At 39.1% G+C, this 217333-nt stretch overlaps 5 protein-coding genes and 1 long non-coding RNA gene across 12 annotated transcripts; 1 reads left to right on the top strand and 5 right to left on the bottom strand.

Moving 5' to 3' along the window:
* Nucleotides 1–28157: 28157 nt before the first annotated feature.
* rngtt (RNA guanylyltransferase and 5'-phosphatase) lies at nt 28158–132674 on the bottom strand. Its single transcript, XM_014978035.2, has 16 exons — nt 132247–132674; nt 130598–130707; nt 130414–130517; nt 130229–130317; nt 128128–128203; nt 125100–125352; nt 123189–123298; nt 121202–121303; nt 107410–107545; nt 104015–104086; nt 95043–95207; nt 77511–77579; nt 47823–47923; nt 40796–40862; nt 31821–31944; nt 28158–28732 (listed from the first exon to the last, which is right to left on the bottom strand). Exons 1-16 carry the CDS (start codon nt 132308–132310, stop codon nt 28566–28568), a joined length of 1809 nt encoding a protein of 602 aa, XP_014833521.1. The 5' UTR covers nt 132311–132674; the 3' UTR covers nt 28158–28565.
* Nucleotides 132675–133497: 823 nt separating this feature from the next.
* LOC106911259 (interleukin-6 receptor subunit beta-like) lies at nt 133498–148920 on the bottom strand. Of its 3 annotated transcripts, XM_088001758.1 has the most exons (17): nt 148690–148920; nt 146425–146694; nt 146203–146332; nt 145941–146122; nt 145747–145850; nt 144394–144420; nt 143737–143893; nt 142498–142580; nt 142210–142414; nt 141941–142114; nt 141344–141445; nt 140896–141033; nt 140680–140820; nt 138835–138919; nt 138660–138741; nt 135510–135612; nt 133498–135384 (listed from the first exon to the last, which is right to left on the bottom strand). In XM_088001758.1, exons 1-17 carry the CDS (start codon nt 148757–148759, stop codon nt 135323–135325), a joined length of 2115 nt encoding a protein of 704 aa, XP_087857884.1. In that variant the 5' UTR covers nt 148760–148920; the 3' UTR covers nt 133498–135322. The 3 variants fall into 3 exon arrangements, with proteins under 3 accessions (XP_087857884.1, XP_014833537.2, XP_014833538.2); XM_014978051.2 differs by having other exon boundaries at nt 133498–135612; XM_014978052.2 differs by lacking the exon at nt 146425–146694 and having other exon boundaries at nt 133498–135612; nt 148690–148919.
* Nucleotides 148921–150839: 1919 nt separating this feature from the next.
* rdh14b (retinol dehydrogenase 14b) lies at nt 150840–154425 on the top strand. The gene is made up of 2 exons (XM_014978097.2): nt 150840–151254; nt 152340–154425. The coding sequence occupies exons 1-2, from the start codon at nt 150901–150903 to the stop codon at nt 152955–152957; spliced, it is 972 nt and encodes a 323-aa protein (XP_014833583.2). The 5' UTR covers nt 150840–150900; the 3' UTR covers nt 152958–154425.
* Nucleotides 154426–156476: 2051 nt separating this feature from the next.
* Nucleotides 156477–172810, bottom strand: LOC106911281 (brain-enriched guanylate kinase-associated protein). The gene is made up of 6 exons (XM_014978061.2): nt 172401–172810; nt 169420–169581; nt 168656–168722; nt 165781–165888; nt 164480–164560; nt 156477–157781 (listed from the first exon to the last, which is right to left on the bottom strand). Exons 1-6 carry the CDS (start codon nt 172496–172498, stop codon nt 156477–156479), a joined length of 1821 nt encoding a protein of 606 aa, XP_014833547.2. The 5' UTR covers nt 172499–172810.
* A 30791-nt stretch (nt 172811–203601) lies between these two features.
* On the bottom strand, nt 203602–209768 carry nt5c1bb (5'-nucleotidase, cytosolic IB b). The gene is made up of 6 exons (XM_014978111.2): nt 209535–209768; nt 209259–209426; nt 207845–207974; nt 207578–207700; nt 206678–206862; nt 203602–205478 (listed from the first exon to the last, which is right to left on the bottom strand). The coding sequence occupies exons 1-6, from the start codon at nt 209646–209648 to the stop codon at nt 205113–205115; spliced, it is 1086 nt and encodes a 361-aa protein (XP_014833597.2). The 5' UTR covers nt 209649–209768; the 3' UTR covers nt 203602–205112.
* Nucleotides 209769–210278: 510 nt separating this feature from the next.
* On the bottom strand, nt 210279–212738 carry LOC148153071 (uncharacterized). Of its 5 annotated transcripts, none has more exons than XR_015761786.1 (6): nt 212026–212738; nt 211326–211435; nt 211119–211236; nt 210875–210942; nt 210685–210800; nt 210279–210585 (listed from the first exon to the last, which is right to left on the bottom strand). It is a non-coding gene; the product is annotated as an uncharacterized LOC148153071 (long non-coding RNA). The 5 variants fall into 5 exon arrangements; XR_015761787.1 differs by having other exon boundaries at nt 211326–211414; XR_015761788.1 differs by having other exon boundaries at nt 211326–211414; nt 212441–212738.
* Between the last annotated feature and the right edge of the window lie 4595 nt (nt 212739–217333).

The following is a 217333-nucleotide window of genomic DNA, read 5'->3' as shown; positions in this document are numbered from 1 at the left end:
TAATTGTACTGTGCATGTTGTGACAGTGTTATGGAGGAGGGCAAAATTATAAAAGCATGCCTGCTAAAAATACCTCACTTACTTGTTCTTGTATAGAAACCAGCTGGTGTTAGATCTGTAGCACAGCTAGTTCTCACAGGACATTCAAATTAGAAAAGTAGCATTGTAAAGCTTCCATGTTTCAAACCTGGCTTTGGGGGCAGCCAATAGCAAATGGATAGCTGATCCCAGGGGTAATGAAGGAAGGAAAGGCAAGTCAGAGGGGTGAGGAAGAGCAAGACCATGTATGCATTGAAAAGAAGAAGAAGAAGAAGAAGAAGAAGAAGAAGAAGAAGAAGAAGAAGAAGAAGAAAGCTTGAGGACAGAATAGGTGAGGTGTGCTCATTCCTGTGTATTCCAGTTACATGAAGGGCAACAGCATTTTGCATTGGAGACAGGAAAATAAGCCCTGAAATCTGGATCAATAATTACTATCAGATAGATAAAATGCAGTTTGATGTAGAATATCTGGACACTGTATCTATTTTCAGCAAGACGTTACAAACAGGATACGTTCCAAGACAAAACAATAAGACAACATTGTCTTATTTTCTTATTAGTATTAATTTTAGCAATATATAAAAAACTGTAAATACCGAAAAAAAAAAAATTCTTGGCTTTCTATGTTCATCTAAGCCTCGTTTCCTTTTGAAACCCAAAATCCCTGCTCTCCTTTAGTTGCTCGTTCTTTCACTTAACAGGCTAAAGCAGTTAAGTTTAATCGCATCACCTATGCATAAGTCAACTCCTCTGAAAATAGGCCACCAGTATAAGACACTTTTTTTTTTTTTTTTTTTTGCCAGTAAGCGCTTTTAACTAACTTCAGAGCTCATTTTTCATCCTGTGGCATGCTCATAATTCTCTAAAACGCTGAGAAAACTCTAAAGACAAATATGCAGCGGTCTCCGGTACATCCATAAATAGATAAACACAGCTGTAGCTGCAACGTGACAAAGAATAGTTTACTCCAGTGCTACAGTGAACGTGGCGAATCTGTGTTTGTTGACGCAAAACAAAGGACTGTCACCTGCAATTTGGATGAGCCCACTTGATTAAAGATGTGTGATGAATTTAAATGATTCTGAGCAAGGACAAGGTCTGCCTAAATATCAGTAAAGGGATGCTTCCACTGTTTGGCTGCAGAAGGCTCTAATTTCAAATGACATCATTACTGAAATAACGTTCCCCGAATATTCTGTTTACTGATTAGATCTGGTCAATTTTGGAGGATTCAAAGAAAGCAATTCAAAAGGAAATTACCTCATTATATGAAGGATCAACACACAATATGCAGAAACTTTTTTAATGATCCATTGAAAAACAACGGGGTGAGTGCATTGTTACAGTCTGCACACTCTATTTTAAACCCTACTTTGTAATTTTACCTTGGTGAAAAATAGCTTTTCTACATGTAAAAAATGGAATCAATAAAAGCACCAACTAAAGGCAGAATTGAACTTGCAGAATTTATTAGAAAACAGCACATCAAAAAAAGTACAAAGTTTATTTTTTAAGAAAGTTCAGTGGGAAAAAAGTCAATTGTAGAAGTCAGACGAAATGTAGAGTGAGCAAAAAAAAAAAAAAAAGGCAAATCAGCATTTGTTTATCAACATGTCCCTGCTAAAACTTATGAAATGCATTAAAGTCTGGGCGTCTCACTTGGTCGAACACCGCAGCGCTCTGCTGCATGTGGACCGAAGATACAGGCTTTTTCGAGCAGCCTCATACACATTTTATGAATCATAAGTCAGAGCAACTGGTGTGGGTGAACATGGTTCACTCCTGGCTGGAAATGCGAAACGCAACGACAGACCTACGGCAGCTCTGCATTTACATCATGTCATTTCACGGGAGATTAAATCGAGTTGTATTCTGAAGGCAAAAACAAAGCAAAACAAAAACATACTAATTAAGGGTAAAAAAAAAAAAAAATTATATTGTCTGCTGTGATGTTAGGAAGATCTTTGGGCTGGGAAAAGAGCAAAAAAATGCAATAAGACATTTAAAGCTTTTTATCTGCTTGAATAATTTCATTTAATACGTTTTCATGCAGCATGTTGACATGATGTGGCTACAGAGAGCCCTTGTTACTGAGACAGAAATGCCACTTTGTGCGGGTTTTTACAAACAAGCAGACAGAGGTTTTAAAAGACAAAGGAATGCAGAGGCACTCGTCCCTGCTCAAAGGGAACGTTGCAAACAGACTTGTTTATTATTTCTGTCTAGACTTTAAAGAACAAGGAGGTGTGACTGCAGAAAACCGACTATTCAACATTCTGCAACTCGACAGCTGATGTCGAACTCTGTCCCACCAGAGAGACAGAGAAAAGGACGGAGCTGTTATCAGCTGCCCAAAGTGTTTCTGATTGTAGGTGCCACAAAAAATGATATGTTTTTCTAAAAGCTTTGAATATCTATACACTGAAATTTTACCCATTTTTCTTGACAAAAAAAAAGAAGCTCAAAATCAGTCAGACTGGATAGAGTTAGTTTGTTTCCACATAGTCACATGAGTTTTAAGCTTTGACTAGGCCGTTCCATCACATAAATATGCTTTGTTTTTGACTCACTTGCTGGAATATGAACTCTTACAGACTATGACAGGTTTTCTTCTATTTCCATTATCATCCTTCCCAACCCTTGTTAAAAGTAATTATTCACACAGCATAATGCTGCCAACTCCGTGTTTGACAAACAGCAGAGTCTAGTGAGACTAGAGGTCTTTCCTTTACATTTCACACTACTTTATGTTGGAATATTACATAAAGTCCCTAAAGAAAATACACTGCAAGTTTGCAGTTGTGATACAGCAAGATGTCAAAAAGTTTCTGGAATAAATACTTTCACGAGATGCTGCATCTTTTTACACAACAATTCCTGACCGTTTTCCTCGCAGCGTGTTCCAAAAGAGCTGAGGTGAGCAAAACCTGGAAGTTTATGCGTGAGCCTTGTGTTTCTCATTCAAATTCAAAAGTATTTCAGGATGCATTCATGCACAGTGTGAAATATAAACAGTTAAAACGTATGCTCTGCAGCAGGTGGAGATTTCCTTTTATGTGGAAGTTTGTCAACATGCTATTTCACCCATTTCACCTGGAATTTGAATATTTGAGACTGAGAGTCCAGTGCTGAAGAATATTAAAATCATATATAAAGTCTTATGCGACTGTGGCACCTAAAACTAATTCGGAATAATAAATTAAGGAATTTCAGCTCTTCCTTCTATGTTTAATCTGTTTTCACTGAGATTATTCTGAAAATCACACTCTCATTTCCTCAGGACCATTCATGCTGCGCTTTGTACTTTAACATAAAAAATAAAAAAAAAAACTCCAGAAGATTCCTCAGGAGGCTTCCAGAGCCGGCTAAATTATTGACTACCTGACAGTCAGGCCACAGTTTGAGAGACTAAAGGCTTCTGTGTCTGAGGCAGTGGTCAGCGGCAGAGGAGCACTCCTGGGGGAATTTCAATCTCACCATTTCTCTTCAGCCTACAAGTCCTGTCATCTACTGAAACACTCCGATGACTCAGATGTTTTGCACAAAGAACTAGCGAGCCACCTTGCGACACGATGTGGGGACAGTCACCTCATCTTTATTCTCAAGTCAACGACGTTGATGTGGATTTCAGAAGGACCAAGAACAAGATGAGCACAGTTTTAATTCTGGGACAAAAGGTGGAGGTGATAGACAAAAAGACACTGCAGAGTTCGCTGGCAAACATGGGGTTCAAACGCGACTCGGCGGTTGTTTACAAGAGCGATTTTACTTCTGGCTGAGCCAACAGTGACCTCCTGGTTTGTGTATTTGTTGGGGTTGCAGCATCAAAAGCAGTGTATCAGTGAAGCTGAACAAACTCGGTTAAAATTAGACTTTCTCTGTGACGGGGAGCGAAAGAAGGAAGGTGCACAAGCTGCTGCGCATAAGAGACCTCACCACACACTCTGTGCAGTATAATGATGAACCAACGGAGCACAGTCTCCTGACTTCTTCAAATCGACTGCAGTAAGAGTCGGTGCAGGATGTCATTCCTGTCGACAATCCTTCAAAATACATTCCTCTGACACTACAAGGCTCACCTTTTTGATCACACGTGCTCCAATTGTTCCTATTTTCAAAGTAATTCCTGGGCTTTAAAAAAAAATGGATAATTTAATCCCCTATTTTGGTATTTTTATTCTAATTCCTGAATGAATTCAATGATAAATCTGCAGCGCAATTAGGTAATAAAACATTATCTTATATAGTGAATTTTAGTCATTTTTTCCAAACGTTAACAGATTTATAGTCCAACTATATATTTTTTTTGTATTGCATAATTTTGTAACACAGCAATCATCTGTAATCAAAATAAAAATCATCAGATTTCTGGATACAACTTGCTTCTTTAACGCAATATTATTTAATTTGTCATATTCTAACCACTTTTTTAATTTTTATTTTACATGGAGGACATTAGCCTTACAAATGTTGTGACTCTAAAATCACAAACTTTAATATTCAGAGAAAATTCCCATTGATCGTTATGGTCTGTTGCAATTCCAATAAGACACTTTCAAATTTGTGGCAATGACATGTCGATGTGTGGCGGTATTTAAGCAACATGAACAACATGAAGCAGTACAAGAGAAAAAAAACAACTTGCAAAATGTGTATTAATATATTACTATTAAATGTAACAAATAGAGTGTGAAAGTGGATTTAAGCACCGACTGGAAACCAAAGGAAAGAAAAGTGAGTCAAACAGTTTACTAATATGAGACACATAGTGCCAGCTTCTAAGAAATAACCCTGAAGAAAACCATCCAGATCACACTGATGCTGACAATAAAATCAAAACTTGTTGCCTGTGGAATGACAGATCCCGCAGAGGAAACAGAGGGAGCTTTTTCTGTGCATCTGGAGAGATATTGTCCTCTGCTGAACAGCAGTAAAACGCTACAACATATAAAATTTGACACACTAGTAATTTTAAAATAAAAACAGTGCAAATGTATTCCTAAAAAAGCCAAATTTACACCAGTAGTCATAAGACTGACACATGCTTAAGCCATTACATTACATTGGCCCAAAAGATGGCCTAATAAATAAAAAAATAAAAGATTTTTTTATTTATTTTTTTCTTTACACCTTTAAGTCTCTACATATCCATGGCATGCAAGGCAGATGAGTGTTGATCTTTGAAAGTCAGGAAATGACTAAAAGAAAAGAGTCTATGTGGAGTGTGTTAGTATGACTCAGTCACTGAAATAAGTCAGAAGCTGGTTTTGAAGATCTCGGTCAATATTCTCTTTAGCCATATTTATTCTTTCAAACTGCGAGAGAACATTGCCTGAAACACGATTGTGTTAAAACGTGTTAAAATGGACAAAGATCAAACAGTAACAGAGCATTACGTGAGTCGATCGATGATTTCCGACACTTGCACAATCTTCCATGAGGCTGCACTGTACTGACAGCACAGCACATATTCTGCAACTTTGTTTATCTCCTGATATTTTGTTTTTTGTTTAAAAGTATAAAGCATTATGCTCAGAGTTGCCCAGAGCTGTTTGCGTTTCCATTTTACTCTGTTTAAATTGAACCCCCTCCCCCAAAAAAAAAAAACAAATGTCACCTCCAGATGAGAGTGGACAATAGCGCTGTTGTGTTCTGATCCTGCAGAGAATTTGACAAATACATGCACGGACAGTCACACTGTCTTTGTGTGCAGCTGGACGGCTGCAGGACGCCACCTGCCTGGACGAGCGGCCAAGGGTGAAACTAGCTGGGAGGAAAGAACACAATCAATATTACTGCATGTGCATATAGAGCATGAGGACTAGTCATTGTATCAATGGACATGAGGGGGGAAAAATCACTCAGTGAACAAGCTTACATACAGCAATGGGAGGGAAATTAAGTGCACCAATACTGCATCATTGGAAAGCAGCAAGCATCTATTTAATTGATCATCATCAGATAAGCCTGCAGGTGTTTTGGCAGTGTGCTGGTCTGCAGCATTCAGGTGTGTGTGTTAACACAACGCCAAGAAGAAAACACAGCAGCGATCACTTTAGAGGAGATACTGTTGAGTCAGTCTGGGTGAATCTAAAAGTCCATCATTTTAAAATAATAGTAATAATAAAAAAGGGGATTAAGACAGTTGCGATTCCTTGCAGGAGTGGATATCCTTACAAATTCTGGACAAGGTCAGAACTTCCAATACTCCAAAAAGAATTGCAAAAAAGAAAAAGCCAAGTTTGGCGATATGGTTTCATCAGAAGATGAAAAATCTTCCCAGGTTTAGGGAGATTCTTCAGAAGCTTCTTTATGGACACCTCATGGCAGCCAGTCTTTTTTTTGTTTGTTTTGTTGTAATATCCATACTGTTCCATATTTTCCTGAATAATTGATGACCGTCTTCTCTGTGCAACAATGTTCATGTAATGCTCTTCCTTCTCTCCTGACCGATGCCTTTGTTTCATGCTTTTGATCCTCCTTAGCCCATCTGAAAACTGTGTGCTGCTCCATAGAAGTGTTAGCTTACAGTGTTGCACAAACCAGGTTACTGCAACTTTGTGAGATGATTTTAAAATTATGTTGAAAACATTGAAACAACTGAATGCATGTGTATCAATTTATTCAAAGTTTACACTGAGGCCTCACCTGCCTGTTTGCAAAGCTCAAACATCCCGTCTTTCAGTAGAGCACGGGCTGCCTCTGATGCTCTGTTGGCATGACAACCAGCGAGAATTGAAATGGTTGGTCACATGACACAGCCAAGGTTGAACACAGACAAAACAAGAGAACATAATCATCTTTTCCTGTAGGGAATGACTTCACAGCAGACAGAGCGGCAACAAAAGAGAGGGGGGTCAATAACAAGACGTTCCGTGCCAAATAATCCCAGGGTGGGAGATCTCATCCGGTGGGTGCCGGAGTCTGCCTCCTCTGCAGCTCAACAAATCCGAGGTGGGAGTGTTCTCCAGCCCGGCACATCGTGATCCGATCCAAGTGTTGCTGAACCACTCGCAAACCGTGCATCACAGCTCCTTGGGGGACGCGGTGAGACAAACAACAGGAGGAAAAAATGAGCTTAAACCGGGCAATATCAGCCATCGGAGCAGAAGATGAGCTTGGGAGTCATGGAAACTGAGTCTCTTTGAATGAGATGTTGGTGGTGCTGCGGCGTGCGGTCGAACAGCAGGCCTCGCTGGGCGGACCCGGTGCCGAGTGAACCGATCCAAGCCGAGCACCGAGGAGAAGAAACAATTCACTGCACTGTCCAACATCTGTCCTCTGAGAGTCAGGTTAATGTGATCACACACACAGTCACACACACCCTCATATAAATGAACAGCAGCCTCCAAGGCTGGCTCATCATCAGGCAGCAACAGTTGCCACATTTTGTATTCCTATGATTACTCCTCCATAATTCATTAACGGATGATTATGACTTCTGATGTTTATCTTGTCGTTTCACACTGAAGACTTTCTTTATATAATATTACCTAAACATTGTTTTATTTTTACTTGTAGACGATCAAATCAAATCAAAGTGCCAGATGCACAACGTCCACGTTAATATGTAAGACATTATGTTTCTAAGCCTCCAAATTACTTTTTTATTCCAAGATTAAGCTTTTGAATTTTGGAATAGTTTCATAAACTGACTTCTTATTGTCGCTGCAACCTTTTTCTCTCAAAACTGTCGATTTGCTGCGGGGAAAACATGACAACAAGATGCCGTCTGTATCCAGGCAACCCCTAAAATGGTCTACACACTTCTGTACCCGACCACAGGATATTTACCAGGTTTCTGTGTAAACAGTTGTTCATCACTGCTTGTCAGGAAACAATCTGCTCTACTCAAAAGTTTGAGTTTACCATCTGGTCTCGCCCAGCTTCACAAACACATTTGGGGTAAATGGAGTAAATACTTTATGAGGCACCAACTTTGGCTTAAAAAAAGAAATCCCAATTCCAGTTTTATTCAGAAAAAAATCTAAATAATGATATGACTTGCGACAGACTGGCGACCTGTCCAGGGTGACCCCGCCTCTCGCCCGGAACCTTAGCTGGAGGTAGACACCAGCAACCCTGCAGACCCCACTAAGGGACAAGGGTGTAAAAAAATGGATGGATGGATGGATGGATGGATGGATGGATGGATGGATGGATGGATGGATGGATGGATGGATGGATGGATGGATGATATGACTTTTTTTTATTTACCTTGAGAATTGTGGGCTATTTCTAGATGTTCTCCTTATATTCTCTAATCTAATCCGTTAAAGGCATGATCTCTCTGTGTTTCACTTCTCTCTTATGCTGCCTTTTTTGACGTTGTTGCAGTGCAGCTGGTACGGTTTGCAGCTAACTTGTTGAGTTATTTTCACGTCCTAAGCTCCGGCAGCACTTTCAGAGCTGACATTAGTATTCGTTTTGCAGCAACACTGTGATTTATGTTTGCCGATTGCATTTGCAGGACACGTCCACCTTAAAAAGAGGAAAATATCAGATTTCGCTTCTCTGAAAGGACAGTGAAGGCGAGACAGACAAACTCTAATTAATCTTTGGGGGTAAACTCGAGGCAGCTATAACTAAGAAAGAGGAGAGCACAAAAGCAAATTGGTTTTTGGAACTTGAATGATTAAAGGAAAACTTTAGATCTGCGGCCGCATGTAAAAGAAGTCATGGATGAATGGTTTGATGTCGCGGGAGGACATTTAGGAAACGACACACGAGAGATTAAGAGAAAAGAATAAGATACAAGTTAGAAACGCAGAGACGAGTCACAAATAAACATTGCAAAGTACAATAATTAAAACCTATCCAACCAGAAGAGCAATTGGTCACTACATGAGGAAATTAACATTCTTAACTTCCCCAAATAAAGTGGAAACATGAGTTGTGTCTCGGTGGCGATGCAACATTTGCAACACAATAGGACAGCAAAATGTGTTGTCCTCTGGAGGCGTCATGCAAATGAACGAGTTTTCAAGGGCAATTTTAAAAAGAAGGACATTTTTAGAAACACAGTTCTGGTCAGAAGTTTACCAACGTTGGCTGCTGGAATAAAAGCTTCATAAATTGTGTGCTTTTACTGATCCATTTGAGCAGTATTTTTTACAATGACTATACATTAAACAACTTCAGCATCATTTTATAAAATTTGTAGTATTTTTTTTTCTAATTCATGCCTGGTCATATATATATATATATGTATATATATATATATATATATATATATATATATATATATATATATATATATATATATATATATATATGTAAAGGCCCACTAATACAAGGTTAAATGTCAATGTGGTGAACTCAAATTAGACCACATAAATTTAGCGGCTTTTAAATCCGAACGTAAATCAAATTTATTGCATTATTAGTAAGGATTTCAATCTTGTTTTTACAAGTTATTATTCATAGAAGCTTCACAATCAGCGTATTTATATAAAAAAAGATTTGCTCAAGGACGTTACTGAAAGCTCATATTTAACGTAATCAATGACTGAGTTGAGTTTATTTAAAACAATTTACCAGAGCTGTACATATAAAGTTGAACCATGGACAAAAACAGCTTAAATACACCTTAAATAATGAGTGTTTAAATAACACTCATTATTATAATGAGTGTTATTTAAAACACTCATTATAATTTATTAGTTGTTTGTTTTATTTAAAGTTTTTTCTCTGCGGAACAACACGAGTTAATCTAGTATTAAAAGAATGATTATAAAATAAGAAAATATCATAAATCTCCCTAAAAACAAAATAAGTGTTCCCCCTCAGTCATTTTTTATTTTATTTTATTTTATTTTTTTATTTTCAGTCTTTTAAAGTAAACAACTTAAGCGTGAAGGGGCGGGCGGTGTTGTCAAACACAGAGTTTAAATGAAGCAACGCATGCGGGCCGGGGCTGGAGGCTGCAGTGGGAGGAAGGCTGAAGATGTGACTGATGGACAAGCTGGAGGAGTGACGCCAAAGCTGTCATCTCCCCGTTGTGCGACTAGCGTCTTCGACAGCAAAATATGCACAGGCTGTCATAATGTAGACACTTTTCTCCACCGAGGCGGTGGAGGAGGAGGAGGAGGGTTGACAAAGTTGACGGGGCCTATTTGTCAGGACGAGCCGTGGTCCAGAGTTCACACAGTCAAGGGTTTGTTTTCTCTGAACTTTTTAGACTGGGAAGCTTATTCAAATCAAATGACTGAAAAATATTGAAATCTTGTGAAATTTCTGATTTTGACTCATTTTGTAGCATCAAAAAAGAAAAAGAAATTAAAATGGGCTTCATTGAAGTGTGAGGCAATTGTGTGTTTTTTTCCTAAAAAAAAAAAACATATAGAAATATTGACAAAAGAGATTTTGTGAACAAAGATTTGTGGAAGGTCATCAGACTAAAACGTTGATATTACAAAAATATCAGAGTTTGCTGATGATTAAGGGGCTTTGTCTCCCTGGAACTGAGTCTTAATAATTCTTGTTTTGGTGCATTTTTCCTGATAAAGTGAGACTTCTTTTACTTCGAACAGAAATCATTAGTCATTGACAAAATCTAACAGGCACAAGGTTTAAAAAGGGTTTTTGAAGGACTGAGGGAACTTTCAGGCTAAATTGCCATGAAAAATTGAGCCTTTTCCACATTTTGTCAGGATACAACTACAAAGTTCAATGTATATTTTTGGAATTTTTTTTAAGCAGATCCACATGAAGTAGCAGGTAATTGTGTAACTGAATGAGAAATAATACATAGCTCTTTTATTTGTAGAAATCGTTTGGGTTGCATATGAATTCAGTTCTGTTTAATTTGAAGCAACTGAATAAAATCCACTAATTGCCTTTAGTGCTCTCATAATTAGTAAACAGAGCCCACCTGTGTGCATTTTAATCTCAATCTAAATCCTGCTAATCTGTGAATGCCTCAGAGATTTGCTAGAAAACATCAGTGAACAAACAACGTCATGGAAACAAAAGAGCGCAGCAGGCAGCACAGAGATAATGTTGTTGTTTAGTCATTGGATGAGAGAACAGATTGCTGTTTCATCATACGAGCCGAGACACTGATGAGACTCTGAAAACTCCCGCAGGAGAATTGGTTGAACTTTGGAACACGTCAGCCTAAATGCAAAACATTAGTTTATCTGAACTCATCAATCCCATCTTGAGGCAGGGTGGTGGCAGCAGTATGCTGTGTGGATTGGTTTTCTTAGGCAGGCACAGGGGTTGTAGTTGATGGGGAAATGGATGGAGCTCAGTATTGGGTGATTGTGAAAGAAACCCATTGATTGGGGTTTTGCTTTGTCCTGTGGGACAAACGTTCACTTTTTAGCTAATTGTGGGTTATTTTGCTACAAAGTATCGACACATTTTTCAGTCTCGTCTCATCCTGTCCAAAGCTGCAAGAGACACACCCCAAACGACCTGCAGCTGCCGCTGCAGTGGAAGGTGGTTTCCATAAAATTCAAAGGGTCTGAAAAAGGACACACACCAAACTCCTCCAATTTTAAGATGCTAAAAAGATTGAAAACCTCAGTCCCCTAACAATCTGATAAAATGTTGTTTTTCCATCTCAAAGACAGCAGTAATGTCTTTGACCAATTTCAAAAAGCTGCACCTCAGCTTCCCTGTTCCCAAACCTCACCTCAGTTTCTCCATGGCAACCAGTTTGTGCATCCAATACGTAGCTAATAATCAGAACACTTCAGAGGATCACAATACTTGTAATTTGGGCTTTTGATTACATTTCACAACGAGAAAATCATTGAACATTAATATGTGTAGTTCCTCACTTCTCCGTCCTTCATTTGACAGATGTTTATTTGTGCTGCCTCCTCGTCTTTGGTGGGAGATGTTGCCTCGTCTGAAGGGTTTTTAGAGTACGTTACACGGTGAAAGCGTGAAAACTCGGTAATTATGTTTTTCATTATATTAGCTGATTATACTCATGCTGTGCTTTAATGGATGAGTAGCAGGGCTGAAAATGAAGTGCTCTCATGTAATGAGGCACAGATGAAGCTTCATTTAGTTACTTTTTGTGAAGCACTTACAGTGCAGCTGACATGTGTCACTAGAAAACAATAATTACAGCTCAGTCCTGCGCAACCACAGCTTAAGCTGACATCTCCACTGCTGGTTGTGGCACAAAGTGAACGGCAGACTGTAAAAAACAGATATTGTGGATCTTAAAACTTCATTAAAGACCACCTCTAGAGATAATGAATTAATTAGTTTGGTAATATGCTAATAGTGTGGTTCTTTGTGTGAAAGACAGTAAGAGTGGAGTCCAGCAGAACTGATGCTCAAAGAGAAGAAGAAAAGCAGGAGAGGCGAAATGAAGTCTTGAGTCATTATGCAATGCAACTTTATCAATTATTGATGTTTTGTGAAATGATGATAGTGGGATTTAGTTTCATGTCTGTCCCTCAAATAGATTACATGATGTGTCTTTACATTATTAGTTTGGCCTTCTAATTGCAATTACATTGCACGCTCCAATTCTTATTTTGCAAATAAGAATGGGGAAAAAGTTGAATCTTTAGATTTGCACAGCCGTTCTTAGAGCTGTTATTGCCAAAAAAAAAAAAGAAAAAAAGATGGTTCTGCAAAGTATCACCTCGGAAAGGTTGAGTGTGAATAAGCAAGTCAAATTTTTAATATTTTTGGTTTTATTCTGTATCCTGTTTTAGAGTAACAGGCTACTTTGACTGGATCTATTTTATGAAATCCTAATAAGAAACACTGACATTTGTGGTTGTCAACTGTAGTAATTTACTTCAATTACTACAACTGAAGTACATTTACTGAAAAAGTCAAAAGAAGAACTTTCAAAATAAGCTTTTTCGATAATTACTTCATTTCTCCACCAATTTCTCCATCTTTTTGCTTCAATTATGATAATTAGGTTTGTCCATGTGTGACTACAGCCGGTTTGGGTTCTCATTTGCAAAACTGGACACTAATGCAAACAGTTTGCATTGCCAATTTGCCCCGAGTGCTGCATCTGCTGTTATGTCTCCAAATGTTTAACTAGATAAGTTTCACTTCTACGTTGAAGCTCAACATCTTTTCATATTTTGTGCCTGTGGAAACAACACCGTGTGCAATATGTGCCCATCCTTCGAGAGGACATTTAGAACCATCCACTATTCGACCACCATTGATGCCGAACAAGTGAGAGTCTGTTTACTGCCAGTCACACAGGGCACGCTTTGATGTGGCGGCAGCCAATATTGTCGGGGAAATTCAGCCTCTTAAATCCCTACAAATGACGCCGTAGCTCAGATCAGCTGCGCTTTGTGTTTTCTTGCTCTGATGTGACAGAGAGCTTGTGCTGCTGTCGTCCTACGAAGGCTTTTCTCTTCGCCGAACGCTCTCGTTTCAAAGCTTTTCCTCCGGTTCCATTATATCAATTACAAACACCCTCTCACCCTAAAGTTCTGGCTCCATTTTCAGCACTTTGGGTTTCAAAAATGCATAATTACCAATAACAGCTGGGGCGCAATTTATGGCATCTATTTTCTCTTCTGCCTTGCAGGTGATGGGCTGATTTAAAGCACTGAGATGTCTTCTTTATGTATAGAAATTGCAATTGGTTTCCGTACATTACAACCATTCTTCTTTTCAGTTAATTGTGGTTTCCTAAACACAACAATATGAGAAAGGCTCATTTAGGTGTAGAATAATACACAGTTGTGTATTTTTCATTTGCCTGTCAGTCATCCTGCCTCAGGCTCTTAAAGACTATTGGGTTTTATAAGCACCCTCTTTTAGTAACACACTAGCAGCTAAATTAAGCTTGGAGTTTTCCTCCTCTGTGTGTCGCATCCTGCGGCGTCAGACACCTATGACACACAGTTCATGTCATTAGTGTAGCTGGAAGCTGAGGGGGTGGCAGACCTCCCAGAAGTCAAATAAATGCCTACAGCTGCTCACGCTGTATTCAGCTGCTCCATTAGGAGGGTTTTCTGCTAAAGCAACTGGTAAAAGGAGGACTTGTAAGAATCTGACTGACTTGCCTTCTGCTGTGACTCACTGGCATCCCGAACTGACACCAGGAAACTCACGTCTTCGTATCGAAGCTGAGCAGGGAAGTTAATGAGTGAAAAGTTCCAGGTGAAACAGAGAATGAGATCTGTCACTAAATCCAAGAGCCTCCCGGGTTTGTTTGATTCAAGTCAGTAACAAGAGACAGTGCAACTGGGGAGAAATGTTTGGTCCGGACTGAACTGTGTTTAGTACGTTTACAGGTTTTTAGGCTTTTCTCGGTGAAGACCCACATAGTCAGAGAGAGCTGAAGTGATATTATCCTTTTTGACCTTGTATAAGATACTAAAGAGTGGTGTGATTAATTTTAAATTTTTTTAAATAGGTTTGAAATTTGTACAAATGGTAATTATTTGTATATACATTAAAGTGGCCATCATGCATTGATGGCAATGTTTTACATAAAATTTCAGACAATAGTATTCTTGAAAAGATCTTTAACCGGCAGTAAATGTTTCTGACTCTAAAAGCTATTTTGTTTTTATAAGAATGTAAAGTTTTTAATGACCAAATCTTGCTATAACCACCTCTGTGATAAAGTTAAGCGACCACACTAATTTAATGTTGGGATTAGAAACCAATTGGTTGTTGATTAAAAAACAAACCGCTCCAGCTAGATTAAGACACGGAACAGGGAGGTCTAATTAACTACCAGCTCTTATCGGCCATCTTTAATTTTTGCTTTAATCTTATTAAGCAGTTAAACACTTTTGTACCGTAGTGTCATATATACACAGTGTAATTAATGACGAGAGTTCAGGGTGTTCATGTTTGGTTAATAAGGCAATAATGACCAATAACGCCATGACGCAGTGGGAATATAGTCTAAATAAAACAGCAACTTTTTGCTTCAGTTTATGCACATCGTGTTGACCAGAAACCCGGCTGTGCAGAACAACAACGAGCAGATTTGCAATTCAGTGTCCGAGGTTCCTTAGTTTGAAAATGAAACTTTATCTTTGCAGGACGATTGTGAATACGTCTTCAGATTCAGTGAGCTGTGAAAGTAATGAGGCAAACAGGGTACTGAAGCCACCAGGTCTTGTTTTTGATTTAAGTTTTGCTTGATGAGTTTATTACTGCCGAACACCTTCAAGGTACCGCCGTTCTTTTTTCTCTGCTCTGGAAAATTGAGTTTTTGCTTTTTACATGTCATTAAGCTGCTCTACCCGGAGCAGCATTTATGCATTGCTAATGAAGGGAAGAAAAATGCTTTGTATTCATAAAGAACATGAAAATTCATGGGATCAGTTGGAAACTACATCGCAAAAAATCCTTTGGAGGTCATTTGTATGAACAAAGTGAAATACTGCAAAACCTGCCTGGAAATGTTAGCTACGCAGAAACTCGCAAACAAAGTAATAATATACTCAATCAAACATATAATACCTTTCACCTTGAATGTACCTAATAGGAATAAAACGTTTAATTGTCAGATTCAACAACATGACCTGTGAGCACTCTGGAAATATTATCTAACAGCGTGTCACGATTTAACGCCTAACCCCCCAGACTCCCATTCAAATTATTACAGCACAGGCGTGACATATTAGTTTTGCACTATTACATCTGAAATTTAGCTGTGCACTCGCTGTGCGCACACTGGCTATGAAGACATTAGGTGAAAACTGTCTTAGGGATTGGAGTGAAGCTCAATTTCCAGGGTGTTTGTACACAAATCAAACTGTGGAGCAATTTATAAGGTCCACCGTAATGTGACTTCCACAGCCACGGTTTCGGATGATGTTTGCCGTTCAGTGAAAACCTCCCCAGAGTCTCTGCAGAAATGATCACATATTTCAAAAGCCCAACCTACAAATGCAATTCGGTGTCCTGTTGGTTTCTGGCCGTTAAGCTTAGAGATGAAATAATAAATGGACTTGAAGAGAAAAGTTTAGATGTCTTTTACTTGGCTGTAAAACTTCTTTACAAGGCGTACAAGGAACAGATTTTGATTCTTTTAAGACTGACTCAGATAAGATGAGGTCCCGAATTGAACCGGCACAAAATAAAGATCGCCGACTTGTCCTGAAGACAGTCACTGACTCCCTCCAGAGTCACAAAAGGTCATTCCTGGAGCGACCTGGATGGATTCAAGCACAGTCATTGAAAGTGAAGTAGAAAGAAAAGGTGCACTAGCAACAGGGATGATGGCAATCTTCAGAGGATTGTCAAGAATATTGTGGAGCTTCATGAGGACCCAGACTGAGAAGTCTAAAATCATCCTAGCTGAACTTTTGTCATTTGTTCAGATAAAAGCAAAGTTTCCCAGAGTCTGGAAGAAAAGTGGAGAGAAACAGAATCTGTGTTGTTTGAAGTCCAGGGTGAAGTTTTCTCTTGATTGTATCACGTTTGAGCTACTGTCGCCTCTCTGTCATCTCAAATTAGGCTGTCCATTCCTCCTCTGAGATCGACAAAGCGTTTTCATCCACGCAGCTGCTGCTCTGTGGAAATGTTTCTCGTTCCCAAACCATTTCCTGTAAATCTGAATGACGGCGGTGCGTGAAAAGTCCCAGCGGACGAGCGGTTTCCGAAAACCTCAGACTGGCTCACGTCTCATCCAGAGTCATTTAAACTTCAGCAGATTTTCTTCACCGGGTTGAGAAAATGCATCGAGTTGCTGCCATGTGATTGGCTGACACAATGTTTGTGTTAGAAATTAAACAGCCACCAACAAAGGAGGCCAGTGTACACAGATTAAAAACCCCAAATTCAAGTCTGGGCTTAGACCAGAATATTTTACTCTTTACCAGAAGCCATCTTTCTGCTCACTGTGCCACATAATTGTGTATTTTATTGCTTTAGTCATGCTAAAAATCCATAACACTCAGACACTTCCTGAACCTTTTGCCTTCCTGTTTCCTGAGTTTACAAGCATCATGGGTGCAGTTGCATTTACACTGCTGGGACATCTTTTAAACACTGTTGACACTCAGCGGCACACCAGAAGCAGATTAATATAAAGACTGAACCAAGGTGTGTACACTTATTAAATACTCCTACAATGTGAGCGGTTTTGCTCTGAGGACTGCAAAGGCATCGTCGGACGGCTGTAACGGGAGGTTTCAAAAGTCATACCCAGAACTCTGGGAACTTTCACGGAAAATGATTATATTTATTGTTCCGCACGACCGCAGTACTAATGTGTAGCATTACAAGCTCTGCACAAGCAGAACTGTGAAAGCAGAGGATGTTTTTTTTTTCAGTTGGTTAGTCAAAAGAAATGATAACAAGCATGCTCAAGGTCCACAAAGGGTTGGTTTCAGAAGATGAAACAGTAGCAATCCTAGTCAGCTGGCTTGAAAATATTTGATTAAATTTAAAAAATGCACCTGAAGCACACAAACCCAAGAATATTTATGAATTGCAGCAGTTTATTTATGAGGAATGGGCTAAGCTTCCTCAGAAATGCAGGCTCTATAGGGGATACAGAAGTTTTCTCATGAAGAAATTGAATAAATTTGAGACTAGTAATCATTAAAAGTATTATTTTCTGTTCAATTAGGATAAAAACACTTGCAGTGTATGTTTACACTCCTGGACATGCTTTGACAGGATAAATAGTGACTCTCTATCTGTGGTTTTTCAAATTTCTTGGAATGAATCTGCGGATTATTCACACAGATCCGTTTCATGCAGGAAGAAGCATAAAAGAGAAAGCAACGCGAGCTTCATATACGTAGAATCAATCAACAGTGGTATATTAATAATGTAAACATGTTTCATCAGTGTCTTGTCTCACAGAGAGGATTTTTCAGAGAATAGAGGAGACGAACAGAAAACAACAGCCTTTACTGAGTCCATTTCCTTTATAGCCCCTCGATGAGCACAAGCCAACACTCCCTACGCATCGCTGTCTTTGTTTCCCCGAACATAATGAGGTGTGGCAAAACGAGAAGGCACCTTCTGGCATTTTAACCACGACCGAGAAAAAGTTAAGTTCAGGAGTAATCCCTCTGAGCAGAGAACCTGAGAATTATCACTCCATCATTTTCATACACTGCAAGAAAGCAGCACGCAGTCCTGCAGCCATATCACATGAAAAATTACTTTTGCTGTGACAAAAGCGCCCTCCCCACCCCGCCTTCCCAACCTCTACCTCCACCAAATCCAATTTATTCGTTTCGAAAACCGCTCTGCCGTCTCTTTCGGCGTCATAAACTGGAAATATGTGAGACCCACTCAAAGTAAGGCTCCACTGTTTTTATAGAAGCACCTGTGAATCTGTGATCGCATTAAAGCCAAAAGCATCTCATCAATACACAAGCATATCTAGGCAAAAAACCCCAAAAACAAATAAAAAATGCTTGGGAAAACAGTGTTTTACCCAAAAGAAAGCTGCAGAGGAGAATTTAAAAAGAAAGTAATGAGTTTCCAGAGAATAACAAATGCTCTTTGTAGAGGCTTTACAGGATTACTCATTACTGGCACCGACGTGAAGCCTGAAAGCACAGAAATAATCTTAATACAACAGATCTGCAGGCAGGAGTCCAAATGTTTTTACGGTTGCAGGGAGCATTTTAAGCCTGCATGCAATATAAGACTCATTACAGGCTGTAAGGCTTGTATGAAGCTCCCACTCCTTTGATAGCAGTCTATCATTCAGTCAAAGAATTTGTGGTTTATTCTTTAGTCCATTAAATGTTCTTGGATAACTTTCCAACTTTGATTTGGAAGAACATCGTCATGTAAGATAGAAACCATAACGAAATGTGCATTTGCTAACTGATTTGATTGAAATGTCTATTATTATGATATGTCTATTATATTGGCCTGAGAAGACTCCCATTGAATTAATTTATCCCTAATGCTTTTCTTGTTGTTAAACCATTACGTTTTGGAGTAATGTCGGTATGCCTGCAATTCCTCGGAAGGTTCCACATTGTTTTCTTTGTTTCTGCTAAATTTCTGGAGTTCCTAAAGATTTGAAATGATTTTATAACTCTTTTCAGACTGATAGATGTTCCAATCTCGTCTGTTTTTAGATTTCCTTAGGCTGATCCGTTTCTTTTTGCAGTTCTCCAGTCTAGTTCATGACATGAGGCAAATTGTGAAGTGATTTCTTGATTCTACAAATCCAACATTTATTGGGTCTGGGTATGGTTACTTAAACTGAACCCAGCTTTTTTTTATTTTTTTAACGAATGTGATTATACACGCTTAGTTTCTGATTTCTAATGGAGAACAAAGAGGACACAAACATTTGTCAGGAGGATGTAAAGTACAGCAAGAAACCAGAGATTGAGAAAATGGGAACATCAGGAAGCGTTTTATTGAAAACCGTGGAAATTCTTCACGCTGGAGCTAATTTTACTCTAGATTAGACTTTTCAGTCTCCGTGTCAGAAATGAGAGTCTCGTACACCGGCATTCTGGGAGCCGGCAGCAAAAACATGGAAAAGACTTCATTTAGAAAAAAAAAAGATTATCAGAGCAAAGGCAACGAGGGGCAGAACGACACGGGCTCACGGTGACAGATAATTTAATCTTGCATGCAGGAGAAATGTTTGCTGCAGGGCATCAATGCTGATCTGGTCATCATTACTGTCTGGAATATCAGTGTCTCCAAAGCAGCGACATCCAGGAGGGAAGTTATGTCACCTTCGGCTGAAGTGGCATCATCTCCACTGAGAACTGCATCTGTCAGCAGTCATCTAAAAGCTTGTTATAATCATCCCCAACCTGAACGAGACACACAATTTACAGTCATCGTCGCTCCCATTAGCCGTTCTTTACAGGGGTTTTGCGTGCTGTTAATGTAATCTGCATTGCAATGATCTAATTTTCGCCATTTGCCAATAAATATCCCGGTTCTTGGTATCTATTATCTATGCTCAACTTCCATCTTCTCTTAATCTGATTTGGTGTTTTGCGAACGTATTCCCCGTGAGGGTTTCTTGCATTTGGTCACATTACAACACAGATGTTCTGCAACGGCTACAGACGTATAACTTCATGAAGAGCAAAGGAGACAGAAGACAGGTCAGGTAAAAAAAAACAAGATTTATTCATTTCAAAGAGTCTGATGTAATATGACAAAATGCGTTCACTTCAAGGGTCATGTACTTTGTGAGTCAAAAACGTCAATAGCAACGCAACTCCCTGGTTTTCTTGGCCCAAACGGTGAGCATCATCAGTAGCTCGTCCACGTCTCTGAATCACCATCAGGCTTCGACCCACTAAACATAAAAAGGGACAGCGAATTGCTGATGAGACGTAGGAGTCCATCTACGCACTAAGACCCTACTTTTGTTGCTGTTAAGCACTCTCATCAGTGGAAATGCAATCGCCTCTTCTGCCTGAAATAAAGGTAATGCTCTGTGAAGCACACAGAACGATGGGGACATATTTTCACTTTCTGCAAAACTTTCATCTCTGGACGTTAGAAGAGCCCTCCACCTCGTTTCCTCTCCGAGCTCATGAGGCCCACAGGCGAAAAGAGGAAGGTTGGAAAAGGAGCTTTTCCATAACTTTCAGTCTGTAAGTTTCAGAGCCAAATATTCTGAGCATGACACCGCTCAGATAGATGAAATGTGCTCCTTTGCTTTCTCGCAGCACCGGGATGCCAAACGCCATCTGCAAGTTCTCTGAGCCAGTTTGGGATTATTGTAGTAATTTACATCCTAACTGCCTGTCTGCCTTTTAAGGTTGTGCAGAGTGCGACTTGGGTTTGAGCTCAGCACTTGAATCTAGTCATTATTCATGAAAGAAGTGCAGCAGCAGAAGAAGCATAGAGAATGCTTAAGAAAAATCAGAATTAAATTGCATAAAACTACATCAGTTAATTTATAAAATGGAGAAGTTGGTAAAGAAATGTAACAATTAAAAAAAGAACAAAAGACACAAGATGTTTCCTTTTACCACTGCTTTATGGTCTGCAGCTACTTCAACTCTTTCTGGTCACAATGTGGAAATTGTTCAGCTCTGTTTTTGGAACAAGTGGTAAATTAAAATCTAGACAAAAAAAAACCCAGGGATGTAATGCAAAAAAAAACAAACAAAAAAACAATCTGAAAATCTTTGCGCCTTTAATTCTTCCTCACATAGCTCCTCCAGACTAGTGGCAGCAACGAACAAATACCTGGTGGAACTGTGAGTCTGATAGGAGCTTCTTAAAGAGACAGAAACCAATTTCAAGGCATCAGATACAGCTATGATGCAAAGTCATTTTTTTATAAAAGTTAAAGGTAACAGTTACTCAATTGTGCTATAAGATACCCTTTAATGAACTGAATATCTTCGTCTGATATTAAAATTTGTTTATGTAATGGGGCAAACATGTTTTAACAGCTCTGTTAACATTTTTAGAAAGTTAACATCTTTTCATTTTTGAAAGCAGCATAATCACTGGCAAATGTCAGTGATTTATCCACCTGAGTTCTTACTTTTATATCGTTGGCATTCTCACATCAGTTTAAATTTATGCTAAGAAAATGGTTTAATTTCCTGGGTTTTTACTCTATCACAGCCAGAGGGGAGGAAAATCAATTTTCTTATGCGGTGCAAAACAACAGAAAAACCATTAGAGTGATTTGATGTTGATTGCAGTAAAATGTTTGTGTTCTGATTGAGTTTTGCTGTGAATATAAAGGAGTTAGAGGAGACTTCTTGGGTTGAGCAACAGAGCAAATTCAAAATATTATGTAAAAAAAAAAAAAGAGGACTGACCTTTTGGTGGTAATGCAGTCATGTAAGGAGTCGGTTCTTTTTATTTCCCTGCCACTCTCCAGCTCATCACTGGGGTTTGAAAAGGAAAGTTCAATCCCACATATTAAATATACATATTTTTCTCCAGCCTGCAGTGCTATCAAGTCATTTAAATTATCTTGATATTGAAGTTGTAAGGAGATTTTCCTATTATAAGATGCAATGAAATTAGCAGATCTTTTTTGCGACGCCGTCATTTTAATAGCCGACATGACCTTAATCTTAATATTCCTTTTAATTCTACCTTCCCTAAAGCAGTATTTAATTTAAAAGTAAAATGCAGGCTTATCTCTGCACATTCACCTTTTGTTGTATGCTCCCTTTCAAAACTGATCACAGGGTTCATTGAAATGACCCCAGCAGGCGGCTTGCGAACGCTTTTTGCCAACAATCCCAGCTGAGTGATGGTCCACAAACAGCCTCCCTAACTGCTGTTCCTGATGGAGACGGAGGATGATTCGCCTCCAATGGGAGTTATTCTTTGCCACGCGGCATCATTCCGGAGAGGAGCTTATGAGGGGGAAAATTTGCGGGTAATAGATTTGTGCCGCCACGGCTCCCCAACTCTGGCAGCTGAAAGATTTACGCAATTAAATTTCTAATTTCAGCAGGGCAATCGGATCAGGACATTCTGACTTCATTATCAGCAGCAAACTCATTATTAAAATCAGTCAAATGAAGATTTGACTCACAGTCATGACTTTTGGGTTCACCGAGGTTCAAACGAGTCTTTTTTGGAGATTAGAGCAGAACCTTGAGATAAATGTGTCTAAATAGCTCCAAATTGGTGCATAGTTAGAGAACATCAGACACACAACTTTAGATGACATTATACGAGAGAGAACACAATATAGGGTATGCATCAAAATATTATGAACATTTTCAATGTGATAATATTTTAAACGTAGTGAAAGTGGAGGAATTCAGACGATCAGCCTAAGCTACGATTCCACATATTTATTTGTTTTATGCCAAACCCGACTGGAGGGTTTATCACCAAAAAGCTCAATCTTAGGCACACAGTTCTGGCAGCTTTCAGTAAAGTCCACATGTTTACATTTGTGATGGTAGGACAGAAAATAGCTTAGAAAGGGGTCAGTTTAGAGGTGGCATTCAATGGATGATTTGTAGATCCATTTAACCTGACTCTCACATGTTCCCATCTTTCCCATTTTGAAGAGTGGATAAAGGAAATGGGCCTGACCTCATAATAATACTACAGGGAAACAGGAAGTGATGGGCTATCATAGCATGCATAATTCAAAAAAAAAAATGCTTCAGTTACATTTTCTTTATTGGGCCTGTTGGGGTTCAAATATTTTCAGCTCCATTGAGTCCATTACTTCCCACAGTAACTACACTAAAAGGTTGCGTTTTTATACATTTCTTTGTGCAATACCATGCCGCTGTGACATCTTTTGAATGTTTTCTACACATTTTTACTAGGAGCGCCAAGAACTGCAGAGGTTTGTGTAAAAATGCAAGGTAAGAAGAAAGGCTGAACCGTTGCACAGTTTGTAAAACATGCTGTTTTGTCTCCAGACAATCACAATGCCATTTGAGTTTATTACATTTTTCATTATACCGTTTCAAAGATCAAAAACAAAAAGGCTGATTATGTGCTTGGTTGAGGGCAAAAGGAACAGCCAGGCTCCAGCACGAGCCGCCTTCTGCCCCTCTGATCGAATAGTGAGAGCCTCATAAAATGCATTATTCAAAACTGCAGGTAATATTAATACCATGATGTGCTGCGAGTCGTCTCGGCTGATTTAATATTGGTTTGAAACATGGCTGCTTCCACCTGAACCGAGAGCCTCGTAATCTTCCTGGCGCCACCTGTGCTCATGAGGGGACATGGAGTGCGTTTACGTTTCCTGGTCCATACAACCTTCTTCTCCCCTCTGGCGCTAAAAGGTTCCCAGGGGAAGCACATCACTGACGTGCCCCAATCTCCCTTTCCAAAACGTTTAGCGTGTTTGTTTGAGCTGCCGTCTTGCCCGTGTTTTCCGCAAGACAATGACTCAGGTAGCGCTGCATAGAAGCGTGTGAATTAAAAAGCTGCTTGGCTCCTCTGGGTGAAAGAAGGTCCTTTTCTGAGCACGAATCTGAGCGAATGTAATGGAAGGGACGAAATAAGCATAAAATGGTATCTGCCGGTGTGAATCCTGCACCTGCCCTAAGAGAGGGGTGATGTCTCACCGGCAGGAAGCTCACGACAGATAGGTGAGTGTGGCTTTCATGAGAATCATCCGGCTTTCATGTGCCGCCAGAGGGGAAGAGAGCCCTGGGAGTGCTGCTCATCCATCTCCGCTATAAGAGGAACAGTCGCCTCAGGCACCGTAATACAGGAAGATAAAACTCTAACACACACAGACACATTCAAGCGTGTCTTTTTTTTCTTCTTTTATCTGTCTGGTGTTATACTTCCTGACTTACATTCATCTCTGACTCCTGATCTAAATTTTCCACGCTGCATGACGAACTATTAATCGTCATCTAAATCCTAAAATAACCGGAATCTGACTTTCGAGCCTAAAATAAACCCAACCTTCTTACTGTGGGGCAGAGGCACGCTTCCAAACATGATGCTACACAGAAGAACACGAGGTGGGGCATAACTATGAAGCTGAATGTAAATGATGCATGAACTTGTAAGTTATTTACAGTATGAATAAAAATCTGAAAGCAGTCCAGACCTCATTTTGTCTGGGGAATGTGACTCCAAATTATTTGCAAAAAATATGCTGATTTTTTTTCCGCAGAGTATATCAAAATTATTACAAAATATAATGTATTTATTATTATTATTATTATAAAATATTCTAAACAAAATGTAGCTAGGGAAGCTAACGTACTTAAGCACAATGCTATCTGGCATTTGCAAACCAACCAATCCAGGAGCGGCTTTAATATTCCTTGGAGCTGATTGGCTGTAACCCCAAGATCGGAGATAAGGACTGTGGTCTCTAACCTCCACTGGATTTGTATTCAGCCCTTTTTACTCTGACAACTCTGAATAAAATTAAGAGCAACCAGTCATGTTGAGACTGGATCTCATTGTTAAATAAACATCTGTAATCTGAGTGCGAATGCAGCTGTTCTGTCAAAGCCTCGCACGTTTTTCAGGCAACATTAGTGAAGAAAAGGCATCATGAAGGTAAAGGAACAAGCCTGAAAGTGAAGCTTAAGCAAACTTTGATGATAAAACAGAGATCCACAGCTCAGGTAAAAGCTTATTCCCGTAATTTCACAAAACATAATAAAAGTTCAAGGAGCATGAAAACTTGTTGCAAGACACTGCAACTGTTCTCAGATTTTTGCCGTTTTTGATTAAACTCATGACAAAAAACTGCCTTCACAAAAACTGAAGGACAAAAATGCTGTCAAAGGGTAACACTCCTAGCAACAAGCGACAATGTGGGCAGGAGGTGAAAATTAGACATCAAAAATGTTACCTGGCAACAAGGTTTTCTTTTTTTCCATTTGGATTGAATGGAAAGAAGCGATGGCGATCACGTTTAAAGTCGGAGGGGGAATTACCTTAATCCGCCCGCCCCTCACGGGGGGAGAAGAGGTCGAGCACGGCGCATTAGGGAAGCAGGTGGAAACTGCTGCTGAAGGACCCCGGAGAGGCTGCAGAGGACAATCAATGCACATCTCAATTTTTAATCAGAGACAATTTGAACACTTGCTCGGCTCCTACTGCTGCGGGTTCAGATTTTTAAACGACACATTTTCTTGCGTTTGTATAGAAGAGCAGGGACGCATTTCTGCTCCACACTTTGTTGTTTCTCGTGTTCAGCCAACATGAAACACCTGGAAGGTTCCTGCAGCACAGTGCCTGTGTTTCCTGGGTAAAGGTGTTAATGAGGGCTCATAGTGAATGGTGCTGGGAATTCGTTTGGGATAAAACTACAACTAACTACCTGATACGGTTAGTAACTGAGCAGCAAATAGAGCCTTGTAAAAGAATTCATACGACTTCATACGACAGCACTTCTTAACCTTGTAAGAAGTCATGTAGAAAGAAGAAAAACTGATCAAGGGAGACCAAAATATAAGTTTTTGGCAAACAAAAACATGTATGGCTAAAGAACTTTTGCATGTATTTCTAACACTATTTTCCATCCATTAAGCTTCACATCAATATGATTAGGTACAGTCCTCTATGGAGATTCAACTTTTTAAACAATGACCTTTTGTAGCCATCTTGTGTAGGGTTGTCAACAACTGATGGACATCTGTCAAGTCAGGATTGTGTATTTTATTTTGCATAAAAACCCTCTTAGCATTCTTATTTAAGAAACTAAATTTCATGTTTTACTTCATTTTAAATGATCCAAATAAAGAGATGCAAACTAATGAAATGTTTCACACTGTGTGTGCAATTTAATAATTAGTTTCACTTCTTGAGCTGAGCCACGACAACATGGTTGCTCAATGACCAATTCAAATAGATATGGTCAAATTGTGTGGCTTTGCATGACATTCAAAAAAAATTAGCAAATGTACAAAAGAAAAAGAAAAGAAACAACAACCAAATATATTCTTAGTCCAGGCAACACGGCCAGAATTGGATTTTACGCAACAGAAACACAGGAGAGAGATGGAGCCAGATGGCAGAAAGACTGTTTCTGTTCGTTGCTCTGACAGTGAATGTCATCAGTGACAACCAACCAGGCGTACGAGGATCCTGACGGGTATGAGAGCAAATACTAAACAGGCCCTGCCATTTGTGCTACCGACCGTGAATGACTAATGTTTCAGGTAGGAACGTTCACATGAAACGTTTATTGAACTTATTCTTTTATCCACTTCAATCTCAATGTTAAGAAGAAAAAAAAACATTCACTATATTCAATAATCTGACTTGCTATTGTGCAAATGCTGTTCACTTCCAACTGAAGATGGAATAAAAATGAACTCAAGGCAAAACCTGAAATTTCAATGCTGTTAAACTTGCCCAGAACTGCTTACCTTTTCTTCAATCTTAGCAACCACATTTCTTTAGTCATTAACTCCTACCGGCTCCAGCTCTGTTTGCTCCTTTGGTAATCCATACCTCCATTTTGTTTCCACACCATTTTGATGATGACGCCTCGTTACCAGGAAGTTCCTGCGCTGGAGTCCCACAGTTCTAAAACCTAAAAGTTATCTGTTAGGTTTATTGATCTCTCTAAATTGCCCTTATGTCTGAGTGTGTGAATGGTTTTCTTTCTTGTGTGTCTCTGTGCTCCCCCCTGTGATGGCTATTTTCAACAATCCATTTTCTGTTTAAGACAAAATAGAAACAGAAATGATTTTTTTCCCCATACAGTACCACTCCTCCCTTTTGAATAAAGCTGAAAAAATAAAAAATTCTGCAAAAAATATGCATAATTTCTCCTCTTCGCAACAGGATTTGACACAGTCATTTGGACAACTAATGAAAAGAGACATGTCTGTGATTTACACAATAATTTATAGAACATCAGAGAAGCCAGATTTTATAATGTTTGCTCAGCTTTATACTTACAGGAGTATCAGCCAGGATGAGAGGAGCTGCGATTGCTCTGTGTTTCAGTCTAGAAGATGAGCAGCCTTTTATACATCAGGGCGCAGTTGTTTGGATAGCATGTGGAGTGAAACCTTTAGTTGGCATTTCCGGCAGCGAGTCAGACTTCCTCCATAAAACAGGTGATGAAATTCATCAGGGTCACCTCTCATCACTCAGTAAATGAGAGCTGCCAAAAAGATAAAGATCCCCTCAAACGGGATCCTGTGATTCAAGCTTTTGGAAAAAACTAAACGTTAGTAAGACTAACACATATATATAGAGAAAAGACAAAGTATTATGGGCAACTGACTGATGTTTAGTTTGCAAGAGAAGCTCTTGATTTTTCACAGACATTACAAATATCTGAGCATGACCTGGACCTTATTACAGGGACCTTCGGATGTTGCATATTGCAGGTTTTGGGTCTCTGTGGACCAGCCTCGCTCCCCACCGACAGGATTAGACTCGCATAAAATTTTGGATCCATGCACTTTGTACACCTGAGGCTTCCTGTTGTGTTATTTGTGCAACTCCAGAGCAGTTTTTTCAGGGTCCACTGCCTTCCTGCCGAGCAGCAAGTTGTTCCTTCAGGGAGCTGCTGAGACTGAAACGGCTGAGTAAAAATACAGCAGTGATGAGTTTCTGTTTACTTGTCGCCTTTCAAGCAAAACAACCACCTTAAAGATAAAGTCAGGCAGATCACTGGGAAATAGCCACTACACAATTACACACCTGAAACATCTAGATATCCCCTCCACTGAACACTTACCCTGTGAATTTTAATTGAAACGCTGAGATCTTAGTAGATGGGAAACTAAACTCATCAAGACAGATTGAGCTTTGATTATGTTTACTCCTCTTTTAAATTAAAACAAGGAAATGGTGGACACAAAGTAAACAATGCTCATCAGGTGTTATCCATAAAGTCCTTTCTTGACTGTTTAGCTCAGAATTTAAAAAAATTAAAATAAATAGGAAAACAGTAAAAAAAAAATAATCTAAGAATCATGTTCAGTGTTTTAATAAGAACACAAGCAATTCAAGCTACAAAGATTTCTACAAGGTAAATGGATGAATCACATAGAGGCAGTCACTTCTCTGAGGTCCAAACATGTACAAGCGAAAACGCGACGCAGCAGACGGGCTTGAAATGTTTCCTGTAGAGGGTCTGGATGCTGATGAGGATGTTCGCTGTGACTGTGGGTGTGGTTGGGAGTCCAGAGGGGCTCAGTTTGGAGGGGTTACGGCGCGGCCCAATTGGGTCTTTTCGGAGGGGGAGGGGGCATTAGCTCAGAGTCCGGGTCAGACGGGCGTTTCCGGCTCTGTGCGTTGACTCCCTGGGCGCAGCGGTCCAGATACTCAAAAAGGATTTCCTTCGTGACGGGTTCCTGGATGCTTTTACAGACAGCTGGGCAGAGAAAAACAAACGGGCACAGCAGGAAGGAAGTTATCACAGAGACACTGACAGGCTTTTCCACCCATTTAGTGCAACTCGTAAACTTTTATTTTTTTTTATGTTACAACAAAAAGATTTTGAAGTTTTTTTTTTACAATTGGTAGTCTGTTAAAAGGTGTTTTACTTGATGACTGTTTTTTTCTTTTGTCTGACAAAGTAAGTTGGCACATGCAGACTTTTTTTCAGACCTTTGTGGAGGGAAATCAGTTTTTCACGTGTCGGGCCAATCTCCCAATATTAAGGAAATCCAGGTCAATTTATTAGCTCTATTTTCAACAACTTTCTTCCTGTCACTCTTTCATGAAGGCCATATATTTTTTTTTAGTTAATTTAAGAATCAACTGATTATTCCACCTGAGCTGTACAGGTTGGCTTCTTGTTCACTTTTTCTGATTGATGATCTCTTATCCAACCTGTCACTGTACGTGGAAAACTGTCTCTCAGTACGTTTGCAGCTGTGCCACACTGTTTCCATTTTTGGATAATAGATTAATTGGTGCTAAAACTTGCAAATCAGTTTTATAATCAAAACTTTTCCGCACTTTTATCCCTGACCTTTCAGGTGATGCTTTAGTCTTTGTGATGGTGTTTCCTCTCAGATACATAAAAAACAGCTATACTGATTTAGATGCTACTTTACACACATGTGTGCTGTTATAGTAAGTATGGATTTTATTTAGGGGTATCAGCATATATTTTTCACATTTATATTAATTAGATTATTGAAAACCTTTACAATTTTCAATCCAATTCACAATTCAGAACTACTTTTTGTTGTTCTGTCATATAAAACAGTAATAAACATACAAGGTAACACAGAAGGTCTTTGTACCAAACCTGACCTCATCAGCACTTATACTTTGAGCCATCTTCGCAGTAAGTGTATAAAAAAAACGCCCCCCAAAAAACAGGATTTGGATCATTACCCCTGAGACTATGCATAGAAATAGCTCATCCCACTTCACAGCTCCCTTGGCACGTTCATGACCGAGCCACGGTACCAACAGCACATTAATGATTATTTGCAGTTGCTAAATGGAACAAAGTGTTATCAGTCTGCAGAGACATGCAAAGATATCTGTCAAGATTTTTTGATAAAAGAGACTTTTGCCATCTGGCCTCCGAGGCTGACTCGCAGCCCGCAGCAGCATCTAAAGCCCAATAACTCCATATTCTCTTCCATCTTCTACAATCAATTTAGTTTGCGGTTTAAATGCATTTGTCCTCCCTTCTGCTTCAAGTTTATATGGCTTCAGCTTCTGTTTTTATGCTTTGCCTTGTACAGCACTCTGATGTCAACATTTAGATGAAATGCTGTGCTAAAAAGGTTCATCAGACGGGGAGGCTGTGTGCCGTTTCCATCATCTTCTCCTTTGTTTACATACATTTATTTTCTCTGAAAGGTTAGAAGCTTTCAGATGATACAGAACAATGCATGTGAAGATTTTTCTTCAACCGAAACGTTTAATTCCTTTTTTCCTCCTGCATTAGAGTGTGAAATAACCCCCAAAATAACTCTTTGAGACAGAAACAGAAGAATTAATGCCATGTTAATTTTAAATCTCATTTATAAATGCTAACTATTTAAAATGTTTAAGACTATAAGGATCAAGCAGCATCTCAGAACATGGACGTTGAGGCAAAAGAGTGAATTTACACCTCATAAAATCTGAGTTTTTAACTCAAACATAAAACTTCAGAATAAGGTGATTTCATCTCTGAGTTTTTCATATGCACACTTTGATCTGGTCAAACCAAACGATAACAGGAAAAAGATTAATATGGTAATTAGAAAATGTGGAAAATTATTATTGTACAATAAAAAAAAGATTTCTTTTTCTTTTTTTATTTTATTACTTGTTGTATTAGTAAAATTATGCACACAAACATGAATAGATCATTTTTGGGGGTAAGAAAATGCTGTACATACTAAAAGTTTTTTTTTTTTTTTTTTAGGAAAGGGCAGAATTTAGAAAAAAGAAAAACAGCAAATATTGTTGAACAATTATATATATTTTTATATTAACCCCTGCAATTTAAACTCTAGCCTTAAGCCCTACACCAAATGTTAACCCACAAACCACTGGTTGATGAAACACAACCGACAGCAGCAGGTGATTCTTCCCTCCACCGTCCAGAAACCAAATCTGATTTTTTTGACAGATAAGGTCTGACAGCATGTCTGAAGACATAAATCTGACAGACTGAACCTCAGGCTGGATGAATGATCGTCTAAAGCCCTCGACTCGGTTTGTGTCATCGCTCATCTTCCTTGCGTCTTCTTCTTTCCGTGGCCGCTGCTCATCGTTCAGCAGGAGGTCGGTGCTGGCTGGTCTGCACGTCAAAGTTTACGCTCGGACTAAGTTTAACGTACTTTACGACACATCGTACATAACGTAGGTGTGCGGCGAAAAACTAGAATAATGTATGAAGAGCAGCAGGGCAGGTTGAGCCGAGAGAACATTTGTGGAAAATGTCGGATGAAGAATTGAAAAAGTTCATTTACATTCAGTGTTTTGTGCAAGAAAACTCTCACCCGAAAGAGCTGAGTGCGTCTATGCTCTGCAGATGGATGCACTCTGTCTTTTGAACCTGCTTTAAGGAAACACCTTGCTTTCTATTTCTTGTTTTTGGGCCACTTATATATCCTGGATACCTGTTTACAGCGGTGGTATTTACTTAAAAAGGGGGGTGGGGGGACATTTCATGTAGCAAAATGTCAGCTTCTCTGCTCAAAGAAAGGACACGGATGAAAACAATTTGTCCTGGGCACAGAGTGCGAGGCCTGACGGGTTGGTGTGCACGCTTACACAACAGAACATCTGCCACCTCCACACACACAAGCACACGCACGCATGCATTCGCTCACAATCTCATAACAGGGAAATCTAACTGAGAGCAAAGCCTGATGTAAAATACTGATAAAATAAGCCATTAATCGCAGGCTGACTGCTCGTTTTTCACTTTGATACATCTGCAGATAAAGGAGGAGGTGAGGTATTAATAAATAACTGCAGACGAGGAAGGAATAGATGCTCACCCATGGCTGTGTCATAGGAGTTGGGGAAGCTTTTGTCCACCCTCTGCCTCATAAACACCCAGCTGTTGTTAGCGAAGGTGCACTCGATGATCTTGCTGTCGTACTGTTTCAGCTCTTTGGTTGCCTGTGCAGACACAAAGAAGAGATTCATCGAAAACTGCTAGAGGAGGAAAGGTTTCATTTGTTTTATTCTTTCTAGTTTCTGTAAAAATGAAACGTATGTTGTTAGATTATCTGGTTTAATGGTGATGGCTGTCATTAACAGCATGAATATGCAGAGAAATGACATAACTGGACAAGAGGGAAATCCATGACATTCAAAATAAAGTAAAAAAATAAAAAAATAAAATCACTGAAGTATATTTGAAGTAAAATTTATTTTGAAAAGTTAAAATTTCAATATTTAGCAGGAGTATAAAGAAACAGTGATCAGTATGTATTCAGGTTTTAGTCGGTTTTCTGCAAGTTTCAAACCACAAAAATAATTACATTATATATTTTTTTTCTTCGATCAGCAGTAAACAAACAATATTTTCAATATCTGGAGCTATTCTGATATTTTTATGTTACTGGTATTATGTATGCTGAAGACACATGATGCCATTTTTTAGCACAATCAAGTAACTGTATTACCTTCAGTTCAGCTGACTTTGTAATTTGAAACCTTAAAATTGGGCCTTTGTCCCTTTAAGAAACTCCAGCTCTTTCCGACACGCCGCCTTCAGCACGTCCTCATAACAATGCTTCTCATTGTGCTGTTCACAACCATTCTCAGGAGCATTGAACTGGGAAGTAGTTCATATGATAAGCTCAACAGATGTTTGCTAATTGCTGCTGCGAAACCCCAGGTATGTTTTCGATGAGGACGTTACATGAAAAAGTTCATTTTACACAATAACGCCTCTTTAAAAAAAGCGGAAGGCATAAAACTGACAAGAGATTTTAACAGATTGATTACACGGTGCATTCAGGAAAGTATTCACAGCGCTTCACTATTTCCACACTTTGTTATGTCACAGCTTTATTCCAAACTGTATTAATCTCTTTCCTAAAAATCCTACGCACATGGGATTTCTTCTCTGCATCTATTGCACGGTCACAACAGACACCTGCTCATAATAAACCTGCGTGAGATTGTTTCCTTATGAAGCCATTCTGCTGTCACCAGGTTTGATCAAGAGAAGTCATTGCTGCGAAAGCAATGACAACGCAGAACTGTGTTTTTTTTGGTGTTTTTTTTAACCACTGAAAAAGTGATCAACTAAATGTCATCGCATATATTAAACCTGCAGCTTAATGTTAAATTGATTTCAACTGAGTTGGATTCTTAAAGTGGAAATTAATTGGGCCTGATTGTCTGGTAAAGTGCTTTGAGATCTCATTTGTTCTGAATTAGTGCCAAACGAATGAACTGAATTGAAACAAATAAAAGAAAGTGTCCAGTCATTATGTGAAGGTCTCGGATTATTTTGTAATATGACAGAGATACAACATATTCTATCCGTAATGAAACATCAGCACATGCAAACACTAACGCATTTTGAATTGGCTTTGATGCAGCTCCTGACAAAGCAGTCCAACAGTTCCCAGTCCACCTACTGAGCTACAAAGGATCGCTAACCTATTACATCATATTCTGCTTTGAAAACCAAAAAAAATAAAAATCAGTGCTGCATACTGTAACACTGCTCAAGTGTACGAAAGTGGCACATCATACTGAAGATCAAGTATGAGTCAAAGAAGACATTTGAGCATCTGTTGTTTATTTGTCAAGGGACTGTGTCTCACTGAGAGGATTGTTGAAACTTGGAAAAATGTAAATCCCTGAACTGCTGGGAACCAGGAAGGCACCCAAAAATGTGCAGCAGCAGTGAGATTTTAAAAGAAGCAACAATGGAGGCTCAAGATTTAGTATAATGCTCCTCATTGAAGATGGACTCATGCAGGGTAAAAAAAAAAAAAATGACAAAGACGATGACCTTCAGGGTTCAAACGGAACCCGTGACTCCCAGTCAGAGACTGACAGCGGCCACTGCCAGGAAAGCCCCGACGTTTGGCAAGACACTACAAAGTAAGAGCTTATGTGGTCCTAGAGTGCCGGGCATCTGGGCTCGCAATGGGTGTCGAATTCACACAGGAAGCAAGACAGGGTATGAGGAAGGAAGGGAGAAACTGAGAGAAAGAATGCAGCACATAGAGAGAGAGAGTAGATATGTTTAGACTTTCAGAAATCACATTTTACAGTGTAATTATAGTTAAATTTTGATTTTTTTTTTTATGTCAGTATGAAGATAGGGTCTGGTGAGCCAAACGTATCTTTCAGCGGCAGAATCTCTGAGCTCTCCTAAAGCTTCCTGCAGCAAACTGCCAGAAAACTGTGAAGGGCATCGCAGGCAGGCAGGCAGGCAGCTAACAGGCTGGATCTCTCCCTGCTGCTGACGGGTGACATGTTGGCTGCCATTTTTCATCACCACTTGGTGCCTAATCCATCCAAATCTGTCTCATTATGGCGGCACACGTGTCCCCCCAGTTATCAGGGACATTCCAACTCTTTACAAGTCTGTGCAACACTAGTGTAGGGATGGTTCAAAAACAGAATTAATGCACCAACAGCATGTATCTGATGCTGTAGTTAGAAGGATGCATGATGGATGAAGAGAAGACAGACCTATGGATGGATGAGTGGATGAATACTTGGAAAGGTGAATGGGGGGGACGCATGAATAAATGAACAAAAGAATAAATGGACAGATAGATGGATGGGCAGTCAGATGAAGCCTTGACAAAAGTGAAAGAATGATTAGACAGATGTTACATGAATGGTTGGATGAAAAAAGGGAGAAATGGACAGGAGAATAGTTTAACTGCTAGATGAACAAAGACGGATGTTGGATTGACAAACTGATATTTTCAGATAAAGGAATACAGCATAAATTATCTAAGGAAATAAAAACGTGTTTCAATACTCTAATTCCTTTTTTTCTCCTTTATTTTAAACACCTGGAAAATATTTTGACACCATTTTGTCTTGTTCCAGGCTTCAAGCAACTACTGTTGAGAAACTTTTTTTTTCTTTCAGTCATCAAACAATTCATCAATGCATTTTAATGAATATTCACTCTGCAGAGGTTTGTAGTTTGAATATATTATTCCTTTTAAAGACAGGAACGGGGTACGGGTTCATGTGAAATCAACACAATCTCTAGAAACTTAGCTGGAGAATTACAGCATACTGCCATGACAGCATTAATCATTCCTGACATAAAAATGCCTTCATAGTCTCAGTTCTGCCACATCAGTAGCGTCTCAGTGCCAGTGTGTCATCAGATAATTTAAATAAAGACTTCATTTCCATGTAAGATGTTAAACTCCAAGAAATATCACTCTTACCCAGAGATCGGAACTATTTCATCCCTGCCGTAATTTTATAACTGCTCCATATATTACATCTGTAGAAAAGCGGTAGGTTAGATTCGATAATATATTCAGCCATTTGTAGCTGTTTAGTTGGAGAGCAATTTATTTTCCCTGGCTTATTGCTATCTTGCCTTAAACTGTCAAATTGTCTTCTTTAATGAGGCCTTTTTTGTGGTTTCAGAGAAATTAAAATTATGCATACATGTTTTTTTTCAATGACTTAAAAAGTGCACACTGACATATTTTAGCTTGCAGTGTTTTTAGTTTAATGACTTTGTGGTTAGTCTCAATAGATGTGTAAATGTGCATTTCTGTGTGTGTCGACTACTGTGGCTTTCAGGTAATATATTATCTTAAGAGCCAAATTTTCTGGTTAAACAAATGGCTAGACAGATAAATAAATGTTTGCTTTAGACATTACTGTAACTTTCTCTACGTTTCTACAGCATGCATTTACCATGGCAACACATCTTACTGATAAAAATACCTCTTAGTCTTGTAGTATATCTGTGACAACATAATAAACATCTAAAGAAAGTATTTATATGTCGGTACATTCAAAATTTGGCATCTGATCTTAATCTAGTCAAACTGCTGCAACACTTGGTTATCCAGTATATTGTGCCGAAGAGACAAATCGACATTCAGAATTAGACGTTTTCCTGAAAAGGTCTTTTGTTTTCCTACAACCAAACCCACTTTTGTTTCTTTCTGAAGTTAAATCAGAATAGAGTCGCAGGTCCACGGCACTCGGGTCCATTTTAATAAAAGAACACAAGATGAGACGACGTATAAGTGGGAAGAGGATATAAGATGCAGACGTGTGAATATGAACAGGTTTCCAGGGAATAACTTCATTGATGAACAGTATGAAAATCAATGTTCAAACTTTAATATATGTTGTCAGACAGAATACAGTATTTGCCTTCCGAACAGTAATATCTCATCCAGTGAAAATAAAGAAAGCTGGGCCAAAAAAACCCAGCAGACAGAGTGGATCATCTTCAGGGTTCCTACTTGGGCCAATAAGATCGAGACATCAGGGAAGTCAGAAAACAAATAGGATTCCCGATTAACCAATTACACAACAGACTCACACTTTGAGTGTGTGTAAAGCTGATCATTACCTCTCACATCCAGTTTGACTGTTCAATCAGAGACTAATAGGTGAAAAACAAGGTAATGAAGTGCAAGTGAGCAGGAGTTCAGCTCGTTAGGTAAACAAGGGGCTCTGAGCAATATCACTTTAACAAAACCTTAACAAATGTCCTTTAAACTTTACAAACTAAATGGGCAAGTTGCTGTCAAAAGCAGCGGTTTCTATGGGTACCACGTTCAAATATTCCGTGACTTCATGTTTTTAATCCTCTATCTAATATATTAGGCCTGTAGGCTATAAAAATTGATCTGAAGAACTTTAATGACACTTAAATGATGGTGAAGCAGAGAGAGTCACACAGCGATGCCTTCAGGAGTCACATAAATTGGAGAGCTCAGTGAAGGAAACAACAGTCAAAATCATTTCAGCACCTGGCGGTGGAGGTGCATGCTGGGAACCCATCATAGTTTCATCAAAGCTGCAAGGTTTTTTTTTTTTTTTTTTTCTTTTTTTAGGAAACTGCTCTTATCCCCGTCACTGGTGGGTTCGCCTGCCAGGTAGTGTTCAGATTATTTATGATTAATAATCTGTATTCACAGGCCACATATACCTCCAGCAGAGCAAGTAGACACCAGAAAGCATTGAGACTTGACTAAAAAGAGGAACTGCAAAGTAAAGCCTTTAGAAGAGATTTAAAGTGTCTCATAAAAAACTGCAATAGGGATTTTAAATTTGAGTCAATTTTAGCATCATTTTTAAAACAGTGTTGGATTATATTATAATTTCAAGCCTAATAAGGACTTCAGTTATAAGTAGTTTTCAATTATTTTTTGCTTTCGACCTTCAAAATAACATTAGCAGGTACATTAGACCCGACAAATGTTTTATCCTGGGAATAGAAACACTTTCGTTTATTAGCATATATTCATCTCAACTCATCCAGCTGAAAAAAAAAGAAAGTCAATAAACACACCTATTGTGTTGGTGACCATGTTTCCATCCTGGACAGATTGCTGAAGTATTAGGCTACATTTTTGGTCTTGGTTTAGACAGGACTAATAGAAAATATGTTTTACTAACATATTTTAATGCAAATCTAGTATGTTGTGCATGAATAAAATGTAGAAAAAAATTTATTCCAATGCTTAAAAAATACAGCACCGTGCTTTGAATGACATAAACATTAAACAGTGTTTCAGCTGCTCTCTGCTCAGCTTAAAAACAGGAATTTATAAAGAAAACACAGATTTCAAATTGCAATGAAATTTCTCGCTGGGGTCACAGTAGAAAATAATCAGACTGCACAAAAACAACAGAAATCAGGAGGTACATGTCCGACAACCGGCTCTGAGTTTGAAAACAGAGGGAATAGTTGTTGAGAAATTTTACATAAGCCTCCAAAAAATGTCTAAAAGTAACATTTAAGATCAAACTGTGTGGTTATAGTTATGCATGAGAAATGCACCTCCTCTTGGATTATTTTTTTTTACTTGTTAAATACAGGCTTATTTTTCATGCAGCTGCATCTACTGTTTAACATAAAATGCATGCAGCGTGTTGTGTGCCGCAAGGCGAGGAATAAACTTCAAAGGAATGTTTTCGACAACATAATTCTCTTAAGGCATCTGTTTGGTGAAGGCGCACCAAAATCTTGATATCATCATTTTAAAGTGCTTGGAGTTTCGGGGTGCTGTGCGGTGTAGAGACAGATCACATAACTCATATGGGGGATTTTGGTCCACAATGCCGGCGTTCAGGATTTGATTCGTGAGTTTGGGACATTTGCTGCATGTCATGTCTTCTCTCTCTGCTCATTTCTTGTCTAAATAATGTGGTGTTGAGTTTTGCAACCCTGAGCTATCATCTAGGATCAAACAAACTTAAAACTGAGGGATGCTGTAGATTAAATTTGGGATAAGATCTTTTTAAGGATCACTAAGATTTAAACTTAAGATCACTATAAAAAAGACTTAGTTGTAGCACATTAATTTAAGCAAGTTGGAAACTTGGACCCACGGCGGGGTCCGACTTCAAATTTGGGAATTTATGAGACAATTTAAGGGGAGAAGTATGGCAAAAGCTCTTGTCTGATGGCGCATAACAAACTTATTGACTTCAGTCTTAACGTACATAAAACATACATTAAACCAGCAGAAATGTATTCACAAGACAAATTAGAAGCACTTTTATAGATCAAACAGTACGTAGTAGGTGATTTTATTTTATTCCTAAAATTCATTCAGGTTTTAAAAAATTGCAAACAAGTAAAAAATATTTTCAGCAATAGAAGAGTTTTCAAAGGCTGTGCCAGTAAATCCATCTAAAAGCTTCCTTCCAAAATCATTTCCTTTAGGAACAAACAGAAATTACCACAATAAAGGAGCCAAGTTTGAAAAATTACCTCAATAAAGCAAGTTTTTGTGAAAATCACGCAATATTTTCGAATAACAGAAAGGTTGGCTTGATTTCTTTCACCGGCAGCCAAATGCATTTCGATGAGCTGTCAGCCGAATGTTCCTCAAATTGCATCTAATCGGAGCTTCAAAATGACTGCGATGCCCAGAAGGAAGGAGATCAATGTCAAAGATACAATCCGGTGGCTCACAGCAGACAACAAACTCACACCCTCGCTGTGCAGAGGTGTTGGATTTAGCAGGAACAGCGTCCTGATTGAAAGCACAAGTCCTCTTGTCCTCTGCTAACATGTAATCGATACATTTTTAAAGCAGATTAGCACTTGGGTCAGCTGTAAACAATGTTTTACTAGAAAAGAGTGACATGAAAACTGATGTAGAGACAGTCAAGGGACTGCAGGACTTTTCAGGCTACAGACTAAGGAGCAAACAGAAAACAGAAGTCTGCAACTTTAATGGATTGTGCTCCTAAATAGTAAACTACACCCTGTAGAAGTACCTCATCAACAATAGTACATTTTCAGAAAAGACTTGTAATAACAGAACATATGTATCATATTACTTTTCCTTTAGATGTCACCATCAGGCTGCCCAATCCAAAACTGCAGAGAAACTGATTGCTGGAGTTTGAGTTGATAAAAATGACAAAACTGAGAGCAAAAAATGATAAAATTGTATTTTTGTTGCTGACTGGGATAAAATGTATGGAAAAATTATAATTTTATTGCTCTTCAAACGCGGTATACATTTGAGGTGATGTGTTAGTTCAGTAGAAAGCTAAATAACGTAGCTGAACCTGTAATTATATCAAAATCACAAAAAAGGAACAAATACAAACATTCTACTTGGTAATGCTTGATGTTTGCACTGAATATGCTGCTATAGGAAATTTCTTTTAGCACATTTTACCCAAACACTTGCTTAGTTGTTCTTTTTGTAATAACGTTTGCTTAATTACCGGTATTTTATATTTGATTGTACCAATGTCATGTACTTTATTTATCCTTAATTGCATCTGGCTGGTGAAGCACTTTGTGCAGGAAAAGTGCTAATAAATAAACTTGACATTGACTTGTTTTTGTTCCAGAAACTGCTTAACAGGTGAATTTCTAAACCTCTTGCAAAGTCAAACAGCAGTTAGGTTATATTAAATATTGTAGAGATGTGTGGCAAAATGTAGCTTTTTCAAAAGCACATTAAACCTGTAGCCCATATATTTATATTTTTCATATGAAAAGAGCATATTAAAGAGTATTTGTGCAAATATATTTCTTCTTCTATCACAATGCACTATTATTGTTGGTAGAATGCCCGATTGGGAAGGCTCAAAAAGCAAAATAATATTTTATTTTAATGTTTTGCCATGTTACAACCAGAAACTTAAATGTGTTTTGTTGTTTTTATGAGGTGGACAGAAGCACATTAATGTATAACTGTGGAACGCATTTATTCTGACACCTCTAAGTAAAACACAGTCAAATCAAAAGCTTCAGAAGTTAACCTTTTTAATAAATAGTCAATCTTGTCAGTATAAAAACAGCCTTTCTGTGAAGGCCTCTGAGATGATGATGATGATTATTATTATTAAAGATGATGACTGAAGCTAAATACAGATCAAATTTGGAATGAAAATCTGTTAAAAACTGCAGATAACTTCACTTTGGGGCTAAGAATCACCTACACCATAAAATACAGCCAGACTATAAAGAAATGGGTCTGATCCAAAGATATTCATGTGTTATTGTGTTGCTGTATCACAAAAAATTCCAAAAAATACATCTAATATTGTGGCTGTAACAACACCAAATGTGTATAGCTTTGCGTTTGCTGGCATTATTGATGTCAGTATAGCAATATAATCATTTTTTAATAATGACATTGCAATGAGCTTCTCATGAAAGAAAAATCGTTTAGGCAAATCAAATGAATTGGCTGAATAAGCACAAACTTTTAAATTAAAAGCGGTTAACTTCAAAACAGAGCGGAAGGTGGAGGATCGCCAGCATAAAGATGAATCCAACAAAGCAATACATTTATGTCCTCACCCTCATCGTTGCAAAGGGTCTATCGTAGTTTCCAACGTAGAGCAAGCCGACGGTCTGTGGTAACAGCCTGGAAAGGCAAAAAGATCACGGTTAACACCAGCAACTCCCCCCCAGTGCAGGATCTCAACACTGAAGTATGTGAGTGTTAACAGCGTTGGAAAGAAACCACTACTCCACTTCCATTTACCAGCTAGTAACAGAATGATAAAGGATGTGAGATTACACCTCACTGAGCCCTTCTGTGTCTCTGCACAGCTTGATGTCCCTCTACCCACAGAGTGAACTACAGTATGGGCATGTTTACAGTACAGCACTGCAACACAAAGAACAGAGAATACCGGCTTTTGGAGTACTGGTCTCAAAACTTTAATGAGATTAAAACGTGCAGTAGGTGAAGGACTTGAATGCCAAGAAAACAAAAATTCTCAAAAGCAAAAAGAGAAAAAGGTCAGGTTGTGAAGCATGATCTGTGTTCCTTAGATGGATGAAACAAACATCAACTTGTTCTGGAACAATAAAAAGGCTTTTGTGTGATGTTTTACAGTGACATTGAGTATGATTTCTGAAAGGGTTTTAATGTCTCACTGCTGTTTGGAGCAATTATCTTACCTAAACACTAACAGAGGGGTTATTTTTGTCTCTGTAACTTAACGCAGATCTATTAACCCCTCCTGGGCAAAGAAGCTACAAATTAAACCAGCAGTTTATACTGAATTCCAAGTTGTAAAATCAAACAGAAAGCAAAGTTGGAGGTAATATGTGTGTAAATAAATGTTTTGTTTCGACCCTTCATCAATTTCATCCCACCAGCTGCTATGACAGGCATAAAACTGAGCATTTTTATAACCTTATGGAACAAACTGTGTTTATAAGCTACAATGACTCACATCATCTACGCTTAGAAGTGTTTGGGTTTTAACAAGGGTCCTAATTTTTCATATTTTAAGTGGAAAAAAACATTGATGAGAAACAAATTAGCATTCCTAGATCAACTTCCAAGACTTCCTATCATTTTAGATACAACAACACAAATGCCAAAGCTACAATTAATCACAAAACTATTCATGTCCTTAAACTGTAGATTTAAAATTATGTTCATTCAATCTCAATAGAAATTGATAGAAATTAAGAGTTATCTCTTCAAAGAAAAATATCTTAAAGGACTGTTATTTTTTTATGTTTTTAATTTTCTATTTAATTAATTTGGCACATAAAAACATCTTTAGTCCTTTTTCAATAAATTTTAATTTGCATCACAGAAATAAAACTCTTTTTCTAATTGCAGAGCAACTTTTTGAATGTTTCCCTTTAGTGATGAGCTCAAAATCGTTGAGGCTGGAAGGCCTCCTCACTATTACCTTAATATTTAGCTTCAGGTAATATTAACATTCTCTATTACATTCTAATGAGGACAGAAGCCAGGCTCCTCCAGAACATTAATATTACTATGAATAAGAAGAAAGGTAAACTGCAGATTGCTTTGATCCTAAATTATTTTGGTCTCAAGTGAACAAAATAGTGTTTTGGTCCAAACAAGAGCAGCTGTGTAGGCTAAAAGTTCACAAAGAAATTGTCACTAAGATTCATTAATAGAAAATGTGCATTGCCCTCAAAGAAAAAATGAGGAATTATGAAAGGCTGTGAGCTAAATGAATCAAAACCTAAAAGTGTTTACAAGAGACAAAGAGTACCTAAAATTATTCCATAAAAAGGGAAAAATCTAATAAAGATAGGACCTTAGGACCTCAGAGAAGCATCATTCTTTGGTTAATCAAATTACTCTAAGGCCAGTTTGTAGATAATAGCTTTTTTTGTGGGTTCAAAATGTTGTTAACTATTTGTTCCAATAAAGTGGGAACAAATAGTGTTTTTGTCACTGCCTAAAGATGAATCTAAAATTGTTTCTCTGCTGAAATAATGGTTTATGCAATGGGAACCTTTCTAAAGAGAGATAACACATAGGAGACTAGACAGGAACTGAAACTATCCCCCCAAGAGACTTAAAATCAATTCTTATGTGATATGTCAAAACTGGCAGCGATGGCCAAAAGAACAACAACCAAGTCAATTTCCAAATATTTCCAGAACAAACTGTTTGTACCTCCCAGATTACCAACAGATGTCTTAATCACAGGGTTTGCTTCCCCTGCCCACCATAAAAATACAACTAATTGTGGCTGCAGCTTATTTCAGGCACTGTTTCTACAAACACTGACACAGGTTTTATATTAGTTACCCATTTTTAGCATCAAAATAGAGGGGGATGCAAAGCCAAATGGACATCTAAACAACAGGGCAGCTCCGCAGTCTGGTCCAGCTAATTCTCAGATCTCGAATGGAGCTGAAATCGGAGACCGTCCTCCCAGCCGCTCTCACCCCCTTCCTGCGTAATGATAGCTAGCAAGGGGAGGAAGGAAGCAGCAGTAGACATTAAGGGGGCCAAATAGGCATATTTTAATGTGCTTTGTCCAGTGCCAAGCCAAGTCCATTTCCATCAATAGCTGAACAGCCCCTCTAGGGCTTCAGGAATCTGCAGCACTCACAAACAACAAAATTACCTTCATTTTGACAGCTTCTCTTAAACAACAGTAAGTCCATGAGGTTTTCCCAAAGGGATTGGAATACAGACTGAAACAAATGTGGCTAAATCAAGAAAGCCTCAGCGGAAGAAGCTTGCTGTGTGGACGTTTGCAAGCTCTTTCACTCTTTCACTGCGTAACGTTCAACTTGCACACAAAACGCAACTATTTGAAATGACATGAAAACATCCACTTTCTTTAAAGAAAGGTCGAGATAAATTGTTGTAAACAATACGTGGGTAAACACCAGTAAATATCTCGGGCTGAGGATTCATCAGGCTGCTTAAGCAAATCCATTATCAAAGTAAAATTAAACAGACAATAAACAAAATATGATTCAAATAAAAATTTGGGGGAATAAAACCATACAGCATCATCTAACTGCTTTACAGCTGAAGGAGTATAACACTTTGGAGTCATGATCATGCGTATAACTCTGGGTTTCTAGGTAGCGTTGAGAGAGGCATAAATATTCAGAGTCTTACCTGCAGTACACAGCGTTAAGTGCACTTTCAGTTAGAGAATAATAATGGAGAGCTGATGCTCAAGGTGGAGCCACTTTAAATGATTAGCCTACTAAAGTAATAGTAAAGTTTTCTTGCTATTTTTGTTGCACCTTTGCTTTTAAAAGGTTTAAACATCTTTCGTCTACCAACATTTATCAGGCAAATTACCTTTCAGAGGCACAGGCATTTTAACTGATGGCTTTCAGCTGGAGATTGGTTTTTATTAAGCCATTTTTTGAACACTATCTAATTACTTCCAGCACCAGAAAGTGTCATTATGTGCCTAATGGTGTGTTGGTGGCCCTTTCTCTACAAAAACAACCCTGACTCAGTCGTGTAAGTTGAAAGGTAGAGATTTCATGGATTATTTCTCCAGCACATATCACAGCTGCTTGACTGAAATGAGAGCTGGAGAATTTTGAGGTCATGTCATCAAACTCGTGCTCCTCAAAACATCAGTGAAGCATCAGCTAAGATTTTCTTCCCCCCATAATTCATCTTGAATGTCAATGTAAAAGGCGATGTAAAAGAAAAGGAAGCAGACTAGATCATTCATTTACCATCAGGTATGAAAACCTTAGTTGATAGAACATAAATAAAGTCTATGGCCTCAATCAAAACCCTGCATTTGTATCTATAGATATAAAGTATTATCAAATATGTACTATTAAACTATTGACTCTTCAATAATCATCCTATAAATGTTTAAATGCACACAATGTTGCTATGCCCTTGTATAACACGACACAAAATCCTAAAAAATGTGATTCTCTGTGATCAAGACCTGGCTTGAACTACAAGTCTGCAGTGATTGAAGTCAATCTATTCATAATGGCAGAGACTTCAAAGTCTGGCTCCAGATTTGTTCTGCAGGATTCTGCTAGATTGCATGAATGTCAGAAACCCATCTCTCTCGCCATCTTACGTTTTACAAATCGAATCCTTCTTTGCTGTGTTAGAAAAACTGGAGCATAAAAAATCTCCCTCAATCTTCCAGCCTCTTCTCAATTTTCTAATTTCATTCACTTTGGAGGCAAGGTTTTGAATTCACTCTGCGCTGAAGCTCACCTTAATGCTTTTACAGGGTATGTACTTGACTAGAATCCTATAGACTAAATATGGATCATGATGCTGTAATGGAAATGATTCCTCGGAATAGAAAGGTGGTGCGAGAAGCTTTGGGCAACAGCCTTGGGAGAGGTAATTCAAGCTACCCAAGCTCCTAAAATCCCAGTGCATCTATTGAACTATGATATAACCATTACTCATCCTGCTTTCTGAGGGAATGCTGGCCAAAATTAGTAATGAATCCAGAAATCTATACAATACTTTTAGGCACCATCCTTAATTAGGATTCTGGCAATGTCTCTGCAATTGCTCAATATTTCCATTTTATCCTTTTCCGTTTCTTCCCTCCTACTGCCACACAATAATCACTGTCTGCCTCTGTGCGTGCTTTCAGGGAAGGTAATAAAACTTTCAAGGCTGTATGCCTCAGTGGTGCAACAAGATGTGCTCAAGGATTGACTGTGTGGGCTGATGAATAAACAGTTGTTACCTCCAAACAAGTCTGTCCATCTCTCCCTTCCAGACAGCAACTAAGCAGAAATCTGAAAGCCTACACCGATACTAAGCAAGTCGTGGCGATCGGTACTCTGCCAGCAAAATTTATCTTTTGGGAAAATATCAAAAAGATCTGAAATGGCAACAATGATTGTCTGTGTTCTCCCACACACAGGGGAGGAGTAAAGACGCTAACAGGCTGGCCGTCTTTCGAGTAGAATGAGCGGCTGTGCCCTGGTGTCATCCTCGGAGTATGTTGTTGGTAAATGGAGGTGGGCTCACTCATGGCTAAAGAGCTGGAACAGTCACAGAGGTCAAAAGGCTCTCAGAGGAAAGATGACAACAACTCAGACAACAGGGGACAATATGGTGCTCTGAGTCGGCAGAAAAGAGTAGTCTGCTGAACAGCCAGACTATTGGTTACTTGGGGTTGTGCTCAAATGCACTAGTGGTTTAATTTACCGTGCAGATAAAAAACAAAAATCAACATGTCTCGAACCACTCAGTCCATTCTTTGAACATTCAGCAGATCAGCACTTTAGGCTCCAACAACCATATTGGATTCTGCCAAATTACCTCCAAACAGCATTAACTTCAGCCAGTTGTGCTTATCCTGTTTAGATCCCTAAAGCTTTTATTTTGCCGAGACGTGATAGATTAACTAGTTGTGTTAACAAGCAGTGTACCTAAAGAAGTGGCTGGTGAAAGGACTGGTTTTCAGGCCTACCAATTCAGCCTCACCTGTATCATTTGTATCAGCAAATTCACTTAACACCAAATTCAAACATGCAGAGTGAAGATGAACTAAACTAAAATGAAGGTGTGAAAATTGTTGGCATCCCCTTCCCAACTGAACAGAATCCGCTGCATTATTCTGCTGTTAATGCGTCAAAACATCTGGTTTACACTTTGTTTATGTCCTCAAGTGATTGTCATCATGCAGGAGGAACAGCAGAGTAGAGACTGAAAGAATGTTTGTCCTATTTTGTGGCTCAGACTTTGTTATTTGAATTGTCTGTTAAGAAAATAATGCTTTCCTTATGAATTACTGAGTACAGGCAGATCTGACGTCCAGTGGAATCCACAGTTTAAGGCAAGAACTGCAGTAAATGTCATATCTCTACTGTAGAGAGATAATACTGTTTTTCATGTATCTCCCATATTTCATATAAAAAATTGACTAAAAAAAGTCTTCTAAAGAAATTGCTACATTTTCCTCCATGCTGTTCAGGAGGTTCTCCCGTCAACATTGAGAATGCATAGCTTTTTAATCCAGACTATATACAGGTGCTGGTCATAAAATTAGAATATTGTGATAAAGTTCATTATTTTCCATAATGTCATGATAAAAATTAAATTGTCATATATTTTAGATTCATTGCACACCAACTGAAATATTTCAGGTCTTTTATTGTTTTAATTTAGATGATTTTGGCAAACAGCTCATGAAAACCCAAAATCCCTGTCTCAAAAAATTAGAATATTATGAAAAGGTTCTCTGAACGAGCAATAAAAATAATCATCTGAATCAACAAAGTAACTCTAAACACCTGAAAAAGATTCCTGAGGCCTTTAAAAACTCCCAGCCTGGTTCATTACTCAAAACCGCAATCATGGGTCAGATTGCTGACCTGACTGCTGTCCAGAAGGCCATCACTGACATCCTCAAGCAAGAGGGTGAGAAACGGAAAGAAATTTCTGAACGAATCGGCTGTTTGCAGAGTGTTATATCAAGGCACCTCAGTGGGAAGTCAGTAGGAAGGAAAAAGTGTGGCAGAAAACGCTACACAACGAGAAGAGGTGACCGGACCCTGAGGAAGATTGTGGAGAAAGAAACCTTTTGACACATTTCCTACTTTTACAATAGCTTCGCATTTCTAGATTCCAAAGCGTATTTGTGTGGTCCAAAATATCTTTCAGGTTCTGATTATCTTTTTAACAACCAAATTGCTTTTCTGCAGTTATGTTTATCAGGAGCAGGGCTTGAATCTGCAGTACTGGAAATGAATAATTAATGTCACACAAAAGTGAAAGAACTAGAAGGACAAAGCTTGTACAGCAAAGTAAAAAGTGCCCGACACAAGATGGCAAACGGGTGCACACAGGCAACGATGGAGACAGAAGTTATCTTTGTCAGAGTGTGGCTGTACTGCAAAGGAAGAAATTAAACCCCAAGGGGGAAGAAAAGACATGAAATGAAAAAGAAAGTTTTAACGTCAGAGAAATTTAACGTGGTTTTAGGACAGCTGTATCCACAGCTTTTAATATATGTGTGCATGTAAGAGCAGCTTTCTCAGTGTGCACACCCTGTTGTGTAACGAAATGATAGGTGCTATTGGATTTGTCAGGCAAAGCGTTGTCCTGGCAACAGCCACTCACCCCTCTCCTCCGACTTTGGTGATCTTGAGGCGAAAGTCCACAGAGTTGAGGTTGGGGGGCTTCCACTTGAGGATGTCGTCACATCTCCCAGCTTTGTACCTCTGTGGAAAGGACAACAAATTTAACACTGTAGAACGGATTTGATTTTCCAGAAAACATCAGCGACAATTTGACACATGAACACGGTGAAGAACCAAATCGCTGAAGGACTTTTTTTGGGGGCGAAAGTTAAAGAAAACCCCTATGAAACGGACTCTCTACTAACAAGTCCTGTCGGCGTAATGTCTGGCTGAAATAGATTAATACAAATATTTATGCACAATGATTCACCCTGACTACAGGTTTTACATCACAACTATGTTTCACCGTGCACCGGCGTACAGTACGAGACCGCATCCTTCCTTCTGCCGCTTGGATTATTCATGTGCGCCTGACATTTCGAAGGACGTGAATCAAGCGCACTGAAACATGAGGAATGTAAAGGCATGACGACGGGTGGAGGCGGGAACAGATGACCAAATTCTGTCACTGTCAGGTTGCCAGGTAACAGAAGTCTCCTGCGAGGGAACGTGTGAGAAAACAGACAAGATTCCTCAGGAGGACCTGCACTGTCACAGCGCATGAAAAAGTAAAGAGGGTCTAGACTCGGCCCTCGTATGCCCCTGTGGAAAGCGGGTGGAAAGTTAGGCCACTAAGGCAGAAGAAACACAGAAAACCGGATTTTGTGGAGCTGTTGTGTTTTCTGGATTATATAAAACTCAAGGCACTTTCACACAGCTTTCCCTCAACCAAATAAAACCAATTGACCTAGAGATTAAAATTTAAATGTATGATTTTATGCCCAAGAGTTTATGAGCAAACCCTGAATTCAAAAACACTGAAATAAATTATTTTTGAAAGGGATCTTTCAAGCATTCACAGCATTCACTTTTTTAGCATATAACTGGGATTTTGTATCAGCAAATGAATTGAAATACCTCTGATTAGTAACAGTGATGCAAAATTGACAGTACTTTGTACAACAACAACAAAATACAAAAAATGCCTCAAACTGCTGAGCTGAATATAATGAATAGAAGTAGAAAAGTTTAATAATTTGGAAAATCAGCTTCCAAACACTATTCTGAATATATGAGGTGATGCAACTCGGTGGTAAACATGCAACCATCTTTTTTTTTTATAGCTAGTTGATGCCATCAAATCAAAATTTCTGTAAGCTTCAGCGGCAGTTTCAATGCTTTACATGGAGGCTATGTAGCATTTCAAATTCAAATCACACAATGTGATGCAAATAAAGAGCCCCACAAACTCAAAAAATATTTAAAAGTTGTCAACAGCATGAACTAAAAGTCCCAGAGGATCTATTCAGGTTTGTTCTCAACCCTGTGTGCTAAAATCTGTATGCTACCACTTTAAACTACAGTGATATCTTCTCAAAATGAGTCCATGCCAGAGGAACCATGGCAACAACTTTATGAAAGGCCTATCAGACTGCAGGTAGAATCAACAGACAGCCTTCAAATTCATTTCTAAATGAAAATGTGTTGCCTGATGCACTTGCTCTTTCATTACTATTGTTAGTCTAGTCAATAAGTGATCGCATATAAAAAAAGTTTATTACTGAAGCGACCGTCTGTGTCGACCTTGCCGTCAGGAGCATATCTCTCGTCTATCACATTCATTTTCAAGTAATGAGGTGCCACTGCATAGAAATTACCTGCTGTTTCAAATCAGAATGTCAGGGGCTTCGACTTTCAGAGTGTGAGGGGAAAAAATGGAAGCATCCAGATAATACATTCGCAAATGTCTTATTTCACTTCTGAAAGCAAAATATGACGGGTTATTAGCCTCGTTGTAGATAAAGTAAAGACATTTGGGCTCAGAAAAACACATTTCTGCCAAAGAACTCTAAATGTTGAGAATCATTTCACATATTTACAAGAAAAAAACTGGGATAAAATCTGGTTTTGAAATCTTGAATTAGCAATTACTAAATCTTTCGTGATAAAAGACATACATTTCCAATATTAAAACAGAGATATTCCCTGACACTGTAGAGTCAGAAATTTGTAAAACAAAACAAAAAAACCCTCAGAAATTATTGATTAGTCATCCTTCAATTATTGTTTTTCCTTTTATTTTACAAAAGCCCAAATAATCTTTCATAGAAAAATAACGTAAATGTATAACAAGTGTATCTGATGTTTGAGTCAAATATCATAATCTTCCAAAAATAATGGCATAAATAATTTTTTGCCAACAGTTGTTTTGGCAAAAATATCACCACTTCTTTCTTTGCAAAAATGCTTTTGGCAAAATAAAAATTATATATTTTAGGAAAGTGACAATATGAAATCTGTTTGATACTTAATGGAAGAATAACAAAAAGTAGTGATAGTCAACAATTAAAAAAAAAACTTATAAGGGATCAAAAACAAAGAAGTTATAAAAAATGTAATGCAGTTTGATTTTAGTTAGTTTTACAATATGAAGTTAACAATACTGAAAGACCAAACACACCATTTGTCCCAGGAACTATTGGCTATCCTAACTGGGTTTATGTATTTCAAATAACATACCAAGCTGCAACATTTCTTCAACCTTTTTCTAGCTCTATTGAAATCAGCAATACGGAAATAAAAGTGCATCAATGAACTGACAACTTGTGTCAAATTCAATATTTTCATAGTAAAAGCTTTCACAGAATCCAGCATGAGGTGATAGTAGGTGGCAAAGGAGCTCTTATTGTGTTAGCATAAAAAATCGACTCCAGCCGAGCTCTTTAAAACCTTTTTTTTTTTTTTTTGGATCAAGATAAATATTGAATTTACAGCAATAAAAATATCACATAGTATTTTGATTCACAAAGCGATATCTATAGAAAAAAAAATCCAAATTCATCCAATACGACACCACAGAGAACATCCCTGCACTGCCTACACAAACATTAATGGCCCAGCACCTCTCATCACGGAAAGAATATGACTGAACAGCTGCAGCAGGGGCATCATCAGAGGAGCTATAGCTGAACAGCAGTGCTATAAAGGTGGAATGGTTTGTGCAATTTGTGCAAAAAAAAAAAAAGCATGAATAAATAAATATATAAAAACAACAGGGGCGTTTTCAAGAGCTAAGGCTCTGCAAAAATGTTAAGAGTTACAACCTCAGCTTGGATTTTGCCTAACCAAACCTGCAGTTATTTCTTTCTTTTTTTTTTTTTTTGCATCACTATCAACTCACCTGAGTTGCAACCTCTGCAGGTGAGAAGAAAGCCAGGTAAAAGAGACAAATGAGAACACAGGGAGGGATGAGATCATAAACTATGCTACAAGTTATCAAACATGCCCCCCAACAGTGATGTGGATTTCTTTTTAAAGTTGAGAAAAGGAGGGGTGTAATTGATCTAACACAATCAATGTTTCCTCTGGAGGAAATTTAGCTTTTATTGATTTAAAAAGAGACATGAAGTAAACAAAAAGCTGGAGAATATTCACATCTGTTTTTTTTTTTTTTGCTCTGCAGAATTCAGTGCAGAGATTAAAATGTCAGAAGGCTATTTTTAGGAAAATGCAATTCAAATCCAAACTTGCAATCTTTAAAGTGGTCTCATTTAATACATTCTGAAGATAAACAGTATCTGTGATCAGATCACATAATCTGAGTGATATGTCATTCTTCAGATCATCTAATGCATGCAAAGGTTCCAGCTCTATGGAATCACCTGATTGGTGTTAACATGCTTTCTATGACTGACAAATCATTATTCATTGCACTGATTCAACTTAATGAATCAGAATGTTGAAGAACTTAAATGTTCATAAAAAGAGAATATGAATAACTGTTAGAGTTAACTGCCCAAATAATAACAACAAAAAAGTGTTCAGTGCTGCAAGGACTGATACGGGAGGTTTTGTTATCAATGGCTTCAACTGCTGTATATGTGGGTTAATCTAATAGGATATTTTACAGAAGTCTAAATGATAATAAATGAAGTACATTTTGTCAAATATCAACTTTTGTCACATCAGTAAATATCTATAAACTATGTGCTGCTTTTAATGTGGCCTGTTATACATAGTATGTGTATTACGATAAAAAGAATAAAATTTACAGTGTGCTACTGCGCTTCTATTTTCCCCCCAGTTAATAATTATCACCAGAAGATACGAGGTTAAAAGGTCAATATTCTTTACTCAATCTATTATTGCTGTTAGGGGTTCAAATAATCTAGACGGGAGACAGAACTGGAAGTGGAGGAGCTGAAGATGCTGAGGTTCTCCTTGGGAGTGACAAGGACAGACAGGATTAACAACGAGGTCACCAGAGGTACAGCGCAGGTTAAACGACTGGGAGATAAAGTTAGACAGGCCAGTCTGAGACGGCTTGGACCTGTGCAGAAGAGCACTGGGAATATTGGTAGAAGGATGTTAGAATGAGAACAGAGGATGCAGAAGACAGAGGAGGACTCAATGTGGCGACCCCTAAAAAGGAAACAGCAAAAGTAAAAAGGAAAAGAGAGGTTCAAACGATCTTTAGCTAAATTTAACAGTAAAGCAGAGCGTCTCCTGCCATGTCAGGTACCAAGCATTTAACATGCAATGGTGAGTGAATTTTTACTGGTGTAGATAGTGTGTCTGCATGCATTACATAAATGATGCAAAGCTATTTTAGGGGAATTGCAACATTTGAGTAGAAGTGGCACATCTTTGAGGTATCTTTATGGTGTTTTATAATACATTTGCCTTCATGCAATGACTAAAATAACTAGTCTTGTAATATTGCCAGGATATTACAAGTCTAGTTATATTCAGAGAGCATGCTCGTTCTTTCCCTGAAACAGCTGCACTGTTTTTGCAAACCCTTCTTAAGGTCAAATACATATTACCATCAACAAAATACAAATGCATGTTAAATATTGAGCTTTTAATTCACTTTTGTTAGGGATAATTTGCGTTTTCGGAGAAATTCAAAGTCTATTAAACCAAATCAGTGAAGAAACTCACAGCTATAGAAAGCTTATTTCATTCAGGCAACATCTGAAACCATAATCCATAAATATTAGACGGCATGATTGATGGAAAAACGCTGTCGCATAAAAAATATGTTCCCTATTACATTATTAAGCAATTTTAATCAACAAAATATTCATAGAATTGCTGATTACATAGGAGCAAAACAAGTTTTCCAGAGGGCTTACTGGAAAACTCCTTTGATTAAAATATTTTTTTAAGCCTCATTTCAATAGCAGCTTTTGCTGCAGGGCAGACGTAATGTTCAAGAGGGCTGTGGATTACACACAAAAGGCAACAAAAGTCCAATAAATCTGTTCCTAGGAGACGAGCAGTCCCTCAGTTTCAGCCCAGACGCTGCATAGGGTTTATTTGAGAACCCCACTGGCACCATGGGGACCTTTGAGCCAAGGTTCTGGTGCACCCTGGCGCAGCAGAACAGCTATATCTTGTGATAAACAATAAGAGAACATGGGGAAATAGAAAACCTAATGAGTAAACCATGAGGTAAATCAGGTGTAAGAGATATCTAAGCCAAGAAAAATGCACATTAACCTAGTGATGTGGTCACCTACATAACAAAAAACAACTGAATTTGTCAAATAATCTAATCACCAGCAGCAAACATATCACAGCTTGGATACTTACTGAGATTTTCTATTGCACAGTTTAAATGATCTGCCAAAAACAAGAAAGCAAACATTCTTCTTTCAAGTCTTTACACTGAGATTACCATCTGGACAGTTCTTAGAAGCGGTTTCATCATCTGCAGCAATGGCTGTCTTATCAATTCAGAATTTATTCAATGCTGCTGAAACAAAGAAAACACATTTCAAGGACACCATGTGTTTGCCGAGATAGCATCCAGCAACCGCCGCTGTGGAGGTAACCTTTGTACCCATATTAATGGACATTCATTTCAAGAACCCCCTGCTGAGATTAACCTCGAGACCAGCCTAAATCCCATTCACAACAGAAGAGATTAACACCACACAAGTGTAAGGATTTAAGGAGGAACAAAAATCAAAGACTTGAGGCTGTACATATTATTGACTGCTAATGGTGAAAGTGATAAAAAAACAAAAAAAACAATATCAAACTGTTGTATTAGCCGTGAAAAGAGGTAATTTAAAGAATAGTGGGTCATACATTTAGAAGAATATATGCATTTATAAGAATCAGTGCCCGTTCCTCTTTATTGTAATATGGTGATTTTTCAATAAATTAGCTGTTTCTTTTACAGAACACACATTTTACTGTGCATCACTTTGTCTATTTACCCTGGTGATGTTTTTTTTTTATTTTTTAATCTCAGTCAATATATCTCAGTAGGAGAGTTTTATTCAATTCCTGAAACATATTACTGGGATGCACAGTATGGATTCAATGCCCTTCAAATTGTACAGTTTACCAAATCTCCAAGAGTCCACCACAATCATATTTTGCAACATTAATAATGCAATTTAATACATTATAAACAGTAATTTAGTCACAAACTTGTAGTTTTAAAATTTACTTAGGATGAAGCGAATATATTCAAAATTATATTTTCAGAAAAAAACGCAAGGTAATACATTTCCTTGTAGTGAAAGAGAGAATGTTCTTACTTTAAAATGATCAAGATGACCAATTAAGCAAACTAGGAGTAACCATAAATTATAAAATTATCATAAGCAAATGCCAGAATTATAATCATCTATAAACATAACCTGATTAAACATTGTTACAAAATGAGGGAGAGCTGGTACATAAATGGATAACACCAATAAAATTGGAATAATCAAGGATTTATTATGTCATGCTAAATTACTCATGTTGGCCTCCATCAAGCCTCAGCATCAAATATTTCCCCAAATTCTTTCTCCGTTTATCAGGGTTACAGACTTTTCTGGAAACATTCAATCAACTATCTCCTTCTTTTCAACTTAATGTGGAAGACCATCGTCAAAGCTTCGGTATGAAGAAATATTTCAATCAACGAGGGCAAATTTTTCTTTAAAAATATTTGATTACGTAAGCTGTTTTTTTTTTTTTTTTGCAGAAATCTCAAAGTGCTATTTTCAGTACTCAACCATGGAAATGTGTAACCATCTGAATCATGTAATGCTCCTTAGCTTCGTTGCATGCCACACATATTCTCATCAGTTCTCATTTTCTGTGTCCTCCAGTGCACAAGTGCCTAAATTTTGCATCTTTTTTACTTATTTATTAGGCCCGAGCAGCTAAGCGCTGCGAGAGCCTATTGAAACTGTGCTGTTTATTAGGCCCGAGCAGCTAAGCGCTGCGAGAGCCTATTGAAACTGTGCTGTTTATTATTATAGTTCTTGTGCCAAAAGAATTGGCTTTTTGGGGGCTTTCTCATATTCAAAAACTCACCAAACTTGGCGGGGGCATAGAGTCCGTGTAAAATTTACGTATTTTAAGGTCCCCAGAAAAATCGCACAAGAAACGGCTCAAGGGCGCCACCTAGCAACTTTCAAAAGACCCTTTCCTATTCACTTACTTTATCGTAGAGACTTGAAACTTGGTACACTTGTAGAGCTCCCCAAGACGCTCTGAATTTACAATTAATGTCATAGTGCAAGTATCACAGATTGTCGGCCATTTTGGATTGAAGTTCCGATTTTGACCCGATTTTGGCCGTTTACAGGGTTCGCATTTGATCGAACTTGTCCTAGGGATTTCGATCGATCGGCTTCAAACTCGGTCAGATCGTTCATAAGGCATGGCCGATCCAAAGTTATCGTAGGTTTGCGTTTTCGGGCTTGCTGAAGGGGTCTTTCCGGGGGTCAAAGGTCACCGATTCGCCATGAAACATCAAACTGTTATAACTCTTTGAAAAAAACTCATAGAAGCACCAAACTTTCAGTGATTGATCATCATGGGATGCTCTACAATACCCAACGGTCAAATGATGACGTCACTTAGGCCACGCCCCCTGAGAACAGGAAGTGTCATTTTTTACGCTGAACGGTCGCTATCTGACCCCTTTGACCTAATCGAGGTGAAACTGTGTCCACAGACAGAAAACATGTTGGTGTGTTGAGGATTCCAAGCCAAGCTCATTTGAATCCAGCAGGTGGGCGTGGCGGCGTGGCGAAGTGACCCTAAACGCCGTGTCCTTACGTTTGGCTGTGGATTCCACAATTTTGAGGCCAGCTGCACCAAACTTGACATGAGTGATCCTGGTAGGGTCCCCTACGATCCTATGTTGTCATAGTCTGACGTCATCTAAGCCCCGCCCCCTCAGAACAGGAAGTGCTTTTTTTTCCATGGAAAGCTGCCTTTCTGGCTCACTGCACCTAATCAACATGATTCTGTGTTGGATGACAGATAACATGTTAGTCTCACTTGCTTTAAAGCGCCAAGAGTCTTCTGTAGAGGGCGTGGCCGTGGGACCGCGGCGAAGCAGAGGTAACGCCGCCGCCATACGTTTGGCTCTAGATTCCACATCGTTCAGCCCAGCTGCACCAAACTCACTAGGATGCATCCTTATCCATCCCCGAACAGGAATCCATAACAGTCGTTGATGGGCGTGGCCTAATTTCTCTACAGCGCCCCCTAGAAATTTTTAAATGATCAGCCCCAAGCCATGCTTTAACCTAGAATTATGAAACTTGGTACACATGTGTATCATGTCAGGACCTACAAAAAAGTCTCTTGGAGCCATGGTGCAAACCCAACAGGAAGTCGGCCATTTTGGATCAAAATCAGCCATTTCCTCTTTTTCATAGACATCGCATCTGATCTATCTCCTCCTGCAGCTTTTGAGATAGAGACTTCAAACTCAGTCAGCAGAGACTTGAGACATTAAAGATGAAAAGTTATCGTAGGAATTTTTCTATGTCAAAGCATGTGGGCGTGGCTAAGTCCCAAACTTTGACTATTCGCCATGAAACATCAAGATGCAATAACTTCCACATAGAAGGTCACAGCTGCATCAGACTTCCTATATCTGACTACAGACCACCCCTCATCACATTGAGATGGTCAGTTGATGACATCACCTTAACCCCGCCCACTTCCGACAGGAAGTCACCTGTTTTTTCTATTGTATGTCTTACTTTTACTCTCTAAGTCATATGGGTTTCATCCGGTGTAGGCTGACATGACATGATATGATGATGAACTCTCCCATGATGAACTCGACTGACCCGTGGGGGCGTGGCTAAGTCCCAAACTTTGACTATACAGCATGAAACATGAATGTGAAATAACTTCCAAATGCCAGGTCACAGCTGCATCAGACTTTCTATGTCTCATTATAGACCAGCCCTCATCACAGTTATGTGGTCGATTGATGACATCACCCTTGCCCCGCCCACTTCCGACAGGAAGTCACCTCTATTTTCTACTGTATGTCTGACTTTTACTCTCTAAGTAATGTTGGTGTGTCATGGATTCCAACCCTGTGCAGGCTGACATAAAATGAGATGATGATGAACTCTGTAAATGCCTACTGCTAAGTTTGGGACTAAGCGTGGCTTAGTCCCAAACTTTGACTATTCACCATGAAACATGAATGTGAAATAACTTCCTAATGCCAGGTCACAGCTGCATCAGACTTTCTATGTCTCATTATAGACCAGTCCTCATCACAGTTAGGTGGTCGATTGATGACATCACCTTAGCCCCGCCCACTTCCGACAGGAAGTCACCTGTTTTTTCTACTGTATGTCTGACTTTTACTCTCTAAGTCATATGGGTTTCATCCTGTGCAGACTGACATAAAATGCCATGAAGATGAACTCTGTCAATGGCATCTGACCCTTGTGGGTGTGGCAAAAATGGCTGTCCCTCGCCATATGCATACGATCGTCTCTTATTGACAAACGCATCATCCCATTTGCTCCAGACTTTTTATGAGTGACACTTGTGAACCTCTAAGGAGCCCAATAGAGTTTAATTGCAATTTGACTCTACTGCGCACCCAGGTTAATCAAACACCTGTGTCTCCTTGCGATATCAGCTGATCTACACCAGATTTTTGTGCATTGACTGGGAGCAATGTCGAACATGACAGGGTGACTATCTTCAGGGCGGGTTTGGCAGTTCCGTGAGAGCAAGGCGGTGGCTGGGGGTAGGCGGTGGCTGGGCTGACATGGTGCTGAGGGGAGGCAGTGGCTGGGCGGAGGTGGTGCTGAGGGGAGGCGGTGGCTGAGGGGAGGCGGTGCTGGAACATCCGCGGTCGCTAGGCTTGAGCGGCGCTTGGCTGCGAGGGCCGCTTGAGGCTCCGCGGAGCTTTAATTAGGCCCGAGCAGCTAAGCGCTGCGAGAGCCTATTGAAACCTTGCTGTTTCTTATTAGGCCCGAGCAGCTAAGCGCTGCGAGAGCCTATTGAAACCTTGCTGTTTCTTATTATTATTATAGTTCTTGTGCCAAATGAATTGGCTTTTTGGGGGCTTTATCATATTCAAAAACTCACCAAACTTGGCGGGGGCATAGAGCCCGGTGCGAAATTTTGTATTTTATGGTCGTTGCAAAAATCGCAAAAGAAACGGCTCAAGGGCGCCACCTAGCAACTTTCAAAGGACCCTTTCCTATTCACTTACTTTATCGTAGAGACTTGAAACTTGGTACACTTGTACAGCTCCCCAAAACACTCAGAATTTACAATTAATGTCATAGTGCAAGTATCACAGATTGTCGGCCATTTTGGATTAAAGTTCCGATTTTGACCCGATTTTGGGCGTTTGCAGGGTTCGCATTTGATCGAACTTGTCCTAGGGATTTCGATCGATCGGCTTCAAACTCGGTCAGATCGTTCATAAGGCATGGCCGATCCAAAGTTATCGTAGGTTTGCGTTTTCGGGCTTGCTGAAGGGGTCTTTCCGGGGGTCAAAGGTCACCGATTCGCCATGAAACATCAAACTGTTATAACTCTTTGAAAAAAACTCATAGAAGCACCAAACTTTCAGTGATTGATCATCATGGGATGCTCTACAATACCCAACGGTCAAATGATGACGTCACTTAGGCCACGCCCCCTGAGAACAGGAAGTGTCATTTTTTACGCTGAACGGTCGCTATCTGACCCCTTTGACCTAATCGAGGTGAAACTGTGTCCACAGACAGAAAACATGTTGGTGTGTTGAGGATTCCAAGCCAAGCTCATTTGAATCCAGCAGGTGGGCGTGGCGGCGTGGCGAAGTGACCCTAAACGCCGTGTCCTTACGTTTGGCTGTGGATTCCACAATTTTGAGGCCAGCTGCACCAAACTTGACATGAGTGATCCTGGTAGGGTCCCCTACGATCCTATGTTGTCATAGTCTGACGTCATCTAAGCCCCGCCCCCTCAGAACAGGAAGTGCTTTTTTTTCCATGGAAAGCTGCCTTTCTGGCTCACTGCACCTAATCAACATGATTCTGTGTTGGATGACAGATAACATGTTAGTGTCACTTGCTTTAAAGCGCCAAGAGTCTTCTGTAGAGGGCGTGGCCGTGGGACCGCAGCGAAGCAGAGGTAACGCCGCCGCCATACGTTTGGCTCTAGATTCCACATCGTTCAGCCCAGCTGCACCAAACTCACTAGGATGCATCCTTATCCATCCCCGAACAGGAATCCATAACAGTCGTTGATGGGCGTGGCCTAATTTCTCTACAGCGCCCCCTAGAAATTTTTAAATGATCAGCCCCAAGCCATGCTTTAACCTAGAATTATGAAACTTGGTACACATGTGTATCATGTCAGGACCTACAAAAAAGTCTCTTGGAGCCATGGTGCAAACCCAACAGGAAGTCGGCCATTTTGGATCAAAATCAGCCATTTCCTCTTTTTCATAGACATCGCATCTGATCTATCTCCTCCTGCAGCTTTTGAGATAGAGACTTCAAACTCAGTCAGCAGAGACTTGAGACATTAAAGATGAAAAGTTATCGTAGGAATTTTTCTATGTCAAAGCATGTGGGCGTGGCTAAGTCCCAAACTTTGACTATTCGCCATGAAACATCAAGATGCAATAACTTCCACATAGAAGGTCACAGCTGCATCAGACTTCCTATATCTGACTACAGACCACCCCTCATCACATTGAGATGGTCAGTTGATGACATCACCTTAACCCCGCCCACTTCCGACAGGAAGTCACCTGTTTTTTCTATTGTATGTCTTACTTTTACTCTCTAAGTCATATGGGTTTCATCCGGTGTAGGCTGACATGACATGATATGATGATGAACTCTCCCATGATGAACTCGACTGACCCGTGGGGGCGTGGCTAAGTCCCAAACTTTGACTATACAGCATGAAACATGAATGTGAAATAACTTCCAAATGCCAGGTCACAGCTGCATCAGACTTTCTATGTCTCATTATAGACCAGCCTTCATCATAGTTAGGTGGTCGATTGATGACATCACCCTAGCCCCGCCCACTTCCGACAGGAAGTAACCTCTTTCTTCAATTGTATGTCTTACTTTTTCTCTCTAATTCTTATGGGTTTCATCCTGTGCAGACTGACATGAAATGAAATGATGATGAACTCTGCCGTGATGAACTCTACTGACCCGTGGGGGCGTGGCTAAGTCCCAAACTTTGAATATACATCATGAAACATGAATGTGAAATTTCTTCCTAATGCCAGGTCACAGATGCATCAGACTTTCTATGTCTCATTATAGACCAGCCCTCATCACAGTTAGGTGGTCGATTGATGACATCACCTTAGCCCCGCCCACTTCCAAAAGGAAGTCACCTGTTTTTTCTACTGTATGTCTTACTTTTACACTCTAAAACATGTTGGTGTGTCATGGATTCCAACCCTGGGCAGACTGACATAAAATGAGATGATGATGAAGTCTGTAAATCCCTACTGACCTGGGGGGTGTGGCAAAATGGCTGTCCCTCGCCATATGGATCGTCCCAAACTTTGACTATTCGCCATAAAACATGAATGTCAAATAATTTCCAAATGCCAGGTCACAGCTGCATCAGACTTTCTATGTCTCATTATAGACCAGACCTCATCACAGTTAGGTGGTCGATTGATGACATCACCTTAGCCCCGCCCACTTCCGACAGGAAGTCATCTGTTTTTTCTACTGTATGTCTTACTTTTACACTCTAAAACATATTGGTGTGTCATGGATTCCAACCCTGTGCAGACTGACATAAAATGAGATGAAGATGAACTCTGTCAATGGCATCTGACCCTTGTGGGTGTGGCAAAACTGGCTGTCCCTCGCCATATGCATACGATCGTCTCTTATTCACAAACGCATCATCCAATTTGCACCAGACTTTTTATGAGTGACACTTGTGAACCTCTAAGGAGCCCAATAGAGTTTAATTGCAATTTGACTCCACTGCGCCCCCTAGGTTAATCAAACAGCTGTATCTCCTTGCCACATGGCCCGATCTGCTCCAGATTTTGGGTGCATCGCCAGGGAACGCTGCCGAAGGCATCAAAGCGGATCGCGTGGAGGACGGCGCGCGAGCGTCGGCGGTGGCCGGCGGGAGGCGGTGCTGGAACATCCGCGGTGGCTATAGGCTTGAGCGGCGCTTGGCTGCGAGGGCCGCTTGAGGCTCCGCGGAGCTTTAATTATTATTATAGTTCTTGTGCCAAATGAATTGGCTTTTTGGGGGCTTTATCATATTCAAAAACTCACCAAACTTGGCGGGGGCATAGAGCCCGGTGCGAAATTTTGTATTTTATGGTCGTTGCAAAAATCGCAAAAGAAACGGCTCAAGGGCGCCACCTAGCAACTTTCAAAGGACCCTTTCCTATTCACTTACTTTATCGTAGAGACTTGAAACTTGGTACACTTGTACAGCTCCCCAAAACACTCAGAATTTACAATTAATGTCATAGTGCAAGTATCACAGATTGTCGGCCATTTTGGATTAAAGTTCCGATTTTGACCCGATTTTGGGCGTTTGCAGGGTTCGCATTTGATCGAACTTGTCCTAGGGATTTCGATCGATCGGCTTCAAACTCGGTCAGATCGTTCATAAGGCATGGCCGATCCAAAGTTATCGTAGGTTTGCGTTTTCGGGCTTGCTGAAGGGGTCTTTCCGGGGGTCAAAGGTCACCGATTCGCCATGAAACATCAAACTGTTATAACTCTTTGAAAAAAACTCATAGAAGCACCAAACTTTCAGTGATTGATCATCATGGGATGCTCTACAATACCCAACGGTCAAATGATGACGTCACTTAGGCCACGCCCCCTGAGAACAGGAAGTGTCATTTTTTACGCTGAACGGTCGCTATCTGACCCCTTTGACCTAATCGAGGTGAAACTGTGTCCACAGACAGAAAACATGTTGGTGTGTTGAGGATTCCAAGCCAAGCTCATTTGAATCCAGCAGGTGGGCGTGGCGGCGTGGCGAAGTGACCCTAAACGCCGTGTCCTTACGTTTGGCTGTGGATTCCACAATTTTGAGGCCAGCTGCACCAAACTTGACATGAGTGATCCTGGTAGGGTCCCCTACGATCCTATGTTGTCATAGTCTGACGTCATCTAAGCCCCGCCCCCTCAGAACAGGAAGTGCTTTTTTTTCCATGGAAAGCTGCCTTTCTGGCTCACTGCACCTAATCAACATGATTCTGTGTTGGATGACAGATAACATGTTAGTGTCACTTGCTTTAAAGCGCCAAGAGTCTTCTGTAGAGGGCGTGGCCGTGGGACCGCAGCGAAGCAGAGGTAACGCCGCCGCCATACGTTTGGCTCTAGATTCCACATCGTTCAGCCCAGCTGCACCAAACTCACTAGGATGCATCCTTATCCATCCCCGAACAGGAATCCATAACAGTCGTTGATGGGCGTGGCCTAATTTCTCTACAGCGCCCCCTAGAAATTTTTAAATGATCAGCCCCAAGCCATGCTTTAACCTAGAATTATGAAACTTGGTACACATGTGTATCATGTCAGGACCTACAAAAAAGTCTCTTGGAGCCATGGTGCAAACCCAACAGGAAGTCGGCCATTTTGGATCAAAATCAGCCATTTCCTCTTTTTCATAGACATCGCATCTGATCTATCTCCTCCTGCAGCTTTTGAGATAGAGACTTCAAACTCAGTCAGCAGAGACTTGAGACATTAAAGATGAAAAGTTATCGTAGGAATTTTTCTATGTCAAAGCATGTGGGCGTGGCTAAGTCCCAAACTTTGACTATTCGCCATGAAACATCAAGATGCAATAACTTCCACATAGAAGGTCACAGCTGCATCAGACTTCCTATATCTGACTACAGACCACCCCTCATCACATTGAGATGGTCAGTTGATGACATCACCTTAACCCCGCCCACTTCCGACAGGAAGTCACCTGTTTTTTCTATTGTATGTCTTACTTTTACTCTCTAAGTCATATGGGTTTCATCCGGTGTAGGCTGACATGACATGATATGATGATGAACTCTCCCATGATGAACTCGACTGACCCGTGGGGGCGTGGCTAAGTCCCAAACTTTGACTATACAGCATGAAACATGAATGTGAAATAACTTCCAAATGCCAGGTCACAGCTGCATCAGACTTTCTATGTCTCATTATAGACCAGCCTTCATCATAGTTAGGTGGTCGATTGATGACATCACCCTAGCCCCGCCCACTTCCGACAGGAAGTAACCTCTTTCTTCAATTGTATGTCTTACTTTTACTCTCTAATTCTTATGGGTTTCATCCTGTGCAGGCTGACATGAAATGAAATGATGATGAACTCTGCCGTGATGAACTCTACTGACCCGTGGGGGCGTGGCTAAGTCCCAAACTTTGAATATACATCATGAAACATGAATGTGAAATTTCTTCCTAATGCCAGGTCACAGATGCATCAGACTTTCTATGTCTCATTATAGACCAGCCCTCATCACAGTTAGGTGGTCGATTGATGACATCACCTTAGCCCCGCCCACTTCCGACAGGAAGTCACCTCTTTTTTCTACTGTATGTCTTACTTTTACACTCTAAAACATGTTGGTGTGTCATGGATACCAACCCTGTGCAGACTGACATAACATGAGATGATGATGAACTCTGTCAATGCCTACTGACCCGTGGGGGAGTGGCAAAATGGCTGTCCCTCGCCATATGCATACGATCGTCTCTTATTCACAAACGCATCATCCTATTTGCACCAGACTTTTTATGAGTGACACTTGTGAACCTCTGAGGAGCCCAATACAGTTTAATTGCAATTTGACTCCACTGCGCCCCCTAGGTTAATCAAACAGCTGTAGCTCCTTGCCACATGGCCCGATCTGCTCCAGATTTTGGGTGCATGGCCAGGGAACGCTGCCGAAGGCATCAAAGCGGATCGCGTGGAGGACGGCGCGCGAGCGTCGGCGGTGGCCGGCGGGAGGCGGTGCTGGAACATCCGCGGTGGCTATAGGCTTGAGCGGCGCTTGGCTGCGAGGGCCGCTTGAGGCTCCGCGGAGCTTTAATTAGGCCCGAGCAGCTAAGCGCTGCGAGAGCCTATTGAAACCTTGCTGTTTCTTATTATTATAGTTCTTCAGCCAAATGAATTGGCTTTTTGGGGGCTTTATCATATTCAAAAACTCACCAAACTTGGCGGGGGCATAGAGCCCGTGTAAAATTTACGTATTTTAAGGTACCTGCAAAAATCGCACAAGAAACGGCTCAAGGGCGCCACCTAGCAACTTTCGAAAGACCCTTTCCTATTCACTTACTTTATAGTAGAGACTTGAAATTTGGTACACTTGTAGAGCTCCCCAAGACACTCAGAATTTACAATTAATGTCATAGTGCAAGTATCACAGAATGTCGGCCATTTTGGATTAAAGTTCCGATTTTGACCCGATTTTGGGCGTTTGCAGGGTTCGCATTTGATCGAACTTGTCCTAGGGATTTCGATCGATCGGCTTGAAACTCGGTCAGATCGTTCATAAGGCATGGCCGATCCAAAGTTATCGTAGGTTTGCGTTTTCGGGCTTGCTGAAGGGGTCTTTCCGGGGGTCAAAGGTCACCGATTCGCCATGAAACATCAAACTGTTATAACTCTTTGAAAAAAACTCATAGAAGCACCAAACTTTCAGTGATTGATCATCATGGGATGCTCTACAATACCCAACGGTCAAATGATGACGTCACTTAGGCCACGCCCCCTGAGAACAGGAAGTGTCATTTTTTACGCTGAACGGTCACTATCTGACCCCTTTGACCTAATCGAGGTGAAACTGTGTCCACAGACAGAAAACATGTTGGTGTGTTGAGGATTCCAAGCCAAGCTCATTTGAATCCAGCAGGTGGGCGTGGCGGCGTGGCGAAGTGACCCTAAACGCCGTGTCCTTACGTTTGGCTGTGGATTCCACAATTTTGAGGCCAGCTGCACCAAACTTGACATGAGTGATCCTGGTAGGGTCCCCTACGATCCTATGTTGTCATAGTCTGACGTCATCTAAGCCCCGCCCCCTCAGAACAGGAAGTGCTTTTTTTTCCATGGAAAGCTGCCTTTCTGGCTCACTGCACCTAATCAACATGATTCTGTGTTGGATGACAGATAACATGTTAGTCTCACTTGCTTTAAAGCGCCAAGAGTCTTCTGTAGAGGGCGTGGCCGTGGGACCGCGGCGAAGCAGAGGTAACGCCGCCGCCATACGTTTGGCTCTAGATTCCACATCGTTCAGCCCAGCTGCACCAAACTCACTAGGATGCATCCTTATCCATCCCCGAACAGGAATCCATAACAGTCGTTGATGGGCGTGGCCTAATTTCTCTACAGCGCCCCCTAGAAATTTTTAAATGATCAGCCCCAAGCCATGCTTTAACCTAGAATTATGAAACTTGGTACACATGTGTATCATGTCAGGACCTACAAAAAAGTCTCTTGGAGCCATGGTGCAAACCCAACAGGAAGTCGGCCATTTTGGATCAAAATCAGCCATTTCCTCTTTTTCATAGACATCGCATCTGATCTATCTCCTCCTGCAGCTTTTGAGATAGAGACTTCAAACTCAGTCAGCAGACACTTGAGACATTAAAGATGAAAAGTTATCGTAGGAATTTTTCTATGTCAAAGCATGTGGGCGTGGCTAAGTCCCAAACTTTGACTATTCGCCATGAAACATCAAGATGCAATAACTTCCACATAGAAGGTCACAGCTGCATCAGACTTCCTATATCTGACTACAGACCACCCCTCATCACATTGAGATGGTCAGTTGATGACATCACCTTAACCCCGCCCACTTCCGACAGGAAGTCACCTGTTTTTTCTATTGTATGTCTTACTTTTACTCTCTAAGTCATATGGGTTTCATCCGGTGTAGGCTGACATGACATGATATGATGATGAACTCTCCCATGATGAACTCGACTGACCCGTGGGGGCGTGGCTAAGTCCCAAACTTTGACTATACACCATGAAAGATGAATGTGAAATAACTTCCAAATGCCAGGTCACAGCTGCATCAGACTTTCTATGTCTCATTATAGACCAGCCCTCATCACAGTTAGGTGGTCGATTGATGACATCACCTTAGCCCCGCCCACTTCCGACAGGAAGTCACCTGTTTTTTATACTGTATGTCTTACTTTTACACTCTAAACCATGTTGGTGTGTCATGGATTCCAACCCTGTGCACACTGACATAACATGAGATGATGATGAACTCTGTCAATGCCTACAGACCCGTGGGGGACTGGCAAAATGGCTGTCCCTCGCCATATGCATACGATCGTCTCTTATTCACAAACGCATCATCCTATTTGCACCAGACTTTTTATGAGTGAAACTTGTGAACCTCTGAGGAGCCCAATACAGTTTAATTGCAATTTGACTCCACTGCGCCCCCTAGGTTAATCAAACAGCTGTATCTCCTTGCCACATGGCCCAATCTGCTCCAGATTTTGGGTGCATGGCCAGTGAACGCTGCCGAAGACATCGAAGCGGATCGCGTGGAGGACGGCGCGCGAGCGTCGGCGGTGGCCGGCGGGAGGCGGTGCTGGAACATCCGCGGTGGCTATAGGCTTGAGCGGCGCTTGGCTGCGAGGGCCGCTTGAGGCTCCGCGGAGCTTTAATTAGGCCCGAGCAGCTAAGCGCTGCGAGAGCCTATTGTTCCTGTACTGTTTCTTATTATTATTACGATTCTGCCACCCTTTTTAGGGGGCTTTTTGGGGGCTTTATCATATTCAAAAACTCACCAAACGTGGCGGGGGCATAGAGCCCGGTGAAAAATTTCGTATTTTAAGGTCCCCAGAAAAATCGCACAAGAAACGGCTCAAGGGCGCCACCTAGCAACTTTCAAAAGACCCTTTCCTATTCACTTACTTTATCGTAGAGACTTGAAACTTGGTACACTTGTAGAGCTCCCCAAAACACTCTGAATTTACAATTAATGTCATAGTGCAAGTATCACAGATTGTCGGCCATTTTGGATTAAAGTTCCGATTTTGACCCGATTTTGGGCGTTTGCAGGGTTCGCATTTGATCGAACTTGTCCTAGGGATTTCGATCGATCGGCTTGAAACTCGGTCAGATCGTTCATAAGGCATGGCCGATCCAAAGTTATCGTAGGTTTGCGTTTTCGGGCTTGCTGAAGGGGTCTTTCCGGGGGTCAAAGGTCACCGATTCGCCATGAAACATCAAACTGTTATAACTCTTTGAAAAAAACTCATAGAAGCACCAAACTTTCAGTGATTGATCATCATGGGATGCTCTACAATACCCAACGGTCAAATGATGACGTCACTTAGGCCACGCCCCCTGAGAACAGGAAGTGTCATTTTTTACGCTGAACGGTCGCTATCTAACCCCTTTGACCTAATCGAGGTGAAACTGTGTCCACAGACAGAAAACATGTTGGTGTGTTGAGGATTCCAAGCCAAGCTCATTTGAATCCAGCAGGTGGGCGTGGCGGCCTGGCGAAGTGACCCTAAACGCCGTGTCCTTACGTTTGGCTGTGGATTCCACAATTTTGAGGCCAGCTGCACCAAACTTGACATGAGTGATCCTGGTAGGGTCCCCTACGATCCTATGTTGTCATAGTCTGACGTCATCTAAGCCCCGCCCCCTCAGAACAGGAAGTGCTTTTTTTTCCATGGAAAGCTGCCTTTCTGGCTCACTGCACCTAATCAACATGATTCTGTGTTGGATGACAGATAACATGTTAGTCTCACTTGCTTTAAAGCGCCAAGAGTCTTCTGTAGAGGGCGTGGCCGTGGGGCCGCGGCGAAGCAGAGGTAACGCCGCCGCCATACGTTTGGCTCTAGATTCCACATCGTTCAGCCCAGCTGCACCAAACTCACTAGGATGCATCCTTATCCATCCCCGAACAGGAATCCATAACAGTCGTTGATGGGCGTGGCCTAATTTATCTACAGCGCCCCCTAGAAATTTTTAAATGATCAGCCCCAAGCCATGCTTTAACCTAGAATTATGAAACTTGGTACACATGTGTATCATGTCAGGACCTACAAAAAAGTCTCTTGGAGCCATGGTGCAAACCCAACAGGAAGTCGGCCATTTTGGATCAAAATCAGCCATTTCCTCTTTTTCATAGACATCGCATCTGATCTATCTCCTCCTGCAGCTTTTGAGATAGAGACTTCAAACTCAGTCAGCAGAGACTTGAGACATTAAAGATGAAAAGTTATCGTAGGAATTTTTCTATGTCAAAGCATGTGGGCGTGGCTAAGTCCCAAACTTTGACTATTCGCCATGAAACATCAAGATGCAATAACTTCCACATAGAAGGTCACAGCTGCATCAGACTTCCTATATCTGACTACAGACCACCCCTCATCACATTGAGATGGTCAGTTGATGACATCACCTTAACCCCGCCCACTTCCGACAGGAAGTCACCTGTTTTTTCTATTGTATGTCTTACTTTTACTCTCTAAGTCATATGGGTTTCATCCGGTGTAGGCTGACATGACATGATATGATGATGAACTCTCCCATGATGAACTCGACTGACCCGTGAGGGCGTGGCTAAGTCCCAAACTTTGACTATACAGCATGAAACATGAATGTGAAATAACTTCCAAATGCCAGGTCAGAGCTGCATCAGACTTTCTATGTCTCATTATAGATAAGCCCTCATCACAGTTATGTGGTCGATTGATGACATCACCCTTGCCCCGCCCACTTCCGACAGGAAGTGACCTGTTTTTTCTACTGTATGTCTTACTTTTACACTCTAAAACATGTTGGTGTGTCATGGATTCCAACCCTGTGCAGACTGACATAAAATGAGATGATGATGAACTCTGTAAAGGCCTGCTGACCCGTGGGGGCGTGACAAAATGGCTGTCCCTCGCCATATGCATACGATCGTCTCTTATTCACAGACGCATCATCCGATTTGCACCAGACTTTTTATGAGTGACACTTGTTAACCTCTAAGGAGCCCAATAGAGTTTAATTGCAATTTCACTCCACTGCGCCCCCTAGGTTAATCAAACAGCTGTATCTCCTTGCCACATGGCCCAATCTGCTCCAGATTGGGGGTGCATGGCCAGGGAACGCTGCCGAAGGCATCGAAGCGGATCGCGTGGAGGACGGCGCGCGAGCGTCGGCGGTGGCCGGCGGGAGGCGGTGCTGGAACATCCGCGGTGGCTATAGGCTTGAGCGGCGCTTGGCTGCGAGGGCCGCTTGAGGCTCCGCGGAGCTTTAATTATTATTATTTTTATTGTGCCAAAAGAATTGGCTTTTTGGGGGCTTTCTCATATTCAAAAACTCACCAAACTTGGCGGGGGCATAGAGCCCGTGTAAAATTTACGTATTTTAAGGTCCCCAGAAAAATCGCACAAGAAACGGCTCAAGGGCGCCACCTAGCAACTTTCAAAAGACCCTTTCCTATTCACTTACTTTATCGTAGAGACTTGAAACTTGGTACACTTGTAGAGCTCCCCAAGACACTCAGAATTTACAATTAATGTCATAGTGCAAGTATCACAGATTGTCGGCCATTTTGGATTAAAGTTCCGATTTTGACCCGATTTTGGGCGTTTGCAGGGTTCGCATTTGATCGAACTTGTCCTAGGGATTTCGATCGATCGGCTTCAAACTCGGTCAGATCGTTCATAAGGCATGGCCGATCCAAAGTTATCGTAGGTTTGCGTTTTCGGGCTTGCTGAAGGGGTCTTTCCGGGGGTCAAAGGTCACCGATTCGCCATGAAACATCAAACTGTTATAACTCTTTGAAAAAAACTCATAGAAGAACCAAACTTTCAGTGATTGATCATCATGGGATGCTCTACAATACCCAACGGTCAAATGATGACGTCACTTAGGCCACGCCCCCTGAGAACAGGAAGTGTCATTTTTTACGCTGAACGGTCGCTATCTGACCCCTTTGACCTAATCGAGGTGAAACTGTGTCCACAGACAGAAAACATGTTGGTGTGTTGAGGATTCCAAGCCAAGCTCATTTGAATCCAGCAGGTGGGCGTGGCGGCGTGGCGAAGTGACCCTAAACGCCGTGTCCTTACGTTTGGCTGTGGATTCCACAATTTTGAGGCCAGCTGCACCAAACTTGACATGAGTGATCCTGGTAGGGTCCCCTACGATCCTATGTTGTCATAGTCTGACGTCATCTAAGCCCCGCCCCCTCAGAACAGGAAGTGCTTTTTTTTCCATGGAAAGCTGCCTTTCTGGCTCACTGCACCTAATCAACATGATTCTGTGTTGGATGACAGATAACATGTTAGTCTCACTTGCTTTAAAGCGCCAAGAGTCTTCTGTAGAGGGCGTGGCCGTGGGACCGCGGCGAAGCAGAGGTAACGCCGCCGCCATACGTTTGGCTCTAGATTCCACATCGTTCAGCCCAGCTGCACCAAACTCACTAGGATGCATCCTTATCCATCCCCGAACAGGAATCCATAACAGTCGTTGATGGGCGTGGCCTAATTTCTCTACAGCGCCCCCTAGAAATTTTTAAATGATCAGCCCCAAGCCATGCTTTAACCTAGAATTATGAAACTTGGTACACATGTGTATCATGTCAGGACCTACAAAAAAGTCTCTTGGAGCCATGGTGCAAACCCAACAGGAAGTCGGCCATTTTGGATCAAAATCAGCCATTTCCTCTTTTTCATAGACATCGCATCTGATCTATCTCCTCCTGCAGCTTTTGAGATAGAGACTTCAAACTCAGTCAGCAGAGAGTTGAGACATTAAAGATGAAAAGTTATCGTAGGAATTTTTCTATGTCAAAGCATGTGGGCGTGGCTAAGTCCCAAACTTTGACTATTCGCCATGAAACATCAAGATGCAATAACTTCCACATAGAAGGTCACAGCTGCATCAGACTTCCTATATCTGACTACAGACCACCCCTCATCACATTGAGATGGTCAGTTGATGACATCACCTTAACCCCGCCCACTTCCGACAGGAAGTCACCTGTTTTTTCTATTGTATGTCTTACTTTTACTCTCTAAGTCATATGGGTTTCATCCGGTGTAGGCTGACATGACATGATATGATGATGAACTCTCCCATGATGAACTCGACTGACCCGTGGGGGCGTGGCTAAGTCCCAAACTTTGACTATACAGCATGAAACATGAATGTGAAATAACTTCCAAATGCCAGGTCACAGCTGCATCAGACTTTCTATGTCTCATTATAGACCAGCCTTCATCATAGTTAGGTGGTCGATTGATGACATCACCCTAGCCCCGCCCACTTCCGACAGGAAGTAACCTCTTTCTTCAATTGTATGTCTTACTTTTACTCTCTAATTCTTATGGGTTTCATCCTGTGCAGGCTGACATGAAATGACATGATGATGAACTCTCCCATGATGAACTCTACTGACCCGTGGGGGCGTGGCTAAGTCCCAAACTTTCACTATACACCATGAAACATGAATGTGAAATAACTTCCAAATGCCAGGTCAGAGCTGCATCAGACTTTCTATGTCTCATTATAGATAAGCCCTCATCACAGTTATGTGGTCGATTGATGACATCACCCTTGCCCCGCACACTTCCGACAGGAAGTGACCTGTTTTTTCTACTGTATGTCTTACTTTTTCTCTCTAATTCTTATGGGTTTCATCCTGTGCAGACTGACATGAAATGACATGAAGATGAACTCTGTCAATGGCATCTGACCCTTGTGGGTGTGGCAAAAATGGCTGTCCCTCGCCATATGCATACGATCGTCTCTTATTCACAAACGCATCATCCCATTTGCTCCAGACTTTTTATGACTGACACTTGTGAACCTCTAAGGAGCCCAATAGAGTTTAATTGCAATTTGACTCTACTGCGCACCCAGGTTAATCAAACACCTGTGTCTCCTTGCGATATCAGCTGATCTACACCAGATTTTTGTGCATTGACTGGGAGCAATGTCGAACATGACAGGGTGACTATCTTCAGGGCTGGTTTGGCAGCTCCGTGAGAGCAAGGCGGTGGCTGGGGGTAGGCGGTGGCTGGGGTGACATGGTGCTGAGGGGAGGCAGTGGCTGGGGGGAGGTGGTGCTGAGGGGAGGCGGTGGCTGAGGGGAGGCGGTGCTGGAACATCCGCGGTGGCTAGGCTTGAGCGGCGCTTGGCTGCGAGGGCCGCTTGAGGCTCCGCGGAGCTTTAATTTTTTTATTGATTTTATGTAGACATCAACAAAAGTAAACAAAAACAATTCACAATTCACCACAAAGGCACTGCAGTGTCTACATGAAAACATACAGAAAGCCTAAATACACAAAACACAAACATTATAAGTCCCCAAACTGTCGAAGGGCTATTTTTACATCTTAATGATGCAACTGAAATGCCTTGGATTACTTGAGTCGTATATTAATATTTTTGCAATGATTAAACTGTAAGTTTTAGTACTGAAAATGTTATGGTTTGCCACACATGTACGCTAATTATCTGTAAAATTGCTAAGCAATTCAACATCTAATGCTTGATGATGTACAAGTTACTCACATTTTAAATGTACTCTGAATAAAGCTTAAATTCAAATTAAAACATTTTTTACTGGTAACATCTACAACAGGTATGATGACAGAAATGCATATTGGTTTATCTGTGGGTGGTCACTTCCCCCTGGGTGACACTTATGTGAAAATGAGACAGCACTAAAGCATGAGAGCCAATGTGTCTCTGGCCTATAAGACTGATTAAACTCAACAAACAAAAGCAGCGGACATCACATCTTACAAAAGAGGGCAACACTGTAGAGCTCTGGAATCCCCCACAGGAGAAATGTGCTGCCAAATGCTGAACATCAAATGCTCTCACTAGGGGGTAGCACTAAGAGCTCCCTAAAAACCAATATTCTAGCTCCCACTGCTCTGAATGATTCAAAAACCACTTATTTACATAAGGTGGCATATCAAGGCAATTTCTTTCAACAAGGAGTCTGTTTTTCAAAGGATTAGACCCTCATATGCAAACACTGGTGATTTGATTAAAGCACAAATGGTGCTAAGATATGTAGATAGAATTTATTTATTTAAATAAATTAAACTGCATGTGACTTACATGTAAGCACTTTGGAGGAACTTCTGTCTATTCAATCACTGAATGGGCAGGAGAAATCTGGTTCTGTTCAGAAAAAAGTCTAAGTCCAGAGCTAAACTGAACTGAAGTGCTGAGGTTGGACCTTACGAGAGCTGAGGTGAACTGAAATGAAGGAATTATGATTATAACGAAGATTGAGCCCAAATTATCTCTACGTGTTTCATGAAGTCATACAGAAAATAATTCAGGTTCCTGCTGCTGAAGGTGGTTTGAGGAGCTACTATCTTTATTAGTTTAAGAATTAAAAACTGCTAGAAAATTGTCACTGTTTCAATATTTGAATTTGCCAAGTTTCTTTTGTATATGACTGTATTTTACAGGTAGAGGTCTATTCAGTATTATTATTCCTTCAGGGTTTCCATCTGTCTTTTTTCTTTTTTTTTTGGTTTGCATGAAACTGTATAATGATGATGATTTAATCAGTAATCATTATGATTATGAACTTCTTAGTGGGGAGTCTGAACAATGGCCAAATAGCACTAATTTCTCAGATGAAGAGAGAAATAGCCACAGCCTTGCAGTGAGATAAAAGAACTTCTGTCCAATTCAAAGTCGAGAATAATATCAGGGGAATGATAAAAGGCACCTGACAGCAAAATTGACTTGTCTGAACAACGGCCTGTCTATGCAATCAGATTTCTCATCGACAGAATGTCTGCCTTGTTGCCCTTGCCCGTTCCGCTCCCGTTTGACAAACAGCAATCATTTCAGGTCGCTGAAACAAAGCTGCCGCAGCTAATCCGAAAACTCTGTTTGACAGCAAATTCCTAATCCCTAACCGGGATGCTGATGAGGATGTTGCCATTTTAACTGCAGATCTAGTAAATGCTCAGACACATACATTCTAACATTTAACAGCCTGCCACTCTTTGGAGAGCCCTGTCTCTGGCTCTATTAGTTACGATCTATAAAATTCAGAGAGGTTACAGAGGACAACACAAAATCACATCAGGGGCAAACAACATGGTACTGCTCTAAATCTAATTCTGCTTTCTTCCCAGGATTGAACATTCTGTACACTCTCCCAAACGTTTTCTCTTAGACATAATGCCAAACAATTTGCAGCTAAATTAGACACCAATAATCGTACACTTTTAGAATGTAATCAAGTGTGGAAGTAACAGAACCAAATCTAATTGGCTTTCTTCATGTGGGGGAACGGACACAACAAACTAATCAAAACGCAGCAGTAAAAAGAGGGAAAACATTATATTTTACCAAACTGACAACAGAGCATCAGGAATTGCAGAACTGAGATGTATATTGAGCCTGACTGTGGCATTAGTTAAAGAGCCTGGGGGAAGGCAAACGCAGATGGTCTCTCTGTTATAGTGGACAGAAAATGCAGATGGGTAAGCAAGCTTTGGCTAACTTTCATTGCACGGCTCTCCCGAGAACTGTTGCTACCTCGCTGTGAAACCCAAAATGACAGCGATAATTACCCACTAAATCTCTGAAAACCAAATAAAGCGCACAAAGTTGAGTTGTAAAATAAGTAACATAACCAGATCAGGCTGAAATTTCAAGAAGCAGAGCCACAGAATGTGAGAAGAAACACTGGCATTTTCTAGATCTGAAATGAATCCCTTTAAAAATCACAGATGTTATTATATGTTCTCTGTCTTTTGCGTATCTGAGCTCAGGTTGTGGAGGCAACAGGTCCAGGAGGAAACCCCAGCGACACGCTCCAGCTCATGGGGGGATCTGTTTCCAGGTCAGATATACAGTCCCTCCAGTGGGTTCTGGGTTTTTCCCTGGGTCTAGTCCCAGTGGGATGGGCTTGGAAAATCTCTAAAAGAAGGAGAGAGGTTTGCTTTTGGGCTAAGCTTTTTCTTCACCACGACAGACTGGAGCATACTCCACATCACTGCAGATGAAAATCCAATCCGTCTGTCAAGCTCTCGTTTTATCCCATCTCTGGTGAAGACAACACGGAGATATTTAAACTCCTCTGCTTGAGGCAGAGACTAACCCTGAACCGAGATGGTGCAGTCCACCTTTTCACAGTGCAGAACACCATGGTCTTGGACTTGTATATTTTATTTTTTTAAAATAATTCAATGTGACTCATGTCTGCAGTGAAAAGGACTATATACAAAAACCTCAGGAAGGTGTGAGTTTCTTGTAGGTTAATTCACATTGGAGGCAAAGATTGCTTGTGTGACATTTATAAAAAAAAATGAAAGAAATCAGCCAAGATTTTGATGAGAAATACTGTGCTATAATTACATTATGAAATCTTGGGCGGCGGCCCACAAAATCTTATTAAACCCCTATTAGTAGATCGTACTTTCTATGTCTTTTAATCTGAATTTCAAATCTAGAAACCCCTTCTGGCAATAGCTTAAGGTCTCGTATTCCTAACTATCCTGCTTACAGTTATGTATGATTTAAGATGCAGCTTGCTTGCTCTGCATTTTTTAAATAATTATTAGTACATTTCAGAAAGCTATGCTTATGAGTGAACAGTCTCCATATGGCACAAGCTGCAGAGAAGCTTTAATTGCTTGTTTGATTGCTACTTAATCCTTTCCACGTAACAGCAGGAAGTGAAAGTGCAGTGCTAATCATCATGCTACGATCTAATGATGATCTGATTCCAGGGGAAACCAGGGAGGCAAATAAGGGCAGTAATTAAAAAAAATGCTAAAGAGCATCTGTTGAATTTCAATCAAAAGAGCTGATTGAAATTCCCTAAATGTGCTAAAGTCCTATAGATTACTCAATGTCGAGATGTTCGACATTCCCTCGGTGAGAGAAGCAATAGTCCAGACTCTGAATACATTGCTCCAGTTATTCCTACAGTATGGGTTGCTTAATTGGAAATCTACTGGATTTGATTCATGCGAGACATTTCTTGTCCTATTTTCATCGTTAATGACCAACTAAAATTTAAGCTAGGTTTATATTACAATAAATATTTTAATTAACAATAAACGTTTTAATTATGTTTTTTAAATCTCTTTCTCACATGCTGATTTTATTTTAATTATGCAAAGCACTTTGAAATGCCTTGCTGCTGAAATGTGCTATACAAATAAAATTTGATTGATTGACTGATTGATTGATTAAAGGAGTTTTTCCCAGGAGGTACTTTCTCAACACTGTGAAAACATAGTAACCGTATGTATACTTTTGCACATGCTCTGATTTACTATTTTTCTATTCTGTTTATGTATTCTGTTTAGTATTTTGTCAAGACTTTTTTTCTAACAATGGATAGCTTAATCAGAAGTCTGGACTGAATCAAAGATTTAAAAAGCTTCGCCATGGAAATGTGCATCAGGTCTTAGCCATTGCGCACTTACTGAGGTGGTCTGAAGTTGTGGAGAGGAGGGTATCTAGTTCGGAAACCCCGGGTCTCATCAATGCTAATTAATATATAATTATATTATATATTATATTAATAGTTTCAAACCAATCCCTTTTGCAAACATTGGAGAGAAGGAGTTGGATCAGCTTATCTAAGCTTGAGCATATTATGCATGGATGTATGTATGCATGTATTTATAAATAGATGGATGGATGGATCTTATAAATGGCAACATTGGAAGAAGCCATAAAGATTTCAGAAGTCTTTGGTACTTTGGCAAATATATCAATTAAGAGTTCAGAAAATTATGTCAGCTTATAAAAGAGATTTACATGTTCTCTCACCTATAAAGTGTCATAATTAAACTACCGTAGATTGAAGCAAATGACCATGTGAATTGAACTTTACTGCAGCATTCAAAGTATAGAAGAGACAGTATAGAGCTGATTAACATCAAGGTAAAACAGAGGATAATGTGCAAAAAAACTCACTTCAGCTCCTTCTTTCACTAATGTTATGCAGATTTATTCATGTGTTGCACAAAGAAATATAGGCTCCCGGGTCCATCGCAGTGGAAGAACAGTGCAATAGCATTACTGTCAGGAGATAAAAGTGATTTTCTGCTGTTCTAAAACAAAGTAAATCAGACTTTCCGTCAAGGCCACTTCCATCGTAACACAAACCTCCATATCTCTGATTTAATGTCTCACATAGAGGTCCGTGTATGTGAAGGTGGTAAGAGTGTGGTTTTACTCTGCAATGACATAGGGACAAGTCCTGGTGCAGAAAGTGACAAATAGCTGCTGGTAATGACAAGCTGTCTGATACTCATGTAGAACCCCGAAGTGAGAAAAATCAGCAAAAGACATTCAACTTGTGTGTTGACAAATGACAAACTGCCAAACATGGATGGTGACTTACCCCACACGGCTGGAAGATCAGTCCATCGACTTCATGGCTGACTTGGGAAGTGAAGCTGCCTTCGAGGAGCTGAAAAAAAAGAAGACATAGTTTCTGTTAAGGAAAACTGACAGACACAGATGGTAGCTGAAAGTTTTAGGTGGAAACAGATTAAATTAGATTATTTTATAAACTCAGTTCCAGCCAAAGAGCCTGGCAACAACCTTGGACATAAACCAAAAATAAGTAAGCTTTAAGAAAACCAGAAGGCTTACACTTCTAAGCGCAAGCATGATACTATCTTTAAATCCGTCTAGCTCTGAAACTAAGCCCTTATCTGTTGTCCGATGACACATGATGGAGAGATCCAAATCTGTAACCCGACAGACCAGGTTGAGGACAAGAAAAGAGCAAATCATTAAGCTCCTGATGACTGGACCAGACGGATTTCACTACATCCATTAACATCAACCTAGACAACTGAGTCACAAAAATCACACAGCAGCCTGACAAACCCAGGGGAAACGGCAGAGGTGTATAGTAACACAATGTTGTCTTTACTATAAAAAAACATCAACTACTGATCCAACTGTAGCAAGGGCATCAAATATTTTAAATCGATGCATTTGTTCCAACTTTAGTAATGGAAGAAGTTTCAAAAAAAGAAAATGTTCCCATTTAAATTGCTATACTTATTTGGTGGGCATATGGGTAATACCTAAAAGGTTGCAAGATTTTGTTGGATATCTACCATGTCAATAATATATTTTGCCTGTAGGATAAACTTTTAGTACCTTTAATGCCCTTATTTCATGTTTTTTGGCAGAGATGCTTGAGCTTACAAAGTGTGTTGGAAACAAAGACAGAAAAATAGACTTGAAAATGTGGACTGATTGTAGTCGATATTGTCATTGCAATACTGTCTTACTGAAATCTCTTCCCCATCAAGAAATTAAGGATATCTAATCAACGGCGTTCTGTATGTTTTGAGTATATCGCCATAGAACCGGTTTACCTCTTGAGTTTTGTAGTCTGTCATTGCCTAAATTACCAATAGGTAAGAGGTAGATGGCTTAAACAAGAACAAAAGTAAAGAAATTACAGATCAGACTGTCATTTTAATGAACACAGCATTTTCAGTTTGTTCTTACTATGCAACAATAACCTCATGTGACAAACTCAAATTTGAGCCAATGATCCAGTGAGGGAGATAAGCAAAATGGGGAAAAAAAACCTCCAGGGGGTTTTGTGCTGCAGTGCAGCTCATACTGACAACAATCACTTTACTACACTGGAGACACTTAATATTCATTGGTTCTTTCCCTAAAACAACACAGAACAGTTTTACATCAATATAATGAAAACCTTATCCTTCACTGGCATAATGACTGATTGGACAGTCTATTTCTACACTTTGACCCATTCAGCCTGACATCTGAGGCTAAATAGAACATTAAGTTCAAAGTCGTGTTATGTTTATGATTCCTCGAGTGCAAAAGTGCAAAAATGATCTTAAACAATTCTATATTTTCTACAAAGATAGAGTTGTTGCCAAGAGGGTGAAAAAAATAAGAGAAAACAGATCCTTGACTTTGTCTGCATATAATGCGATGTTTAACTGGTAAACCTCAACATAACCACATATCTACAGACAGAAAGATCACATTTATTTGTGTATCTTTATGTGTTTAAGAGCTACAAGGAATTGGATAATAATAGGCTGAATGTGCTTACTGACAAACTGGTGACTCAGAAATACACACTGTCTCACATAATGGGTTCACATTACTTATGATGCCTTACCAACAACATTGCATAATTACTGCATTTTAAGCTTATTTTGTTGACCTTAAATCAAAGTAGGTGTAATGGTTGATAGCAGGATTATCCTCAGTGGGATTATAAAACAACAACAAACAAAAAAACAAAAACAATCTATGTTGGAAAAAAAGGTATTTTTGTAATGCAGATATGCAAATCCTGACAATGAGTCATTTAAGCTTCATCATAATCATGATCTTTTAAAGTGATGTGAGAAACTTTGGAACAGTATGTAAAAACTTTTCAGCATGTTCATGGAGGGGGTGAATGTAGTCAGGCAGGAAATGGCCCTGGTCAATAAAACTAAAAAAAAAAGTGAAAGCATTAGTCCACCACTGTAAATATCAGGTACCACATCCATGCCGATAGGTTTAAATCTAGCAAACAGCAGGAGGATTTAGAAAAACAGGAAGGTAGCTAAACATAAAACAAAAGTATTATTGTGTGGAATGGAAAAAAAATAAAAATAATAATATCACAAATTCCTGTCCCTGTTTACCAGAACTTAGAAGAGGGATACACTTTGGACAGGTGGCCTATTTACAGTGATTTACAGTACAATTGAAGTTCATTTTTAACTTTATCATTTAAAAGACTGCAAAGTCAACAGCTTGGTGAGAGCTATGGGACAGTTAAAAAAAATCACATCTGTAAATGAGGCTTGTAGAAATTTTCACAGAATACAATATCACTCAGTAAAGTGTTGATCCTCCATTGCATCTAAACACCAAGGGATCTGAAAATACACAAGGAGAATATTATCTGTCTCTGTAAAGAGAAATTATTTGACACCCATCAACCGGAATAAATTCTGTTATTTTTCTGCTTTGACAGTCCAGATGGGAGGTTTCCAGACGGGGGGGGGGGGGGGATAAAGACATTACAACCATTTACTTGTTGACAAGGTAAAGTATTTAGCAAATATGAGAACTGTCTATGTCCATCAGAGCCACATTGAGCTAAGTCACTTTAATTTTGTGGAAGATGAAAGGTTGTCATCCCAAGGTCTGACGATGTTTAAAGACAACCCAGGAATACATGAAATTGTGTACTAAAATAAAGTAATGTGCACTTCTGTCTGTGCATGCTTGGTAACCCAGGGGCGTAAAACTCAAATCCTCAAGAGCCAGTGTCCTGCAACTTTTAGAACTGCCCCTGGTCCAATTCACCTTTATTAAATCTTGAATTGTCTCCAAGACTGTCAAGTTGCACAGAGCTCTGCTAATGACTTACTCATTTGATTTAGGTGTGTTGAAGCAGAGACACATCTTAAAGTTGCAGGACTCTGGTCCTCGAGGACTAGTGCTTGACAACTGTGCCTTAAGGCTTTAGAGCAAATAGGCTTTAAGATAGAGGTTTCTTCTTTGAAAGATACTTTATCAAAGCATACTGTTAAGCTTCTGTCGTGCTTCTTCTTTTTATGTTTTTGTGAAACATCAAGTCATATCTCATCTATAGAGTATGTGCACTTGCTATGACGTTGATCTTCTATATGAATTATCTGTGCATTGGTATAGGGTGCAAAATATACAGAATGATCTTGAATCAAAGCAGTATGTAACGTTTCCTGTGGTGTTGCCAGCTCAGTTTTTCTTTGCTCATACTAAGTGATTCTTTAGCCATTTTGGTCTGAAAGTTCATTGCTCCATACACATTTCTTTTGTGCCTCCAAGTGATAAAATATTTTTCAGCTTAATTAAGTAGAAAAAGTTGTCAGGATGGATGACATGGACTTCAACTCTTACCAAATGATATGTCTTTTTGATGAGACATGTTTTACTTTACTCAGTCAGAGCCCTACAAACATTAAACTGCTCACAAAACATAAAACTTAGATTCAAATGGGGTAGTTGTACAAATAAACAGCACACAGCAATTATATTTTCCAATATAGAAATATTTGACACTGGCTTGGAAGCGACAATGGAAAAAAAGCAACAATCCAAACAATACGGTCACATTTTGGAATTCTCAAACATTTTCAGATTTGATTTTCATCACTAAATTGTAATTCTCATAATTATTAATATGGCCTGGTAAAAATAAGCTATACTAAAATGGCCTGCCCCTAATGACAGCTACTTTAAGCATTTGACATGCTGAAGTGATCAAGTCGAGACATAAACTGTATCTTTGGGATGTTAATCCAGAATTGTTTTCATCTTATTACATTAAATATGACACAAAAACAAAAGTCAAAATAGGTCAGCTAAATTCTGCTTCCACCATTTAGTTTTTTCAATATAATTTCAATGTTCTAAAGGTACATGAGCATTTTGGCATCCATACTGCAATCAATATTAAATTTGTTTGGTAATGTAAACCAAAACACATCAAGCTTATGATCTGAATTTCCTTTTTCATAACTCTTCTGCAATGCAAATTTCTATTAAGATTTATAAAGACCCCGTTGTAAACCACTACAACCAGCAGTGGAGAATTCCACTGTAAAGCTGGCAGTAGGTGCATCGCATCACTGAAAAATAGCCCTCACTCCTCCCTCATGGAAGAATTTATTCCATTAAACCACAGGATGAACTCCCATTCCCACACTTTATTGCTAACAACTATTTTTCAGCAAATATGCTCAAGGAAACCAAATGAAGTCATTAGCCCTTTGAGGAAAGGACACATCAAGATAAAAGCAACAGAAAAATACTCTCCCCAATGCATCTGCAAAGAAAGGAGAGCAGCATCAGTACTCTCAAGAACGATGAATGAGTCACAGCAGATCACACAAAGCCTGACAACCGTGCTGACATGGAGAAGGCAGATAGCCAGACTAAAAAGAAATGATGCTTTTATGAGAGAACGGCATGTAGGCGGTAAGATCTGGGAGTTCCATTTCAGTTCTCCTGCCATCTTAGCACACCCACCCACCATCCTCAGTGAGCACAGTGAACCAGGGATGGAGAGACGAGGAAGAAAGACAGATTTCCACTCACACATCCTCCTACAGTAAGGAAGTTCCTTGGGGGAAGGGGCAGGTGGGGACAGAGATCCAGATTTCATGGTAAATCTCTTTTGGGAAAAAAAAAGAACACAAAGCGAAGACTACAACAGCGGGGTTGTGTAGGAGGAGATGAACAGCAAAGCCTCATTAAGAGATCAAGATTTCACTGTAGACTCGAGGGCAGAGACGGGACAACAGAATTAATTCCTAATATGCAAGCAGTCACCCTATTTCTTTGTAAGGTGTTGGAGTGATTGAGGTCAGCACACTTCCCTCTTCAAGGTCTCATGTTTGCAATCATCTCACAGCAGGACACAATGACGCATGATAGCTAAATTGCTCATTGCCCTGTGGGACGCACTTAACATTAAGTATCTCATTCATGTTCATTCATATTTTTATGTAACCTTTTTTATGCTGAGCCTTTTTCCAAAGGAACAACTGCTATGATCCCATTGCTACGATTAATTTTTTCTATCTTATTTGAGATTTAGTTCGCATTTACTAAATTGTGCAGAAAAGAGGAAATTATTTTGCTGGTTCTAAGAAAGAAATAAAAGAATCAATCTCTGCTCACATCCTGCCAGCGAAAGCTTGAGAGCAGTTTGATTCGCTCTCTGTTTCCATTTTGGCTCTTGGTCCCAAAGCATTCTATCATTTTCATGGATTCATTTCGTTTCCCCATTGAATGGGATACTAGGTTCTGCTGTATGATATTACCCACTTTTGTTTCTGACAGTCCAGGTTAAAGCTTTTGCAATACCAATCATTTATCTTGATAAGCCAACCTTCCAAGGAAACTTGGCTTTTTCTGTCTTGAGATTAGTCTCTGCAGAGTTTTGGCCTTTTCATTTGTTGCTTTCTGATTACATGACTGAGGCACAGCAGAATGACAGAGCAAGTGAAACACTTGGCCTTTTTGCAGTGGAAAAAAGTACTTTGTTGTCTTCCCATTGATTAGCTCCTTCCAAAGTGTCATCACCGCTCCAGCTTTTGTTTACATCCAGATCTAAAGCACCTGGCTTCTTCAGGTGGAGAATTATGATGCATGTCTCACGCCAATTTTGTAAAAGTTGGATCAAATAAAACGTGACCATTCTGACTACAGACCCAAATATGAAAGTGGCACAAATTGGATTTTTTGGGTGGTGAAAAGTTTAGAATTGAGGCACTTAGACTTGAATAAAAAAGTCAAATATGGGGCAAAAAAAAGAAAAAAAACAAAAAAAAAAAACGGCATGGATCACATTTGCCTGCTGTGTAGATGTGTCCTTAGTCAAGTGGCAATGTTGTGCAGCGTGTCTCTACACCTGATCGCCTTCACTCACAGTTTTGACTCCAACACATTACTTGCTGCCAACACTTATAAACCTCTCTGTCTGTTACCGAGACGCCAGCTCCTTGCACAGCAAACCACTTATGTAGCCATCAGTGGCCTGTGTCTTGACTTTTTCTTTTTTTTTATCAGTTTATACAGCTCAACAGCCCTAAAACCATGCTATTAACAATTATCAATCGTGTTCTGTGTTGAGATTCAAGTGAACATTACTTTACTAACATTTGTAAGGTACTTTGTTAAAGTGGGTGATAGTGTTTATTATGGGAATATTTTCAAAAGGAGGAAGAAAGAGGTAGTACTTTGTCTTTCTCACAAAGACTGCTTGTATCTAAAAACACAAAATAAGGTGAACTGAATTCTCTGGGCCTGACGCACACTTAGTAAGAAATTATTGCAAGTGTAATCAGGCAATCAAACACTGTGGGACAATCATGCAGAAAACAGTGCATGGGGTCTGACTAATGTGAATATGTGCCTTATTGTGAAATGACAGAAGACGCACAATGTAAATGAATGGAAAGTATCATTACATGATCACTGCAGACTTAGAGTTTAAATACATTTACAAAAATTTAAAAATCTTTAAATGAGTGATAGCAGGACTGCTATCACAAATAATCAAGAGCTGTCAGAAAAAAAGAGAAAACTCTAAAAGATTGATATTTTTCTTGGTGTTTTGTACAAATACATGCAGTCAAACCTGCTCAGTATGTGAAACTAGTTCAATAAAGCCTCACGTACCTCTGCTGCTGACGTGCCTTTTACTGTCTGGATCAAAGAGTTGAATGAAAGAAAAACTGAATAACAACCTTCTTCCTTGCAAAACTTTTTCATCTGGCTTTCTACTTCCACTTTGGAAACACTCAGCATGGTGAACAACCCTCAGATAATAGTTATTCTGAAACCTCAACTTATCTGCACTCTTAGGACTATTATACACCAAACCAACGTCAAGGACCAGCTGAGACGGCAAACACACCCTATTGTGTCTCCTCACATTGCTAGTGTCTGAGGAGGAAAAAAAAAAGCTTGAATTTCCCTCAAAGGTAAACTCCAACTAAAAGCCCATTGTATAATCGATAGCTGAGTCAGTTTATTTAATTTTATACTGCATACTTAGTTAGTGATCCTTAATTATGTCATAACTATAAAAAAATGCTTTACATTTTTGTGTAAATACAGTGGTAAAGTAAAATAGTATGAGTCCTTTGACCTCTTGCCTTCATCTTAACTGTTAGCACATGAAAGCTTTAAAGAATTAGCTTGAATTTTAACCATTTATTTACTAGACGTTTAAATCACAGGGTTGATTTTACACTTTTGGGGTTAAATCAAACGGTCTTGTCATAACGAAGTTCGAGTCTTTACATATTCCAACACCATGTCATGTGTTGCTGCCACCAAACATCACAGGGGTAAATATGCATTTGAACCTGCCCTCGAGCTTAAAACGACTATATCCTGCTGCGACTAATAAAAGTGGATTTTATGAGCCTTAAATGCTCAGCTGGAATACTAATTGTGCAAGAATGAACAGAATGCTAAACCTACTCACTACTTCTACCAAACTAAGACTAAAATGCAGCAGGTTTCAAAAAAATATAAAATAAATAACATCACATAATCAACAACATTAAATAAACAAATGCAATCACAGAAAAAGAGAATAGAGTAAGGATGTTTTATAGTAAACATGTATGTTAGTATATCAACCAAGAGACTACTGTGAGGGCAAAATGACAATTTTAATTGATATTAATAAAACTCATGCAATGACCTTTCAGTTGAAAGTAATAGTAAGAAGTTGGAATTATTATGAATTAGAATTATGTGCACCATCGTTTTAAATACTTCACCAGAATTTGGTTTCTAAGCACACCTGCTCAGATATTTCGCACTCGCTTTCCTTTCCTGTCCAGAAGCCTTTGTGTTTTCCTCATGTCTGCTCATCCTCACAGCTCTTATGAGGCTTAGATGCAAGGGCAGAATCCAAGCTGGAATGGATGGATTGATATTCCAGTCAGAGCATGGGGCTGCGGCTCAAGGCTCTTTTCGATCCTAATGTGAATGGCCCTCTGAAGCCGGTGTGCAGATGTCTATTAAATGAAAATCCACATCTGTGAGTGTGTGGGCTTGGTAAAAAATAAAAAAAATAAAAAATCAAATAAGGTTATGCAGTCTGGAGAGTTCTTGTGACTTAAAAATGTTAATCTTTAGATGAATATTTGGGGTTTCAATTAATTAAAACATAAAATATGTTATAAAACACAAAATACTGTTTGGTGTGACATGGAAGAAAAACATTAAAGTTCTTGAATTTCATTGAACACAGAGTAAACAAGCATTATTTATGAGGCATTATAGAGTCATAGACAGGATTTGCTCTTTCTGATCCGCATACATGTTGTCATTTTGAAAATAATTCCCGACTTATTTGGGCTTTGGTCCTCCAAATTCCACACAATCCACACATTATTTCATTCATCTGTTCAAACATTAGCATTTCTGGTTTGTAAATGACCAAAATGCCAAGCTCAAAGCTTCACAAGCGTTAAAAAAAAGGTTGTTTATAGCACTGTGACTCATCAGTCGGCTTTCTGGTCCAATAAATAAAAAAAAAGTTCCAGTGCTTGTTGTTTAAGAGTACAAAAGGTGCAGCATCAGATTAACCGTCAGGATGTTTGCGACCTCACACTCCAGTTAGAGCTCTGGGGTCAACAAATCAGTTGCTATTAGCCAATCTTGGATCCACACTAAAAAAAAACAGAGCCGACAGTGTTTCAGTGGCAGACCCACATCTGTACAACTGTCTCCTGTCTGCTTGTAGAGTTGCAGAAAACATTAAAAGCCCCATTTCATTTCAGAGGCTTTAAGAAACCTTTATTTATTTCAACTAAAAAATGTTAGTTTATATGCGTTGTTCATTTACTGAATGTTATTTATACTTTATAGCCAATTGAGCTGGTTTCAAATGTGCAATAAAATGTAAATGGTAGAACTACATCATTTTAAGGTTTACACAAATCTCTAGAGGCGATTTACAGTTACACTGCTGGAGAACTCCAACATTGGTCGGTTCATGACTTCACTCAAGCTACACTATCATTGGCCAGAGCTCAGGAGAGGAAAGGTAAACTACCTACCACAAACACACAAGCTCACACCCTTGCAGACATACAGTCACACTCAAGCAGCACACAGATAGTGTGAGAAGCCAACAACCGAGGGGCAGCTCCTTACTGAGCTCTAACAACATGCTGCTGTATTTAAGCTGTCAGAGGGAAGAGAGTGTATCTGATCTGTGATGAAGCTCAGGGGGTTTGGCAGGATGTCTGAAAGGAGAAGGTTTTGAGCTGAAGGTAAAGAACTTGTCTAAAATCCATCAAATGTGACGCACAACATCATGGCAAATCGAATTAAGCAGTGCTGAAATACAAACGTACATAAGAACTCTGAAAATGCTACGTAGCGGAGCTTAATTTATATTTTGAGAGAACAACTATGAGACTTTATCGTCCCACTTTTTGCGCATATAGTCAGAATAGGCTAGAAACATTTGCAGAAAAGTTATACACTTTCTCCAGGCAATGGGGAATAAAGGCTAAGAGAAACGGGTTTCTTTTACTGGTTTTCACCACAATGCATTTTCTCTTTAGACTTTTAACCCCTAATTTAAGGTATTCTAACAGAAACACTCCAGTGACCCCATGAGAAAATGCGTCCGCCCACAGTGGCGTACCCAAACCTTATTAAACCAAGTTCTCAGAAATACTCAGAAATACTCCACTCCTAAAGATAACCACAGCTACTGGTTCTCAGCAGGAAAATTGTTTTAAACCCAAGGGTGATGCTTTGCAAAATCCTAAGTACTTTTACCAAGGGTTTCTGTTTTGAAAAAAGTCCTAAAGAAACTAGAGACTGTATTAAGTTCACAACAGACTAGTCTATTTGCTTACCATTTAAAGAAAAAAGAACAACCTTGCATTCAGAATTTCACAATTGTTTGATACATCAAAAATAAATAAACTTACTGCCAGTGAGCAAACTAGATACAAATAAGAGAAGAAGAGATGGCATGCACCATTTTTGTTTGGCAAAATGGTAAACAAAAAAAAAGGAATTTTGTTTCCTTGTGAAACAGGAAAAATAAAATGCTACAACTTCACGTGAAACATGCCAGATTTAGAAAGCGGCACATTTAGGTGCAGCTTGGAACTGTAGACCAGGCATGGACTGGCAGGAGCATCTACCAGCATGATAACCGTTAATAGAGAAGAGGTGCTTATGCAAAGATCTTTAGAAAAACTGTAATACATGACCTAATCACAAGTTACAGGTGTGATTTTAACCAGTCAAGATTTGTCCACATTTGCAGACCCTGCGGAGTACCCACAATAAGTTTTCCTATAGTTTGTCACACTGCCACTAGAAAAAAAAAACCCATCCACACAGCAGTCAAAAAGCTCTTTAACAAGCGCCAAAGTACTTGGACAAACTAACACTGACAAAAACCCTTTCTCCATCCATGAGATGCTTTAAGTGGTCGTTACTGTAACTAAGTTCATCTCTGCAGCTGCCTCCAGTTTTCCATTGTGTGGATGAAAACATAGTCATTTAGAGGAAGCTTTAGGGATGCTTTCACAGTGCGTTATGTGTCATTATCCATCGGCGCTGTGAGGCGCAATCCTTTTATGTTTGTACCGTTTGAGTGAAGAAACAAAAAGCCTGTGTTTTTCTCAATTTGTCAACCGAAATTGAGGCAAACATTTTAGATTTAAAAAAAATAAAATAAAAATATGTGTCTCTCCATTTACTGCCTTAATAGAAATAGTTTTTGACATACCTGAATTCGTCTCTTTTGTGATTGGTGGTACAAGTAAAGCCTTATGTTCTTTATTTCAAATCTACTGCACTGAAGGGAATATTCTTTAAGACAATAATAATTGCTAGGAACTGTATTAAAGAAAGGTATGTGCCTAAATCATTACAGACCAGGTAGACAGGACCACAAGAACAAAAAAAATCCAATTAGAATAAAAGAAAAGGTGCTTAAATAGAAACCCAGAAGGCTGAGGTAAATCCGTTTTTCTGTGTTATGAGCGTTTCAGGAGAAAACTATTTTAATAGCTGTCTACATGCATGCAGGCTGAATTGCTTAGTATACATAATTAGATTGGGGCATTGGAATTATCCTTAGTTTACAAGCTCTGAAATTAAGAAATCAAGTGATCCAGAAAAAATGTAATTAAAGCAATCATTGTGTTTATATGAAACTGTATTTGTAGAAAAAGTGAATCACAAAAGCTGACATCCCTCTTTTATGTTAAGCTAGAAAACAACTGCAATGACAGGGCAGCTCAAATGCACGTAGACAATCAATAGTTCAATTTTTAAGTATATTCTAAATATTCTAAGACAAATTGATGCTATTCCCATTAAATTTATAAATTACCTGTTAATAGGAATGCATGACATTCTGCTACAAAAGTAGTACTACTACAAAAAGGCACTGGACGGCTTGGCATAACTGATGGAACTATAAACTCAAGAGGAATGTCAAACTGTCAGTTCGTCACATTACGCTCAACTGTCTCTGGGTTATGCAGCAAGATGATAATCAGAAGCACACCAATAAGTACACCTCTGAATTAACAGCTTGGACGGCCTAATCAAAGTCTGAGCTTACATCTAACTGCAAAGAAGATTGAGCCAAAGTGATGCAAAAGACTCATAGCAAAGCCCAGAGATGAATGTTGTTACCAAGGGTGGCACAACCACCATATTAAGGGGGCAATTATGATTTTATTTATTTTTTTTTACTGTTTTTAAGCACCAGGAGTCCTTTTTTACTTATTTGAGAACAGCTTTTTGTATTCATTTGGTTTACTTGTCTGGTCAGAAACATTTAAGTTTGGCTACAAATTGAAATAGCAGAAATCTATAAAAAGGCGAACACCATTTCCTGCCAGTCTATCATAGCAGGTCAAGATGTCCCCGAAGGTCAAAAAGAGGAAAAGGCACAGCAGACTAAAGGCATAAAGATGAAGCACAGCTGTTGCACAGTGGTCCAAGAAGCATTAAAAGCACCTGTTGACCTGACCCAGAGAATGCACACTGCTTTCCTTGGGTAAATTAACTGAGCCTGGCAGGCAGAAAGAAAGAAGGTAAGCGGAGCAAAAGTAAACGAGTCGCTACAGTCGATACTCTCTCGCCAGTGAGTCTGACCTTTAGTGTATGGATACAGCGTGCATCATCAGTTGTTGCATAATGTCTTGGAGGCTTGAGAAAAAACTAAAAATTCTCAAGGCTGCAGAGGTAAACAAACATTAGTCACCGAGTCTATGTTGTGTGCTCTTCCAAGCAGCATAAGCCCTTATACAACAGACAACATGTTTCCCTCGGTGAGTGGGTGCAAGAGCAGGAGAGAGAGAGAAAAGACGCAGTTTCTTCTTGAATCTAAACCGAGGAGGATGCAAGTGTTACAAAGGCCAGAAGTGGATGCTGATTTTTTCTCATCTTTTCTTGTTATTTATTTAGTGCCGGCAATTTTCAAACAAAGGCAGGAAAAGGATCAGATTTAAAACACATCTGGCAATTAATGCTCCATCATCACCTTTCTAGAGATATAACACAGTAACACACGCACACGTGCACACGCACACACTTTGATGTTCAGATAAAACAGGCTGCCGCAGATGATTTGGAAATCTGCAGCACAAACACTGTGACTCATACACGTTATGTATACGGCACGTTTGCACCACAGCTACAGCTTTTACACAACTGCAACTCAAATATCTTTCCAATCACCCCATCGTATTACTTTATGCCATGCATCATGCTTTCACTGCCGCTTTTTCTTACATTTTTATCTGTATTGGAACAAAAACCGTTTCACTGTATCGTGCTTTTAACCTGAATAATTCCTATTAGATAAGACATTTGACTCTCGAATACAAATCAGTTTTAGTTTTTTCTACCAATCTGAACTTGTGGGAGGGGCTGCAAACTAAATTTAATTTTATTTTTCCCTTTTTTCTTAATATTAATCAACTATATTCACCTGAAGCTTCATTTCCTTTAAGACACAATAAATCAAATCAGGGCCACTCACTGAAGAGTTCAGGCTATAAGTATTTAGTCATTACAATACATGACAATGTTTCATGCTTTAAAGAATTAAATCACATTTTTTGTATACAGGCACCTTGAAAAACCCATCTAAATGCTTGAATGGAAACTTTTGGTAAAAATCATCACTTGTTACAGTCTGAAACTCTAATACTCATGTCGAGAAAAGTCGAGCTCAGCCCACTTCCCCATGCTGGAGATTTTAGTTTAATAATAACAATAAATAAAGTTATCTTTAAAACTGATTACACAGGTGACATCAAGACCCAACAGTAGAGTCAGACGGTAATAAAATTAATCTGGTTGTGTGTGTTGTTATTGTGTCCTTGCTTTAATTCTACTTTTTTCTATTTAATCATAAAATCATAGCCTGACAGAAGGAGAGTTATGCAACAGGAAAAGCAGGTTTCCTGAAAAAAGAGGAAGTTTCCAGCCTGCAGTGATTAAAAATAGTTCAGAGTGCTCATTTTGAGCACTAAAGGTTTAAAGAATAAAAACTAGACATTTTGAGTAATTGGATAAAACCCAGAGTAAAATACTTAAATTAATAATGATAACTTATGATTAAGCCGATAATTAATATTGGTTTAACCGGTGGTTGATGCTGGTTTGATTATAAGAATATTTACACTTACTCTTATACTTATTGAAATACTTACAGGTGAAAGAAGTAACTGTAACATGGTGTCAAATGATTAGAATAATGAATTATTCTTGGTTTCTTTTCAGAAATGTCTGTAATAACTCACATTATGATTATAAGAGTAACTAATAAGTAATGATTATTATAATATTATAAATGAATGCTAAACCAGATAAACTAAAAGGTTATAAATGTGATTTTGACATTGAACTTGAAATGTGGTAAAGTGTGTAACTGTAACTAAAGGTCACTGATGTTGTGTTGGAGGTAGATGGTAGGTGAAAGGTCAGGTGGAAAGAGGAACTGATGGGAGAGCGGAGGTGTCTTAAGGCCTTATTGCTAAACTTTAAACGTACCTAAGAGAAGGTTAGACACAAGAGGGCTGTTGAGCAACTCGGGGACATTAGAACAGACATCAGGTCATGTCCAAAGATGGTGATGGATATGAGATCATCGGCCAATGCAAATGCACCAAAAGGGTGGATAAACCCTATATAAGGTGAGTGCGAAAGAGGAGTCTTTGGTTGGATCCTTCAGGCAGCTTCGAGCCAAGATCGAGATGGACAAAGAACTCTGAAGCTGAAGAAGAGCCGGAGCCACAGAGCCGAAGACTGTTCTGCACATGGGGACCAACCCGTTAGCCCCGCAACATGTGGCTTCAAATTGCACTTCTCTCACCAGCTGGGTTTGGGAACCCAAAGACAAAGACCAAGGCAAAGATGAAGATAAAGACAAAGGCGAAGAACAAAGGCAAAGAGGAAGAACTGGTGTGTTCCTTCCATGAGACCAGCCCTTCTACATCTCGAGAGACCAGAAAGATCGTGAGACAAGGAGAAAGGAGCTACAGAGCTGCAAGACAAGAAGGAGAGGGCCGCTACGAGCAAGAGGAAGTCACCCTGAGGCCCGAGATCTGCCGCTCTGACTCAGTACTCTTCCTGTACTGGGAGCCTCCTGCTGCTGCAACACCTTTTTCATCATCAGGCCAGTTCTGGGGTTCAAAATGCCAAACACCGTCCGTCTCTCTCAAAGTTTTCTTTTTTAGTTCACAGTGTCAGCATTAGGGAAAGATAGGCTAGATTATTGATTTTACTTATTTGATTATTTCTGCTACTGATTTAAGCTGTACTGACCCTTGCAAAATTGCCTTACTAATAAAATAATTAGCATTAAGAAAATCTAAAAGATGTTGTGGACATTCAGTTAATGAGTCACCTTAAAGTTCTTTGATGGTTGTAAAATAGCTATGAAGTTTGATTCTGGGAGGAGAAAGTGGAAAATGTTTTATAGGTTGCTTTTAGCCAAAACTAAAACAACACCCTTGGGACTCGCCCGAGTCACTAAAACCAACCTGGTTCAATAACAAGTGCAAGTTGTAATAAGAGAAAGAGCGACCGTTAACAGGTGTGCTCTGTGAAACTAGCTGATTCCGGGCTACTCTATCTGGCTAATTCACAGGGAGAAAAAGGGTGGGACATCTGGATGAAGGTCGTTAGAAACCAGGCTAGTCTTTCTCGCACCCAGCTTAAACAGAGTTTACTTCAGTTCTGGGTAGGGTAAATCTCGGCAGATTTAGGAAACTCAATTCACCCGTTAGACGGAGAGCTGGGAGCAACATCTCCCTCCTCTCAGAAGAGGAAGTAGAGAGAGAGAAGGGGGGGGGGGGGGGGAGGTGTTGTGCAACAACACTCATTTCTGTTATCCAAGAGGGAACATTGGTTTCCGCCATATAAACTAATCCTCTTAGGAAATTGCCAATACTATTAAATTCAAAGGGTAAAAGAAGGCCTGGTATTCCAGCACAGAATTTATTTCTAATTCAGAAAGGAGAACACATGAGTCTCTGACAAATACAGTCTTCAGTCAATTTAACGCTCCTCCTTTACAAAAAAAGACATCTATTAACAATGTTTCTGTATATAATAAAGGAGGTGGAAAAAAACAGTATACATACTATGTTTGGGGCAGCAGTAAATTTCTAAGACAAAATGAAATATCTGGGTTTATTTGAGTCAGCAATGACAAGACCCAGAGGGAGAATGTACCATTATTTTAGTCTTTCATGTTAGTTTATTGACACCTTTGGCTATTTGTCTTTAAGACAAAATGTAATATATGAGTTTATTTGAGTCCATCAAAACTATAACCTCATGGTTTATAAATTCTGTGCGCATTTCCACAGATTTTTGGATCTCATAACCATTAACACACTAATAAATTTACCAATAAAATTCTTACATCTAGTGCATGTTACACAACACCTTACAAAAAAGCAACAGAACAGCTCATATACAGTTGCTGCTAAATGTAGTTATTTCCACTTTCCTGTCAATTCAATCCACACGAGAGGGAAAATCCAAAATACACTATCATATTGTCTTGGTGTGCAAATCCGACTACAACAAAAGGGTTCCTTGTAAAATAAGTGGAGGAAGTGAAACTGAAAAATACCCCCAATTTGGTGGGGAAATGACAGCCTAAATGTGCAAGTGAATTAGATGAAAAACAGAAGCTCAGAAACAGACAAAAGTTGTCATACAACTGAAATATCCCTAGTAGGAATTTGTGGTCAATATGCCATGAAGTGGAGGTTTGTGCTGGGATGAATTAATGAGCCTGATTCCAGTTATCCTTAGCCAATGCCCCCTACAACAGAGATAGGACTGTACAGAGAGCAGATGGCCACTAAGGGACACAATGGGGCGCTCAGAAGCTACACAGCGTACCAGTGACTTCATTTCCAGAATATCTTCATCAAAATGAACCCAAAAACTTCCAGTGTCGATCCTTCACAAGGATTCTTAGAAATGTGGGTAGCGCAGGGTTAGACCTGAGGTAACAATTTCAACAATGAACAACTCTAAGAAACTAGAGCTGGGAGACATGAAAAAAAAAAAAAAAAACATACAAAAGAGGATAAATATCACCCCCTCACTACAGTTTGATTGTCTGAGGTCACAGCAAGACATACCAAGATTTCCAACTGATCTTTGTTCGAGCCAAACACAAAATTAATTGTGCTCTGAACTCCTGTAGACCTGAGAGAAGGCGCGAGAGCACAGACCTTTGAGGAAGGCTTAACAGCCACTGAGGCGATAAAAGCTTTGCTGCTTTCAGCTGACTGTTTTTTAACCTCAGCGGATCGTTTATTTATTTCCAGACGACAAGAAAAACACTAGTGAGTATAACAGGGAATATTTCTCGTAAAGTCAACAAAAATGCTAAGAAGCACAAGAAATGTGTGTTCGAGCTCACACACAGAAGACGGATCTAGGCAATGTATTGTAATCCTGGCTTCCAATCACTTGAGATTGCACCGGATGAGTCCCAGCGGGAAATAGCCAAGGCATCCAACACTCAAGTGAGTGCTCTCTTCCTCCTAGAGCTCGTCCTTTCCATAGCATAGAGGTGAAAAAAAGAGTGTTTCATCATCTGCATCTCCTTCTCTTGAGACCAATTTGCCCTTGAAGAGCTATTTCCCTGGGAAATAAATTCTCTAGGAAAAATCTGGGATGCAACTGACAGATTACATACGAGTGTACAACGTGCACAATAATTAGGTTGCCTGGATTTGTGCATTTTGGCATGACCAAAAGAAAGGATGAATCTTAACTGGGTCACATGTGGCCCAGTTAAATGGAGGGGAAGGATTTGGAAAGCCGTGTTTACCTTGCGCGACGCATGGATGTCGAAGAAGGGCTTGTTCCGGACGCTGAAAGGCTCCTTGGCTTTGTCGATCTGTCCGAGCTTCATTTTTTCCTGACGTGGAGAAATTATTTCCTTTTCTATGCACAGGAGTCGAATATTGAAATCACACTGGCCAACGGGTTGTCCCTGAAAAACACACAACAAAAACACATTTCGATTTTAAAGTAGCACACTAATTTAAATGGTCTATTTCCTTTGTTTTCTTTCTTTCTCTTTACACTGAGATGAAAACTTACGATCTTGTTCAGAAGTCTTAGTGTGAACATGATGAGTAGCTAATGCTGAAAACTGAACAGTACATCGAATATCAGTCTGCAGTAAATATTCGTTTGTAATAAACTGTGGTTTAGGATATCTTTAACGTGATAACTGGTATTTGGATGGACTCCACCTGGCTTAATGCATCTTTAGCAGATAGGTTATTAAAACTCATACAACAGTGGGGACAGTGTTTATTGCAAATGACTAAAAGCGGCAGGAAAATTGGGCAAATCGTAATCAATACTGCAGTTTTCAGCATTAAATCAAATGCTGCATCAACTATCTTCCTGATACTCTGTAGCTTTGATGAGCAGTGTCCAGAAGTATGCAGTAAGACTCCTTTAATTTATCACATTCCACTACAACACTACAAACAGCTTCTTTGTGACGACGATGAGACCTTCCACACATCACAGCAAAGACCCGCTGCTGTCCCGCACAAATAATCCTACTGTCCTCTCAAACAGACGTGGCCACCGAGGCAGAACAAAGGTGAAATGAAACCCATCTGGTGGAGCCACACATTGTTGCCACACAGAGCAGCAGAAAACCTGAATTTCTGTAACTGGTTATAAATAACAAGGTTTGAGCGGAAAATTAGAACATATAACGACAAACATGGCAACATATTTATTTCAGTGTTAACTGGTGCAGAAAAGATGCAATGAATCCAGCCTGTCTGCTGCAAAGCGTCGACAGACTGTTGCTGCCATTTATCTATTTCTGAATTAGCATAGTGACGCAATAAAACTGACTCAGATTCCAACAAGAAAAACAAAACAAAAAAAGGATGTCAACCTGTTGAAAACAAACGTCATCCATGACAACTTTGACTTTTAATAATTCTCACAAGTTATAAGGAAGATTCAAACTCCAAATAAAATGGATTTTATTTCTTGAATTCTTCTGATTTGTGCTGATTAAATATTGAAGACATTCCCACCAAACCAAGAATTTTTTTAAGTCAAATAATGGAGTAAAATGTGTTTTGTTTGTGATCTGCAATGTGATTTATTGGTGGGTATTTTGTATAATATTGTCCAAAATTACTAATGGAAAGCAATTATGTATCATTCATGAATGTTGTCACAGGAAATAACAAATATAGCCCTATGGAAAATTCATTATCTTCAAAATGAAAAGGGGGTTTAAACGTCTTACAACCAAAATTATAAAATGATGTGGAACAATTGCACTTTTACGGCTATTAAACCAATGTATTGCTAATCAATACTCTCTGATGTGTATTGACGGGTTCTGTGTTGGAAAGTGTGAATTGCAGGCATTAGTATTCTGCTCCAGCTCTGTAGTAAAAGGTCATTTCTTTTCTCAAGAGGATTATATTGACTTTAGATGGGAAGAAAAAACCCAGTTTTCCTCCAGTTGGATGTGGAAAGAAATAGCTGATAATTAGCTGGAATTAGATGTTATTACAAGCCTGCAGAGCCTTGTGCTTTACAGACATTAAGCAGGAAAAAACCCAAATAATCTCATAGAATATCAATTTAAATAAATTGATCCCAGTAGGCAGGTAGTCTGCATTTTAATAAGCATGTATATTTACTTTTTCAAATGTACAGCTCACACATATATACCAAGAAAACAAGAAGAAAAAAATGCTGTTGTAAAAATGTTGCTACCTTTTTGGTCTCTGCTTTTTTGAGAAAATAAAATTTAGATGCAAAAATTGCCTGCATCGACCGATAAAAGAAAGTTTCTGAGAAACATAATAAATGGTAATAATCTCTACGTAATAATCAGATTTTTTTGTTACTTTTACAAATCTAAATCTTAAGTAAATCCTTTGAGATACACTTTTGCCCATTTATTGTCCTATGAGAAATTCACAAATGTTGCAAAATATGCATTTAAATTGTCCATCTTTGGTCCAAATGAGCTATTGTGGCATCGCTGTAACTAGCTAACATCTGTGTTTGCAAAGGTAGGAGTGTAATTCACATTTTGAAAAGTAACACACTGATATAGAGTCCGGATTATTGCCTAGAAATTTAGGCAATGATTTGACAATACAACCAGGCACTAAGAATAGAAACGTGAGGAATCTGGAAATAAACATGCAACAATTTATAATCCAAAATTTCTACTTTATATTATTGCATCTGCTAGATGATAGACAAATGTTGAAATCGATCATAACATTTTGATATATCAAGAACCATGTCTTCATGACCTTTAATTTTAGACTGTTTTGACAATGTTGCTTATCAATGTACAAGTCATTTTAGAAAGTTTTCATAGAGAAATCTTTTTAATATAGAAATCATAACTTGCTTGCTTTTCCACACAAGGTGACAGCAGTAACACTACTTTCTCCTGGAGCAACAGCTGGTATCATGTCCCACACATTTAGCACCATCTGTCAGCTGTGTCACCAGGAAAGGACAAGATGTAAGTGTGGATGATTCAAGGCTTGTGTTGTCCATGCCAGCTCAAGAGGAAAACACGGCAAAGGAAAAATCTTGTTAGGGAAACGTCACTGGGGACAGAAGCTCGGTTTCAGTATTAAATCACAGCGACATCTTAATTTATCCGTTTCTGTTGTGATTCTAAGGACCGAATGTGTCTGTTTGGGAGAATATAAATACATCAGGTTTCACAATCATCACTGATTTGAGATGCACTGAGGAAGCGTTTGAGAAGAATATTATTTACTATTTCTGGAAGTGTAGCAGTGATTGACATAGTGAATACAAATCTACTCAGACATTCTTTCATCGGCTCTGATATTGACCGATTGGAAACTCGGCACTGACATACGTACATGCTGTTTGAATTAGACTTTCTTTGTACGAGTCATTCCCTTGAATGTATAGACGATCATTGACAGATGTGCCAAAACAATAAAGATGAGGATAAGGTCTCGCCCAGAAACTTTCCCAATATTGTGATATAATAAATCAAAACCTAATTTAATTGATTTATATAACAAATGTTTCCATCTAAAACAATAAATCAAGTCATATTGAATGGTGTTTTCACACATTAATAGTCTGATAGTCTGGTAGACTAACTTACATTATTTGTTACACTTTCAGCTGGTGCGATTCACTTTCATTGTGTGTTACTGTCTTTTTCAGAGATGTTCATTTCTTTTTCAATTAAAAACAAACTTATGTGATTATTGAAAATAATTTTTACGCCAAAATCCAGAGGTGTGAATAATTTTGTTATCAGCTGTAAAGATGAGACGTTTCAAGATTTGGAGAGGTTTTTAACTGGTGACTCACTGCAAAAAGGCTATTCATATTTTGCAATGAGTCACCAGTGAAATTAACAGTAAAAACTTGTAAAAAGCATGTCAGCAAACATGAAGATTGGACTGGTATTATTGTATCAGCAAAGAGCAGTTCAGAATTTAATAAATGTAAATAAAATATACCTTATTTTCAAAATGTATATACCCTTGTATTAATTTGAAACACTGTGCCTAATCCTAAGTGACATGAAGTGGACAGAAAAGTCCTGTTATAGTCAAATCCCAGTTTACATATTTGAAACACCATTTTGGAGAGAACTTGTCAAAGATAAAAAGTGGAAAAAAAAAAAAAAAAAACTAGACATAAAGAAACTAAATGCATAAGAGAAAAAAATAAAAAGAACGACAATAAGTAGCAGAACCAAAAATAAAAGCTGCTTCAGTGCGAGTTTGGGGAGGATAAAGGATTAACTGGAAAGCAGCAGGGAATGAAAATAAGTGACAGTGCTGGGAGTTCTGCTTTCCATATTTTTAGATAAACAGCAGCCCACACTGATGACCAGAATCAACATTGGGACCAATCAACAATATGCTGCCTCCCATTAGATGTTCTTTACAAAAATATGTAGACTTTTTGACCATTCCAGGCAAAAAAAAAAAAAAAAAGCAATTACAGACTCACAGCACCTCCCAACCTGCTTTCTATCTAAAAGCAATATTTTGTGGTATTAAGACAGACTTTCAAAAATGTATTTACACAATTATTCTTCCATGGGAGAGTTTTAATGCAGATAACGGGCTTTTCTTTTTCTAGGATGATGATTAAAATAAGCTGTGTAGAAAAAAAAAGGCAGCAGTTTAAGAATTCCACTTTATCTTCCCTCTAAGTCTAAAGCGCATAAATCAATAAGTGAGCACCTTCCTCCAAGGCAATAAATAAGAAGAAACAGACGATTAATGTAAGCTTTTTTTATTTTTTATGCTGGGAAAATTAAAGTGTGAACCAGACTTTGAAAACATCACCTGCCTGCAGTTTTATTCTTCCACCTTCCACCTGTGTCTGTGGGGAACAGTTGGTATCTATCTCTCTGGCACGGGATGACAGATTCGTGTTAAAAAAAAATAATAATAATTTAACTAGCAGGTCATAGTTAGAGATTTATGAGTGATCTATCTAGTTACACAACCAGAGATCCTGAGGTGTGATTCTGCTTTTCTATGAGTCACTGCAGCATTGGGTAGGGCTGCCTACGTCTTAAGAGACTTTTTCTCCTTTTTGAAACAAACTCACAAATAGCTCATCCTTGCCTCATCAGTATGTCTACAGACAGCTACCAGTTTCAGACGGTATAGAAATCTCTAACCGGTTCTGATTTATCACAAACCCTTGTTTACTTCAAACACCTCGTTACATTCTTAGTAAATGCAGCACATAAATAAAGGACTGCGGCACTAATGTCATAACATCAGGAAGTTTACTTACATAAAAAGAAGAATGATTACCAAATCATCACCGAAGTGTGATCGTTGCCCTAAAAATAACATAATTCCTTTCATAAATCTCCAAAACTACACCCTGCCGCTAAACATCCAAATGAAATTCAAACACTGGTGTCATAATAACCAGCTACATGCAGACAAAAAAACCTGGCCGCTAACGCTGCGGCCATTTTACCTCGTCATGAGGAAGAAAATAGATTTTTCCACCAGAGGAGGCAATAACCTGGATATTCCTGGTAGTTACAGAAGACTCACTTATCCATTTTCTAGACCTGTTTAACCATCTACATCTCTGGTTTCTTCAAAGCTAAAATCTTATTTACCATTTCAAGAATCAAACGGTTTTAGTTTCTATGATTTGAGGGCTTGTCTCGTCAGCCTAGGCAACCAGCAGCTGTAGATAACTCAATTACTCTCTGTTTTTCAAAGTTAATACTTTTGCCACCATCAAATAAGGTCATTTTAACAAGACAATCATCAGAGCCTGGTCTCTGTGCGGCACTAAATTTATAATCAAATCTAATCAACAATTGTTTAAAAAAAAAAGAGGGGTGAACAGCCATATTTTCTGACAGTACCAAGAGTAAGCCCAACAAAAGACAAATAGTCAACTGGACAAATAAATAAGCAACAGAAACAGTGTAAGAAGAATATTCCCCAACTTTTAAAGTTTAAATACAAAAAACACAGACTGGAAGAATGAAAATGCCAGGAAAACTCTGGCAAAAATCTAGAACCTATCCAGAGAAATTCAGATTTCTTGAAAAGGTGGCACTCTTGCCACCGGGAACAGCTTTAAGAAAAAGCTACGTTGTTTTTCTTTTTTTAATTTTAAAGAAGTTCATTTCTGGAATTACCATTAGGAAGAAGAGAAGAACAGCAGTTAGGCCGCCCATTTACAATTTATGAATAAACGATGACCTTAAAAACAATAGCTTTAAAAGGTAAACAGTGCTAAGAGAGTAATAATAGGACACAATCATTTTGAATGTCAAAGTTCAGTCTGTGCCATTTCCTCTTCAATAAAATATTGTTCCAGCAGAGAACAGGGAATAGGAATCACTTATAGGAACTGGATTATGTATTAGCTTTTATTACAATCAAAGGGTTATAACACAAAAAAACAAAGTATGTGGTGAGACAGAGATACAGAGGAAAAGTCTTTAATTTAACTGTCCAGAAAAATAATGTAGCAAACCTCAGCCAGCCTTCCAAGCAGAAGTAACACGAACTGATTCCAGTAAAGCCCTCCTTAACAGATGACACCAGTCATGTTGTCATGTGCACTCCTTTCTGTTCAATTGTTAATCAAGCTGATCCAATTATCTTGTCCAATTCCGCACCTAAAGCAAAATTACTTCAGCAACTTGAAAAATAATGAGGTCAATCAAAGTGTCACCATGTGGGCGATGATCAAGTCCAAAACACCAGCTTTCAACAGCGTTTAAAAAAAATAATAAAAAAACGGGAAACGTATGTAATTTCTGTTGTCTTGTCAGCTCCCCCACTGCGGGGGAGATGACAGTGACTGACAACCTTAAAAAACTATGTCTTTTTGTATTCTAGAGATAGAACAGCAGCAGAAAACACATTTGGTGTGAGAGAGTGGCAATCAGGGTTAATCAGATTGAGTCAGTGGAGTCCTAAATACTGGAAATGTTGACAAATAAGAAAGTAAAGATCACTGACTTGGATAAAACTCAACTTTAAGCTGTCAGGAATACTTTCTTCACAGCAAATAAAGTCAAGCTAAAATATGTATTTACTCCCTTACAGACCCTCTTCTGTTTTTGCTTCTTTTGTGTATTCCTTAATGTTTCAGATCACTGTACCAATGCTTTTATTAGACACATGTGAAGGAGCTTTGCCCCTTTTTTCTTGTAAAATTCTTTGATTTCAGCCACAATGGACCATTTTCAAGATTAAATGGCCTGTTTAAAAGGCCAATTATACTTGAATGCCAAAGCAGCTCCATCAGAGTTTAGTCCAGAATTCAAAGAAACTCCCAAATCATTATTTTGTAGTTTCTTTATTAGATGGACTTGCTGGTGTGCTTTGGTTCACTGCCCTAAATGAAACATAACCAAAATGAGCTTGAGCTCAAGATCATAAACAGACACAGAGTAGATATCCTCCTTCGGTACAGAGCAAACTTCCTGGTTCCACCAATTTTAAGTTTTCCACCTCCTGAAGCAGAAAAGCAGTCTCATAACATCAAACTACCACCAAAGAGTTTGACTATATTTAATCAGGGAAGTTATATTTATGTGATTCCTTGATTCTGTAGTTGTTGCATTAATAATGCCTGTGGTTGTTGATGAAATCGAACCAAAAATATGTGGCAAATCAAAGTTAATTAGTTATTTATGAAGGGAGGCCATCATATTTGCACAAAGAGCCCTGCTGGTTTGGATATTTTTTTCTCCTTCAATGAATAAAATTTTTTATTTGTTAATTTTTGATTCTAGAATTTTGCTCGATAGTCTGAATCACTTAAACATAACTTTAAAAAGTCTAATTTAAATCAACAAGGGTGCAAATACTTTTACACAGCACTGCAGAATCACTGAACGCAGCGAATGAAGCCATCCATATCCAGAAGCAAACAGACAGCCAGCTTTTCAAGGAGTCATTTTAGGGCAGGAGTCAAACTGGTGTCGTCTTCCTGCAGCTGCATTACTCACCTCTCTCAGGACCGGCCCAGAGTGCAGAGACACGGCCAAACAGATAATGGTTAAGGCCAATAATGGCAAGCAAGAATCAATATAACAGCGCTTTACTGATGGCTCGGTGGGAGTCCCATGGAAATGCTAACCCCTCCATCATCCTGCAGCCATTCCTCTCACCACTGGAGCTTTCATTGAGCCGACTTGCTCATGTGATTCCTCGGATCGATAGAGAAAAAAGGAGATGACAGCAAAACATGATGGCTACCTCCTCCACCCTTTATCTCGAGATGTTCATTGAGTTCTCTGAAAGGAGGATTGCAAAGGTTTGCCAAGGTCACAATGCGAGCTCAGTAAGTTGACTGAGCGGTATCCAGCCTGTTTGTCCTCAAGCTGCTAAAATTGTGCAGCTGGAAGTAATAGAAGAGTAGAAACCGTTTTAAATTAAAGGAATGTTTGTTATGCATAAATGCATTCACATTATGCAACGAATAATTATATTACAATTCAAACACTGATGATTCTGACATGCAAAAAAAAAAAGTCAAATTTATTTCAGATGAATACTAAAAAGATTTTGATGATAGATTTTCATCATGGTTTTTAGGCACAGTTCTTCCACCGTACCGAGGAAAAGTCTGGCTTAAATTGCAAATGTTCTTTTTTTTTTTTTTACCACATTCTGTGACGTTACGATGATAACCTTCACTGCGTTTTATTGTAGTTTTCATGTGATGGACCAACTTATAACAACCCACAAGTATAAACCAAAACAAACAACTGACAAAATGTGGTGAGTATCTGCATCCAGCTCCCATTAGTGAATACTTTGTAAAACCAACTTTTGCCTTAATTGCAGCTTAATAACAATTACAGCTTGTAACGTGAGAAAATTACAGCAGCATCAATATTTTTGCAAGGAGCTCTCTGTGTGTGTGTGTGTGAGAACAGCATAGTTATGCTATCCACCTCATGCTGCAGATTAAGAAAGCTACCGTCTCTAAACAAATACTTAGAGCATGGACGCTGCACTGCCTGCTAGATGGGAATTTAATTCTTCAGGATTAATTTATGTCTCTTCTTGACAAACTGAGGAAACCCATGATGCAATAATTCAACATTTCACACGCTTTTAACTGCTGACGACAAACCCAAAAGAGCACGAGCTCCTTTGTTTTAAAAAGGGGAATGAGGCAATTAAAGAGTTCCCTCCAATGTGATCTAACACTTTAACCTTGAACATTTCCAGGGGTAGGAGGTCACTCCTCTGAAAAGTGCAGTGTACTCACATTGAATTTGATGATGTCATATATCAAGTAGCGAGGAACTGGCTGACCATTCACCTTGTCGATGATCATCTCCTGTGGAAATAAGGATAAAGGACAGAATCATGATTCAAATTCCTCAAAATAACATTTTATGATAGAGAGGAGTCTTCAAACTGCGAGCAATTTTATTGTCACAACACTGTAAAAGTCCTGTTGACTCAAGTTCTGCAGGATGAGACGCTGGAATCTGAGCGCTCCCCGGAGGACGGACATTCAGGGAAGAGGAGGCCTGCAGCAATGTCAAGGAAAGAGGGTAATGGGGGAGGTGTGTGTGTGTGTGTGTGTGTGTGTGTGTGTGTGTGTGTGTGCGTGTGTGTGCATCTATGGTTAAAGCTGTGAGGTAAGAGTCTGGTGAAGAAGACCATGACGCAGAAATAGACCGCTCATTTATTATACAAAGCTCTCAAGCTGAGGTCAGGTGCGGCTGTGCTGCAGGACACTCAGTCGAGATGAGTTTTGAGGAAAACGTTACACAACTGAGTGACAAAAACAAAACAAAAAGAAAACTGTCTTCACTGCTGAGCAAACGTAAGAGGAAGAAGGACTGCAGGCCTCAATCAAACAATACTCAATGTAGAGATTGAAATGATAAACAGCATTCCTGTACTTTAGATGAAGGGAAAAACTTATCATTAATTGTAAAGTTCAAAAGTTGGTGATATAAAAAGTTAGCAGTAAGTTTTAGTCAGAAGAAGCTAATAAAATCCAAGGCCATATGCTTAAAATTTTAAATCAGAAGTGGAGAAATTTTCTCTGAAAACAAAAAATGTTAACTGCTCAAAATGTGTCTTCTGTTTTTTTTTTTTTTTTTTTTTTGGAAGGCTTCAGGAAGAAATCTATTATCTAGCTTCACTATGTTGGTGATCAGGATCAGAAAAATTAGTATACTGGTTAATATGTATAAAAAAGCTCTGATAGTATAATGTCACATTTAAGCAATAATTTGAGATACTGTGGATGCACTTCAGTATTCTATAATCAGACCATTCAGATTCAGGAATTAACAGATCGACGGGTTTTCAGATCGGAACATAAAATGAAAGAAGAACTTTGGCTGCTTACTCCCAGCAAGTGATGAGCTGTTTCTTGATGTAGCGAATAAGAATTATTGTCTAAACGATGGTAAATAGGCATGTATTCATAAACTGATGGATGCATAATGAACATAGGCACAAAGTGACGGTTGGAAGCACAAATTGGTGGATGGATGGAAGGAAGCACGGACAGATGGGTGGGCGGAAACAGTCAGAAGGAGGAATGGTTGAACAAAATGATGATGGATATACAAATTGGATCAACAAATCATAAATATTTTTATATTTATTATGCGTAGAAAGGAAAAGACGATAACTTGGAATATGAATATTTATCAATGTTAAATCTTCTTTTCTCTATACTTGTCCTTGGAAATCATCTAAACCAATTTCCTGATTTCTCCTGACTTTGTAAGACTGTGTAGGAACTGTGTGCAACTCAAGCACATATATTACAGGAGATTTGACCCAAACAGTGCAGACAGACATATTTCAATTTATTTCATTCGATTTCTGTGCAGTAGGTTGTCAAACCAACCTGCGATATTATTTTTAAAAAAAAAGACAGAAAAATTGCAGAGCACCTGCTGTTCTAAGTGAAGAAGAACACAACAGTGAGCCACACCAGTGCCTCATCTGCCTTCAGTGCACACCAACAGGCTGCAAAATTGCAGGGAAAACATTGGACAGTGATGACAGATGGTTAAATTTACTTGCCAAATGTCGTTTGGAAATGCGGGGCCCTTTTGAAATCTTTTTCCAGCTAACGTTTCTCTGCTGCAGGAGATTAGTCTGCTTTAGAGGAGCACAAAATGTTTCATTTCAGCATCCGACTAAGCTGCTGAAATTGACGCTGTTTTTGATCAGAGATGAAAGCAACTACGCATCTAAGGTAAGATGAGCAAGGCAATCAACTACAAGTAAAAAATATATATACGCATTGTAAATATTTACCAGAATTACAACACTATTTACTGTTACTCTCTTTGACTGCTGTAGCACTGGCTCAAAATATGCAACAATTCTCTGCAAAAGCCTAAACTTGCTAAATAGCTTTCAAATAATTTGATAAGTCTAAGTGAGAACAACATGTAAATTCTAGGTGGTGTATGTTTTATGAAGGCAGCTGAATATTTAATAAGGTTTGCCAAAACCAGACTGGTGGAGAGGAGAAATGAAGTAAGGAATCTGTCAGCCCCTGTGTAAAGGCTGAGGGGGAGAAATGATGCAACTGCAGAAGCTGCCATCACTGTGCATCTGGTGCACTGAACCACTGCAAAGACAGGCAGCAGCAAATGCAGGCAAGGAAATCCACCAGGAATTTAATCTACAAGGCGGCCTAATTCAAAATCTACACTAATAATAAAGTTAAGATCATCAAAAAGCAAGTAGAGATAAAGATCATCGTCATGAGCCACAACTGAAACTGCAGACAAAAGAAAAATCCGGTTTTCCCACAGCCCCTCATAAACAGCCGAGGACAGCCTCTACAAACCGAGAGCCAGAAGCATCAACACATGAATAAACAGGAGTCAAAACAAAGCTTGTGGCAACATAAAAACCATCCGTGCAGCTTCTTCAAATGAGCGGCAATATACACTGCAATTAGATGCCCCGCCTGAGTGTGGAAGCTAAAATTCACCACATTAGTCCGTAACTGTACAGCAAATAGGAGGCTGTTTTGCATAAAACAGTAAAACACAGGAGAAAAAAATTAAAGCAAAGCACAAAAAAAAGAAAGACAGAGAGTGTATCTCTCATCTTCTCATTCGTTCCACTAAACACAAACAAGTGCAGGTAGTTGTCATTGAATTTCTGATGACGAGTAACCAATTTTCTCCCTTTATTCACAGAGGAAGAATAAAATGACTCATAAGTGTGCACCTGCTGCTTTGGGAAGCTGCGTGACCTGCGCATCGCAAACATGTCGGTGGAAGGCTGGCCCTGATATTCCAGCAGGAGTGGAAGCCACAGAGGCTCCCAATGCACAACAGAGTGTTGCAACAAAACACACACACACACAGGAAACTGTGAAACAATTAATGAGCAATTTCTCCAGAACACGCGTGATCATGTTCCTGTCACCCTACTGCCTTTGCAGTGACACATGCTTCACATGCTTTCACCTAAGACTTGCAAAATGGAGACAATTTTCTGCAACACTGAGCACCGGGTGCATTCCTTACGAATGTGGAATGGACATGCAGGCTCGAGTCAGGAACTGGGAAAGTGAAAGACGACCCACAGAACATATAGCAATTTAAAAATCAAAATGAGCACACGAATATGTAAGGGGGAAAAAAAAAAAAAAAGCCTCCTCACCCCATCCAGTAGAGTTTTGGATAAATGAACGCGTAGATCCTTCCGGAACGGGAACTCGAGGTTTGCTATGTGGAAGACTGAGTTGTCCCTGTCGATCATGAAAACTTCATTTTTTCCGTTGATCAGCATCATGTACCTGTAAATAATGAGTTAGCACTGTTATATAGTTACAATTATGAGGGAACAATAAACTAATCGTATTTTGAAATGGATAACGCTACATTAGACAACCTAACAGGAGGATGTTTAGTTAGTTAAGCACAAAAAAACACAACATCTTCATTCTTCAAAAATTACATTAACAAGCTTTTTTTTATATATATAAAATGGCTAACCCTTTTGCACATATCCAAGACATTTTAAGAATCCATTTGAGTTGGGGGGAAAAAACTATTTTTATAAATCACTATTATTTTGATCAAAATTTAAATCATGAACATTCAACATAAAACACAGAGTTCAGAAACATGTTGTACTTCTATTACACAAAGAACAACTAAGGGTATGCTTAAAAAAACAATGTGGCAAAAATAATTGTAATAATAATCATAATTTATTGTTTATTACTTTGTTTTATCAAGAGTTTGGAGATCAACTGTGGAAGTAGAAATCATCTCTTGGAATATCCAAGAACATTTAACGTAAAAAAAAATATTATCTTTTAAGGATTGGAGAAGTAATGGTCATCCAGTTCACATAATTGCCCAGTGAAATACAGTTTATAAAAGTGGGTATTAAACTATTAGAGGAAATGTGACTTTTTTTTTTTATTTTAGCATTGCTCTGCTTCAGTACAATCCCTCCAGGCAAACAATTCCTGCAATTTTCTCTTATTTATTTTGAGGATCTAATATGTTATTCTCTTTCAAAGACAAACTGTGTTTAGGCCACACTTGAAATTTGGTAGAGTACTATAAGCCACACTGGAGCAAGAAGGGGTTTGCATGCCTCTAATTTGTAAATGCGTTGCTAACAATTGAACTAGAACATGGTGTGAAGGCGTAAAAGCTTTTATTGTGACAGAGAAAAGACGAAGGTCCAGACAGACCACTTTTAATTACAAAATACCAACAAAGCAACCACTTTTGCTTTTATCTAGCTGAGCTGTGTGCAAAAACTGAGCAATTAGGAGCAGTATCTCAACAAAATGAATCCATCACACCACACCAACTTTTACAACCCACTTTCCACATAACCACCAGGAGGTTTATCCTAAAAAAAATAGTCCTATCTTAGTCAAGAGTACTTATAGAAATATTTAATATCTTGAAAAGCAAAAATAAATTATTCTCATAAAAAAAAAAATGTCTTCAGCAAGTTGTGAGCATTGACAGAGGTCCAAATACAGCTAATCCCTGGCAGGACTTCCCAGGTACAATAAGAACTAATTAAAAATAACTAAATGACATCCAAAAAGTTTCTCCAGCACAGTCGACTGTGAGAAAACATACACAGGGAGCACTGAATTAAAACAATGTACTGTCAGAGTCTTTTACCTATGTAGACATTACATATCGCTGAGAAGTCTTTTACCCCCAACACATCTCTCTACTTTTGTTACACTCAAATATCTTAGATCATCAGCATTTTTAACAGCAAAGAGAATCTGAATGAATAGAAGTAGTAGTTTTCAAGGGGTGCCTCTCATTTCAGAGGATGAAAAGAAACTATCTGCACCAACATGGATCTACTTGAAAACAGTGTTACTTCCTTTGGTAAATGACAAAGTAAGCTCAGCTCAGTTCACAATCTACACCCAGACCTGACTATTGACAATCCACAGAGTTGAGAATCACTTCAATAGAACCTGTCTGAAAACGTTAAATTGGTTAAAAGCTCTCAAAAGCTAAGAAAGTCAAGAACAGATTGAAAACGTCAATCACCTTTCTCCGTCTGCAAAGGGCTCCAAACCTTCATGACTGCAGCGAAACACAGTGAGAGTCAGTATCTACTAATGTAGAAAAAAAAACAAGACCAACATCTAGAGCGCTGCAGATCTCACTTGCCTCTGTTATGATTTGTGTTTATTATTCACAGATTAGGCAAAAATGGCATCCAGGTGAGAGGTCTGGGGCAAAACCACTGCTAACGAATGAGGAAAAAATGGTTTCCACTTAGATTTACCAAAAACCAACCAGAAAATACCCAAACTATTAGGGAAATATTCTGTGAACTGATGAGACAAAAGTAAACATTTATTTCAGGATGTGTGTCCAGTTACACATAGCTCAAACTAACAGCATTTCACAAAAACATCACACAACAGTCAAACATGAGCTATGTTTTCATCCAATCTTCTTGCAAGTTTTGAGCAAACTTTTAAAATGTCGTAAAAAACAGAAATGCTAATTTGGCCCGTTTCCATCCACTGATTTGGAGCAAATCAACCATGCTGTGCAAAGCGTAATTTCATCAGATGTTGGCGCTAAGAATAGCTATTATAAACGATATCTGTGGCAAAAGCATTTTTGGGCTGTGTTGTACGAAAATGAAAACATTTATTTTTTTAAAAATTCTCTTTCAGTCCTTGGAGCTTTAAAATCGAACCGGTCCATGTTAAACTAAAATCAATTTTATTCCATATTTCCATCTTGTTTAAAATAAATGAATTTAGAATGGAGGAAAATGAAGTGAGGAAGAAAGGCTATTACTGGAAAATTACTTTTTCACCCGAGTAAGCCCCTCTGAGAGACTCAGCAACATAAGATCGGTGACTGTTAAAAATATCTCCAGAAATAAACCATCTTACCAGTGTGGGGTCACGGTAAGAACACTCGAATAGTGTTAATTTGATTCTAGTCTTCTTGGATCCTTGCTGCCAGTGCACGAAGCATCGAGACCCTTTACACTTTCATATTTGATATTTTTCTGCATGGTTCTTTCAGTACAATGTGAGGCTGTCATATGAAGGAAAAGTTGTAAATAACCTGAGTGTACACTTTAAGTGTGAACTGATTTTCTACTCTAAGTTTTTATCTTCAACTGGGAAAGTAATCAGGTAAAATCTCTTATTACATAGAGCCGATCTGTTGAGTAAATACCCCATCTGGACAATTGTCCTCTAAGTTACATAAAACCGAAATATAATTTCAAGGAGGTCAAATTAAATTAACTGATGTTACGGTACAGCGATTAATCAATATTATTTCAGTTTTTAAAGAGGTTTTATTTCGTTTACGTAATCATCATTGAGCCATTTGTCTAAATCCAAACAGCTAACACCGAAGATAAAACACATGATCAGTGAAAACTTGACAGGCTTTAGTGAAATCCAGAGAGACCGGAGTGTAATCAAACTGTTCATCCAACTGTTTATTACCTCAACAACTGATTACTAAGTCAGGAAACACTGTACACAATAGATGTGAGTAAAATCCTTGATCCTTCCTTCTGTTCATTCACAGAGAGGAGCAGAAAGGCTGAAACGCTCTTAAAAAGTCAGCCCTGCTGCCTTTGTTTCCACTAAAAAACCGCCTTCAATAAATCTATAAACTCAGAGGTCTTTAACCAGAAGAATTGGTTTTAATATATTTTTTATTGTTATATCTCGTATTGTGAATACAGCTGTAATATATTATTTGTAACAATGTTCTTGAGTAACCACTGAACTGCACACGACGGACCAAAATCACTGCAGTTTTATCTTCATAACATTCCACCACAGGATGGCTAACAATCTGAATGCAACTGACTAAAATAGATCAAATTAAATGAAACGCAGAAAACAAGTAGTGGAAGTTGAGTTTAGTCAGGGTCAACACCAATCTTTTAAAAATGCTTTGAATGAGATCCAGATCAGGTGCTTGAGTGATCAGGAAATCAATATTGTAAAACGTACGTTAACTAGACACAATACTTGAGAATCTGCTATGTCCATTGGACAATATGGTGGCCAATCACAAAAGCTCATTTTGTGTTGATTCAACTGTGTTACAGTGAAGAATGGCACAGAAATTAATTCCTAAATGTGACAACCAAACTCTACAACTCTTGCTTTAACCACAGTCGTAAAAACGTCACATTAAATCCTAAATGGACTAAATTTGTAGATTGCCTTTCTAGTCATGTAACTGTAGGTACCTGGAATCAAACTGATAACTTTCTGAGTGCAACTATGACAGCTAGTGCAATTTATCTGTATAGTATTGTTCATCGTGAGGTAGGGATACAAAGTAGTTACACTAAAGAGCTTGTACCATCATATTTCTCTCCAGAATTAAAAGTGCATTTAGATTTAAATTCACTTATGAGAAGACATTGGACATTATGCTAATTATCAACATTACATCATTGAGTGGCCTGTTTACTTAGTCCGATGCAGAAACGTCTTTGAGATGCTGCAAGCAGCTATTTATTTGTTCATTAAGTGACATGGAGTGGGTTACATTTAACTGTATTCAAGAGTAAAGAAGATGTGCTTTTTTTAAAGCCATCTTTAAACGTGTAATTAAGAGGAGCTGGACACTGTCCCTAATTTGCTTTTATGAAAACATTGCGAACGTGTGTGTACTAATTAGAGTTCTGGTTGCTACAAATCACACATAGTGGTGTTTGAACTACCTTTGCCAGATTACATTTTATTTCTAAATAAACTTATTTTTGTTAGCATAATTAGTGCCTGGCTAGTATATTAAAAGATACTATAGGGGATTTTTTTTGTAATCATACAAGAGAGAAATTTCAAGAGTGCAATTTATCTATAGTATTTGCAGAATAAATTAAGGTTCAATTTATATCTTTACATTTTTCTTGCTTATTATCCAAGACAAAAGCAGAACAAGCAATTTTCAGTTTAAGGCCAATTGTGATTACGCAAGGTTTTTCTATTCAATAAATGTCACAATAATGAGATTCTTTTAATAGATAATTTTATTAATTACTCTCTTCAAAATTGGTCAAGTTTATTTGTACAGCACATTTCAGCAACAAGGTAGTTTAAAATACTTTACATTATAAAAACATAACACAGCAACCAATTATGAAACAAGCACTTCAAATCATCACGAATAAACATCATCAAATATATTTATAAATGTTACTATTGATCAAAAGCAGCTCTTGTTGCCGTTTTTAGTCAGCGTTTCGGGTGTTTTGCAGTTTTCTGGAAGTCTGTTCCAGATTAGTGGAGCATAAAAGCTGAATGCTGCTTTCCGTGTTTACAGTTTGACCTCACTGGAGGAACCACTATTGATGTTTCATAGGTTTATGCTTCTTTATCACACTGAAACAAAACTATTTTGTGGCTTTAACAAATGAGAGCATTTATATAAGTAGAAAATGTAAAGCAACATTTAATGGTGTGCAAACTGGCAGCTCTGACTCAGTAAAAAAATTAAAAAAGTACACCCTTTAAGAAAACACAGGCAGATGACAGAGATGGACAGATTAACGAGTTCCCCACAGACGCAGCGTTGCATTTCTCATACCTGCTGTGACTCTCCACAATTGTAGCAAAGGGATTAGGTGTAATGGATGTGTGACCAGTACCAGCTGGTTGAGAAACGGAAAACTCAAAAAGATGCCAAATATAAGTGCAATAGGGAAGTGATTCTCAAACATAAAGGGTTTATGCTGTGTTTTAATATGGGAATATTGTCTCAATTAATCTATTGCTTTACAATTAACAAAATACAATATTTTTTTAAAAATCACCACTCACCGTCCAAGATAATATACAACATTCATTTTCAATATTCTTGACATTTTGAAAATTGTCAGCTCAGTATTTTTTGAAAAGAACTTTCAAACGAGAGAGAAAAACCATTATCAGAGCCGACACTCTATAGACTTAATTTCAGGACACATAGACGGCATTTGATGCTCTTGTACTTTAAGACGAAGTCAGGTGTTGCAAAGAAGTCTGTTAAAGTAGTGCAGGACGTGAACAAGGACGGCGTTCAGTGGTGAGGTGTGTGGTAAAAGTAAAACAGGTCGTAAGTGTGGAACTGCATGAGACAGATTAATAGGTCAAAAAGCACTGCTCATAGGTTATGATGTTTGCTGATGACATTGTAATATGTGGTGAGAGTAGGAAGCAGATGGAAAATACTCTAGAAGTATGTGTGGGTGGGTGTTTTGGAGAGAAGAAGGTGAAAGCAAGTAGGAGCAGGAGAAAATTTGTGCAAATAAGATGAAAAACAGGTGGAGCTGTAAAATGTATTAAAGCAATTGAAACAGCAGGCATTACTAAGAGAGACACACAAGAACAGACAGCAGGCAGGGTGTATAGAGACAAGAGAAAAGGGTTATTTGTGACAGAGAGGTGTCTGCAAGAATAAAAGGAAAGGTTTACAAGATGGTAGTAACACCTGTGCCAATGTGTGATTTGGAGAGGGTGAAACTAACAAAAAAAAGACTGTGGGTGAACCTGGATGAGCTGAAAAGGTTTAGATCTCCACTGGGAGTGACCAAAACAGAGACAACGAGAAATAAGTGCATCAGAAGGGCAACTCGGGTCGAGCAATTTGGAGATGAACTTAGAGAAGCAAGGCTGAGATGAGTTGGACATCTGCAGAGGAGGGAGTAACAGATGAACAGGAGAGAAAAAGGTTGAATATGAACTTGGCAGGGAAAGAGGAGGAAAAAAGGAAAAGAAGAGAGAAGGTTCCTGAATGTAGAGAGGAAGGATTTGCAGGGAAGTGATGTGAGACAGGAGAAACAGTGTGATAAAGACACCCCTAAAGAAGCAGAAGGAAAGAAATAAAGGGATCCTAAAATAAAAACAAATTTAGGGATTAACTTTAAATTGATAAAGCTTTAATATACTAAATTAAATGCATATGGACAATAGTATTTTAGGCCAAAAAGGCATTTCAAACCACCTTTAAATTGGGGTTAAAAGAAGCAAAAAAAAAAAAAGAAAAATGCAATACAATAGCTGTAATACACAACAACCATAAAAAAAACTTTTTGGACTATCTACCTAAAAGTGTTAGTCTCTCTTTTGCTGAATTCATAGCTCGTCGAGGCATGAACTCCATAGGACCCCTGAGGGTGTGCTGTGGCACTAAATGTTAGCAGAAAATCCTTTAAGTCCGGAGGTGAGGCCATCACGGCATCCAGCAGAAGTATGATTGGATTGGGATCTGGGGAGTTTGGAGGCCAAGTCAACATGTCAAACTTCTTGATCTCCTCAAACCATTTTTTTTTTTTCATTTATGGCAGTTTCATTGTACAGTTGAAAGAGATCACAGGCATCGAAAACAGCAAAGAGGCTTTGACTGATGTGCACCTATGCAGCCTCATACTCAACACAGTGTTTTCTGGCATCTTTCAATCAGATCCAACAGTTTCAGTTGTTTTCCCACCCATGACCACGTCGCTGCACAAAGGGAACAACCCATAGAAGTCATCTAGGCATCACAATTTGGCCCGTGTCAAACTCACTCAAATCTTTGGGCTTGCCCAATTTTCAAGCTACCAACACACCAAGTTTGAGGCCAAAATGTTCGCCAAACATACTCTACCCTAAAGGTAATGAAGCAATTATCAGTGTCATTCGCTTCTCAAGTCAGTGGTTAGATTATATAAAAAAGATGTTTCTTCAACCCAAAACTCTAAGTATTATATACTCTTAAAAAGTGTGCATTTCACTGAGTAATGTGAAGATGCACTTTTACAAAATAGCTTTAAGAGCAGATTACCAGCATATCGTTGTAACAAGTCAGTAAACGACATCACTACTTTTCCTCCAGTGCAGGTAGATGCCACTCCCTTTAGAGTTAACAATCCTTTTAACTGAGTATTATTTAAAGGAAATCCAATAAGGCTATGCCTATAACTTAATTATTCCCTAGTGCTTCTAAAGGATGTTTGTCCAGAGAAGAGGCTACTCAGTTAAGGGTAAAGAGAAGAGTTCAATATCCCACCGTCTTACAGTATCTGCGAGAAGAATCAAGTGTGGGAGGAGAAGAAGAGGAAAAATAAAGAGCTGGCCAGATATTGCTGCACTTTTCAAGTAGACATGGTGATCGCAGGATTGAGCAGGGTGAAGAAGAAGAAGAAGAAAGAATGCAATGTCTGCACAGCTCAGTTTAGGCAAATCATAGTACACACCAACGGGACAATCTCCTTTTGAAAACGGATAATGGGTTTTATGTCACAAAATGACTAATGGCTCAAAAGATCAAACAGGCTGAGAGCCACAGCTGAGAAGATCTGTCATCCAGTATGGACACAACAGGTCTGAGCTGAGCAGAAGTGGTTCCCCTGCTGTCTAATTGGCCAGTTAGCCATGGGTAATGTTGTCAAGTGCTCAGAAGAAAAAAAAAAAAGAAAAAGCGGAAGACCATTAGTTCACTGCTACTCCCTGTGGCCGTCCTCTTCATCCCAGTTTCACCTGATTCATCTCTTCCCCACTTCTCCGAAATAATGTTCACAGCAGAAACTGTAACCGTTTCCTCCGACAAATCAGGAAACTATTAAATGTAATGTGCTCTTTTATGCACACAAGTGTAGGTCCGTTCGCCTCTTCCTCTTCTGTTTCTGTCTCCCTGTCCTCTCTGATGGACGCTGTGAGGCTTGGATTTTATTCCTACACCCTGAGCCATGTCCCCCAAGCTCTTTAGCCCTAATGAGGCGTAGACGGCTGGAGCGCCAGCTTTGCTAGTCCAGTCCTGCGGCATGACTGACAGCAGCCGAGCTTCAGGGGAGGGCTTAAATCAGATCCAAGGGCTTTGCACATCATTAGTGGTATGTGAAGGGGAAGTGCCGCATTTTTTGTCAACCCAATGAGGCTCGGGTTATTTTCCCTCTAAAGACAAAAAGGAAATTGTGGCTGCCCTTTCAGATTAGAGGTGAAGAAAATTTATGTTGTCAGATCTTGTCAGTGTGTTACGATAAACATAGTTGGAAAAAAAATATATAGGAATGTAACTTTGTGACTCGCATTTCTAGATTTATCAATGCAAATAAACAGTTAAATTTTATGGCAGATATTTTTTATAGTGGTACAGCTTTACTGTCTAGTCTTGGTCTATACTTTTGGTTGAAGCAGGCTTTCTAGTTAAATTTTAATTGGTGTGTTGTCTTTATTGTGAATTGCTGTAAAAGTAATTGACCAATGGGACATGAATAAAGATCTGAATCTTTATTGAACCTACAAATCTGGACATGAGGGAAGGGAGAACAGATTGGGGGACAGCGGGACAGATGGATGGATATATATAAAGTGGTGGGAGGATGAAAGAACAGATGATTAGATAGATTGGTTAGCGGGTACATGGGTGCTGGATAGACAGAAAAATGGACAGAGAGATGGATGGATGAACAAGAGAAAGGATAGATTGATTGACAGGTGTGCAACTTAAAAAAATGTACAACAAAACAGTTTTATTGGATCAACTTTTTTTTGAAAAAAAACTTAGCTAAAATTGGTTTAAATTTGACTTAGACTAAAATGAGACTTTGTGTCATTTGTGGGATTCATCAAGATTCTATTGTCAATCTCCACTTTTACTCATCTTACAATATCAATGCAGGTGCCACACAGCTTTCTACAGGTACAACTAAAAAAATGGAATCTTGTGGAAAAGTTCAATATTCATCAATAGACATTTCAGAAAATAAAACTCAGATTAATACACATAGAAAAATTATTCAAGCTTTTGTTTCTTTTAGTTTTAATGATTATAGCTTACAGATAACAAAACCACCCAAATTCATTGTTTCAGAAAGTTAGATGGCATAAGATGAATTAAAAAAGGATTTTTTTGTTTTAAACAGACTCTTACACTGACATCGTCCAGAATATCTATGATCGAAGATGTATGGGGTCAGGGTTTCCTCAAGTGTAAGAAATTTAGACAAATGTAATTTCCTCTGGCGGTAGTATTTAGTTCCTCATCTATGGAACTCCTTTAAACCACTACTAGCCTAAATCATTTCATTTTTTTCACGTCTTATCTGTTTATTTTTCAAATTGCATTTTGTTTACTCTTTATATTGTCTTGAAGGTGCCTTTTAAAATAGTTTTTCCTTTCTTCAGCACTTTGTATGAATGATGCTGTAAAGTTAAAACTGCCTTAAAATACACACATATTTTCAATTCCTACTTTCTTGTCATTTTTTTCCTATCTTCTCCATTCTTTCTGGATCTGGAAAATACATAATTCATAAGACTATTAAAAAAAATCCAACACTGTGTAGGAACCCTGTAAATTACAGTGTTGACTAAAACATCCCTTATTTACAAAGAGTAAACAAAGACAAAGTGGTTCTAAAACGGCACTCTCCCACTGCATTATTTTGGATAATAGTTTATTCTTTTCAAACCGGAAAGGAGCAACCAAGTCCAGTTTTTAAGAGCAAACTTCTTTCTGACGGCTACAAGCACAGCCTCACAAAGTCATGCAACAATGAACAGCTGATCCCAACTATGTTGAGGAAATCATTTCAGGACTTGAACTAGGCAAGCTGTAACTTTGCAATGAAAAACAACATGCTGTATGTGTTATGTAACCTTTACTTTCATAAGCAAAACAAATGCTAGTTTATTTATATCTCTTAACTGTATTTAAACCAAGCAGCTCGGTCTTCTGAGAACATTCATTCTGATTAAACCTTTCTATCTATAGAGAGTAATTCATAACTTATAATTATTTTAAATTAATCTTTGAGGAACGAAAATGAATTACAGTAATCTTAACACAGGAAATCCAACACTTTCCAAAGTCATTTCTTTAAAACCCAAACCGCTCACACCTCCTCCCCTCATTTCGCTCCTTTTCCTCCTTCCTCACTGATGCACAAACCAATCAACCAATGTCAGAAGACCCTATAACAAGCCGATTTAAAATTCAACTGAGTTGAAGTTTCTCCTCTCAGCCAATTCACAGATTTTCCAAAGCCCATTAGAAGCCATGCGCTTGCCAGATAAGACAGTGACGGTTTATTGTTTGCTGTATGGCTGCTTTGTGCATGAGGGAAAGGCTGCAAATTATTTTTAGCTAAGTAGATTCACTTCAGCAGTTTGTCATCATTTTTTGCTTGTTATTGTCTTAGTGAGCAATGCAGTTGAGCTGTCAGGTTTGCTGATGCACAGCCCTGCAGTCACAAAATGAGACTGCCAGGATCATTTTCTTGGGCCAGAGAACGTCTCTGGAAGAACAATAAAGTTGGTTAATTTTCCTTTCGTTTGGTTTACTTTTTCACAAAAATTAATTTAAAAAATTGTACACCATTGCTAAAGATAATGAATTTTAAAATGCAATTTATTTAATTAGAATCAAGATCTGTCTTGCATTTGGCAGAGTCACGAAATGGAACCTGGAGAGATTTAAACCGACTATGACTGAAGAACGCTGGGAAAATGTAAAGTGGAATAATCTCTCCTCGCCACCTCGATGAGTCAAACTTCCAATAAAAACTCAATTCGGGTCTGAAAACTTTGCTGAACAGAAAGTGTAACACTTAATTAGAAATGTCCTGGACTTTTCATAGAGTACATAATAAGAATAACTAATTGCAATTCAGTTATGATCATTATATCTTTGCAAACAGCACATTCTACTAAGCATGCACACTACCTTTAAATTCATCATTCTATTTTTTTTTACAGTTTAATGCCTCTTTTTCTAGCTTCTCACTATGAATAGAGTGGGATCAACCATTAATAATCAATACTTTTCATGGTATTTGTCTCTGAAGACTGATAACCCAAAAATTGACTTCCTGTCTTTCTTGACTGTCAGTTTTCAACTAGATGCAAAAGATTTCTCAACTATGCACATGTACGTTTTGAGTACATACCATTTTAAACAAATTAACTATGTATAAAAAGACCAACTTCAAACACAGGAAATTAAAAACGTAGTTTCCTTTTAAAGAGATGAAAGTTATCTCTTGGATTTGATAAAATAATAAAAAAGGAATTTAATTAAACTTTCTAACATACGCTTTTCTCAAAGCAAATAAAACATAGTCTTGTGAGGATACAGTTCAATGCAGTATGCCCTGCTCACTGTTTGTTTTTATATTCCCGACATTAAAATGTTGCTTACCAACTATGAGGAGAGTGAAAAATAGAGTAATATCAGCATAGTGCATATCCCGAGCCTGGGTGATGAGTCACACATGACATGCTGCGCCTCTTTTCTGCATCACTACTGATGAAATCACATACAGCATCGCTACCCTTTAAAACTCCAGTTGCTGGAGGGAAAGCAGGTTGCACGTCAAGAGTTTGGGTAAGCAGCGGAAGAGCTCAAAGTCTCTGATCAAATTTAAGAACAAAACTTTTAACTGCATTCTCAAGCGTTCTGCAGATAACGGCGGCTAATTACGCACATTAGCAGCGTCCTGGTCAGGAGCCAAATCTGTTCCCTCCGAGTCTCGCGCTTACAGGAAATTAAAGCGCCGATATGTAAAATTCTGAAATTGACTGCAGTCATTAAATATTCATCTGCACACAGCGCATTTGCACCAGCCGGCGAGGCAGTGCTTCACAGCCGACTAGCAGAATACTAAAACGTCTCTCTCTTCCCTTGCAGCAGTGGCCTGGAGCACTAGAGAGACATGAAACTAAAGAAAACAACAAATTCACAGGAAAACGTGACGGGAAAGAGCAAGTGCCCTGGCGCATTTCTTATTCTTCATGGATGACAGACTGGACAAAGTCATCCCTCTCAGTCTGGATTTATCCATCAGAGCAGCTAATTTGCACATCACTGCCATACAGAGAGCAGTCTGCTTGATTAGCTATATACTGTAATTAAAACTTAATGAGGGAGCACAAGTCGTGTTAAGCTTCCTTTCAGACCTCACAAACAAAGTCTTAATGGCTAAGCTCAGTCATACCTTAAGGACCTTCTAGTGTTGTATCATCCTAACAGAGCAATCCCATGAGAGCAGGACTGTTCTCCAAAGTTTAGGTTCTGGAGGCAAAACTGCTACAGTAAGGTATAAAGCATTTCATAACATACAGAATAATTACTTCTTTAGGCTCAAGAGATTCTAAATTCCCATGATAAAAGTTACTGAAAAAGAATTATTGATTGTCCTTCTTTCCTTTAATCATACTGCAAAGTCTTACCGTCGCTGTGTACTTTGAATACATGTGTGTTTATATTTTTTTCTGCTTTTTTGTCATATTTCAAGGTTTAAGTGTGATGATTTGGGGCTGCTTTGTTGCATAAGGAACAGAATAACTTGAAACAGTTGATGAAAACCAGAATTTTGTTCTCAGTGAGTCGACCTCTCAAAATCTCCAAAAAGTCAACAGCTTTGGAGTGGTCTAGTCAAAGGCTAAACTTCAGTGCAATTAATGAAACGTATCTTGAAAACATTTCAATGCAGCAGAATTCAAACAATTGTGCGAAAAAAAAAGAAGAGTGATGTGACTGGCTCATTGTCAGTTGTAGATGTTTGATAGTAGAAGCTACTATCAAAGATAGATCGAGCATTCTATATTAGATTTAGGTTAATTAATTTTCACATAGAATCAGGTTGGTCTGAATTCACGTAATGAATAAAATAAGCTCTTGAAAACTACAGTTTGTATTCACTCAGGTTATCGTCGTCTGGTATTAAAATTTTGTTTAATGATTTGAAACTTTCAAGCGTGACAGGAAAGCAAAAAAAAGAAAACCTGCAAGGGAGAAATGTGTTTTCAGCACCTTGGATGATGAATTAAACAAATGTTGCACAGCTCTCCTTGAAGACATAAACTCAATGTGTTCCCATCGACTCAGAAGAAGTTCAATCAATTAGACGCACAAATTCTATCTCATCAGAGAGAGAAAGTATGGCACCTGCACTGGCACGTGCTGCGAAAAAAAAAAGAAAATCAACTTACCGTGTGCCATCAGCTTTCCAGCTGACTTTGTAAGGATTCTGCTCTAGAAAACGAAGATTTTGTCGGTCCATGGACACAGGCTGCGCACCCGGAAATCCAGACCTGTTGTCAGAAAATATTGTAATTGGGCTCGCGTTTAGTCCAATATTTCATTACATCACATAAAACATACACATTATATGATATTATTATAATTGATATTATTATCGATTTATTCCACAGGAACATCCATCATTACGCAAGACATCGATCACACATACGCAGTATCTCTTCTTAGCTCAGTCTTAAGTCTAATAATTCTTTATCAAGTTCAAAAGTTTACAAATCTTTTAGAAGGCTTTTTATGCAAATGATTGCTTGAAAATCCAAACATGATACATGTGAAACTGAAAGGAAACAGTAACTTTTCTAAAAAAAAAAAAAAAAAATTACATAAAGAGTTAGTAAACAGCAAAGAGAAACACTTGAAATTAACTTTCATTTCAACATGCAATGGACACGAATGCAAGTATTTTAATATTTAGACAGAAAACAACTGATAGTTAATAATAATCAGATTATTTTGCCAAACATTAGTTCCTGCTTAAAATAGCTAAAAATCTCACCCACATGCATGACATCAAGAGCATATGATTAAAACCTTGCTGGTCTGCATTTTGAAGCCAGTTTGACTTGTTTACACATGAAAGACTTTGTCTGGCGAGCTTCTGATTGTTAAAGTGAGAGTGAATATCATGAATGAGATCAAAGGAGACATATGGGGGTTTCAGAAAAAAGTCCAGGCTTTTTAAAGAGTCTCACAAGAAGTAGAAATCAACGCTGGCACTGTATCGAAGTATGTCTAAAGATGGAGGACGAAAACAACTACAAACATGGTCATACAAAAGCAAGCTTATCTCATGAGGAGATGAGAAGAAGTTGTTCCCGAAATTCCTGAAATGTCATCCTGAAAACTACAGCAGGTACTTGTACAGTCAGAAAAAGACTGTGCACATTTAACTCTAATGGGAGGCATGCAAGGAGGAAACACCTTTCAAGATAAATACCCGATTAAGGTTTAAAAAAGAGCACAAACAAAGATCAGGACTTCTGGAGAAATCTTTGGTCTATTGAATTATATTGAATAATCCTGATACCAGAACAAGAGGACGTGTTCGCCCCGGGTTGGTTGTGTAAATAAGACTAATTCTTACTTGTCTCATCTGACTAAATGAAAGTTAAATAAATACAAATCTTATATAAAGCTATTAAGAATAGAGGTTAAAGTGTCACGATTTGGGGAGAGTTTTCTGCGCCAGAACTTTCCACTATGATTTTTTTTTCCATGCATCAAAGGGTGCTTGAAGAAGATAGCTAAATTTGATATTTCATAAATTTATCTTTTTTTCCACATAGCTATAAAGCTTGTTTGGGAGTTTTTAAGCTTGAACTTTAGAAGTGCTACAGTTTTAACTGCCTAGTTATTTTCTTATAAAGTCTTATAAAGTGAAAGGATGAGCTCAGAAAGTATGAAAAATGATGTCCTCCTACAATAGATAAGACAAATAAAGGACACTCCACATAATTTTGGTTCTACACACCGACTACTTCGAGAACATTTTCTCTCTTGAAACCCTTCATGGCAAAAACCTTCTGCATCAGCCCATTTAGATTGCACAGTAAAACTAGAAATTAGCACACAGGGCTTAAAGAAAGTATTTAAAAGAAGGGAAGAGAAAATTACAGTGTGGATTGTTCTCTGTGCTGGGATGAGACAGCTCAGCGGGGCTGGCAATTTCCGTGGCGGAAAAAAAAAAAACTGCTACGGTATATTCCCCTAAAATATAAAAATCTATTTCTGATTTTACCGCCTGCCTGAAAGTGTGAAGATGCTCCAAAAACAGAAAAAAAAAGTTGAAACAGATGAGTCACTCCCGACTATGTACACCTACATACGTTTGTATTCACGCAGTTTCCCAAAAACGAGAGAGATCAAGGAGCGCCTCACCTGTCCCACTCGGCCATCTCCTGACACATTCTTTGGATCTCGCCCAACTTGGGTTGGGTCGTGACCTGTGTGACCCCTTTCACTGAGATCCCTTCGAGAAAAACTGCACCCTGGGAGGAGAAAGTAAGAGAAAGAGGAAAGTCAAAAAGGTGTGGAGTTTGGATAAACATTCACCTCCTCCTACACACAGCGATCCAAAACAGATGTTTCTCTGGTTCCGAGTTGCTGAGTGCAAAAGCAGTGGGCAGAGATATTCAAAGAAAAATGCTGCTTTTATTTTTAACCATCTAAAACCACTGACACATTAATTATTTAAAGTATTAGCCTCATAAAACTTGTTACTCTGCCTCGACTCAGTCTCACTACAGCTGTAACCTTGCTCTTATACTGCTGACACAATCACTTCTAAAGTACTTCCTCCTTTCACTTGTTTTTTGATGCTTGTTCTGAGCAGGTAAGTCCTGCTAACTGCTTCAATGTGACAGTAAACAGAGACAAACAGAAACAGATGAGCACAACAGTATATCATCTCAAACACCCCAAGTTCAGTTTCATCAAACCAAAAATTTATTTGTCCAATTGCATTTAGAAACTATAATCCAGTATTTAATTTTTAAAATAATGGCTTGTTTCACTGTGGATAATGACTCTTCCTTATGTTCTTTTGCTTTTGTTCTATGGCTGAATTTGCTGAAATTGATCCAAAAAACACTCATGATCTCTGGGACACACATACTTACAGATGAATACGTCACTTTCAATCTTCTGGGAATTGTACCAAGGGATGAACAAAACTTGTGAAGGCCTATTATTCCCATTATTGATAACTCAGCGGATTGTCTAATGATTTCCAAAATGGAGTTTTTGAAGTGTTGCCACATAACTCAAATTTTACACATTGACTACTACATTAAGACTATGCATTATTTAAAATTCTGACTTTGAAACAAAAGTAGTCATTTAGTTAATAGAGAAATGATTTAATCTATCACATAAGTGATCTTATCTATAAGCTCCACTGTTTGTTCAAAAACAAAGAGAGAGAGGGACTATATCATTCCGATTGCTTTAAAAGTTGATCATGATAATACTGGGCAATGGCTTGGCCTCCAGCAATTTACCATCAGCGATATGTTCCAGGTTCCTCTAAAATGGTTTGTTACAGCAGAGTGCACATGAGTGAGAATAGGGATCTAATTTCTCCCTCACCTCTAATGCCTCTGACCTGGCAGAGAGTGAGAAACTGTGGCTAATCTCCTGAGATCAGAGCTGCAGAGTCCAACAGAGCAGCACAAGTGGATTCTGGGTGGCCACAAGAAACAAGAAATAAATTCATTTTAAACAAAATCCATAAAAAGAAGCATGTGGGGCTAATGGGTGAAATTATACTTTTAGAGTAATTATGAAAAGATTAGAGGACTTTAGCAGGATCAGAAGGGACAAAAAAACTGTCTTAAAACCACCCAGTTACCCTAGTTACCATTAAACATTGAAGTCAAGTGTTTCCACAAATGCTCTCGGGCTCTGCACATATTTTTCTCCTAACAGCCAGACGGCCACAGACTGGTCTAACTGACGAGGTGGGCCTCTCAACCGAGAGACGGTACTCCTTAACGACAGCCGAGTGCTGCAGTAACGGCTCTAAGAGCTGCTGCTCTGCTCTCCAGATCTGTCTGGTGGATCATATTCTCGCCTATTAGGTTCGCCTCGGCTCGGGTTTTCAGTCTGGGTGCAATAAAAAGTTAAAAAAAATACGCGTTATTCTCCGTTATTTTTGAAGTAGCGTCTCACTGTAGCAGTAAATCTAAGATTATAATTAGTATTTGTTTATCACATGTGGTTAATTTATATATATGGGACTATTTTTATAATCCAGCATCACAACACATCAGCCAGTCTGGAGCCTCTGACCAGTTTTAGTTTCTCCTTCTTCCTCTTGCCCGGCGCCGCCGACCCCGAGGAGCTGGGGCCCGACTCCTGGCCCACCGCGTTGCCGTCGTCGTCCACATCGCCGTCGTCGTCGTCGAAGCACCACTCGGGCAGAGCGGGGGCTGGGGGCGTGTCCTCTTCCTCACCATAGCGACAGAAAAGCTCTTTGAGGTAGTCTCCCTTATAGATCCCAGGAGCCCGAGCCTGGGCGAAAGCAGCCACAGCTGCCTCGATGCTGATAAGAAAAGAAAAGAAAAAAAACAGATGGGAGGGTTTGTGTTTGGTAAAAACTCACCCCAGGCAGGAAAGTAAATAAAAACTTTATATCACCAGTGCAGTGATGTTAAGTTTTCAAAGTGATGTTTAATCAATAATTCCTATATTACAGATGATGACTGGATTTGATCAAAGCATCATAATCATTTTGCAAAAGGTTGAAGTGTATTCAAATTTAGTTACAGTTTTTTAAGGCTGCAGCAGAGGACTGATTTATACATTTTAGCAGCTTAAGGCTACAACACGGCTCTTATTGTCAGTATAAACACAAAGGAAATTGTATTCATTTTAAAATTCATGGATTTAGGCTCCAACACATTTATTTTGGAGCAGTTTGGGTTACATAGTGAAACAGAAGGACCTTCAGGTGGTGCTGCTGTGGCCTCAATTCTAAAACCATTCATTGTTCTTCACCTCTTCACAGCTCATCAGCCTAAACCCACAATGCATTGCTTTGGAAGTTTACATAATAGACCAGCATAATGTAGACCATAGTTGGAATACTCTGGTTTGTTTTGCTTCGTTTTATATATATAATCCCCTTCTCACCCTCCGCGGGTGGTCTCTCTCTTTTCATCCTCTGAGCTCGGGTCCTCTACCAGAGGCCTGGGAGCTTGAGGGTTCTGCGCAGTATCTTGGCTGTGCCTAGAACTGCACATTTCTGGACTGAGATGTCTGATGTTGTTCCTGGCATCTGTTTGAGCCACTGCTCCAGTTTGGGGGTGACTGCCCCGAGGGCCCCGATGACCACAGGCACCACTGTGGTCTTCACCTTCCAGGCCTTCTCCAGTTCCTCTCTGAGGCCCTGGTATTTCTCCAGTTCCTCCTTTTTCCTGATGTTGTGGTCACTTGGTATTGCTACATCCACCACAACGGCTTTCCTCTGTTCTTTATCCACCACCACAATGTCCGGTTGGTTCACCATTATATGTGTGTGTGTGTGTATGTATGTGTGTGTGTGTGTGTATATATATATTTTTTTTTTTTTCAAATATATACTCAAATTTTCTCTTCACTGTCTAAGTCTTACCACAGTTTCTCAGTTGAATTTTGATCTGGACTTTGACTGGGCCATTCTAACATCATTCTGAATATACCAAGATTGCATATATTCACAATCCTTCCTCTCCGGAAGTGAGAGTGCTGCCCACCACAAATGATGATCCGGGCGGAACACACGCGCTAAATAATAAAACATAATTTAACAAAGTTTCGAGGCAGATTAATTTTCCTCAAGGAATTTTAATAATCGAGGTACTTGAATCATTCGAGGAATCGTTACAGCCCTATCTGATGTTGCTACCCCAACAGAGGACGGCAGAAGGTTTGATTAAGTTTCACTTTGCCTGGTCTGTCAGTTTGATTGGGTGACCATTTCTTTGTAGGTTCACAGTTGTGTCATTCTCTATTCATTTTTGACAGGCTGAATAGTAAAGCATGCCATGCATTTCAGATTTTCACGTAAAACTATGAATCATTTTTTTCTCTTGTTTACCAAATATTTGTCTTTTTATGTTGGTTATCAACATAAAATCTCACAAAAATACTTTGAAAATTATTTCTGTACACGACAAAATGTAAAAAAAAAAAATACTTCAAGGACAGAAATCTGGTATCTAAAAGTAGAACAGAAGGCTTTTCTCAATGGCTTCATGGCTTTATCAAGACTTTAACCTACCATCTGCTCTAATTTATAATAGGAGACGTGGCTAATCCAGTCACCTGTCAAGTCATTTTTATTTTTTACCTGCTTGCCCTTTAACAAACAGCCTAAAGGGATGCCTTCCAACATGGCTTTGTGCAACATCTGGTGTAACTGGGCCAAATCCTGCAATTATTATGACAGATTCTAATTTAGCTTTTACAGCCTGAAGAGGCTATTTTTCCTCCACTTTGAGCTCCTTAGGGTATAAGATATTGATTAACAGCAGAAACCTCCAAAATTAAAATTTCACTCGGAACAAGCTCTGTGTTTTATGTTTTAAAGTCAGGAGTTGCACTCTCATCTTAAACCGTGGATATAAACAAAAAGAAAAAATGACTTGGCATTCACTTCATCATAGATAAACTGTTATTGTAGGCCTAATCGCACATTAATGAAAATTCCATTTCTATTTCCAGCAACAATCCAAAAATAACAGATAAATAAATAAATATGGACCACTGTTGACAGTTTCAGAGGAGAATTATCTTTCAACACGTTAACAGTGGATGACAGCTGAAAACGGCCTGAGAATATTCATTTCACAGGAAACAGTGGGAGGTGGGAGGGTTTAATTCAGCCCCCACATCTCCAGAGATTCTCCATCTCAGAGCAGAGAAGCACCCCCAACCCCCGGCCGTCCTGCTTGGCTTCTGGAAACCATTTCCATCTCTGAAAAAAAGGGCCCGGTCGCCGCTACCTGGCCCGGCCTTTGCTATGCTCTGTGTTGATTGGTACTGACAGAGTGCACTCATGTGGCATCACACATTCTGTAACCTCTCAGAGACAAAAAAAAAGAAAAAAAAAGAAAAGAAAATAGCACAAAAGGCAAGCTGAAGAAAGACTGAAATTGCTGGGAGGATGAAACTGAAGTAATGATGCAATCCACTGGAGAGACTCTGCTGGATAGTCTGAGTTATCAAGCGAGACGACTGCGAGCAGCTCACAGGTGTACGGGCGCACGCTCGGGGTCCTGGGTCCTTCTGTAATCCTGCACTCAGACATCTGAGCGATCACGGCGTCAGCTCTTACCTCCAGTCCATCTTCTCCACCAGGTACGCACATATCAGAAAGCCTGTCCGATTGAAGCCATGCGTGCAGTGCACTCCTTCAGGAGACAGAAAGATGTTTGAAAAAAACAGCAAATTAAATGTGCGGAAGATGCAAACTTCTATGCAATCAGAGAAGTACACCTTGCAAAGCATCATGGTTAGAAGTCGTTATTTATCTTTAGAGTCTTGATAAAGAATAAAGCAAAAAAAAAAAAAAAAAAAAACAGAGACACGAAAAACAGAGACACGAACAACAGAGAGGTTGTTCGTGTCAACCTCTCTGAGATGAGTCCATGTTTTGAGAACTGGAGTGAATTGTCTAAGAGGGCTTTCTGACTTTATACCTACATCAAGAATCTGCCTCAAACCAGCGGCTGAACAAACACAGGAGACTCAAAGATGTGTGAAACATTTAGGGAAATAAGGCATGAACAGAAAATGCTTAAAAACAAAAAAACAAACAAAAGCAGAGACATTTATCCCCCCACATGCACCAAATTTAAGAAACTAGTTCTTTTTCCCTTAGCGAGGTGTACAAAAGCTTTGAAATTAAATAAAATGAAAGTTGTCTGGACTAGAAGTTGTTCCCGTTAGGAGGTCTGACTGGCCTTTATCAACCCAGCTGTTTCAATTGGACATGTGTTCTGCAGAGAAAGCCAACCCTGATTACCAGCTAAAGACAGGATGTTGTTGAGATGACGATCAGACACTCTGCTTTAGTGCTCAGGCTACTCGATTTACAAGGCAAGGCTGAATTTGTAGGCAAAAAGTCAATGAAGAGAAAGTCGAGGTGTAAGAGAGCCCCCTGCTGCCAATAGTGTGAAACTGCATGTCTTCGCAGACATGGCAAGAATTATTTCTGAACTAAATGATTCCTTTTGTTAATTACTTATTCAGACACTAATTGTTTTACTAAAATAAAAATGAAATAAGCAAATATAGTAAACGATAAAAAAAATTAAAGGATCTAAGAAGGCACTACATAAAACAAAAGTCATAAAGCAATACAATAACAGCCCACACACTGACATTTTCAGTTGGAAAGAAAAAATAATTTAGACACCAACTGATGCTCCTTCACCCACAATCACCTACACAATGTTCACCAGGAGGGCTGTTTCTGTTCTAATGATAACTCCTACGCTTTATTACAAATTAATATAATACTGACTTCCACAGACAGCAAACTGTTTTGGGAGTGTGTGTAAAATTCACCCACTCTCTTTACCACTAACAATGAAAAACTTCATCGGGGTGGCTTATTCTGCGTGGCTCTACAGACAGAACAGACCCCAATAAGAGCCTGATTGATGTGTGTGAACAAATATGCCAGTAAAACATATGAAAAACATTAAAAGGATCATATTGTATAGTAATGCTGCCCTCTGCTGTAAACAAATGGTAGTGCTTCAAAATAACACTGCATCTTCTCCATAATCTAACATCCACTGCAGCCCTTAAGCCATATCTTTAATTTTCAAATGAACTTCAATTACCTTCTTGAACATGAATAATATAATGTCTACAAATATGCTAAAACAAAGTCTAGATTAAGTTTTTGTAAACTTTATTAAATGTACTGTAAACTGCAGGATATTGCAATAAGAGTTTTCCCCAGAATCAAACTACTGAAGATGCTTAGGAATGCAAAATAAACAAAATAAATAAAAATGAAGTAACACTGACACAAAACTGTTAAAATATGTGAAACTATATAATTACAGTACAAGCTGCCACACTAAAAACTAAACTGAGAGGCTTTGAATGAAGGTTGTAAATATTTTCCCTTAACTGGGAAATAATTCTTGAAAACATTACAATGTAATAACAATTATAACAATCACAGCAAAAATCAAAACACCAAATAAAATGCATTTCTTTATAATGGATGTGCAGCTATTTTTTTCTACTTGCCCAAAGTTAAATCAAAACAAACTCTTTTCTTTCAGGTCAGTTAGAATCAACAAAATGATTTCTATTTTCTCAGTTTATGCTAGCATTGCCTTTGAACTGTGTAACGTTCTCTACTGGAAAGATGACAGGAAAATAACCAAGAGAATGAATCGCCAGAGATGGCTTACCGATCAGTTCTGTGGGATTCTTCTCTATGAAGTCCTCACAGAGCCTGATGAACACTGCAGTTGTCTCTTTAGAAGGGCATTCCCCGTGGCTTTGAACGCACAGAACAACAAACTCCAGCACATTAAACACAGACACAACACCAACACTTTCAGCTGTTTAGATTTACAGTGAAATCTGCTCATACCCTTTGCACTGGAGCTTCAGATACTTAATTCCTTCTTTCTCAATATCGTTGCGGTCATAAAAGCGAGTAGTGTTCGTCAAATCTACGAGCAAACCCATTTTCACCTGAGGAAAAGACAGAGACACAGTGAAGCAATGGGTTTCCTTCTCAATATCAGTGCTTTTGTCTTTAGTAATTTCCTTACTTTGAGACTTTTTAAATAGTTGGACAACATGCTCGGATGAAATCTGTTCTCCTCTGCGACTTGGTCATCATACCTAGGGCCCAACATCGTTTTCATAGGCAGGAATTTACCTAGGAAGAAAAAAAGAGTCATTAAACCATTACCAATAAATGTTAATTCAGTAAAGTCACTTTTTTGTCAAATATTTTTAATTAAGGTGCTATCTTGAGCTACTATACTGATTTATTTTAGCTCAGCTTAAGTAGATTATCTCAACACTTTAATGTTCTTTCTTCCTCATATCTTAATTGTCTTTGCTGTGACTTGTGTTGGGGTATTTTAACTGCTTTTTCTTTTTGCTTCTAATAGATAACCATCTGCTTCTGATGGTGTTTTTTTTTGTTGTTTTACTTTGGTGTTTTAGAGTAATCTGTTCAGATATTAAATATTTATTCTTTTTAGTTCAGGGTTCTTATGTATTATTCTTTTTAGAACTCCAGATTTTATCACAATGTAATTGTAAATACAAAACATCTTTATGAACGTATAAAGTCATAAAGATGGGTAGAATATTTTTATTATTTTTTCTCATCTTCATTCTCAGGTTGTGAAGAAATACAAGGTTTTGGTTTTTTGTTGGGTTTTTTTACTTAGATTTGCTTTCTCCAGATGGAGTGGTGGAGTAGATGGATATTCTACCACAAAACATCCCTATTACCACTGTCATATCATTAAATTAACAATTAACCATTGATTATTAATTGGATTAACTGCAATCCATTGCTTCTAACCCTAAAAGCCAGATTATTCTGACCACAGGGTGAAATTAAGATTTTGAGAGACATTATATCAAAAACCTTCTGGGCTAATGCTGCTCATTGCAAAATCCCCAGGATTGCACACCTGAGATAAATAGCAGAAACTGAAAATTGAAAGCTGTGTAGTGAAACGTTTCAGGGAAATGCACTTGTGTGCACCTGTGTAATAAACGCTAACTGAATTTGTGTGTTAATAGCTGCAATTATAGGCAGAGGAGTTTCTGGCACTTCGTACAAGAACAGCTCTGTCCATCGTGCACCGTGCATAGCCTCGGTTTGTTTTGACACGTGATACTAGGACGCTTGTAGACGGAAACAAAATGTTTAAAGCAACTTGTTCCCAATTGAAAAATATTGCCCATGAATACCAATTTGGTTTAAAAGCACCACTGAAAGCCACTACATGCGTATTTAATCTGCACGCCCTTAAAGGTGGCATGTGAGAAGCGTCACGCCAGACTTCATTGAATAAATCCGAAAAATTCACTAGGTATACAAAAAAACAACAAAATCCAAATGCAAATTTAAAACATATCAAGTTTATGTAATTTTGTAAGTGAGCTATGGAACTCGGCGGTAAAAAATCTATCACTGGTTTATTTACCAAATATAGCTCTTTCACTTGGATAGCACTGTTCACTCACATTCATGTAAGCCTTCTAAGATAAACAACAACAAACTGAGACAGCTAGTTTTTCTAAATTAACTTCAACTTCATTTTTAGAGAACGCAGCGAATCTAGCACTATCCACATGTTATTTGGGCAAACAAGTTAATTCAGTTTACATAGCTTGCAGAAGATAACATTTAAAAAAAAAAATAGCCCATATGTATGTAATATATGTTATTTACCTGCCAGAGGCTGCCCTCTCCTGGGACAGTTACGCCATCGGGGAGGGGGTCCAGTGTGCGACATGTTAAGAACAGACTTGTAAAAATCTGCAAAACCTTAAATAAGTATCCGTCGGTCACAGACCTCTGATCCCGGATTAAGACTACACTCGAGCACCGCGGCTTCAAGGCCCAGTAGCTGCTAATTCAAAGGGATCAGCCAACAAGTTTAAGCCCGGGCAGCATTCCGACGGGCGGGAACGAATTTAAACACAACATGGGCTGTGAAGAGTCAATGCAGTGCACCACCCGAAAATTACTTCTCTCTTTCCAAGGTGTTTTCTTTCTTTTTAAATCCACATGGTAAGAAAAAGGCAAGCATTACTTCACTGGGTTAGCTTGTGCTAAATTACGGAGCCAAGCTCCTTCTTCTTAGTAATATCTGAGATTCAAGACAGATAGGCTGTAATGCTGCCACCTATTGATACATTTCAGAATGACATGAAGCACAGTCGCGCACTAAAGCTAAAGCTTGTGACTTCATGTGGAATTTTTCGTTACATTCAATAATTAATACACTATATTGTTAAATTCATTTATTTTTATAAAAACATGTTAAGATTTTATTTAACTGCACGCAGCGGCTGACATGGAAACAATTTTGTTGTCCAATGGCAATAAAATTTATTAATCTAAACTGAACGTGAGATTAAAAAATTTATTAGTAAATGACAACACAGCTAAAACCAATTCATAGTCAATAATATTAAAAACAACAGAATAAGGATGAAATTGAGTATGATTAAAAGAGGAAATGCTCTTTTAAAACATGTTATGCAAACAATATAAGAAAGTTGCAACAAATACTAATTTGGATTTTAAAAAAGAGAATGATTTTGCCATACATTGGTGGAGAATAGCTTGAACTCGGTGTACAGCTTACCCAATCGAATGTCAGTGGTACTTTTTTATTACATCATAATGCATGCAGCACAGGAAAGGTGAAATTAAACTAATAAATTAATATGGTTTTGCAGGCAGCGGAGTGGCACTGTTGACTTGCAGAAAACAGATCCTTGGTTCAATGAATGGACATGTGTAACTATGTACTTTAAGAAATGAATCCATTAAGAATATGTTACTGGATAAAGTCTAAGTTTTGAAGTAAGTTTTCCATAATTTCTTTCATGTCTAATTTTAATAACAGAAGTAGATACTCATGCATTTTTTTTCACGTGTTCAAGTGACAAAAAACTTGAACACGATTAAATGTTTGTTTTCATAAACATTTAATCCTCCAGAAGAAGTAATAAAAGCTGTTTACATCACACCATAATATACAGAGCAACAAAATCACAGTAAATCAATATTAACAGTAGGAATGCAGATTCATAGTTTGTGTTTGTTTTGAAGTTTATGAAGACAGAAACCTAGCAACGCATACCACAGTGGAACGCAGACAAAGACTTCCATCATGTCTCTACCAGTATTGCCTGCTTGCTGTTTTTGGAAATAACTGCAGAAAATGATTGTTGGAATCTCCGTCTAACTATCACAGATTATTACAAACAAAAGGAGAACTGAAGTTTGCTGTTAGCAAAAACACATCTATGATAGTTTTTTGTTTGTTTGTTTTACTTTGTCCCATTCATGATTATCGTTGTTTTTACATCTTCTTTATTGTTCATACTTTATATACAGATCAAAACCACTTTGACATTCACATGCTCTATTACACAGTGATAAAAGAAACATAACTGTACAAGCTTATTTCTGTGGAAACAATTAGAAAACAACACAAAGTGTACAAAACCCCTGCCATGAGTTCAGGTTTCTGTAAAAAACATGACTTTAACAAATCATTTCAAAACATTTTTTTGACATATAATATCTTATAGAATACATGTTTAATCATTATTTTTATTATAAAATATTCAGAAAAAGCTGCCATTACCTGTTACATAATTGTTTTCACTGGTAAACCAACACACCTTTGTTGAAATCACATCTGTCATTAAATATGGTGAATCTCATTAACCCGAAATAAAGTCCAATTGAAGTGATGGTAGTCCCAAATAATGTGAGGAAAACAGGCGACAACAATGGCATTGGACTTGGACATATCTCCAAAATTCATGAAAAGAAACTGGTCAGGCAACCTGCACAGCAACACTGAAGAAACTGCAGGAATTTCAAACGGAGACCAGTTGTGTTCTATGTAACAGCAATCTTCTGTGTCCACATATCTGAACTAGGGAGTGAGCAATGGCCACAAGACACAGAGGTCCTTTCTCCCAGAAAACACAGTGGAGTTACATTTTTCAACGTCATAGTGAAGCCATGTGGATCAACACCGAAGAAAAGATGGTTTTCATGAAAACCTAAAAAGAGCCTTTCAATCTTATAGATTTGGGGATCCTTTGCCAGGCAGAATGTCAAATATTATAGAGTAGAAACTCCAATTAAAACAGGACAGAATGCTAATGTTGAATCAAAAGGTACATTAAAGTTTTTGTCCAAAGGTATAAACACGTCTGTAACTAGGCTATAGGAGCAACAGTTTGCACTTGAACTATAAAGGATAAATTTACTTGGAATGTTGTTTTTAATGACAAGCCTAGCATTTTAAAAGAGGCGTTTGCATTTTTTAGAATCTGTATTCTGTTATATCATGCAATCAACATGCTGTGTTCTTTAATAATACAGTCTATGACACATAGTTTGTCGGTACAGTAAACAGCCTACGAAACATGTTCTGAGAACTTCATTCTACAAACACGTTCTTGTTGTAGATTTGCTTTGAGACCATAAAGCAGTTGCAAGAAGGATGTAATGAAGGCGTCTTGAGAAAAACCCTTAAAAACAGACAGGTCGCCATGCTGTAAAGAAAAACAGGCCATATGTTTTCAACTCATGCTGTTTCACTGTAGGCAACAATCTTTTCGCATGTTGTCACTGAACTTCTGTACTGAGTGACTCATCTTGACTTCACCTTGTGTTTTGTTGCCACAGCGCTCACCTAACATCACTTTGTTCAAACATGTTCAAGCTTATGTATAAACTCTTCATTGGAGTCTTTTCTTGTTTTTTGCCCAAGTCACTCTTGGATGGCTTTTCCAACAGAGGCTCCGCAGTGTCCTGACTGCGATATGGGCTGCTCTGTGAGGAGGAAAACACCATTGATCCTTCTGGAGAAGACAGGAGCTGTGTCTCTGAGGTTTCGGAGAACCTCTCTTCCGGTTCATTCTCTTGTAGAGAACTAAACGATGTGTCGCAGTCGTTACCATTACGGACTGGAGTGAGTGGCGCCCCTCGGTTTCTTTGAGTTTTTCCCGTGACAACTTGGTTTTCAATTTGATCTGTGGTTGGCTGGAAGAACCCCTCCACCTGAAACAGACATACAAAGTATGGGGGAAGGTAACATCAGTTGTTGTCACGAAGATTAAACTTGACTACTGTTCAGACTTCAACTTTGCACCAAGCACCCAGAAAGGGCACGTCTACCCTCCTGAAGTTTACTGTGGTAGTCTCATCGTTAGTTATGAACAATGAGATGCTTTCTGCTGTTTTTTTTTCAACTGGAAGATGTTCATGCAAGTCAGCAAAACTCAGTAGCAAACCTTAAGAAAGGGGTAGTTCCTGAATTATGAAGAGCTAAATGGTGGAGCCCGGAGGTATCTATGCAACTGCTTCAACCAAATTATTACAAATGGACAGTAGATGAACTTCTAAAAAAATAGTTTTCAGTTTTGTAGCTGAAACTGAAAAGGAGGAAGAGTTTGGAGATGTTCAGAGTGATTCCCACTTTGGCTTCCAAATCCACAGCTGGGATTTCTTAAGGCCCACTTCAGAAATTAAAGCAGTTTGCAAAAATGATATATTTATGCTTTGACTTTGCCAGAGATGATAAAATAGTATACACAAAAGAGAAATAGAATATCCTGGCAGCTGATTCTGTTGTAAATAGCCTCCCATTTAATTCCCTTGCTTGGACCCATAATGACAATTATGGGTCCATGTTTTAAAGTTTCTAACAAATACTTTTTCAGGGCTGAAAGGTTTTGTGACCAGAGTATTAAGTTACATTATAGATGAGTTTGTACACTGAAAAACATGCGGTCAGAGGAAGTGCAGCTTTTGTCACAAAGCCTCAATATTATTCAAACATAACTTGCGTCATGAGGCAAGTTAGAACAACCAAAATCTGCAAATAATGTTCACAGTTGAAGCCAGATATTTACACCCATTGAATGAAATCTGAGGGGTGTCTGACATCACATTTGACCAACGTTTCTTGTTTTACGTCAGATAGGATTACCAAAATAATTTCTATTTTCTCAGAACTAACGTAACGTGAGAGAATTTTTATCATTTGTTCGACGTCAGAAGTTTAAGAAAACCCACATGGAAATGTTATTCTCGTTTTGATTTTATTCAAGAAACACCTCGGGATGGTTTTAAGGCAACAGCTCAAACACTATTTCCTTGTGTGACATTGTGGGAAATTGGAAAAAAAAAATCAGAACAAAACATCTTTTGAAGACACTCATCCACATAGGCTGAATGCCACTCAGCAAAGAAGAAGCAATTCAGTCATATGAAAAGTCAGACTTGCATATGGACTCAGGGAAAAGATCTTGATTATTTTGGAAACATGTCCTGTGGTCTGATGAAACCAAATCTGGTACAATTAGTCATCCTGACAGATGTTACATTTGAAGAGAAAAAGGAGGAAGCTTACAAAACTAAGAACATCAACCCAACAATGAAGGACAGCAGCAGTTACGTGACACAGTGTGGGTGTTTCGCTGCAGGAGGGAGCATTGCACTTCTACTAAAGCAATCACATCGCAGGGAAACAACAGGATGTGGAAGCACAAACGCAACATTTCAAAACATCAGCTGGTTTTAAATGAGTACAACAAAGTCTTCATCTTAGTCCCATAGAACGTTTGTGGACAGAGCTGAGGTGTATCCAAGAAAAATGGCCTACAAATTTATTTCAGTTCCTCCACTTCTGTGAAGAGGAATGTGCTAAAATTTCCAGCACGTTATTGTGCAAAAGCTAGAGGAAGCATACCGAAAATCATCTGAGCTATTAAGTCTGAAAAGCTATTTTCTGAAAATGTAAAGAAATGCATGTAAACTTCTGACTTAAAGCAGAAAAAAGGAAAAATCTCTATAATTCATTTCTTGCTTATTACTTTTGGGATTTAGCATATAGAAATAATTTTAGTAAACCTAATGAATAGTCTAGTCTCACATAATGTTAGTATTTTTTACAGTATATGTAAATGACTAGTTCCAACTTTAAGTACTGGTGTAAATGTGATATTTTCTCATGGTATAATCTGTTATGTGTTTTTAAGACACATAGAGCGTGACTAATTACTCAGAAATTTTGGCCAACTTTTTATCTACAGAATTGCGTCATTTTACACTGAGGCCTGTGTGCAAACCCTGTGGTTGGTTTACATGCAGGAATAAGCCTCAATCTAATCTACATTGCGGTCATGTTCTTTTTAACGAGAACAAACCGTTTCCTGAAAATGCATCCAGACACGTTGGCTTTGTCACAGAAATGTCATGTTTAACATGGAAACCGAATCCTGGATCAGCTCAAATTTTAGCCAAGTTTGGTCAAATCTGTCTATTTTCTACACTAGTTTTAAACATGAAATCAGTGCCTGTTGCTGTGAATCACACTTTATCACTCTGGCAAAAAGCATTTAAAAATACATCTAATGATAGGAAGGTACATTAAGCTCTACTTTAACCAAATCACAAAATGACTCACTTCCAGGAGAGGCGCCTTCTGATTGAGTTGTCACCACTCTGTCAGTTTGAGGTTTAAAGACAGGTTTCAGCTTTACACCTATTAATTTGGTTGAGTTTTACAAGCACCCATTTGTTTTTTACTAGCAATCTTGTCCTAACGGAGAAAACAGGAACTTTTTATCCAGATTTTCTTGGCTGGATGACAAACTCTGAATTTACAGCCTCATACTCTTTGATCAGTTACGACATTTACAGGCTTGAAATTTAAGCGACCGTAGTTTGAAGCCTGCATTTGCTACGACCCTGGAAATATTGGACAATGTTTGGGAAGTTTTTTTTAATTAACAATATGTTTACTTGGTGTAGGATGATGGATGACATCTTGTTTGGGAAAAGTACAAATGTTTTGCAAAACCAACAGTAAAGATCTAATTGGCATTCTAACTTAGGGAGCAATATATCTAGTATGAGTGGTCACATTTATGTGGTCACTCACACTGGATACAATGCTAGATGAGTCACTGACTGCACCATGAACTCAATAAAGTAACTCAATACACGACCACAAAAAACTTAGCAGAAGATGTTTTATGACTTCACTGACGTTAATTTGCATGCATGCCATTCCACTTCATCATAATTTATATTAAAATTACCTTTGCATGACTCTGCGTCAGCCACTTCGCCACAGAACTGAGACGAGGATTTGGCACAGGCTTGTCATTAAATTTCTTCCACCTAAAAATCAAATTAACAATCATTACATTTTTGTTTTCCAGATGAATAACCAGAAATGGAAATGACCAGGAAAAATCAAGGAGTGAAACTTACTGAACGGCACAGGTCAACCCAATAGACAGCACAAGAACGACAAGAATGCCTCCACAGATGCTTAGAGCTTTAATAAGCCTGGGATCTGTAGATTACAACAGACATGTATTACGTTAAAATTTGTCATGGCTTCAAGAAAAATAAATCATTTTCACTGGAAATTATTGCCATATTCGGTGGTCGTAACTTCACAGCACGTCCACTAAGAGAAACTTAGTGGAAACTTAGCCTCCAAAAAAAGACTCTAATACACAATAACAGTAAAAAATTTGTTTTAGAAGTTAAAAACCACCCAAAAATTTGCTTTCACTTTCACTAAAAACAAAATTAACAATCCAGTTTTTTATGAAAGCAGTATAAAATAAAATATAAAAAAATAAAGTAAAATATTTGTTTGGTTTTCCAAACCAAACAAATATTTTTTCGGTTTGAGCACATTCAAGACTCATGATATTTAATTGACGCAGATTGTGATGGGTTGCTTTGAATTTAATTGGTTTGGAGTAGAATGACAAGGTGAAGGTAAAGATTTAAATATAGTTTACAACCTAAACGTCCATAATTCCATTAGTTTTTGTGTTTTTTTTTCTATTTGTTTGCTATTTATTAATAAAACGTTAATTGTTCCTGACAAAATCTGTGTCCTCAAAATAAGGTTCCTGCCATACATGACACTGGTGATCTCACATTAGGCATACAGTAACTGATTATAGTTCTTTTATGTTGATATGTCAATTTTTATCTCTATTTGCATGATTTTTCACATTTCTATTAAAATATTTTTACTTGTAAAAATATTTTTACAAGTAAAAATATTTTAGTGATTTTAGCTCATCACTTCAGCCATTGTATTTCTCGCTATGGTATTGACCCAAGTACACATAAAGCAGAGCTGGCTTGATTTTTCTGTTTGATGCAAATTGTGTTTTGTGAAATCCCGCAATAAAAAACAATATAGTGTACACTTGGTAGTGAAAAATATGTCACTGTGTCTTTAAGAATGTTCTGCAATTTATAGTTATGCTTTGCTAAATTTGATATGTGCAAGTTAATTGTACAAGCTAAAGTATAAAACTGTTCTATCTTTCTAATAATTAAACTTTTATGCCAACTTTATATATATATATATATATATATATATATATATATATATATATATATATATATATATATATATATATATATATATATATATATCATAGAGCATTGAGAAACTTGAAATGGATGAAATATAAACAAAGCGGTGCAAGAAATGTAGGAACGGTTTCCTCTGATAAAAGGGAGCTAAATTTAGATTAAAATAATCATCTACACCTCTCAATAAAATGTGATGCATCAAGTGAAATGAGTGAATTTAAAGAATGATAGTAAAATGTAGCAACAGCTACAGGTGTCTAGTTCGCCTTGACAAGCAAAAACAGGAAAATCTTTTCCCTTCCAGGCTTTCAGGAAGGAATTCAGCGAGTGAAGCCAAGAAAAACACGACCAGCTGCCAAACTCCTTCAAGAGTCATCTTGAGGGGAAAATAACACACACCTTCAGGTGATTAATCTCAGCCTGACAACGTTTTGCCCAGATTTTTCAACTCTTTAATGCAAATGTAATCATTTAGATCGCTCCTTTATGATCATGTTATGGGTTAATAATGTGGATGCTGAAGCTTTCTTCTGTTTTTGTTGCGATTCTTTACATGTGAGGGCGAGAAATTAATTCTGAACTGTGATTATGAGCGTAGAACCTGTCGCTTGTTCTTCTGTTACAAAGAAGCAATTCAAGTAACAGTCTTTTAGTCAAAATGAAAAGAAGCGATTCTTTTCATTGAATCGCTTCTTAAATAATACTCACCATATTTATTTGTTATGAAATGCACCTTGCTGCTCATATTAGTCTCGTTGTCGCCTGTGGCCTCAACCCAGACATTGTAGTGGGTGTTTGGCTTCAGGTCCTTCAACCAAACTCCATCTTCACTACCACTCACAGAAACATCTAGAAGAAAACCGTTCTGTTAGGGTCATGAGTGTTGTCTTTAAAAAAGATGTAAAAACATTGGGGGCAACTTACTGTGCTGGAGTCCCTGTGCTTCATAAAAGATTGTGTAAGTATCAACATCATTGCATGGGTTCTGTGACTTTATGTCCCACTTCACAAAGGCACTTTTATCGTCAACTTCCTCAACTGTGACATCAATGTCCTCTGGAACTGCAGGAATAACATTTTCAAAATTGTCAATAACCACAAAAGCAATGTGATTCCTCTGCAACTTGCACAGAGACGCTTCGGTGGCGCAGGGGGTATGTAAATACTTGAGCTTGGATGCATTTAAAAAGTCCACAGTAAATATTTTTTCAGTGACTGGGGTTTCATTTTGAGTAATTATTACATCTTGAATCTCTCAGTGAAGACCCAACTTAACATTAATTCTGGTGATGAGTGTATGCAAACTTCTTAGTGGTACCAATCACATATGTATGTATATTTTGTGCTAATGAAAAATTAATTTGACTTTTACCTCCCATACTGGAGCAGAACGGCTCTGCGTGGATGCTGTGCCCCGAGATGTTATTGAAAAGAGGCGTTACTGTAATATTGTATGGTGTTCTGTGCAACAGGCCTGCAGAAATAGACAAAAAATATACATATAAATTGGAACTGAAACGACAAGAAAATGTCGCAACACCTGTAAGGTACATTCGATGACCAAGTAAAGCTGGAAAAATGAGTTTCAAAAAAGTGAAACAAAATAAAATAAAATTACAGCATAATACATACATGCATCTTATCAGTGCAACGAAAACAAATGGCTTATAATATGAGTCATGCAGGAAGAGACTAGATTTTCTTGTAAAAACATCATCTCATGAATATCAGAAGTCAATCTTCTCAATAAGCCCATCAAAATTGATCAAATCTTCCATGGAAATGCATTACATAACAGCCTTTAATATGAAATCCCATTAATGAGTCCATTATATTCTCCACTGAGTCAATAATAGATACGCCATTAACTGATTTAATGGCTAAAGTCCTCACACACTTTGATCCATCCTCAAAGTGTGTGAGGATGGATCGCTCACGCACTTTGTCCTTAACACACACTCTAACCTACCAAACAGAGTTGCATTAGTGAATGTGGTCTCCTTCCAGAAGTACCGACGTCCATCATGTGTCCAATCAATTATGTAACTACTGACGGGTTTCTCTGACACGTTCCAGCTGACCTGAATAACGCCTCTCATTCTATGTTTTGTTGTTTTGATGCTCCAAACTTCAGGAAGGCCCGCTGATGATATGAAGAGAGAAACAACCAACTAGTCAAGAGACAGGATAAAAATCTTGTTGTTGTTTAAATGTCTACATGTAGCAGTAAAAACTCACCGTCTCCAACGGCTGGAACATAAACCGAGTCGAGCAGTGCGCCGCTGTCGGAAACGGTGAGATATAATCTGTGTGAACGGTGGTCCACATCGACATCACAAGATAAGTTGCCACATGAAGTATAGGTGTAATTTCCTGTGGTTGTGTTGTCGTTGTATGCAACCTGTTTGACTAGGAATGCCTCTCTACATGTTGAAGGAATGCCCTGATTTAGAAAGAAGCATGAAATGTTAGACAATGATCCACTTCCAACAAATATTCTCAAAACATTTTTCCTCCTTTCTGTACCTTCCACATGAGATAAACTTTTCTCTGTCCGTTTTTTCCCGGTTCAGCCACCTTTCTCCAAAGTCCCATCCTGATGCGGCTCCCTAAAAACGGTTCGTATAAGTTTGAAATTAATCACGCTTCAAAAGACGGGCAAATGCAAAATTTATGCTGGATTATTTTCATCTCGAGCCAAGAAAAGAGAAAGCCGACGTTCACACCTTGAACTAAGTCCAAAACCACCTCGTTGTCATAGCGACAGCTGTAAAGAAACTGCAATCATGCCTTGAATCAACTGTAAAGCCATGGCTTTCCAAGAAGTGGTTGCAGAATGAAAACGTGGAATGCAAACACATCCTTAAAAGCGTTTAACCTCAACATCTGTGGCTAAACTATGTGGGTAGAACCAAATCTGTTAACATTCAACAAGTTTGCGGCTTCGTCAGCATTAAGAATGAATGTGAAATTTGGCAAGATTTAAAAGTCAAGTGACAAATCTCTGCAGTCAAGTCTGATCCTGTGACTTGAGTTTGACTAATTACATGAACACTTTAAAGACGGTTTGGAAAAAAAAGACATGAATGATTTATGTACAGTGTCATCCTGACGTTAGCACACCCTTTTTTTTAACCACACCACACAGTAGGTCAACTATGAAATAGTTGTGCATAATTGTGAAGTGAAAGAAAATGTATCCTTTGTACACATCCATTGCTGCAATTACAGCTGCATGTTTTATGGAGTACGTCTCTCCACCGACTTTGCACTTCTAGATACTGAGGCGGGAATTTACAAAACATTGCAACCTTCTCCTTTTTCGCTTTCATTATTTTGCTTTAATTCTGCCCAGGATTCACAAAGCAGACTGTAATCTGCACGTATTTCGGGCACAAGTGTGAGGGGGAATGATTTTTGTAAAGCCAACAGATATGTATTTTTTCTCTCTCTCTTTTTATTCCACTTTTACAAGAACGTTTACCAGATCATATTGTCTCTGCACAATCCACAAATATCCCAAAAAATGTGGACTTTAGCAGTTATTTGTTCCACTTGTAATTTACATAAATAATGCCTCATTGCACCGTGGCCACAGAGACACAGACACTGTTTGCTTGATGAAGTTACTTCACAAACAAATCAGCTTTTGCATCTGGTTTCAGAACTGGACATGAACTCGGGTTTGAATCTGTTGCTAAAATTCTTTCATGTTTTTTTCCTGATGTTCTTAACTTGCCTAATTTATTTAAATATTGCTCTTACTGCTCAGTTTGGTGAAAGCAGTCTTCTCCGGGCTCCACTCGCTCCAAAGTCCCCTTTCAGAGGCACATCGGACTGAAACGTTGTAGTTAATGCAGGATTCCACTTCCTCAATAGTGAATACTGAAATGCTGAAATCTGATGGATTTGTCCACAAAACCTACAGCAGAAGAAGAAATTATATCGTTTGGTGAGAAAAAACGGCTACAAAAAATGCTAAATCTTAGAAGCTCATAGCTGTAAGCAATGTTAAAAATTTATTGATCAACACTTTAGTTATTTGGTTAGTTTGTAGTCTATCCATTTAGCTTGTTATTGCTTGTCAGCAGTTTTAGGAAATAAATGCTGTGAAAGCTAAGAAAGCATTGATGAATATGTATGTTAAAGGTTATTTTTGTTACTTTGCATCTGTAAGTCGTAGAATACAAAGCAGTAGATTGAAAATGATGTTATGTAAGGTTATCTGTCTTTGATTACAAAATGTGTTTGATGACATGAGTATGACAAAAAAGCAACAAGCAGGAAAAAAAAATACTACCAGGGGTATACGATATTTTTTAACTATTGTACATACAACTAAAATAAATATTTCTGTAAGGAAATAGTCATGAATTATCACAGATACCATAAAAAGACAAAGTGTTCTTTTTCTTTTTTTACCTCTGGGGCTTTGTCAGGCTCTGATGTCTGAAACAAACAAGACAGAAAATGTCTAAATGAGAAAAAAAAATGGTGCTTTAGAAAAACATGTTCAAAACCAAACCCAGCCACGAGTTTCCAAAATGTAGATTTGCATAATCAATTATATATGCGGACAACCCTGCTGTACGTGCAGCAGATGGCTTCTGCTCGCTGCAAGTCGGAAACAGGACCTAGCATGTAGGTTCTAGCTTTTAATGTGGGAAAAGTAGTCCCAGTTAACCAAATTACCCTGCAGTTCAACAAGGTTTCATGAATCTTTTGTGATGCTTCAAATAAATTAAAACATTTATCACCAGCATGAACACGTTCGCATCAAATAAATCCATTGTGTCAACACATCTTCAACTTCTTCTATTGCATTTTTCAACACTTTGCCCCCATAATGGGGACACATCCGCATATTACCAACACCAGCTGAGCTAATTTATTTCAACCTCCCTTTAACCACAATGTCGTAAGATCTGTAAAGTAGAAATGAACAAATATTAATAATTTACCTAAAATGCTCTGTGCAGGTAACAAATGAGTAGCTTCATATATGACTAACTCTAAGAGCTTTGTTTTCAAGGTTTTGTTTGCTTCATTTGGCACCCAAGAAACTATTCAATGGTCTTATTACTTTATGAAGACCATTTATTTTATTATTTGGCCACAAATAACTGCATTACCTAATTCAGATTTTTAGTTAATACATCAACAAGAGCCAAAACCAAATTCTACCTACCGATTTACAGTGCTAATCACTAAGTAGATTTCAATTTTTTCATTGAAATCAGTCGGTCTTTCTGGTGTTATGAAATCTTCTAGCTATGCTTTTCATATCACCATTTTGAAGAGTTCATGTTTGCTTTCCTATTGTCCCTGCACACACACACACACACACACACACACACACACACACACACACACACACACACACACCCCACACACACACACACACACACACACACACACACGTTTGTGTTGCTATCTTTGTGGGGACTTTCCATTGACTTCCATTCATTTCTACAGCCTAAATCTTACCTTTACCCTTTTCCTAACCCTACCCATCACATACCTAACCCTAACCCTAACCAAAACTCAATTCATACCTTAGACCTAAATCTGACCCCTGACCCAAAAACAGGGTTTCCCCTCGTGGGGACCAGGCTCCGGGCCCCACGAGGAGCGATTGGTCCCCACAACGTAGTATATGTCAGGAAAATCGTCCCCACAAGGTATTACAAACAAACGCGCGCGCACACACACACACACACACACACACCCCCACACACACACACGCACACACACACACAATTGTGTTCTTCCTACCTTGTAGTATTTGACTTGACAACGGGGTTCATCCGGGTCCCACTTTACCGACAGATTCTCCGACGAGGGAGTTATCTTCAAATTCTTTGGAGGATTAATTTTCGCTGAGGAAACATGTAGTAATCATCACGACACAGAAAATCATTAGGATAAACAGATGCATATTTGTGAAACTTTTAATTGATGTTACTTACTTATGCTACGTGGATCAAACACGTAGGGGTCAGAGTCCGTCTCCCAGTATTGAGTTTTTGCTCTGACTTTAATTGTGTATGGGTTAAAAAAGTACATATAATCAAGTATATCATCTGCCAAACGTGTAGAATTGTGTGTGCAGTTCACTACTTGCGACTTGCAGATTTCCACCGAGGAATTGCTACAGAAAGAAAAAAATATGTATTAAAACTAATAATTTAACAGCATTTAATTGGCTAAATGAAAACGTGCTTAACGTACTTAAGAATGGTGTAGTTTGTTGTTTGTGATGAATCCACATGATGCTCCCATGAACATGTGAAGAGCTTAGGCACGCCGTTGGGCTTATTTACATCATAATGCAAGACACATGTGATATTTTTAGGCTTTGCTGCAAAGAAAAAAAACACGTAAAGACTGTAATGTCATGGCAGGAATGACAAGCAATACTAATCAATAAAATATAGAAGATTTTTTTTTTACAATATGTCCTTATAGTGACGCCTCCTAAGAGCTGATTCCCATAAGAGCTGTGACACTGCACAGCTGCGCTTGATTGAGTGAAGTTTCTCAGTGACAAGACAGTGTGTGTTGCGTTTATGGTTTTTGACAGGCTTTCACTGATGTGTTTTCCGTTCAGGGTCCAGAAGACTTTGCCGTTATTTGAACAGGACGTTTGGCACACTATCTCAACACTGGAGTTCTGTTCTACGTACAGATCTTTAGGGGAAACGTCACAGATCACATGAGGGCCTGCAGGAAATAAAAATGGAAGGAAAAGTTCACTCATTGTCATGATTCCCATTAACTCTTTAGTTGTTTGCACTAAGCACCCAGCCTTATGTCTCACTGTGTTTTTGAAGAAGGTTTTGAATAATTTCTTGACTTTCCTTTGAATATTATATTTTGTTTATCTCACCCTGGATTTAATTAGTCTCCTTTTTTTCGAAAATTGTTGGTCTAAATCAGAGCAAAATACATTAATGTTTACAGTGGTAACAGGAAAAAACGTGAGCAAGCCCAACTGATGGGAAGACTTTTGCAAATCACTGTGTTACATCAACAACATATGAAATACTAATTAAACATTAAACACCAATTCCTAATTCTGGGTCAATACCAAAGCCTCCCAAGTCAAATACATTATTGGTAATAATTGCAAAAATTAACAATAAAAACTAAAATTTCTCTAAGTAGGCACTGTAACTAAGCTTATACTTTTACAAAAACGAATAATTCTCTAAGTAATTAGTGTAACTAAGCTCATAATTTGATTTATTTGTTCACCTTCTTTGCACTCAGATTTGCGTGACACTAAGACAGACTATTTTAAATGTGACTCTGCCTTTCACTTTCATTTGAGTTCCTAAGACGGAGCTTTGCTCCTGGCTTCTGGGAAACGATACAGACTCACCCTCAGGGGATTTACATCACAATAGAAATCTGCTAGATTCTACGACAGAAAACAATAATATGAGCGGTGGCAAATAAAACTCCACTGTGTGTGAAGTTTCTTTTCCTACTTTTCTGACCTTTGTGTTTACTCCTGGTCAGCTGCCAATAGCAATGGAAAAAGCAGCTTCATTAGTTTTTGGAAACTAAGAGTTTGCGTGGATCATTTCCAGTTCAAGTGACTCAACTTTGTCTGTTGCAGCTCCATGAGCAAATCCCCTGCAGCCCCTATATTAATATTCAAGCCTCTAGAAAGTTTAAATATTTGTCATGTTATAACCAGGCTTCAATGTATCTTATTGGGATTTCACATGAAAAAAAAAACAAACAACAAAAGGCAGCCAATCCTTGTGAAATAAACACAAATATAAAAATGTAGTGTGGATTTACCCCCTATTAATCTGATGCATCTGAATAAAATTAATTGCAAATTCAAACTGAAGTCACCTGATTTCCAGTTCAAGTGACTCAACTTTGTTGCAGTTCCATGAGCAAATCCCCTGCAGCCCTTATATTAATATTCAAGCTTCTAGAAAGTGTCCTGGCCTCAAAGAATCAGACAGATCAGAGATGTTGTGGAAATCTTAAAGCAGAGTTAGCTTACAAAATAATATGTAAAAGCGCTGTTGTTAAGAGACAAGCACAGCTTGGAGACGCAAACCCCCAAAAAGCTTCACAGCAGTTTTGCCAAGAAGACACTGACTCAGTATGTATCACCTTTTGAGATTTTCCTTTGAAAAAGTATTTCTAAACTACAGGTGATCAAGATTTTCACTCCACTTCAGATTATGAGTATTGCAGCTATGAAATCATATTAAAAAAAAAAAACATAAAACGTGAAGGAGCATGAATACTGGCAGAAAGCTTAGAATGAGATGCAGCTGGTAGACATTTCTTTGTAAAAACGCCAGCACACAAAAGGAAACTGATATTTGATATTTGAATATGAGATAGATAGATAGATAGATAGATAGATAGATAGATAGATAGATAGATAGATAGATAGATAGATAGATAGATAGATAGATAGATAGATAGATAGATAGATAGATAGATAGATAGATAGATAGATAGATAGAGATACGAAAGGAATGAAAGAATGCATCTTTATTTATCAGAAACGCGGAGTGAACATGAAACCAATAAAGAAAAACCACACACACAAACGGGTTTCCCCCCAAATCTGTCAAACGACTTGTCATCAATTTTTTTTTAATGATTTGTGTTTTAAACGTTTATTTTTAACTAAAACACGCAAAATAAATAAATAAAATAAAAAAAAAAAGTTTTTCCTACCTTTGAAAGAGTCGCAGCAGGAGTGAAAGAGAGCCGCAACCACAAAAATCGAAAACAGGGACATATACATAATTTCTCCTTATGTCCAGTTCTCGTGGAAATCGTCGGTAAAGAACTATAACAATAAAAGAGACAAAAGCAGTTGAGTCACATGTACTGAGGCTGTTACAACAGACTGCAACCGTCCACCGACGCGCATTTACTCCACCCGCTCTCAATGTCAGCTAACAGGAACTGAAGCAAACCCTGAAATAAACGGGAGGCATTACCTAACTGGAAACGCTGCAAAGAATAAAGGGAAGTGAAGCAACTTGCGGGCAGCTTCCAAACACTTAAGATAAGACCATCCTCACCCCATTTTCTATTGTATGAATCACATTTGACTTTCTCTGATATACTAATAATACATCTTACTTGCCTCGCGCAGCTATATTTGGATGCAAATTAAATGCGGGGAAAACATTGAGACATCGGAGCAATTGAGTTCAGACTATATTCTTTGCTGGACAAACAGAAAACAAATGGGTCATTTTATGCACTCCAGTAAAGCTTTATACGCTGTTCATTCACCCCCATTTAACTTCTGCATTGCAACATGACACTCAGCAATGTTCCAAATTGAACACACATGTTTGATGGTTAGACTCTGGCTGAGCTTGGAACTGGATTATTTTCCTCTGTAAAGTTGTAGTTCGAGTTAAAACCTGTTAGAGATGTTAATGACTAACTGTCATTAACACTCCTCCAAATGAAGCTTAGAGAAAATATATCAGTTATTATCAGTCATGTCATTATGGAATAACTGAGGCCCAAGAGTCCATTCCACTGTCAAGACTTAAGACTTGATTAGAACAATAGAAAAACGTTAATATCCTCATAAAACTGATCCGTCTGCGAGATATGAGTCAGTGATTCCTGTTATCTCACACCCTCACTGAAGCGTTACATCAAGCAAACCTTTCAAACGTTAATGTCTTATTGTTCTCATAGGTGTTGCTTTTGAGCGTCAGTTAGCTGATTGCACAAGTTAAGTAATAATTCTTTTTTCAGCTTTAGCCTCGTAATGGCAGCAACAGAGGTTAAACTCTCCTTATTTTTTCAAATTTCTTCTGAAACTAGTGCAAAAAGTATCAATAATGCGGTGGTTTTTAGATCAGTTTAGTGGTTGTCTTTGTAATTCTCGAATAGGTGTACATACAGGGCAAATTGTACACTTAAGCATTTATTAATATAATCATTTGGTTCGGTTATAGTCTATTCATTTAACTTTTTATTTTAAGTAGTAGCGTATAATGTTATGATAAAGCATTTGTTTGATATGACTAGTACTTAAAGTACAGTGTTCATTTTGTGAGTTTTTTTAAACGAAAAACTGTTTTTTTGAACAATGGTTTCGCCCCATTCACAAGTCAGCAAGGCAAACTGCGCGCTGTGTGGGCGGAGTTTGAACTCCATTGTACTGCAGCGATCCAGTGCGGACACCGCGGTAGGGAGTCATTTCATACAGTATGCACAAATATGTCACCCTATATCAGGATTGGTAACAATGTTTAAAAAAAAAAAAAACAACAACATTGTGAGAATATAATAATAATAATAATAATAATAATAATAAAATAGCTCCCTAAAAATTCACAAACAATCCCTCTTACTGGCCTGATCCAAATAGAATATCATCTGCAAAATGCAAAGATGAATCCTGAGGATGTTAACCCAGACAGCCTCCTCTCTATGACTGCACTCCCAGACTCTGTCCATGAACCATGTGACAAATGACAGTCCTGGCATAGACAAAGCAAGACCGCAAAAAGTTTACTTTGTCCAAAAACGTGAACAGAGCCCTTCTTTTGATTCACATGAGGGAAACTCCTCCCTTACTACTCATTAAAAGTTCTACCCAGATCTTGTGCCGGCTGACTGCTAAGGAAGTGTACTTAAATGGTTGTGACCCGGAAGACTTACACAGAAATACTCTTTTTTGTTTGTTCGTTTGTTTGTTTTATTTTATTTCTATTCATACTATGTTTTGTGAAAAATATTGTTAAAAATATTGTTAATTAGCTCACTTTTTTCAATATCATACTTAGTATAAAAATACGACACTACAATTTGCACGTGCCATAATCAGCATCACAGACACTATCATTTCCGGGGTAAATTTGTAACTTGTATACATAACATACCTTGTCGTCCTTGATAACCGGCCCATACATGTCAACGGCAGTGTTAATAGCCGCTGTTGTTGGCGGCGGGGTTCTGCTCCTAATGCGCCGTCTCTTCCCCCGGCGGAAAGCAGTAAAGCTGCTCCAGTATCCAACCGACACCATGCGTGGAAAGACTGTGATAGTGACTGGGGCTAACAGCGGGATAGGGAAGGCCTTGGCCGGGGAGCTGCTGAAGCTTCGCGCCCGGGTCATCATGGCCTGCCGGGACCCGCGGAGCGCCGAGGACGCAGCCCAGGACCTGAGGAGCCAAGCCGGGCCAGAGCAGGGGGAGGTGGTCATCAAGCACCTGGACTTGGCTTCCCTCCGATCTGTCCGGAATTTTTGTGAGGAAATCAACAAGGTAACAATGTGGATAGATGTTTTTTGGTTTATTTACCAGCTGGCTTCCAGTACAATCCATCTATTGTTGTGTTTTGTTAGTGATGTTTGGTCCAAAAGGAGCACTGTCCGTGGTGCTGAACAAAAGATTGACAGGGATCCGCTTATTTACTTACACATCAGAATTATTTCATTAACATAGACCAGTAGAACAGTCACGCAACCTTGTTTCTGATAAATGTAAAAGTTTAACATAAAATAAGGGATAAATGATTCTGTGTATATTCATCATGTCTGATCAATACACACATAAACAATATAAGAACTGACCATTTAACTGATATGAGTCAGCAATTACTTTCCAGCAGAGAGCAGAATCCCGTTAATTATGACAAATTGTTGACTTTCTGATGGAGAAAACCAGACCCACGCCCTGCCTTATCCCACAGCTTTTCTTAGTCTGAAAACATCAGATGTACATATGATATTTTTGTAGTATTTACCAAATGGACTTTGGGATCATTAAGATTTTTATTTTTATTTTATTCTTTTTTTTTTCTTTTTTGAAAATGTGAGATGGTCTTTGACTTCTTTTTTGCCCAGTCAGTTTCCTGTTCAATTTATTCAGGTTATTTGCAGTTGTTTATTGATTTGAAACATTTAATTGTGACGAAAAGGGGGTAAAAAATAAGAAAGATTAAGGTGAGTATACTTTCTTTTTGGTCACTGTACTTCTAGTATATATCACTTTTATTTCACTGGACAGTAGTTGCCTCTCTTAGCCACTAGATGTCCTCAAATCTCAATTTGTGGTATTTAAGAAAATAGTATTTCTTCATCTTATTTAATTTGGAAAATGTATACTTTAAGCTTACAATACCCAGCATGATATCTACTAAAATTAAATTAATAAAATGAATAAAAATGTAAAATACAACGTGTTCTAGAAGTAGCCTCAAGCCCTCTTCACCTACACTTCCAGTACTTTTGTTACCAACAGTCTAATTTAGAAAAAACTATAAATAATATGTATTTCTTGCATACTTGTTAAGATCTAAATAATCTGAAATTGTAAAATCTAAAATGTTTCTATGTTTTTGTTGTCAGGAGGAACCTAAGATTGATGTGCTGGTCAACAACGCCGGGATCTATCAGTGTCCCTACACGAAGACAGAAGATGGTTTTGAGATGCAGTTTGGAGTGAATCACCTGGGCCACTTCCTCCTCACTCACCTGCTGCTGGACCTCCTGAAGGCCTCGTCTCCCAGCCGCATTGTCGTCGTTTCCTCCAAACTCTACAAATACGGCCACATCAACTTTGACGACTTGAACAGCGAAGGGAACTACGATAAAGCTTTCTGCTACAGTCAGAGCAAGCTGGCCAACCTGCTGTTCACGCTCGAGCTGGCTCATCAGCTCGAGGGCACGGCGGTCACGGTCAACGCCCTCACCCCGGGGATGGTGAGGACCAGGCTGGGCCGCCACGTCCAAATCCCTCTGCTGGCTAAGCCGCTGTTCCACCTTGCCTCGTTGGTCTTCTTGAAGAGTCCGTTGGAGGGAGCCCAGACGCCGCTCTATCTGGCGTGTTCCCCCGAGGTGGAGGGGGTGTCGGGGAAGTGCTTCGCTAACTGCGAGGAAGAAGAGTTGATGGCCAAAGCTTCAGACAAACAGGCGGCCAAGAAACTGTGGGACATAAGCAGGAGGATGGTTGGACTCGCAGAGTGACCACGGGGCCAGTTCTGAGGACCGGACTGTTAGGGAATTAAGTGTTCTTGGACGACTTTGTTAATCCACTTCTGCTTGCAGAATTCATTGTGCAAGAGATGGGTTGTGAAAAATCCTCTTTTTTCTTTTTTTTGTCGTCCCTGAGGATGAAAACTTTAATGGAAAGACATGTTGTGCCTCTGAAATGGGATAATTAGCAGACTTTGTGCTACATTACAGAACTGATTAGATCTCATATTGTGATTTGAATTTTAAGAGGTGCCTGTTCAAGTAAAGTTTTAAAAGAAGTTTTGCAATAATTTTTTTCATCCAGATAACTCTCACCTCTTTATTTGTGGGGAAGTTAAAAGCAGGGTTAGGTTTTATAGTAATATCCCAGGCTTTTAACTTCTCACAGAGCAGCTCAATCTGTCATCTGAAAATGGAAAGAGCATAAAAATTCACAAGAACTGACCATTCAACTAAGCTGACAAAGAATCATTCAGTGAAACAGCCAGGAGGCTTTAATAAATCTGGAGGAGCTGCGGAGATCCGAAGCTTTAATGGGAGAATTTTCCAACAGTACAACTGTTAGTTGTGGTCTCCAAAAATCCAGACTTTTTCACAAAGTGGCACAGAAAAAACTGGGAGATGCAAACCCTACATCATGCTCTACTGTGACGGTCTATCATATATAATCCATATTAAATACAACAAACAATCTGGCTCTGGTTTGATAAAATGTAGAAAAGAATATGTATACTTTAAAATAACTGCAGCAAACGTTTCAGTGCAATAAAAGATTTAAAGATACCGTCAGTCTAACTATACATTGCTGAGGATAAGATATTTTGTTCCTATATAACATGACCTTATCAAAGTTCGGAAGCAGACGTCAGGATCAAAGGAACTGGACTCGGTGCGCTCATGAAAGGCGAGCTGAGCCGAGCTGTCACATTTACCTCAACGGCGACGTCTCATTACTGCTTGTGCTCCTCAGATCCTCAGCTGAGTCTTTGTGTGTGCTCAAGTTGTGCGCAGCTTCACCCCGATTTTGCACTGCAAAGCAAGAACAAGCTGAAGGTGGCTGTTTGAACTGATCTCCCCTTAGTGCATTTTTAAGCTTAAATGTTTTTCTGCCACGTCTGTTGGAAGGCTGACGCTGCACCGTGGCGCCCTCTTGTGGATGGATTCAAACTTTACAAGTAAATAACTTTTTTTTTTTTTAAATCTCTGCAGGAAGGCCGCCTGAAAGGACATCCATCAACAAGAACAATGAAACTGCTGAACCACAGAAGCGATTAATTTACAAGGCTGCTACTTTAATGAGTTGTTCTTGCCCAAACCAAATCAGCCCCATCAGTCGCTATCACACAAGCCGTTTTAAAGCAGGTTGTTCAGTTGTGAATATAATGTAAAATTTAGTTCTGGTACAACAGAATGAATGTTCCCTTTAAGTGCTAAATAAAGACCATTGACTCCAACTAAACATATCTTACAGTATCTGTTTTTCATTTATGTATCTATTGTTTAGATCAATAATTTAGGAGAAAAATGTGGACATATATTTAGTTTATAATATGCATAGAACATAAAACACACTGATTGGAGCTAAAAAGTTGTGCATGCTTATCCTTTTTCACTGCTTGCGTTATAAATAATTTAGTCTGTCCAGTTTTACCAGCAACAAATCTTGCCGCAATAAACTAGGTTGGTGCCTAGGCGCTGCTTAGTCAGAAATACCCTCATGAGCTTTTCATTTTTAAATCAGAAAAGCACATTTCGGATTTAAACATCTCAGGTAAATCAATGTTGCCTTGGAAAAAAAACAAATCATGGACTGCTACGTCCTCGTTAGCCAAAACAAACGACAAATGCAATATGATTTGTGTCCCTTTCAAGTGCTGAAATCTGAAATGTGTTCATGTCCTTCTAATCAAGCGTCTGCGTAATAACTCAGTGTCAGTAGTGGAAATGGCACCGAAAAGTTTCCATTTATTTTTATTTATCTTCTTAGATTTGCACATTGAAAGTACAGTGTATTTTCTTAGGGTTGTATGCGATAGAAAAATGGTGTATAATTTAAAGTAGGAGGGAGGTGATATTTTTTTGTTTTTTACAAATGGAATTTTTTTTTTACTTTGATAAACTCATGATGGTGTTGGCAGCATGACAGCAGCACACTTAGATTTAATTCCTCAAAAACAAAATTGAAGTTCAAGGGATATTAATACATTTGCAAGGCTCTGTGTGCACCTGACAGGAATATAAATTACCGGGATCTGTCCGTGAATAACACAAAAATAACTTTCCTCTTCGTGTCGAGTTTGCTGATCTTGGCAAAAATCCATCCCTGCAACCCTATTTTTAAATTTACTACAATGATAAAGCTGAGCTTCATGGTGACTCAGCATGGACGTGCCACACTGCTGCAGGAGCCTGAACGATAAAAAGACTCTCTATGGGTTTGGACGGCTTCACCCTGATCAGAAAACAAATAAAAATCGAACTGTTGTTGCAGTCCCTGTGAAAACAGAGTGATGTTCATGTCTTTTTTCAGGCACCCACACTTGAAGTTATAATTTGTGCTTTATTAAGAGAACAAAACAACAAAGTATATGACCATGCATCATTGTCTAAGAAACAAACTTACAGAGGCTTAGGTGGGTGTGGGCGTCCAAATCTGAGGTAGAACGGGGGGGAGGGGGGCATGAGAACCTCTCGAAGAGACAACAGAAGTGCAAAAAAAATCTAATAAATAAATACCGACCGCTAAGACAGGTGTTTACATCTCAAAACGTTCCATCAACAACAAAAAATCACACCCATCAATACTGCTAGAAATCAATTAACGGAAGAGAAATGCTTGTTTGTCTTTTAAGGAATTAATTCGGAATCAATTTCTTCATTAAACAACTCCTCAAAAGGCCGAGATCGTTTCAGCGGATTAAAAACAACGGCCGAAACGAATCTGTGCGCGGCTCATCTCGACTCAAATCTGAGCTCCCAGACATGGCACTGGCAGTTTTTAAATTTATTTACAACTTGCAGGATTATCAATAAAGAACTGCACTTTTCGAATAAATTTGTTGCTAACAACTACTTATAAAATAGATCACTCAATTCTTAGTTATTATGCTTTTTTTTATACATTTGAAACGTAAATACGTACACATTCCTATACATTTTAAAATGTCATAAACTGCTCTCTGCCTGTTTCCACCGTAGTTGTGGCTAACTTCTCCCCCCAAAAATATTTGCGATCCTCTGTCGCGTAATCATCTCTCCTAAATGATCTCCACTAGGTTCATCTTTGTGAACCATTTGGCTCCTGGCTGCTTTTCAAACCATTTCCAGCTAAATGGTAGCAGCAACATAACCCAAGTGCACCAAGGCCTTGTGTGTTTAGTCGAATCAAAGGTTTCAACCTCATTTGAAAGTCCTTCAGTTCAGAAGGGTTCCGTAAAGCTGGGCCTTTGTGAGACTGTCCTTCCTTGAAAGCCCAGGGGAGGGAGGACAGCCAGGGTCAGAGCACAGCCTCTACCACTCGGGAGCTCCAAAAGGACAGGGAGGGCAACGTTGGGCAGCTGGAGGCCAGAGCACGGAGTAAGTTGACCCCAGTCCCAACAGCTCCACCTGGTGGAGGGACTCGGTGGAGCTGTTGGGACTGGGGTCAACGTACTCCGTGCTCTGGCCTCCAGCTGCAACGTTGCCCTCCCTGTCTTTGGAGCTCCCTGAGTGGTAGAGGCTGTGCTCTGACCCCTGGCTGTCCTCACTCCGGTACAGATGGGCTTGGCTGTGTGCTTGCCGCAGTCCGGGGCTGCATTCGGGGCTGGTGGCGACCCACACCGGGTCCATGGTATCTGCGCCGTGATGGTAGTAGTCAGCCCCCTCCTGGAAGCTGCTGTACAGCGGACCAAGGCGGATTTTGGCGGGGCGGACGGAAAAGTGCTGCTCTGAGAAGCTGTAAGGCGAGGCTCTGCCTGGACTGCAGTACGAGTGGGCGCTTAAGTCTTCAACACTAAGCTGTCTCCATCTACCAATCAGTTCCTCCTCCTCGGGGGCTAAAGTGCTGCCTCGGCGACTGTCTCCATAAGCGACACTTGGGGAGGAAGATGGAGGCAGAGGCTCGTACGGCTCACTGAAACAGGAGGACATGGTGCGGCTGTAGACCGGTGAGCTGCCGTTCTGATGGTGGCCCAGCTCAGTCTGTTGGAAAGGGTGAGTGTTCCCAAAGCTCCTTGGACTGTCCCTCTCCCAGGATGAGTCACTCTTTCTCTCATAGTCCCCCGCATCTCTCCATTCCATGTAGAGCGATTGATGACGCGGTGAGGAAGCAGCACTGCTGGGTGGGTCATTGCCTTTGTCCTCCGAGCCACCTCCACTGAAGCTGGAGTAAGAGCTGGAGCCTCCAGCCAGCGCTGCAGGGAACTTGGGGAAATGCTCCTGGGAGAAGCCAGCCTGCAGTCCCACAGAGCCCTCCTCCGGTGTGCTGTCGGTGGAGTTCTGTGGTCCGTACAGGAACGTCCTGTGGCCGTGCACGTCCATGCTGGGCCTCCTCTCGCGGTGACGGTCGTCGGGGCAGTACAGAGCCGTGTCGCTGCTGTACAGGTCGGATTTGTAGGCCGCTCTGAGCCCCAGGCGCTCTCCTGGCCCGAGTCTCTCCAGAATGAACGTATGGTTCTGGGCTTGGGGGCTGGGGGAGCGGGACGCCTGGCTGCTGCTGCAGGCCTCATCTGGCTTTTCAAGCACGTTGGCAATGAGGGAAGTAGAGTCAGGGTAGTCGTGGCAGAGAGGAGACTCTTCCAGATGCATGGTCAGGCGCTCCTGAAAGTCAGCAGGAAGCTGCAAAAATTCAAAGGAAAAGAGACATTCAGAGGAGTATATGGGATAGATGTGTCCGGCACTCATGTATTGAGATGGTTCTCAATTATGAAGCCAGAAAACTTGGAACACAAATAATATTTAGTCTCCTAACACCCACTAGAATTGTTATAATTAAAAAGTCTATCATGCTGAGCATATTAACAACTCCTTCAGGTTTGCTGGAGGTCACACTGAGTAATAAGCATGGAGTTATTGCCATCAGGCTTTCGGGATCACGTTGTCGAGTCGGTAATGTTCTGCATCATTCTGGTGTGTGCAGTTTTCCAAGGTGAGCTCAGTTCGACGTTGCTAATAAATCATATTTCTAACAGTTTTTTTCACCCCCTCCGGCACTCGAAAGTGTTTCCCCCTATAGAGCACCTCCTGAAAGAGCTCTCCGTGAATATCGACAGAACACCTTTTGGTCCAAACAAAATCAATATTTACATTTTTCCTTCTGTAATGAATTTCCTTTCGTGGAGGTTTCAGATCTTTAAAACATCCTCGCTGTACAAAGCACATCTTTTATCAAAGTAGCGGCAGCCTAAAAGCAAACGTTTAAACGGCTTAGCCATCATGCGCACCCTAGTGAAGTTGGTATCTTTCATAGATCTTATTCAAATACACATGCTGTTAGAAGAAGTGTGAGAGAGTTTGGCGTTGGATTTTCCATCTTTGGCAATATAATGTCCTTTGTCACCAATGAATCAACAGTTGGTGTATTGGAACCAGAGCCAGACCCTCTGGGTTGGCCTGATGACCAAATGTTCCCCAACATTTCCCTCACAGATGTCAAGATAATTTAAATAGACCTCTCTAACCAGGCTCATCCTAAAAACTGCCAACTCGTATGGTCAGAAGTTTGCATCCAGTCATCATAAATCTGGAAATAATGTCGCATTAATTTGAGGTTTGTCATAATTTATTTGAATTGTTTATTTTCCAGTGTGGAATGACTGTGCCGTACACAAATGTCATGATTCTTGAATATGGGAATTGGGAGCATAATTTTGAATCAATCATCTAAAAAAGGATCCTAATTATGCATACAGGTTCAAAATTATACATACGACCCCCACTAAAACTCGGCATGTCTTTGCGATCTCCGTCTTGCAACTCCTGCAGCCACTAAGACGTAGAAGGCATCATTTGGAACAAAAAGGTTTTTTGAGTTATTATTGGGAAGTATATGAATAACTCTATTCTTTTTTTCAGCTGTTATTAAAATGAAACAGATTAATTATTTTAGTGCTTCTGAGAGATATTTGTCTCATTTCCCATCAGAAACCAATATTTCGGCGGAACAAAACCAGTTTTTAATCCTAAATTTGTCAGGGGTGCAGATCATTTTTTCAGAAATGAAGGAAACCAAAGGGTTTGTGAAGAAGAACTCAGAAGGGTTGACAGATCTCCTATTCCTCTACGGTGTGTGATGCCTTCATGGTTTTGTTCTATTGTCTAGCTCTTATTCACCTCATCGCACTTCGGTACAGTCTGTCCAATAATGTGCATGAAGCACAGTTCCTCCTCAGTCTGTGTGTTTTAGCTGTAAATATGCTTGTCTTGCTGATTGCATCGACCCTCTGTAATCACTTCATCACACCTTCTACCTGGGAAGCTCATTCACCGTTATATAAGTCTGTCAGTAGGGGGCCATGACTGCCTCGCCTGGTGGCTCAAAGGTGTGAAGCAGCCGTCTTGTTCCTCTCTAAAAGCACAAAAACTCTGTACCTCAAACGGAAGTGTTTTGTGAAAGAGATAAACGATCAAATTATTTGATAGAGCACATCCTGGGGTGCAAATGATCACTCTTCTAACTGTCAAGCATGGCGGTGGTAACGTCATCCTGTGGGGTTCTTTCACCTGAAAGACATGAATCGAGGTGACCGCCTGCAGGTTTCTCAGCTTCATTTCAAATCAGTGAAAGCTTTTACATACACTGAAAACCCACAAAATCTTACAAAGTATCGTTCATCTAATTTCTGGTACAAATATTTTAGTACACTTAATATAAGTCAAAACCAACTTTACAAGTAACTTTTCAGCAAGACAGAGGAGCATATTTAAGTCCAGTAAGTCCTTGATATTGATGAAAAAGTACTAGTTCCACCGGCAGAACGTTTCTCTTCTAATGTGGGAACAATATCTTGTTGTAAGTGGAATAATCTGCTAGTGCCGCTGGCGTTTTAAAATCAATATCAGGGAATTACTGATTTAAAACAAGCTTCTATTTATCTTGCTGAAAAGTTACTTCTAAGTTGGTTTTGTCTTATTTCAATCAGTCAAATATTTGCTCTAGAAAATAGGCAGAAATACTTGGTAAGATTTTGTGGTTTTGCAGTGTAACAGAGGGTTCTGACAAACACAGTGATCCTAAACTGTAGCTGCCCAGAAGAGACAGACCGAATGCTACCAGAACCTTGATGATGGCTGTAAGGTATGGTACGGTCCATTCTGTCTTAATCCAGGATTAACCGTCTCTGTTTATGCAGAAAGTGTGTCAGTTTGCCTATTTTATAACTTAAGCATTTACTCAGCTATTGTTTGCAGCAACCGTGTTTCTGAATAGAAAAAGTCATCTTCTCTTCCAGCCTCCAAAGAAGATGAGAATATGTTGTCCACGAAAGACAAATAGAGTCGCATTTCTCAGAAGAGAAAGCCACTGTTCTAATTTGAGCATTTCTCAGAATGAAAGCTTCCATCATCCATCTGTGAGCTCACCATTGCAACAAGTAATAAGTTAACTGCGGTGCATCATCGCCAGCAATCTAGTCAGTTGTTCCTAAATGGCTAAAAGACAAAAGCCAATTATAACTTTCTATTTAAAAAAAACAAGATAGGCAATTTAGCAAAACATGAGGACAGTTTATCATAACAGTTTGATTGCAACCAAGCAAAATGCAGATTAATTACTGCCCACACTTTTTTTTCTCTGCAAGTGTTTTTTTTTTAAATTTTTTATAGAAGATGCCTTAAAGCTTAATATGAAGCGAGCCTTTCACACCCTCGCTTGTACTTGTTTTTGCAGCCAAACAAACAGCTAAAGCACTTCTGCGGGCGCTGAAGAGCCGCGGCACTTCTCAAAAAACGCAGCTCCAGCATCCATCAGTATTCTTTCAATTAGCTTCCACCCACAGAACCAGCAGACCGGCGGACGGCCAGAGAAAGCACACACGACCTCTGACCCCCCTCTTGCTGTTTGGCCCGAGAGGCTACTGTAGCTCGACTGTTTCTCACTTTATGAGAAACCTTTGCCAGAGCTCAAGCTCCACTGCGCGGTTTACTGAAAACATGCTGTTGGTATTTTATGAGTCTTGCGCAACCGGAATGGATTTTGCATCGATATTTTTATGCAGTCACATCACCGCACGCTTTAACCTTGTGGACATGCGCCAGCTTTCCCTGTGACATATAGGGAAAAGGCACGAGGCCCACGGCTGATGCAGCAGAAAGCCGAGCCAAGCTGGTTGAGTGTTTAAAGTGCTCATCAATACTCGCATGCACTCTTTTCACAAGCAACAGCAGGATTGCATGATGAGGCTGCAGTGCGCTCCCCAGCCCCATTATGCAGCACACTGTAGTTTTTGCCTCATCTGTCCTTCACATTGCCTGACAATGTGCCTTGAAGTCGTTCCCCTGCTGATGAGCACCTAACAAACCTTGCATCTCTTGTTTTATATATAGCTCAAATGCACGTTGCACAGCAGGGAGGATAATTAAAGTCCTATGGGTTTCATTTTTGAAGCGTAATTCAGATTTCTTTAATGAATAATCTCCAGCAACAAAAGTAGACAAATAGCAATGTTATACTTATTGTCACTTCTGGAAAACATAAATAAATAAAGTCTTGTAACAAATTCATCTTTCTCCAATAAAGAGATGAAGGCCTCCGATAAAATCACCAGAACCAAAACAGTTGGTATCCTGAACAATTGGAAAACAAATGGAAATATAGCATTACTTGAATGATTTACTTCTTTAAAGTTCAGAAAGTCTGGGATTTTTCAGTTTGGGTTTCTGTTTGCTTGGATGAACTTTAACTTGAGACAGGGAGCCATTCCTCTTAACTGGATGATGACACTAAATTATCTTGACACCAAATGAAAAGAATGGTAAAGGAGGACGATAAATCTCCAAAACTCACTGACGACTGTGGCAAAGATTGTCTTTTTAGTTTCAGGTGTGATGCTAAGAGGCATTATGTTTTTGCTACTTGGTTCTGTTGAACCAGAAATGGATGTTATTTTTTTCCTTATTTTGAATTTTTTACATAAGTACATTAATTGCTTTATTTAATGCACTTTTTTATATTGATTACTGAAATTCAAGATCACACGAGTGCAAAAAGAAAAACAGATTAAAGTTGCTACCACAACCATTGCATGCTACCAAGATAAGATAGCAGCATGTTTAGGAGGCATTCCAGCAAAAAAGTCTTCTCTGTCCTATTTCACAATTTTAAACGTGTCCAGATGCTAAACTCAAGTTGGACTGCAACTGGAGCAGTAGTGCGCTTTCGTCATATTAGACTAAAGTCTGTTTTACAAACAACCTACAAAAACTATCCGCTTCTGGCCATGCAGAAAACTGGAGAAAATGCATAAAAGTGCTCAGCTGTGAGTTTTTAGAAGTGGAACCGGCAGTGATGACAGGAGGCGTGGCGCAGCTCTCAACTGAACGCTGAACTCTACACATAAAATCGAAATCCCTAAAATCCCTATGTCACTATTATTAAAACAATAGTGGCAGACAACTTCAGAGTTGCAATTCTGGTGGAGCAAATGCATTAAAAATTAATAATCTATGTCATCTTTTAATGCTTTATGTTGGCAACGGTTTCCAAGTCTTTTTCGTGATTTAAAAACCTGCAGCTGTCGGGTCGCACAAGCCATACATTATGATATTACTCCTTCGACCTCTGCAGCTGGTGTGTCCTTACACAGGTCTAAAACCGGGTTGTAACTAAATTGCACCTGGCGATTCAGAGACGTAACAGTTGGAAACTGACGTCAGCTCGCTCCCCACATCGGTCCTTTTATAAACTCAGCAATGCCAAAAAGACGCTTTAATCCCGCAGTAAAGTGTTTTGAGAAAAACACTGTAGGAATAAGTGTTTTTTGGCAAAGAAACACTTCTAATGAGTCTGGTGCGACTTGAATTATGAGCGCGTGTAAAGGATCCTCGTGCCTTCTGTTAAGCATGGTGAAAGTTCTGTGATGCTGTGGGCCTGTGCATGACATCATGAATTACTTAAAACACCGGGAGATTTTAAATAGAAAACAACAACAACAACAACAATGGGCTGCCACTTGGTCCTTCAACAAGATAATATTCCAGACAGAAATTTTTTATCAGGCACAAAATCAACTTTATTTCAGAGTCAGTTGCTGGATTTTACAAGACAGATCCCTGCAACTTTGTTAGATATAATAAGAGAGGACTAATTGTTGTCCTATTGATAAAACAGGGCTGCGCAAAGTATTACCAGCACAGATGTCGGTAGGTGTTAACAAGTAAATATATGTTCTAGCCTTTAACATTTTATTTCTCTAAACTTAAAAAAAAAAGAAAAAAAAAAACTGCTGCACAGAAAGATTCCTACCTTTTTGGACCTTTATGGTTGCCTTGATAATTTAATGTTGTGAATCTTCCAGTAAGTATGTCATAAATCCTCTTTATAGTTTGTTAAAATTGATTGCATTTTGTCTAAATCGTCCCCCCAACTACAAGGAGTGATTATATTCAATCAAATCAGGAGAGAATCAGCAACATTTAAGTGTTGATGGAGCCATAAAGCACATAGGAAATCTATTTAATGTTTAGTAATAGAGCGTTTACTGCAGCTGCCACTGTGATTGAAAACGCTGCATTGTTGCACCTTTTCCCTTTTTAGTCAAAACATTGCTTGCCTCCAATTTAAGGCCCTGCATTTTGTGAGTTTTCAAACAGCAATAATAACTTAATAAGTTTGCAGGTAATTATTTTTCTTAATTACCTACTGTATGTGCACAACCGCAGAGCTGTAGTCTAATTTTTATTTTTTATTTTTGGTGTTTCAGGTGATCCACAATGCTGAGCACTGTTTTTCACAGCTAAACAGATGTAGGAGAGTATGAGCTAATGTCAGTACCTTTTCCATGCCTTGGAGCTGTTTAATATTTTTAAACCTCGCTTCTTTCATCGCTCAGAGGTGAAGGTTATTCAGGCAAATAACCTTCGGCTTTAATTCTCCTGCAGCGCCTCAGTCGCTGCTGCAGCAACTTCCTGTTCGTGTCCTTCTGCCAACTCTCTTATCTTTCCTGGCTTTCTCAGGGCAAAAACGACCTTCTCATTACAGTCAAGACAGCAATTTCTTTTTTCTTTTTTTTTTTTGCCTAAATTTCAGCCCCGGCAGTATTCTTAAAACCACTCACTCATTCAATGCAGCTTAAATGGAAATATGTTTTTTTTTTCCCCTCCTTCTATATCCACTCATCCACTTGATGTCAAATGTCAGCACCAAAAGCTTTCATAGTTTTCTTTTTGGTTTTTTTCGTGTGCATAAAAAGGGACAAAGGTTTTGAACTGCGTGAAAAGCAGTGGGAGCTGTTAAAAATAGGTTTTGGGAGAGGGTAAAGGACAGGTGGTTCAAGGAAAGCTTCGGGATTGAAGCTGGTGAGAGTGGGTGGAGGTCTCACCTCGGAGAGCTGGGCTCTGTACAGAGACTTGTTGCACTGCAGCAGCTGAACAGCCAAGTTACAGTCTTTTCTGTACAGCTCCTGCGGAGGCAGAACACGGACAAAACCAAAAGATTAATAAAAAAAAATGTATTTGTATCATGTTTTGCTTTTTTGCTTTTTTTAATGCTTTTTACATGCATTTATAATAATAAACTGTATTTAAACACAGCTGTGGAAAATATGTAGCTATTTATTTCATGCACAGAATGTTACGTAAGGTTTGATGACTTGGGCGTATTTTGCACTTTTCTTCTAATTCGCTTGTGTTTGGCTAAATAGTGATGAAAAATCCCATTCTGTATGCCATAAACTGGGGAGAAAAAAAAGTGTTTGCACATTTAGGAACCTCCAAATTCATTATCAGAAATAGTAACTGGGAGTTTTCTATCCTTCCGCTAAAACCCACCCAATATCACTCAAAGTCTCTGAATTTCCTAATGGTATTTTCCTGTTTTAGATTTTTCTTTAAAGGCTGATGATTGAAACTTGTCCTGCAGACTGGTGTTGTCATGTATTTTTAATAAAATTCCCTCCTATTTACACATGGTTGTAAAACCTGATGCTAGTTTGAGAGCTTTAATGAAATGTCGTCTCCCCACTTTGCTCACACCTAGGAAATAAACACTATCGCCACGTCCTGAGATTGGAAATGAAATTCATTTGCAGTCTAGGGCTGCAATCTACGTCTGCATAGGAGAACAAAACTCTGCAGCAAAGAATAGATTGTAATTCATGGAATGAACCACAGAGTTTAAAAAACCCCAAAGGAAACAATATTTTTCTCAAAATTTGTGTTAATTTTTCATATGAAGTGTCCGCCACATTTATCAGCACCTCTGTAAAATGTTTAAAAAAAAACAAAACATTAAAATAAATTCAACACAACCATATCCTGTAGTTAATGTAAGTATTTTCAGCTAAGCTTAAGCATAATTGAGCATTTGATTCTTCCGCATCTGAATGCTTTTATTGGGCACTTAATACTCGTAGATTGACTATTACTGCAGTTCTGATTGGTCAACTTTTTACAGCCTTTTTTTTCACTGAAAAACAGAACAATGTCTCAAAGTGTAGGAAAAATTATCCAAAACAATGTAAAAAAAAAAAAAAAAAAAAATAATATATATATATATATATATATATATATATATATATATCTCGACCTGAAATGAAATTACCTTGGTGTAAAAACTGTCCTGAAATGCAGTGTTTTGCTTTCAGTGAAGGTAAATGAGATCCAACTAAAATGTTAAACTTACATTGTCCTCTTGCAGCTTCTCGATGGTGAGCTTGGCCTCCATCAGGTGGTTGTTGAGGACGATGATTTCTCTGCTCAGAGCTCGTTTTTCGTCTTCGTGGTGCTGCGACTTGACAAGACAGACTCGTAAATTACATGCAACAATCTTTTAAATGTCATAGGATCAAGATCAGTCAGAATGAGTAGCTTCCTAATGGGCCACGATCGCATCATTTTGTACTATATTGTACATTTAGAGGGGAAAAAAAACCAAACTGAATTTAGAGGTTGTTTTTTTCTTTTTTTTCTCTACTTGATAATGCCTTTAATTCAGCAACAGGGACAGGAAGAATGGATTTTGTCTTGTAATGAGGACATATGTGACTACATGAACGCGCCTCGGGCAAAAGAGCTGCAGCAAGCGAGCCGCAAATATGCTGACAGGGTAACACTTTTTGAAACACCCATTATTTGGACAGGCAGCCAGGAAGAACAGGTTCTTTCAGGGTCAAACAAGAAATAATCACAACAATGCCTAATTCCAGCAGCCTTTCATCCAGGAAGAAAGGAAGAAAAAAGAAAGACATTTCATGAACTAACACAGATATGAAGAGCTTTTCAAAATAGGTTTGGATGCTGCAATTGTGAATGATGACTCATTTATCTATATAAAATAATCAGCAAGTGCTCTAAATAATAAAAAAAAACAAAAAACGGAGTGGATTTAAAAAAAAAAAAGAAGAGAAAAAAAGAAGAAAGGAAAGCACTTTGCAACTAAAATGGCAGCAAGGAATGTTTCAGCTGAGCACTTTTGGCCATTAGGCTGCAGGTTATTCATGGACCAGCATGTCAGTGAACTTTCTTCTCTCGGAGGAAATTATCTTTTATATCTTGCATTTCGTAACCCTCTCAGGTCATTAACTGCAAGAAGCTCCCCCGGTGCCACTTGTCCTTGCCACTAATACAAATGCCTCGCAAAAGTGTTCAAGCCCCTTAAAATGTTCCACATTTAAGTCACTACAGAACCACAAAACTCAATGGACTTTTTACTGGGATTTAATCTGACAGGTCAACAAAAAGTTGTGCATGATTCTGAAGAGAAGTAGATAATACAGTCTGCTTTACTTTGTTATCTCTGAACAAAATTTGGTGCAAGTAATTCATTTTCATTGAGAAATAGAAACTTCCTGGGTGTAAGTTAGTGCTCACTGCAACATAAGGGTGCAGAGGTTTATATGAGAACATCAGTAAACAAACAGTGCCATAAAGACCAAGCAGGTAAAGTAACTCTGGCAGAGCTGCAGAGACCCACAGCTCAGGTGGGATCATTTATATTTCCTCTTACCCTGCTATGTGCAAATTGTTTGTCTTCGTGAGTATTTTTTATTGTTCTCGGTACTAAAACTAAGCCAAAAATAACTAAAATATATCTAAAATGCTGTATGTGGGGAAAAACTCATCCTCATGATCCTGTAGAGATTGGTGGAGCTAAATACAGAGTAATCCTGGAAACTTTTATTTATACACAAATCTGTCGGGGAGGACAGAAAAGTTGCAAGGATTATTCTTTTTTTTTCCCCTTTCCTTTTATGTAGGAACACCAGTTTCTCCTTTTTCAATTTCGGCTAAAGTTATGAGAAGTCCCTGTGGAGGGCCTAAAGGGCCACTTCAGGTTCTAGGACCAGAGATTGAAGAACCCTGGGTTAGTGTAGTCAAATCCTAGCCCTGTGTGCAACTAAAGATGTGGCAAGACTTGAAAATTGACTCTCCATCCCATTCTCCTGATCTTGAGCAACCAAATAAGGAAACAGCCCCCCTAAAAGCCCTGCAGTCGTAATCTGTAGTGAAATGAAAAGTGGCTGTAGAATTCACTAAGGCAGGCTGAATGGAAAAACGCACGGGTTGTTGACTAAAACATGTCAAAAACCACACACACCATGTGCTTTTTCCACTCCATAATTATGTGCTGCTTTGTATGCATCTTGGACAAATTTATCTGAACAGAAAGTGTTTGTGAACTCAAGTTTTTTTTTTTTTTTTTTTTTCTCCGTTGGGTTCAGTTTTTGCCATTTTCACTTGTTTTGGAAAACTAAGAGGGAAAAGAGGCTTGACTCTCACGCTTATCTGTCTTGTAATTACATTCTCTGTAGTTGTGCGGGGCCCTGGGGTCAGATGGGTTTGTGGCACCTCTAGAGTAAACAAGTTTTACGATTGCAGAGAGACTTACTCAGCACCTCTCTCTAACCCTGAAGGAGTGTATGTACGTGGGATGAATCTGGAGCAGCCCATGAGAAAAACGTCTGTTGGTTAAAAAAAAAAAAACATAAAGAAAAGCAGATTGCCTTTGTTTTCGAAATGACAATTTTAGGGTAACCTTCAGCTGTGTGTGTGTGTGTGTGTGTGTGTGTGTGTGTGTGTGTGTGTGTGGGGGTGTGTGTGTGTGTGTGTGTGTGTGTGTGCGCGTACCTGGAGATCTCACATTGTCAACTGTAATGACTATTGTCTCGTGGCATAACGAACCAATTCGACGAGCATTTTCAACTGTCTATTCACCAGCTCAGGCACCTGATGGTTACAGTCTTCTGGGGCAGACTAGTTAATTCCATCTTTCCACGGGCAAAAACAGCATCTGACAAATGAAGTGAGGTGCTCTCCCCTGAGGAACAATGGGTTTGCTATCCCTCTGCCAGTGGAAGGAGGACAGCCAATTGTAATAAGCCATAATTAATGTCAGTGGCACAAACGGCGGGGGGGATTCATTTTCAATCTGCGCCTCAAAGTGTTCTCCACGCCGTGTGACTCGCTTCTCTCCAACTCCTTCCTCTTTGACAAGTGCGAGAATTTGCATAAAAGCCTCGAACCGACGCGACACACAAAGCGCGACTTCAGACACTTACATCTCTGTGGATCTTTTCCTCCAGATCTTGGTTGATCCTCTGCAGTGCCGAGTAGCTGCTTTGTATTCTAAACAACAAAATAAAATAAAAATAAAAAAATTAATAATAATAATGAAAACATTGCTCTGCTGGTAGGTAATAGCCTGTGTACATGCGTGCTGGATCTACTGTATAAGAAGCCAGAGAGCTTTACAAAAAGCCTCATCTCCGGGCAAGTCAAATCTAAATCGCTTGACTCCATTTTTACTCATCCTACTTGCAACAGTTCACTGAACTTTGTGTAGAAATGCCAAAGGATGAATGTTTATCACTAAATAGGTTCCTGGATTTACAGATGAGGACACATTTATGTGTCAAACAGTAGTATCACTATTTTTTTAGCAGAGAAAACATATACTGAGACAACTGTTTACAAATAAGTGTTAATATTTCACTGTGTATTGTCTTGTCCGTGTCTGTGATGGGGTTTTTTTTCCTTTAAAAGAAGCAAAGAGGAACTAAGCACTGAGTATTTGCATTTGTTTAGCTTTTGCCGTCGTGTCACATGCGTGCCGCTCGAGTTGAAGCATAGCTTCTCTCCCCCCCATCCCCTTCCTTTACATAATCCAAACAAATTCAGCCAACACAGACATCTGGAGCTCCTCGAACACCGACAAGAACATCATCTAAGCGATAATATCTGCCGAAGTGTCATTCTTTGACTCTCCAGTACACAAAGTATGATTGGTGTGAAGCATGCGGTGATTCATGGTTGGTGATTCCACCTGCGAAGCTTGTCTGTGAACTTGTCCAGCTCCTCCTGCGCTCGGCGCAGCTCCGTCTCCAGGTACTGCCTGGTGGAGTCGAACTCGCTCTGCAGCAGCTCCAGCTTGTGTGTTGTGTAGGAAAGTCTCTTCCGCAAGTCCTCCTTCTGCTCCAGCAAAGAGCTACACACACACACACACACACACACACACAGAACAGATGAGTTTAGAGCATATGGTGAAGGAAACAAGCTTGCAACATGGGGTCTTTGCCCTGCTAAATTGATGTGGAATGGTCCACGTTTTCTGTTAACGGCCATGCAGCATTGACTGGGACATTATGAGGATGGGGAAAACACGATCCCAAGATTCAGTCAGTATGTATGGACGCGGTGCTTTGTAATTCATTAGACGACAGAGGGTAACCTGGCACATCACAGAGGAGCAATCACTGGCGAGAATGGTCACACGGAAATAACAGAGGCGTAATGTGTAATGAGAAATGAGTCAATGAGCTCTAATAGATTATTTGAATAGACCCCAATGGGTCAGGTTTGCAAAACAGTAATATCCTCAACATGTAATTTAGCAAGACAGCACAATGGCGGCTATTTTTGGAGCATATGCATTACCTGCGTTTCAATCTAATAAAAGGGCAAGTGTGAGCGGCAAAAGAGGAAATGTCCGCTGCCGTGATGGATCTGAGTGCTCGCCGCTCGGCTTAATGGATCTTAGTATTGACGGACAGATGGAGGAAGAAAGGTAATGACTCTATCTGCAGCCAGATAACATAGCTGGGAATGAATGGAGATGTGGTCACTTTGCTCTTTTCACTTTCTCCATTTCCCTCCATTTCTCTCTTTTAACAAGATCGTAGAATGCAAAGGGTGGGCGATGAGCTAGACTGTTGCAAAAAAAAACAAAAAAACAAAGGAAAAATGAAAACAAAGCTGAGACGGGGTTCGTTCATTTATTATTTTCAGGTCAGAGGAGACATCACCCCCCGTTTCCAGCTCATTAGCAAGCAGCATAATGTTTCTGCAATCAGTCGGATGAAAAGTAGGCAGGGTAAATCTAGACTTTATGAAAAACTTCATTTACTTTATTTGAAAATATCAGTTTCTCTGTAGCTGCGTATCGTCCCGTTTCAATCTGAGGCTTTGCGAGCCAATTTCTACGTTCACAGAAAATGTTGCAGGATCGGATTGCAGAAAAATCTAATTATTTATTGAGCACAAATGTTATACCGATCTTGTTTTCATGTGATAATTATCATACAGTTACTCATTGGCCAGGATTGTGAGTAAAGCGGTGGATTTTTAAAGGAATAATACAGAAATAATTGAGAAATGTTGAAGTGGAGCTTAAAAACAGCTTCCAAAAACAAAACAGTGATCATTAAAGCTGGAAATGTACATAGAAAATTGCGTGCCACTAACAATCTCCCTGTGTGAAACAGAATTAAATCACCCTGCAAAGTTGCTACGAAAAGTTTAAAAAGCAACACAAAGTCTAGAATCCATAAAATATCCTATTATTTTGGCCTTTTCCACCAAAGATTTCAGTATATCAAATATAAGACCACTTGAGATCTTTTTAAGTCCCTTGTGAGCCATATCTAAGATGTACATGAATTATTAAATCCAGCTTAGGGAAAACAACTAAATAGGTTTATTTTTTTATTATTTCTCTAAAAGAACAAAAGTCCTGCTTCAGGAGCAGCATTCTTTTGGGGGTTTGCAGACGCAGAGTAAAATATCACCCAAACTCTAGAGTCAATACACTGAAATGCAGAGACATTACAGAAAATCCTGCATATTAAGTTTTAAGGCCTAAAATTATGACTCCAATTAATAGCTCCTGTTGGGCTACTTGTTAGCTTCAGTGTCTGGGATCATTTAATCCTTGTGTATCTGGTGCAGATAGGATAAGAACTGCTTAATCCCCAATTATCTAGTGAACTGCTTATAGGCTTTTAACAGAACCTCCCTTCACTTCAAAAATGTTGAACTATTGTTTAAATATTGTCTGTACAGTGGAAAAGGTTGAGTTAAGCAGTTACAAAGATATAATGTGCATTTGTTAGCATTTTTTTTTAGCCAGATCCATTCATTTATAATTCACACTGATTAAACATCTGCCTTATTGCTTACACTAAATTAAAAATAATGTATTTATTTTTAACTTGGTGTATGCATCAAAGTTTTTTTTTTTTAATCATCTAATTTTTATGCTTTGACCATCATGTTGCTGCACTGACAAAATAGTCACATAAAATTTAAAAAAGAGATAGCAGTAGATTAAAAATGCAAATGTAGACATTTGTGTAATTTGACCCAGTAGTCTGCAATCCAGGAAATAACCCAGGAAATTTAATGGTAATTCAACTTCTGAACAAATCTACGTCTCTAGAGTTTCGACGTCTTGCCAGTTCTACATAAATGAGTAGCTAGAAATCAGATATTTGCTGCATTACGAGCGAGAGCATAAACGTTAATAAATAGTGTGTGTTTCACCGAAAGCTGCAGCCTTTGCAGCTTTGGCAGCGAGTGAAAAGCGACCTGCATGCTGAATGAGTCAGAGAAAGTCTCAGCAGACTGGATGACATTTAAGAGCTGCATTAGCCAGCGGAGCCCACCGCCTCACCTCACCGCTCGGATCTGATCGGTGGGCTTTAGCTGGGGAATACAGGTGTTTGGTGTTAGGTGCAGGGTGACTTTACGTGAAGTAGCTCCAGAGACAAAAAAAAAAGAAGAAGAAGAAGAAGAAGGAAAAAAAAGAAAAGTCCCTCCATTAGTGACCTCCTCTGAGTCACACATAATGAGTGTTTTCATTCTGGTGAGATGAGATGACGAGGCAGCATGACTCCTGGGCCTGAAAGGCGGGATGAGGCTGCTTTAACACCACTGAACGACCAGAGGAGACACCTCGTGGGCGGATGAGCGGACAAACACATAAAAACAAGTACGGATGGAGAGATGGCGGCGCAGATTTACTCTTACCTCTTTTTTGGGTGTTTGCCACCATTTCGGGGGACTTTTAAGGCAGTTTTGCCAATGTATATCTTTTTCATGGTTTGTCTCTGTTCCTTCCCTCTCATGTGTTTATAGGGCCTGGCCACAGGAAGTTGGCATGCATGCGAGTTATCCGAGAGATCTCAGCTAAGTGTGGCCAGCAGAATTACTGTTTGTTATACCTGTCTTGATCCTGCCAACAGAAGCAAACAGACAGGGTGCCAGCTGTTAGTAACCACCAATAAGCTGGGATCTGATTTGAAAAGACAAACTGTTGCCTTGACGCTGCCAATGTTTAGCAGCCGTAGTCGTCTTCAAATCAGAAAGAAAAAGACGGGCAAATTAGAGGAAAAAGTGTTTGACTTGAAACAATGACATTGTAATGTTGCCGATGTATATTTGACAACCATTTACAGTGGGAAAAAAATACATTAAAAAAAAAACTAGCACAAAGAAATTTAAGTTTTGGCAACATAATTGTTGGCTCTTTTGATGAAAGTTTGAAAGTCCTTAAATTCATATTGTTTTGAATTATTATTTTTTTAATTTCACCCCTTTAGTTTGAGCAAAATCAGTGAGAATTTTAACAAAGTATTCACAAGACAAGTCCTCCACCTCATTCAGCAGTGAGAATGTTCCACATATTTAACCTTTGTTTTCCCACTAGAACACCACCAAAAGGTCAATTTAAAGGGCAGATCGTGCCAAAAATACATGAATTATTTTCCATCAGAATACTTACTGGCTAGAGTAAAGCGGTGCCATTTTGTGTTTTGCAGTGACAGAGTGTCATTTTACAACACAAACAAGTAACTATGTTAACTTAAATGGCTTAAAGGAAATTTGACTTTGTAATTTAACACCTTGAAATCGGGACTCTGTCTTTTTAAAAACTCCTGCTCTTTCCGAGACTCCGCTTTCTGGAAGTCATTACAACAAAAAGAGATCTCACAACATCACTATTAGCCTTTTAAACAACATTTGTACTAGCATTGCACTAGTATAATGAGCTCTGCAGATGCAGAGTACCACTAGGTGTTTGCTAATTGCTGCTGACTAGTCTGAAGGAGCTGAGTGAGGGGAGTAGAGAGATAGAGAGGTGCTCTGTGAAGTGGTAGCTCGGAAACTGCAGCTTTGACAAAGACCAATATTACATCACATATTGGACAAAATATTAATATATTGAAAAAAGGCGAATTTGACAAATATCAGAAAACTAAAACAGAAAAAAAAAGAAAAGGAATCACCATGTACTAAAGTCCTGCGATGCTTACAGGTGGGTTAACAGAATTAACAACAGCTGTGAAGGGAGATGAGGGAACTTTACTAATGACTGAGGGATGAAACCAATGTTGGACGACACAGGGGAATAAGTGAATAACATGGAATAGCCAACTCTACGATTATACACAAATAAACTGTCTATTTTATGAATACAGAACTTTGGACAAAACTCAAAGTGAAAAAGGTTTTTCTTGTCTTATCTCCCAAAGACGTGGTTGTCCTGCTTTGTTTGTCTTAAATCAAGTTCTTTTCATTTTTGCTCATCCTGTAGATGTGGGATTGTTACGGCAACTATTCTATCTACCGGCTTCCTTCTTGTATATATATTATCTTTTTTTTTTTGCACCACTAATACTACTTTTCCTGTTAGTATCTGCAGCCCCCTTAGCTTTACCTTGGGCTTCTTGGTCGTTTGTCTGATTAATACTCTCTTTGTCCAAGTGGACGGCCATTTCTTGGAAGGTTTGCAATTGTGCGGCACTATTTTTGTCAGATAATGGAATATAACCTAACTCAAGTTCAAAGGCAATGAGTACTTTTGCAAGGCACTGTACGTCAAACCGAAAGAACACAGCGTGAGAGACTGCAGACCTCGACAAGGCCAAAGGATGTGTGAACTCTCTTTATCAATATTTCCTCTGGCCCTTGCGGCCATCTGCGGCCACAGCACAGGTGCACCTCTTTATCACACAGACAAATGGAATAGGTTATTAGACGAGGCAGCTGTCAAAGCCTGATCAAAGCTCCTCTGATCTGAGCACTGGACTGACCACTCGGCGGGGAAACAATGACAGACTGTGTGGGACGTGACCGCACCAGGTTACAGTTCACAAACGCATCTTGTTTCGGGGGATGCTTGATTTTTCGGAAACCAGGTGACATATGAATACATGTTGATTCGATGTTGAGAGGTGATTTATGGCGCAGGCTGAGTAGAGACATGCACATTTCCAGATGGTGACAGCTCACCACTGCTGCTGCTGCTGGAGCCTTCAATCCAGCTGCTCCCCTCTGAGTCATAGCACAGTGGCTCTCATTATGTGTGGAAGAGAGATTTGGCAGGTGTGAGATGCCTAAGAAATGTAAAAAATGCATTCCTTTTTACCTCCGAGCATACATTTTGTACATGCAGATGTAGATAATGTTTGTGTTGCACACATGTGCAGCCATGTTCCCTAAAAACCAACGGCGTCTGTTCGTGACATGTCTCTGACCAGGCCAGGTGTCCGCTTACAAATCCCAACGCAACCCTCTTTCACTCGCTTTTCTTCTCTTTCATTTTAGCTGATCCCTCACTGCAGCAAAAAAAAAAAAAAATCTTAGAAGGGGCTTGTTGCCACCCACTCGTGCCATGCTGACATTTGAGAGGAACTCGGAGCACTGAAGAGGAGGAAGAGGGAGGCGGGAGCGGAGGAGGAAGAGGACATAAAGTTATGGAATGAGGCAGGAGGGAAAGCAGGAAGCTTCTGGGGGGAATGAAAGCTGGAGTATTTACAGTTTAGTCAAAGACAGTAGGGAGGAAGCGAACGCTGGCAAATTAGAAAGTAAAATCAAGGGAGTGGGTGTGTACTCATCACTTAGACTGTACATCTTTCCCTCCTTCCTCGGATCTCAATCTGTTCTGGGCTTCCTGATCGCATCAGCCTTGCAGATAGATTGCCTCTTAGGAAAATCCCTTTTTTTAAAAATAAAAAATAAAAAAGAAAAGCAGTCAAACTTCAGTTCTAAGAGAGGGAGAACCCAATTGGCTGAGTCATCCAGCAGCAGGGTATGGAGGTGAAAAAAAGATGCTCTTTCCTCCCTGCATGCCTTCAGATTTACAAGGTACCAAAGCCGTGCATGGTATGACTCAACCACCTCATAGAAGAAACTCTCAAATTAGAGCGAGTGCGTGTGGGTTTATGTATTTGTCATTTCCCTTTCCCTGGGATTGATTAACTCGGGAGCAGGCACCTAAGTAGTTACATGGCAGCCACCAACACCATTAGCAGCAGCGGGGTGTAATGACCTGCTGAAGAGATTTGATGTGCCACTGATGGCACCGAGCGCAGGAATGTTCAATCACGACACCTTGGGAGGAATTTTATGACGAGTTTAAAACGTGATTCTGTTCTAAATACAAGCTGAATATAAGGCGACTTGCAAAAATATTCACAGTTCCTGAACTTATCCACTTTTGTCATGTTTAGACCTCCAAATTCAATAGATTTTATCCTATTTAAAGTGAACATTCAGCAGGCCACAGTCACTTGTGATTACAGCAGTAAGTCTGTTGAGGTGTAGATGTATCGTCAATTAAACGTTTTTTTACCGTTTTCTATGCAAAATAGGTCAAACTTTGTAAAGTTTGGATGAAAAATATCAGTACCATTGATTATATTTGGTCTAAACAATTTCCCCACCATTTTGAACGACGGTCAAAAAGTTCAGTTTTGGTCTCATTTAATCAGCACAGCTTTTTGTATCGTCTCCGACATGGCTTTTGGAAACGTTAAAAGCTACTTTCTTATTGACCTCCTTCCACAATAACTAATTGATGTAGTCAGGAAAGTTTCTTCCACCTGATCTGCAGATGTCTGCAGTTCACCCAGAGTTCCCATGAGCCTCTAGGTTGCTTCTCTGATTGATGCTCTGGTGTGTCAGCTTAGATAGACAGCAATGCCTTGGTAGCTTTGTTTTTGAGCCAAACTCTCTCCATTTCCAGATGATGGGTTGAAAAGAGCTCTGTAGGACTCCAGGTAGATCTTAAAACTCTGGATTTTATTTTATAAGTTTGATCCCTGACCTTCCGGCCGTTTCCCGTGGACGTCATGAGACAGTTTGTTCTCTAATATTCTCTACAGATCCTCGTTTATCCTTCACTAAACAGCTGCATTTATACCAAAATTAAATTTCAGTATAAGGACAGTGTGTAGTTTAATAGAGGGAGGCATTTAGCCATTTTGGGTTTTCTTCCAAATGCACAACACCCTGCTGCTCTGTCAAATAAAATCACATTAATTTTAGAGGACAATGTGGAAAACGTTCAATGTGCATCAACATTTTCACAAGTTCAAAACTAATTAAAAATATATGTGTCAGAACAACAATCTCAACACGAGCACTACAGGTCACTTTGCTCAAAACTGCTAATCTGATTTATTAGGCACACAAGCTGTGGAGGCAAGAGAAGCCTCAAGCAATTATGCACAAACATCCATCAAAAACACACACAAGCACATGTTGTTGCACAAAAAAAAAAACCTGCTTTAGCCTGAAGACCAAAAAATAAAAAAAATTATGTGATGGTGCCAATGAATCCAACAGAGAGCTGTCCTTGTGAGCCATTGAGATCTGTTCCTCCACCAACTCGGAATCTTAAAATTCAATGTCAAAACCTTAAAACACGGATTACTTTGGAATCAAAGCTTCTGAAACTTTCTGCATTGCTATTTTCAATTACATCAAAACACACACATATTCTACTGTAGTCAGTAGGTCTACATTTGGACAAACAAAATCTTGTGCAATTTGATTTGGTTGCAAGTCCCAAAAATATGAACGCGTTTGCCACCAAAAAGAAAAAAAGAAGGGATGGAGAGGCACAAGCAGCTTTCAAAAGGGTTCAGCTCATTAAGAATAGAAAAGACCCAAACATAAATGCGTTCGTTCAGAAAGAAACACATATGCAGCGTGCCGCCCATCTCCAAGCACACAGCACAATGTGTGTGAGTGGAGCTCAGTGGACAGGTGGTGATTAGACACATCAAAGAAACAACCTCTGCAGATCTGCTACACTGCAGTGCACTGCTCCATTTTCCAGTGAATGTGTGTGTGTGTGTGTGTGTGTGTGTGTGTGTGTGCGTGTGTGTGTGTGTGTGTGTGTGTGGCCCCATGCACCTATATATAACTCTATAGTGCAGGTAATGCAAATGTACTTAGTGATCTGTCACTCCCAAGAGACCGACTAAAAGCTTGAACTTTGAGAGGAATAAATGTAACTTTTCAAAGAAAAAAGACAAAAAAAAACAACCCCAATATAGCAGTTGTCGTCCCAAGTTTCATTTCTGTAGCACTTACAATATATATATAATTTATGAAATCCAATTTTAGAATGTCACAGGCAAACAATTTTCTTGATCTTTAGATTAAAATCACTTTTATACATTTTTAAAAGGAGAGAAAACTTTTCCATCTTCAACATTTTGCTTGTGGTTTTACAAGATTATTGTCATAATGTGTGGTTGGTGGTGGTGAGATTAAACGCTGACGACCCAGGTAAAGATGAATTTAATGATGAATGTTGCTCAAAACGGGCTGCACAGTGGCGCAGTTGGTAGCGCTGTTGCCTTACAGCAAGAAGGTCTTTCTGCATGGAGTTTGCATGTTCTCCCTGTGCATGCGTGGGTTTTCTCCGGGTACTCCGGTTTCCTCCCACAGTCCAAAAACATGACTGTCAGGTTAATTGGCCTCTCCAAATTGCCCCTAGGTGTCAGTATGTGTGTGCATGGTTGTTTGTCCTGTGTGTCTCTGTGTTGCCCTGCGACAGACTGGTGACCTGTCCAAGGTGTACCCCGCCTCTCACTCGGAACGTTAGCTGGAGATAGGCACCAGAGATGTTGCTCAAAACAGTCCAGTCAGGCAGCACGGCAGGAACAATAGCACACAGCTAATAACCGGCAGCAACTGACATACTGAAGACTGAAAACGAGAGCTAAGGCTAACCAGGACTTTAAACAGTGCGACTGGAGAGCTAGGCGGAAGACGTACAACAAACGACGAGGATCTGACAAGGAACACAGACAACAGGTGGGACTAAATACACTGGGAGGGTAATCACAGGAACGAGACACAGCTGGGATCAATAAACAGGGAAGGCAGAAACAGACTCACAGGACAGAAACTGAACACAGAAAAACCTTAAAATAAATACACAGAAACACGGGATCATGACAATTATACTCTTTGAAAGTATGCATTTCCTGAAATTCAAACACTTCATGTCTGCATACAACTCAGACATTTAGCCTGGTGTGCTCCTGAGTGTTGAACTGAGGGTCAACACCAGTTCTGGATCAAAACAGCTGATTTAAAGAGGTTTCAAACTAATCTGAAATCAGCTATTGAGCTGATGTGTTTGGCCATCCAGGCGTGTTTAACCTAAAGGCAAGCTGCAAGAAGTAAAATAGATAAATATGATTATGTGCAGACCACATAAAGAAAGTCCTTGCACCCAAAGCAAAGCAGTGTTTTCCACACTGCTGCATGTGACTCTAGTGGGGATTCTTGCTGGTTTCTTCTTTGATAAGCAGCCAGCTTTTAAAGCACCAAAGTGAAAGGTTGGTGCAACTCTGCAGTTAACCCTGAGATTATTCATACCCGTGGTTGATTCACATTTAAGATTGTTTGACTTCAGCCAAGAAGTTTGTTTCTGATAGGAAATCAATTAGCCATCTCTGAAAATCTAAAATAACAAGAAGGATTAATTATTTGTATTTATTTATTATAAAAAGTATGTTGCCCTTGTAATTAATTGGAAGAAAAATCTTTATTGACGTTACAGCAACTAAATTCTTTGTATGTTTTCACTGGTATTTTGAAAATATTTGTCAAGTCCTCATTATCTTCTTCATTTTCTGCTGTCTCCACAGCGAACCACCATGTTCAAATCTGTACCCTTGCACGGCCACTCAAATGATTAACAGAAACATTTAAGGCATAATTTGGGCCGTAACTGTATGCAGTAACATTTTTTTGAGAGTTTTCCACTGATAAAAACTGATAAAATCACAATGAAAACATTATTTTCTCTTATTTTAAAATCAATTTCCTTCCCATTTTGTGCACCATGATTTGAACACAAACCAATGTGAAAGTTTTTAGCTTTGCAGACTTTGAAGCGTCCTTTTGAGATCTCTTTAGATTTTCACCTAACTTGCTTTAAGATATATTTTCTGTTCAAACATTCTTGGATAGCATAAAAACAGCCTTAATTGGCTTCAAACTCTAAACAGTTTCAGATTCCCTGTTATCTAATCGCAATTAGCCAACTCTTTCCATCTCTTCAGACACAAATAACTCTCTTTTTATGGAATCTAAGTATTTAATAATAGATGTTTACCAAAGTGCCACAGTAAAAAAAAAAAAAAGTAGAGTTTTAAAATGCATCATAACAATTAGATAAAGCAGCTGTCATGTGCAGCAAAATTATTTAGGCAGCTTTATCACCATGAGGGATAGGTCTGACCTGGGCCATCCTATTTCTGGTGCTGAACAGGACAAAGGGGAGGAGGGATAATGGGGTTGGGATGATGGTTCATGACCCCCAGAGGAGCTGCCAGGACTTCAGGAGGGAGAGACCCACAAACCGAATGGGAGGGAGAGGAGAAGTGCTCAGACCACACAGGGCAGAAAAAGAGCATAAATCTGACGGAGAAACAACAGAAGGCCTCAACTACGTTTCACTCTCTTCAGTCCAGGCTCTCCTCGGTGGCACTTTCAAATGTTAAGTCCTCAACATTTTCATCAATATCAAGCCCGAGGGTAATGCGAATGAAGCCAAAAATATCAAATAAAAATAAATGACAGCAAGATGCAGATCAATGAGTCGTCCTAAGTCTGTGTTAATTCACTGTGATTTTTCCCATTCAGTTCCAAACAATCTTGGTTTTCAGCTTTAACACCATCTTATTTTTGAAGATTTTTTTTTTATCAATCACCAACTACAATGCTCTTAATTAATCCAAAACGTTCAAAGACCTCAAACGTGAATATTTAAGAAATTAAAAAAGGAGGCGTGGCACAATAATTGGGCAACTATCATTGTGCATAATTATTACACAATTAAATGAAAGACACACTCAGCGTCATTTGCCGTGTGGACACACAGAAGAGGACAGGTCTCCTCTCTGCTCTGACTGCAGATGGTTTGGTGCAGAACGAACTGCAGAGCTGTTGGTACTTTACGTGGCGTTACAAACGTCTCCAGGGAAAAGTCACTACATATGTAACGAGGCACTTTTTAGGAAAAAAGTTTCCAAAGGCGTCTGAAAATTCACTAAATACACCAGCAAAGTTGCTTAAGTGGCAACAGTGACACTCATCCCCAAACTTGTGTCTCTTGACACTGCCTGCTTTGGTGGAGTTTTCCAAAAACCGTCTGGGGACGGGGACTTGCTTTCACCGGGGCTCTACTTACACTTTAATTGCAATAGCTTTTTTTTTTTTTTTTTTTCAAATTTACAGCTCAATTCAACACAAAATGTCCCTCAAGTCTTGGCGCTTGCTCTGAGAGCAGTAAAGACGCGAAGCTTTAACTACTAGTAGATTTAAGGGGTCGAGCTGCAGGGTGGTGGACGGCAGTATCCAGTGGGTCCTGCAGCTTTTGTGTGACTTTAGCACCGACTAAATTTATTACATAGACATTAAGGAAGCTATGGCACGTCAAGGGACCCCAAGACTGCCTATTTACCAACCTGTGGTGATAATACGTTATAGTTTGGGAGTTTTTTTTTTTTTTACTTAAGTGTCTTTTTTTCATTTTCCGGAGATGTCAAAGGATGTGTTGCATTTCTCTCACTAAAGATTTTGTCACAGAGCTGTCCTTTAGTTTAAAATACACAATTTAAGCAGCTGGCATGCTGAACCAGCTTCTTTGAACATTAGGTCAGAACGTTAGGTCTGACTGATTTGAACATTCGCTCTTTACGTTGTCAGTTCTCTTGCACGAACCGTGTGTGATGTTTAATTGATCCTGTCTGTGGGCTGTGAATTCAAATGTCTCACTCAGTTGGGCTGAAAACAAGCACTTTACACCATTAGCTCAAGTGTGTAAAATGGAAGTGATGCTAGACTGAGATCCAGCATTGTTTAACTTTAATATGTGAAAACTCTTTTGCATGCAGATGACGATGAAAATAATGACCAGGAAAGACGAGAGAGAGAGACTGCAGCAGACTTCTTGAACCACCTCATGCCTCCTACACACTCAGGCCAGCCTTCTGCATCACCGACTCCGAGCCGAGTATTCCCTGTAGTGGGAATGCATCCGACAAGAACAATTTCCTGTTGTGTGCCCAAAAGTGTGAAAGGGCACTTCCTTACATTCTCTACACCCGATTCCTCAGGCGTTGCGCAAAATGGAAAGTGAAGGTGAAGAAAGTGAAAGCCCCTTCGCCGGACTGTTTTTGAGGGAAAACAATTTAAGCTTAATAAAAAGCAATGTCGCAAAGGGAGGGCTACACGGAAAGGCTTAATGAGTTTGAAAATGACACGAACACCTCGCCGTGGCCTTTTCAGTCACCAGATCTCAGGCTGAGTGAACGCCTGGAAGATGGCCTGGACAGCAATCCTCATCACTCAAACGTAATAAGAGTCTGGATGAACAATTATCTGTTGGTAGCATCTTTGCAAATAAGCATCGACGCTGTTTCTGTCATGGAGCTCTACGTCCACAATCCACTGGAATAGTCTAAAAGCCTGTACAGCGCTTTGCACACATGTAAATCTTACTCTCAGTTTGTCATGTACACACACACACACACACACACACACACACACACACACACACACACACACACACACACACCAGCGTAAAATTGTGAGGTGCAAGAAAATTTATGAGTGACTTTTATCTTCTTTACAGTAAGGTGGAGTCCAGGGCTCACCGTTCCATTGGATGGCTGCAAATAGATGTGTGTGATTTAACCTCAGCATAAATCCAGCTGCTCTGTTAGACGCAAACAAGAGTTTTGCGAGAGAACTTTACTGAACAAACGGCATCACGAAGTCCAAGCAACGCACCAGGTGGGTCATTCGTTGACTCTTGAAAAGTTTAAAAACAGTCAAAATGCGACTTTTTCTAAAACAGTCAAAAGGTTCTAAAACAATTTGTCGAGGTGTTTCTTGTGGAGCCCTGCTCAATCCATCATCTGAAGTCTGAACATGGAAAACAAACATGGCACACCTGCAAAAGTCCCAGGGCCTGATCACCTACACCGGGGAGAGCACCAGTCACACCCAACAGACTTGCAGGCTCAGATTTAGCAAAAGGTACTTTTACAAAGCATAGATGCAGGGAACTGAATACATATGCAGGCCACACTTTTCAGATTGTTATCTTTTCAAAAAAAAAAAGAGAAATCTTCTATAAATAATGGTTTGTGTCTTTTTTTTTAAGTTGATGGACATGTATTGACTAAGCATTGAAACTAACCACGAAAATGAGATTTATTTGAAAGAGCATTTAAGTAAAGCTTAAAAGAGAAAAAGGGAATTAGAAATTTATATTTAAAAAAAAAAACTAGAGGTTACTATTTTTAAGAAAAGAAATTTCATCAGTCAAAAGTCAGATTTTTTCTCAAAAGCGTCACTTTTCTCAACTGTCCGCTAATCACTCAAGTTGACAGTCTTTCCAAATGCGCCTCTTCATGCCCTTTTTCACCCTGTCAGAATTTGAAAGTCTTCCGAACTTTAAATCTGTTTAAACAGTCACAAAGCCTCCAGTGCGCCGAGGCTCCGAGGTTCAAGTGCGTCGCCATTTAAAATTTACATCTCTATCTCTGCCACGGGCCTCCGAACGCAGGAGCCGGGCCGAGGGAGGGACAGGAATTACGAAAGAGGCAGAGAGCAAGGCACTGGGAAAAGATTTCAGAGCGTTTCATCATTTGGGCTGGAAGCCGTCTTGGAGATTAGTTCATCTGAGGAGGAGCGTGTGGGGGGTTGTGGGTGGCGCAGGGGGTTCGAGGTGGGATTAAAAAGGTGGGGTCAGACTCTGAGGTAGGTCCGTCTTCCTCATTAACCTCAACTCGGCTTCTCCCTGGGCTACAGGTGGAAAGATGCAGGACTCTCATCTCTGTCGAGCTGCTATAATTCAATTAAAGCTGTGACACAGAGGTGAGGACAACTGATGCCACACATTAGGGAACCCGCACCCCCCCCCCCTTTCCCTTCTTCCCTTCCCCTTCCCGTCAAGATTAATTACCTCTCATTGGCTGCTTAAACGGCTTTTAAATTATAATCTGCCTGAAATCGCAATAACACCACCAGTAATCGAACAAGAATGGAAAAGCTCGGGATCTATTTCCATCTGTGGCGGATTAATAATGGCTCATTAGTAATTGTATTAATTAAAACTTGTCTCCAATAGAAAGGTGAATGAGAAAAGAAATGAGGATTAAAAGCTCCTGGATAAGACCTTCTTTTCCCCTTTAATGGCAAATTAATCAGGAAAATGACACTTGGTGTCATGAAGAGTTCATCAGAGTTTATTCGAGCTGTCATATCAGCTGCCACTCTGTATAAAAGTGAGATTCAAACAGATTTATATTTAGATATACATTTAGATATTTTGCTTTTTGTTTTTATCATGCAGGGTCATTTATCAGGGTATTCCGACAGGTGAGTTCGCAAAAGCATGCAGAAACACACATAAGTGACATTTTTACAACCCTTATCAATGCAAGAGCAACCAAAAACCCATTGAGACTGATCAATTGGAGATATTGGAGAACTCCCAGGAGAATCTATTTTAAAAAAAAAATTAAAAAACCTTTTAATTATTAAAAAAACTATCAGAAAACGTACAGCATGCAGATCAACAATGCATCAAGTGCAGCCACGCAACACAAAAATAAGCACATAAATAAAGACATTTGAAAACCAAAAGAGCTTTGCAACCCAAATCGAAGATGCGAAAGGCAAAGCGGTACCTTCTGCTCACGCACAGCCTCATCCTGGAGACAGGGAGATAAAAATCCTGCTGGCTCCGAGTCTCGCCGGGGATGGAGGAAGCCCTCTCCCTCCCCACCCGCCCGCCGCCCCTCTACTTCTATGTGCTCTCTGGACTGGCTTACCCAGCTCTGCCTTAAAGCTCAGAGAAAACCCCAACACATGCACAGCTGCCGCCAACACCGCGCCACGCCACTCCAGCAACAGCAGCAGCTATATGCCAAAAGGGAAAGGCAGAGGAGGCAGAGAGAAGAGAGAGAGAGAGAGAGAGAGAGAGAGAGAGAGAGAGAGAGAGAGAGAGAGAGAGGGAGACTGTGGAAAGACAGAAAGGAAGAGTGGGAGGGAAGAGGCTTAAAGGAAGAAGACAGGGAGAACGCGGGGGCGTGATGATGGAGCGCTGAAAAGATATGAGCAGGAGGGAGGGAGGGAGAGAGAGAGAGAGAGAGAGAGAGAGCGTGATGGAGGGAGAAGAACCTTACCTGATCGGGTCTACGTTGTTCATCTCCTCGTCAGGCAGCTAAAGGAAATGACAGCATGTTAGTGGAGGAGACCCATCAGAACTGGTCCAAGAGCTGCCAAGTATAGGGCACCTCTGCAGCTCACGCACTCACCCAAAAGACGAACCAAACATACATATTCAGCAGACACGTTCCCTCAGTTTCCTCCTCTGTTTTTGTTTACAGACCCCCCCCCACCACCACCACCACCACCTCCCAGCCCCCTTTCTTTCCCCTTAAATCCCCACGCTGTTCTTTCCCTCTCTTAAACGATCCCTCCCCACTTCCCCCTCCACTCAGAAAAAACTCATCAGACTGCACCCGGATGTCTACATCTGCGCACACTTGAGGTGAGAAGCGAACAATCATATCATAACCAAGAGTGTGAAAATGAGAGGAAGGAAAGGAGGGATGGGGAGGGAGAGTGTGGGACCCTCCATTGCAGCCAGACTGCAGATACATGGCAACCCCTCCTGCTCCTCCCCCCCTCCGCCCCCAAACACTCACCACCACCCCCTCAGTGTACTTCTGGCAGTAACTCAGTATCCCTGTCAGAGTGGGAGCAGGGACAGAGAGAGAGAGGAGAAGAGGACGTGTAGAGAGACAGAAAAAGAGAAGGGAGACAGGGGGGGAACAGGTGGTTCAATCTGTTGAATTTTACATCTCCGGCTCCAGGCTGTTGGGAAAATGCATTTTATTATGGTTTCCTGCAGGTGATTCTTCTATAGGGGACATATTGAATAAAAGTTGAATATTCTCTACAACCTGTGATTTAAAGAAGTCTGGGTAACGGTTTTTAGAGCTATACTATCCGGACCAGTGGCTGGATGTGAAGCTGGAGCACAAGATCTGAATGTGAAGTACAGAGCCAAATTTAAAAAAAAATTACTACATTTTTTTTAATATTAATATTTTTATATACCTAACAAAACTAGATTGCACATAAAAATAACTTTTAAAAAAGACCAAACTTTCTGATCTATTTGTAAAATGATATCCATGTTTTGAGTTAAAGTTTCTACTTCTGGGTTTTGATGTGCAATATTTTTTGAAAGATTTTACTTTTTTGTTTCCCTTGACCAGCTCCACAGCATAATGTCATCTGCACCAACAGTACTGGCTATAATTCCTTGTTCTTTTCTCTTTTTTTTTCTCTCCCCAAGCATTCCAGAATGGACAGAGTTTGCTGTAAATTAATATTTCTAGCAAAGCTAATATTAAAGGTGCATTATGTATTGCATCACTCCCTCAAACCTTCCCCACACAGCTCCAGCAGACTAGTGGCAGCAGCAATTAGCAAACACCTTCAGGAACTGCACATCAAACTACTTTTGAGTCCAGTGCTTCTAAGAGTAGTTGGAAATGCAAAATGGAGGAGCACTGTTGTGTCGGAAAGAGTGGGAGCTTCTTAAAGAGACGGAGACCAATTTCAAGATAGTTAAAATGCAAAGTCACATTTCTTTTAAGTTATGTTTGCATTTTGAAAGGTAACAGTCACATGGTTGTGTCATAAATGGCACCATGTGCCCAGAACATCCCCCCGTTTGAAAACAACTTAGTCCCACTGAGTGGCACGTCTTACATAATGGTGGCCTGGGCAAACCCAAATTTCTGCCCCAAGTACCAACAGTGTTTCCTGCAGAACTGGTTCATCATCAGTCCAATGCTTGCAATGAGCCCCGCAGTATGGCAACCAGGTAAAAAAAAAAAAAAAAGCTGAGAGGAAGTGGTTAGATATAAGCTCATCATTAGGCAGGAAGGCCAGCTCTGTCATGGGATGACCTCTGAACCCAGTGCAGACTACCACCCCATGTTGTTGAACCACAGAGCTCCTCCGGTGACAGACTGAGCACAAAGGAGCGTTGTCGCAGATCCGTTCTCACAGCAGCTGTGAGACTTTCTAATCATCACTGCCACTAAAAAAGAAAAAAAAAACTCAGTGTTTACGTTCCTGCTGTTATTTGCACAGTCTTTTTTTAATTTCTTGTAAATAGTCTGTTGCTGTTTTCTATGCACAAGTACACGCGCCTTGTACATTTTTTAAATTACCCCACTCAGTTGCACATTGCTTTGGTTCTGAGTATGCTATTTTTAATAACCGTGCCACGTTATCTTTTTATCGTAAATGCAACCTTAATGTGCAGCTTCTAGCTTTTCTATTTTTATATGTTTTACTCCACTTTGACTATGCACGCTTCCATTTACCCCATCTGGCCGCTGGTACACCTGAGCTTCCCCCGTAGATGGTTCTATTTCACTCTTTTGTCATTGTCGGAGTACATTTGTTAGTGGAATAGCAGGAGAGGGTTTCACATTCACAAAAGCAACAGTTGCAAACGGCTTATTTGTTCTTCGCCGAGAAAACTCATCGGAAACACAGAGCGAGTGCACAACAGAAGGTCAGACGCCTGCGGAAAACGTTTCATTAGCACGTTTGCACAAGTACAAGGACTTCTGCGAGGAGATGAAAGTTCGCAGCGACACAGATACTCACACACTAGACTGAGATGAGCACCAACAGGCTCGCAAGCCTGCCTCACAGCCCCCACACCACCCACCTTCTTTTTTTTTTTTTTTTTCCTTTTCCCAAGCAGTTGCTAAGGTGACGGCAAAGGCTGAATTTTAATCAGACAATAAATTAAGGCAATGCGATCATCTTCCTTTATTATTAAATGGGAGCGGAGCCGATTCGGACGATCCTGTCAGGTGTGTTTAGGGTTAATGCGGAAACATTGGCGGGGCTGCACATCAGGTGGGGCGATGTTTTACCTCGTCCGGGGAGCGATATCCGAGCGGAACGGCACACACTTCTGTGCTTACCAGTGAGTGAAGCAATTTGCATTCTGAAGCAAGGAAGCTGGAGCCAAATGGATTGGCATTTACCACTGGGGTGAATGTCACACTGAGACTTCAAATACACTCACTTTTATTGCAGCAACTGCTGATTGAGCCTTCAGGCCTGTCGCTGTGTAAACAGCTCGAAGACTGTAGAAACACCGGTTGCTTTTTTTTTTCTTTTTCTTTTTTTTTTGTGAAGGAAGCCTCTGGGCTGCCACGGCCCTTGAGCAAGGTTACATCTTCAGCAGAGGAGATGATGGATGTCACGAAACAAACAGGAGCGAGTGGGCTGAGTTGGTGGAGGAGCGCATTGTTCTGTTCAGATTGCTTTGGGTGGAGAATCCCAATGAGCTCCTCCATAGAACGATGTAGTGGTCAGCACTGAGCAGCCCCGTCTCACCTGGTTGACCAGCGGAGCTGCAGGGGAGCTCGATGTCTAACATCAACTGTACCTGTTTACTATTATTTTAGCTAAATTTAGGTCTGACCATGTTCCTGAAGACAGATGGAAACACAACACTGACGGTTTTAAACACTTTTAAGTTGGAACCTGCCTGTTTTTTGTACTCATGCAGGATTTTTTTTATTATTTACAGCATTTTTGTGTAATGTTTCTTCAGGTTTTCTGAAAACATAATTTTTTGGGGGGATTTTCACAAATTTTATATCCAGTGTGTGACCAAATAACGCTATAATTGTTGGATAAGACCTTTATCTACATATAGAACTGATGTTATAAGAACATATGCAGAACTTCGTTAGTTTACTACAACCAAATATAACAATATGCAAGGATCGTTTTATGTTTTAACGTTAGAAGAATAATCAATTTGTTTTCCTACCAAATTAGAAGTAAACAAAAGTAAATATGTAAACTGTTAATCCAATAAGAAACCTAAAAGTCCTGATCCTGATTATTTTTGAGAGCAAATTCACTTGTCTTTCCCATTTTGAAGAGTGGCAAGAAGAAAAAGGTATTTGTGCCTCATTTTATTTGCTAGAACTAGATGCATGTTGTCAAGAACTGAGACAAATGTATTCAAATGTCAGATTTTCAGTTGTGCAACTTTAGTAGAAATATTAAAGTGACTTTTCTTCACACGCCGTTTAGCAGACTCTAAATGACTGCTTTGCACAAGTTATTTAGATTTAACTCTTTCAAAGCAGTTTTAATAATTCCAATACATGAAACCCTTCTAGTGGATTTACAGATTCATTTTCTACAAAAGTCTACGTACGTTGTGATTTTCTTATAATATTCCATTTTAGTTTATTTTCTGGCAGCTACTAGATGTTTTTTTTTTTAATGACAATATCACACTGTTTGACTCGAGAAACTGACGTACCAAGGCAAAGACCAAGTCAACACCTTGAGTGACACTTTCTCTTTCTAAGCAGTTTAAAAGAGAGCACTTTGCTTCTGCAGGATGGCTGCTTTTTGATCCAGTTTTTATGAAACAGAATAAGCTTAGCTGCACATACAGCACATTAAAGATAACGTATTTTATGTCCAGAGAGAGTACTGCGTCTTAACGATGTAATTAAATGCATTTGTCATTCTAGGTATTCGTTTTTGGAAACGTATCAAAAGTTAATGTACGTAAAACCTGACGAGAACAGTGTAAGGCCCTTTCAGATGCATGAAGATTTTAGGATTATTATATTTTTTTTACTCTCACACGTACTAGGGCAGGTTTCATTTTCGCCAAGAATCTGCTACTGGCAAGAAAGGCAATAATGAAAGCTTAAAAAAAACCAAACTGTACAAAGTGCCAAACAGCAGAAGAGAGAAGCCCTATTAGCAGCTGCATAAAACTATTAATTAAATGATGTGTTGAAGGTTGAAAACAGAGCTCAAAGCAAAACAAATCAAAGAGTAATGCTTGTTGGTGGGGCAGCAAAATAAAATGTGTAAAAGGTGTTTGTGTGTTGATGACAGCTTATTTTTGCATCCGTGAAGTGGTGTAATGTAAAACTTGCTAATGTCCTAAAAATGCTGCTGTGTAATAATCACTTCAGGCCAAAGCAGCAAATGGAGCTCCAAAACTATAATTTAATAAATATAAATATATATATATATAGAGAGATGTATATATTCCAAATTATTACACAAATATAACTCTAAAAAGGGTCATGTCCATTTGTACTTTTTTACTTTTAAGCTCCAGAATAAAATCCAGTGAAAAAATCCAGCTGAGGAATAGTAGACTAGACAGCCATTGGTCACGCAATCCACAAATGTGGCCTTTCTGCTAACCAAGAAGAAAGACATCATTAAGAGAGAGAAGTCATGCTTGTACTTTACCACAAACCTTGAAGAAAAGTAGCAAAAGTCTTGAGACTTGGATTGTCAAACAGGCAGTGCTACAATTCAATGTTTTAGGTCAAGAATATTCATAGCCTAGTCACAGTACAGACCTAAATCAGAACGAGGACTACGGACGAGACTTGAATTCTTCTTTGACTCACTGATTGACTTTGAACTCCGCTCTTCTTTCCCTAAAATGTACTTTTTGTTAGTCTGACACATAAAATCCTATCATCTGAACTTATGTTTGAAGCTTAAAACTCAAAACATGGGAAAAAAGTTCGAAGGGATAAATAAAGGTTTGCAAGACAATGTGGGAGAAATAACACAACGCTCATGTATGCAAACAGCAGGATTTTCTCCATTAAAAGTGTGTATCTATTTGTTTTACTAATTTATTGTTTCATTTATTTGCCTCTCGCTCTGTTGCAGGCTGTGCTCTGTGCATTTTGCTGTATATTATTCCAAGCTTTATATTAGAGCAGAGAACCCCCATAAAAATGAAGAACGGTCACTTCGTATCATTAAAAGCGTTAATTAATTCAGACATCACTTTAAACTTCATGGGAGACAATTTCCTCTGCTAATGACATGTTCAGAGGCCTTCCCTTCATTAAAGACTGGGATGAGTTTCATCACTCACCATGTTGATGCCCCTGGGCAGAGAGACAGATCTGTAGGGGCATCTCGGGAAGTCGTGACGAAGCTCCAGAACAGGAATCTTCATCTTATACCCTTGACAAAACTCCGGGGGAGGCGGAAACAAAGTTTTATCGTCGATCACCAGCAGAGGTGGCGACTCCGCTTTCATCTCCAGGTTCTGGGGACTGTCGTCCCTCCGGACGGAGTCAATGTCCGTCTCCAGATACATTTTCTGTGACGAGTCGAGGGAAGACTCATCTCCTGAGGTTTTCTGCTCAGCTGAAGGGTTTTGCTCCTGGGCCATTGAGTGGGGCAGCCTGGGGCTCACCACTTGCTTCCTGTCTTTGGGCAGATTTGGGAATGTGGGGATGACTCCAGATGGAGGCACTAGTTTCCCAAATGCCTGCAAGCTGTTTCGGTTCAGCACGTTGGACGCTACCTCATCCAGGAACTGCGAAAACTTCCGCTTGGCTTTGATCCTCTCCTTCAGCACCGTCTCTGATCTCACAGTTTGTGTACACCCCCTCCCAAGGTGTAGTTGTTTGTGGCAGCAGCCCTCTCCTTCCTCAGCCTGTGGATGATCTCTTCCACTGGATGGAGCTACAGTAAACTCTCTCCACCCTCTCTCCCCTCTGAGTCGAGCTTGAAAAGCTTCGTAGCTCTGTTTCTTGATAGAGCTGTGCAGCAGGCAGGTAACTCCTGAGCTCCAGCTGTGCAGACTGCATGTGTCCTCGCTGCTGCCGCTGCCTGCTGGACTGCTGCTGGGGGCAGTGGGGCTTGACGATTGGCTGGTGGAGAAGTGGTTGGACGACTGGCCTATCATGCCCTTCACAGAAACCCGATCATCACCGAATATTGTGCTAGAAGAGGCCCAGGATTGCAGTGACTCCTGGTCCAGCTTAGCCATGACTCCCTGGTAGTCTGTGACCGGTTCCATGCATTAGCTCGACTGTGGTCTTAACTGATGTGTCCTCTATTTAAATCTAACAATCAGGTTACACACGGTTCAGTGGATTGCTCGAATTTTAGAGTTCTACCCTAATCTGGTTTCACTATTGTGCAAGCCTGACCTAAAAGTGGCCCAATGCATTTCACTCTAGGCTGAACAGATGGCGTCCTTCAGTGCCAGGCCAACCCCCTGCTATCTCAGGCAAGGACAGTCATATTTTTAAGTCCCTACTAAACTAAAATGAAAGCCGAAGTTCAAGAAGAAGTTTCAGGTTATCTTTTCTTGAGCATCCATGCATTTTTTTTTCCAAGTGAGCAATGCTACTTTTAATTAGACTGTTTATCAATAACTGAACAAACCCTTTTCAGCGTTTTCCAGGTCAGTGAACCCAGACAAGCATTGATCCTACAGTGCACATGGCATCAGACACGCATATATGCACACAGACTAATGGAAAGGCTCATTGAGTCATAGAGTGCCCTCGTCGATATCTCTCATTAAAAAAAAAAACATCCCTGGGAATAATTTTTAAGATTTGCATCATGATGTTTCAAATAGAGTTTTACAATTTTACAGTTGTCCTTTGGATGCAAGAGCAATTTATGTTAAATTTTGTGCTTGCACTATCGCACTAGTGCAAGCATAAAATAGTTTACCAGTTACACTAAGGGTTAAGAAATGGAGCTTAGGACATTAAGGAGCTGCTGAAAATTATTTACACCTCAACATAATTATCAATCAACAGATTAAAAGAAACAAAAATCAAAAATAAAACAAATCAAAAATCACCAGCGTGGACATATACAGATCTTTCAAAAATATGATTATTTTTATTTTCTAGCAAATATGTAAACTGTGTTTTTGTTTACTTGTTCATTTTTTAAAGAGCTATAATAATAATAATAATAATAATAATAATGGAAGTACAAGAGAGCCAGCAGGAGAAATGGACATAGGAATGGGAGAAAGCAGCAATAAGTTGAGAATGACTGGATTCAGGTGAGGAAATCAGGTGATTGTGAACAGATGTGGAAGGAAGAAAAACTGGCAGGCTGAGGGAGGGAGAATGATTAACACCAAGGGGTTGCACTGACACTCAAAGAAACTGCAAAATGAGGGGGGAAAGAACAAAACTCATCTAAAAGAACTAAAACACAATTACGCAAAGAATAGAACATAAGAATGAACAAGAAAACTGAACACAAAGACATGAGCAGATACGGCAACACCCGTTGAACAATAATAAACGCAGAGGAACAGAAACGGATTAAGGAAAGATCTAATGAACGTAATGAAAACACAAACGAATAATAAAAAAAAATCTAAACATTAAAAAATGAAACAGATCCTGCTATAAATATTTGCTTTAAGTATTGTGTAAATCCTGTGTTTTAAAAATGCAACTATCATAAGTATTATCATCCCATATCCATGCCATAACTTACAAAAATAATTTGTATGAAACTTAGAGTGCACCCTCAATAACAGGCTCAATTAGAATAAAATAATGTAAGAAGTGCTGAACAACAGAACATTATGCATTGCTGCCCAGCGTCCCCCTTTTTATCCTCCCCGTGTCATAAATGTGTTTGTGAAGGATCCAATAGCAGAAAGGAGGCAGGATGCAGTCAACTGACGTCTTTACTGGCAGTGAAGAAACTCCCTTCCTAAATGAGATCTCAGGTTGAACACAGGGAAAATTACCTAAACAAGCAGCAGCATGAAGGAAGGATCTAAACAAACAAAAAAAGCAGAAAGGGAGTATGTACAAAGAGAAGAGTGATTGTAGAATAGGAACCAGCAGCTGCAAGAAGCAGGAGTCTAAGTGCTGAGAGAAACTGAAGGAGCAGCACAGAATGAATACAGAGGGAAGTGTGTGTTTGCTCTGATGCCAGTGAAGTTTTTACTTTATTTTTATTTTTTTTAGTTAATTAGAACGGAATAACTACTTTTCAACATCCATCAATTGCGACTACTTATCCGTGTAAGGTCACTGGGCCAGAGGTGGGGTACGTCCCTGGTCAACATGACAACACGAGACATGTAACACACACAGCTACACACACAGACACACACACACGCACACACACTCTTTCTCACTCCCATCGTTTAGCCATTTAACTTAACAGTCATGTTTTTGGACAACGGGAGGAAGCAGAGGAGTGTCTGGAGAGTTCCCATGCATGCACAGTGGAGAAATTCAAGTATAACAGCAGCAAGTTAAAGGTAGAAATAAGAAGTGTGTAAATGCGTAGGATAATTGAAGAAAATAAAAATACAATTTCTCTTAAAAAGTAAATTAGTTTTTTAATGGGGACTTTGTTTACGTTGCTTTAATTTCTTCTGATGAATATCTAACATTTCTTGACGAAGTAAGAATAATTGTAACTCTAAATCTGCCAGGAATATGAATCATTTTGGATTTTGCTAAATTTGAACTTACTGTGATGCTGAAAAATGAAGGTCCTCTTCATGTTGAGCTGTCTAGAAGACGGATGGATGACGGTGTTGAACCAAAACTGACTGGTTTTTCCATGAATAACTTTGTCAATCTTAAACCAAACCTAACTTGACAGAGAAAGAATCCCCAGAGTATGATGCTGCCACCGCCGTTTATCATATTTGTTCTTTCAGTGAGGTTCAGTGCAATGGGTGTGCCAACTAGTTAATGAAACTATGGGCCAAAGTTTGTTATATTTGATAAAATCAGAAAACATTTTCCCTCAAGGGGATCTTTGCCAGTCCTGGATGTTTTCTTTGAAAGAAATAAATTTAATCTTGCAGCCGTTCTTGTTTGTCCGGACAAATCGGAAACACGGGAGCTTTTTGTCACATGATTGCTTCTTCAGAGTCACTCTCAGCATCCCTACCGTCTCGCTCACCAGTTTCATTCTCACCTTTTGATCAGTATTGAGGAAATGCCTGATATTGCTAACATCAATCTGGTCCCAAATATGGGACCTACTGTACACTGCTGTGGAAATGATCCTCTTCTCCTGACTGATTTTAACAGTAATGTCATTTTTTTTTATCCTTTACAGCTTTTGCTGAAATATGCTAATGAGAAAATTAATGAGGTATTTGAAAAAAGTCCTGCAAGGACAGCAGAATTTTAATTTGGGTTAATCAAATTTGCTAGAATTGATTGGGGGTGTGAACTCAAGAAGACTGAAACTGAATCAGAAAGTGCTTCAGGAAAGTGTTAGGTTAGGAGTGGGCTGCATTTATGCAGCAGGAGTTATTGAAGATTTCTATTCCTTTTGCTCCAGTAAATTTGTTTACTATAATTGTACAGGATGAGAGAAAATATTCATCAAAGCCTGTTTTTTTTTTCCACATCTGATGAAATTGATATTTTAACACAATAAATGTGATGTTTTAAAATAAACAAGATTTCAAATACAATATTAACTTCATAGGTAATATTCTAATCACTTTAATCACAATTTTAGCTTCTAATATGCCTAATTATGGAGTTCCTATATGGTTATCTTCTCATCCTGTTGTCTTCTCAGCGCTGTAAATTAATGTTCTGACGCGAATTGAATGCAAAGTGTATATTGACTGAGCTTGGAAAGCATGACCGCTGTTACATTTGCTCTACAACATTACATCACATTACCGATTATTCCTCGCAACTCCAAATTCAATCACTTTCTGGCTGCCGCGTATCACTCCGCACCATGAAGACAGCTTCTCCTGTGATGGAGCCCGTATTCCAACCAACACGTATTCATATGGGCATAGTGTCGCTTTAGTGTTCATCAATATTCAGGTGGTTGCATAACTGCATCAATAACACCTCTCTTAGTCTGCCTGGCTGGGGGGAGAGGAGCGAGAGACCGGGATTGGCAAGTGAGCCGGGCTGCATGACAGAAATAAAATACCACACACACTGAGCGGGGGCCTGGGAGTCTCAAAGTGAGCCCGCAACTCAAAGTGTATGTTCAATATAGTGGGGTGGAAATTTAATAAGTTGAGCACAAGGGAGAGGAACTCTGTTCCAACTTCTTGGTCTTCTTTAGTGTGTTGATTTTCCAGATGATTATTCTAAAATGTGACGTGTTGGTATTAAATCGAGCAGCGTGCCTTCAGATGGTCCTGCTTTCACACAGACTTTTCCCACGAGAACGACCTGGATCAGACGGGGACAATGTACCGTACAGCACATCTCGCCATGTTAGGAGTTGGACCCTTTCGGTCTCCAGGGGTATCATTAGCTCTGCATCCAATATGTGGGGGTTTAAGCCGCGGCTCGGGGCCCCGTTGTGCGCATGCGCTGCCTCAGATTGGGCCCCACACCCTGCATACTGCACCAGTCCGTCCGACTCACCCCTGGGACCTCCCTGTCTGGCACCACGGAGAAGCGCCAAGCCTTCCGCTCACTCGTGTCTCTATATCCCTTCCCCTCGTTCCCACCGCCGTTTCTCCTTCTCCCAGCGCGCTGCGTCGTGCTCCCATTTTTCACCATTTCCCCCACTTTCCAGACAGGCTCGCGCTGCTTTTATGATGAATGTCTTTAATAATCTCTTTTCAATCTCAGGAGGAGGAGAGGGGTGGGAGCCAATTTAGAGGTATCACCCTGACGGGAGAGACTGTCAGCCCGTGGCTGCCCAGAGGTAATGGTGCTGAAATGGATTCCTGCTGCAAGCGAAGAGGTGGAGATAATTGGTGATGCTCGCCTGCTTGGTGGTTGCGCTTTGCTTTCCCCTCAGAGGCCGGTAGTGTGGCTCCACGGGCTGGTCGGAACCCAAGCGTGGGCCACGTTCTGCACGTCTAGCTAAAGCTGCAGAGCACACTAAATGCCAAATCGGATCAGCTCCGGCTATGAAGTAGTATGACTGTGTGCTGCTCAGCTGTCAGCTGTTACTATGGCAGAATGTGTCGTCTCTGCTCCCCGGTCTGTCCTCACAGCCTCCTGCTACACACTGAATGGACAGGAATGTACACACGGTTCTTCTTAGAAATGAGGAGTCCGACTGCACAAACGTGCGGTTCGCACATCGGCTTGAGAACTTATTCACTAACATTAATATATTTTAGTGGGATTTTGAGTAATAGTGCAAAAAAAAAAAAAATAGGAAAATGATGTGTGTTTTTAACAGGTTTTGCAAACGAAACTCTGTGATGTGTGCATCTGTTTTCAGCCTGAGTTAACGCGCAGAGAACCAAATTTGCTCCAAGTTCAACTGCAAGATTCTCTGCCAGCTTTGTACATTTTGATCCTCTTAAACAAAAGATCAGAGATGTGATTGAAAACATTTATGACCAGCAGTTTTCAATGCTTGCCCCAGATTCTCAATTAGGCCAAAGTCTTTTATTTGCTCTATCATGTTTTTTAAGCAGGTTTTTAAGCAGGATTTTCCACTGTGACCCATGCTGAAGAAAAGCAGTTCCTCCACATGACGTCGCCCCCACTGTGTTTTGTGTTGCGGATGGTGTTTTTAGGGTGATGCGCCACCTGACCAGATAACGTTTACTCCACCTTTACTGTGGTGGACACTTTTTATGGGGTTATCTTAAACAGTGGTTTTATTGTTGTTCCATATAGACCAGGTTTTTGGAAATGCATGCAACTGCCAATTTTAACTGTTAAACCCCCAAATATACTCTATTAACCATTAAGAAATCGCCTTAGTACAATCTTGAAGCCAAGCTGTTTTAATATTATCTACTTTCTTTGGTGTACAGCCAACCCCAAGTAGCATTGGGATGAAGTATTTCAGGTATTTTCAGATGGCAATTTTGTAGGAATATTATAGATATGGTGTTCCAAATATCATAAATGGGCGATTTTTCCGTGAATAATTTGTAATTACGTACCATAGAAAAATCGTGACGATTGAACCACGATTAGGTTGGGACCCCAATGCACATGTGGCGATTAGCTGTTGAGAACATTTGGTTGGAATAGATTTTATTTATGGGTATCAGAGTAAAGAAAGCTGAATGCAAATGCTTGAAAATATTTCTCTGAATTTTCTGAGTTAAAAAAAAAAATAAAAGCCAGTATATCCTTTCCCCTCTATGAGTATACACTACTTAGTGTTGGTCTGTCACATAAAATTCTCATTTAAAAAAACAAAAAAAACATTGATGTTGAAGGTGTTGACGTGACAAATGTGAAAAAGTTCAACTGTTGACTGCTTGTGCAAGCCACTGTCTGACAGAGACAAAAGGTATGCCAGGAATAGTATTTTTTAGAATAGGAACGCAAAGGAATCTTTTATTTCCTTTCATCACCGTTGAATGTTTTTTTTTTGTTTTGTTTTTTTTTTCAACGCAAGCTGACATTTCGTGTCAGTGAATTAATAGCTCAGCGGAGAACATCGGGAAGCCCAATCAGCCTTCTTCGGGAACACGAACGGCGTGATTGATTTCAGATTGCTGGAAGCCTCTCCTGAGAGTCACTTAACCTGTTCTCATTTTCACATCTGCATGCAGGATGTTCAAGTTTGCGAAAGGGGGGGGAGGGGCTTACGCACCAACTGGGCCTTGTTTCTGAACCAAGTCCATCAATAATGGCTAACAGGTGTGCTGGTGGAAAAACCCGAGATAAGAACAGAGTGTCGACGTGGCGTCACTAATCCATCTCGTGCCGAGACCCCTCCCCGATGCCTCCGGACCCGTCGCTTGGCTTTCAGACGGTCACGCTGTGCAAATCAAATGAGAACTGGCCAAATTGAATGAAAGCCAGCGCTCTCTGTGAGTGTGAGGATAAAGTTTCCACATAAAATACTTTTGGATGTGCAATAATATTAGCGAGACAGCAATTACAGAAGCACATAAACGGCAAAAGGGAGGAGAACCTGTAGCTACTTGACTGTCGCCTGTGCCATCACCACCACACAGAGAAATCATTGTATGGTTTAATCTTGACAATCTTGACAGGAATGTAAACTTATTCGTATTATTTATTTATTTTTGTATTTTTTCGCAACGTCTCAATCAGCTACAAAGCAGATGAGTTTGAAGTCAATGCACAGACGATGTGTCTATAGGATACAGAGGAGGGGAACAGCTGACCTCAATACATGTCATTATCATAGCACAGTGTTCAGTCAACAGAGCCTGTCACATCACTTACAGCGCTCCAACAACCGAGTCTCACAACAAATGGTGGGTGCAGCATCGTGCAGCAGATTAACTGAGCTGTTACCATGAGCGTTAACCGTCTTCACAGCTCGGAGAGTTTTGGGGAAATGAGCGATCTGCAGCAGAGAATCCAACTCCGGTAACACGAGGCAGGAAAGAAGAACAATGTTTCGATTTTAGGTTTTTTCAAGCAAAGTTTAAGGTCTTAGATTTCACACTCTCCTCCTCCACTTCACAAATTCTGCACTTTTTTACCCTGCTTGCGGCCTTAATTTAAAAATACCCAGCAGCATGAGCATATGAAGCAGAATCAATCAGTTGATTAATTACTTTTTTATATTCCTGAAAAATGTGTTTGCGAGACGTTTTAGAAGAAAGGTTGAACCATTTCACGGTTTTTGACAGCCTAATAGTAGAGTTATGTACAATTTGTTGCCTTGGTTTGATGAAACCAATCCATTGTGGCTCTAGCTGTTTATTTAGGGGCAATCTGCTACAAGGTTAACCTCCATTTCAGCTCCATGTCTTGTTCTTTTTTTCTTTTTTTTTTTGCACACTCTGTTCCACTTTTGCTCTGGAGTTTTGGATCACACAGTCATCTAACCAGAGTGCCTCGTTGCGTTTGCTCTGAAAACCACATACATACAAGCTGGTCTTCTTAAGGCTTTCTTCTTGCCACTGCTCAGTAAAGGCAACATTCAAAGAGTGGATGAGTAATGGCTCTCCTGTCAATGTTCTCTCACCACAGTTATGAACCTCTGCTGCTCCTCCAAAGTTACCATGGGCCTCATTTCTGCTTTTATGATCAATATTCTAATAGATTTGCACGATTTAAGATACCATTCTCCTTTTCAAAGTATTAAAAAACTCAGTCAGACTGAGTTGAAAGCATATGCAAAAAATACATTTTCTTGTTTTGCCACTGATTCCTTATTGGATTTAGGTCAGGGCAACCTAAACCCAAGATTGAGCAGGATTAGATATAAAGCATGCCAATAAACGTCCACCGATGATGACTCTGCCACTATTTTGTTTCACTTTGAGTTTTGGGTGTGTGATGTGTAGTGTTATATCTTGATTTTTCTTTCTCAGAAAGTTGAGCTCTGGCTAACCAGAGCATCTGGCTTTTAGCAAATTCAATAAATACCCCTGTTTGGCTTTTTTTGCACCAGTAAAATTCCTCTTTGACAGATGTATGGCGTGCAAAACTAATAATTGTGTCATGAGTGGATGGTGGCCCTTAAGCGACTTGTGATGGAAACTGGTTGCACTGGATTGTGTTAAGGGATGTCAGAGCAAAGGGAATTATTTCCAAAAACCTTTGAAAACCATGAAACATTAAACTTCCACTTATCTGATTTTTTATTTTTTTTTAACAAAAAGCATGGTAGTTTAGTTTCTGGTTGTTGCGAAAACAAGATGTGAAAAAAGTTCAATATACATAAAAGACTTTTGCAAGTAAAGCCAGTTACCATCTGGACTTCTACGAGGCAGGATGTTTGCATGCGCCTCCTGACCAAACAAGCTTTAAAATAAGACACGCTGTTCCCAAACACGTACATCACCAAGCGCATCGTCAATCTAAAAAAAAAACAAGCATTTCGTCTGCACCTTGCCTTTACTTTTTAGTAACTGCTTCAGGTAATCCTTCTATTGTATGTCTCATTAGTCACTCTATGTTCATTCAGGAAAACACAACAATGAAATGTAATGTTTTCTTTTGTTTTACGCTAATGCATCTTAAATTGGGTGCACTTCATTTGAGACACAAATAAGAGTATCTTAGAACTGGATATAGAGCCACTTAATTATGCTAAGTGACTGACCCTCGCATATTCAGTTTGGGCATTAAGGCACCGACGTGTTTCTGATGCTCCAAATAAATTACTTTCAGAAAACATTCTGAAACACCAACCAAGAAAACATATTTAGAGCAAATTGCTTGTCAAGAAGATAAATGCAGCAGAGAGTCAGTGCATGGTTATTTTCCTCTAACTTTTCCTGTGGCATCCACACACACACACACACACACGCACACACACACACGCACACGCGCGCACACAAAGGGTGCCAATTATAGTAACTGTATGATGAGGTTTCTTATACTGAGCCCCATGCTACCTTTGCCTCTAATCCTTTGTTATTAATTATATCTTCAACGAGCCTACACAGTTCTGGTGGTGTCAGCAGCGAGTATCCATGGGAACAGTAGGCTGGTCGCAGCGTGCAGCAGTGCACGCGCTCTGCAGCCTGACAGGCTTGATGCAGAGATGCTCCGCTGACTAGATGAGCAAGTCGGTAGCAGAAACTATGAGAGAAAAACCTGATGGAAAACAAGCCAGAAATCCAACGTCCTCATCATTCGATAGGTGCAGTTACTTGAAAAAAGGTCAGATTTGACAAGTTTCACACAACTGGATCAAATATGATGCATTACCTCAGTTTATGATAATGCTAAAGGATGCACCCAATCTTCATGTTTCTTACTAAAGATGTCTTACTGTTAGATGTCACACCTTTTCCACATTGTTGCACATTCTGTTAATAAAACTTGCAACAACAGCCTGTTCTGCATCTCATGAACTCCCTGAGGTGATATCATACATTTACAAACAAAAAAATAAGCTAATAGCTACTATTTAAAAAGGAAAACTTCTGCACAAGGTTTTAACAGGGAAGATGTGAGAAATGTGTTTATTTATAAATACAAAATTAAACACACATGCATAAAAGTGAGTGCAGGACTTCAAAGCACATGATAAAAAGAAAATACACTTATACATCCCAAGGTGTTTCCCTTCCCCCCTATTCATTTACCTGCAAATACTCAAATACTAATCACCTGTATGTCACTGCTTTACTCTCAAATTGCAAAAATGAAATACTCCTTAACTGATCTTTACAATCATATTTCTAGTTATAAATAACTCACATCAAACATGGAGCCTAGAGCTAATCTCCAGATTCTCTTTCAGGAACCGAAGGACAGCTCATTAACTTCCAATTAGACCTTAATGTTCAGTGAAAAGAAGTTATTTGTGTTGTATTGCCCTTGCTGCACTTGGCAGGGATATTAATGAGGCAGCAAAATGAGCCTAGAAGGAGTTAGATTATAACTGAAAAAAAAAGAAAGAAAATATTCCTCAAAGCATGCAAAAACTGTTAGAAGTGATTTTTGTGTTAATAGTTTCTTGCTGTAGTTCAGAAAATGCAAATATTCCTTGTGGGTTTTCTTCTTTTCTCTGTGTGATGCCTGTTAATTAAGCAGGAGCATCTCTTCACGGCTAATGAAATCACACACATACAACATGACAGTCTTCTGCAGCACAAGGTAAACAAAACCATAAAGAATACAGATAAGATCAACTGCTCACATGCATTGGAGAATACTGAATTGGATTATTTGAAATAAATTTATCAAGCAAATGACGTTCTGTCAAAGAGGAGGATGTGAGGGGGGAAACAAAAATGGGAGCAATTGCTGCTACCTAGTGCCATCTATTGGCGAGACGGCATAATACAACCAGATAAAGAAACAGTTTTGAAGTGAAGAAACTAATATTAAAGTTTTCTTTCTTCTCTTTTAAAACAATAAAGCTTTTTACGTTCCTGTCTCTCCAACACAGCATCATGATGCCACCTCCAGAATGAGTTCAGTAATGTTAAAAAAGAACAATATTCCCCGGAGCATGCAATAACTATTTCATTTTTATTACTATTATTATCGTTTCCCTCTGGTTATCTAATAGTTGGCATTGCACATTGTTGAATTAGGTTACGTGTAGTATGTGACTAAAACAACGTGGGAGCAAAGATAAAAGTAGTCATACAGCGCCATCTAACGGTGAAATGACAACCAGTTGTACCAAACCTGAGGATGTGAGATCAGAAGGAGTAAAAGTGGAGAGAACTGTAGCTACACACCGCCACCTACTGGTGAGTCAAGATACACACAACTAGTGGTAGGAATTTAGCTTTAAAACATTCAGATACATAGAAGCTGTTGATGTTTTCCTCAATGGGGGCACAGACACTTGAACCATTTTTTATAGATGATACAAAGTAGATTTAAACAATTTACATGTACTTTCTTTTCTTCAAGCCACCAAACTTAAAAAAAAACATCCCTAAAAGACAATGTCTAGCTTAACTGTTCTTTGAATAATGATGCTTCAAGACTATATGTTATATCTTGGGGTAAAAATAACCTATAAAGGTAGTACAAAAAATGTTTCGCTTTTTAATAGGATTATTACGTAAATTAAATGTGTCTTTCCTGTCTTTGGACTTCTCATTGTGCCATAAGATATCGAGAAGACTCCTTCTTCCTGCAGCCAATATTTTTTTCTTCACTGATCCATTCTACTTAAATGAGTTTATGTCTTGTAAAACTCTTCAGAAAGCCTACTGGCAGCATTAAGCCAGGACAGGAAAAACAGTCAGGAGTCTCTTAAAGATTTCAGCTAAAACTTCCACTGCTTGCTTCCAATTTTCTATGTATAAGAGGAGAAAATGTCTAACATTTGCTCCAAATTTGCTTTCTTATTTGCGGTAGCTTCAACTACAGTACGAGTATTTAAAACCTGTCATATAAGACGATATTTATATTAATTGTTTAGAATCTAATTACAATAAAAGTAAAGAAATCAAAATAAAACATCTTTGTACAGTAGTTTAAATTTATTTACCACTTAAAAGTCTTATGTTTTTTCTAATTTACTACACTTAAACATCAGGACATCAAATCTATTTTAATCTAAAATATTATATCAAATGATTATTTCATTTATTAAGGGCAAAAAAAAAACATACACAAATGAACTAACCTAAAATTATAAATGCAGAAGCACAAAGAGGCACAATCAATGCTTTTTGGAACAGAAAATATTTTTATTCTTTTAAAAAAAGCATGTACTTTTTTTTTGTTTTCATATTCTTATTTCAATATGTAAACGGAGTACAATATAGACTAAAAATAGATTTTATCAAAATGCTTAAAAATGCTTACTAATTTAGTGCTTACCCCAAACACCAATAAACAAGATTGATCTACATTACTTTATTAACCCGACTGCATGCTCAGAGCTCAATACAATCTGACAATCCAAAACTTTCACACAGGCTCTACTTTCACAGAGTCCGTGTGAAAGTAGCTATAGATAGAAAAGTTGAACGGCACAAAACAAGTGACAAATACAGATATTTCCAGCATTTGGAAAATACCGACGTGCATAATTCTGCAGCGTTAAATATGCTGTTCGAAAACTAACACAAGTAGTTTGGTCCAATGTTACAAATGCAACTTGAAAATAAGAAAAGCATCAAAACAATAGAAGTTTTATGTCAACATCCACCAAGAAGAAAAACATAGAAAGGCAGCATCAGTGTCCCTTTAAGCCACAGCATTTCTACCCTGGCAGAAATGTTTTAAAATATGTATGTGTTCTATAAAAGTGCAAGAACGTTGCCAAAAAATGATGGATCGGGCAATTTTTACCAAACAGGAGAGAGCGGACCGTTACGTGTTCAAGGTCAAAGAAAAATACAAACACGGCACAAAGAGGAATAAACAAAAATGATGTAAACTTTATTAACAATGTATTTATTCCTGACTGAGTTTTTCAAAAGGAAGCAGATGCAGAAAAAAGGTAACAATAGATATTTTTTCTGTCTAGAATTAAAAGGGGGAAAAAATGTGGATTGCCTAAGGTAAATCTATGTTGTGAAAATACATTTTGGCAGATATTATATTCTCACCATACATATTGCAAAATCCTTTAATAAACTAAATTCTAACGTTTTCTTTAGTGGGGCACTTTAAAAGTGGCAGTATTGTGTAAAAATCGACTTTTTTGAGCTTTACTTCATGTTATAATGTTATTCCCTCGTCAGAAACATGACTGGGGTGCAGCTTTGATTCTTTCATGCATGTTTGAGAAATCCTTTAACCTCCGCTGGCAGCCGTTTGGGTTTGCAAAACGCTTGCTCACACCAAGTCACATCTTTACCTCTCAGCTCCTCCAAAGTAGCGGCAGCAGCAATTAGCAAACACCTAGAAGAGCTGCGCATCTGCTGAGCTCATGGTATGAGCTACTTCTCAGTGCAACACACGTTGTTGTGATGACGTGCTGAAGGCGGAGTCTCGGAAAGAGCAAGGAGTTTCTTAAAGAAATAAAGCCTCAATTTTAAAGCATTATATTGTGATATTTTACATATACAGCCTTTTTATAAAAACTGAAGGTGACATAGTTACTTGATGGTGCTAGAAAATGCCCCGATGTGCCTGTAAAACACATAATACTGCTTCTTTAAAACATGATTGATTTGGAGCAAATCTCGTCCTATGCAGATAAATTAGTGTAGTGTATGTCACTTGCAAATTACTCTTCTTTTTTGGGCTCCTCGATGAGCTTCCCCTTGTTGTACTTCTGTCCAATTCCATAAGGCACATGTGCAGATATGGTTCCCAGCTCATTGGCCCCCTCAATGTGGAACATCTGGTCGTCGAAGAAGATGTGAGGTCTGATTTTCTGCAACAGAGGGCCCTTGGGAGCCCCGGCCAGAAAGAGGGCCTCGTCGATCTCCAGGCCCCAGCTGCGGAGGGTCTTCAGGACTCGTGCGCCGGAGCTGGCTGCGCTGCGGGCTGTGACCAGGAAGGTTCTGATCGGGCAATTCAGACGCTCGTTCTTGGCATAAAATTTTCTCTGGAGCTTACCGAGGGCCTCCAGGAAGCACTTTAATGGACCCTGTGTGAAGCACAGAATCGGGTTAATGTCCCGTAAAATGAGTAGTGTGACAACAGATGTATTAAAAAAAAAAGCTAAGACTTCATTCCTCTTAAACTTTTTTTTAATTTACATATTAAAACCACAAACTTAAATTTTTATTGGGATTTTATAATGATGCCCAAACATGAAGTATTGATCAATTGTGAAGTGGCAGGAAAATTATGTATATTTTTTTATTATTTTACAAATAAAATCTGAAAAGTGCTGCCTGCAACTGCATTCATACCCGATTCAATACTGTGATTTTTAAGTGTTCACAAAATTTTCAATTGGCTTTACGTCGGTCCTTTTTACTGGGCCATTCTGACACATGAATATGGGAATATGGCCATATGTTTTTGTTTGTCCTACTTTAAGGTGCAGTTCAAACTTTAGCTCCATTAATCATCCCATCAACCATGACCTGTGCTGAAGTAAAAGATAAAAGTTACTGTTCTCATCAACTCCTTGCAATTTCTTTTATATAAGCACAGCTTAATTTCAATGGGTCTGTATTATTTGATTGAGTTGACCGTATGTAAGATGGATCATTTTTTGGAAAGTGCATTGAGAGGACATTTGTAGTAAATCTGCACTACGTAAATAAAATGAAATTAATTCAACTCCAAATTGTCATACTGGGTTTTATTCAAGGGTCTAACAAGTAAAAATGAGCTGAATACATATGCATGCAACACTTTTAGCATTTTTATTTGCAGAACCTTTGATTACAGGTGTATTAGTAGAAGGCGTCACCTTCTTAATCATGTGCTACGTTGTCTCAGTATAATCGAGGTTTGTTGTTGCAAAACCATTAAACCATGACAGGGTATGAACAGTTTTGCATGGTTCTCTACAGCAGGTTAGACAGGTTCACAACTCCAGGAGTTAAAAGTCTGACAAACCTGTATCTTCACATTCAGACTGGTTATAAATCTGTGTGCAAGTTCAGATATTTATCACACTTCACTGATGGAGAGAGAAAATATGACTAATGGACGAAAAACCCTTAAAAGTTGAAGCTGCAACAAAAGTCATTTTAAAGCTATGTAAAAGAATTGAACACTGGGCTGGCATGTTGTGTGGAGTCATGGCGTTTGAGTTATTTTAAGAAGACATGTGATCTCATTTTTGTCAGGTATCAGAGATGTTGCACGTAGACGACAGTGCCTTTTTACCTGAGCCAAAGGTTTGTTCTCAAACTTTTTCTCATGCTCAAAGAAAGTGTCGAGGCCGTGCTTCTTCACAATGATCTCCGACTCGTCTGAGAAGAGGACGGCGTCACCATCAAACGCCACTCTCAGCTGAGTGTCGCTCAGATCGCTCTCCTGTTTTGGCATAAACATGGTGGCTGCAGCGATCCCTTCATGGAGGAAAGAAACGGTTAAAAAAAAAAGATGACAAGTGGATGTTCTGTTCTTGGATTTCTGCCGCAGGCTAATGTCAGCCCTATATTTCATTATAAGATGTTTGAACTGACGCTCAACTTCAGGTTTCAGCAACCACCTGGGTAGATTTCACCAAAAATAATAGTGACTCGCAAAAGCTTCCCTACCGCTTGAATGTTTCCACATTTTGCAATGTTATGATCACAAACTTCAGTGTGTCTTCTCGTTTTCTTTTCAGTTCTGGTTCTTTGTGGTTATGCATCATTTTGGATAAAAGCAGCAAATCCTCACATTTAACGATTTGAAACTAGTAAATATACCCCATATTTGATAAAAGAGATATTTTTTATTAAGAATATGCAAATTTAAGTTTTAGATTAGACAGGAGGAGCCATAAAGCTCAGCCTTTCTGTTAACCGACTTGCAGCTCTTTACAAATGCATACAAAGGCTGAGAAAATAAATGGTTACTATGGAGATTTGATAATACCTATATGCTACACTTTGGTGCATGTTGCTAACAGTGACATGAGGGGATTTTTTTCCACCTTACATAATATCTTGGTTTTTTTATGGACATCTTCATGAGAGGTGAAAATAATTATGGAGGGTAACGGTATTAAATAAATATTTAAAATAAAAGTTTGTGTGTTAAATGTTCTGGCTGTAATCAAAGGACATCTCCTCTTACCTTCCTCTATCGCTTCTGTAACTTTGTCTGCACTTTTTGAGAGGTAAAGGTTTGTCATGTAGGCCTTCAGGTAACCTATAGGACTTTTCCCTCCAGTCATACAGAATCTCTCTATGGTCAAACCTGAAAGAGCATCAAACACATTAGATATGCATGAAGAATGAAACCCCAGCTCTAATGAGTTCTCTTCTTGATTATGCCTGCTGATGTAGCGAGGCGTTGCAGAGCTGAACGATTAACAATGTTTGGTTAAGAAACGCAGCGTACCGTAGTGATTAATGCTGTTAATCAGGCGCACGCCGACTTGAGCGTGGTTGTTAGTCATCAAGACGATGTCAAACAGCTCCTCGCTGTCGGGGTAAAGGTTCCTAAGTCGAGTGTTGACATTCATGAGAGCCTGTAACATATATCAGACCTTCTTAACTCAAGGAAAAGAAAGGATATTGAGACATTGTGTTACACATGAGGTAACAACAGTATTACAAAAGGTTTGCCATTCTTTCCCGTTTATATAAATTACACAATATATGCTCTGACTGTGGAAATAAATGACTTTAGTGGTCTTGGAATCACATATTTCCTATATGAGATAGGAATAATATGTTATAGAAGCAGAGCAAATGGATGGACAGATGGATGAGATTCAACTCAACTCATGTTCCACTTCTGGAAAACAAAATTAGGTCAGATTTTTTCATAATGCCACTGTCAAACCAATAAGTGACACCTGTTTCAATGTTGAACCTGCCTTAAAAGAGGAATTACAATTCAACTGACAAAAATAAGGGGTAAAAAAAGCCTTTATATATATATATATATATTCTTTAATATTATTATTTATTATTAATTTTTAATAAAAAAACTTTCATCTACTATATATATATATATATATATATATATATATGTCAGAATCTATCCATACACACATATATATATATATATATATATATATATATATATATATATATATATATATATATATATGTATGTATGTATGTATGTATGTATGTATGTATGTATATATATAAAAAAAAAAAAAGGGGAATTTTTTTTTTATATATATACATACATACATACATACATACATACATATATATATATATATATATATATATATATATATATATATATATATATATATATATATGTGTGTATGGATAGATAGATAGATAGATAGATAGATAGATAGATAGATAGATAGATAGATAGATAGATAGATAGATAGATAGATAGATAGATAGATAGATAGATAGATAGATAGATAGATAGACTCAATTGTGGACTTATTCATTCCAAGAAAACAATTGCACAATTATTAACACACAATAAGAGAAAAAAAACTTTTTATGGGAGTCAGAGATTGAAAAGTAGAAACCTGTTAGACTGTTCGGTCTTTTGTCATTTACTTTGCAAAATCCTCTAAAAAGTGTTCTCGTAGCTGTGACTGTAGCTCTATGATTCTCATAAGTTACTGACTCCTAATGCAATAAATCTAAAGGAGTTTGATTCTTTTGGTGTATTTGAATGATCGGGTCACATCAACATAACAGGTTTGGCAAAGTTACAATAACACCATGACTGATGGCTTGTTGCCAGTATTGGCTACAAATGGAATGAATGCCTTAAAAGGATCCACGAACGGAGTTACAGCTGTTTGCCACACCCTGACCAACAGGCCTACCTTTACAAAAGGGAATGCAGGCCCCGGCTTTAACGGATCGTTTTCATGTTCCACCTGAAAAGCGACGTACTTCTCCACTCCTTCATCCACGAAGATTTTCCTCTCTGCCACCATGTTGAAGAGGGTGCGAGAGGAGACGGCGATGGTTACCGCATTCTGGGGTTTGGGCTGACACAGACAGAGGAACCCAGAAAAACCATTACCGATACTTAAACCATACTACTTTAAAAGTCATAATGATAGAGATAAGTAAAAACAGTTCAGTGACAAACTCACCGGCCTCGGTGCTTTTGTCTTTAGACTCTCAAAGAAAGCTTTAGCTGCTTCCCAGTCTTGTTCCTCTTCATTTTTATCGGTTGCTGTTTTATCCTCTGGTTTAATTTCGCTCATTTTTAAAAATAAATAAAACTGAAGTGAGTCGAAATAAAATATAAACGAAACTCAACTAAGTAGCGTGCAGTACGCTACAGTCACCCTGTTGCACCTACTAAACTTTACGGAAGTGTAAGTAAGGAAGCCCGGTGGGAGTTCCCATAGTTCCTACCAACAGTGACGCAAGTTGTCATGACAACGTGGTCGTTGACTACCACAGTAACACGTTCTATCGACGGCTGTGTACAACTACTGTAGTCACCAAAATAAACTAGCTTCTTATTTATGAAATAGCCTAATAATGAATAACTGTTGCAGAAGAAGAACCTTGTGCAGGCGAAACTGATACACAGTAAAAACTGCTGGGTTAAAAATAACCCAATACGTAACCCAGCGCTGGGTCAAATATGGACCGACCCAACGCTGGGTTGTTTTAACCCAACTGGGTTGGGTTGAGGGTTTGACCCAGCACATTGGGTCATGGCAACTAACCAAACGTTGGGTTAAATTGACTTGTTTAAATTGGTTAAACTGACCCAAAATTGGGTTGAAATTCATAACCCAACACAAGGGTTATTATACCACTATAGTTGGGTTAAAAAAAATTATTTTAAATTTCACTATATAAAAACAGGATTAAAAGACATATGAATTTAAAGCTTCTTTTATTTCCACATGATACATATATAGAGCCAGCAATTTCATTTACAAAAGTTACAAAACATAAGTAGTTAAATCACTTCAATTCATTTGGCTACAACTCCAGAAGTATCTGTTACTCCATATTAGAAAACATTTAATGAAAAAAAGTCTGTTTTAAAGCAAACTACAAGTAAACCTTTCAGCCATTAAACAAGGAGCATTTTTAACGACACTTTAGCATTTTGCCTGTCTCCCTGCATGAGGACATACAGGTTGTCACATTTTGTAGATGCACCACCAGGTTTGTCCCAACCTGATGGAGAGAGAAGACAGAAAATAACAGGCCATTAGTGATGAACTTATATAAACAGCAAACAATTTGAGCATGATTCAGAGATGAATGTTGACTTACAGGCTGGATATCAATGAAACCCTCTGAACTTCCAGGTTGATGGATCTGAAACTCTTCTCCCAAATGTGTAAGTAGGGAGGAGCACTGGCAGCAGCTGCAGGGCTACATCATCTTGTCTGCATGGGAAACATAAGCTTGTGTTAAAATGTTAAATGTTAACAGTTTATAAACATCTCTTGAGCTTCAATACCTTAAGGGAGAAAATTCATGTTGTTGAGAAGACGGCCGCTCCTTTCTCTTCTTGGCCATACAAAAGATCTTCGTTGAGAACAAGAGAGAGAAGCACAAAAACAGGCCTTTAGTGAATTTAAAGGTAAAGGGCTACATTCTCAAAAACTAATTTCTGACTGATTCTAGTTTAACACAAAACCTCACTATTGAATGTGATGCACTTAAACAATCTGAGCATTATTCAGAGATGAAGGTTGACTTACAGGCTGGATATCAATGAAAACATCTGAATTTCCAGGTTGATGGATCTGAAACTTCTCCCAAATTAGTAAGGTGGAGCAGGAAGGAGTACTGGCAGCAGCTGCAGGACTACATCATCTTCTGTATCAAACATAAGTTAGTGTTAAAATGTTACAGTAACTAAAAAGCATGACAACATTTTAGAGAACATTTCTTCTGAGCTTCAATACCTTGAGGGAGCAGACTCATGTTCTTGGTCATGCAGAAGGTCTTCGTTGAGAACGAGGAGTTTGGGTTTCGCTTAATTCTCCTGAAGATCCTGGATGTAAAATTACAAAATCTATCAGAAAAGACAAAATCACAAATCAAACTTTAATGACTGAATTAAATCTTATAGCTGTCTCAACTGCAAATAACTTGTAATTAGCCAGCAATTTCAAATGTTCAGAGTAATTTTATGTTCCTAAAAATAAATATAGCACTTAATAAAATAAAATGACATATAATTTAATTTAGAAGTAAAACTTAACACAAACTTAGTGCTGAATAACTTTCAGCACCAACTTTAAATAGATGTATTTGTAATTAATACCGTAGTAACAATAATAATAAAATGAGCAAACATTAACATTAGATATTGTCTTAGTTTTGCTTTTAATTCGTTGCCTAAAACCAGCGGGAGTTTGAAAGCAATGTGCCGGGAGACGGTCGTTCTCTCTCGGCTTAACGAGCCGCTCCGCCCGGTCAACTGACAGAGGGCGAGACGAGCCGGCGGCTGGAGGGGAGCGATAAGTGCGAACACGTCCGAGCATGTTTGTAATTAAGCTATATGTTAATAAACCGAGCGCATAATTCAGGTTTACACAACTAATTTATCGCCTAATAACTTTGCAAAAGTTATTTTATTTTCAAAAAGCATAATATACCCACATTATTAAAGCTCTTCTCGCTCTCCTCCGCCATTACTGCTGGTGTTCGAACACGTAGCCTCAGCCCGCTAAGGATGCGCGCGCATATTGCAAAAATCAGGGGACAAACCGTCAACTACCTTTTCTTTTAAAACTAAATCGATTTTTAAAAATTTGACTATGTTAAGTTACGAACAAATATGATTGAGGTTATATTAAAAACTGAATTTAATTTACTTGACAAATTGTGCCCTTCCCCTTCATCTATTTTTTCCCCAACATCCGTATTGTAGCAACACCGAAGCTCTTTGTCAGAGGAACCTACCGTAATAAACATTTTAAATAACCATAAAAATAAATATCAAACATGTTTGAAATAAATTCAATTTATGTATAAAATTCTATAAACGTTGAAACTTTATCTTCTTTTTACTTACCATGTCTTATTTCAAAGTAGAGGAGAAGTCCGTTATGCAATGTTCACAGTCATGTTGAAAATGGAGGCTTGTGAAGAGGGGCGTGGCTTCTTCCAAGTTTCATCTTTAACCCAACCGTTTGGGTAAATCTACCCACCCAACTCCTGGCCCAACAGAAGTGTGCAAGATGTAGACTTCCGATAAATTTCTGACCCAACTCATGAGTTATGAATTTTGACCCAATATTTGGTCAAACTAACCCAACCTATGACCCAACAGCTTCAACCCAGAAATTGGGTTATGAAAATAACCCAGCATTTTTTACTGTGTACAGACGTCACAATAAAATGGAAACAAGTTAATTAACAAACTGTTAAACTTTACTTAAACTCAGCTAAAGGTTAATGTGATCATTTAAGCAAAAGAAGATGTACTTTTAATGTCTTGAGGAAATTAGAATTGCATGTAAAAATGCAGAAAATAGAACTTTATTGGCCTTTATGCAATACTATTGTACAAAATTAATAATGCACATCGCCATAAATACAGCATCAATAATCTTAAGTATGGTCATGGCAGTATCATGCTGTGGGAATGCATGTCCTACAAGAATGCTAGACAGAGTAGTTGGATGGATCTACAAGACAACCCTTTATTGGAAATGTGAAAATGTTTCAAGGGGATATTTATGCTAGACAATATTATTTGCATTAAATAGAGAGCAATCTTGGAAGAACTGTAAAAGGGTGCAAAATACAAAACATTACCATTTATATAAATTAAATCTGACTGCAGAAATATAAAATTGCACAGTAAATAAGCAAACTGTTCTATTTTCAATGTGAGAAGAGTATCATTATATGTGCAAATATATTATAGAGACAACCCTAAGATGAAAATTACAATAATTTTAATTTGTAAAAAAAATAATAATAATAAAAAATAATAATAATAATAATAATAATAATAATAATAATAATAATAATAATAATAATAATGCACTAGATCACATGTGTCAAACTCAAGGCCCGCGGGCCACATGTGGCCCGCCATGTCATTTTATGTGGCCCGCCCTGCAGCTCCTCCAGAACGTCGCTCTCCTGGGTAACGTTAACCCAGAAGGCTCCATTTGTTAAATCCGCTGGATGAGTTACTCCCAGCGGTTTCTAATTCTTCGCAGCAGCGGAGCCGTGTCCGCAGTGGTTGAGCAGTGGACTGCGCATGTTACAGTCTAATTAACTTTTGCATCGTCATTTATTTCTTCAAGATAAACTGCCGGCTCCTCAAATGGATTATTAACACAACGTTGCATTCTCTTGTCTGTAATGGAGACTTGAATTTAACGCTCCATTTCAACCAATGGTTTGTAATGCGCTTCTTAACCATTTTTGTAAGTATTGATTTTATTTTTTAGCCATTTAGCCAAGACTTTGTAGAACCATTTGTCTCTGCTAATGACATCTTCAATACATTTTTTGATCCCAGGCTTAGTTTATGGACTGAACAGATAGAAACAGTTACCATTATACATTTTGAACTGTCGGTTTTATTTTTGAACCATTTTTTATGGTTCAAAAATACATTTTTAATTGTAAAGTGTTGATTTTATTTTTGAAACCTTATTTATTGTATAATGTTGATTTTATTCTTGAACCTTTTTTTATTTGTAAAGTGTTGATTTTATTTTTGAACCATTTTTTATTTGTAAGTATTGTTTCTGAACCATTTTTAATTTTGAAGTGTTGATTTTATTTTTGAACCATTTTTTATTTGTAAGTATTGTTTTTGAACCATTTTTTATTTTGAAGCATTGATTTTATTTTTGAAACCTTATTTATTGTAAAGTGGTGATTTTATTTTTGAAACCTTATTTATTTTGAAGTGTTGATTGTCTGAAAGACCTTAGACATGAATTGCCCCATATGGGGATTGAACTGATGACCTCAGCATTACCAGCACCGTGCTCTAACCTGTTGAGCAAACTCACCTACCTTACAAACTGTTGAGTTTCCATGGATTTAAGAAGAATTTACATGATCTTACCACAATGTAGATTTGATAAAAGTGCTCATATTCTAATGTTTTTCAAAACAACATACATAATATTTTATTTTCCAGAGATTTTGTGTTTTGAAGTGTTGATTGTATTTCAGAGATATTTTTTATTTTAATGTGTTAATTTTATTTTTGAACCATCTTTTATTTGTAAGTATTGATTTTATTTTATAGCCATTTAGCCAAGTCTCTGTAGAACCATTTGTCTCTGCTAATGGCATCTTCAATACAATTTTTTGATCCCAGGCTTAGTTTATGGACTGTAATGTTAAATTAGGCACAAGTATAAGTCTGACAGTTTGTTCACCAAGTTACTGTGCTCTCTGAGAGGATCTGTGGTATAAGTATTTGACATTGTTTTATGCCCATCGTTGACATTAGTCTCTAACAAAATGTGGATCATCTACCAGGAACACTGCAAACAGCATGAGTTTCTGTAGTGTAGTGGTTATCACGTTTGCTTTACATGCAAAAGGTCGCTAGTTCGAAACCAGACAGCAACAGATTTTGCATGTTCTATTCATCACAGGTGTTTACTAAAGGTCAACAAGAGCTCTATGGTGTCATGGTCTGTACTCTGAATCCAGGCATCTGAGTGCAAGCCTCGGTTGAAATTTTCATGCGTTGCATCTCACATCATCAACTTTGGAACCTCAAACTGAAACAAAGCAGAGAAGTTCAGTTCCTGTAGTGTAGTGGTTATCACGTTTACTTTACATGCAAAAGGTCTCTGGTTCGAAACCAGACAGAAACAGTTTTTGTAGGTTATGCATCTCTTGGGGGGCAGTGAGACAATAAGAACTTTCCTCTTTTGTGATGGTTCATTTGCAATCGACTTCAATGTAGGCTTCTTTGAAATCGAAGCTACTTTACTTCAGTTACCAATTGGCAGTTCTATGGCGTAATGCACATGTCAAACTCAAGGCCCGAGGGCCACATGTGGCCCCCCAGCATTCTATAGGCCAGTGATAGACTTAAAATAGTTTTTGAGCACGAATTGACTATAAACTACATCTCCCATAATGCATTCCGATTGTTACCACCCAACATTACGGCTTCTTGCCACTAGAGAGCAGCAGAGTCACCTCAAGCAGCTTATTGATTTTCCCAGCGAATAAAACTGAGACATCGACAAGCTAACATCAAAACGTCCAAGAAAAGAAACATCGATTTACAAGTAAGACTGTGAATGAAGATGTGTGTGAGTTGGTGTCAGGGCGGCAGGTCGCGCTAGACTTTTTTGTGTTATCCTTATCTTGACAAACAACATAAAAAATCGGTCATGTACTATTTTTATCCGTGAAATTACAATCATATTAACATCGGCTATTTAGTCGCATTTTATGCGGTTTAGTTAATATTCACCGTGAATCCAGTTAAGCGACTTCACCTAAATTAGCATCACTTCACCCGCTGGGGTCTAAACGCACTTCCTCATGGTTCCCATCTGCAGAAAAATCTGCGCTAATTCATCAGTCAGTTGGATCTGTCTGATCCAAACAGATCAACTGAACTCTGTTAGTGTTTTACCCTGTGAGGTCCGGTGTGCGCTTTTACCAGGATTTTTTTTTTTTTTTTTTTTTTTTTAGCGTGGTTTCACTCCTCCGAAACGGACAGATGTTACGTCTGCAGCTCCTCCAGAGCGCCGCTCTCCTGGGTAACGTTAACCCAGAAGGCTCCATTTGTTAAATCCGCTGGATGAGTTACTCCCAGCGGTTTCTAATTCTTCGCAGCAGCGGAGCCGTGTCCGCAGTGGTTGAGCAGTGGACTGCGCATGTTACAGTCTAATTAACTTTTGCATCGTGATTTATTTCTTCAAGATAAACTGCCGGCTCCTCAAATGGATTAACACAACGTTGCATTCTCTTTCTCTGGTCTGTAATGGAGACTTGAATTTAACGCTCCATTTCAACCAAAGGTTTGTAATGCGCTTCCTAACCATTTTTGTAAGTATTGATTTTATTTTTTAGCCATTTAGCCAAGACTCTGTAGAACCATTTGTCTCTGCTAATGACATCTTCAATACATTTTTTGATCCCAGGCTTATGGACTGAACAGAGAAACAGTTACCATTATACATTTTTGAACTGTTTTTATTTCTGAACCATTTTTTTATGGTTCAAAAATACATCTTTAATTGTTAATTTTGAACCCTTATTTATTGTAAAGTGTTGATTTTATTTCTGAACACTTATTTATTTTGAAGTGTTGATTGTCTGAAAGACCTCAGACATGAATTGCCCCATACGGGGTTTGAACCGATGACCTCAGCATTACCAGCTCCGTGCTCTAACCTGCTGAGCTAACCTACCTTGCGAACTGATGAGTTTCCATGGATTTAAGAAGAATTCACCAGTCAGTTCGCTCTGTCTGATCCAAACAGATCAAATGAATTCTGTGAGTGTTTTACCCTGCGCGGTCCGGTGTGCGCTTTTACCAGGATTTTTTTATTTATTTATTTTTTTTATTTTTTGCGTGGTTTCGCTTCTCCGAAACGGACAGATGTTATGTCTGCAGCTCCTCCAGAGCGCCGCTCTCCTGGGTAACGTGAACCAAGAAGGCTCCATTTGTTAAATCCGCTGCTGGATGAGTTACTTCCAGCGGTACGTCTTCGCAGCGGCGGAGCAAACCACTGCGGACTGCAGATGTTACAGTCTAATTAACTTTTGCATCGTCATTTATTTCCTCAAGATAAACTACCGGCTCCTCAAATGGATTAATACAACGTTGCATTCTCTTTAGTTTTCTCTGGTCTGTAATGGAGACTTGAATTTAACTCGCCATTTCAACCAAAGGTTTGTAATGCGCTTCCTAACCAGACGCTCCAAAGCGTCCGGTCCATAACTCTTCAACACGCCG

Source organism: Poecilia mexicana, unplaced genomic scaffold, assembly GCF_051168715.1.
Source record: "Poecilia mexicana isolate PSO_F unplaced genomic scaffold, ASM5116871v1 scaffold_21, whole genome shotgun sequence".
NCBI classification, from domain to species: Eukaryota; Metazoa; Chordata; class Actinopteri; order Cyprinodontiformes; family Poeciliidae; genus Poecilia; species Poecilia mexicana.
Note: the sequence above shows the minus strand (reverse complement) of the source record. Positions and strands in the feature narration are given on the sequence as shown.

Excerpts from the sequence above, each read along its gene's own strand:
- rngtt (XM_014978035.2), bottom strand. The coding sequence starts at position 132,310 with ATGTCGCACACTGGACCCCCTCCCCGATGGCGTAACTGTCCCAGGAGA. Across the intron at positions 125,353-128,127 it reads GTGGAGAAGATGGACTGGAG|CATCGAGGCAGCTGTGGCTG; the intron begins GTAAGAGCTGAC and ends TTTTCTTATCAG. Across the intron at positions 31,945-40,795 it reads GACCCTTTGCAACGATGAGG|GCAACCAAAGAGCTGAAACA; the intron begins GTGAGGACATAA and ends GTGTCTGCACAG.
- LOC106911259 (XM_014978051.2), bottom strand. The coding sequence starts at position 148,759 with ATGTATATGTCCCTGTTTTCGATTTTTGTGGTTGCGGCTCTCTTTCAC. Across the intron at positions 143,894-144,393 it reads AGCCTGACAAAGCCCCAGAG|GTTTTGTGGACAAATCCATC; the intron begins GTAAAAAAAGAA and ends CTTCTGCTGTAG. Across the intron at positions 141,446-141,940 it reads CACTAATGCAACTCTGTTTG|GCCTGTTGCACAGAACACCA; the intron begins GTAGGTTAGAGT and ends CTATTTCTGCAG.
- rdh14b (XM_014978097.2), top strand. The coding sequence starts at position 150,901 with ATGTCAACGGCAGTGTTAATAGCCGCTGTTGTTGGCGGCGGGGTTCTG. Across the intron at positions 151,255-152,339 it reads TTTGTGAGGAAATCAACAAG|GAGGAACCTAAGATTGATGT; the intron begins GTAACAATGTGG and ends TTTTGTTGTCAG.
- LOC106911281 (XM_014978061.2), bottom strand. The coding sequence starts at position 172,498 with ATGAGAGGGAAGGAACAGAGACAAACCATGAAAAAGATATACATTGGC. Across the intron at positions 169,582-172,400 it reads GGCAAACACCCAAAAAAGAG|CTCTTTGCTGGAGCAGAAGG; the intron begins GTAAGAGTAAAT and ends GTGTGTGTGTAG. Across the intron at positions 164,561-165,780 it reads AGAAGCTGCAAGAGGACAAT|GAGCTGTACAGAAAAGACTG; the intron begins GTAAGTTTAACA and ends CTGCCTCCGCAG.
- nt5c1bb (XM_014978111.2), bottom strand. The coding sequence starts at position 209,648 with ATGAGCGAAATTAAACCAGAGGATAAAACAGCAACCGATAAAAATGAA. Across the intron at positions 209,427-209,534 it reads AGACAAAAGCACCGAGGCCG|CCCAAACCCCAGAATGCGGT; the intron begins GTGAGTTTGTCA and ends TGTCTGTGTCAG. Across the intron at positions 207,701-207,844 it reads TAACAGCATTAATCACTACG|GTTTGACCATAGAGAGATTC; the intron begins GTACGCTGCGTT and ends ATGCTCTTTCAG.